The following is a 284775-nucleotide window of genomic DNA, read 5'->3' on the forward strand; positions in this document are numbered from 1 at the left end:
GGTCTTTTATAGCAATGAAATTAAATAATTATATAAGTAAACATGAAATCCAGAATAAAAGAGTAATCAGAATTGGCTTGGAGTTAATTAAGCAAGACATCCCAGTAGACATATATTTGCAACATAGTTTTGAAGTATATTGGAGGACAAGATTAGTGGAGAAAAAAGAAAATAATAAGAGGCCTTCTTTGGGTGAGGGTAAGTAGAGGACTGCAGCAGTTGACGCATAGAGGTAGAGCTTTTCAAACAATTTGGAAGTACTATAATTTGCTTTGGTTAGTGTGTAGGAGCATGTGGGTGAAATAATAATAGTTAAATACACAGAGGCAAGAAGCAGTCATTTAATATACAGTATTTAGGGCTAAGCTTAAGTTTTTTAAGCATTAAGAAGTTATCTTAAATTCCTGAGTAAGGAAGCATGTGGTATTTGAGAAAATGACAAACATTTTGAAAAAAGGCCTAGTGCAGCAAGTTACACACAGTAGTATTTCAAGAAATGTGTGTTGCTTTGAAATTCACTGACAGCTTAAAAATAGACACTTCTGGTTGGAGCACTAAGCTACATGGTCCTCATGGTGTTCTCTTTATAAAACATTTTATTTTAATCGTACAAATCTGTAAAAGTTGTCCATCTCCCATACTTAAACTGAATCCTAGGAGGCACATGTACTTCTCTGAAAGTGTTATCCATTTATTCTCTTGCAGAAGATGTTGTCTCCTATTGGAGAAGGACCGACTTAGACACACTTTAATAATCAACAGGCCCTAGCATAATAAGATAGCTCAGTAAATATCTGGGGAATTAAGGGGTCCCTTTATTGTACTATGCTCTCATCTATAGGATTCACAAGAGATGAGGTTGCTTCTAACTGAACAGAGGTTTTCCCTGGATATGAACAATTTTTTTTTTTTTCAGAATCCTTTTTGTTTGTTTTCTTTTAATCTCTTCTCAAGGAAGAAGGTGTCCATTACTTACTCCAATGCAAACTCCTCTATTCGATTTGCTCCCGTCTATATCAAGTGAGATCTGTGAACTTAGAGTCCAACTTCTGCTCTGCCTCTCCACCAGTCTCTTAAAGAAAGATCACCTTCCTTAAAGAAAACCAACATTTATATCAGACAGTAATTGATATTAAGACACGATGGTAAATCCAGTTAAGACGTTAATTGTATAAGATGTATAACTGAAAATTCAGGCAAATTACAGCATGTTTTTAAGTAGTCAGTAGAATATAAAAGAGGAAATCTAATTCATGTGAGCAGCATAGGACAATAAATAGTGGAGGGAAGTTTAAGAAATATAGAAAATACTAATCGTAGTGTACTACTTGGCTCTAGTGTAAAATATGTATATACTCCTATTAGTAAGGAGTGGTGGGTGATGCTATAGTAACAAACACACCCTAAATTTCAGAGGATGGAAAGAATGTTTCTTTCTCACTCACACTGAATATGATTTCCAAAGTTGGTGGAGCCTCAGCTCTGTGTGGTCCTCACTCTGGTTGCCAGGAGAAGAAAGAACAGCCATTCTCTGGAACAGTCTTGTTAGAGAGAAAGATAGAGAATGCATTACCTATCTTGCACTGGCTCTTAAAGCTTCCACATGTTCCTTCCATTCTCATTTTGTAGTTCAAAGAAATTGACGTCGCCATGTCAATTCCACGGTGGGAGAGAAATGCAACTTTGCCTTCTGCCTAGAAAGACACTGCAGGTATTTGGTGAACAACAACAATGTAACACTCATAGAAAAGCAAAATAAGTTTCAAATTTTTTTCAATTACTTTTCAACTTTAAGAATTGACTTATAAGGAAAGCATGGAGGACAATTTTGGAATGTAAATGTTAGCATTGCCTAAAATGCTAAATCAAAAAACCTTTGTTTCTATCCCATAGCCTCTTAAATAAGATTCCATTTCCATAGAAACTGGCACCTCCCTGCAGCCTTTTTGTCACTACCCTCCTACATAAATATTATTGTAAAACGGTGCTGAATGGAACTTCTCTCGACGCTTCAGAATTTTGACTGAAGAGTCAAAGCTGAGGGGAATAGGCAACAGGTGGCTCATATTCCATAAAAAGACATGCTCCCCCACCTCATCCAGCTGATGTAAGCAGAAAACTAAAACATACTTGAATGCATTGAATGAGTGAGCTGCAGGCATAGAGGGAGAGTGTTTTGCATTCTTTCCTCCCTCTCCTTTCAAGCCTACCAAGAAGGACTGTAAGAAAATTATTCATATAAATTGGAGTATCTGTCGAAAAGGAAGACTGGCATCTTCCTCTCCTGAGGAAAGCTTACTGGGCCATAGGAGTTCATTAGCCCCATGCTCGTCCAGATAGCAGAGTAGAAGAAGATAGGAAAGCTCTAAGAAGAGTTTCACATATATCTCAAGGAGTTTGTTTGGAGTTATGCAAACATGGGGACTGGTCCCTCTTCTCTCTGAGTGAGAAACAGCTGGAGCATCTGCAACACAGAGCAAGATGACACAGCAGTAGTGGAGCAGCCTACGACATCCACATTTTGTATGACAAAGATGTGTGAGTGTTTCGTGGATCAAATAGAGGCCTTGGAAGCCTCCCGTGTCATGGGAACTGCACCCCTAAGAAACTGTTGAGTAGTCAGCCAGGGGTGGGAGATGAGAGAGAGGAGAGGTCAGCCATAGAATGCACCATCCATCTCAGAAAGCCTCCGGGAGATGGGGGCCTCTGAGGAGCCCATAAAAAGTGCAGGATCAGCATTTGGATGACTGCCACACAGACTTTCACCTCACCCCAGCCCCTTTGAGAGCCCAACAATGCTGAGACCCAAGGGAAACCCAGAGTAGCAGAAAGAAAGGCAGAGAGGGAGTGACAGGGCAAAAGAAAGAAAAAGGAATAAATAAAGCAAAGCATGCCTCACTTCTGCATTGCAGGACCCAAGCCACAAGCCAAAGTTCAGATAGAAAAAGAGGAGATACTTTAATTTTGATGTGAAATTAATGTTTTGTTCTAGACTTGATTTTAAACACTGAGGATAAAAAAATCTGTGGAATTTGTCTTCAAAGAATAGGGACAGGAAGAATTGCAGAGTACATTAGATGAGCCAATTAATGCAACAAAATAAAGAATGTCCACGTTGGGACCATTCCGAAATACATTTGTCTATTTCTCATGTCCTTTTTTCTCCTACAATGTTTGAAGAGCATGGATCTGGACAGATGGGCTGAACAACATGGGACTGACATGAATGGCACTGAGCTGACCTTCAGGCAAGGAGCCCAGACTCCAGGTGATCTAATAGAATGTGTTCATCGATGGAACCAAAATTGAAAGCCTGGCAAGCAGTCTAGTGGAAGTGTCAATCCAAAGGGGACAGAGACAGAATCTAATTGGAGGGCACAGGATAAGAAATGGGAACACTGATCTGGCAGAGGTTCAAAGAGAAGATGTGAGATAGGTCATGGAGATATTTCTGGTTATAGGAGCACTGTTTCAGGCACATTTTACACTGAGTTCAACTGGCTTTACTGTTCTGAACCATATTAGATACCACCTAGAAAACCTTCTTTCTATTTTTGGCATTGAGATTCTACCCATTCTTCTAGGATACCTATAAAGCCACCATCTTCACAAGATATGCTTACCTGCCTATTCTGTACTACCTAGCTGGAAATCATCTCCCTGCCCCTAGATTCCAATATAATGGTGATATTTTCACTTACATATAATTGTGTCCCTCTGTCTGCCAATACTGGATGTGAAAATCAGGCAAGATATGAGTTATTTATACATAGGACATATTTAGGAAGTATTTGTTAGATGAATATTGCTGGGAAAATAAATTCACAACTTAGAATAAATTTGAGCCTTAATAAGGTTTGGCTGTGTCCCCACTAAAATCTCATCTTGAATTGTAGTTCCCATAATCCCCATGTGTCAAGGGCGGGACCAAGTGGAGATAATTGAATGATCGTGGTGGTTATCTCCATGCTATTCTCATGATAGTGAATGAGTTCTCAGGGGATCCGATGGATTTATAAAGGACTTTTCCCCTTTTGCTCATTCTTCTCCTTCCTGCCACCACTTGAAAGATTCCTTGCTTCCCCTTCTGGCATGTGTTTAAGTTTCCTGAACCTGCCCCAGCTATGCTGAACTGTGAGTCAATTAAATCTCTTTCCTTTACAAATTACCCAGTCTCAGGTATGTCTTTATTAGCAGCGTGAGAACAAATACAGTAAATTGGTACTGGATAGTGGGGTGCTGCTGTAAAGATACCCCAGAATGTGAGAGCAACTTTGGAACTGGGAAACAGGCAGAGGTTGAAACAGTTTTGAGGGCTCAGAAGAAGATAGGAAAATGTGGGAAAGTTTAAAACTTCCTAGAGACTTGGAGGGCTCAGAGACAGGAAGATGTAAGAAAATTTGGAACTTCCCAAAGACTTATTAAATGGCTTTGACCAAAATGCTAATAGTGATACGGACAATAATGTCCAGGCTGAGGTGGCCTCAGATGGAGATAAGGAACTTGTTGGGAACTGGAATGAAGGTCACTCTTGCTATACAGAGACTGGTGTTATTTTGCCCTGCCCTAGAGATATGTGGAACTTTGTACTTGAGAGAGATGATTTAGGCTACCTGGTAGAAGAAATTTCAAAGTGGCAAAGCATTCAAGATGAAGCAGAGCATGAAAGTTTGGAAAATTTGCAACCCGATCATGTGATAGAAAATAAATTCCCATTTTCTGGGAGAAATTCAAGCCTGCCATAGAAATTTGCATAAGTAACAAGGAGCCAAATGTTAATCACCAAGACAATGCAGGGAGTGTCTCCAGGGCATGTCAGAGGCCTGCACGGCAGCCCCTCCCATCACAGGCCTGGAGGCCCAGGAGGGAAAAATGGTTTTCTGAGCTGGGCTGAGGGCCCCCCTGCTCTACGTGGCCTTGGGACAAGGTGCCCTGCATCCCAGCTGCTTCAGCTCCAGCTGTGGCTAGAAGGGGCCAATACACAGCTCAGGCCATTGCTTCAGAGGGAGCAAGCCCCAAGCCTTGGCAGCTTACACGTGGTACTGGGCCTACGGGGGCAAAGAAGTCAAGAATTGATGTTTGGAAACTTTTGCCTAGATCTTAAAGGATATATGGCAATGCCTGGATGTCCAGACAGAAGTATGCTTTAGGGGCAGATCCTTCTTGGATAACCTCTGCTAGTTCAGTGCTGAAGGGAAGTGTGGGGTCAGAGTTCCACACAGAGCTCTCTTGGGACACTGTCTAGTGGAGCTGTGAGAAAACGGCCACTGTCCTCCAGACCCCAGAATGGTAGATCCACTGATAGTTTGCTCCATGCACCTGGAAAAGCCAGACGCACTCAATGCCAGCCCACAAAGGCAGGTGGGAGGGGATCTGTACCCTAAAAAGCCACAGCCACAGGGTCTGAGCTGCCTAAGGATGTGGGTGCCCACCTCTTAGAGCAACATAACCTGGATATGAGACATGGAGTCAAAGAATATTATTTTACAGCTTTAAGATTACTGCCTTGTTGAATTTCTTGCATGGGGCCTGTAGTCTCCCTTTTTGGGCCAATTTCTCCATTTAAAACAGGTGTATTTACCCCATGCCTGTGCTCCCATTGTATCTAGGAAGTAACCAGCTTGCTTTTGATTTTACAGGCTCATAGACGGAAGGGACTTGCCTTGTCATAGATGAGACTTTGAACTTGGACTTTTGGGTTAATGCTGGAATGAATTAAGACTTTGGAGGATGGTTGGAAAGGCATCATTGTGTTTTGAAATGTGAGGACATGCGATTTGGGAGGGGCCAAGGGTGGAATGATATGGTTAGCCTTTGTGTCACCACCCAAATCTCAACTTGAATTGTAGTTCCTGCAATCCCCATGTGTCATGGGTGAGACCTGGTGGGAGGTAATTGAATCATGTGGGTGGTTACCTCCATGCTGTTCTCATGATAGTGAGTGAGTTCTTAGGTGATCTGATGGTTTTGTAAGGGCCTTTTCCCCTTTTTGCTCATACTTCTCCTTCCTGCTGCCGTGTGAAGAAAGATGTGTTTGCTTCCCCTTCTGCAATAATTGTAAGTTTTCTGAGGCCTCCCCAGCCATGCCAGACTATGAGTCAATTAAATCTCTTTCCTTTATAAATTACTCAGTCTCAGGTAAGTCTTTATTAGCAGCATAAGAACAGACTAATACAAGCCTGATTTTTAAGTTGCAAAGGAAGTTGCAGATGAAGTTAACATCAATAAGTGATATTTTTAAACAACCACATTTACATATTGATGTGATAAGCAGCATGCCAAATAAAGTAAATAAGTTGATCTCTACTTTCTGAGAGCAACTTACAACCTTATGATTTTGTGACATCTACAAAAGTCTTGACTAGAAAGACGTGGAATGCTATGAAGCCAAAAAAATAGTTTACAAGAGGAGCAGAACATTTGATGCTCTCCAGGGGAAGATAAGATGATAGGTAGTAGTAAAATAATTGGTGAGATTATACATAAGAAATTATCATTATTTCTTCTTTTGGAACTACCATAAAACAGATAGTATTGAACTTGCAGGCAGAAGACATACTAGTCTTTTTCATTTTCTAATCTTGTAAGTGTTGAATTTAGGCAAGTCCTTAACTTCTTTGAGTTTTCTTTTTTTCCTGGAAAATGAAAGTGTTGAATTAGATGAGTGGGCTTCAATTATTTTTAAAATCAGTAAACATTTTTCCCAAATGGTTGTAGAGAATTGAAATGTAAAAAGTATTTGGATTCTATATTTTGCAATGGAAATTTTCTTACCTGCAGAGAGGAAAATATACTTCTCAATGAATTTTCTCAGTTAAATTTTTTTTTTAAAAAAAGAAGAAGATTAAGGCAAGTGTAAGGCCTAAAGATATAGAACCCAAGGCATGGAAAGGTTCAGGACATAAGTTGGCCCACTCACCATTCTGGATTTGTAAATAACTATACTACCATATATTCTAGGGTTCATTTTGCCTGCTGAAACTTCCTGAGCATTTTGTAAACTTTTCTTTTCCTTTTAGCTATGTATTTATATAATGCTGAAACCTTAGAGACTTAGTGTTCAAAAATGGAAACATATATGCCTTATGAGTATATATGCATTCTCAGGGATTCATATAAGCTATAAGAACAGCCAACAACTGTGTGTAGATCTACAATATAGAGGAGAAAATGAGCAAATATTATTTAAAGTTAAGACACTGGTTGGTCATTAGAGAAACTGAAGTGACCTCCTAGCTTACTCTCAAGGACTTTTATATTGAAGGTAATAAGATTTTTTACACAGGGCCTTCCATGCTCCAAAATGATTATTCCACTGTAAAACACCTCATTATTCAAAAGAAAGGGCAAATAATGTGAGAAAAAATCTGATTTGAAAAGATGGGCCCATGCCTCCATTCGCTCAGGTTTTCAGGGAGAAAAATTTTAGAATCTTTAGAGCAGAAGAACGAACATGGACATTAATGCACTTCTCCCAAAGCAACCATCTGGAAAATCGTAGTTTTGATTGAGTACTACCAAAGACCATGCTTCTTCCTTCACGTTATTTTTGAAACAGGATAGATCCCAGCTTTATGAAACCAAACACAGAAGAATAATACTTGTTTTCAAGCCAATTGGAGGAGGGTGTTCAAGTTATCACAAGTATTATCATAAACAGAAAAATAACACTGGCAACATCATTTGATCTTTGTGCCAAGGGTGAAATTAATGTCATATGCTCACCCTGATGGATGACTGAAAGTAAGTTTGCACAAAACGTGCCTAAAATCAATGGTATCTTCTCTTACTTATATTTTCCCTTATGACAAGTTGAGCAGTCCTCGTAACATGCCTGTCTCCTTGAGGATTGAGAATAGAAGTTAGGAAGCTAAAAAATTAGTTTCATGTAGAGATATTTTGTTCTTCCTTGAAAAACAAAGAGAGGAACAAACATAAGTGAAACTTTCCAAAGATATCAATATTTTCAGTAGGCAAAAACTTCTTTCATTCTCCCTGTATTGGTCTGTTTTCATGCTGCTGATAAAGACATACCTGAGACTGGGAAATTTACAAAAGAAAGAGGTTTAATGGACTTACAGTTCCACATAGGTGAGGAGGCTTCACAATCGTGGTGGAAGGCAAGGAGGAGCAAGTCACATCTTACATGGAGCAGCCGGGAAAGAGAGAGGATGAGTGCCAAGTGAAAGGGGCTTCCCCCTATAAAACCATCAGATCTCCTGAGACTTTATTCACCACTACCTACCACAAGAACATTATGGGAGAACCCCATGATTCAATTATCTCTCATTGGGTCCCCCCCCTCCCCCCACCGTCCACACACAACTCATGGGTGTTGTGGTAGTACAATTCAAGATGAGATTTGGGTGGGGACATAGAGCCAAACCATTTCTTTCTGCCCCTGGCCCCTTCCAAATCTCATTTCCTCACATTTCAAAACAGAGTCATGCCTTCCCAGCAGTCCCCCAAAGTCCTAACTCATTTTAGCATTAACTCAAAAGTCCACAGTTCAAAGTCTCATATGAGACAAGGCAAATTCCTTTTGCTTATGAACCTGTAAAAACAAAAGCAAGTTAGTTACTTCCTAGATATAATGAGGGTATGGGTTTTGGATAAATATAACCATTCAAAATGGGAGAAATTAGCCAAAACAAAGGGGCTACAGGGTCTCATGCAAGTCCAAAATCCAGCAGGGCAGTCAAATCTTAAAGCTCCAAAATGATCTCCTTTGACTCCACGTCTCACATCTGGGACATGCTGATATAAGAGGTAGGTTCCCATGGTCTTGGGCAGCTCTACCTCTGTGGCTTTGCAGGGTACAGCTTCCTCCCAGCTGCTTTCACAGGCTGGCATTGAGTGTCTATGGCTTTTTCACGCATACAGTGCAAGCAGTTAATGTATCTACCATTCTGGGGTCAGAAAGATGGTGGCCCTCTTCTCACAGCTCCACTAGGCAGTGCCCCAGTAGGGATTCTGTGTGGGGGCTCCAAGCCCACATTACCCTTCTGCACTCCTCTAGCAGAGGTTCTCCATGAGGGCCCCACCCCTGCAGCAAAGATCTGCCTGGGCATCCAGGTGTTTCCATACAACCTCTGAAATCTAGGAGGTTCCAGGCCGGGTGCGATGGCTCAAGCCTGTAATCCAAGCACTTTGGGAGGCCGAGATGGGCGGATCACGAGGTCAGGAGATCGAGACCATCCTGGCTAACACGGTGAAACCCCGTCTCTACTAAAAAATACAAAAAACTAGCCGGGCGATGTGGCGGGCACCTGTAGTCCCAGCTACTCGGGAGGCTGAGGCAGGAGAATGGCATAAACCCAGGAGGCGGAGCTTGCAATGAGCTGAGATCCAGCCACTGCACTCCAGCCTGGGCAGTAGAGCGAGACTCCGTCTCAAAAAAAAAAAAAAAATCTAGGAGGTTCCCAAACCCCAATTTTTGACTTCTGTGCGTTCACAAGTTCAACATCACATGGAAGCTACCAAGGCCTGGGGGTTGTACCCTCTGAAGCCACAGCCTGAGCTCTATGTTGACCCTTTTAGACACCGCTGGAATGGTCAGGACACGGGACACCAAATCCCTAGGCTGCACACAGCATGGGGACCCTGGGCCTGGCCCATGAAACCATTTTGTCCTCCTAGGCCTCCGGGCCTCCGGCCTGTGATGAGAGGGACTGCCATGAAGACCTCTGCCATGCCCTGGAGACATTCTCCCCATTGTCTTGGGGATTAACATTTGGCTCCTTGTTACTTATGCAAATTTCTACAGCCAGTTGAATTTCTCCTCAGAAAATTGGATTTTCTTTTCTATCACATTGTCAGGCTGCAAATTTTCCAAACTTTTATGCTCTTCTTCTCTTATAAAACTGAATGCCTTTAACAGCACCCAAGTCATCTCTTGAATGCTTTGCTGCTTAGAAATTTCTTCTGCTAGATATGGTAAATCATCTCTCTCAGGTTCAAAGTTCCACTAATATCTAGGGAAGGGGCAAAATGTCACCAGTTTCTTTGCTAAAACATAACAAGAGTCACCTTTGCTCCAGTTCCTAACAAGTTCCTTATCTCCATCTGAGACCATCTCGATCTGGACCTTATTGTCCATATTGCTGTCAGCATTTTGGGCAAAGCCATTCAACAAGTCTCTAGGAAGTTCCAAACTTTCCCATATTTTCCTGACTTCTGAGCCCTCCAAACTGTTCCAGCCCCTGCCTGTTACCCAGTTCCAAAGTTGCTTCCACATTTTTGAGTACCTTTTCAGTAGCACCCCACTCTACTGGTACCAATTTGCTGTATTAGTCCATTTTCATGCTGCTGATAAAGACATACTTGAGACTGGGAAGAAAAATAGGTTTAATGGACTTACAGTTTCACATGGCTGGGGAGGCATCACGATTATGGTGGAAGGCAAGGAGGAGCAAGTCATGTTTTACATGGATGGCAGCAGGCAAAGAAAGAGAATGAGTGCCAAGTGAAAGGGGTGTCCTCTAATAAAACCATCAGATCTCATGAGACGTATTCACTACCATGAGAACAGTATGGGAGAAACTGCTCCCATTATTCAATTATCTCCCACCAGGAACCTCCCACAACACATGGAAATTGTGGGAGTATAATTTAAGATGAGATTTGGGTGGGGACACAGAGCCAAACCATATCACTCCAATCTCATGTGCCTCTCCCAACATCTACATGAACTTATTTCATGAACTTATTTCATGTAGATGTTGGGAAAAAATATTACGCGATGGGTCCTCAGAGGTTGGTCAGATTCAATACTGGCAAATGCTTACCATTCTCAATCTGGGTGACTTTGCATTCGTTATTGTCTTAGTGAAACTTCTCTACTTTTGGCTTGTTGGTTTTTTGTTCTTTAATACAGAGTTTAGTACCAAATTAACATATATACTTTTCCAGGTTATCCATCTCCCCTTTAACTTGCACTTCCTCAGCTCACCCAAGACAAATAAAAGAGGTATAGTGTGCTCCCGGGTTGGTTCAACAAAGGCACACATACAGCTAAGTATGATTTGCACATGTGAACTTTTGATTTCATGGTTGCTTCCTGGCCAGGTAGAAGCCAAATTTGAGTGAGGAATCATTCATACTTCTATTTGAGAGAGCATGAAAAAAAGGAGGTGCTACAGAATTTTATTGAGGTGTTGAGACTGTCAATGGAAGAATGTATACCTGGGAATTTGTAAGAATCAGTGCTGATAAATCAAAAGGATGGTTTATAGTGATTCATTATTGAGTTGGGTGGAAAGAGTGTTCTTCTGAGAGGCTTCGGCTATTTGTTTATTTGAAAACTAATCAGCCTGAATTTGAAAAATCGAGTGCCACTTTATTTCTAGCTATGGTGAATGTAAACTGATTAATTACATGACTGGACTTGCATTTTACTTGTACTATGCATTAAAATAAGACTTCTCCTTACCTTTTTGAGGCATTTTATTATCTAATTCTAAAGTTATAAATTTTGGCATTTAAAAAAATTAATTGGTCACATTATTACAAATGTAGTCTTTAGAAAAAACAACAAATACCACTTTGGCAGTCCATAAGCTAGGACTGATAACCAAAGTTCTTTAATATGGCTCTCCATAAACATTGGCAGAGATTAGGAAGTTGTTGGAGTTGGAGGAATATCACTGGAAGCTTTGGGAGTTTCTTCTGAAGTCATTCTGAATTAGCAGCTAATGGGGAGCTTTCTTTGATAGTGCTATTATAATTAAATGCAGCTGGATGAAAATCAACCACAAAGGGAACTCGTTTGTTTATCATTACTTCTGACTTTGTTAGCAGATGTTTTTGAAGCACCATAGTAGCCAGCTTAATTTGTCTCTGTGTAATGGGAAGCAGGTAAACTTTGATTAATAAACTGACAAGTACACTCCTTAATTTCTTTTCTAAAGTTTCCTTTGGCTACTCTTATATAGCACATATGTCAAATCCGGAAAGCACACGAATAAACACTCAGTTTCTTTCTATATATGTCAGGCCAGCTGAAATGGAGGTGTCAGTCGGCGGTGAGCTGGCTTGTCAAATGTTCATCTTGAAAGCTGCTGTAGTAGTATCGCATGTAAGTAGGCTAGTGAAAAAGATAAACACATATGGCATATAAGTCCCAGGCTATAGAACAACAGCTCTCTAAGTTGTAATCACTATTGATTTTCCATAAGGGACTCAATAATTTTCAGTAAATTGGATCCTTTATGAGTTTAAACATTAATTCAGCTATTTAAAAAGGGTAATTTTGACATATCCTTTGCTTATAATAAATGCCTCCTCCACTTCTTAACAGGCAGACTTCCTCACCACCCACTTTGTTCAATACACTCTAACTCCCGCCTGCATCTTCCTTCAGACTGCACTTTCTACCTGAATCCCTTTCCAGTCTTCCACAGTGTACCTCTCCCATCATTTGAAGAACTCTGGAAAATCACCCCCTGCCCCACTCACCAAATCATTCCCACATACCTGGAAAGAATGTGTTATTGTTGATGTTTTAAATGGGCTCAACCAAGTTTAAGTACGCAGCATCCACAATTCACACTGCATCCATCAGTAATACACAAAGTCCTGTGTCCTGTGGGTCTTTGTACCTTCAAAAATATTGTATTTGCTCAAGATAAAGTTGCTCATGTGTCTCTATGTCCTTTTACTTTTGTGCCCGTGTCTGTTACCAGTTTCACACTGTGATGTCTACATCTGTTTTTAATTGCCATAATGCCTAGCACAGTCCTGAATACTTATTGTGCACTTGAAACTCAGATTTTGATTTTTGATGCTATCACATTGGCTGTTCAGTTATTTAGTACTTCTTCAAATTTATTTCTAGACATGTGTGTTGGAATGTGTATATTTATGTCTGTGTTGATGTTCTCACCTGTTTGCTGCACAGAATTCGATTGGGCTCAAGTTGGCAAAAGATATGAAAAAAAAAAAAAAAAAAAAAAAAAAAAAAACTATGGTGAACTCTGAAGGTCTCTGTAGATAAGCCTGGGGAAATGTAATCTTTGGCACCATCCTACTTTCCTTTCTTTAAAGGTCTAATGGACTTTTTAAAATGTTCTTCATGTAAGCAGAGGGAAATAGGTGGAGTGTGAGCTTTGTGTTTTCATAGATCTGGGTCTGGAAAGCAGTGCTCTTTAGCTTCCACTTTCTCATCTGTAAAATTAGGGACAATACCACCTTTTGAGAATTAGAGAGAACACATCTAAAGATCCTGGTACATTATAGACTCTCCATATATATTAGCTAATATTATTATAAATAAGTAATATGTTATTTTAGTAAGTGAAAAAAAAACATCAAAAATGGTCACTATTCTAGGGAACAGTATAAGTGGCCCTCTGTGCTGGTCTTCATGGATGATGTTCACAGTATGTATTAGCACAAAAATTTAGGCATTATTACATGCCAAACTAACTTAAAACATTAAACTATAATGAAAAAGTGATTGAAATTCATTTATGCCTATAGAGTATTTCTTATTATAAAAAGAGGACACCTACCTGTGACCAATTCGCAACTATCAATTGTCATTCGATTAAAAATAATCCATCTCTAGCAGGTCCTCTTCTAATTGGGGAGCTATGCAAAGAAGCTTCATTAAATGCCTACTTTCTGAAAAATATTTTGAAATAATTGTCCATATTAGAAGTGTCAAGATAATTAGTGAAATCACAATGTTACATTGGTATGTAGCGAGGACCAAACGTATGTTGGCACCTTTGTGTCATTTTAGAATATTGGAGAATTTTGCCTGGACTTTTTTAGCCTTTTAAACTTTTTCTCTAATGGGAATCTATCTTTTCTTTCCTTCTTTTGGGGTGAAGAGAGCAGGGCGAGAGTCATGGTGTTTTAATAGAACTGCAGATCAGCTAATTTTGAAAAAAAAAAAAAAAAAGCTTGTTAAGATGATTTCCCTTGATGAAAATCCTTCATGTGTGAGTAACTATTCTTATTATTTCATCTACTTTGCTGGAAAATAGAATTACCTGATGTATTATTCTGTTCTCATGCTGTTATGATGAGATACCTGAGACTGGGTAAGTTATAAAGAAAAGAGGTTTGATTGACTCACAGTTCCACATGACTGGGAAGGCCTCAGGAAACTTACAATCATGGTAGAAAGGGAAGCAAACACATCCTTCTTCACAAAACAGCAGGAGAGGGAAGTGCTGAAAAGGGGAACAAGCCCCTTATAAAATCATCAGATCTCATGAGAACTCACTCCCTATCATGAGAACAGCAGGATGGGGGTAACTGCCCCCATGATTAATTATCCTCCACTGGGTCCCTCCCTTGACACGTGGGGATTATGGAAACTACAGTTCAAGATGAGATTTGAGTGGGGACACAGCCAAACCATAAAACATGACAATATTTCAAAGGAGGATACCAGCTATGAAGAAGAAGTGTGGCTCACAAACAATGGGTCATCTGCTTTCTAAGAAAGTCTGCATGATGACAGGTCAGAGACAAGCATGGTGGCCAATCCGTCTTACCCTTCTGCATTTTATCTCTTAAGATGACCACATTCATAGATGACATAAAAATAATAAATCTAGTATCCACTTTATAGAATGGGGGTAAGGAGTCCACAAGGTATTTTCCTTCACTTGAAAATAGCTGAGATTAAATCACTTGTGTCTTTCATGGACTTCCATTGTGCTAGGGTGTGGGCTTTCTCTGAAATCTAGGGAAATCATGCCACATCTTGAAAACATTTACAAATAGTTTCCCATGTTCATTTGGATAGTGTGGGAGAAAATAAGACTCTATGATGTCAGGTAATTTGTGGATATGATTGCTTAAATAATGCTACTTGAGCAGTTGAAGATAAAGTAGCATTATTTAAGCTGGATGACTGTTTTACTGTCACTGGATCACTCCTTGATGAAATGTGAGATTAAGAAAAGATAGTACAGTTGCAGAGACCATGTCATTTTGGTGTTGTTTGTTGAGTCGCTCAGGATAGTGTTACTTGGAATGTGCTTAGGGAGGCTTTGTAAGTAAAAGAAGTGAGATATCTAAAAATGTTGGTATAAGGAGAGCTAAGGCCAGGCATACAGTAGATTTCAAGGATCTTAGGAAAAGTCATATGCTATTTGTAATTAAGAAGAAGGTCTACCAGACACTACTAAAAGTAGATGTCTTATGACCATGATGTTTATTGTAATGTCTAGAATATGGTGGACTAATGGGCACAAGTTAAGGAGAATGAGGGCAAGATGAGTAGCAGTGTAGAAGTTGGGATCTGCATAGGTGATAGGGGTTCGGTAGAAGGTGTTTGTCCAGTTCAGGCAAATCTGGCTGCAGGATGCTGTTGGAATATGTACAACCTATTCTTTGTGTTCAAGAGTAAAAAATATGTGTCCAAATGTAAGGAGAACAATACAAAAACATATGTGAGTAGTGCTAGCTGTAATACTTTTGGTGATATGTGTCGGCTTTTACGTTTCCAGAAGCCCTGACCCTGACTTCAGTTCTAGCAGCTTATCTCTTAAGCCGTTCCTGGGTCTTTATTCTCTTGCTCTGAGCCTGTAGCACTCCAGGATACTCAGGCTGTGGTGAATCTGGCAGTGACCTTGTTGATACCTGAGAGTCCCACGTCTCTGCTGCTGAGTAGTCTGTCAAAGGACATACCGTCCTAAGAACTATATCCCTTCTTGCAATTAAAGCGAGAGAGGGAGCTAATTTGAAGGATTGTTTCCCAGACTTTTATCTATTTCTGATTTTTACCCAGCATCTTTTGTGAAAAGTTCTATAGCAAGTGTCTGCAAAAGAAACAGAACAGATGATGGAAACTGATGACTAAAGTCAGCTGTTCCCTAAAAGCAGCAATAATGTCAGAGTGCTAACTGGATAATCTGTTCTGTTTTGGGCTGTCTCTATTTTTCTTCTATCTGAATTGTCACTGGTTGTCTCTTGTTTATACTGCAATGAATGGTTCACAATGTGTGTGTGTGGAGACATGTGAAAAGTAGCTGTATTGTAATATTTATCATTAAAGAGCTGCCTTTGTTTCATCTTACAAGCATCACATTGATGATTTGAATAATAAAGCTGACTGGCTAACTCACCGAAGGTTGCTTCCATAATGGAACAAATTTATGTACCGAGGTTCTCGTTTTCTTTATTAGGTAATTGGACAAAATGCTGAGAAACTGCTACTAATTGAGCACTCATTCCAGCTTTTGTCTATATTGAGGCTGGGCAGGTTTTCTGATGTTTGAAAAAGAATTAAATAGCCCCCAAACCTTGCAACAGCTTCTCTTATCCTGATATGTTTTCATTAACTTTAACTGAGTCGCAGGGCTTAAATGTGGTTTATCCCCGAATTTTAACACTCACCTTTTATAAGAATCACATATTGGAGGATGTTTTCATTTTAGGAAAAAAGTGTGATCAAAGACAGGTCATATGTTTCCTGCTTTGAGGCAGCAGGGGCAAATGGGCAAGGTTCAGATCAAATGTTTTTGCTAGCATGACATTCAATAGGTAACAGTTGCCCTGAAGCAGGGCATGAAAGAGTTAGGGGAAAGAATAATAGAAAATGAAAAACCTTTGAAAATCCATATAATATTAGGTATTTTGAGAATCAGAAGTTGAAAAAATTTCATTTATAGGAACGCACAGTAAGGCATAAAATACGCTATTCCAGTTGACCCCTTTCCTCTCCCTCCCACTGCTGCTGCTCTGCTTCGGGTCCTAATAGTAGCTGTCTTTTAGGGTCGCTCCCTTAAAGGATTCTGCCTGCACAAACTCTCACACTTCAAGTCCACCTTTCAGAGGACTTTCATGTCAATTAGCTTGAAGTACATTTCTGTTCCTGTTAGTGTTATGTTAGAAAAATCGACAGTTCACCAAATCTAAAATAATAAAGCTCTAACTTGTCAGCATAATGTTGTTGAAACCTGACCTACTTCAAAGACTTGTTTTCTGATATTTGTTATGCATTCATGTTTCCACTAGACTGGAGTAACTTCTTGCTCTTCTCAAGCAAACCTCTATGTTTCTTTCCTCACCTCTGCATATAGGCTTATTCTTTTCTTGAAACCTGCACCCTCCAACTCTTTGTATTTCTATCAGCTGATATTCTACCTACCCTTCAAGGCAAACTGTGGGGCGTGGCCTCTGAGATGGCCTCAGTGATTTTACCTCTTGGTATTCATACCCCGCGTAATCCCTGCTCTTTGTGGGCTGTACAGAGTGCTCCTTCCTAATATATGCCATACATACTATGGCCAAAGGGATGGATGTCACTCCTGAGATTAGATGCCATAAAGACTATGACTTAGATCTTGTTCATGCGCACTTTCTTCTTCTTTCTCTCTGAGGGAAGCCAGCTGCCATGTTGGGAGCCATCCTTCAGAAAGGCCTACTTGGCCAGCAACTGAGGGAAGCTTCAAGCCAATGGCCAATGAGAAACTAAGGCCCTCAAACCAACAACTTGAGGATAACTGAATCCTGCCAGCCACCATATGAGGGACTTAGAAGTGGATCCTTCCCCGGTAGCACCTTCAGAAGACACTGCAACGCTGTGGGAAGTCTTAGGCAGAGGCATCCAGCTAAGCTGCACCTGGATATGCATGTGACAGAAGTTGATAATATGACGTATGTTAAAGCCACTAAAAGTTTGGAGTTATTTGTTGTGTAATAATAGATAACTTATACAGCTTTGGTGCCAGGAGTTGGGTTTGAAACCCCTGAAACTTTCTATATTTTCTACAGTTAGAAGTAATATCTCTTACATGAGTTGAGAATGCTTATTTGTTCTTATAATGCATTCTGTGTACTACTGTTTTGGAACTTTTCAAATTCTGCATTCTTTTATATCCATTTGTAGACAGCTTTTCTCCCCTATAAAATTACGAAGTTCCCTGAGGTCAGATGCTATACCATATTAGACATTAGACTTTGAACCCTTTCCTTGCCTCCAGGGTAGTTGATGATACAATTTTTTTGTTTGTTTTGAATGGTACCTCACTCTTTTGCCAGGCTGGAGTGCAGTGGCGCGATCTCGGCTCACTGCAACCTCCACCTCCCTGGTTCAAGCCATTCTCCTCCCTCAACCTCCTGAGGAGCTGGGACTATAGGCAAGTGCCATCATGCCCAGATAATTTTTGTATTTTTAGTAGAAATGGGGCTTCACCATGTTGGCAAGGATGGTCTCGATCTCTTGGCCTTGTGGTCCACTTGCCTCGGCCTCCCAAAGTGCTGGGATTACAGTCATGAGCTACCGCGCCTGTCCTAATGATAGATTTTATGTAGTAAGTGCTCAATATATATTTGTTGAATTGAATTCACTAAGTATATTTAATCATACTTCAATAAAACCAAGGTCGGCAAATGAGAACAATTGGCTCATCGTGTCTAAAGATTGTACAGTTCTTCAGTTTTGTCCAGAATTAGTGTGTACAAACTCTGGTGATATTTTCAGGGACATCTTACCAAATATTTCATGACACCTAACATTATTTCTTATTTGGGGAGGAACTTAATTAAAGGAAAAACATGACTTTGATGACATTCCTATTGATTTAAGTAATATTTTCCAAGGTTAAATTTGATTAATCTTGAATTTTGTTATACAGTAGCAACTACTGGTATATCATAATTGTGAGGGTGTCTTAGACTGAAACATGACAGCCACCTGAGTAACTTCCAGAATCCATTTCTCTTTAAAAGTTCTGTGTTCTTTACTAAATGGTCCAGTGTGGACATTGACTGGCTACTCTATATAGTCACTGAGAACTCACAAATTCTTTGGAAATTTGGTACTGCCATACAGTAAAAAGAGACATAGTTTTAGTTTGAAATTGAATTTTGACTGAGCAACTTATTTGCTCTTTGACCTGGGGCAAGTTACTTAACTTCTCTGAGTATTTCATGTATGTTCAATGGAACAATAAACCTCAGATTATGGGTTTTGAGAAATATTTAAAATTATATATGTAGTTTACTATAGTGTATGACAATTAGAAATTATTAAGTAAATGGTAGCTGAGTACTAGGCTGTCTAGTTTATCAAATAATTTCCTCCATTTATAATTTATATTCTCATGGAATTCATGGCATTCCTTCTCCTGCCTTTTGGTTAAGCTGACCCATAGACTGAGAAAAATCTCTGTCATCGTATCTGTGATTTTACTAACTTAACATTGTTATGAATGCATTTAACCTTTCCCTTTGTTTGGTCGTTAATTCAACAACTATTATTGGGTTTCTACAAGAATGAAGGGACCCAGTATTATTTCTCTGAATTCCTGGTGCATTTAATTACTTGAAGAAATCACTCAGTATGTGCCATCTACTAGCCTTTATTCTTAGATATCACTTAAGGTGGAGGAAGATTGGCTATAAGCAGTCACTTTGTAGCTATACAATCACTTTGTAGCTATAAAATCTTGATTCAGTTTCCTCTTCCTTCCCTTGCTAGCTACTTGAGATTGGGTGAGTTGCTTAATTTGATTAATTATCAGTTTCCTCAACTGTAAAATGGGGAAATAATGGTACTTCATGGGGCTGCTGTGTTGGTTAGATATAATCCTTGTAACACACTGAACACATTGTCTGGCATAGAGTATTCATCAAAATTTAGCTAGAATACAAGTATCTTATGCATATATCCAGTTTTACCAGTTTCACATATTGAAAATAACATATATAAATATGCACCATAAACTTCAAATCTCTTTACAAGTGTGAGTGGTTATTTTTAATAGTATTTAGGATGGTGACTTTTTCTAATTCACAGGTCTAGGGGAAAAGCTGTGTAATCAATAGGCGATCAATGAAGGTTTGCTGTTGCATATGATAATGTGTTGATAAGACACCAGGCAAACCTCGATTAGCACTGAACAAGGTAATTTCTTAAGGTATGAGTCAGCCAATAAAATACTCAATTACTCTCTTGGCCAGTGAGCACTAGCCTCCCATAGCATTTGCTTTCCTTTGTTTATTTCTTCATGGCCTCTTGTTATGCCACTAACATCCAATTTTGCCACCCAAGATCTTTTGATTTCCAACAAAGAGTTTTATTTGTTTCGAAAGAACAAACGAACACAAGATCCTTTTTATGGTTAAAACATACATCAGACATTAAAGCAGATCAAGAGATCTAGCCTCAGATGGATGGGAGGATCATGGTGTAGGCCTACTCACTTCCCATTAGGGGAACTATAAAGTGTGCTAAGACATTGTAAAAGGTATCAATCCACATACCCTTGTTGCAGGTTGATTTTATTTTATTGTTTATTTATTTATTTAAGAGATGATGTTTCTCTCTGTTGCCTAGGCTGGAGTGCAGAGGCAAAATCATGGCTCATGGTAGCCTTGTACTCCTGGGCTGAATCTGTCTCCTCCCCTCATCCTCCCTAGTACCTGAGACTACAGGTGTGCACCACCATGCCTGGCCATGTTGATTTTAGATGTGACAGCCATGGAGATGCACAGTTCAGATCTCTTTCAGGAGAACCTACTTCATGGAGCAGATGTCTAGCAGCCCAGCTGGTTCCACTGTGAACTTCCAGGCCACACTTCCCTTGACTGCTCCCCGAATGCCTAAGATGGTGAGGGAACTAGTGTCAGCCTGCTTCTGTAAGACTCATGACTCCTCCCTTTAGCCTGACTGAGGATTTCTCAGAACTGCGTCATGGTCTGAAGTCCTTCCTTCCCAAATATTTTTTTTCTGTATCTTCTTACAGGTATAAACTTGTGATCTGAAAGCTGTTTCTGCCTGCTCCTGTTCCCTTCCCTTTTGCCCATAGAAAAGGTTAAGTCCCCAGATCCCACATGTCAAATCCTGGTTTGGCATCTGTTTCTCAAAAAAGTCTGTGCTGACACAGTTGGTATTAGGTTAACATATTGGAAGTACAGCTCCATTCAGAAAAGATACCCAATATGGTGCTATTCTACTCCATGCCCTTATGTCCAGGAATCCATGCCCTTGTGCGGGACAGAATATGCCTGTAGTGTCTTTGGTGGAAGGACCTATACATTTACAGAAGAAGGAAGATGAACTTGTCACATTTCTTAATATAATCATGTACCCTTTTATATGCTCAATTCAGACTTATAATTTATATATTTGCATATGCTTATTTATTTAATATTTCTACATGTCTGTATATACTAATTATCTGATTAACCTGTTATCTCTCTGAAGGTAGTAGCCAGCTCCAATTTGTGTCAATTTTTGTACTTTCATCTCTGACATTAAATGTCTCCAGCCAGGCATGGTGGCTTACGCCTGTAATCCCAGCACTTTGGGAGGCCGAGACAGGTGGATCACCTGAAGTCGGGAGTTTGAGACCAGCCTGGCCAATATGGTGAAACCCCATCTCTACTAAAAATACAAAAATTAGCCAGGCGCATTGGTGGGCACCTGTAATTCCAGCTACTAGGGAGGCTGAGGCAGGAGAATCACTTGAACTCGAGAGGCAGAGGTTACAGTGAGTCAAGATCATGCCACTGCACTCCAGCCTGGGCAACAGAGTGAGACTCCGTCTCAAAATAATGTAAAATAAAATAAATAATAAATGCCTTCAGTACATGTCAGGTAATATGTACAAAATTAATAATTCCATAATGGATCCAAGAATGATCTTTGAACACTCAAACATAGGTTTAAATACCAGGTGTGCTGCATCTCAAGTGATACCTTGGCCATGTTACTTTTAACCTTCTTGAGCCTTAATTTTCTCATCTGCACAATGACTTTTGTGTAGATATAGTGAGAAAGGGCTGTGAATTTAGTTTTTTTATGCATAATTAACCACCTGTACATAGTGTCAAGAGTTAATACACATCATAGAAAATCAGTGCTATTTCTGTACATTACAAGTTCTCCCATAAGTATAGTGAACGATTCAAATTTAGCAAATACAAATTTATTTAAATAACGTTTCAGAATTACAACTTTTAGGGAAATTAAATTAACCCTACTGGACATTGCCCTCTAGGTGCTTAATATATGTTGCTATCCTACTAAAATAATATTAAAATGAATTAGCATGGTCTTGGATTATTTCAAAATACAAACAAGGTATAAGAAAGCTGTGTTCTCAGTTGAGTTTCTATAATATCAACATATATCTTTACAAAGTCTTGTTTATCTTAATAATCTTTATAGGCTTGGGTTAACCTGAGTGAAGAGTTCACAGTGACTTTCCCAAGGTCTGTTCTTGTGACTGTTACAAATCAGGAGGCAAAGCTTTTCCTTGGCTTACCTATCCCATATCTTATCTTCTCAAGGCTGTGCCTCTCTGCCGTCCAAGGCTACAACTGGCTGATTGGAATATGTTATCCGTGCTGATACGTTAAAGGATAAGATTGAAGGCAGTTCCCAAGGTCTTTGTTGACTTACAGGGTAACACACAGTTTAACAATGACCTCCAGAAGACGAGGACCTTGCTTTTGTTTTCTAATCAAAATATACTAGGTAGCGAGAATTTTTGCTCATGTAAGAGGAAACTCTTGGGAAATGTATTTGGGGTGTGCAACTACTTTTGTTAGCCCTGAATCATAGCAGAGGCAGCTACCTTTACTAGTCACAACAGAGTGAGCCTGTAGTTTCTACCCTGATGATATCAAAGCATTTAATATTGCTAGGAAACATATCCAAACTCCTACAGAAACTGGGGCTTTTGATAACTGGATCAAAAGGTATGTGTGATTTCTGCCAAACATCCAATTCTCTATTCTGCAATAGTGAAAATATGTTCTTCCTAAGTATCTATAATCTTTTACTTTTTTTGGTATATAAGCCTGAATTATCAAAGAATTAGTTAAGATGTCCATGAGTGATAAGCCTAGTAAGGAAGATTCTGATTTAGGGGGTATTAAACCCACCATGTAAACATTTTGACAGCTGAGAAAAACACCAAACCAAGAGAAGATGTTCCGGTATGTTCCCTGCATGGACACAGGATGAACCTTTAAACCACAGCAAACAGAAATGATGACCTTCTCTGTTAACACACAGCTTTTAACCGCAACTACTAACAAAGTTCTTTCTGTTAGCTAACCTAACTACTTTATGGTATAGTTCAAGACCATTTTTCCTGTTTCAATACATTTTAAAGTACTTTTGATTTGTAGCAGAAAGCATTTCATGATTTTTTACCAGCTGCTTTTAATTTGCTACTAGAATCTCTCTGCCTTCCGCTGATTGAATTCCACTCTCACAGAGCTGCTTTCCTCTGCCTCACCTCATAACCCTAGATTAACTGTAGCTTTGCTTTCTAATACAGAAATGTTCATATGCATATGCTTAGTAACTCTAACCATTCTGTCCAAACAACCGTCAAACATTGAAGATACAAACTCCTAGGTATTTTAAAATTCTGTCTATATTTCTCCATCAGCAAAATCATTGCCCTGGAACATACTTGTGTCACTCTTACCCAGAACAGTAGGACTTTTTTTTTTTTTTTTTTTTTTTTTTTTAGATTTTGGTTGTCAGTATCTCCATTGATAAACATTTATAAATGGACTGCTGTATTAATTTGCTATTTATTTATTTATTTGAGATGAAGTCTCACTCTGTCACCCAGGCTGGAGTGCAGTGGTGTGATCTCTGCTCACTGTAACCTTTGCTTCCCAAGCTCAAATGATCCTCCCACCTCCAGAGTATCTGGGACCACCGGCGTGCTCCACCACAGTCAGATAATTTTTTTGTATTTTGGTAGAGATGGGGTTTGCCATGTCGCCCAGAGTGGTCTCGAACTCCTGAGCTCAGACGATCCACCTACCTTGGCCTCGCAAAGTGCTGGGATTACAGGCGTGAGCTGCCGTGCCTGGCCTGCTATATTAATTGATTATGTATATTATAAAAGGCATGGCAAAAGTTGAGAATTTTTGAAAGATGATATTAAACTAACTAGAAAGAGAATTTCAATTCCTTTTCTCTCCAAGTGAATTGCTTCTATTCTCCTTGGGAGAAATATATCCTATGCACCCTCTGAGGCAACAAAATATAATACTATTGCCTCAGATATGGGAATAATATTTTAACTCATTTCCTTTCCTTTTAATTTGTTTCTTTAAATTCATCTGCACTTAGCTGCCAAGGTGATTTATATAAAATGTGTGCTTGATTCTGCTACTCCCGTGAATAAAATGAGGCAAGAGCAGCCCCTCCCAGGATAAAGCTGCAGCCCTCCCATACAAAGCTTTTCACATACTTTCCTCTAGCTGCCTTTTCTTCTTGATTTCTCTCTATTCTTTGCCTCATACATTCCACTTTCATAACACAAAATAGCTTGTAGTATAGCTGTGGACATCTTGTTTTTTATCACTTTATGCCTTTGCTCATTCTGTTCCTTTTGCATGGAGTAACTCTTGCTCTTCTTGACTTGCTGTGTAGTGACTAATTTTTCAAAAGCCATGCAAAACATCTTCTCTAAAAATCCTTCCCTAAATATGTGTTACATATTTATTACATATTTTACATCACAAGATCCCTATCCAAATATATATTACATATTTTATTTTAAAAATAAACCTCAACAAAAAAAGCATGTAATACATTTCAACTACATTTATAAACATGTTATAAAGCATTAAGTAGAACTTATTCATAAAACCACAAGCATTATATACATTCTTACTCTAGTATAGCAGATTAGATTGATACAACAAATTATTATTATAAATAACATAAAATATACAAATAAAGAAAATTTCATGACACTATGAATAGTTATGTGATCTTTTAATAAAAATAATCACTCTTACAGGATAAGATGTCTCATTCCTTGAGTTGCAAGTGTGTTTTTGTAAAAATTTTTTCAGTGGCTGAAAAAATTTCTTCTGAATCTATACCAGTTGGAAAAATATGGAAGAAGTTGGAATAAATCAAAGCCAATATATTCCTCTGATTATTTCATTTTCAAATAATATCATTTTTTGTTTGATAACTTTAAGAGAACACTATGAACATTTTTTTTTTTTCCTGGAACTTCATCCAATTCTTTCATTGTTGGCTATGCGCATTTTTGTTTCAAAGAAAGCAATTATAATTCATCTTTATTTTCAGTGTTTTCATCACATATAAATGGAGAATACAATGTAGGGTTTCTTTATCAATGTCTATCCTGGCATGCCCAAGTTTCATTTACTAAGAAATTTTTTTGTGTTAGAGTAAGAATTATTTTGCATTAGCAGCTTTGCTTTGCCAACTCTCATTTTCTGCCTCCTAAGGAGTTTATGAGAGTTTAGAAGAATAGCTTTAAGTAAGAACACTTTTCTATGATTTGTAATTTTAAATTATACGCTGTAAATAACCTCTGGGTAGTGATAATATTCATCCAGCAAGTGGTTTCATTACACACTTACAAATTGGCATTGATCTTGATCTCAAGAGGGTTTATTTGTACACTTAACTACTAGATAACTTTATATTTTTGAATGGCTTTGAATTACTCTCTAGTATCCTTTCATTTCAACTTGAAGGACTCCCTTTAGTATTTATTGTAGGATTGGTCTAGTGATAACTCTCTCAGCTTTTGTGCATCTGGAAATATATTAATTTCTCCCTCACTTTTGAAAGACAGTTTTGCCAGATATAGAATTCTTGGTTCACATTTCTCTTCCCAACACTTTAAATGTGTCATCTCATTGCCTTCTGGCATATGAGGTTTCTGCTGAGAAATCTGCTAACAATCTTATTGAGGATCACTTTTATGTGATGAGTTGTTTTTGTCTTGCTGCTTTCAAGGTTCTCTCTTTGTCATTGTCTTTTGAAATAGAATACATTTTTGTGTAGTCTCCTTAAATTATCCTACTTGGAGTTCATTGAAGTTCTTGTATTTGTATATCAATATTTTTCTTCAAATTTGGAAAGTTTTTGTCCATTATTTCTTTGAACAAACTTTTTTTCCCTTTCTTCTCCTTCTGGAATTCCACAACTTGTATATTGGTTAGCTTGAGGATGTCCCATAAGTCCTTTGTCTCTGTTTACTTTTCTTCATCTTTTTTTGTTTTCTTTTCACTCTCAGGCTTGATTATAGCAAATGATATGTCTTTGCATGCAGTGATCCTTTCTTCTGCTTATTTGAGTCTGCTGTTGAACCCCTATCATGAATTTTTCAATTCATTTATTCTGTTTTTCGGATCCAGAATTTCTGTTTGGTGTTTTTTAAAAATATATAATATCTGTCTCATTGCTTTTATTCTCATTTTGTTCAAATATCATTTCCCTGATTCCCTTTAGTCCTTTTCTGGTGTTTTCCTTTACATGTTTCAACATGTTTAAGACATTTTAAAAAGGTTTTTGTCTGGTAAATCTGAAGCCTGTGTTTCTTCAGAGGCAGTTTCTGAAGGTTTAGCTTGATTCTTCAAGTGGACAATATTTACTGTGTCTTTGTATGCCTTGTGATCTTTTGGAGAAATTTGAGCATTTGAAAAACATTCACTTCTCCCAATGTTTGCAGACTGGCTCCATGTTGAAGGAAAGACCTCACTAATAAGCTCAGGGTGAAGACTGAAAATCTTCTTAGGCATTTTCTTGAGATGCATTTTCTTTGGGCTTGTCTGAGTGCTTTCTTCCCAATTTCCCAGTATACATGGATGCTTTCAAATGTCTTAATTTCACAAGGAGTCTCATCTCTGCTTCTTCTTAGAGCTTTAACTGTTCTATTGTATTCTCTTGTGCTTAAATCTCTTGCACCCAGGCATCTTTGGGTCTGTAGTGCCCTTGTAGTTTTCACAAGTCATGCCCACTACTTTCCACAGTTTTTTCTAGTTTGAGATCTGAGCCACTTTTGTCTATCTGAGCTCTGGGTTGTGTGACACATAGACTAGACCCTCAGGTAGTCCACAGACAGATAAGAAAATAGAAAATTTGACCCACCCTGTTCTCCCTAGTTCATGAAAGGGACCTGGAGACTGACCAGACTCCTGCTTCCCCTAACTGAGTGGGGCCTGGATAACTAAAAATGCATGAAATTCCCCACCATTTCAAATGTGGTTTTGTGTTGGTTGTTTGCTTGATTGTTGTAGATCTTTCATTGATTTTCAGAGCTCCTATAGAGTTATTTCAGTCAGGTTCTAGTTATTTATTTAGTGTTTCCATGGGAGAATGAAGGCCCAGAGCTTCCTAGTCTGCCACTTGCTGATGTTTCTGCTTTCAGAATTAAATAAAATAACATAATAGAGACTTCCTTGGCATATCACTGGTCTGGTTTTTCTGGCCTCTACTTGTATAGCTGCTTCCTTAATCTTGAATGACTTTCAGACCACTGTATGGCTGACTTATTTGCTGTGGATTTTGATCCTGACTGAGTGAGGATTCAATAACTTCCTTCCATGCTTGACTCCTGTAAGAGAAAATTTCAGGACAATTAAATCTTGGAACCTCCTCTCCTCTGACCAGAGTCTGTCTTGAGGCATTTTTATCTATCTTCATGCAAAATGGAGAACGATGAACCTGTTCAAGCAGAAATCCACCTGCTTCAGACAATTCTTCCCTCCAGTTTGCCTCTTTTCTTTTGGGGTGGGGGTCAAGTGGGAGGAGTTGGGTGGGTGATAAGGTGGGAGGAGGAATTGCAGGAACAGAATAGGAAAAGTGTCCATTTCAGTTGAAAGTTTTAGGGATGGGGAATTGGGAAGAGTAGGGGAAAAAAAAGGTGAGCAAAGTTATTGATTTATGTTCAAAGTAATGTTATTTCCCCTATTCCCATCTCATATTAATATATAAAATAATCTGTTCTACCAAAATTACTGGACATTACGATGACATTTCTATGACTAGTACTGATCATAACTATAAATATTAGTATGACTGAACATTTCTGATAGTAGATGGCTAGTATCTATTTTATATTTATAGTCCAATAATCCAACAGTGTAATCAAGCACATAATTGGTGCTGAATACATTTTGTACTGATGCAACAATTACCTAGTCTTAAAAGAATGATTCTGAATGTAGATCTTATAAAAACTAGAAAGTTTTTTATTCCCAAAGAGTGTCACATGAGATGTCCATAGAAAAAAATGACAACTATTTAAAGTTGAAGCATATAAAAATATTTAATCATACATGTTACTTTTAGCTCTGTGAAGTCTTGAAGGAAGTTATGCAGATAATGAATAAAATTTTTTCTTTGATATACAATTTTCTAATTCTTCTTCTATTTCTCTTTTTCTCAACCAATCAACTGGTTGTATTCATGATGTATTATTTGCTGAGGATTTTGCAAGGTGCTATAAGACATATTTTAAGATGTCATAGTTTCTGGTTTTAGAAGAGCAATACAATACACCTCCTCTCCTCTTTCCACTCTCATTTGGTATTGAGTTCACTTCCTCTGTGCAGGACTTTCTATTTTCTTCAATCTTTTGCCCAATTTTATTTCAGCTCTTTCTGAGTGAGCTATGGCAGGAGATGGAGCAATAACCTAATTTACTTTTATTTTGAGAAATAGTGTTGTATATGGGAATACACCTTGGACTTGGCAGGAGATCTGAGTTCTAGGCTTCACTCTTTCACATTTTACTAATGAGCCATTGTTTAAAGAAATTTAACATTTATTTCCTTATCTATAAAATGAGGATCACTCTAGTGGCCTTACATAACCAACAGGATTTCCTTGGTGGGGGGTGGGGAGGTCCATATGGGGCATGTGAGAAGCTGCTAGAAAATGCAAACTGTGTTAATGTTCTTTCCTTTGACCCTCTCTGTTGTAGCACTCTGTTTGTTGGGAGAAATGACACTCCAAGGACTGGAGGGTAGAAATTGGCAGTAACAAATGCTCAAAGAGAGAATGGGCTACCAAACATCTTTGTGTTTTAGAAAGAGGAACACAGGCATGTTTGGGGAGCCTGTGTGTGTGTGTGTGTGTGTGTGTGTGTGTGTGTGAGAGAGAGAGAGAGAGAGAGAGAGAGAGAGAGAGAGAGAGATTAGATCATGTCCTTACCATGCTCACAATCTCCCGGGGCTTAAGATAAAACACAGCATAACATTTGATGTTCTTCGTATGGCTTTCAAGACCCTTTTCCTTGCTTCAAACTTATTTCCTTTCACACCTTTCTATTCCCACATCTTTGCTTTCTTACAAACACTCCTCGCCCATATCCTGCTCAGGAACTATGTATTTCTGTTTCTTTCCCTATAAGGTTGTCAGTCGTAATAATTGCATGACTCACACACGATCTTTATCCAGGTTTCTACTAAAAGGCCACTTCTCAGAGGTCTTCCTTGATCATCTATTTAAAATAGTATTCTCTGTATCTCTTAGTCCCACAACTCCACTTAATTTTTCTCATCATACTTAATGCTACCTATATTTGTTTTATATATGAACTTTTAATTATGTGTACCCACTATCCCCCACTAGAATATAAACTCCAGTAAGGCAGGGGCTTTGCCTGTTGTATTTCCAGCTCTCTGTTTAGTGACTAGCACATTATAGATTCTCAATAAATCCTTATCGAAATAATAAATGACTGACTGAATAAATGAATAAACACAAGTATACATTCCATGAATTCTAAATAAATGTGTAGCCAAGTCTATATCTGGGAGTGTGTTATCTGTTGTAGATTAAACACCTGATCACAGTTAATAGCACTTAGCTTTTCTCACTTTTTATAGTAACCCACCCTTTTGCTCTTACCTCAAAAGCCTGAATGGATCCTTTTAAGCCATTGCTTTGAAGGCATTTGTATATTTTTCTAAAGACATTTAATGAGTTGGAAATAACCATGCATGAAGCACTCTTAGTGTAACGTTTACAAAGTTAACTTTTGCAATTTAGAATTCTTGTGAGATAACTTGCTGGAGGAAAGTGTATTCATTTCTATTAGATTGTTTCTGTCTCAGATGATTTTGAGGCTACTTTACAAGTAATTTAAAATATGAGGTTGTAGCAAAGTGATGAGACACAGACCCTGGAAGACAAAAATCCAAACGGGGCTCATGTGGAACTCTGTGGACAGTTTTGCTGGCAACATCAGCAGGAGGCATTTCAAGGCAGCTCTGGCTAAGTGTGCAAACCAGTGGATTGGCACAGCTGCTTAGGTTGAGGAAAGCAAAACTAATTATAATTAGTGAGATTTCAAATTTTACTGTCCTAAACACTTATGAGGGTAGCTGCCTTATAAGCAGAGATAAAAAAAAAATAGAGAAAATCAGGAATTATAGAGACCTTAGCACAATTATGTTAACTCTGACTTTGCTACCACAGCGGTGCTGAGTTTTGTATTACTGCAGTATTTTTTAGCTATAGGATGTGGCAAAGTGCTGAGATGCAAGGGTGAGGAACAAAGGAGATAAGTCTGTAATTCTCTAGTAGGTAGAGAATGAGTGTTCATAAAAATGCAGTTAAACAGATGCAACTGTGTTTGTTCTTTAGTTAAAAGTAAAACTATTGCACTGGCATCTGGAGCTTTTATAAATAGTGAAATCACCTTCAAAATTATATTAAAATAGTGTGCAGAGTAAAAGCAGATGTATCATGCAAATATATTTCTTTGTAATCTCTTTTACCATCTTCTTATAATTGAGGAGTACAGTTTACTCCCAGGTTTGACTAGGAAAACATTTTACCCTAACTTTCTTTATTTCCTTGTTTTAAAAAGGACAAAAACTTTAAAAGGAACATCGGCCTGATACGCTAGGAAGTTACTTGCTGAGCACTGGTATGACAATGGAGAGCATTGCTGTGAGCCAGTCAGGTGCTGCCTGTGGAGATGTTTTTGTTTGCAGCATTTTCACACATATTTATTCAATAAAGCTTTTGTTTTACTGACATTGGAAAACAGCATACTGCATTATGCTGTGATTTTGAAGTGACAGTGCCAGTGGGATTAGGGTAAAAGATTTGAAGTGAATTGAGGCTGAAAACTAAAGCTTTGTTTTTGTTTAGTTAAGAAGGAAAGTTAAATTTAAGATTTTTTTTTTCAACTCCTGCTCCCATCACTGGAAAAACAATAACGGCAAAAACAGCAAGAACAATAATAAGAACAACAGCCAGACCAAACCTGTGACATCCTTGCACTATTATTAGTGAGAGAATGTCATTCCAAATATATTTCTATATTTCTGGAGGGAAATACAATTGTTCCAAATTCTTCTTATGACAGGCAATACATATTTAATACTCATTAAGTAATACAACTTTAGTTATAACTTGGCCTTCTGAAAAGTGTCTGTTTCGGATAAAATGATACCGTATTCATCTGTTTTCACACTGTTCTAATGAAATACCCGAGACTGGGTAATTTATAAAGAAAAGAGGTTTAATTGACTCACAGATCTGCATGGCTGAAGAGGTCTCAGGAAACTTACAATCATGGTGGAAAGGGAAGCATGCGTGTCTTACAGGGTGGCAGGTGAGAGAGAGAGCGCGAAGAAGGAAATGTCAAACACAAAACCATCAGATCTTGTGAGAACTCGCTATCATGAGGAGAACAGCATGAGGGAACCCCCGCCTCCAACCATGATCCAATCACCTCCCACTAGATTCGTCCCTCAGCATGTGGGGATTATGGAGATTACAATTAGAGATGAGATTTGGGTGAGGACACAGAGGTAAACCATATCAGATACATATTAGTGAAAACTGTGTCTGTTATCAGGGTTCCTGAGAAAAATGCAAATCATAATAGATTCCTTTCTCACAGCTGAATTTGACACTTAAAACTTAGATGTTGAAAGAGTATGATGACAAACCAATTGTAGTGCAAATGTGCTCTAACTCTGCCCACAGTGTTCTGATTGGCTTTGGTATTCCAGGGAACCTCTTCAGGCATTTAATTTCTTCATCCAATAGAATGATGTCAATTGCAGTATTTCTTGTATGTGCTAACACCTCCATAATCACTTTGTTTCAGATAATATGTAATGAAATTTTGTTTCTCATGTTTTATTTCTGTGCAAATAGACTACAACCTGGAAGTTATTATTCAGTAAATTTGAGTTAAAACATTACTGACTTTTGTATTCATGGAAGGATGAATGAAAGTGGTTTTAACAATGCTCCCATAGTTCTGTGTTTTGCTTTCATAACACTCATGTTATCTGCTGATCATTTTATTTGCCATTGTCCTTCACTAAATTCTACTGATTGCTTCCATTAATAATATGTTAAAGTTTCTTCAGTCTTTAAAAATAATTGACACACAATAATCATCATCTTCTTTCACTATTTCCTTTCAAATCCAAGAGTAATATTTCATAGTGCTGCTTTACTTACCTTTCATATTTTTCTAAGTATTAATCAATAGTCACTATTCATTTTCCAAAAATATTTCTTAATGGCATTTGACCTTGTCAGTTATACCCTCCGACCTTCTTGAAATTTGTCCTCAGTCATTTCATTCTCAGTATTCTTTGTTGGCTCCTCATCTTCCACTAAACATAAGACTTTGGTGTTTTAAGGAGTTGAGGCTTGTCTTATATGCTTTCTCCCAGGCTTCTCATTCATGCAATTGAGTTCCATAACTATCAGATAACATATATGGCCCAAATCATTACCTGTAATCAAATCATTGCTCCTAAGTCATATCTGTCTTCTGGTCAACTCTACTCAGAGCCCACACTGGCACTTCAGTCTTAACATGTTTAAAACAGAACCCATAGTATCTCTTCCCCAACTTTACAAGTTAGATATCTATAAGTTTCTCAAACTTTTGTCTCCATATTACATGCCTAACCAAGTCACTAGCTGCTAATCTATTTCAAACCTTAGAATTTACCCTTTTCCCTCTCTTAACTTATTGATAGTGCTTTAGTGTAGACTGATCACTCCTCACTGGAACTATTATATGGGTGTTTAATCAGGTTTCTCTATACAGTTTTTCTCCTTTTATATATTTATCACAATGCAGTGGAAGAAATTATTAAAAGCTACAGATCTGATCATGTATTTTCTCTACTTACCTAAAACCTTTCAATGTTTCCTGTTACCTTCCAGATAAGTTAAAAAAAAAAAACAGGTTATGAAATATCTTTTTCTCTCCCTACTTATTTTTCTAAATTTATCTGTTGAGCTTACCCCACCTGCCCACAGAAGCATCACTACAAGCCTACACAATATTTGTAATTCTCTAGTCAGTGGGCATCCTGTTTAGATCTCTAGCCCTACACTGTTTCCTTTACCTTTAGTGTTCTTCATCCATGATCAGCCCAATTAACTCCTATTCATCCTGCAAGCCCCAACTACGTGAATCTTTTAATAATGCTCCCATAAGCACAAATGGTTGTTTTTTCTTTGCATTTCCAGTGCCTGTTCTACCCTACCTTGTTCAGAACTCACTTGTCTTCTGTTTTCAAATATCTTTTATTTCTGTCTGAATCCTGAGTGTCAAGTACTGTTCCTGTATTTCTCTCTGTTTCCTGTGTATTTGAATAACAGTAGTTATTCAATACCTGTTGGGTAATCAATGTACCACAGGAGCATTCCAGCAAATAGTTGAGAAGTATGATTATTAATGCAACAGTGTTTGCTGAGGATTTTGTGATCTTACCTTGTGGCCCTTTCTTCCTATAAAAACAATCTGTGAAGAAAATAAAATAGAAATAGAGTGGTATTAAAATCCTGAGGGATGGCTGGGCGCAGTGGCTCATGCCTGTAATCCCAGCACTTCGGGAGGCTGAGGTGGGCAGATCACGAGGTCAGGAGTGCGAGACCAGCCTGACCAACATGGTGAAACCTGTCTCTACTAAAAATACAAAAATTTACCGGGCATGGTGGCGGGTGCCTGTAATCGCAGCTACTCAGGAGGCTGAGGCAAGAGAATCTTTTGAACCCAGGAGGCAGAGGTTGCAATGAGCCGAGATCACATCACTGCACTCCAGGCTGGGCGACGGAGCAAGACTCCATCTCAAAAACAAAACAAAACAAAATCCTGAGGGATAACATGGCTGTTGATGGGAAAAGATCAAGAGGAGGAAGCCGGAGTATTTTGGGTACTTCTAAAGGGGAGATGGAGACCATCTGGAGAGGAGGATGCTGCAGGAATGAGTGCCAGGACAGAGATAAAAGTGAATGGAAAGGAAATGGTGGCTGAACAACATCAAAGAGGCATCCCTACTGCAAAACTGAGCAAATAACTGTGTACTTGTTCTGGCAGAGATACAAGTAGGTGGCATTGGATGATCTATTCTGATGGTTATGACAAGGACTACACGAAGGGTCATAATTGGATATAGGACAGCTTCCTTTAGTGTAGCAGGGCTTATGCGCTTAGGAAAAGGTAACACAAAACAACAGGTTATTTTCTGATGTTTCCATTTTTCTTTATGTGCAAACATACTGAAGTTTGAGTTTCCTAGTTTAAAAAACACTAACAAACTATTAATGTAAAATAGCCCTTCCTGATTAATGTGTTTCATTCTTTTTACTTTTTTAGAAAGATCTGTCTAACTAATACAAGGACACCAAAGGCATTATCTAGGTGATATTCCCCCGTTTCTGAAAGCAATCATTTCTGTCTTCTGCCACAGATTTCTCTTAGCAAAGCTCAGGTAGACCTGTGTGTGGACAGGAAATTCATGTGATTAAAACAAGATACTGTATTTGTTTGGCTCAGGGAAAAAACCATACATATGAACATGCTCTTCAACCATTTGTTTATAATTAATTGCTAATGATAGGTTGAAAGCTTTGAGAGCAACAGGAAGTGTAAATAATATAGAAAGAAAAAAGAGAAAAGAATAGTGTTAATAATAACAGTTGCAGATGGTTAGAGTTTTTCCCTGGAAAGTATTGTTTTAAATTTCTGTTAAATCTTGCCAGATTTTGGGAGATTGTTTGATCTTAAGTAGAACATGTTGCCACTATTTCAATGATAGTAAATGCTGCTGAAACATTTGCAAAATAAACATCAATATCCTGCAAATGTATGAACTTATATGTTTAGGTGATAAATCCCTAAATGCCATAAAAAAGTTACCTTTGTGTTGTGTGGCTACATTTTCAGAAAATTAAGTTGCATCCTTCAAAGTATTCATACAACATCCATGGTTTAAATTGTGAATCTTCTTGGATGGAATAAGCTTTAGGAAAAAAGATTTTCAAAATGCATGTAGACATGTATATTTTCTCTTACATACTTGCAACTAATTCGTTCCTTTCTTTTTTTTAGACAGAATCTCCCTCTGTCACCTAGCCTGAAGTGCAGTGGCGTGATCTCAGCTCACCGCAACCTCCGCCTCCCAGGTTCTTGCCATCCTCCTGCCTCAGCCTCTCGAGTAGCTGGGACTACAGGGGCCCGCCGCCACGCCCGGCTAATTTTTTGTATTTTTAGTAGAGACGGGGTTTCACCATGTTAGCCAGGATGGTCTCGATCTCCTGACCTTGTGATCTGCCCGCCTCAGCTTCCCAAAGTGCTGGGATTATAGGCGTGAGTCACCATGCCTGGCCTTTTTCCCTTTTTCTTTAAACAATAAAAACAAAACCACAAAATGCAAGTCAGTAATTAATATTGGTAGTGATCTAGATAATGAGACTTTATTAGTATAGTTACAAACGAAATATTTGAATATGCTCTGTAGATGCTTGATTGGTGTATAGCTTGTTGTTTCACATAATTGTGAAATAGTGAAACATTTATCATTGTGTTAAAGTTAGAGCTATTTGGCTACTTAAGAAAATTTAGAAAATGATGAAATAGCTATCTCATTCCAACTTGAGAAGTAGTTACTCAATGAGAATATGATACTGAAACCAATTAAAGTTACTGTGTGAGTGGTGAGATAACAAAAAAAAAAAGAAAAGAAAAGAAAAGAAAAGAAAAGAAAAGAAAAAGAAAAAACACAAGCTAAACAACAACAAAATATTATTCAATAATGTTTTGGCTACCAATGTAGATTTTTCTATTGATATGAGTAGAGGGTGGGCATTTAAAATCACTTTCACTTTCAGATCAATTCTATTTTGGTTTATTTCCAAACCCAAATAAAAACAATAAGGTTCACCTACTGGCCAGTGATTTATTAAAGAATCTGAGGATGTATCTAGAACAACTTAGAAGGCTGTTTTAGAGTAAGAGGGAGTTATTCTAAAGAAATTATTTGGAAGTTGTCCCTCTTGAATTTACAGCCACAAATTTATATTCCCTTTGTGATCTAAGTGGAATAGATCCATCTTCTGCTCATGTTACTGGTCAATATGCCAGTTAGATCAAATACCACTAATAAGATGCTAAAAAGTGCTTTTGAGGAACATAGGGATTTCTTTAATAAGGCATAAAGTGTTTTTTAATCCATTTCTTCCTTGTTAAAAGCCTATGATTCTCACAGATTGTTCTATCATGATGTGGTTTTGATCCTTTATGAGAAGGAAAAACACATGGTGGAATTCTGAAATATAAAGTTAAAAATTGAGTCCAGGTAGCCTCAATAGCAGCCCTACTTGAAATCTTGCATAATAACACGAGCCCTTCTGGAAATGCTGTGATGTGCAAAATGGGGAACGTTTTTAAGGAAGCCAGTGAAAATATGTGGAAAACTCTTTTCTTTATTAATTAAATTTTCAATACTTGCTTTTGACATCTAAAGAATTAGGTTTCTCATATTCTGAATAAAGTCCACAAACTCCAGAATACCAAACCAATGAGTAATCATAGGAACTCTATAAAAAAGCAAAGATAATGTTGCCCTGGAGAAGAGATTGCCTTTTTTTTTTTTTTTTTTAATTTAATGTGAAACTTCATTGCTTCAGGGCATAAGAGCAAAATGACCAGTCTCTGCATGTTTCCAGTTCCCTCATTTATCCCATTATTTGTTTATCAGTCTTTCTTCCCATCTGAGCACAGCCAATTAAAATAAATTTAATTCCATTCATAGCTAAATGTAATAGGTACAACAGTGAGAAACGTCCTAAGAGCAACAGCAAGGGATAGAGATAGGTACTGGGTGGTGACAAGAACATAGCCGTCTGCCCGCTACATGGAAAATGAATTGGAGAAGCGGTGGCGGGGGGGCAACTAGAACAGATAATGTACTATCACGTGCCTCTACATGTGGCACAGTGGTGGCTTAGATTAGGGTGGTAGAACTGGTGATAGAATTAAGATTGAAAAATACTTCATGAGTAAAGGTGTAAGGCATTATGTTGGGTTGGATATAGGGCAGGAAGTCATGAGCATTGCTTTACAGTCTTCAGTAGATGGGAGATAATATTGGAAGCAGGTCAGGTTGGAATGAAGGAGATATAGGGATAATAATAGTAAATTGGTTTGGGACATTTGGAGCATACTAAATCTTTTTCTCCTTTCTGTTCCATATTCCATCCACACTGTCATGTCCCCATAAAAGGTAAATAAAGAACTACTGAGGGTGTGACACATATCACTTTATTTAATCTCAGACTGGCAGAAATGTTAAAATTATATTTCCTTTGTGTGTGTGTGTATAACACACAGACAGACACACCTAGCTGTGTACATTTCCTCATCTGTATGTATAGCATCATGATGAAAACAAAACAAAACAAAACTCCATATTTCTCAACATCCCATCACTCTTATGTTAAGGCATTGAAAAATTTCATCATGGAACTTTTCTTGATTAATATTTATAGAGTTGCTTTTATGAGTCTCTCAACAAAGTAACTAAAATATTAGTTATATTTACATTAGTTATAAATAAGTGCTTAGATCCAAAATCACACAGAGAAAAGTCTTTGTCTTATTTTGTGTCATAGTCTCCTTCCTTCTTGTCATTAAATAAAAATCTCGTTAACTGTCATTTAACTAATGATTTATATAGGGAGCCTTCTTCTTAGAATTGCCAATAATTGAATAGATCTTGATAGCACTTAATTTTGAGTATTTGGGTGGAAGAAGTTCCGAAAATGGCTTTTCTACTCATATTTTTAAGGGTTCCCTTCTCTCTTCCAGAGACTGTTTCTTCTGTGTGAACTGTAAAAGAACCTTTTATGCTTTATCTTCAAGTCCAGCAATGAATGTAAGGTTCAGAAAATTTGAAAGATATCCCCCTCCATGAATTCTCTTTTAAATGAAAAATAAATTTAAGAGCAATACCAAATGATTTTGACCAAGTTTGGAAAAGAAATGCACTTCTTTAGTTCTGTCTTTGCTGGCAAAATGATTGAAATTTGTGGTAAATATTTGAATACCATTAAGAAAACCTAATTTGAAGATTCAGGCTCTCATTGTCTATTATATAATGTGCCCGCTCCTTGGCATAGCATTTAAAGTGTTCCATAGTGTACCACCAGGCTACTCTTCTATCTTTATCCTTGTCTATGAGACAAATGAAACTGCTTGTCATTCTCTACTTTTCCCAATTATGTTCTTTAGCCCTGAAATCTTTTGCTGTCTTACCAGATCACTTTCTTTCTCACCTTTCATTAAAAACTCTCCTATTCAACACTCTCCAAATTTTGATGACTTTTCTTCCAAGGCCTGTCTCAAACGCTATTTCCACCATAATAGTGTTTTGTTATTTTTCTTAAGGCACTTTTCATAATTTGCTTACTTTAACCTTGTAAAACTCCTGCTTATCCTTGTATTTGTCACTCTGCTTATTGTAGTGACTTGCACATGTCATGCAATCAGTAAATATTTTTTGAATTAAGTTGAATCACCCCCGCTGACAACTCCTATTTATGTAAGACATTGGGAAATTATTCAAATCACAGAATCATCTTGTTTGCATCGACAAAGGTAGTGTACCAGGCTCTCCCCATTATATTGCCTCATTAGGCCTCATTCACCAAACGTGAGTTGAACACCTACTAATTGCAGCATGCTGTGTTACTCTGTCCTAGAAACAGGACCATGTATAATTACATAATCATACATCAGGAAAAATATATAATTATGTGCATCTCACATATTCAAAATAACTTTCCAAAATAAAATAATTAGACTAACTTGTTATCAATTAAATCTTGTCCAAATAAAGACTGAATATTCAGCTTTGTTCAATCTCTTGTAAATGCTGATAAAGAGAGTCAATCTTTCCACTTTAGAAAAACAATCATCACACATCTAACCCAGGCACTCATTTGTTCGATAACTGTATCTACTAAAATTCATATGTAAAGAAAAATGTGTTTCATCTCAGCACCTTGGGTGGTTTTCAAAGACGCTTATTAGAATTTGGTTCCAGAGTCTCTGATTTTAGATAGATCTCTTAGGATTGGTTGTAAGAGCTGAAAACTCAGAGGCAGCAAACAATTGTGGAAAATCTGTGAAGTAATGTTGTCCTTGCAACATTTTCCGGCCTACTTTTCAGGACCCATGGGATTCAGATAAGCACTAAGCATGTGTCCAAAAAAACACCACTGAGGTTTTTAAGCCACTGTCCATCCTTGGTATAACTTTTTTCATGAAAAATTAACGTAATAGAATACACTCTTTTTCCATGATTAAAAAACTTAAGAGATCAGGGACTACCTGGGTGTGTGTGATCTGACAATTCACTGTTTTAATTTAAAATTTCCAGGCAGTATTACATTCATAAAATGACCACACTATGATATGTAAGCCAAAAAGCATAAGAAGTGCATTATGGGTAAGGAGTTTATTTTTGTTATTCTTTTGAAATCTTCAGCTGGTATTAAAAACAGATCTTTTGAGCTAGAACAACAGTCGTACAGGTAGACTTCCTACTTTTTGAAAAGATCTGGTCTTTAGCTTATGGGAACCGAGCCGAAGCAGATGTGAAAAGTTCAACTAAAGGAAGAACAGATTAAACGCACTTTTGTGGTTGAAAAACCAAAACAGATGTTATTATTAAACCACAAAAACCTGAGTGCATTTAAGTAACACTAGGTGTCTGAATTTTACATTTGTATTTAAAATAATTAAGACATTTTAAAGCCACAGAGGCTATTGTGTGTCATGAAACTCTTAATCTTCAAATCAAAAAGTTTGCATATTAAAAAAACTCTCAGAAATATTGAGTATGTGCCATTGTGTTTGTCATCTGAAAATGAGAAAGAAAGCATCTGACAATTAAAAACAAAACCTTTTGGTGATGTTTACATTATTTTTTCAAAAGCATTTTGAAACCGTTCATTTATGTACTTTTGTTTTTTACATCTTTAGATAGCAACCAACCCTGAAATGTCTAGATTACTATTTATACAATGTAAATCTTAGAGAGATTAAGTCACAGAGTAGAATTAAGATGATACCAGTATATGAATTCACAGGCCATTGGTCAACTAACTGGAATACTTCCCTACTCATGATAGCCTCTATCATGGGATACAACGTAGTGTGGAAAAGCAAATACAAATCAGAATTGTCCCACAAATTCATGCCTACACTTTGATATTTAATTTTGAGTTTTTGCATAAATTTTGTTCTAATATGCCCTCTCTCTACTTCAATCCAAAGAGGTGAAAAGTCCAAGTCAAAAGCTGTTGTCTTGTGAAAAATCCTATACTAGAGAAAAGCCAACAGAGAGAGAGGGGGTGGAAAAAGGAAAGGTAATACTGATTCGTTTCATAGTTAGATGCCCCCAATCATTAATCTAGATATGTTCTACACACTGGGCCAAAAGGGATGTATTTAGATAAAATGGACATTAAGGATGTAATCTTTTACCTCTATTTGGAAAAATAAGTGTTGCAAAATGTGGGATGATTTAGGAGAGAGCTGGGAGGATGCCAGGCTTCTATATTATGTAGTCTTTGAATGTTGGACGTGGAAGAATTTTTATTAATTATCCATTCCCATTGGAAGAATTCTCTTTTCCACCCTGGTTCTCAAATTGGAAAAGAAATGAGGGTGACTTATAAATTGTTTTGGATTTTTTTTCTTTCAAATCACATATGCTTTTTCTCTCTACATGCTCATTTCAAAAGTTCTCTGAGATGATCCTGACTCCCACCCTTGGGTCTCTCATTCTCCCGCCCCCTCCTTGAGAACCCCAGCTTTTTAACATTCAAGGTAGGACTGACTACTTCTTCAGTTGATCACCCTAAGCTGTTAATGATATGGCCAGACTGCTACAACCCCCATAATTTATACAAGACTTTGTATCACCATTTTGGTTACATGTTGAATTCATAATGTTTTAGATAAAATTTTGTTAATTAAAATATACTCTCATAATTTCATGTTTCTTTCACATTTTAAAAATGTGACTACTAGAAAATTATCTATGGATGGAGTAAGCCACAGTCCCCCAAGGAAGGTGGATTCTAGTTAAGACTTAGACGCAGATAATCCAGTGTATGGAGTTCTTTTGAGAAACTGTAAAAGGAAGAAACAAGAATACAGGGGAGGGGTGAAACTTTCTAACAATTAGAAATAATTTATTAATGTTTGAATTTCATAAATATCCATTGAACCTCTTTTGAGGTCTATTTAAGCCTTTTTTCTAGCAAGTGGGGAGGAAACAAGAGAGAAAATAAAAACCTCTCTCTATATCCATGATGTTTGCATTTAAAAAAAAAAAAACAATAGAAAGATGGTAACAAGCAGACAAATTGTGTCAGGGTTTTTTTTTTTTTTTTTTTTTTTTTAAAAAAAAAGAACAAAAAAATAAAGAGTGAGGGTATGTTGATTTGGAAAAGGTGTTTAGGAACCCCTTTTTGAGGCAGTGACCGTTAAGCACAGATCTGATGGAAGTGATAGAACAAGTCAAGCAGAAAACTATGGAAGATATTCCTGGCAGGAGAGCAGCCACTCAAAGCCCCTGAGGCAGGAGATTGCCCTGAGTGTGTTTGAGGAATAACAAGGGACCAGTGATGCTATAGAGCAGTGAGTGACTGAGAGAGTTCCAGGAGGTGAGGCTGCAGAGAGAATTGGGAATCTCTGACTTATCCTTGGAGATATCGGGTCTCCAAGGATAAGTGATAGCCAGCCTCTGTAGGGCTTTGAGCATAGTACTGATATTATCTGGCTATGTTTGAAAGGATCCTTCTGACATTTAAGTGGAAACCCAGATTCTAGGGAAGCAAGGGGGAAGAAGGACTGGTGAGGAAGGAAACTGTTTGAATAGGCTTGGTGAAAGCTGCTCATAGTTTAGAGGGCTAGGAGTGGAGATGGTTAGAAGTGGCTAAATTTAAAATAAAGGCGGTTCCTGACTTACCATTGTTTGACTTACAATTTACAAACTTTACAATGGTGTAAAAGTGATACACATTCAGTAGAAACAGTAGTTTTGAATTTTGATCTTTTCCCAGGCTAGAGAATGCAGTACTACACTCTCTTGTAAACCCACAGTTCCCAGTAAGCCATGTGATCACCAGGGTAAACAACTGATACTCTATAATGCAGAGATGCTCCTCAACTTACAGTGGGGTTAATCCCAATAAACCCATCCTAAGTTGAAAATATCATACGTTGAAAATGCTTTTAATAAACCTAACCTACTGAGCATCATAGCTTAGCCTAGCCTGCCTTAAATGTGCTCAGAACACTTATATTAGCCTACAGTTGGACAAAACCATCTGCAACACAGTGCACGCTAGAGTATCTGTTATTTACCCTCGTGGCCATGTGGCTAAGAGCTGTGGCCCCCTGTTGCTGCTCAGCATCATGACAGAGTATTGTACTACATTTTGCTAGTCTTGAAAAATATCAAAATTCAAAATTTAAAGTACAGTTTCTATTGAATGCCTATTGCTTTTGTACCATCATAAAGTTGAAAAATCATGAGATAAGCTATTATAAGTCATGGACCATCTCTACTGCCAGATGATTTTGCCCAACTATAGACTAATGTAAGTGTTCTGAGCACTTTTAAGGTAGGATAGGCTAAGCTATGATAGTTTAGGTATACTAGGTACATTGTTGACTTACAATATTTTCAACTTAAGGTGGACATCAAGACGTAACCCCATGGTAAGTCAGGGAGCATCTGTATTTCATGAATTTGAGGCAAAGGCTTTTCTTAATGGATTGCATTTATAGATGAGGAAATGAAAATAATCAAGAATAACCCCCCAAATTTGGGCCTCTATAGCTGTAAAAATGGAATCACCATTTATGAAGGCAGAGAAATATGTAATAGTAATAAACCAAAGACACATATTGTAAATCACAGGGTATTTGCTAAAGGGATAGCTAAAGAATGAATAGCTAACAAGTTAATAAAGGATAATACAGAGTGATGAAAAATATTTGATTAATCAAAAAGAAAAAGCAAAAAAAGTGAGAAAAAGTCTAAAACAGGTGGATTAAATATAATAGAAAACAATATGGTACAGATTTAAATCCAAATACATGCAATTCCTTTAAATGGACAAAATACTGCATTTTAAAAAATCTAAGCTGACAGAATGACTTCAAAACATAAATTGAGAAGGAAACTGTGGAGTAGGAACAGGCATGGATGAATGAAAATGAGTGTTCAGTTTGGAATATAGTAAGTAGAGAGGATTCCCTGACTGCTGAATATTGAATTCTGGAGTTCAAGAGCATGGTCAAGGTTAAAACGTCAATTTGCATCCCCAGAATTTCTAAAGAGTTAAGAGTCAACCTCTCAAATTTGTGTTTGTGTTTAGATAAACAGTGACTCTCTCAAATTTGTGTTTAGATAAACAGTGACTAGGTGACAAGTTAAATAACTATTTGGAAGACATGTTTTAAAACATTACTATTACTTGTATTAGCAAACTTGTACAATTTCTTTCATTTTAAGGTTCTGTAAACGATCAAATAAGTATTTCACTGAGAGAGAATTCAGACCAGTTGGTGACTCCAGTTGTTGCCAAATTTATAGTCTATCATTATAAGATGAGTCCATGATCCTTCCCGGTGAACAATTTCATTTCTCCACAATAAAAAGTTCTTTATTTTGTTTCATCTAAATCATACGAAACAACTCTAAAGCCTGCTAGCCTTCAGCTCCTTTCAAGGGGCTCCAAATCGCCCTCAGACTCATTCATTTACTTTACTAAATGCCACTGAGACAGTCACTGATAAATTTTATTGTGTTAAAATTTTACTTTTGTTAAAAGTATTTTAAGAGTTTTAAATATATGATATGTGAATATATAGTGTGTGTTTGTGTGTGAATAAATAAGGGGATTCAAATTTTTTAATCCCTGCCTTTTGTTTCTCCCTGATCACCATCTTTCTAAATGTATCATTAAAAATAAAATGCGAGGCCGGGCGCGCGGTGGCTCAAGCCTGTAATCCCAGCACTTTGGGAGGCCGAGACGGGTGGATCACGAAGTCAGGAGATCGAGACCATCCTGGCTAACACGGTGAAACCCCGTCTCTACTAAAAAAATAGAAAAAACTAGCCGGGCGAAGTGGCGGCGCCTGTGGTCCCAGCTACTCGGGAGGCTGAGGCAGGAGAATGGCGTGAACCTGGGAGGCGGAGCTTGCAGTGAGCTGAGATCCGGCCACTGCACTCCAGCCTGGGCGACAGAGCGAGACTCCGTCTCAAAAATAAAATAAAATAAAATAAAATAAAATAAAATAAAATAAAATAAAATGCGAAAATACTTTCCTACTGTGAAGTTGTTTTTGGTTAGCATATGGATTATTATTATTATTCTAACATAGAATTCTCACCACTATAGCTCTTGCTTTTTAATTCATATCCAACAGGTAGTCTTTTTTAAAAAAAAGTTATGTAGGCATTTGCCACTCTGAATGAACTAATATTTCAGACCTAATTCTGCAACTTTTTACTTGGCTCTACTGAATGTTATCTTCATTTGCAGCCACAATTCTAGATTGTCGAGATATTCGTATATTGACTCTATACTCTGAAACAATAGCTTTATGTTATGAAAAATAAATATGCTTTCCTCTGCATCTCTTAATCCAAGCCATTTACAAAAATTCTGTGCAGAAATAAGAGAACAGAAGCCCACATCATACCATATCAAGTATGCTTCTTCTCTAGTACACATTGATCAAATGACTCTAGAGATACATTTATCTTACATGAATCATATCATGTATTCTCTGCAAATAGGAACTAGGAGAATTGAGAGAGGTAGAGAATAGGAGAGGTCACTGTAAATAATAGAGGCTATTCTTCCCTACATTCTGTTCAATTGATGTTTACCTTGTGACTTGGTTCTCATGAAATTACTATTTTTATATAGTTCTTAGTTTGATCATTTTGTCAAGCTGAGTGTGATTCTAGTTAAAAAATTTTTGATATGCAATATAGCTCATAAACATGAGCCAAACTACTTCATATAATGCTCAATCAAAGAAAAAAATGATTAGTTTCATAGCTGGAGGAAAAACTGCCTGTATTGTTCTTATTAGGACACATTAAAAACAATTTCAAAGGCAAATTTGACTGCACATTACTACTATGCTACAAATAAGATATGAAACCTTTAAGATAATGACTTGTCTTAACTGTCCCATAATTTAACCATCGATGTCTATCTTATCAATAAAGATAGGATTTGTAGTTTCTGATGGGAATCAAGAAACATTATTTTGCTTTTTCTTAATCTCCCAAACTAGAAACATTCCTTTAAAATGAAGTTAGTGAAATGTTACTTGTTATCTGTAGTAACAAATAACCTATCCTTTTCTTTTTCTATGTGATCACAAATTTTATTTTGTAACCCATCTATCTTTTAACATATTCTAGAATTCCCTTAACATTGTGTAGATTTTCCCACATTCAGATATTCTCGCTTGAATTCAGGGGGCAATAACAGATGCTCCTATAGATAGATAAAGTATAGTTTTAGTTCTCATCCTGCGAAGTGCTTAGCACCAGTCTTTTCAATTTCTGCTCCTGTAGCTTCTCCTCTTCATAAACCAAATTCCATAGTGCCTTCAGGGCCCAGGGAAAGATTCAGCATTTTCGTAACATTTTCTCTGAATAGTAATGCCCTGTGGTAAGAATTTCCTCTCATAATGTACTCATCACATGTAAAATAATCATTCACTATTAAAACAAATGTTGTCTTATAATTGTTCCTGTATTTATTCAATACATATGCATTGAACATTTACTATAATCCAAGCGTGGTAGGTACTGTAATAGAACAGTAGCAGAATAAACTCTCTTACAGTCTAATCTAATTGTAATGGTAGTACATTTAAAATGTATCCACAATCAAGTAAAGTGTGGTTTATGATAGAGAAGGCCTACATTCCATGAGAGTATGCATATTGTTTTCTTTGATTCTACACTGGAATCACCCCAAAACCTCTTAAAACACACCAGTGCCTTGGCCTAATGTCTATATTCTTATTTACTTGTTGTAGAACAGACCTGAGACATGAGTATGATGAAAGTGCCCTAGGTAATTCTAATGTTCAGCTAGAGTTGAGAACTACTGGGCCTCACTTCTGCTGAAGCCTGCTGCAGAGCCTTAGTTTACTGGATGCTCACACGTGCCCCTCTGGCCAACCATCAGTAGCTTATTGGGTTTATTGGGCTCTTCCCGTTTTCAGCAAAAATGGTAATAGTCAATGATTTTTTTTTTTAAAGGTGGCTTGCTTTTATTCTCATTTTTTTGGTAGGATATTTGGTACTACCAGTAAGGAATCAACCTGTGGCTGCTCTGCTTCATAGCTGCCAGGAATAGCAGAGTTTGGAATTCTTTATTTATAAGTCATCTAATAAATTGAAGATCAGGCATCTGTAATCTTCATCCTCAGATAATGAATAACATCCATTTTATTTCTTTTACCAGCCCCTTTCAGTGTGATGTATTGGCCTTTAAGCTTTGTCTCCAGCTTTTCTCTAATTTTAAACATGATTTTCTGGGTCCAAGCATTTTAATTTTTTTGAGCAAAAAATAAGAAATTCTGTGTGTATGATAGATAGAAAAAGATGAATAGTCTTTCTAATTAACCAGGTCCATGCTACCAAAGAAAATATTGGAGGCACTTATTCCAAGTCAGGCCAAAAATAATATTGTTTAAGGTACACAAATAATTGAAGAATCAAGTTTTTCCTCCATCTGCCATGTATCTGGGTAATCGCCTTATTTCCCCACCATTTATCATACTTTCCTTTTAATTTTGTTGCATGAACATCATGGCCTTACCTTTTGTAGTATTGTTTTTTTTTTTTTTCTTTAACTACATACTGATCAAAGGTTTAAAAAAAAGGTGACTATAATCAGTATCATTACTTAAAAGATAAAACTATTATAATATAGTAATTCACTAGATAGAGGACAATGTAATTCACAACACCAAAAAGATAACAGGTTTAGCAAAATGGGCATATGTTAGTGATTATGCAATCATCTATTTCCCACAGATTTCTTTTTATAGGAAACTTCGGAAAATCCCAGAAGAACTGACCGAGTCATTTAAACCACAACAGGTTTCTTTCAACATCAAAACCATGGGTATGAGTGGGCGAGGAATTTTTTTTTTTTTTTTTAAGGCAGGGACAGCCTGGTTCTGACCGTGCAAAGCTGTGGCTTTGCCTCCTATGGGCGCCTTGTGAGCAGCAGATCCGACTTCCTCCTCAAACCAAGTTATCCTGAAAACACCCAAGCAGAGGAAGCATTTTTTCACCATGACATGGGAAAGGGCCACAGGGATCCAAATGGAAACGGACATTTCATGTGAGTGACTGTGTCTACCCCACCTTGGCTTCTTGCCTAATGCAACAGGCACTTAGGTGGCTGAAGAGGGAAATTTTTGTTAAAGTGAATCCAGCTCTGAGTTGGACACACAGCCTTTTGACTGGCGGCCGAGTTCCTTGTGCTAGCTGGCAAAATTAGCAAATTTTTCTTTTAGTTGTTGTTACCGGGTTTTTGAAAATGCCTCATTTCCTGGTAGCAGTTTTCTTTCTCTAGGAGATAAAGGGAAAGACCTCTTCTATCTACACCACATTAACACTGCTATCATCTTATAAACGATTTTCTCAACCAGGCATCCCCTGAAGACTTATTCTGGCCTCTTGACAACTGGCTTATAACCACATGGTCTCAGAAAAGTCCTCCCTTCCTTGAGCGTGTGTGTTGATGGGAGTCTGCCATCATCAGAAGCAATTCATTGTGTGTGTATGACTATGGGGTTGTATGTGTGTGCATGTGTGTGTGTGCATAAGAGGTGTGCAGAGTGCCTAGTTTTAAGCTTTAAAGCATTCTCAAATAATGCAATAGAGAAAACTAGACATTACAGTGGCACTACTTCCCCTGTTGCTTCCTAGGGAGCAACATGTAATCTCTTGTGATGGGCCAACTATTATACTGATGTCACACACATCACTGTGTTAATATGAAATAGGCAGTCATTTACACTAGTGGCGGAATGAATTTACACAATCTTTCTGGGTGACATTGTAGTACTACAAGTCAAGAGCTTTAAAAATGTCATATTAGGAATTGATTTTAAGGTCACATTCATAGGTGTACACTAAGATTTATTAGGTAAGATTTTTGTTGCCAGAGAAAAAGTGAAAATGACTTAAATGTCCAACAGCAGGAGAATGGTTAATCAACTACAGCATGTTCATCTAATTAAAGATTTTGCAGTTGTGTTTTTAAAGAACATCCAATGATATGGGGATAAGGTTTTAACTAATGTGGAGTGACGCGAAAAAAAGAATAAGAAATTAATGCACTTTTGTGACAACTTCCTTTAAATATATATGTATTCTTCTATAGAGTAAATGACTAACAGCAAATATGCTAAAATTGTAGCAGTGATTTTCTCTATAGATTGGCATTCCATGTAGGATGGATGGATGGATAGATAGATGACAGATAGGCTAGATAGATATTTTAAAGAGAAAACCTTTTTGTAATGAGGAAAATGCAATTTATTAGACATACAAAAGAAAAATGTTTCCCAATCTATAAATATTTCAAAGTATGAACATATCTAATGTTAAAATATACTTAAGAAAACATTTTTCTTTCATAGGTCTAACCACCACGGAAGAGAAATTGTTTAAACCCCAGTAAGAAATCCTAGACAGGGCAGAGGTTTAGAGACCAAGTAGTCACGCTCACTACTTTCACAGTAAAGAAACAAGAAGCACAGAGAGGTGATATTTCTTCTATTGTGGTTGTAATTACTTTGTGATAAAGTCAGAACATGTCCTAGCACAAGCCCACTCCAAGAAACTGAATGCATATACTTCTTAATGTTGTTCTTTGTTTACATTAAATCATTGATTTTGATTTGAGTTTGGATAATTTGGTTGGCATATTTACCCACCAAATGCTCAACTGTCTCTCGTATTGTGGGTCATTTAATCTTCTGAATTCAAAAAGATTAACACAACATTGACAGCAGCCTTACACTTTATGCGGACAATGTCTGACCAGGCTTGATATGTAGCAGGAGTTTCTGTGTTTGAAGCTGTAGCTGTTTATGCATTTGAGTTTCAACATGGGTGATGTTGAATTACAGACTGCTTAATCGAAAATGCAAGGAAAATGAACCAAAATAAATGATTTTTGATCCAGTAAGACAAGTTCTTTTAGTAAGGTATTTTTTTTCTACACAAAGTACAGAACCTTGTAAGAATTCAATAAATACTTGTTGACTGAATTAATAAATGCATGATGTTTGGAAACACTTCCCTGATGGTATAGAATTATAATAGTTAGAATTGGCTGCAATATTTAAATAATTCTTTAAATTGATGAAATTGAGATGTCCTGAATTATAAGAATAGATTATCTTGGTTTAAACTCTTCTATTTCACAATATGTAGGTCTTATCTTGCAAATATTAACTATGAAAACATCACATACTATTACCTGGTATTCCAACCTTCTTCCAATTGAAACAGCGAATATTTGCAATTTCTAAGTAGAGAATATTTAAGGTAATGAGTTCTGAATAATATTTATTAACTATATTTAAATGATCCATCTGTTTACTAAAAACTTAAGTCTTTTAGAAAACACTTTATAAATGCAGTTTTAATTCTTTACCATATTCATAGACCACTGCTTTCTTAAGAAAAGAGATTAAGTGATTCAGGTTTAGAGAACCAAATTGCTGTGCTAATCTTCAGGTATTGCTCTTCTTGACACTGCCACTAATGTCTAATCGAAGCAGCACATGCCCTATCACAGTAGTTTTTTCATTAGTGCTCCACTAACTTATTTGTCAGGGATTTGAAATCTGGTGTAAGAAACATACTAACCTTTAGCATTCATACAAAGCTTTCAGAAGTCCACTGGCTCTTCTAAAACAACCCACAGAATTATCCTTCTGCAAAGTTAGGTGGTGCCACCATTCAGAAAGACTCCAACTGTAATACAGGAACGAATGGTGGCATTTATAGACTTGTTTTTAAGGTTCCTAGAAAGAAAGAGCCAAGTTTCCCTATGACATGAACTGTTGAGAAGCCTGGAGGAGGATGGGTGGATCTGTCCCACAGTGGTAAGGTGTTTACTTTGATCTTAATTTTTTTTTTTTTTACAAAATTGTTAAGTATAACTTAAAAGCCAGGTTTCCAGCTTTCTTTGATAGTTGGATATCTGCCAAAACTGGGTTCTCTTCCTCTCTTGGCACTAACCTGCTCGTGCTGGGTAGAGGCTGCCTCTTTAGATGAGGCAGGTGCCATTTAATTTGCCACACTCTGCCTCTGCCCTCGCCTGCTTCATGCATTTATTAATACATTTCCTGCTCTGTCAGTATGGACATTATTTTTCAACCTCTGTCAAAGGACGAAAGCATTGTTGGTGCTTCCTTCTGCTCTAGGTGTGTTTCATAACTTGAGTCAACATTTAATTCCATATTGCATTAGAAAGTACACTGAAATTTCAATAGGTAAATTTCTTTTATATCTTTTTAAGTCTGAATTATTACAAATTTTCAGCATTTATTTTATATATTTTTTCTCCTTTTAAGGAAATTATGAAAGGTTTCCTAACCAGTCTTTCTCACTACTGCAGTCTTTGTTGCTCTCCCTATTTTCTGAACTCTTGTAGCGTTTATTCTCTCTATCTAAGAATTTAGCTCTTAAGATTGACTCTATGATGTTGTTCTAAAATTCTAGTGAATGTGTTAAACCTTTTTCTTTGTGAAAGGCAGAGATAATGCCTTTTACTTTCCTCCTGTCATAGAGCCTAGCAAAGTTCTGATACACAGCAGATCTGAAGTGTGCTTATTGGTTGTGTATTTTCCAATGTCATACGATTTAATCTAAGACGTTAATTTTCTTTAGCACAAAAATCATGTATATGGCAAGTTAAATAATACCAATTTCTTTTTCATAAAAAAAGAAATATTTCTAATGAATGCACAACATAAAAATCTAAGTTCTTGCCTTGAATTTCTGTTGCCTTATACATTTCTTCTTACCACTACTGAGGCGGTGTTGTCCTCTTTTAATTTCTCTATTAACTTTAATTAGGCTCATGAGTTTGTGGCCAGGTGGGTTTTCCCAAACACTCACAATTCTGTATTCCAGGCTAGCAGTAGACTTACATTAAGCTACAGATTTGAAGCAGAATCTAACATTATAAGCTGTAGAAAGTTCCAGTGCCACCACAACTCATTTCGTCCACTGAGGTTGTCAGCAGGCAGCACTTTTAATAAGCCAGGCTTGACATTTTTCAAGGAATACTTTGGGATCCATTTTTGAAAGCAATATTGGTTATGATTCCACAGCTGGAAGATTTCCGAGAAAATAACGTTTGTCCTCCTGAAAGTATGCTTGGTTCATACAGCATAAAGAACACAAACAATTCTGAGCAGCCAGTTCTAAATTTTACCATAGTATATCCCTCACAGGTAATTTTCCAATGGCATTGTAATGAGAGCATGATAGAGTAGTAGAATTAATTCCATTTTAATCTTTTATTTTATTTTATTTTGTCTTTTAAGACACATGTACTTGCCTACATCACGTATATTTTAGTGCATTAACATAGATTTTGTTTGTAAGTTTCTTACGAAAAATATTTACAAAGAAACAAAACAGAACCGACAATCTTCCTGTGATCCTACAGGGCATTAGATAGTCTCAGGTACTGGCTGCTGGTTTAATAAAAGGATAGGATTTCCATTTACTCCAGGCAGGCTTAATGTATTGTTCTCAGAGTGAGACAGTCAGAATGAGTCAGGAGCCAAAGAATACACTTTATAGACACAAATAATCGTAAATTCCGAATGTCACCTTTAGGCAGAGGCATTTTTATTATTGTTAGTGGAGCTGCTGAGTAGGTTTGATGTTTTATTCTCTTGAGGACTCAATGTTCCCGAGTCCTGGAGCCGTGTCTTTATCAGGCTCGCAAGGAGGGAGCCCAGCCAAACTTGCTTCCTATACTTCTCTATGATTGATAGCAGATGGCATGCTTTAAAATAAACCTATCCATTAGCAGTCCTCAGTGTTTTTACTCAAGGCATTTACAACTGTCTCAAGCAGAAAACACATTCACTCCATGAGCTAGTTTCAGTCCACAACAGCTGTACAGGTGCAAATCTCTCATTAACTCTTAAATAGTAGTGAAATAAACAATGGCTTTTCTCTTACTTTCTTTAAGGGAGTATACTTCAAAGCTGCCGTGGAATTACTCTCCTCCACAATGGAGCTTCAAAGGATGGAGGTTTATTAAAACGGAGCTATATTATGCAATGATATGCTTGTCCCAGGAATGCATAGCTTATGTATGTGTTACAGTTTAAAAGTTTCTTTCTATGCTCACAGATTTAGTGGTAAATTACCAATCTCACAGGGGTGTTTCTGAAAAGGCAGAAAAGAAAGGAAAACTCAGCAAGGGTCCCCAGCAGGGCTCAGGTGCCTGGTTTCATGCCTCTGAACTCAACATGTCATGGTGTCATCCTCCTCACCTTGCTCTTCCTGCTCGCAAAGGGAGTATTCATGCTGAGCTTTTACCAGTATGATGAGTTAATGGTTTATTTTTAGGCAGCCAGTGGCATTTCCTTGCATATTGGTAATTAGACAAAGCAAAGTCATTTTCAAAATTAGTTTTTTACCCATACTGAACACAGGTGAGAGGGTTAGCCTCAGGACTTTGATTTGCACTCAAGGGGAGGAAAAAAAGCTTTGTCATTTGAAGAGTATGATTATTCAAACAGAACTTACCTTGTACCAGGTATTGTTCTAGAGGCTTACAAAAGTTAACTTATTTAATCTTATCAACAACTCTTGAAGAAACTAGTGATAATCCTAGTTTTACAGGTGAGTAAGCCACTATGTGCTGTTATCTTTGTTATAATAAAAAGTGAGACCCTAATCAAAGTATTTCCTAGAAGGGGGAATTGAGAGCCTGGATTCAGAGGCTTTAGTGCCGGTGTTCAAATTCTTGCTTCGGCAGTTACTCTGTATGACTGTGACATAATGGCATAATGTTGGACTGCCCTCTCTCTCAGGGTCCTCAGTTACTATTTTATAACCTTACTTTGGCCTAAGAATTGGCCCTATCTAATATGGCTGTTGTGATGATTGAATAAATTAGTGTTTGTATAATGCTTAGAACAGTGCCTGGTACTCAGAATGTGCCATGTAAGTTTTAGCTGTTGTGTCATCATCACCATTATTATTCAAGATATTAGATTGACATTAAACACTTGATGTAAATTAGGCTTCTCTGAAATTATCTTCTATGTCTGGGACTGTATGTTTTGAAAAAACTTAATGTCCAAACAAAACAATTCATTTGTTTTTATTTCACACTTTATTAATCAGACACATACATAGTTGCCAATCAGAGGCTCTGATCAGCATGAGGTAATAAGAGTTTTCATAGGAAATTGATAAGATTTTGCCCCAAAGCAAAGTAATTTGACATTCTAGCTTTAGTAGCCTTATTATTGGTGAATGTGCTATTCCCTTAGGCCTTCTGAAATAATGAAACTGGTTAATAGAACCCCTCATTACAGCCTTCCATGGGTCCCCATGGGCCCATGCTGCCATGATAGGTAAACCTGAGCCAAAATATGCCTTCAATGGGCAGCTGGAGAGGCAAAGCCATAAAAGTCATAAAATATATCTCATGACTGCCCTTCCCCATGCTATTTTATAGAAGGTAGTCTGTGTTAAAAACATTTTCAACGAAGACTCACATAATAGAGGCATGCCATTGATTTCCCAATGAATAGTATAGATAGTTCTGGAAAATATGATGGAAGAATCCAAGTGTGCATGAGGTACTTCCATTGTAATGACTGTCATGGTTCTCATGTGCTTCCTCACCAGAAACCTTTTTGTAGAGACAACTGCTTTCTTATCTTGCAAATAAGTTTCAGAATAAATATATCTGAATAAAAGGCAAAAAAGGGTTAAGTGATAAGGGGAAATAATAGGTAAAGAATAACGTTTATTAGGACTGGGATATTTTATATTGGATATCTAGTATAAATATTAGTATAAATACTAGATATCCAGTGATTACAATTGCAACAACTACTTGATTACCTGAAATATTTCATTAGGATTTCTGAAAAGTAATTCTATATTGGGTGTGGTTATACAAGGTAAATGCTGGGCCAATGGATATTCCATACTTCTTCTTGTAAGCTTCAAGGGAATGTGGTTAGTAATTTGAGATTACTCAAGGGCATTTTGGTGTGCAGTTTTAGGGGAAGTTGGTACATTAATGGTTCCTCTACACTTCATTACTAGTTTTAGTATCACACTGAATGGAATTAAGTCAGTTAGATTTATAAACTCTCTAAACAGAGAGAAAAAAGCCTAAGGAAGGAGGCCTAGGAAAAACAGTATACTTGCAGAAGTAAATGTCCTACAGAGAGAAATTAAGTTTTAAGAATTTTTTTCCAGAAAGGTAGAAATTAGAAGCTTGCATCGATTTATGAATATGTTTAAACGTTAAGAGGTTTTGGTAGAATGAATTGATTCATTCCATCTAGGACTATATTATTGTTGAAGTGAACTGTGTTTTCATTACATTCATTAATTACATAGTTAGGTTCATTTTGTGAAATTTAAAATAATTAGTATTTGGAGAGTAATGGGTGAAAGAAAATGCAGGAAACTGAATATCAAGATACTCACATTCTACAAAAAAAGCAACTTTGCATTTGTCTACTCTTCAACCAAGTCCTCTCTCTCTCTCTTTATTTCTAACAGTAAGCTCCCTATGTCTCAATTCCTCAGCTGTAGACTGAGAAGGATGGACTGAATCAGAAAATCAAATGACTGGCAGGAGGGCTTATTGCCATCTCCCTCCCTCCACCCTAGTCATGACAGGCAGCAATCAGGGATCACAGACTCTCCCTGCTGAGCCAGTGTGAGGCCTCCGAATTCCCAATGCAGTGACCAAAGCAGCCTTCCTGTGGTCCTCATAACTCAAACTGAACTTGAAATGAGACATGTTGGCTAGCCCCTAGTCTGTAAAATTCAAATGTTCTAAATAGTCCCCCTTTGAGGTGATAGCTAGGTTTAATTGGGCAGATGTGTTAAATAGAGAAATAGATAAATAAATTATTCATATTCTGGTAAATATGGCATAAATGTTGGTGTCTTTATATTGCCTTTATATTGTCACTGACTGCAATCCTAGGAGGAATGCTTCCTAGTAGGAAAATTTTGACATTTTCTCATGTGTTGATGTATTTACTATTATGTTTTTAGAACTGCTGAACCTATTGTTTTCTTTGTGTTAGTCACTTGGCTTCTTATCTAAAATCACCTTAAAGTACTTTCTGCTAGTTTGTACCCAGTCTATGGTTCTTCTAGTTTGATCTAAAAATTGTGTTTTCAATGTTCTCTTCAATAGCTATTTATCCCTTGAGCCCCTTTCTAGAACATCACTTGTAGTTTTGTTAAAAACTTGAAATTACACATTTCTAAGTAGTGCATATCTGTCTCTATTCCTTTCCGGGCCCTGTTTCATTGGAAAGTTTTAGAAGTTGCAGTTTGTTCCCAACTATGGGCCACAATTGGGTTCCTGTGCATTATTAGTCCTGTGTCAATGTAGGCAAGAGTTACGCAGAGCTTTCTAATGTGAACAGCAGCCTTTTTAAAATCATAACATTATATTTAGCTTATGAAATGTCACTGATAAGTGTGTAACCTATTGAATTATCTAAAATGATAGCAATTTCTTAAGCATATATTGAGTTTAGCACCACTCCTTGCAATCATCTCTTTTAAACAGAGGAGCAGATGGGGAAAACCAACTAATCCTCCTCCTCCTCCTCCTCTTCCTCTTCCTCCCCCTCCTCCTTCTTCTTCTTCTTCTTCTTCTTCTTCTTCTTCTTCTTCTTCTTCTTCTTCTTCTTCTTCTTCTTCTTCTTCTTCTTCTTCTTCTTCTTCTTCTCCTTCTTTCTTCTTCTTTCTTCTTCTTCTCTCTTTTTTTTTTTTTTTCAGACAGAGTCCTGTTCTGTCACCCAGGCTGGAGTGCAGTGGCATGATCCTGGCTCATTGCAACCTCTGCCTCCCAGATTCAAGCGATTCTCATGTGTCAGCCTCCCAAGTAGCTGGGATTACAGGCGTGGGCAACTGTGCCCACCCCCCAACTTCCGGTATACCTTTGAATAACACTTTACATTTTGTGGGGTGCTTTTCTCTTCCAGTTACCAACATTAAGAAAATGTGGTCTTGTGAATATGATTGTGAGTTAGAATTTAGTAGACAGATTTTGGCTCTTCCCTGATTCTATCTCTATGACTTGAGTAACAATGACCAATGGCCACAATCAGGGTTTCAACTCTGTAAAACAGGTGTGATGTTGCTAATTTTGTTTATGTGTGTGGTAAAAATCAGTATTATCTCAGGCTATTTGCCTTAAACTTTTTACAAGAAGAAAGCCGTAGTAGCATGCAAGAAGCTACTGGCAATGATCATCTAGGATGTCTGTTTCTCACTCCTATGTTCCCTGAATAACAAAGAAATAATGAAATTGTCCTTGAGCCAGAGGAATGGCTGGATGGTGCCAAGGATTTAGGTTGAATTCCCAGTCATGTTTGACATTTGTGTTAATCAGTTGGGTTTCTTGTCATCTAGAGTAATGTTAAGTTGGGTTTGTATTGGTCAGCACAGTGAAACAAGCAAACATTTTAAAAATGTTGAACATTTAGCAAACTAACAGTTATAGGCCTTTATATCCAAAGGCAATGAAACATTGTTATATGATTAAAAATAAACATAATTTACATTGACAATAAATAAATGCATACTTTAACTCATTGGAAATGTGAGTAAATAGATTAGCAGTAATTAACGCATAGTACTTTAAATAATATTTTGATTGTTTTAAAAGCTAATTTTTCTATTGGACATTTACAGTGGGGCAACCAGGGTATTAATGAATCAGGTTCTGGATGGTTATCAATTTTGATAAAAATCAGGTCAAATCAGGTCAAAAGGCTTGCTCATACAATTTCCTCTTGGAGAAATTTCCTTGTGACTATTCCCAAGAAGACTAAAAAGGAAAAAAAAATAAAAAATAAAAACAAACAAACTTCTATAATAAACAAAATAGCAATATAACTTTATGTGGAACGTTTATTTTCAAGGGATCCCAGAATGCTTATAAACCGTTATTCAAATCATGTACAGGAACCACTGAAGCACAACCACATTTTGCAGCCAGAAGAGGAGCTGAAATGTCAATTGGAGAGGACATTCCTACTCTAAAAGGGGTGTGGTCTGCATGACCTAATAGGGCTTTCCTGGCTCTGATTTCTGCACGGATGTGTGGGTAGAATGCCTCTCTTTTGGAGCTGCACAAGGCTAGGCTGTATTCCTGTGGAAGATGAAAAGTGAAGGAGAATATAATAGTGGAAAGAGGAGGCATGGAATAAAGACTGTTGATGTTCCAGTCACCAAATGGCAGTGACTGACTACACCATAGTCAACAGTGGTTTGGGCTCCTTGCCCCTAGGGTAGAGCAACTCTGGGCCAGGTGCTATTTGAGCCAAGTTCTCTTACGGAAATTTTTGCAGGAAAAAATGTAATGCATGTAATAACAGATTAGACTAGCTCACACATAGGACCCTAGAATGTTAGAGAGGATGGAGCTTAGAGATTATTCAGTCAAAAACCTTCATTTTGTCTTTGAGTAAACTAGAACGCTCTGAGGGAAAGTGAGAGCTACCTTAGATCAATATCAGAATCTTCTACAAAAAATTAGTTGGGCATGGTGGCACGCACCTGTAGTCCCAGCTGCTTGGAAGACAGAGGCAGGAGAATCGCTTGAGCCCGAGAGGCGGAGGTTGCAGTGAGCCGAGATTGTGCCACTGCACTCCAGCCTGGGCAACAGAGCCAGACTCCATCTCAAAAAAAAAAAAAAAAAGAACTTAGTGAGTCAGTAGTTACATCTCCTGTGCAACTGGAGAATGAATTCTAAAATCTTTCTAAGAGTTCTTTCGGCAATTCTGTTGACTAAGAGATTTATGCCCTCAAAAAGCAACTTGTCTTATTGTTGGAAGTCTCCCCTTAGGAACATTCTTCAAAAATACTTATTCTTTCATTGCTTTAATATACATTTATTGAGTGCCAATTATTTGCCAGGAATTAAGCAAGGTGTTGAAACACAAAGGAGGATAATAATAAAACAATAGCACCTCGCAGTTATTGGAATCACATACACGTCAGTTAGTAGGTGCTTTACATATATTAATTCATTTACTCCTACAACAAGTCTATGAAGTGGACACTGTTATTTTTCCTGTTACAGGCAAGGAAGACAGCACAAGTAACTTGCCAAAGATAAGTGGCTAATAAGTGGCAGAGCGAGGGTTTAAAGCAGGCATAATGGTGCTGTAGCTCATGCACTTAGACCCAACATCATTCTGCTCTCTGACTCACCAGCTAACCAAGTAAATAAATGACAGTGATGAGGTAAATAAACAGGATTCTGTAAGAGGCTTAATGAGGAACCCTCATTAAGTCACAGTGCTCAAAAAGGATGCTTTGAAGGAAGGGAAGATTCCAAGGAACTGGTCGTGAGAAGAACCCTTTACAGAGGGAATAACAAGTGGCAAAACTTCCTGAATGAGGGTGGGGAAGAACCTGATGGGTTTTGGAGCTCAAACTTTCTTCCTCTAACGTTCACCAATTTAATCTTTCCCTACATAGAGTACATTGAATTCCCTTGTTATTTACATTTGTTTTGTGGGTAAGTTAGGCTTTTTCTTTTTAAGAGTATTATTTAAACCATTGATCACTAATTTTATAAGCAAACCTTTGCCTGTTAATAAAGCCTTTTGTAAAGACTATGAATTTCGTCCTTCATCTCTGCTGCTTTTGTTTTCTGGCACCTCAACTGATGCCTTCCTCTTTCAAATAACCATATTTACTAAAAATTATCACCGCTGATTCTTGGCAAATTAAGGGAGTGAATGAAAATATATTTAGTGTCTACTATGTGTCAAGCATCATGGAGAGCATTCTAATACTTTATCTCATTTAATTCTCACACTTAAGTAAGTTGTATCACTAAATCATTTTACACATGGAGGCCCTGAGGCCCAGGGAGCTTAACTTTGCCTGAGGCCACCCAACTGGTTAGTAGCTAACCCAAGATTTGAAAAATAGGGGCCGGTGCAGTGGCTCACACCTGTAATCCCGGCACTTTGGGAGGCCAAAGCAGGCGGATCATGAGGTTAAGAGGTCGAGACCATTCTGGACAACATGGTGAAACCCCGTATCTACTAAAAATACAAAAATTAGCTGAGAGTGGTGGTGTGTGCCTGTAGTCCGGGCTACTCAAGACACTAAGGCAGGAGAATTGCTTGAACCCGGGAGGTGGAGGTTGCAGTGAGCCGAGATCGCGCCATTGCACTCCAGCCTGGCTACGGAGTGAGACTCCGTCTTAAAAAAAAAAGAAAAGAAAAATTTGTCTGCTTGATTCCAAAAATTGCTCAATTCTTTTCTATATATAACTCACCCAAGACTATGTATAATCTTACCTATGGCAGTGGTTTCCTAAGACAGGGCAGGATCTTCAGTGGAGTTGAGGGCCTGAGGAAGAGGCACACTTCTTCCTCAAGGGCAATCCATATGAAAAAATGGAGAATAGAAGTTTAAAAAGGTACCCTACTTTTCACAATCCCTGTCTCTCTTTTTCCAGTTGCAAATCACTGAATGCTACCATGTTTCTTTATGATACTCAGTGTTGAAGCATTTATAACAGTAACAGCACAAATTATGTAGCTGCTAATATTTATTGAGGACCTCCTGTGTGTCTAGTGTGTTGGTTTTATTCAATTATCCCAGATGCTCTGTATCAGATGTTATTATATTCCTTAATTTACCAATAAACAAATTAAAGCACATAAGAGTTGGTTGACTTTTCTGGTCCCTGCTTTTTCTCCCCATATCTATATCTATAGATCTATATCTCTATCTATATATCTATATCGATCTATCTATTTATCTGTCTATCCATCTGTGATGTTAGGATATTTCCTACAATTAATGGCATCTTATAATCTCAGTCATAGCGTAGTTGTCATTGCCTATAGATGCATGCACTTGGTCGTAGGTGATTGCAATATTTTACTTCAATTTGTGTTATACATGCATTGTTAGAACTATGTATGTTTAGTGTAATTGCCTTTTAAAAGATTTTTCTAATTGTTATCTCAAAATTTTGTTGACTTGTTGTGATCAAAAAACATAAAATCAAAACTTACAGAATACATTTCTAATAATTTGGTTAAAAAAACCAACCTAGAGCCAATGGCATAGTACTCAAAGAAATGAAACAGCATCAGTGTTCTTCTTGGCCCATGGAATGATATTGTGTTAAAGAAATTGAAGTGATAAGCAAGCATCATCTTATCATTTAATTAGCATTGCTTTTACTTCCTTACAAGTACATCAAATAAGCCTCAATGTTAGGATAGATGACATCTTAAATCTGATGAAATATGATGAACAACTTGACCAAATAAACATGGAAGATAATTGGTAATGCCTACAATCACAAGACTTGTGAAGGGTACTGTAAGAGTTTAAACCTTGGTGATTCATATCTCAGGTTCTTGATTACTGAACTATCCTGCCTTTCAGTAGAGCAGTGAGAATATTTTTCTATCGCACATATCAAGGATGGACCAACTTATTAAAATTATTAAAAATAAAAATATATCCTGCATTACACCTAGACAAATACTATATAACTTAGAATATGGCATAATAAAAATACATATTTTATCAGAGTTGATTATGGTTTCAGAATAAGATAATATGCTTCAAATAGTAATACTGATTTGACCTATTGTTAGTCTTCAAGGACAGTGGTTAAAGGTGGTTGCCATTTAAAAACAAAACAATATGTCCGTTCTGCATGCTAGGTTCCCCTAACACTGTATTTCTTTTCCAAAGGGATGAAACTGGTGGTCCATCAGGTATACATACCTAGATCTGGCACACAAAAAGTAAGCCAAAATACTCCATTATCTTATAACAAGAACAAAAAATAACAAACAAAGCTACTTAAGGAAAAAATAAAAAGTTTTCTGATGGAGGACTATCCTTGAAATTAAATATTTCCCTATGCAAGTTGACATTTAAGATGTATGACTTAAGAGAGATAAGAAGAAATTGTGTGAAACATAACCTTAAATATTTTGGATCACATTTTCGTGAATTATGCAGCATTTGGCACAAGTTTTAGGAAACAGAAACACTCTGGGGTAATGATGAGCATTTGCACACACTTTATGTGAACATGTATGCACACTAACACAGTTATATTTATGGCATAATACACCAGATATACAGAATATGTCTATATAAAATTGTTTTATACGTAACATTTCCGTCCTGGGACTAAATGTTGACTCTTTAAAATTTGTTTTTGTGTATGCTTCTATGCCGAACTTATGGAACATAGTTGTTGTATAGCACAAATGTTCTAACTTTTCATGGGCACTCAAAAATGTCCTTTGAGAAGTCAACCTAGAGCATCCTTAGAAATGGCATGTTGTAGTCTGGACAGAACAAAGCAGCAAAAAGAAATAAGATGAAATTATGTTATCATTGGCTACCCTTTAAACATACAAAAACTCTCAGAAGAGATAATGTACTGTAGGGAAAAGCTCTGTGTGGGCATAGGGTGTGCATGGTGACCTAATGGGCCTTTTCTATCTCTAATTCCTATGATACTGCAGATCTAAGAGATGGAGCTGGTAATTGCTTACAACATAACAGATATGTAGAGATATATACATATATTTTTTCCTCTTTTCTCCCCCCGCCTTCCCTGGACTTCAGCTGAGAATCTCTTTAAACAAACAAAAACTGTGAGAAACTAAGAGAAGTCAGAGACTGACCTGCTTTTTAGAAGCAGAATGTGGAAAGTATGAAGATGCTAATTTGACTGCAAAGGCTGGAAAGCAAAGGGGCCTGAGCCGTTTATACTACAGGCAGTAGTTAAAAGGGGGGGAAAAAACCCTTGAAAAAATGGGTGTAACCCTGGGCTTTGATACAACTGGCCTTTCGGCCCCCACTTGAGATTTGCACATCCCCAAGGGAAGCTGTGGTTTGGAATAAGATGGTGCATTTAATTTCACTCAGAGAACTTATTGGACTTGGCACCAAAAGAAAGAATTTGAAGTATATTTTTTGTCATGATTAGTGGCCCCCTCACCACAACATTTGATTATTTTGGAAAGGGAAAAGTTAAATCCTTGTAAAGTTGTGATTTACAATTTGCAAGCATCCAGGTAGGGAGTTTGACTTCTGCCAGCTTGATCATGGGATCCACATTTGATTCTAGCTCATTGATGTGAGAAAACAAAACAGTTCTGTGGGGAGAAATAGAGTTGAAAATATATCCCTTGATTATCCTGGGTGATTTTCTCTCCACACTACATCTTCTCTCATTCACGATGATTTTTGTCTCCTCTGGAACTCATAGCAAGAAACTGGCATGTGGCTAGTTTACTTTTCATTTCTAATCTGCAGTATCTGGTATTTTTATCATGTGATTTCTTTGCCCTCACAGTTATGTAAATCTTGAGGCAAAGGAGTTAAAAGGAGTTTCTAATTTTATACCTGAAAATAGCTTTCACTGGATGTTTTTTCTCAAGCTTTATAATTAAGATTGGAGATCTCGTGGGTATTTTAATACATACTCCAATATGTCCAAACAGCCAGAGGGGAAGTGAATGACCAACTGGGTAGGCTGATGAATATTTTCCTGGTAGATGCACAACTTTCCCCACAACTGTGATGCTTTATGCTTTGACATTAAGAATGCTGTTTGCAGAAGTAACATTCCTTTGAACACTCAGCTTTCTGAAATGGTGTCCCACCGCAAGGACTGGAGAAGGGTGAGTTTGAGCTCAATGCTGGAGTAACAGCCAGGCAAATTAGGTTCTGTCCTAATGTCTAACATGGAAGTATGGTCAGTCAAGTCTTGAAATAAATCTTAAAGTAGGCTTAAAAATAATAAATTCCACCTCTTCTACTACTTTTGAATTTTTTGGGTCTATTTCTAGTTGAATTTGGGCTTGTTGGAAAACTGTCTCGAGTTATTTGGGCAGTGAGTTTTCACCACGCTTCCTAAGTGAAAGCAGTTTGCTGAATAATGTCAATATAGCAATGTTAGTGGTATTGCTGGCAGGGGGAAAATGCTTTTTACTCTCATTCTGCACTTGAGGAGGAGATAAAGATAAATTCAGAAGTTTCATTGATACTTCAGAAGTGCTATACTTGTCCTGATTTGAGCATGGTGGTCAGGCATGGATGATTGATAGCAAAGAGCCTAGGTTCCAGTCCCAGCTGGTGGTGAAACTTTGGGCAAATGATTGATCTTCCCTAAGCCTCAGTTTTCTCATCTGTAAGATGGAGTAAATCTTCTGCAAGATGGAGTAAGTACTTCATTTAGTTGTTGAGGGGATGGAAAGAGTTAATGTAAATATATTATTAATGGTTGGCATGTAGTAACAAATTCAATCACTGTTAGCTATTGTTGCTGTTTGTTATTGATCTCATTAGCAGCATATTTCCTGGTTATCTACTCTGGTAAATTTAGATTCATTTTCTCTGTGGAGGTGAAATGTGAAATCAGCTTTCTCTTTCCACTCTCACTGATTTAATGACAGTGAATCAACGACAGCTTTCTTATTCGACCCTACCTTTGCAAAACTATTGAAAAACTTGAATTAAAAGCCAATCAATCCTGTATTAATGAGGTATCTTTCAATTGATGGAGATAAAAAATCAACTCAATCTCTCTTTTATATTTTCTTATGTTTCCAGGAATTCTGTCCTGTGGACTTTTTTCTTCCCTTGCCACTTCTCCCCTCCTCTTGTTCATTATCCTCTCTCTCTCTGACACACACACACACACACACACACACACACACACACACATTTTTAATCTCTCTCCCTCCCTTTTCCAGGACTTACTTTCCTGTATGATGGATTCATTTTAAACAAGCTGTCTCCACATGATGGCAAATATGACACTCAGTGTCTGTAATGGGTATACATTAACAGGTTACCACTGTGCCCTGTTTTTCTCTACATGTAGTCTTCTTTATATGGGAATAATTGTTTTCAGTGAATATCTTTATTACTATTTTTTCTTTATTTCTTATAAAAAAAAATGGGATACATGTGCAGAACGTGCAGGTTTGTTACATAGGTATACGTGTGCCATGGTGGTTTGCTGCATCTATTGACCCATCCTTTAAGTTCCCTCCCCTCATCCCCTACCCCCCTGGTGTGTGTTTCTCCCCTCCCTGTGTCCATGTGTTCTCAATGTTCAACTCCCACTTATGAGTGAGAACATGCAGTGTTTGGTTTTCTGTTTCTGTTAAATTACTGAGGATGATGACTTCCAGCTTCATTCATGTCCCTGCAAAGGACATGATCTTATTCCTTCTTATGGCTGCATAGTATTCCATGGTATATATGTGCCACATTTTCTTCATTCAATCTATCATTGATGGGCATTTGGGTTGGTTTCATGTCTTTGCTATTGTAAATAGTGCTGCAATAAATATACATGTGCATGTGTCTTTATAGTAGAATGATTTATAATCTTTTGGGTATATACCCAGTAATGGGATTGCTGGGTCAAATAGTATTTCAGGTTCTAGATCCTTGAGGAATCACCATACTATCTTCCACAATGGTAAACTAATTTACATTTTATATGGGAATAATTTTGTAATGCACTTGCCTAAAATAACATGACCCTCCTGTCTCCTATAAACATATTTACCCCTTCCAAAGGAGAAATAAAGCTAAATCTTGCCCAGTCACTGCAGCTCAGGTGTATCTTCAGGATCTTTGAGGGGTATATATTTGCCTTGAGTTTGATTTTGATGTGGACATTCCATGGTTCACTAACTGAATGCTAAATGGTATTTTCTAGTATCCCTTCCATGGATGATAGAGCAGAAAGGAGAGGATAAATTTATTAAAACTACTACTTAGAAAAAGAGAGAAAGGGAAACAACTTACAATGGCCAGGAGTTTTTGGCATATATCATATTCTTTTGGACTGGAGTAGAAGGACTGCTCCCTTCCGGTAGTAGAGAGCTTTCCATGGTCCCCCAATCTGGCTGCCCTAAGATCTGCTATCTGAAAGATATCTCTTGTCCATTGTGTCACAGCCTCATCTGAGAGGGACAAAGGTCCTTGTGCCATGACAAAGTGGCTTTAGCAGCTCATGTCATCTTCATAGGAGCCAGTAACTAGGGGACTGACTCAGGGGTTGGCAATTCCTAGGTCTTTATTTGCCAATTTTGAATTTCCTTGATAAATACCTTTAAAAACCTAAAATCCTGTCTATTTTTTTAACTTTAAGAGCTTCTACATATTATTGATTCTAAGATGCACATTTTGTTTTTTAAAAATTTATTTTTTATTCCAATAGGATTTTAGGGAGAAGGTGGTGTTTGGTTATATGTGTAAGTTCTCTAGTGGTGATTTCTGAGATTTTGGTGCACCCATCCCCCACACAGTGTACAGTGTACCCAGCGTGCAGTCTTTTATTTCTTACCCACCTCCCACCCTTTGTCCCGAGTTCCCAAAGTCCATCATATAAGATGTACATTTTCTTTTCACCTTTTAACATTTCTGAACTTGAGAAGTGTGTTATAATCAACAGTGGCTTAGACAAAAAATAATAATAATAATAAGTTAGTTCCTAAATCCAGTGAATGCTGGTGTCAAGGGCTAGATTCTAGACCCTGGTCTAGGTGTATCTTCTTTCAGTAAGAGCCTTGGCATTTTACTCACACCTTCCCCACCACCCGTGCTGGCAATGAATGCACTAAAGAAGGCAAAAGGCACTTGTATAAAATTCACTGGTTAGAGTGGTTAAGAAGTGGGTGGGGCATGATAGGCAAAGTAAAACACATTAATGTACCCATGAATTACTTTCGTGATATTTCACGTTTGACTATTTACTGTTGTAAGTATGTTTGATATTCATCAATATCATTTACATTAGTATTGACATTATGTAGGATATTTACTACATTCTCTTTCAAAACATCTCGATACCGCTTGCAAAAATACAATGAAGCTTCTATTTGATTCACATGGTTATGATGGAACCTGACATTTGAAAAATTTTCACGTGCTAGTAAATTCACCAGTGCGATCTCTCTTTATTTATAATCTCTACAGAAGTATTGTCATTTCTCTGTTTTTTATTGTGTGTGCATTTGTTTTTGTTTTCTTTTAGTTAACATCAGCAGAATCCATGTAGTCTTTTGCAGATTGAGTTTATTCTCAGACGACTGTTGGATTTAGTATATCTCCAAAGCGCAGAGTTTAGACTCATTTATGACAAAGACGACATCACATCAGTCTTCTTTTCATCCAGCCCTCTCAGTTCTGTATCTATTTACTGTGCCCACTTCCTTTCCAGTCTGCACTTCAGTAACTCAGTACCTTTCCATTCCTTAAAAGACACCTCTATCAAAACCCTCATCAAGAAGTAAGCCTGGCACTCATTACTGTTATTTGGAATGAATTAATGTCAAGTCTAGTTGCGCTTTCATTTTACACTAAGACATTTAGGAAAACTATTTCTCACTGAGCAGGCTGAAGGAGTAGACTTCACCCTTTTCCCCGGAAGTATGTCTACTGAAAATACTACTCACACTGATTAAAAATAAAGTTGAGCTTGGAAGATGGGTTAGGTAAAGATCTAGATCAGTGCTTATCAAGCTTAATCATAAAAATTATCTTGAGCATTTAAAAAATGTAGTTTCCTGGGCCCAGTTCCAGACTCATCGGGTCAACCTCTCAGGAATAAGGTCTTGAGAATGGTATTTTTAATGAGCTCCCCAGGCAATTCTTGTGACCAGGCAAGTTGTTATAAAATAAGCCAATAACAGGAGAGGATGTAAACATAAGAGAATACAGTGGATGCCACAAGATACGACATGACATGCAAAAGGGTAAAGCTTTGATCTGTTTTTCAAGCACATATATAGTTGGTATAATCACTGAAATTGTATTGCTTCTCTTAGAATTTATCTTTCCTATATCGTAAAACTTTAATATATCCAAGAGGTAGAAGGTTGCATGCTGTTGGAAACCAGGGAGAATAAATAAGACTAAATCCCACAAGCTACAAATACAGAGATTTTCTGGAATCCAGATAGGCTGCTGCATCCAGATACATAAACAATCCATTGACCTTGTTTTTCTCCTGCATAGTAACTTGACTCCAAATTTAGCATTGCCTTGCTTTCTTCATTTACTTTGGTCTTTCTAATATGAAGTTATTCCACAAGTGTTTTTATTACTTTAGGGAAGGGCACTTTTATAGGTAAAATGATGAATATCATAATCTTTAATAACTGTACTATTTAATATTTCTGTATTTAGGAACTCAATTAAAAGTGTTCCAACATCAATTTTTAAATTAAATTACCACCTACCCAGGTGATATTGAAATGAGTAAAATGTATTTCTTTACATAAGTTAGACAGTGCTGAGTTGCAGATATCTTCGCAGAGGGATAAAACTAGGATAATCAAAGGTGTTGACAAAAGATATATTCTAAAGTATGGTGGTCCCTTTTTAAACAAAACCTTTTTATGGCAAGTATTCATGCCACTTGTAATTCATTCAACACTTCTAATGTAATTATTTAATTTGTTTTTTAAATGTATAGTATGTTAGCTTAGGTGCATAAATTTTATATTCCATTTAGTCTATGGTTTATAAATCTGTGGCCAGTTACTAGTGGCATTTCTGTTGGCCTGAAAAAAGAGACCAAACTGCTCAAGGTCTGAGATCATCTGTCCTATGGTTTTCCAGATCCTCGTGTAAGGATTTGTGAACCCAGCAAAGAGAAAGAGTTAAGCCTATTCTCCTAGTTGGCAGAAACTTTGTAGTTTAAAATTACATACTGACTCTGGTGTAGAGACACAAGAAATTATAGAGCAGACACTGTCCAGGACAACGTATAATTTAAAATGTACTAAGGAATGTATGCCGCATGGCAAAGTAAGTGAAGTGCTTCTTCAAATATAAGTGTTTTGCATAGAAAGGCAGTAATTATCCACTCCTAGGGAAATGTTTGCATTCATTCTAAATCAATATTTACTACTCATTTCTTGTGTTCAACAAAACAGGGATTTAACTTTTTTTTTTAAATTTTAATGAAGCACTAAGACTAACAATAATTCTACAAGGTAATTGTCTTGATATGAAATATTGCTAAATGGTGTTACTATTTCGAGAAAGAGCAGTGTGAAATGGAAGGGTATCCCTATTTGTGAAATGTTACTTTAGGAACATTCAATTCAAACTCAGCCAAGCAGGGCGACTCACCCATTTTCAAAGATAACTTAAGCTGTCTCCTTGGTAAGGCCCTAAACTAGGTTCATTTAGATGAGTCTTCGCCTTTATATTTTTTTTCTTTTTTCTCCTAACACACTCCTTCTTCGTAATGATTCTGTTTCAATTCAACTGTTCCCTTTTGGGGTGTGTGTGTGAGAGAGAAAAACTCTCCTAAAAATTGGAGCTTTTTTTTTTTTTTTTTCCTGCAGAAAGAAAAGATATCTTGCCCCCTTCCCCTCCAAATTCCCCCTGGCTTTTTAGATCAAAAGGACCTCAGAGAAAATGTTGGAGGAAAATATAAGAAAATAGGGCACATGAATACTGTATTCTGAGACAAGACTGAAGGTCTCCAGCATATTTTTATTTATGGAGCTTATGATCTGATCATTCTATGACTTTTCCTCAGAAAATGACTATAATTTTTTATTATGGAGTCCAAAAAAGAACTGGACAATATAACAATATGTTATATTACAACATGAATAGTCCTTTTCTTGGCCACAGAAAAACGGCTTTGCCACTGAGTTTCAGTCAGGACAGAGCCCATCGTGCACGCTATTACATTACCAAATGCCACATAAATGCTCAAGTTTCTGTGAGCAAATATTTTTGCCTTCTACTTTTATGTGTAATTTTGAACTTATCGTTTTCTGTTCTTTTTCCTTTGCTTTTTCGTTTTCGTTCCATTTTGGGTAAGGTCAAGGAAACATCTCTTTGAAAATCTCACCATTCCCATGAGGTTTTTCAGATTTTTATATTGATCATCTATTTGATATTACAATTTAATACAAATTATATTTTCAGATTCACAGATTCTATAGTGTGTCAATGTTAAAATGAGATTCAGAGTAGAGAAGGAGCCAAAAGTAAATGATACACCTTTACAATTTTATCACATATTTCCTTTGGCTGCTCTGACTTTAAAATATCGTAGACCAGCAGTGCAGATGGGTCTGTACTAACATTCTCTCTCCTTCCCTTCCTGCCATTCATAATTCATGTGAGCTCTTTGAGTGAATTACTCTTTGGTGTGCACTCTGGGGACAAATAATATCATTTATGTATTGTGATTGCTACTCTATTTTATCTTCCTTTTTATTGACAAGAAACAAGGGTGTTGCTTGTAGTTATGAAAGTAAATTGGGTGCAGAAATTGTCCTTCTCTTTCTGAGAGAGGCACCTTCTTTCTGCAGGAAGTGCTATTGTAAACTGTACTGTTATAAATGGTGTGTTAGTTCTCAAAATATTCCTGTCTCAATGTATGAAGCAACAAAGTGTTCCTTTAGCATTCAGTAGAGAGAGCCAATGGAAAAGCAGGCCGTTAAGGACACGTTCCTAAAGTCTGGAAAATCAATGGGACACTAAAAAGGGAGCTGAAGTGGACTGGAAGGAACCTCTTGAGGGTCATTTAAAGAACCAGAAACTGATTATGAACAGAGCTTTTACCCAAGGAACTGGAGGGGGCCAGCAAACCCATTCTTCTGCACCCCAGTTAAATATCTAATAGTTGAGATGTTTTCTGCACAGCCCATAAAAGAGAATGAGGAAGGCTTTGATAGCCTTAAAGAAAGTCACTCTGTGGCTTCTCACAAAATCATGATCTGAGTATAAGTGACAAATGCATGCAGACCCCAAAATAAAGAGGGGCAATACCAGCTAGGTAAGTTACCTTGTTGATTTCATAGGAAAGGGGTCATAATAGAACTTTGTACCTGAGGAAAAATGAAAGTAAGGAATGTCAGAATGTGAAATCTGAGATCTCATTTACTTAAGCATAGACCTTCTAGAGACATTGAAATTTTCTGTAATTTTACCTCTACATGGTGACTATTTCATGTAGGTCAAATTAAGGATGAACCTGCATTCTTTGTTTTATTATATTGTATTTTCAGGGTGAAGAATTATCCCTTATATTAATTGGGGTTAAAATATTTTTATATTAGTCCTCTCAAATTGCAATCAGTTCTGAGTTAGTCTTCTATAATTCTTATCTTTACCCTCTAGTTCCAGCAAAGATAGACTTTGTGAATAATTTTTTAAAAAGAAGATATTTGTGTTGACATATTTATATCGTTTGATAATGAAAAACATAGTTTTGTTAACTGTTCTTTTTATGTTGCCTTTGCTACTCTTAGCAAAAGTCTATTCAAAAGAGAAACCTTAACATCCTCTCCCAAGACACTGAAGACACTTGCACTGACCTTGTTATTCAGTCTTTCAGAATGAGACACTTACATTGAATAAGAGAATAGTTGAATACTTCTGTTCACAGATATAGTTGTTATATTGTTTTTGGTTTTTTGTTTTGTTTTGTTTTGTTTTGTTTTGAGACGGAGTCTCGCTCTGTCACCCAGGCTGGAGTGCAGTGGCCAGATCTCAGCTCACTGCAAGCTCCGCCTCCCGGGTTTATGCCATTCTCCTGCCTCAGCCTCCCGAGTAGCTGGGACCACAGGCGCCCGCCACCTCACCAGGCTAGTTTTTTTTTTTTTTTTTTTTTTTAGTAGAGACGGGGTTTCACCAGGTTAGCCAGGATGGTCTCGATCTCCTGACCTTGTGATCCGCCCGTCTCGGCCTCCCAAAGTGCTGGGATTACAGGCTTGAGCCACTGCGCCCAGCCAGTTTGTTATATTGTTAATAGGCTAGTCTACCTAGAATGAAACAATGCTTTCTCCTGGGCTACAGGCAAGAATTGATCAATCAGTCAGTTACTTAACGGACACTGCACACCTTCTTGGCATGGCATCCAAACAACTATTGAGAGTTAGCTGAAGCAAGACAGCTGCAAACAGAATAGATAACAATCCGTGCTCCAAGACTCTCCTTATTTAACTCACACTACCAAAATTTACTGCACTATAGTGGTATGTCTGAAAATGTGGCCTTCCATAAGAATCAAATAATTATACTCTTTGAATAGATGATGTGAGAAAGAAGAGGGCTCTGAAAGTGCAAGGAATATCCTCAACTAATCATTGAAAGCCTAGTGCTTACATTTACATGTATGGACAGGCTGTGTATTCTAGCACTGCAATCCTGGAAGACTGGCATGCATATGGCAGGGAAGGGTGCCAAATCAAGCCTGGTCATCACTCACACCTGGACGTGTTTCAGTCACCAGTGGGGTCCAGTGCAGTATCATTCATGGTTAGGTGCCTCCTCTTATAATTACTTCACTGTCTATGTCAGCACTTCTTAAACTTTTTGCTTTCAGGATCCTGTTACACTAAAAAGTTATTGAGAACATGCAATAATTATGTGTAATAGCCATCAATATTACCCTACCAGAAATTAAAACTGACATTTTAAACATTCACTTATTAATATGTTCTCAAAATATCTATTCCATGTTAACATAAATGTGGTTTTATTTGATTAAAAAATAACCACATTTTTTCCAAGCCAAAAATATTTAGTGGGAAGAGTAGCACTGTATTTATATAGTACCATTTTATAATGAGATTTTAGTAAATCTCATTGTCTGGGGTCTTATGTCTGCTTCTTCATTCAATTTATTGTCATATTGAATAGTATCTTGCCTCTGGAAAAGCGTCCTTTGTACACCCATGAGAAAGAGGATGAAAAAAACCAAATCATCTTAATATTACTATGCAAATAAATAGTTTTGATCCTACAGAATCTCCAACAATGCTAATTTTGTAAAACATTGAGTCCACATGACTATCTACATTCTCCTGTGTGATGGTTTCAGCATAACCTGACACTTAATAGGTACTTTCACGTACACCTGTATGATTATGGAGAACATTCTCTCACCCTGAATCTCTTCTCAGGACCACTTCTCTTTACCTTCAAAGAAGTTTAATGAAGAAAAGGAGAATATAATAAAAATGAAGAAAATAGACTCGTGGGATTCTTATGAGGAACAAAATTATATTCCTGGGACTCTGGATTTCTGTAATCCTTCTGAAGTAGTCAACCTTAGTGGGTTCTAAAATGATTTCCGAAACATATTAGTTTCAAAGAAAATAGGATATTGAAAGTGTGTTGTGTGGCATGGATGGGACACGGCTAAACAACACATCTAGATCCTGCTGCTGTTTTATCATCTGATCACTGGTGCAACATAGCACAGCTTATTATTGTAAGTGCCATAGTTTTCAGATAGGTATAACCATCTGTGAATAGTCAAATCAATCTATTCAAAGTATCGTAAGCCTTGAAAAAGCAACAGAAGTATTTTCACGGTTTGAAATCGGGTTTTTGATAATGCGAGTTTAAAATTGACATTTCTCATCCATTTGTTTAGCTAATGCTTGTTGATCATCTACTATGTAGTGTGGAAAAAACATACAAGGAGATATATCCTCTGCCTTCAAATATCTTACAGTCTAGTGAAATCTACCAGTAAAACACAACAGTTAATAATACAGAGTAATAAATGTTAGGGAGACCAAGATGACTCAAGAATGCATAAAAGAGGATATGGCCCAATCTTGTAGGAAGAGTGAGGCTTCCTAGGAAAAGTAAAGGTATCTTAAGAATGAATGGAATTGGTCTGGTTGGAATTCATATGGAACAGGGAAGATATGCCAAGTAGAAGGCAAGTTGAGAGAGCATGCAATTTGTTTGCTGATGTGAGAGAATTTCTGATGGCTGGAGTGAGGAGTGTGTGGGTCAAAAAGAGAGGGATTAGAAATGTGAACAAAGAGAAGGGAAGTGACTTGAAAAAAGTTTGAACTTATTTTTGAGATGATTATGGAGTCCTCAAAGGGTTTTAATGGAAAGATAATCACAAATAAGCTTGCATTTTATCAAATTCACTTTGGCTTCAATTTAGACATAGAAGCCGCGACTAGTTAAGAGACTGTTGTGCTGACCCTAGAGAAAGGGGCTGGAGGCCTACATAGGGAAGCAGTTGAATTGATCATGGATAGTGGAAAAATTCTAGGTATATTGAGAAAGGTGAATAAACAGGCTTTAATGATTGGTACAGATGTGAGGACAGGGCGAAGAGCAATATTTAGTGTTTTCAGTAGGTTGCTGAAATTTCAGTGAATATTTTCATTGAAATAGGGAGTCCAGTAGGAGGAATATGCTGGTGCAGATGTGGGAGACAGGAAGTGAATTCAGTACTTTTGAGATATCCAAGTGGATATCTCATGTTGAGTATTGCACGGCATCTGTGGAATCCACTAGAATATGAAATCCATCAGACTGAAGATTTATGACATTATGGAGTTCACTAAATTATGGAATCCACTTGACTAACTTCCATAAAATGGAAAGCCTTATTACTTTGCTTCTTATTCTTATCCCTGTATGTGTATGTGTGTGTGTGTGTGTGTGTGTGTGTGTGTGTGTGTATACTACTGTATTAGTCCATTCATGCTGCTATAAAGACATACCCAAGACTGGGAAGAAAAAGACGTCTAATTGGACTGACTTACAGTTCCGTATGGCTAGAGAGGCCTCAGAATCATGGCGGGAGGCAAAAGGCACTTCTTACATGGCAGCAGCAAGAGAAAATGAGAGAGATGCAAAAGCGGAACCCCCTGATAAAACCATCAGACCTCGTGAGGCTTATTCACTACCATGAGAACAGTATGGGGGAAACTGGCCCTATGATTCAAATTATCTCCCACTAGGTCCCTCCCACAACACATGGGAATTCTGTGTACAATTCAAGATGATATTTCAGTGGGGACACAGCCAAACCATATCTCCTACTGTATATCTGATACATAAAGTTTAATAAATATTTATATAATAAGTTAAAATTAGCATGAATAAAAAAATCTGAAGCTCAGAGGAGACATTTAGAATGGCTTTATAGATTTGGAAGTCATTAGCATATGGATGAGACTGAGGTCAAGGGAGTAGCTGCAATAAGCACAGGTAGATAATGTAGAGTGAAATGAGAAAGGACATTAAAAAGTGTCTGGAGGAATTGCAACTTATTAGTAGATAAGGAATAGACAGAGGAAACTAAAAAGTAACTTAAGAAACAGAGGAAAATGAACCTATAAACACTACAGAAAAGCCAGAAATAAATTATATCAATCAATGTTTTTGCAAGCAACAGTGGCTGACTACCTTATACAAATATAACTTTACTGAAGAATATCCGGAGATAACAGACATGATGAGGATATGGAGAACCAGATTTGGAAAATGGGTATGAACAAACCAAGCTCCGGAGAATTGGATAGCATAAAAGACAATAAATGCAATGCAGATGGAATTGGGAGATGGGTTGTCACTGCCAGTAAATGAAAATGGTCTCTAACTATCCCTACATCTGGACTTGATCAAGCTTCAAGCCCTAGGAGAAAGTTTCTGATTAACTGAGCCTTGCTTAGAGCACTGCACCTTGTTCTAGGGAAAAGAGAAGGTTTTGTCCCTTCAATTTCCATAAATGAGAAGCAACTATCACCCACCAAAACTCTATACTAATGGAGCATTCCCCCAAAGGTAAGTAGAAATGACAGTAGGAGGGGGAGGGTACAGGTTGAGTTGAAGAACAACAACAAAATGACAAAGGTCATTATGAGACAAAATATAGAAAACTATGGCAATCTGGTAAATACAGATAAATTTGGATAAAAGATAAAAGACATATTCATTGGCAGTAGCAACAAGAAGGTTATCAGTAACTTAGGTAAGTGCAGTGCGAGTAGAGTGCTGGAAACCAGTAGTATTAGAAACCAGAAAAGAATAAGCGAGGAGTGAGAATTGAGTGAGAGAGTAGAAATAAGGTAGACAACTCTTTTAAGAATTTTAGTATGCAATAAAACACAATTTAATTTGTTTTATGATTTGAAAAATTCAGAATTGTAGGGAAAACAATTCACTCTTAGGTAGGGATTTGCTAATTCTGATGGTCAGGGTAGGAGTTTTAAAGCTTGCAAGACCATTGATGGATACATTTCTGTATCTGGGCATTTGTCTATACATTGGAATCCTTTCCTCTTTTTGTAGGACAACAATAAGTTGCAGAACTCTTTAAGTGCCTTTGCCTTCGCCTCTTAAGGTCTTGGCTAATGATTTACCTTTAATGCCTTAATATACAGTGCTGTTATGCTTAATATTGATGTCTTCATAGTTAGAACCTACTAGCGTTGTCTCCTTAAGAAGGATTAAAGAAGTCCAGAGCTCCAGCTGTATAATTTTGTTTCTCATAAGGATCCCACGAACTAGGATTTCAAGCACATTGAGGACAGGAGCTATTCCTCACAGTACTGACCACAGTATTGAGCACAAAATGGTGCCCATGCTCAGGGAATACTGATTGATTAGTTTATTGATTTTTGAGAACATTGACTAAAGTGATACCTACAAATTTTCACAAAAGATAATTTTTGTTTTCTTTTTGGAAGGTTCATTTGACATATTTGTTTCTCCCTTTATCAGTTCCCCTATGCAGAGTTGTTATGAAAAAGCATGAAAAATGTGCATTTTTGCATTTTAAGAAAGAATAAATTTTTAGATTGGAAACATTGAAAACAAACTTAAACCAATGAAAAGTGTATTTTACTGCCTTATATCTAAAAATGGCACTGCCCAATTTAAGCTATTTTTAAAACCTGTATATTCATACAGCTTGCATACCAAAATCAAAATTGGTGAGCTATAAACCCTTGAAAAACAGAGTTTATAATGGAAACAGTAATTGACCCTGAAGTACAACATCAAAAATACAATACTATATAATACAAAGCCCAGGGCTTGGGATCCCATCTCTGCTCTAACCTCAGACTGGCACACTAACCCAACACCACAAAGCCAACTAATAGTTATATTTTGAGATGTTTTCTTCTTACATGGCAGGGAAAATGGATAAGTGATCCAATGGCCACATGCAGCTAAGTTTCACAGAACCAGCACCCTAAATATCTTTAATGAACTCACAACTCTTTTTCAGGGCCAATACCCTGTGAAATAATTGGACTTGCTTGGAAAAACAATTTATTTATTGTTTTTAAATGGAAACTCCTATCCCTGAAGTCGTGCCATGTTGCATCATGGTCTTTGGGTATGTGACATTATACCACAGGATGCGGTGAGGCTAGAATGACCAGTTGTCAGGAAAGCTCATGGAATCACAGAACATACTCAGAATATTTAGAGTTGTCTTCAACTTTGCTCTAGTTCATAGTTGGTCCAGTTTTCCCATTTTCTAAGCCACAACTACCCATTTTTATCATGAGAAAATGTGATCTAAACTAAAGAGAAAAATGCAAGTATTAAACCTGATTAATGAGATCTGAAGGGTAAATTCAGAGTGCGGGTTTCAATTTCAACTTGGCTCTAGGCAAAGAGGGGTGTGTGCATAAATACAAAGAATCTTAACCCATACTCTTTTGTTGTTGCTGTTATGGTGTGGAGGCGAAGGGGTTAAGGGAGTTTATTGCTAAAGAAGGAAAGTTCAGAGATTCCTTTCATTTTAAAGTTGAAATATGTGAGCATCGCCAGCTTATTTTTTTAAGAACCTTCCAAAGAATTTGTCAGCTGAAAATAGTCAAGATTTTGCCTTCTAAAATGTCATCTATTTACACAAATTGAGCAGGACTATTTGGTGTTTCCTTCTTGGGCATTCTGTTTCTGTTGCGTGAATACCTTATGAACTTGGTAAATGAGCGAAATATTATTGATTTCATTTATCTATATAAAACCTTTTCCTGTATATTCTGTGACCAGGACACTAACTGAGCTTTGGAGTAAGGTCCGTGGGAGAGGGTTGGAATTGGGACAGAGAAGGGTATTTTCTTTGTGGGAGTGTTCAGAGGATTTTAGAAGGGATGCTGTCTTTTCTAGGATTTAGCAATTTTGCTAATTGTAATTAAAATGTTGTCTTTGTATGGTGATATGAATAGCTAATATGCGTCTTAAAATTTCAGTGCTTAAAAATAAATACAAATCAATTCTGATGTCACAACAGAGCACTTTTATGGCATTTTTCATGTCTTTTTTTAAGTACTAAGATCTGTCTCAGATAACTTCGGGGTATTATGAATTCTGTTATATACTTAATGTTAGATTTTTTTGAGCCCCCACCGACACACATATTTGAACACAAATATATACCTTCTTCCTTATTTTCTCTCTTATTCCCTCATTCATATACTATATTTGCTTCATCCTAATTTCTACTCTTCGTGAATTCTGTATTTTCTTTCAAGGCTTGTTACAACTACATGTAAATAATTATGTAGTGGGTTAAGGTTTTGAAATGTTAGCTGATACATTCCCTTTTATATCCTTGTACCCTTAGTTCTTCCCCTAAAATTCAAGAAAGTAATAACATGGTGAAGTGCTAAGTAAAAATTGGTAAAGTCTTAGCTTTTGAGTTTTGAAAGCCTATTTTTCCGGGGAAGTAGAAATAACTCAGGGCATAGACAAAACATTTGAAAAACTACCCAATAAATTCAGAGCCAAGCTGCCTTATTGCCATTAGATAAAACCTTCTCAGCCTGGGGAGATGTACAGAAAGTTGGAAAATAAACATTGAATATTTCAAATTGGTGGGTCCCTGAGAAAAGAACAAGATCCTGCATCCTTTTCTTTGGTTAGTCCTAGGTGGGTGGGAAGGATGTGTAAGGGGGAGGGAAAGCGGTCAACAGTTACTCAAAACAGGATATGTCAAAGCACCAAGGGGCTCACGCAGAGCCAAGGCTTCAGGCAAGGACATCAAGTGTCAAGGTCACAGCCTGAATGGGAACCTCTGAGATGTCTGGTATCCTGGTCTTCACCCACTAGTCCACACGGGCTGCTTCTGGATCCTGCCTGCCAAACCAGTTCTCGGGACTGGTGGTTTTCTCTTTTTCTCTTCTTTTCCAGGTCCCCTCTTGCATCTCTGGGCGAAATTCTGCCAGTCTCATGGTCTGCCGGGGTCACAGGAATCTCTGAGAGGCCTTTTGTCATATTTTTGGCTACGCTTAAGCACATGGGCATTATGCTACTGTCATGAGATGGAAACACTCTCTGAGCCAAGTCAGATCCACCAGGCCTGACAGCCTGCAGCCTGCTGCCCCCACCCCCAAGTCTCCATGTGGGAAAGGAGCACCAGTCTCCTCACATTCAGATTTCTAGCCAATCTGAGATTTCTGTTTTTCTCTTGCCTGAACCTGACTGGGTAGAAAAGGAAGCAGATAGCCAGAAATCTTTCTTCAGGACTCACTCACCATGTAATCTATCATCCTCCAGAAAATTGTATCCTTTATCTTGAAATATGATAGCTTGGTTCTAACTCGTTAATTAATACATTTTGTAGAACCTAAGGTTTATTTCTTTGCTTCCTTTTGAGGACTAAGCTAAGAATAGACTTGTTTGTTTGATTTTTTTTTTTTTTTAATTTAAGTTGTGGCATATTCCTTTCCTGAGGCAAAAGCATAGACGATATTAATTAGCTAAATAAAGAAAGTCCAAGAAAATATGTAGAAAATATATGAATTCACATTTCAAATTATTACCCTACCACAATTATTTGTGCAGTTATTCATTTAATGCACATCTCTCCTGCTAAAATATAAGCTCTTTTGAAGGCAGTGTCATTTTTGTGTTCATCACTCTATGCTCAGCAACTTGTACCACTGCCTGAAACATAGTGCTCAATAAATATTTATTTAATAAATGAATAATAACATAGTAAATGCCTAAAGCAATTCTTGTTACTACTAGGTATTACTTCATCCATCCATAATGCAAAATTAGAATTAGGTAAGATACAGTGAGCCTTTTTGTTTTTTAACCATTGTTGATCTGAGTGAGATTTGAATAATCTGTTAAGAGAAAAATCATCATTTAGATTAATGTAGAATTTCTGGCAAACTGATGAACTCAGAGTTGTTAAAAATTCTTTTTAAGTATAACTCTACAAGGTACACAAGGTTATGATGAAGAACACAAGACTCATGAAAACTTTATTCTTAGTTCTGAGTATTTGTAAAAAAGTAATTTTCTTTTTTAAAAAGGATGCTGTAAGGTTTTTATTTTATTCTTGGCTCAAAGCAAAGATTTCAGGTGAATTCATCTTTGATTCTTTTTTGAGGTGCTCTCTAAAACTCTCTATTTCAATAACAATTACCTGCTAAAAATTCCTGCTCCCTAGGCTGTTGTACCTGAATGTAGTTTTCATTGACCTAAATAGAGAGGAAAAGTGTGTTGCCGAAGGGAGATACTCCAGAGATTCTCTCTTCTGTGGTCATAGAAGTGTGTATGTGTATTTGTGTGCATATGTGCTCAAGAGTCACTAATCTACATGTTTTCACCCATGCCACCCATGCGAGAAAAAAGAATTCAATTCTGGGAATTAAAACCTAGACTTAATGTATACTTCCAACTGTAGAGGACATACAGATTAACAGAGGAGAATATTCCTATTCTACTCAATGATTCCATAGAGATAGACCTGGAAGTTTCTTAAACATTGGTGCATATGTGTTTGTGTGTGTGTGTGCGCGCGTGTGCACTCGTGCTAATCTGTGGGCAATGTGCATGATTAGAATGAATCAAAATATTATAGATAGTAGCAAAATGGAGAGGTCCATTTCCAATAGATCATCTATTGATGGATGACACTGCTTGCTTTACTCTGGATCTAACTGATACATTCTTCCCTAGTCATTCAAGCCAACCTTCATTCAATAATGTAAAATGCAACTTTGAAAACACACAATACATATAGAACACACAATAGATAAAACTATAGCTAGTCAACATGTATTAAGTACTTACGAATGCAGCATATTCTCATTTTTCTTTTTGATAGTTCCTTTATTTAGTTAAAAGTTTTTGTTCTAGAGAGAGATTCAGGTGGAATATGGGAAAGTTAGCTAATAAATTTAATTGGTTGAGGAAATCAATCAAGATGATTTGTCAATTCTAAAATAATTAATGTCTTCACCCTAAGTAGATCAACAGAATTATTTTTCTAGATCTTTCTATTGATGTTTATATGTGAAAGATAATTCTGGAGACTTCTTCTTGGTGTTGAGAAAAGTCCATATTGTTTGTTTTAAATTTTGTATTTTTTTAACACTGATCACTGAAAAGGGAAAAAGATACTAAATATTCATTCATAATTGGAATTTTTAAATTGTAGAAGCAATCAGCAGTAGTTTAGTAAAAGAAATAAAAATGGATCTACAAATGCCGCTTCAGTCTTGTGCAATAGAGGAAAGTTTGAGTGATAAAGTTTGAGTCTGTTGTGGACTGACATTTCTAAAGCAGTCACCATGAAGCATGACTCAAAAAGCAGATTTTAGCATAGACCACAAAATACATATTTATATTGTAGTTTTTTAAAAAAACTATTTCTTATTGTTATGGGAACTTGTCTTGCCTTTGAAATTTTGAAAGAGAAAAGCTAGGAAGAAAGCAATCTTTTTTGAGGCATATATTTTAGGTGTATGCAGATTTTTTTTTTAAATAAGGCATGTTCCTTTCCTTCTTATATTTCTTTCTTTCATTTTAATGTCTATAAGAGTCTTATTATTTCAGGAGTACAACAACAAATTTTATTTTTTATTTTTAATTACATTTTCTTTTAATTTTTATTTTCAAGACAGAGCCTTGCTCTGTCACTCAGGCTGGAGTGCAGTGGTATGATCTTGGCTCACTACAACCTCCACCTCCTGGGTTCAAGAGACTCTTCTGCCTCAGCTTCCCGAGTAGCTAGGACTGCAGCTGCGCACCACCACACTGGGGTAAAATGTGTGTGTGTGTGTGTGTGTGTGTGTGTGTGTATATATAATATATACATATATATACATATATATGTATATATTTTAGTAGAAACAGGTTTTCACCGTGTTGGCTAGGCTGGTCTTGAATTCCTGTCCTCAAGTCATCTCTCCACCTCGGCCTCCCAAAGTGCTGGGGTTACAGGCATGAGCCACTGAGCCAAGCCCAATGGCAACTTTTACCATGACCTGCAAATTGTCATTCTGTGGACGGGCTTTGTGAAAAATTAAGAAGATAGTGAATGAACTGGGCTCTTAGTCTTTCCCTTTTTCAGGACATGGGAAGGACCTTATCTCTGGAGGGCAACCTTGTCCAATGTTGCCATCAAGATCTGGTATATTCAATGCTGCTAGTGGATTGAAATCTTGACCAGATTATTCATTACCTGTTTTTTGTTTCTAAAACTTTTCCTTCTTCTTTCCTTTCCTCATCTGTCCCCACAACACTTTCCTCTCTGGTTCTACAGGTCTGCAACAACCAGAACCTTAGTCTTCAATAATTATGGCTCTAGGATTGTTGTGATTATATTACTTTACATTTAAATAGAATTTAATTAATACCATTGAATATTCTGAGCATGTGGCTACTAATGGGTTTCTTTTTGCCTTCTGGTTTCAGAGAAACAAATACTGAAACCAGAAGTTGTTGGAGAGATTTGATCTTTTGAAAAAGATAAAAAATTTGCTTACTCATATTTATAATTGTGACAAGACCTCTAGGAATCCATGCATTATGTCTTTAATGTGAGAATGTTTGTTTTGACTAGTTATAACCAAACACTGTTAAACAAAGTTGAGTATATTCTTAGCTTCCCTATGCCAGACTAGGTAGTGTCTTGTGGCCACTTGAAGGAATTTGGCCTTCACCTGAATGCAGTGGAAGTCACTGATGTTTTACTCAGGAGAAGGGAGAAAAGACACAAGTGGTGAATACAGCTAGAATTTTCACTTTGGAAAGAGCAGTCTGGCTATGGTATGGAAAACCACATTGAATGTGAATGGCTACCTTTGATAGGAGGTTGCTGCAGTAGTCCAAGACAGAGAGGATGAGAGCTTGGACTGGGATGTTGGTAGAGGAAAGAAAAGAAACAAATGGTGTCAATAAATGTTTACTTATTATGGAATGGATATGGAGGAGTTTAAGAGAAGGCATGTGCAGAATGCCCCTGGTAACTGACTTGTATGTTGGTGTCCTGAGATGCCCTTCAATGGGGAAAGAGAGGGTTGCTGAGGAAGAAGGCCAGGATAGAAGGAGAACTGTGTGTTTCATTTTGACCTATTCCTTTTGAAATATCCAAGTGAAAGTGTCCAGTGTATATCCACAGATATACAACGGTGAAACTTTGTGTATGGTTGGTCATGGGGAATGAATAAGGCTGCCTAAGAAAAAGAGAGAAGGAGAAGGAAAAAGCGACACAACCTGTCCAGGAAAATGCAACGTTGAAATGATGAAGAAGAAGCAAATGTTGAAAAACAAAACCAATGGTCAAGGAGGTGGGAGGAAAAGAAGAAAGTATAATAGTATAAAAGTGGAGGAAAGAGATGTTACAAGATGGAGGAAAATGAAAATAAAATGTATTACAGGCTCTGCTATCCTGAGGCAAAACTGATTTACCTTTTTTGTTTCTTTGAAGGCATTGTTAGAAGGACTTGCATATGCTAAAAAACAAACAAACAAAAAAACCCAAAAACTAAACTTAAAAACTAATGACATTATTCTAACGAGGCAGATAAACAGAAATTGGTAGTGGAATCAAATGAGTAAGACTTGTTCAGTGATTATTAGGTAATTGTGTCACAAATTAGCACCATGGATTTTTCCTTCAAAGCACTTAACATCACTTGTAACTATAAATTTGCCTTCCTTTCTTCTTTCTCTCTTTCCTCCTTCCCCTCCCCATGTTTTCTTTCATGGCAGGAACCTTGTCTGGTTTCTACCACTGTGGCCCCAGCTTATAGCATGGTGCCTGCAAAAGTATCCAGATGCCTTTCAATAATTGTGGAGAACCACACAAATGAATCTCAAATATGCAATAAAAAGAGAGAAACTCTGGATTAGGAACACACACACACACACACACACACACACACACACACACACACACACACCTTAGGTTTCATCCTGCTCCAGATCATTCAGTTTTAAAATATCTAGGGCCTCTCTTTCTGAGTACATAAAAGCCTATGTCTTGACCAGAAGTATTCCAAGATAACTTCTGGATCCAAAGTTCCATGAATCTATTTGCCTAACTATGCTAAAATGTTGGGGCAGATCTCTCTGTAAAAAGCTTCTTCTAAAAACATGTTGCCATCCAGATTGGCTTTTTGCTGTGCCAGCGATATTTGAAGAAGGCCAACCCCTTAGGGACACTGTGTGATCTCATCCTTTAGCAGCTCACCTATTGGTATTGCCCTGCCTTGCAGCCAGGAGCAGATGAGCCTGACAATGTCCGACATCAGCTGTCTTGTTTCCTTTGCTTTTTGCCCCAGGCTTCTATGCAGCTGCAGAATAAAAGGCTGGGCACATGCCCCGTTGGAAGTGTCGGGAACGCATGTCTTCAAAGGACCTCTGACGAGTGGGAAGTTGGAACCATGATGAAATACTGCCCTCTAGACTGATCTCAGGAGGACAATTCTGGGGTGAATTCTATATGGTTTCTCAGGGGGTCTCCAATAGCACTGAGCCCCCATTTCCACAGTCATACTCAGTTCAATAATACTTTTCCTCTTTTCCTGTTTTGCTTTCTCCAGCGCCTATCGCTAGTTGCTTCCTGGAGGAATTTCCCTAAATAAAAGTGCCTATCCACAAATCCTCCTTCTCCTGAGGCTGCTTTTTGGGAGAATTCAAGTTAAGGAAGATTTCTATTGGATCAATATATGTACATGGAGTTCACTTGACTCTTCATTCCCAGTGAAAATACTTCAGAAATTTTGAGTACAATTGAAATTTTTCTAAAGCAATGTTTTCCTCATTATTTTACATTTCAGTTTTAGAAATGCTTTATCTTTATTCTGTTATAAAACTTTAATTAAGACTTCCAACTCTTAGATACCACCTCAGATATCTTCTAGCTTTTATACCAAACAGATGATAATCTATAAATAAATATTTAAATGTACTAGACATTCAGTTATTAAAGGACTATTATGAAGACATAATCCTTTTGCTGGTAAAAGCAAAATTACTTACTGGCTAGTATATGTATTTTTATATATTTTACCTTGGATTTTATTTGTGTTATTTCAGGTTTGTATGGATTTTAATCCCTATTGCTGGTGCACTTCACTTGGGCTTGAAAACTTTTTTCCTATTTTCATAGTAATGATCCATAAGTACATTAAAGTGAATAGTATGTACACAGAGATATTTCTCTTTTTATTGGGAAAAAAAGAAAGTATTTTTCTTGCTGTTCCTGCAACTCATTAATCACAATGTTATATATGCTATTAATTATGCTTAAATGTAGTTTGCTTGTATAATTTGTGAACCTGCAATAATTCAAGGCTTTCAAATTATTTGTCTTCCATGTTGACATTTTGATTACTAAAACATTCCTAAAGCTAGAAGAAGTACTAATAACATAGGATTAAAACTATGAATCACCTTTTGATTAAACACTCAGCAATCTTGGTTGCTAAATCTTCACTCAGAGACTAACTCTAAGTCTCATTTGAACTTATAGATGTTAATTCCATATTGATTACCATAGCCTGGTAGGTGCAATGCATATTCACTCAGCTCATAGTTTTAACTTAAAGTGGATATTGGTGCTTTGTGTTGAGAACAGTGATCTCTAATCATGCAGCTTCAATAAATAAAGCTGAGGGAACAGTGGGCAGCATTGGTGACTGTAGAAATGGTCATTTGCTGAAAATCTGTTCTAAATGTTGAATGTAACATATCTCTTGAGTTCACATGTTCACTCAACTCCATCTCTATTGAAGTAACCTAGACTTCTGCTTATATAGTCTTGATAGTGATAATAATATATGTGTAAATATAAAGATGTTTATTTTGTAAAATCACACATCTCATCTAATTTGACTTGAGAAATTATCTTTTGATGTGTTTGAAACAGTTATAGATACTTCCATTTAGGGTCAGATAAATTGTGTTACTAGTGACCAAATTACAGTAACTAACAAATGGGGAATGCAGGAAACCAGGTGCTCTGGTTCCTGACCCAGTGATATTCTAGATTTCCACTGTTCTCTGCTTTATGTTCTTACTACGCATTGTCTCCTCAACCAGTGCCTTCTGTACAGAAACTCACCCTCTCTCTCACATTCTTCCCTCCTCCACCTTTTTCAATAAATAGTAAGATACGCACTGGGAACTAGAACAGCTGAATCTTTTGTATTTTTACTCAACCTGAATTTTGGATATAATCTTGCTGTGATAGTTAATTTTATTTGTCAGCTTGGTGAGGCTATAGGACCCAGTTATTTAAGCAAACATGGAGTGAGGCGTTGCCGGGTCATGGGTAACATCTGTAATCAGTTGACTTTAAGTAAAGGAGACTACCGTCCATAACATGGTTGGGTCTCATCCAATCATCTGAAGGCCCTTAAGAGCAAAAACTGAAGTTTTCCAAAGAAGAAGACATTCTGCCTCAAGATGGTAACAGCAACTTGTGCCTGACTTTCCAGCCTGTCAGCCTGCCCTATGGCTTTCAGACTTGCCGGCCTGCCAGCCTCTATAATTCTGTGAGCCAATTCCTTAAAATAAAGCTCCTGATATAACATAGGGTATATATATCCTATTGGTTCTGTTTCCCTGGAGAACTCTGATGCGCTTGCCTTATGTTTTCTGAGAATATCAATATGATACAATTTGTACACCACTGACATTATTATGTTCCTTAAAGGATCTCTGTACATCTGCTCTTGCCCCTTTCTACTGTCCTTACTGCTTGCCAAAATTTCAATTTTCAATTGTAGTTTTTATTCTATAAATTCTCTTCATTTCCTGCATCCTGTCTTAGCAAATATTTTCTCTCTTGAAAGTCTTTCCATTTTCTCTATTTTATCTCTAAATTAGTGAACATGATCTTAATGGATAGGACAAAAAAAAAAAAAAAAAAAAAAAAAAAAAAAAACTGCCATCAACTGGCTCCCTTCAATCTTCCTATTAATTAAACTAAGTAGCAGTTTATACTCAAAATATCTTACATTAGCCACACACACACACACACACACACACACACACACACATAAATGTACATACACACTGAGTTCTAAGGAATAGATCTTATTTTTTCAATTGTATAGTGCAACCTATTTATAGTTTCACAGCAGAAGGCTGAGGCACAAGGAATTATGTACCACAAACTCAATCACAAATACTGATGTTCATAACTAGGGTTTGAATAATTTGATACTTATGGCCTTTGCCTGTTAGTAATGAGGTAATGAGGCATTTTGGTTGCCTACTGGAATTCTCCTGGATATTCTGCATGGAACTGAAATTAAACCTGGTCAAAATTAACTCCCAACTTTTTTTCCCAATCTCTTTTTCTCTTTTATTGTATTCCCCATTTGGTTATTGGTAATATCATCCACCATTTTCAGTGACTCTTGATTCTACATTTTTCTTCACTATATGTCTCCAGTGGGACCCTAACTGCTGCTAATTCCTTTCCATTACTAAATGCACCATGATCTGTTCAGCTTCTATAACTTTTCACACTGATTCGTTCATTTAATAAATGTTTATTGAATGTGTAATTTATGTCAGGCATGGTTGTAAGTGCCCATGATACATTAGGGAATAAGGCAAGGAAGTGTACCTTTGTGGAGTTTACATGTCAAAAGGGTAAGACAGACAATTAGCAGTTAATATAATTAATAAATTAATTATGTATGATAGAAGATTTTTTTTCCTCATTAAAGAAAACAACAGGGCAAACACCCTGTGAACTGGCTGACTCAATATGTATTTAATAAACATTTTATAAGTGATGGATTGACTGAAAGCATAGTGTGTTAAACTCTAGGTGTCTTGCGTTCAGTGTCTAGAAGAAACGAGTTATACTTAAATAAGGACTTAAGTTCATTTGTTTGCTTTGGGTGGGTGAGAGTTTTGTTTTGGTTTGTTTGTTTTCTCTTTATTTGTCTTTGGTAGAATAAATGATCAGTCTCAGAAGATGCTGAAAGCGTAAAATGCCAACTGAGTTGTCTAAATAAGCACAATATGTTGCTTTAAACGCCCCTCCCTCCCTCCCTCCTTCCTTCTGTCCTTCTGTCCTTCCAAATTAGCAAGACTATGTAATTCCTACTGTGATACAGGAACTATGCCTGGCACTGGAGTCCTACTGTGATACAGGAACTATGCCTGGCACTGGAGATACAAGGCTTATGAATAAAGAGCCAGTGAACTTTAGACTTTCACAGTCAGGTAGGGAAGCATACATGTTAAGTCAATGGAAGTCATTAGAGCTCAGTGAGTGAGAGTCAGGGCCCTAGAACTATACTCTCAGGCTGAATTCTAAGTTACTCTGTTTCTGTGGGCCTCTTGCTACTTTTCTGCAAAAAAGAAATAATAATAGCACCTACTATTAGGTGCTATTAGATGGTTGTATTAGTAATAAATTAGTTACAGTTTATCAACTGCATAGAAAATACCTGGCATACAATAATTATTTAATACATTTTTGCAATCTTTTTATTATAAATGTAATAAAATGAGGAATGTTCAGAGAGAGAAAAACATGCTTGGAGAATATGGAAGTCTATATATGGTTGAACTAAAAGTTAAGGGGTGCTTTTATATTATCTTTAAAGGAAGAAGTGAAATCAGATTTCCAGAGTTGAGATGGAGATCAGGTTATTTATGGACTCAAAGATACAGTGAGTTTGGGAAGAGCCCTTGGTGATGAATACAAGCAAGACATGTTGAAGTGCAAGAACTATGTTTAAAATTTCAAGATAAAACATATTAGAGAATAGAGATAAGGTCGAACTACCTGGGAAATATACATGGCAGGAAAACCAACTCTCTGTAAAGCCATAAAAACATAGTTGAGTTTGGGCCAGGTGTGGTGGCTCATGCCTGTAATCCCAGCGCTTTGGGAGGCTGAGGGAGGTGGATCATTTGAGGCCAGGAGTTCAGGATCAGCCTGGCCAACATGGCAAAACCCCATCTCTACTAAAAGTACAAAACATTAGCCAAGCATGGTGGTGCACACCTGTAGTCTCAGCTACTCAGGAGGCTGAGGCAGGAGAATTGCTTGAACCTAGGAGGTGGAGGTTGCAGTGAGCCGAGATTGAGCCACTTAACTGCAGCCTAGGTGACAGAGCAAGACTCTGTCCCCTAACCCCCACCCCCCCAAAAAAAATGAGTTTTCACTTTAGTGGTTAAGCTAGAACTTTATTATTAGTGGGTTATTTATGGCAAATAGTTGTTGTTTGCATCTTAAATTGTAACTGTTAAGTTCAAAGTGCTAGTCATTGTTTGGGACTTGAGAAACTTGAAACTTTGTAATTTAAAAATCACACCATCCTTACCAGATTTTTATGTTTATTCTATGTGCTATGTTTCCCTAAATATAAAATGAACTTGAGTACTATGAAATCATTTATATTTTCATCATTTTAATCTTATTTCTAGTTAATGTTTTAAACTACAGAATTTCATATGTTATGATTCTTGCTTGGCAGATTTTTTTTCAGGTTATACCTAAAGATGAGTTCATGAACACCTTTATCTGATGTATACATATTAACACTAATTTCAATTAGATATTACATTGCTTATCATTGTTAATGTGTAATGGAAAGATAATATTTTTCCTAAAAATAAAAAGAATAGCAATTTATTTCCTGACATAAAGTAATCTTAATATATACTCATACACAAAGTCCATGAAGGTGTGTATTTATCTTCAAGAAAAAAATGACTTAGAAAAAAGAGCAAACTTGCCGGGCGCGGTGGCTCACGCCTGTAATCCCAGCACTTTGGGAGGCCGAGGCAGGCGGATCATGAGGTCAGGAGATTGAGACTATCTTGGCTAACACAATGAAACCCTGTCTCTACTAAACATACAAAAAATTAGCCTGGCGCGGTGGCGGGCGCCTGTAGTCCCAGCTACTCGGGAGACTGAGGCAGGAGAATGGCGTGAACCCGGGAAGCATAGTCTGCGGTGAGCTGAGATTGCGCCACTGCACTCCAGCCTGGGCAACAGAGCGAGACTCCGTCTCAAAAAAAGGAAAAAGGGCAAACTTGCTAGGATTTTAAATCAATATTGCATGACCTCTTTTTATCTACTGCCTGGAAGAAATAAAAACACATTAAACTTTTTATTAAAGGTAAGTTGGAGTAACTGAGAACATTTTTAATTGCATAATAAAGATTTGTGTCAGACATAAACAATGACTTTCCATGAGCTCTGCTCTGACATTGAACAAATTCAGAATGGCATTCGCTATCCAACAAGGTTTTTCCTTCTGAAAACACAGCCCGCTAAGAATCTCCAAATTACTCTGCCTCCTTGGTTTCTGTATAAAGCACCAGGTAAACTTGAGAAAAAGAAACTGACCAGCTAGGACTTGGTAAGGAAGCCCGAACAATGAGGAGGCTTAAGCAGAATTTTCCGAGAAGCATACAGCTGCCAAACCAGGCCTTCAGAACCTGCTCTTTTTTGGCCAGGATGGAGCAGCAGAGGAAGAGGATGTTCCTAGAGCAAGCAGACCACATCCCCAAGCTCTACATAGTAGTGTATCAACATTCATTCACTCATTCATTCCACTCATGCAACAAATCTTTGCATGCTAGGCATTGTTCTGGGTGCTAGAATACAATGGTGTCCCTGCCCTCAGTCTAGCTCAGAAGACAGATAAAAGAGCTAATAAATATGTGATAAGTCAGGTGGCATTGTATCCTGTGGAAAAATCTAAAATAGAGGGAGAAAAGGGAACATTGGGGTGGGTTCATACTTGCCAGGTAAAGTACAGAATATCCAGTTAAATTTGAATTCCAAATAAATCCAAGTAACTTTTTAGTGTAAGTATGTCCAAAGCATTATTTGGAGCATTCTTATATATATACAAAAAAAAAAAAAAAAATGGCATATTTGTTGTTCATCTGAAATTCAAATATAACTGAGCACCCTTCCTGCCACCCAGGCCCCTACATCTGTCAATCTTATTTGGGTTAGAAGAGGGAGAAGAATTTTTATCTTTATATTGAGTAGTCAGTGAGGTCTTCTGATGATATGATCAAAGAGCCATGCAAATGTTTGGAGGAAGAATATTCAGTAGAGGGAAAAGCACGCAACTGAAAAGACCCTGAAGCCTTGCAAGTTACAATTACAATTTAAGTTGTATTCACAGTTGTGTTCCCAAACAAAGCATGCATAACGTCCTATTGTCAAACATCTTGTGTGGAGTCTAGATGTGGCTAGAGAATTGATTATTAGACCCATCAAGTTACCCAGAAATCCCCTTCTGATTCTGCAGAGTGTCTGTTCTTTAGCGAGAGGAACCACTGATGCTTGCAATTCACTTCTGAGTGACTACTCAGAGAAACTACTTAATGGAGTAGTTCTCAATGGAGTCCAGGCAACAGGACTGTGCACACTGTAAAAATACCACCTGTGTTGAGCCTGAAGACCTTTAGTGTCTGGGTTTTATTTTTTTAAAAAAGTCTGATGCTGAGTTGCTTATCTGTTTCTTTCCAAATGCCCAGAACCTCACAAGTTAGTCGGCAGAATTGGATGGAAAATTTGGCCAGAATTCTAGAACATCCACTCCTGGTGCTTGCCAAAAATATCAAAAGAGTAGTCTTTCTTGTGGTACTTAGGATCTTTTGACTTCAGGTCCAGTTAAATACCAGGCACTTTCTTTTTCCTTTTTGGGTGGGAGAGTATGAAAGGGTATGAGAAAATGAAATACCTAAGGTAGGGTCTGAGAAGAAAATATATCTTTTCTTTTTTAAAATTTTTCATATTTTTAAAATTTAAAATTTTTCATATTTTTAGATCCTTGATTGAAAGTAATATAAACTAATGAGTCTGAATGTTTTTCTTTTGAAGTAAAAAGAGCTGCATAGAAAAGAAAGTGGTGCCTATCTCTGTGCCAAGACCAAAGAGTAATTTTGTGTCCTGGCCATTCAAGTTGTGGGTTGCTTTTCCACAACTATGCCTCCACTGCTATTACTTAGTCTGCTCAGAGCTCTACGCTGACTGGTGCCCACATAATCTAATAATGAGCCAGATGCTCCTGCCATGTATGTACTCTTAGATGGTGACTTTGGAGGAGATTTAACTATTTCATGATCCTAGGAGGCAATGGCATGAAAAAGATTGGACAGTGACCTAACATCCTGAAATTAATTCAGCTTGCAGACTACTCTATGTGCAAAAAGGAACTGAGTTAACAGTAACAGAAAACCAAGAAAGAGTAGTGGCTTAGAAAGATTTCCTTTTTTTAATGTTTTGGGGTACTGAAAATTATATTAAAATTATCAGGGATTTATAGGAGACCGTTAATTAAATAAAGACAACACAGTTTGTCAGAGATAAGATATCTCCATGTTGTGTGGGGTTATAATGTATTCAGAGTTCAGTATCTAGTAGGAAATGTCACTTGGCTAGATGATGGCCCTAGGAACAAGGTTCTGCCTTTTGATTTTGAAGAATCTAAACGGCATCTAAAATAATACATAACTAGACAATTCCTCTTTAACCAGACATCTGTGGACACCTCAATAATAATAAGTATTCCAGAAATATAGAGAATGAATTGTGCTTAAGAATTTTGCTCCAGATATGTCTTCTTAGGGTATCAACGTTGGTTGAGCTGATTTAACCATCACTCTTTGTGGAATCCAACTCATAATTATAGAAGAGAGAGTAGAAAGCTTCATTGTGAAAGATGGCAGATCCTTAGTTTGACAATTTAGTTATTTGCTTATTTAAAATAGAGTTTTATAATTTTAACAAATATATGGAAATATTAGTGAGTATCCTAAAATATATAGAATAAAATAAAAATATAATTCCTATTAACTATAGGTGACATTACTGATGTTTAAGTTTTTTCTATATTTTTTAAAAAACTGTACCTATATATTAATTGGCACTTCATTTTCCTATAAAATTGCATAATCCTCTACATATAGTTTTCCTTTCTGCTCTTTTGCACTTAACATTATACTTTGCATGGATTTCATGCTATTAAACATTCTTAAAAACATGTTTTTCAGAAGTTACACATTATTCTGTTATATGATAATCCAGAATTTATTAAATCATTTTATATGTTGGGTAGTAATGATGACTCCAAATTTCTACTATTATAAATGATTATTCAGCAAACAACATTATACATAAAATTTTACATACATTTCTTATAATTTATTTTAGAAGTTGTTTTTTTTTTTTTTTCCGATGTAATTCTCAGATCAAAATATATAGTCAATTTTAAGATTTGTGCTACATATTGACAAATTGCTGTCCAGGAACATTTGTTCATTGCAAGATTTTATAGCAAGTATTAGTGTGTGTGCATTTTAAGCCTTTTTTCTAGTCTGTTTTCTTTGCTTTTTTCTTGTTGGGACTTTGATATTTTATAAGATTTGTATTTGTGTTCCAGTGATTAGCTTTAAAATTATACCTCATTGTAAGACCCTTAGTCCCCTGTTCTTTTACATGACATAGCAGTTACATATTTATTATATGCATTACTATGGATGCTCTGTTGTCCATTGATTCCTAAAAAGCGATCCTAAAACTTAGTGGCATAAAACAACATTTTGTTATATCTCACATAATTTAGGGAGTACGAATTCAGGTAGGGCTCAGCTGGGCAATTCTTCTGCTCCACATTTCATTAATTGGTATCACTTGTTGGTATTCAGCTGCTAGCTTGGCTGGTCCGAAGGTTTCAAAATAGTTTAATTTGTATGTTGGTGGCTTGGTGGAGATGGGCCAAGAAGTTAAGCTCAGCTGGGACCCTCTTCCTTCCCTGTGGTCTCAAGGCCTTTCCAGGTGGTATCTTCAGTAGGGTATTCAGACTTACCATATGGCAGCTCATGGCTCAAATAGGGGTATTACAAGGAGACTGGGTGAGCTCTGAGGGGCTTCTTATTACCTAGCCTCAGCCTCGGAAGTAGTTGAATTTACTTGCATTTGATTCAGTGAGGAAGCTGGTAGGGTCAGCCTTGACTTAAGTGGAGGGGAATTATACTTGAAAGAGAAGGCTAGAAAATAATTTGTGGCTATCTTTAATATACACTTTCCATCTTCTGGCCATGAATTGTTTACTTTCTCTAACATATAAAATACTTTCATTTCCTCCCAAGGTCTGCAAAAGTTTCATTCTCTTATGGCATCAGCTGGCAGTCCAGAATTTTGTCAACTAAATGAGGTCCATGTACTCTATGCACTCTTGCTTTTCCCTGCCACAATGTGCAGGGGTGGGATAGAGATAGAGTCATTACAACAAATAATTCAGTTGACTAAGGTTCACAGCAATTTCTGAAATCCAGCATGGTTTAGGGGCTTGTTTGGCTCCCTAAAAATGATTCTCCATGAGTCTTGGCTATACCCTCTGGGTTCCTGATTCTTCCCTTTGAGTTATCCTTTCTTTTCCAATATAAATTACCAATATTTGCCTCTACATATTAATAGCTTTCTCAACCAGCTGTGTATCTGTAGAAGTTTTAAGGTTCAAAGCCCTCTTATTTTGTACAATTTCTGTCCATTTTAGTCCAACCCAATGTAATTACAAAGTTTTTTATTTCTTTTCTTTCTTTTTTTATTTTATTTTTTTTTATGTTTTTGAAACAGGGTCTTGCCATATTGCCCAGACTAGTCTTGAACTTGTGGCCTCAAGCAATTCTCCCACCTCAGCTTCCTGAGTAGCCAGGATTACAGGCATGAGCACCTGTTCCTGACTCAGTTTTTGGTTTCTTATTTATCAATTAGTACTATACTTCATTAGAGAAAAGCCATGTCTACAAATCTCTTCAAGATTAACTCTTTATCTTAGGCTCCCTATGAGATGGCTGAGTGAAAACACCCTAAAAACTCTTAGAGACTTGACTGTCTGCTGATGAACGTTTTCTTAGTATGAACCCCTCCTGTAGCCCATGCTTCCCTCAGAACCTAATCCACTCCGTCATTGCTTTTACATTCATTCCCATGCTCTGTAGTGTCTTCATGGCCACTATCACCAAAGAATACAGAGTTCCTATATAGAAGGTGTACAGTTTTTTCTGGCACTTGCTAAGATTTCCTACCACCAGTTATACCCCCCAATACATCACCCCATTTTTCATAGTCTACTGCTGCTTCTGTTGCCTCTTTCCACAGGGATTTCTGAAAGGCTTTGTTAGCCTCAACTGCTTTAATCAACACTTACACAATTTGAAATTTGTCTTGCAATTTCACTGGAAATGGAGTTCATGAATTTTGCTGTTGCTGTTTTCCTTACTGCTTAGAGTCCAAGAGAGGAGAGAAGAATCAGATCTAACCTGCTACCATCTTACTACCAGAATTAAAATGAAATTATTTTAATATTCTTATGTTTTTTAAAAATGATACCTCTTAGGGGTGTGTGTCAGAATGATAAGGGGTAAAAAAGAACATTTTGAAACAGCCAATTTGACATTACCTTAATTTGTATGAACACAATTTATTGAGGCCACTTGGGTATCACAATTTTTATTAAGAAGTAATATGTCAAATGAGACACCCCATCGTTCATTTCAGTAATGAGTTCAGATGGGGGTGAGAGTTAGAGATAAGATGAGAAAGTATATTGCATATATTAATGAGTAAAGTGGAAAGGAGGAAAAGGAGATTGGCTAAGAGGAGGAGAACAACGTCTAACAGCTAGTTTATAAGAAGTGTCCAAATGAACTGAAGTCAAAGTGACTAAATGGAGAAGGCTGTCTGAATGGACTTCTCAATGAATATGACATTAATCTTGGAGGAAAAGTCCACAGTGTATTTACATTGAAAGAAGCATGCATGTATTATAAAATCCAACATAAAAGTTAAACAAAGTTTTAAGTCAAAATAAAAGATTCTATCTGGAATTCTCTTCAACCTGATCATCTATCTGGCTCTCATCATTCAATTCTGAGGTTAAATGTCACCTGTTGAGGAAGGACTCTGAATTCCCAACCTGAAGTACCCCCTGAGTCTTTCCATCTCATTAGTCCATTTTATTCATAATAGCAACTTTCACTCCGTTTTCAGTTTATTTACTTTTCATTTTTATGATTCTTTGTTCCACTCATCCCAATCAATTATCAGCTCCATTACAATGATATCTTCCAGATCTTTTCAACGCTATTTTCTCTACATCTGGACAGATCCTGGTGCCTAGTAGGACCACAATAACATTTTGTTTGTGAAAAATAGAGATGTCATGGAAATTTCAGCCTGACAGCAGCTTGCCACAGGGGTTTCCACTTGCAGTGATCTAGTCCTTCTTTTCTGCTCTTAGGCACACTTAGATGCAGGTGGGAGTTTGCTCCAACAAATTGGTTATTTATAATATATAAGAAGCTAAAGACTGTATAATTTTTCTGTTGCGTTGGATCATTTCATCAGCACTCATGAATTTTGAGTTTGTAAGTTATGTATTTTGTTTCCGGTGTGGTCTAGTCATAGAGATAGTTTTATCTCCTACTTTCCAAATGTTGTTTGTTTCTTATAAATGGTTTCACTGGCTGTTTAGTTAGCCAGGGCCTTCCTAACATTATTCTGCAATGATGATGATGATGATGATGATGAGAATTCTTCCCTTGTTCCTAAATTTAATGAGAATATCTGTAGTAATTTCACAATAAGGTGAAGCTGATGAATGATTTAAGAACTCTTCTATATCATGGTTAATGAGTAATGGGATTTCATTTTATCCAATCAGATGTCTTCATAATAGTGCTGGTATTTGGTGATTTCACAACTATGTAACTGAGATAAATGCATAATTTCCTTATTTTCTTGTTATCCTTATCAAATTTTGATACCACATATTTAATTTTTAAAATTAAAAAACTAGCCAGGCGGGTTGTTGAAGCCTGTAATCCCAGCACTTTGAGGCTAAGTTGGGCAGATGGGTTGAGTCCAGGAGTCTGAGGCCAGCCTGGGAAACATGGCGAAGCTCCATCTTTACCAAAAACACAAAAATTAGCTGGGCTTGGGGGCACATACCCGCAGCCCAGCTACTTGGGAGGCTAAGGTGAGATAATCGATTGAGCTCAGGAGGTTGAGGCTGCAGTGTGCCATGATTGCACCACTGCACTCCAGCCTGGGCAACAAAGAACCACCCTGTCTCAAAGAATAAATAAGTAAAATTTTAATTTAATTTAATTTAAAAACTACTGTTTATTATTTTTAGATCCTAGAATAAGTAATATAAGGCTGGAAATTTTGTTCTTTGAAAACTTAAAAACAAAACTCATTAGTTAAAATACCATTTTGGCCTTAGAGCCATGTTTGGAGATAATTTTTTTGTAACATATCCAATTAATTCAATATTTACTTGTATATATGGATTGCCTAAACTTGGTACAATTGATAAATGTATATTTTATCAGGAAATTGCCCAATTCATCCAACTTAGCAAACTAATTAGAATTAGGCATTTTAATCTTCTGTGACCATCTTATCAAATGATTTTGTTAAAAATTGTGTAGTTGTTAGGAGTACAGGTTTTGGAGTAAAGGTGAGAGGATTATTCTTTGAAATTCCATCACTGATACATAAGAAGCTTTGCTATAATAGCAAGTGAAACCCCCAACTTCAGTGACCACATTTATAAAAAGAACAGAAATAAACACTTTAGAGTTTTGTTTTAAGGATTAACTGAAGTAATAGGCAAAGCTTAAGTATAGTGTCTGCTACAGGAAAAGTACAAAATACATCACAGGTATTTATCATTATAATTTCAATCATTGTTTCTCTCTGGATTTTATTTGCAGGAAATTCTTCTCTTCTTTTATAATTCTTGAACTTATTTAATATTTCTATTATCTTTGTCTTTTATAATAAATCATTTTCTGCTTTTATCTTCACTATTATCTTTCTTCTATTTCCCTTAAGTGTGTTTTCTTTTTCTAACGAATTGAACTCTTGGTTTATTTTCAATTTTTTTCTTATTTAATTGTAAAAATATTACAAGGCTGTGATTTTGTCTCTTCATACCACCTTGGCTGCATCTCATGAAAGTTAAAATGTAATATACTAATTTTCATTATTTTCTAAATTATCTTTAACTGTTAACTTTTATTTTTTTTTTGGTCTGAACAAAGCTATTTAGAAAAATTATAGCAACTTTTCTAATGGTTAGAGTTTTTGCTTGTTTTGTTTCTTTAGCCTTTTATTATTATTTCTTATATTATTTTATGTTAGACAGTGTACCCTACATAATTTCTGCTTTGCAATATACTAAAATATTTTCTGAAACTGTACATGCCTATTTTTTTCTGCATGTTTTATAAATATGATATATTCTATATTCTTTGTAGAGTTTACAGTGAAAGTATATTTTTTAATTTAAGTTTATTTTTTCTATTTATTTATTTATTTATTTATTTATTTATTTATTTATTTATTTTGAGACAGGGTCTTCCTCTGCCACCCAGGCTGGAGTGTGCAGCAGCATGACCGTGGCTCACAGCAGCTTCAACCTCTCAGGATTAGGTAATCCTCTTATGTTGGCCTCCCAAGTTGCTGGGACTACTGATGTGCATTACCGTGCTCAACTAATTTTTTGCATTTTTTGTAGATATAGGATTTTGCCATGTTGTTTGGCTGCTCTCAAACTCCTGGGTGCAAGCAATCCATTTACCTTGGTCTCCCAAAGTGCTGAGATTACAGGCATGAGCCACTGCACCCAGTTGAAAGTATATTTGTTAATTTAACTATATTAGTTAATTTTCAAATGGTCTCTATTTTTCTCTTGATCTACTCAAGGCATCAGTGACAGAGACCAGTGTTAGTCCTCTACAGAAACTGTTTCTGTACATTTTTAACATTATGTATTTGATTCCATTTTGTTAGCCTATAAAGATTTGTGGTGACCTTTTCACTACTTTATTTGAAAGTATACTTTTTCTGTATAAATGGCTTTTTGTAATTAGATTGCTTTTCCTGCAATATGCTTTTGGTTTAAATTAATATTTTCATCTCTACAACTGAACATATGGACAACTTTTTCTGGGTAAAAATAAAAGATATCTGAAGAGACTGGAAAGATCAAAGTCCATCATGATATATTTAGTGCAGGGTAACTGCCCTTGTTCTCTTCTGAAGGGAACATCTTTGCCTAAAGAATTTTCTCCTGACATGCAGGTGATAACATGCAACATTAGCATGAAAAGTTGTGAGAAGGAAGGATTTGCTCTTGACTAGTTAAGAAAGAGGCTTAACATTCACAAATTTCTTATGAGATTAGACTTTAATACGTAATAATCACCTTTGTCAATGAAGATATATTTGGCACTGTGGGAAATAATTGCAATTTATGGAAATGTTTTGAACCAAGGAAAGAAAAATAAAAAAGATTTCTAATCAGAGAATGGTAATATGAAGTCGACTCACTGTGCTGGAGGGAAGAGGGATCTTGACCTGCTCATCCTCTGGTCTTTCTCTCAGACAAGACTTTGACTCCCTAAAGTCAAACTTCATCATCACCATTCAAATTCTTTTTACATAACACTTTAAAAGAGAGATTGCAGTTCATCCCACTAAACTGTGATGAAAAGATACCTTTTCACAACTATCATTTTTAGATATCTAACTACATTTACGAATTCTTGCTTAATGCTGTTTTGTTTGTTCCTATCTTCTTTTTGCAGTCACAGATGGTAGAGGACAGGACTCTCTTGAGTTTAGTTTGCTGTGTAGTAGGCTTAGCACAGAAACATGCTGTAAAGTCTATCATGACATGTTGCTATCTCCTTTTACAAATATTACCCTTCCATAACTTTTCTCACTTTTCCCCCCAAAATGAGCAGAATAATTGATTGTAGTCCAAGTGTTAGGTAGAAAGGTAATGTATAAAGGACAGGGAAGTTTTCACTTTTCTTTTAAATCTTCAATCCTGGGCCAAAATTATTTAAAAACTGTATTTGACAGGGCCATAATATAAATATAGTTTGAAATATTTTCATAAAATTTGCAATTGCATAGTTAGTTGGGTGAGAGGGAGTAGCGTACAGTTAGGTTAGATGTAAGTTGCTGTATCATCTCATCAAAGGAATCTAAGTAGCCTCTTTGTCTCAGTCTATCCATTAATTTTCAAATACATTTCAACCACTTCATAATCTACTGATTACTGAATGAGCTATTATCTATGTAGTCTGATTTTGGTGTGTGGGGGGTGCACTTAAAAGAAAATTGTCTTGAACATGCAGTACCTGGTAGAGGTTTGAATAAAACAATGCCAAAATATACTGGCTCTATCTCAGGAAATCCAGGATCCCTGAATAATCTGTAATTAAGGAGGAGTTGGAGGAGTAGTGCTTGCATTATGTAAAGGAGGGAAACATAATTGAATTAAGCAGTGGAAGAAGGGGAAGAAAACAAAGATCAAAGCCAAGTAACATCAGTTCCTGTTCTTGGCAATGACATTTATGATGAAAAAATTTCTTTGTTATTTTGCATATTATACCACTCTTCTTCAAATGGATACACCATTGCAAAATTTGTAATTTACACAAAGTTCCTTTGAGTATTTGAATGTTAAAGGAAAGCTTTACCAGGTTTAGCTTTAGGAGGTCTAGAAATCTCTCCTAATACTTCCTGTGTGGGCCTTTATGTTGGAACATGAAAGCAGCTGACAATGTAAAGAGAAAGAAAACCCTTAAGAGTGAACATAGTTACTGGTGTCCCACACATAAACTGTGCAGTTGGGAGTAGCCTCAGGGGGCCATTTCCAGGGAAAGCCTCACCTGGAGAGGTCAGAACCTCAGGATTTTAAAAGCAAGGGGCATGCTTCATTACAATGTGGTCTGGAGGTGAGCAAACATCCCATCACTCTGTAGAGAGGCTGTTTCAAGGCTCACCCAAGTACTCAGCATAAATATACAAGCAGGAGGCCCTTTAGAAGGAGTTCAGACAAGTTATATACTACCTGAATGCGAGCCAGGCCAAACTGCTCGGGCCTGAATTAAAAGGAAACAGTTTATAGGCTGTAGGGCCACTTACCAATCCATCTTTTTCACTGGGGAGAAAAAAAATCCCTTTTGCAGAGGTGATGAAAACCTGTATTAAAAGGTGACACAGAAAAAAAAGAAAAGAAAAAAGAAAGGGCTACGCCAATTGGTTGAGTATTTCAAGAAATGAGAAAAAAAAAAAAGCCAATATGATTTTTAAACTATTTAAGTGGAAAGGGAAAAGAGGGAAGAATAATTATGGTATATTCTATGGTTAGTAATTCCAGGCCAAATAATAATGACAGCAAAGAACACTTAGAAAAATTTAAGAATTCTGTTATTTTAAGTAAACATCTGTTTTTATGATAGCTACATATATGAATGTGTTGATGAACCCTCTAAAATGGTGTGAGATCTGAGGTTTGTAAACTTCAAACACAGCCAATTAAGTAGGCCCATAGCTAAAGCCAATGCTCTTGAAAAGTCTAGGAAGGAGAAGTCTAGCCAAAGCACAATTTATGAATTGGTAATTGCCCTGTTCTATTATGAATATTAGTCTGTAAATGACCTTTGACATACTTCAAGCTCCCTTATACCCAAAAGCCCATGGGCACTTGCAGATACATGCACACTTCAATGTAGATCATAAATGTTTATTACCATTGCCCATTATAGATTGAAAATAGAAGGCACAGTAATACACATACAGTATCATATTAGTTGTCTTTGAAAAGCACCCATATAGGACATATCTTATTCTTTTGCATTAATATAAAACATATAAGAGGAATTTCTACATGGTTCTGTGACCAGAAGGGATGGAAATGTGTTACCCCCATCCCCCTATAAGATAGGACTTGTTGACTCAATTGCTGGAAGACAGTCTCCATTAGTCAGCTCCTCCAGGGTTTCCAAAGTTTATGTGAGCTGCATGTTCCAAGACATGTTCTTGCCCCACCCCACTCCTTGCCCTGATACAATGATTGATTGAGGTGGATGTAGATATCCCTCGTATTCTGCCTAAGGCAGGAGAACTCTGAAGGGCTCTATATGCACCTGAGCTTTTGGCCAAGGTTTTATTAGACCTCCATGGTTGTTCAATTTCTCCCTCTGACCAATTCTACCTCTTATTCTGACATACTTGACTTGCCAAAATCATTCTTAGTACCTTCTTCCAAGAAACCTGGAATATGGTCCTGGAAATAGGACCATATTAAAAGGATTTCAGTAAGTGTTTTGTGCATTGACCTTATTTTAGAAGTTGGGCAATCAAATTACAAAAGGAAGACAACCTACTTAGGTTGAATAGTGAATGACACATTAGATATCAGGGCTATTTTCTAGTCTTTTGATTGCCACTCTATTCTTTTGATTATGAGACTTATCAGGGATATTCGATGAGAATACGTAACATTATAAGTTGTATTCTACTACCAAGTGAAAATCTAGGCTAACAAGTAACTATAGTTGCATATTAAAATTATAGATAGGGTAACTAATAAACTAGAACATAAGTGCATATTAAATAACAGAAGTCACCATTGGCTCTACCTTTCTTTACATTTTTAGTAGAATTATGTAGCTAGAAGGGATCTTGGAGAACATGTAATTCAAGTCTTTCAATGGTACACAAGCAGAAACTGAAACTTCATGATCTCAGAGTTAAACATGAAAAGCAAACAAGATACTTTGAGAAGAAGTAGATAAACCCAAAGACAGTCAATGCATTACCTGGTATTTGGGGGGTAGGTATGGAGTTAAGGACAATACAAGGTATTACCTTCAGGTGGATTCATCAGGTTTTTAGATAACCATTGAATAATAATACACATTTACTTCCCTTAACATGGAAAAAGGGCAGATGAAACTATATGACTTGTCCTGTTGTTATCTTAGTTTCATGTATTTCAAACCTTTAAATTGAGTCAAATATAATCATTTGTATCATGGATGTTTATTTAGTATCCAGTATGTGCTAGGAAATGTTCTAGGTGCTGGGGATACAGTGGTAAGTAAACTCCCAAAGTCTCTGACCTCATGGAGCTTATATTCTGATAGAAGATGTATGATAATTAAGTAAACAAGTAAGTAAATAAATGTAGCTCATATATATTAAACTGTCAAGTATGATTTAACAATAAAAATGAAGTAAGATAAAAGGATAGTATAGGTTCTCTAGAGAAGCAGAACCAATAGGAAATGTAGATAGATGGATAGAAGGATGGGTGGATGGATGGATAGATAAATAGATGATAGATAGATAGATGGATGAATGTACAAACACAGATATATAGAAAGGGACTTATTACGAATGAAGGATTAGCTCAGAAGCCTGTAGAGACAGAGAAGTCCTATGATCTAATGTCTGCAAGCTGGAGGCCCAGGAAAGCCAGTAGTGCAGTTCCAGTTCAAGCCTAGAGGCCTGAGAACCAAGAGAGCCAAGAGATATAGGTTCCAGGCTAAATTCAAAGGCCTGAAAACTGGGGGCCAATGATGTAAGTTCCAGTTAGGTTCTGAAGGCCCAAGAACCAAGGTTGCTAATATCCAAGTGTAGAAGGAAATGGATGTCTCAGTTTGAGCAAAGAGTACAAATTTGTCTTCTCTCCACTTTTTTGTTCTGCTGGGGCCCTCCACAGATTGGATGATGCCCATAACCATTGGTGAGGGTGATCTTCCTTACTCAGTTCACCAAATCAAAGGCCACTCTCTTTAGGAAACACCCTCAAAGACACACCCAGAATTAATGTTTTTTGAGCTTCTTGGCATTCCTTAGATCACTCATGTTGACACATGCAATTTACCGTTACAGCTGGGTGTGGTGGCTCACACCTGTAATCCCAGCACTTGGGGAGGCCAAGGCAGGAGGATTGCTGAAACCCAGGAAATTGAGGTTGCAATGAACCAGGATCATACCAAGGCATTCCAGCCTGAGTGACAGAGCAAGACTCTGTCTCCACCTCCAAAAAAATACTTAACCATTACAGACATTGACATGGCAGAATATTCTAGGTGGGATTGTAAAAGTTATATTCTGGAAGGTTAAATTTGGGTAGGAAGGTGGTTGAGGAAAGAAAGTGAGCCATGCAAATATCTGGAATGCAATTATTCCAAATAGAGAGTAAAAGCCCCGATATAGGAAGGGCTTTGCGGTATAAAGGAATATGAAGGCAAAGGTTGTTGGAGTGCAGTGAATTAGTTGAAGTATGATAGGAAATTAAGTTAGAGTGGTTGTCAGAGCCTAAATCTCATGAGGACTTAGAAGCCATGATAAGGATTTCGAATTTTATTCTAAGTATAATGGGAAGGCATTGGAAGGTTGAGGGTAGGAACATGATATAATATATCTTTCAGAAAGGTCACAGACAACTGTTTGGAGGCCAAATTATAGAGAGGAAAAATATCATAGAAGCAAGTAGTATGAGGAATACTGAGAGACCATTGCAGTAGTACAGAAAAATGATGGTACTGGCTTTGCTTATGGTAACAGCCTTGGAAATGATACATTGTTAATTTTAAATATGTTTTGATTAGGAACTGACAGTTTTGCTGTTGATTCAGATTTGGGGTGTGAGAGAAGGAGAACAGTCAATGATGACTCTCAGGTTTATTTTTCTGAGCAACTGAGTAGATGCTGGTTCATTTACTTAGATGGTGGCCACTATGGGAAGAAATAAATTGGTGCCATAAGTAAGCATTGAACTATTGCCAATGGTTCCTCTGTGGCATGATTAGGTTTTCAGATCTCTTCTGACCCAGTTATGGCTCTGCTTTTGGTTCTTAGTGCTCCACCATTTAGTTGTTGTCAAAACAGGTACAAAACAAGAATCTGACATGCTAGAGTACCAAAAGACAGAGGAAAAAAAAGGAGAACTGGAAAGCATAAGATTGTAGGATAGAGAAGCAATGATTGTGGTGTTTTTTTTTTTTTTTTTTTTTTTTTTCTGGAATAGTTGCAACAAAGCATACGAGATGTTCTGCCCTTCTATAAGGAATGTAGAAAATATAATACAAGGTTTCTTTTAAATTCTATAATGTTCCCCATTTTTATTGATATCTTCCTAAAATGAAAGAGAAATGAATAATGCAAATAACCTTTCTGATTGCAATTTTCATTTCTATTCCCCAATTTTCATTTCTATTCCCCACAGCTGTATAATATTCATTGGCAAAATAAACAAATATAAGAAAATTTTCTGATTACCCTCTTCGCCTCACAGCATTTCCCTGCTGTCTTTGGTAAAGGACTGCTTTATGGCTTCATGTATGTTTGTGAAAAGGAATGTTGGTTGCAAGTATTTGAAAGATTGTGTGTTTACATTTAAGTTTCCTTCGAAATCTCAATCACACTACTTAAATTAGTTTGTCTCAAAAAATACTGATAAGGTCACAGATATTACCTCAGCTAAGATCCTCTGAGAATTTGAAGCCTCACTGGGACTCAATGCGAAAAGAGTAATATTTGAATAGTTGATATTGACTAATTCTACCACCTACCATACCATCTCTCATGCAACTAGCAACAAATTCCTAAAAAAATACATTCTTTGTCAGTTCTGCCAAGATGAATATGCATTTGCCTTAGGGAAGTTTTGCCAAAAGCAGGACATGTTGGTGAGAAGCCCTTATCAAAATTATCATCCCATTATTATAATGATTATCATCATCACATTATCATTGTCATCGTCATTATCTTGGGGTGGGAGGCAAGAAAAGCTTGTGATAAGATGATACATTTCTTAGACACACAGAGTGTTTCTAATCTCTTTTCCACACGTCTCATAGACTCTGTGCCTTGAGATCTTTTAATATGCATGTTCAGAGACTAGTGGTTATAATAAAGCGAAGCTTAATTGATGTGCTGCAGTAATATGTAGCTCCAACTAACTCTTATAAAGTGACAACCCGTCTACAGAGAAAAATTCCAATCCTTAATTATTATTAATATAGCTATCTACGTGATGTAGCTCTGAAGCCATTTCAATGGGCATCACATTTTCAATATAGGTCAATTAATTTCATATTAATTGCTGTTATTATGTTGCCCCAATTGACCTATTTCATATTTGCAAGGCTCCAATGTAGAGGAGAAAAAGACAACAAAGCAAACCTTCCTTTTAAGCTGCTGTAATGTCCCATCTTTCTGGAATAGCAGTCAGAGTAAGGATTTTGCATGAAAGGGCTTCAGGAAGTTACAAAACTCCTTTACATGGCCTGTTGGATCTGTGTACAATTTCTAGCATTACCCAGAATAAATACCAGGAGACTGGTGTGGTTTATACAAGAGTTTATAGAGAAAAAAAAAAATCCGCCCACCAGCTCCCATGCTGAGGATTACAACCAGGTCCCTGCTGCCAAGTTCTGTGTTTAGGTAAAGCATGAGAAAATCTGCCATTTTTTTAAAGTCACAAAAGGGTTTCTATAGTATGGAGCGGTAAGAAGCTGACAGCTTTTTATGCATAAAAGGCAGCTGTTCCTTCTCAGGTAATATTATTAATAAACCCGAAGGTAATGTTTGCTCTGAAATATGTCTAATTGAAATAATTTACTCTGACCCTTGGAGGATTATGAAACTGTTTTCATCATGTTCACACACAGCAAAATAATTATGAGATGCCATATGGAAAAGCCATCATGTGGTAGATGTCTTTCTGAATCTATATTTTTGAAATGTTTCCCACAGATAAATCATATAGCTAATTTACAAAGTAGAGGTGAGCAGTCCCTTTTCCATGTGGAGATCTGATGTGAAATGTTTGCAGATCCAGAATATTAACAGGGGCGTTGACATCAGTAATTACTCTAGTTATGAGACATTTTTCACAAAGTATTATGAGAGCAATACTTAGTTATACAGGGACAAAAAAAAGTATGAGACTTTTTACATCGTGTATGAAATATGTAGGTACCGACAGTCTCAGAAAACAGTGTGGGCACATTGGTGACTGAGGTGCTTTTTGCCTGTAGCATAAAATCTGTCTGGAAAGTTCCAGCAGTTTCCACTGAGATAGCACATTTGGCAAGATGAGGCTGAGTGTGGTATGTAAGGACTTTCGGGAAAACTTGTCAGCTTTCACAGGGAAAGGTCCAAGTGTTTATGGGAACTATGAAGTGGTGTTGGGTGGCTCTCAAAGGGATCTGTGGGGTCACTGGGGACAGGCATTTGAAAGCTTTTTGATGGAAGCTCTTCTGAACTTATCAAAATGGTTAAAAGTCTGGCTGTGAGTCTCATGAGAGCAGACTTTCTTGTGAAATTTCTGGTATGGTACTTTCCTGCCGGGGTGAGAACATCTTAGGAGGACAGACGTTCTCATCATATTTTAATTCTTGGGATCTGTGTCCCTGCTAAACCCAGGAAATGGAGAATCACAGGAAACAGCATTACTTTTCAACCTCTGGGAAGTTAAGATCACATTTCTCTAGAGTTTCAACTGTTTAACTAAATCAACTTGCCTAACTTCCTGACCATCCCCCCTCCCACCACCATAAAAATGGTGGGGCACAAGAACAAAAAAGGGAAAGACAAAAAAGAGGATATTTGAAAAGTATTAATTCACTTTTCCATAAGTTCTTAGTTTCTACAGACTTCTAGCGAGCAAGAAAATCAACAAGGTAGTAAATTACAGCTTGTTAACCCTGTTGTACTTAGAATACCTAGTCTGCTTTTTCTTACCTCTCCCTCAGGGGTATCAGAAGCCTCTTTGACCCTTAGTGTTGTCAGTTATGTGAGGGATCTCCAGCTGTCTATTATTGGATTTCAGAGAACTTGGTCACAGTTGCAGCAAATGAGCACTTTCTTCTTCTAACAGCTCTTTTGAGGCAGACAGTGGGATGTGGATCATGAGTCCGGTCAGTCAGTGTCATCTCACAATTAGCTAATAGTTGGCACATGGAAATCCTAGTTCCAATCCCCTTGGGTCCTTGCGGGAGCCTCCCATTTGTTTACAGCCTCATTTTACTTCCATTCTCAGCATTCAATTATCCTTAAACTTTCAAAGAAAAACAAATTTACATAAAAGCTCATGTAAGTGTATATGATCTACAAATATTTACAAGGTTATTTTAGAAATGCATGACAGAATTTTTTTTTTTTTTTTTTTTTTTTTTTTTTTTTTTCAGTTTTCCAAAGTTGCAGTCTACCTTCCAAAACAGAACATGGGATTTAAAAAAGAAATAGTGAAATGAAAAACTGGAAACCTGACAAAACTATGAAACTGCTGCTATTTTCTAATATATTTCAGGTCAAATCCTTGTACTTCCCATTTTTAAACAACTGCCAAACCTTCATTTTTGTATCTACTAGACATCTGTGCTATTGGTTAGCACTATTTCTAGCTATTGACTGTCCTAAAATAAAGGTAACATATTTTCTGTGATTTATAGTCTATCATTATTATAGTGCAGCCTCTGAATGCATGAACTAGAGATTTATTGCACACTCGTGTCTTTTACCAGACTCATGTAATAAAGGTAAAATGTCTTGGCTTGTTGAGGGCTCCCTCCTTCAAGTAGTTGTCTTTTTGGTGCAGGGCGTGCAGCTTGATTAAACTACGTCAAGAAGGTCATTGACCAAACGTTGTCTTTAATAGTTTCCCATAACGTGTATTCCTCACAGGGAGCTTTTCTCAGCTCAGGTTATTTCCATTAATGTTCTCAAACCAAAAGAATGGTCGTTGCAGTAAACCGACAAATTCCCACATTTCATCCTTTATCTCACACATAAGTGATGACAGCATTTATATTTCTTCTGCGGTCTGGGCCAAGAACAACCAGATTAATGAGGGTATCTCTTTTTCATAAGTGCATTATACTCTTTCTTTGACCTTTTAAGCATGGGAAATTTTGGTTTTATAAGACTAATTAAGGAGGAGAGTTTCCCATCCCTATGCCACTCTGCTTCTCTTCACATTTCAACCCCTAAATGGCCAGCCATCAATGAGGATGCATTCAGTAAACATACACACAGACATATACACTCTACACACACTTTCACATCAACTGGAATGTTGTGTCTATAGCAAAGGTATAAAGCAAAATTTGCTGTAGGATTGCTTTCTCATGTTATGTCACACTCCACAGCACTTTTTGAAAGACACTATCACAAAAAGATAAACTACACAAGTATTCCAAGAAATATATTAGCTAACGCTAAATGTATAAAATTTAGGAAAGATAATCTGACAACCAATTTCCTTTTCAGAAATATATTGGTGATGTTTTCATGTGTTCTTACCCATTATTGATTATTAATATTGTAGTTCCTGATTCCAGATTATATTTTTATATGTGAATGGCTGATAACTATGTGGTAATAGAAACATGAGAATATGGCTAAATTCACAAAGCCAGAAACAAACTAGTGCTTCTTTCATATCCTTCATTCAGGCACCAAAGTGCTTACAAATTTTTATTTTGGACTCAAGAATCTCATTATGAGGTGAGTATTTTCCTCCTGTTTTTATTCCAATGAAATTTAGCCGATACTAAGGCAATGAATTGATCATGTGCTAAAACAGAATGTTGACAGAGGGCAGTTTCTCAAAACATTGCTAAGTGCACTTGGCCCGTTGTTCTCAGAGCATCAGAACAAGCAAATGAGAGTTGCCTTAAGGTTTCCCTGTTTAGAACATCACTTAATTTTGCCATTTCAGAATCAGGTAAAATCCTTTCTGGTAACACTTAAAACAGTCAGCCAAATTCTTTTATTCTATTAGAGTATCATTTAAATAAAAATATCCCTAGAAATTTCATTTTTCCTAATTTTTTTCTCCATTTGACAGGAACAGAAAAAGGAGCTAGTGTCTAACCACTTATAAGTTAATTGCAAATGAAAAAGAGGACTTAGAACTGAGGTATCAAGAAGGAGGCTGGGTATTTTCCCAAATCTCTAGTTTCTACTAAGCATCTGTCAAATAGGAAATCCCATTTTGCTATCCTACAGGGATCTTATAATGAACACATATAAAGAGAAATTTTTAAAATTCTTATTTCCAAGCTGCTTGTTCCTTTATCTAGTGCATTTCAATAAATTATGCCATTATCTATGCAGTTGCTTAAAATAAAAAAAAAACAAGCATTCTCCTTGATTCCTCCTTTTCTTCAACACCTCAATATATATAGCACGTCCTCTACTCTGTTTAAATCTCTTGGTACCTACTGCTAACACCCTAGCACCTCAATTTAAATCACCATTATCTTTTCACCTAAACTACTGAAATAACTGTGATCAGTCAGAGTCTAATGAGAAAACAGAGTCAATGCTTGGGAGTATGTAAGAAGCCTAAAATGTATGACAAAGGAATTAGAAGAGCTGAAAAGCCAACCAAGGATGGTGTGCCAACCCACGTAAGTATTGCCATTCCTACACCTGGAGGGCGGAGGGAGAATGTGGTATTACCAGAGCCTAGGAACCAGGGCCAGTCAACTGGAGGTGAAACCAGAGGGAGAGGGGCTATCTAGATCCCTGATTAGAATTAGAACCATGAGAAGATTAGGCCATTACTAGATATCCTACCAGAAGCGGCGGGAGGGTTGGAATGGGGGCCTGATTTATCCCTTCCTTCAGCCTAAACTCATACTTAGGGCTTCCCATTTACCCCACCTAGCTAGAAAGCAGTTGACAAAAAACCTTGGACATGTTTGTAAGAGCCAATTTCTGGCAAGCAGAGAAAGAGTGGGAAATGAATCTGTGAGCAGTAAGGAAGTAGAAAGTAAGGAAGTAACACAGTCCACCCCTTTTCCTGTGCAGCATGCATTTTTGCTAACCATATATTATTTATTCCCATGAAACAATGACTTCATTCTTCTACCTGATAAAATGCAACCCAAAGCACAAATGAAGATGCTGTCACACCTCCCCACAAAAGGGACACAAAAAGTCTGATCTTCACTATTCATTCTCAAAGTTGAAGGTGGTCAAGTGATACAATGTCCTCTTCATCAGTTTCTCAGAGTGCAGTGATTTGTGAATTAAAATGAAAATCTATGCATCATGAACACTCCCTCATAGATAATATGAATAGAGAAAGAGGAAAGGGCAAAATAGAAATAATTTGTTAATATATACATAATAAAAGCAGGCAGAGCTAGCATCACCCTCATCTCTGTCTCTAATCATGAGTGTGCGCCTTCCTTCATTCTTTTATGTTCCTCTTGCCCTCAACCAGAACCTCAATTGGTCAGGTTTTTTTTTAATCTGGCTGGTGAACCAAGACTTCTTTCCTAAAGGGTTGGAACCCTTAGTGATTTTGGCTTTACTGGATAGTTGCTTTTTGATTTTTACTACTAAGCTTGAAAGTATTAAGGGAAGATGACAGTAAATCCCATCATGTTTCAGCAAAACAATTTTCTGTTGTTAGGATCAATTCCCACAACCCCTTTCTTTGACTGATGGTTCAATGGCAGGAGAAGCCCAAAGTATATCGACGTGGGGGTTTCAATTATATTTCGAAGAAACAATTATTGTGTTATTAATGTAAGTATTTCTTTTTTTGGAACTAAGACCTCTAAATCTGCTGAGTATGAAGTTATAAAGACAGCAAAAATGATACAAATAAGTTATTTTGTGTATTAACAAAAATGGTAATTCATTTTTCCCATTTGTTCCAAATATTTATATTCAGGCTATGAGAGAAGCAGCACCTTATAATGGTTCCTTGTTCAAAGCACCCAATATTCCTAGGATGTGGTCTCCCAGCTGATTTCATAAATGAATTATCAGTAATTAATTTCATTGTTCCATTAGGTAAGTTTTCTTCAGACAACAGGGTACACTGCAAGACAAGTAAATTTAATGGTATAAATTCCTTGCTGCACATTTTGCTGTGAAATGAGCTCCAACGCGTCATGGGATTCTATGAAGATTAACAGTATGTTTCCATAAGTTCATGAGATGATAGTGCTGGCAGAAGCATAGCAAATCCATGTATAGAATAGATATCCATCTAATGAAGCCAAATTTCTGCCCCTTCCAAAATGGTTCACTGTTGATTACAGAGGACCACTGTAATCAACCTGCCACCCGAAAGCTGCTAATCCCTTTGGTAATGATGCTCTGTCAGGTATTAAATATCGGTCACTGAGGTTGTACGTTAGAAACTGTGTTATGGTGATAAAGTGGAGGTGAAGACTGTGCAGTTGAAGCCTTGCATTGCCTCTGTCTGTCATGATGGCATCTTTGTACAGGGGCCCATTGGATAAGCACTGGGGAGGGATGCTGCCTGATAGCCTTTGCATGAATGATTGTGACAATATGATTGATGAGAACTTCCTCAAGAATGGATGTCTTTCACAGAGCATTTTGCACAGGACACAAACATCTTCATGCTTTATGCCCAGTTTTGGTACATTCACATGACTTTTTTCCCAGACAGTGCTCACCAATCTTCTCACACTCTTCTTCCATTTCCTGGCCAACTAGCCACCCAACAGTGAATTCCTGTAAATCAATTTAAACCTCAGGCCGTTTCTCTTCCCAGGCATACTAAATAACAAGACTTCCTCCTCCAAGTTTTGCCCATGAGAGAGGATATCTCTTCATCACTTTTCTTTACGGACATCTTTGGCTGAGGCTGCAGTAGAATAAGCAATCCATGGCTGGCCAGTACCAGCATATGATGTGACACCTTCGTAACCAGGTCAGTTTTTTTTTCCTCAGCCAAAGGGTCATAGGAACTTCCTCACAGGTCACATGGGTGAATTGAGAGAGGCAGTGATAGTGCCAGGTATTTCACTTGAAAATGAAATCAATTATATGGTACCCTTTCAAAAGGCTGCCTCTCTCTTCTAGTCCCTGGAATTATCTACTTGTCACTCTTCTCAGTCATCACATCTTAGGGGGTGTTAGGAAATCCTCCATTTGGAATATCTTTAGCCCTTCACATGAGTGCTATTTTCAGGGGCTGGGAATTGCTTTATTAAGTTTCCTCTTTGAACTCTTCAGTAGGTCTGCATATTTTTTTTTTTGACTGTATAGACTTGTAAATTGTGGAGTCCTAATTTTTGAATCGGATCTTCACCTTGAAATAGAATTTCTCTGAAGAGTTCTTTTCCATGGGGATAATTGTTACCCTCATTGGTCAAAGCACACATAGGCAGCCGTCTGGAGGTGGGACCTGGGAAATCCAGTCTCCAGCAGTTTCCTCATTTCTTCCTTAGTTCCACTTCTATCACAGTAAATTTCCAGTGTCTCTGCTATTGCTCAAAAATTGATCTTGGGGAAGAGAATTTGTATTTGATAATTCCAGAAATCATGAGAATAACTGATGCTGGACATTTTCCAACAGAGGACCTGAACTTCTTGGCCGTTTGCTTTGTGTTTCACACAGGACTTTACTCTGAGGAGGACCTGTATCTGTTGGAATCCTTAGGGCAAGCCACATAAACAAACTCTGGATACTTGTAGCAGAAAATGAAGTTATTGAAGACTATTGTGGAGTTTACTATGAGCCAGAGAACCAGGCTGGGGGGCTGTACCACTTAGAATGAGATCCAAACTCACACCATAGTTCCACCCTTGAGGTTGCCATGTTGCTGCTACCCCTCCTGCCACCCCACCACTGAAGCTTTGGATGCTGGATTCTGGACACAGCTGGGAGAAGTGTTGCTTATTACCATTTTAATATGTTTTCTTTCAAGACCTTTTTCAAAATATACATACATATTTTTATTTCTATTCAAAATGGAATACATTTTTTAAGGGTAGCAATATATTGTGAACATTTTCTTTCCTCTCAGAAACATTTTTCTATAATATAATTTATAGTGATACATAGTAAACTATCTCATAGACCTACCATAGTTTACCTAACAAATCCAAAATCATTTGTGCCATTTCTGAATTTTTATTATCTTATGTAATGCTTTAATGAACATCCTTGCATTTATATTTTATACAATTTTAGAAGCTGAATTACTGGTTCAAAATACATGACGATTTTTAATTCTTCTGTTGAATATTGACAGATTGCAATCCTGAGAGTTATCTTGAAGGATAGAGTTATGTGCCCAGGGTTCTTTTTTAAGAAGTAATTTGTAATGTGAAAGAGAATAGGCTGAATGTTTTTTATTCTCTTAGTCCTCCTCTTGTCATTCTGCAGAGTTTCACTTATTTGGATTCAAATTCTAATTCTAGCCTACCTCTCTTTTTATATAATTGTTATGAGGATTAAATTAGATGCATAAAATTGCTGCTTACTACATATATTGCACAAACTAAAAACTTTTCAAAGGTTAACTGTTTTTCTGGTTTGTTTTTAAGAGACAGGTTCTCGTTCTGTTGCCCAGACTGGAGTGCAGTGGTGTGATCACGGCTCACTACAGCCTCATCCTGCTGGGCTAAAGTGGTCCTCTTGCCTCAACCTCCTGAGTAGCTAGGACTACAGGCACATGCCACCATACCCAGCTATTCTTTTAAAAAAGACATTTTTGTTGTAGCAGGGTCCCCTATGTTGTCCAGACTGGTCTTAAGCTCCTGGCCTCAAGCAGTCCTTCCACTTCTACCTCCCAAAGTGTTGGGTTTAGAGGTGTAAGCCACTCCACCTGACCCAAAGGTTAACTATTATTATTGTTATTATTCTGTTTTTTTCCATTCACTTCCTCATTAATCAACTTTTATTATTTCAATGTTATTTTATTGTTTTTCAAAGACTCCTTATATTTACAATATTTGCATAAGAAAATTTACCCTTTAAGGACACTGAGGTTCCAAATGAAAATGATATTTTTAAGGCAAAACAATTATAGATATAAAAACAACTTTTTTCTGTGAATACTAGATTTCATATTATCCTTAATGTCTTTCTAGGAAGTAACCAAGTGATTTCTCATAAACTGGAAAACATTATTTCCACTGGTATTCTGAAAAAATAGTTAGGATTAAAAAATGTATTTTAAATTCTTCTTGACAGAAATCACTTATTGCAATTGCATTGCCAATTCATATATATATTACATATATGTCACCTTGACTTATGGTAACCTGAAGGGGAAATTTGTAGGTTTAGCAAATCCCTTCGAGTAACACCCACAGAACTGAAATCTTATTCCATTTCTTGGTGGTCTTCTACCCATCTAGTCCTCCTGAGGACCATAAAATCTATTGGTTCCTCTCCTAAACTGCTGTAAAATATATCCTGTGAGACCCAGGGGAAAATCTTTCTGAGGCTGAGCATTCCATGGAGACTCAATATTCCAGATTTTGAAATGCAGCTAGAAGTGGAAATGGATTTATTTCTCAAGATCTCTTTGTTCATAATTAAGGATATAAAAAATAGAGTTCAGAATGTGAGTGAAATGTAATTGAAAAGGAAAGCCTTGATTTTACATATAAAATATCTTTACCAGATGGGTGAGGTAAGGTAACTTAAGACAATACTTAAAATTCAATAACAATGATGAAACTATGAAATACAAAGCTTCTGGCACCCATAAGCTAGTTTCTAGAAAGAAAGTTATCATATATTGTTAATGTGTTCACACACTTAACAAATATTAATGGGTTCATTACATTTAAAGCATGAGAATTTCCACATCATTCAGTGGTGATATTAATAATAATTCAGTAATCATTAATGATGTATATGCTGTTAATAACCACACGGAAAAGTTGATTTTCTGTTTTCTCTGAGTTCACTTGACTTTCCCTAATTTCTGAAGAATTCATTCTTTTCTTTGTGTGCTAAGAAAGAATGGTGTTAATATTTATTTAATTTTAGTCATTCATTTAAATATAATCTATCTTGTTTTAAAATGTATTTATGGCCAATGTGTTTCTGTTTGTTGTCAAGAATTCTTTAATAATTTGTGTATTTTTCTAGCAGTATTGTCTTCCATTTATCCCTCCGCTCATTGGGAAAAATTGCTGATTTCTTTCTTTCCCTTCCTCAAAGCCATCAAGGATAGAACACAATCCCTTGTGTGCACAATAAAATATCCCTGTGGCATTCAAAGTCTTTGATAACATTTAATTTTGGTCTTGGGTCACAGTGACATAGACTTAGTTATCACATTGACACTCACTTAATTAAACCTTTCTGCGTGATTGAAAAACCTGGTTCTAATGTCCTGAGTTCTAAGATCTGTTTCCGCAGAAAAAGCCCATTTTTTTTTATTTTTTATTTTTTATTTTTTATTTTTTTTTGATTGTGAATTCAAGGCTTGTGTTCTTTAACTGTATTCTGGAGAGAAGGGAAGACATTCGCAGTTTTTGAGTATCTACCATATGAATTTTTTTCTCTCAGTAATCCTCACAGTCACCTTTTGTTTTATTACCTTGTCCATTTTAAGAATGTGTAAAAAGGTGTAATGCTAATTAGTAAAGCTGAGATTCAAATCCAGCTTTGCCTTCATTTATTCAAACAGCAAACATGTATCACATGCCTCATTGTATAAGAAAAATTGTCCTAAGTTATAGAAGTGCTGTAATGGTAGAAGTGATTGCAAAGTTGCTTCATACTCTGCAATACTATTGCTGAAACTATTTTAGGTATGTCCTTGGTATTTCTCAAAGATTAGATTTCTAATATAGTAAAATCAAATTTAATTTGCAGCTGAATCATGCACAAACTAAACAGCAGTAAACAAAAATACACTGATCGTGTCTACACTGCCATGGCCACTAACAGTGACAAGGTCTTCATGTAGTCTAGTTTAGTCTGAGAATCTGCAGCCTGGAATATTTAGCTGAACTCAAAGCAAATACTCAGCTGTATGTTCCAGTATACCCATAGCCAGAGGTAGATTTTCATGAAGCTGATCGTATGAAACTTAGTTAAACTTAGGGTCCTGGGAGAGGCCCTAGTAATAATCTTTTTTTCTTTTCTTTATTTGTGAAAGTAAGACAATTTATATTTATTTTGTTCATGGACATATTCCAAATTGTACAAATTTTAGTCTGAACAAATCATTTATCCATGTCTAGTTGTACTAATTTTAAAAATATTGACCTACTTATATAACTGGTTAGTTAGTCCTTAGGCATTATCCCTACACTCTAGCTCCAAGGGCCTCTCCTTAGAAATCATCTGGATAGCTTTATGATGCAGCAACGGAAAGGTTATATCAGCACAGCAGGGAGACTGCAGGACCATGCCCCAGGTCCAAGGGTGGCATCTATTTGGATTGGTTGTTACATGTGCTATATCAGTGGTTAAATATTTGAATATCACCCCAAGTAAACCTGAAGATCTAACTAAATTTTAAAACTCTCATAGCTATTGAAGGACACTCTTAAAGCAACTCCAACTATTTGTCAGGATATATTATTCATATGTAGAATAGCTCTATATGTGTGCATATATACAGCATGATTGTGTGTGTGCGTGCGCGCGTGTGTGTTTCTGAGTAGAATAGCCATAAAGGAATGTTCAACATTAAACATATAATGCCAAGGGATCTTCTGAGGTATTGGTATTGTCTGTTTCTTGATCTGTGTGCTGATTATAGAGGTATGTTAAATTTGTGAAAATTCAGGAAGCTGTACAATTATGTGCAATTTTGGCATTACATTATCATTAAATACAAAGTTTTAAAAAGTAGAGTAATAGTTTTCCAAAGAGGTTGTACTAGTTTATACTCCCACCAGCAATATATTTAACATAGGCCTTTAAAGGGAATTCTAAAAGAAAATACAAATATATCCGTAATTTTACCAATAAAATACATCTCTTTTTAATTTGTATATATTCCTTACAATTTTGGCAATTTTAAAAAATAATCCTTTTTTGAGCTAAGAAGAGAGAATGAAGACTAGTTAGATACAATCGCAGCTCATTGTCATGTGTCTACAAATAATATTTACTAATAGAATACTAGATTAAATTTTCCTGTTTGTTAACTATATCATATCAAAATGGCTGTGTACATTTTTACAAAACTTGGAGTCTACGTTTACGATGACTTGACCTAAAAGCCTAGTTTACCTAGCATATGAAAAATTCCTCTTGTAAGTCACACAGTTTTGCAAAGACATATGTAATTATTATCCAGAGCAGCTCATGTAATGCTAACTCGGAGAAAAAAAGACATATAAAAGCAGGTGCTACTGACAGAAAGAACAAGCTGTGTTTTCAGCACAACCTCCAATTGGAATGACCCAAGGCGGACACTTCGCACTCGCACTCCACTGCTGTCCTCCTTCCTACCTGTTTTTTTTTTTTTTTTTTTTTTTTGGTTTCTTTTTCTGTCTCCTTGTCCTATTTGGAATTCTCCCCTGTGCTGTCCTGAGCTGCTTCTCTTCTTCCTACCTCCTTCTTCTCTAAGCGAACTCTTTCAGTCCTGTTTTTCAAATGCTCTTTTTGAGGGATGACTCCCGAATCACCTTCTCCCAACAAATCTCTCCTGAGCTCCACACCTTCCCAGACCTTCTACCAGCTGCTGATCTGACACCTCCAGTTTCACACCTCAGGAGCAGTTAAAACTTAAGATCTGTTGATTCCTACTCTTCCTCAATCAAGTCCTGCTTTCTCTTTTATTTTTATGTTTTGGTAAGTGATACCATCTTCCACCTAGTTGTTTATTCTATTTATTTATTTGCAGACAGAGTCTCACTCTATTGCCCAGGCTGGAGTGCAGTGGCATGATCTCAGCTCACTGCAACCTCTGCCTCCTGGGTTTAAGCCATTCTCCTGCCTCAGCCTCCTGAGTAGCTGGGACTACAGGTGTGCACCACCAGATCCGCTGTATTTTTAGTAGAGATGAGCTTTTGCCGTGTTGGCCAGGCTGGTCTCAAGCTCCTGACCTCAAGTGATCTGCCCACCTCAGTCTCCCAAAGTGCTGGGATTACAGAAATGAGCCACTGTGCCCAGCCTACCTAGTTCAAGCCAGAAGCTTCCATATTACTTTTCATTTTTTTTCTGTCTCAAGCTCCATATCAAATCCACCATAAAATCCTAAACATTTAATTTTGCAAATGTACCTCAGGCTTGGCCACCTCTTTCCATGTCCTCTGTTGTCATCTGCCCTAGTTCATGGTTGTGTCATTTTTGGCCTGGATTAATAAAATATGTTTCTCCCTGGTCTCCCTACTTCTTCATTTGTTCTTTCTAATCCATTATTCACCCTGCAGCTAGAATGGTTCTTTTAAAGGGTAAATCTGATCATGCCACTTCCTGGTGCAAAACCCTGAATGACCTGCCAGTTCATGCAGCATAGAAGTTCAAAATCCTCATTGTGAACCATAGGGATCTACATGATCAGCCCGCTGCTACACTTTCCAGTGTCTCCTTCCATCTCTCGCATAGTTATTACTCTCCTATCACAGTGGTCTTATTCCAGTTCTTCAAACTAGCCTGCACTTTCATCTTCCCAAGATGTTTATATTCCCTCTTTAGATAGTTCTAACTCACTCTTTAGGCCTAAAACGAAGTGTCAGTTTCCCAGAAAACTTTGCCTCACCTCATTCCCTTGCCTACGTCAAATCCCCTGACTTACAGTGTCTTGTGCTTTTCCTTCACAACACTCCACACTGGTTGTAGTTATACTCATATTTCTGGGATCATTGTCTTAATGTCCCTTTCTCTTGGGACATTAAGAAAACATTTTGGAAATATATAGGCTACTTGAGGGCAAGGGACAGTGACATTTTTTCAACCTGGCCTGGACTAGATGTTTATGAAAATTTACTGAGTAAATGAATGTGTCAATTAAGTATGTATTGGGTATCTTCTGTTCAGCATAGTAATTGTCTTGAAGGAAAAAAAATACAGATTCACTCAAAATAAGTTGAAACTCCTAAACTACCAGACCTCTAAACAATTAGAGGATAAAGGATGACAGTAGGCAATTAAGTGCCAAAATGTGTGGCACAGAGTGAAACTGCTAGAGGAGTACTAGGAAGGAAGAAATCATCTGGGATTCCAACCACTAGGCGAGTCTTCCCTGAATAGGTGGGGCTTCCATGCACGTAGAATTTGGTCACTTCAAATAACAAATATAATTTTTTACTCTCCCATAGCCAAGCCTTAATTATAACAATTATTGATTTTTTTACAGCAGTTCTTTTGTGGTTGTAAAGGGCTTCATAAATATGTTATTATTTAAAATTCCTTTTTCATCTTGACATAGTCATATGTTTCTTTGCTTTTTGTACCGCTGGTTTGAGTGACATCAAGAAATACTGCTTTTGCTCTAGAGAGACTGTCCTAAATTGGAGCCTTCAGAAGGAATGGCGTTCATGGCACCAAAGTGACACCCCCTTCCCACCCCCAGCAGCAGATGAAATATTTCAAAGGGGACATCTGCCACCACCACTGAGATTTTATGGAGTACCCACACATGTAGACTCACTAAAGTGGGCATGACAGCTGAAAAATATTAAAAGTGTGTGTGTTTTTAAAAACAACTTATGGTTAAGAATTAAGAAATGACTTTTAAATAAGAACAGAATTTTTTTTTGCAAGTGTGTACTTTTTTTCTTTCTTTCTTTCTTTCTTTTTTTTTTTTGTTGAAGACCCCACACTTGCAAAATCTTTTAGGTCATGTGTTTGCTTTACGAAACATTTGGCAAATAATAGGTGCCATGGGAATATATCCACTCCATCTGGAATCAGCAGATCCTCCTGGTTTCGCTGTACCTGAATTACCACCAGTCCCCATGGCTTACAAATGTTTTTGTTTTCTGTCTTTAATAAATTTTGGATGCAATAATTAAATGAAGGAGTCTTTAGTAAAATCAGTTCTTCCTTAACATTTTGTAAGGCAAATCTTAGGGAAGAAAGCAAATGCATATTTGCCAATTTGATGTTTACAAAAATGAAACCTGCATGGAATGTATTTACTTATTTTCTCAGAAGAGCATTTCCTTTCATAAAATGAAGCCCAGTGAATACACATTATTTTGGACCTAGTTCCCCCCCACCCCACCATAGTAGAAAACTTTTTAAGGGCATTTAATTTTATTTAGATAGTCACAAGTTATGGGTCATGTTGTCCTCACTTTTGTGTTCCTTTTAAAAATTGAACAGATATTGAAACTGGAAAAAGGATTTGGTTATCTGATCCATTTACTGTCAGAGCAAGATTGTTTCTTGCTATATATTTTTGGATTTTTAATTTTTGTCATCAACTGAGGATGGTTGTATCACTTCACAAAGCTTTCTAGATTTCCACAGCTTTAATTATTTTGTTTTGCTTTGCCTTGCTTTATTTTATTATATTTTATTTTATTTTAAGGGGGAGGTCATGTACAAAATCAGGCTTATAATCTCACAAATACAGCGTCCCTTGTTTGATATTTGGATCTTTCTTCTTTCATTTTGGCAAGAAATACTGTGGGAATAAGTGTTTCTGCCAAGTATCAGTTATTTAAATATTTCATTACCTCACAAAATAAAAAAGAAGATGGAAAAAAAATAGCTTCTTTAAGACAATTGGACAAAGACAAATTCCTGATCTATCTGAAGCCTGAGTTCTTGCCCTTTCTTTAGAACACTAGACTTTTTTAAAAAGTCCCTTTTAAAAGTTTTGCAAGTATTCATACTAGTAAATCCAGTTACGACAATTGAAGATAGTTTTCTAAGAAAAAAGTCTTGGTGTCAAAAAAAGAACTTTCTTCCTACGGAAGCAAAAACAAAACAAAATGGAATAGCAACAACCAAGAAAAATATAATAATAAAGTACTAACCTTTATATATTATTATTAGGAGGAAGAAAACACACACCACACACACACACACACACACACACACATTTTTCTTTGATCTTCAATAGCTCCTCTTTCTTATTACACATATCTTATATGTCTAATTGAAAAGACTCAAAAGACCAATAGTGGTAAGAAGAACTGGGAGTGTGTGTGTGTGACAGAGAGAGGGAAAGAGCCAGCAAGAGAGAGAGAAAGCAGACTGCACAAAACCAAAGATCCTATATGGAAATTAATTATTTTTATGTGCTAAATTTTTTTGCTTAATTGCTACAGAACACAACTTTATATTTGGTGATGAGCTTATAAATCTGAAGATTTTGACTGCTAAACATAGTGAAAATCTAAGTATATCTAAATAGGTCTAGTTTTACTATTAACAATATATTATCTCATGTATCTGGCAAAAAACATTTCGGCCAGTTGCTGTGGCTTAGGCCAGTAATCCTAGCACTTTGGGAGGTCGAGTCGGGCAGATTGCCTGAGGTCAGGAGTTTGAGACCATCCTGACCAACGTGGTGAAACTGTGTCTATACCAACAATGCAAAAATTAGCTGAGCATGGTGGTGGGCACCTATAATCCTTACTACTCAGGAGGCTGAGGTAGGAGAATTGCTTGAACCCAGGAGACAGTGGTTCAGCAAGCCAAGAACGTGCCACTGCACTCCAGCCTGGGCAAGACTCCATCTCAAAAAAAAAAAAAAAAAAAAAAAAAAAAATTCAAATCATTTTTAATAAAATACATTTATAGTTTTGTATTTATTTCATGTACCATTTTACAATTGAGGCGTGTATAGCTTTAGCTACAGGCTTGCCAAAACATAACTTAAAAAAAAAAGAAAAAGAAAGAATACATTTTGCAAAAGGAATCTTATTAGAATATTGCCTATAATGGAGAGGCATTTAAGATTGCTTCTTTTGGAACGAAATCCAGGGACTAATTACTGATAGTTTCAGAACGTCCTTGCTTTTAATCCATGTCAGCCATCTGACAAATCCTTAACGTGTATGTAAAGGAAGTATATTGTCTATTTCCAGTATATTATTATTTAATTATATTTTAATTTCCTAATGACAGATGGAATCCCTTTATATGCCAGCCTGTTGCTCTCTGTCTGAGCTTAAATTCCTATGTTAAAATAAAATGAATTCTTCAATTTCAGTCTAGAACAATAGTTTTCTGAATGAAAGGGATTTAGCCTGAGAAGCTGGAAATATTCAAAACACTTCTGCACAAAATTCTGTATATGCCATTGGATATAATTTGAATGTCAGTAACTTACACATCAGAGCTATCTCAAATATAAAGCTCTAATTTTAAGGCTGGGAACAGTGGCTCACCCTTGTAATCCCAGCACTTTGGGAGGCCGAGGCAGGCAGATTACCTGAGGTCAGAAGTTCAAGACCAGCCTGGTCAAGATGGTAAAACTCGGTCTCTACTAAAAATAGAAAAATCAGCCAGGCATGGTGGTGGGTGCCTGTGATCCCAGCTACTTGGGAGTCTGAGGCAGAGAATTGCTTGAACCCAGGAGGCAGTGGTTGCAGTGAGCCAAGATCACACCACTGCACTCCAGCCTGTGCGACAGAGCTAGACTCCGTCTCAAAAAAAAAAAAAAAAAAAAGTCTAATTTTAGTGGATGGAAAAATCATATTTTAGACATTGTTTTTTAGACATTGTTATTTAAAAGAAAAACCTTTCAATAGCTTACACTTATACTTTTTATATAACATGTCTCTTTTTAAAATATAAAACTCTTTTTTCATTGTCTTTGAAAACAAATTAAGGAATAAAAGATTCCTTTCGGCATAAATACACATTATTAGACTTAGGAGAAAAATGTAAGGTTAAGTACAGTACCAAATTTTTAGTTCAAGATGTTTTGTTTGTTTGCAACAGGATCTTGCTCTGTTGCCGAGGCCGGAGTACAGTGGTGTGATCACAGCTCACTGCAGCCTCGACCTCCTGGGCTCAAGTGATCCTCTGGCCTTAGCCCAGCAAGTGGCTGAAACAAGAGGTATGTACCACCATAACTGGTTAATTTTTGTAGAGACAGTTTCATCGTGTTGTCCAGGCTGGTCTTGAACTCCTGGTCTCAAGCAATCTACCTTCCTCGACCTACTAAAGTACTGGGACTACAAGTGTGAGCCACCACAACCACTTTTCGTATCTGAAAAAGTTTTGCTTATTAGACCTCCTGTTATGCCTACAACTTTATTCAGTAGCAAATGTTTTGCTTTTATTATTATTTTTAGTGGACATATAATGATTCTGTGTATTTATGGGGTACAGTGTGATATTTCAATACGTGTATACAATATGTAAGATCAAATCAGAGTAATTAGCATAGCCATCACCTCAAACATTATTATTTCTTTGTGTTGGGAACACTCGAAACGTGCTCTTCTAGGTATTTGAAAATATACAATAAAATGTTGATTATAGTGACCCGATAGTGCCATAAAACATTAGCACTTTTTCCTTCTATCCAGCTGGAGTTTCTCATCTGTTAACCAATCTCTGGCTATCCCTCTCTTTCCTCTACATTTGCTTGCCTCTGATAACCACTATTCTACTGTCTACTTCTATGGAATCTATGTTTTTAGCTTCTGCATATGAGTGAGGACATGTGTTGCTTCTAAAGATGAAAAGAATGTGAGTATATTAGAGATTATAGAACAGACTCAACACTTATAATACCTGTAACTTTAGCTGATACTTATAGGATTTTCTTCTCAACAATTATTTATAGGGACAATCCTATGAAACCCAGTTATGGTAAAACTCCAGTTTGTACATTTTCATATACTAAGGATCAGGGGAAACCTTAGGCAAGATTACATTCCACAAATCTTAGATGACACAGAATATTCAGTTATAAAAATTATATACATATAGTATATGTTATATATATATAAGTGCTTCTGACTTTATTCATAAAAACAAGTTGTAATGCAATTTTAGTTATTTGTAAATCTTTAAAAATAGCTTATTCTCCGGTATTATGACCCAGAAGATCTTCCATGGAATAAGCAAGTTTTGAGACATTCTCCTTCTATGAGTTATGGTTTTAGTAACTGATGAATTATTTCCTTATCTGGGATGTCTTAGTTTAGTCACATACACACACACACACACACACACACACACACACACACACAAATGCACACAAATAAACTTGATATCTTCTTTTAAGAATGTATGTTGATTAAGGCATTTAAAATGTGGGATATAGGAAGAGAAGGATGTAACATTTTGAGGCCTGAAAATTATAAAATTTTGGGACCTCTCCCTCCCCTGAGAAGAAGAATGCAAAATTATAAATATAAAAATAGGTACAGGATCTTGGATGCTGTCTTTGCTAGTGAGGTGCCCAGACACTGAAGCTTCCTTAGCTTCTCAGGAATATTCCAGTATATATGGAAATATAGATTAAGGCCTTTCCATGAAGCTTCAGATTCTTTTCTCATCTCCTTTTTTTCCTCCTGCACTTTATTCCCAAGGGGAAGAATTAACATTGATAGTCAAAGACATTTATAATGCTAATGTGTTAATGTGCTAGTTTATCTGTCTCTTACTCCCCCTCTCTCATCATTTCTCACTCTCTTGCTCTCCCTCAAACTCAGTTGTCTTTTTGCAGATTTTTAAAAATCGTACCTTCCTTTTCCCGCAGTTTTAGGTTGGGATATATCTTGAGAAGACCTGGGGTGGGACAACTATGGTTTTTATTGAATAAGAAACTTTGACTTTCCTCTCTCTCCCTTGAGATACTTTCTTTGAACTCATTATTCCTTGCCATTAGGGTTTTTAGATATAGAAGACTAAGACTCAGGTGTAGAGTTTAAGTCAAATGTCTCAAATCCAAAGCCAGGAGTGTGATGAGAATGCAGAAAGTAGACCTGAAGTAAGAGAAAAAATGAGCGACAGAGGCTGGAATGTTTGCCTTGTGGTCAGAGCAGCCAGGATTTAGCTCTGCCGAAATGTTCCCAGATAGGCAGATCATTCCAGTGGTGCAAATCTTCTTTGTTTTCTGTCCCCAGAAAAAGAAGCAGCCAGGCTTTTAAAATAAGAGACCTGCTAATTTTTAATGTTTGCAAGCAATTTAGTATGTTTAACAATACACTGACAGCCAAAACCTATATGAGCCTGTTGCAGTGAATGGTCATCAATTTGTAATCTAAGATCTATAGGCAAAGGGGAAAGTGAGGTTGTCAGTGGATTTGGGCTGCTTAAGTCTGTCTACAGCTTAAGGAAAACCACCCTAGGTGTTCAGGGCTTTTGTCTACCACTTCTGAGGAATGAAGAACATGTATTTGCTTAGCCACATCCACTGCACATATGTATCTCCTTGAGAGATCTCAGGTGAAGTAAAGATGGAGATAGAACTGAGAGGAAGTGGCTGGTGGTAGGACAATATCCAGGTATTCATTATCTTAGATTTCTAATAAAATACTATTTCAATTCTACCTTACAGGTTATTAACTGTCTGTACTTTCTTTTTAGGAGATTTCTGCAGCTTATTCTTGGGCTTTAATTTGTAGAAACTGTTTCTTAACCCTGTAGCCGAGGGATTTTATGGTTTCCAGTACTTCCAGGACTGCCATGCTATTGAGGATTTTCATATTCCCACATTAAACGTAGAGAGGAGCCCGATTATACAGAATGCTTTTCCTGTCATTTGACCTCTTGACATTTCCCGTATGTTCTATAACTGAGCCTGGCAGGGATTCTGTACGTAGTTTAAATCACTTACAAAAAAAGCAGGTCTGGAATCTCATTTCCTTTTTTCTCTAGGGAACATCCATGTTCTAAATTGACATCAACACATGATAGAAATTGGTCACTCCCTGATATAGTCTTTCAGGAATTTTTGCTATTTTAAGGTCTATTATTATTTCCAGCAGTTGCTACTTCATAATTCAGCAAAATACAGTCATCCAGAACTGCCTGACATATAAGTAGTTCTGTTCCTGGCCTTAACTCCCCGGTAGCTAGCCCTGCCACTTAACACAGACATGATAGGGGGCAAGAGCTTGTGGGCTTTGAGTCTAAGAAAAAATGTAGTCCAATCTGTTTCCATTCCTCTCTTTACTTTTCCTAGGAATCTAGGTTTGTTTGGTAATGCTGAGCAGCCTTGTCTGAATGGAGTCAATCAAGTTTTTAGACTGCACCCTGCCTCTGCCAGTCTAACTGCATCTGCAACAATTTTTTTGTTGTTGTTCAAAATGAGGGGTGAGAAGAGTGAAGATAGTGAAGAAGAGAACAGACAAAGAAAACACACAGGGTTTGTTGCAAGATACAAAATAACAAAGAACAGAGAATATAGGCAAGAGAAACATATGAGACGATAAGAAGAAATCAATAGGGAGGAGTTAGAAAAAAAATGTATGCTCAATTACAATATTTGTGCTGTTTCCTAACTTCTAAAGAGCATTTGAGTGTTTTGCAGAATTTCTTCAGTTCTACGTAGTGGAATGAGTTTTTTGTTTTTGTTTTTATTTTGTTTTGTTTTGTTTTGAGAGGGAGTGTGGCTCTTATTGCCCAGACGGGAGTTCAGTGGCCCCATCTCAGCTCACTGCAACCTCCGTCTCCTGGGTTCAAACAATTCTCCTGCCTCAGCCTCCTGAGGCTGCCCACCAGCACCTTTCTTTAAAAAGAATTTAAAATTTTAAATTCTTAAAATTTTTGTATTTTTAGTGGAGACTGAGTTTTGCCATGTTGGCCAGGCTGGTTTCGAACCCCTAATTTCATGTGATCTGTCTGCCTCGGCCTCCCAAGGTGCTGGGATTACAGACATGAGCTACTGCGCCCCGCCTGAGTATTTTTTTTTTTTTATTACTTATTTATGTTCATTATGCTAGTTCATTATAAGATTTTACATCCACCTGGTTGCTGAATTAATGCTTCATAGGACAAAATACTCACTCACAACCCAATCTTACATTCTTCCTATAAATGCTTTTGTTTTGTTTTTGAGGTTTTTGAATCTCTGAGGTTTCAAAACATGGATAACTAAAGATTCATTAACTTAGGCACTAATGAGTTTCTAAATAAAGGTTTGCATGGATGCAGCCTTATGTACTTAAAAATTTAGCCAACTTCAGAGAATAAATCAACCGAGCATGGCAGCAAAGAGCATGCAAGACCTCTGCAGCTGCAAGGACTTTTTAAAAAAGTAATTGAAAAGAGGTCATTTTCAACCATCATTTATAGCATATCAGTTTGTAGTAGGTGGTGGGGACTGATTCTGAGCTGTTGTTTGCTTAGATGACTAAGTTGTCATTTTTAATTAGCTTTATGCTTTTCTTAAAGGCTAATTGCTTTTTTAAAAAAATCAAAATTGCTTGATTGCTAATGACAAGGGTGCTATGGTTACATATTTTTTACAGAAAATTCTCCAACCTACCAAGTTGTACAGAACTATATGTCTTTTGGGTTTCTTTTACAATAATGTACATGTTTTTAAAACCAGAAAAATACATATTTACTAATAATATTATTAAAATAAAACATCTTGTTTTTGGCAAGAGGATCACTGCTAACATATTTAACAAAACATAAACAAACATTCATGATCCTATTTAGAGTTAAAAAAAATACTTTATATCTCCATTTCCTTACAACTAGCATAATTCTCTGGACAAATGCACTGCAATAGCCAAATAAATATGCTGAATATAAAAGTCATTTTACTGATACCACCTGTTGGGAGGTATATGCTATAGGGGATTTTCTTCTCTAGCTCCTATTCTGAATCATACTGTGTCATCCACATTTTCTTATTGTTGTGACTTACTGTGTACAAGGTTTAGGTGAAGGGAGATTTTATTTCTACAGAGCTAATTGGTTCCTCAATTAACAGGTAATGTTGTTTGTTACCTCTCTGGGAAGCAGCCAGGTGAGTTAAACATCTCAGATTAATAACGTTCAAATTTTCATGGACTACTCTCAGGTTGCAATTTTCTGATCACCTACTACATGGCAGGCACTGTTCATGACACTGAACAAAACAGATGAAAAACCCTGTCCACAGGGAGCTTAGAATCTAGTGGGAGAAAATAGATGATAAATAAAATGAATAGGTAAATGAAGTGAAACATGATAAGGCAATAAGTGTTACGAGGAAAAAATGACATAGGGAAGGGAGAGGTGCTGGTGAGAGTAGGAGAACTGCAATGTCAACAGGGAGGCCAGAGATGGATTCATTTAGAAGCTGATCTTTAAACACAGATTGGAAGGAAGTGAGCTCAGGGATATGTGGGAGAACAGTACAGATAAAGACAACTGCACATGCAGAAGCCCAGGGGTGGGAGTGTCTGGTACGTTCATGGAAGAGCAAGGTTGCTGTAGCATGAGAGAGCAACAAGGAAGATACACAGGAGATTAGGTGAAAGTGAGAAGGTGGGATGAATCTTACGCAGCCTCAGAGACCCTCAGAAGGATTTTGGGTTTCATGGTGCAGGAGAAGGGAGGGAGAGTGCTGAGTGAGGGAATGCCAGGATCTTATTTAGGATCTAACGAGAGTACTCTACTGAAGAGAGAACAGATGGAGGAGGACAAAGCTATAGGCGGAGGGATCATTTCTGAAGCTAGTGCAATAGTCCAGGCACATAAAGTGAATTTCATTCTATCTTTAATGTTTCTCCAGTTATCACAGTGGAGAACATTAGTTCATTACCTTCACAGAGAAAATTATGGTTAAGCATTGAGAAGTCACTAGATGCTCTGAATGTGACTTCATTCTTCACACTTTCTCCGATCATAGAATTGACCATAGGGAAAGCCTTCCATCGAACCTGTGATATTTTGGTAAATATGTAATTATACATGCAGCATCTTCATATGTTCTTTTCAGCAAACAATTAATATAAACCAGATGTGTGGTGAGTCAGAATCCTCTCTGGAGGTTGTCCTGAGAAAGTAAAGACACATTGATTTAGAGGCCACACCTGCAGTTCTTGCTGCTGTTTGCTGCTTCTGCTGCAGCTTTGACATCAGCTGCTTAAGGAAAGCCTCTGCTTCCAAAATCCTCTCTTCTTGATTAAGTGGAGGAACTCTGGGTCAAGAAGATTCTTTAATCACTTCATTGCAAAGCACAGAGCATCAAGAAATGACATCGTCTTATAGGAGATCACTAAACCGCCTCCCCCCGCCCCGATATTTAACATGATCTGCTTGCTTTATAGTGAGCTCGAAGCAATCACTTCTAGAATTATCTGTGAAAATAAAGATTCAGTAAATGTAAGAACAGGTACATGTATTTGAAAGGTTTCGAGTAAATATGCAGCCTTGCACTGTTTTCCTAATAAACCAAGAAATACAGACTTTCATTGTAAGCAAGACTGCACACTTAAGATATTTAAAACAGGGGGGAAGTGGCTTTATTAAGTGGACAAGTAGTCAAGGAAAAGGATGGGAATATTGGGATTTAAATTATTTGTTATAGTAATCCAAAATCATAGCCAAACAAAGCTCTAGACACGACTTAGATGTAAACATTTCCTTTCTTTTTCTTTTAATTTCTCTTTTTGGTCATTTAAGTGATGAGTGACACTTTAAGGTTGATGAAAATACACTGTTATAATAGTTTTCATAAAGAGTAAAAGTCTGATAATTTTTCAGGGTAATGGCAGTAACCATCCCACTTTGGGCATTGATTTTTTTTTTTTTTTTTCAGATTTTGGTTACGTTGACCCAAATCATCATATCCAGATTATAATATGTAGTCTCTACTTGTAATAATATTTTACTAATAAAGGTTATTAACCCATCACTAAATTTTTATCATGATTGGATCTTCACCTTTACAAGGAAATCCTGATTTCTTATTAACCATACAATGTTCAGGGTGGAGTAATTTGTGTACCTACTAAGGTAGGCAATTTGGATTGTTTTTCTCTTGGTCCAGATGAACTTATACTTCCTCTTTTAATCAATAGTCCAAGAGTATTTTGTCAATGGAAGTGATAGGTCCAAGAAGGAGCTTGGTATTTCAGGCTAGGGGAGCAAACATACTAATATGGGAAAAAGTTATAAATGGGGATTATAAAATAAGCACTCTCCTAGGGCTATCATCTGAATATTGGTATCCATCCCCAAATTCATATGTTGAACTTGTACCTACCAAAGTAATGGTATGAGGAGGTGGGGTGTTTGGGGTATGATTGGATCATCAGTACTGAAACCTCATGATTTGGATTAGTGCTCTTATACAAGAGACCCCAGAGAGCTAATTGGCCCCTTTAACCATGTAAGGACACAGTAAAATGATTTCATCTAGAAGCCAGAGATCAGGCTCTTTCCAGACACTGTATCTGCTAATGCCTTGATACTGGACTTCTCAGCCTCCAGAACGATAATAAATAAATTTCTGTTGTTTATAAACTACCCAGTTTATGGCATTTTATAATAGGAGCCCAAACAGACTAAGACCAAGAAAACAAAAACCAAACTGGTATCTAGAAATGGATGTGCTGTGGTAACAAATGCATAAATTGTGGAAGCGACCTTGAAACTGGGTAATGGGTAGAGACTGGGAGAACTTGGAGGAGCACCCCACTGCAAACCTTTATTGCTATGAGCGGACTTTTAAGGGTGGTTCTAGTGAGGACTCGATCCTAGTGGTTCTAGTGAGGAGCTGTAGGGGAAGCCTTAATCCTCTTAGAGAATACCTAAGTGGTGGTGGTTCAGAATGTTGATGGAAATATGGGAAGTAATTGGCCATTCTGATAAGGTCTCAGATAGAAATGAGGAACATGTTTTTGGAAACTGGAGGAAAAGAGATCCTCGTTATAAGAGGCAAAGGACTTGATTGAATTGTGTTTTTGTCCTAGTATTTTGCAGAAGTTAGAACTTGTGAACAATGTGGCTGTTTAGCAGAAGCTATTTTCAAGCAAAGTGTTGAAGGTGAGGCTTTGCTTCTCTTGACTGCCTATTTGCAAAATGCAAGAAAGATAAATGACATAAAGACAGACATGTTAATCAAAGAGGAAGCAGAACTTAAACACTTGAAAAATTCTCAGCCTGTCTGCATTGCCAAAATGGAAACAAACAAACAAACAAGAAAAAAACTCTTCAGGAGAGAAAACGGGTGTGGCCAAAGCAGATTAGGATGAATTAGACATCTCAATGGAAGCTAGGACCTATTGTTTTAAAGACTGCAAAGTTGGACATCTCTTCAGTGTTGTCCTCTACTATTTGTGGTATAGCACTAGGGTCTGAGAATACTCAGCACTGCCAAATTTCTCTACTTCCCTTACAAATTACATGAACTTTTGTTCTTCCATTTTCTCTCCCAATAAAAATTAATAATAGCTTCTTATTCCACAAATATGAAGGGTGATAGAAATGATAATGCTTTCTTTTTTTAATCTCTGGACAAGATAAATGACTCAAGGGTAAGGAAATGCCTATTTGTTCTTCTTCTTCTTTTATTTTTTTTAGGAAAGAAGAATAAATTAATTTCATTTGAAGAAACCCAGATGTCCTTAAAATAGGCTGTGACTGCCAAAAGAGTTCTTTAGAAATTCTCTGATGAGTCAAAATTCCAAGGTTCTTTCCCATGTTGGCTTGTGTGGTTCCCTAATATTGCTTTGGGTTAGGTCAGACTGATAAGGGATCTCTCACTAAAATGTTCCTACAGTCCTCTCAGTTGTCAGCCGGGTTTTTGAATTCAGCATTTCTCCAAAATCTTATCCCATCAGGTCATTTTTCATTTCTCACTGATCCCTGAGCTGAGCCACACGTTAGACAACAAAGGAAACAGCATTTATACAAATGTTGATTGATTCAAATACTAATTGGCAATATATGTGTGCAGTAGTTTATTTCAATATATGTTATAATATACATAACTAGTCTCATGTCCAGGATATCAGACATTATGTATTTGGACACTATTTTTTATACTTCATTTAATTATCTTTCATAGATTATCAATAGAGTATTTTTTAAAAAAATGAATAAGTGCGTGCAGAGTGCTTCTCCATAACCAAATGGATGTGTATAATTTTTTCTTTGGTAAAATTTCCCAGAGACCCTTCTCTGAAGTAGTCATTTAAATGATAGTGATCTTTGGATGATTTTGTTAGGATTAGATAATAAGGGTATGACTCATAAACATGTCATTTCAATCTGGGAACAAGTAACTATAACCCACTCTCCTAGCCAAAAACCTTTCATTTTCATGGCTTTCCCACCCCCACGTAAATGGCATACACCTCCAGTCTTTACACTGGCAGGTTTTCTTAGAAAAATGACCCATTCCATGATGAAGAATACCTAAATCCCACAAGTAAAAGAAGCAGCCTGTTATTACTCTTCCTGTTCAGTACATGAAAAGCAAAGTATGTGAGAACCAGGCACAACCTGTAATTTGGTAGCCAAACAACAGATCTGTGCTGTAACAGGAAAAATAAAAATATAGTTCTACTTTGGTATTCTTGGATGGCCTGCCCTGGAGGAGTGAAACTGCTTGATTTTCTCACTTTCAGAACAATGTCCTTGTCTGCCACGAGATCCAACTAAAGAAGATCCCGCACATGGGGAGTTTTGTGTTTGTTTCCACTCCAAGGACTGAGATTCAGGAATATACGCTTTTTATTTCCTCTGCCACACATAAGGCCTTCCTCTACTGACACACATACTTTTCTCCTAAATGCATTTTAGGGTTGAGCTGTTTTAGGCTGCATTTTCTTCTCTTTAAGCAAGGAACACTGTTGTCTCACTATTGGAGTGATCAGAATTTCTTCTGCCTATGATTGACTGTAACTTGCCCTTGGCAGAATGGTTCTTCCTGCTTCAGTCTATAAGGCAATACAAAAAGATTGATAATGGGCCTTGTTTTATCAATACCAATGACATATGTTGACCTTTTTGACATATGTTGATGAACATATTTAGATCTATAATTTTTAAACACATGCATGTACATACATACCTATACCTATACACACACACACAAATATATACTTGTATATATACACACATGAATATGAATATATACATATACTGTATTAGTCAGGGTTCTCTAGAGAGACAGAACTAATAGGACATACATATATATAAAGGGGAGTTTATTAAGGAGTATCAACTCACATGATCACAAGGTCCCACAATAGACCAACTGTAAGCTGAGGAGCAATGTCCCAAAGCTGTAGAACTTGGAGTCCAATATTCAAGGGCATGAAGCATCCAGCACAAAAGAAAAATGTAGGCTGGGAGGCTAAGCCAGTCTAATCTTTTCACGTTTTTCTGCCAGCTTTATATTATGGCCATGCTGGCAGCTGATTAGATGGTGCCCATCCAGATTAAGGGTGGGTAAAATGTTGACCTACATATTTAGGACTATAACTTTTAAATACATGCATGTACATACATACCTATACCTATGCCTCTATTGGGGGTGAGGAAGCTATTTCACCTGCAAAAAAAGGTTCATTAGAGTTTACAAACTCAGTGTCCTCAGCTTCCTCAGGGTCCTCCCACACATCTCCATTCCAAGTTGCAGGATCCCATTATTTTCCAATCAATGCCCTCACTTTAACAGTGGACACCTGACAAGGCTGTGCATGCAGCTTTCATTGGAGGTCAGGTACTGGTATTATAAGAACTCATGTCTGATTTTCTACAATATCAACTGTTTCTCTACATGTGATAAGACTCTAACTCATGGCAATCTTAGCAGATTTGAGGCTCAATATCTGCTTCTGAAGCTGGGAGTTAGAATCCCTGAATTCATCATTTTCTTTCATCACTTTGTCCAGTGATTTTAGGAGCAACCAACCAACTTCATTGTGTTCCTTGGTTCTCCACATATAGTCAAAGGTATTATGCCCCTCACAAGCTGTGAATCAGGAGTATCAAATGGATTTATTGTGCATAACTCTCTAAACCGTTCATGCCAAGGACTATCAGTGTTCTCCATACTATTAGAAGTAGAGTCCTTAGCATTTTGGAGTTTAATAATACTAAGCAGCCAACTCCAGAAACCCCAAAACCAACGAAAGAACTCCATCCTTAATATTCTGTTCCTCTAGAACCACTCCTGGTATCAAAATCTGTATTAGTTAGAGTTCTCTAGAAGAACAGAACTAATATAACACATATATGTGTGTGTGTGTGTGTATGTGTGTGTATATATGTGTATGTATATATATGTGTGTGTATATATATATATATGTATGAGTTTATTAGGGAGTATTAACTCCCATGATCCCAGCCCACTGACTCAAAATGTTAATCTCTTTTGGCAACGCCATCACAGACACACCCAGGAGCAATACTTTGCATCCTCCAATCCAATCAAGTTGACACTCAGCATTAAACATCATATGTGTCTATACAGCTTAATTGGGAAAATTCATATTTGCCTTTGTTCTTATAATAATAGCAACAGGAATGATGAAAACATTGTTATTATTGTATAACTCTCACTGAAGGCAACATTTTTTAAAATAGATAATGGGAATTTGACACAGTTGCAAGAGAAATAGCTTCTAATCCAAGGAATCCCCAAAGCACAAATCATTCTATGAAAATGCTAGGAATCTGAGACTCAAAGAAGAGATTTGCAAAGCCTTGCCAATAGTCCACTATCTAGAAAGCAACCTGGAACCTAACCAGGGATTTGACTTTCAGGCCAGTGAGTTTTCTTTATCCAGGTTGCTTTGTAACCTGAAGTGTTTAGATCACAAGCGTTACTGGTTCTTTACTTCCTTAGCATTCAGTCCCACTGAACTTTTTATTGAGTAGTGTGTATATCATAAAATCTCAGCATTCTAAAAAATTGCAAAATTCTTTCTATTGTTAAACAGAATTGTATCAGCATCATGATACAATTTGATGGGGGAATATGCATTCATAAGATAGTATCACGAGACAGATAATAAAGTATTTTCCTGGTAGATGGAAAATCTAAAGAATCTTTTGGTAGGTTGATATGTCATGGGAAGAAATAAAATGTAACTAATTCCAGCAAACCTTTGTATGAACACATGTAACAAGAGGAGATAAAAACTAGGTTTGTCCATCCTTTCCCTTGGCTTCATTCTAAATTGGTGCAGTTAACTCTGTGTTTCTGAAGGACTACATTGCTGTTACTTCTTCTCTTCCCTCTGGGCCTAGGAAAGGAAGATCAGTGAGGACAAAAAATGCTTTTGTGTTTCATGAACATGAGGGGGATCAATTAAGGTGCCAAAGCTGAGTTAATGCTTTGAGTTGAGAAGAATGTATTATAAGGGCATTTAGAGAACAGAAGTGTTCTGAAAGTGTTGTAGGTCTTTCTGAGGCTAGAAGGGACCTTCAGTCTCTCCAGTGGGAGATATTCTTGATCCTAAGAGATGCCAATATCACTCATGACATGGTCTAGGGATTCTAGAGGTGGGGACTTAACATTAATAACTGTGGCCATAAGGGTCACAGTGAACAATATCCATTCCAGCAAAGAAGACTCCTGAGGGCGCCATCTGAGGAATAGTGACAGCAATGTCCTGTGTGCACTGATGACCAGAGTGCCCTGCTCCAAATGTTCTGTAGTGACCCAAGAAGAACTCAAGCCTAAACAAAACTTCCTTCCAGAAATACAACAGGGAACTCTGAGCAGGTTCATAATTCAGATACATTTTTAAAAGAACTTAGGAACTCAATTTCATTCAACTAACCAAAAGCCTTGCTCACTTAGATCAATTCTATTTTCCTTTTTTTGTCTTTGTGCGTATCCTCCATCTAAACTTCGTTTGAGGTGAGAAAGATAGGTTGAGAAAAAAAAAAAAAAACAAACATGAAAGTTATTTCCTGGCATCTCACCCAGGAATGAGTGATGAACAGAGCCTGAAGACAACTTTAAAAGCCATTTTCTTTGCTCATGTGAGGTCATGAGGTTGTTCTTTGCAACTCTCTGGGCACCAGAATGAATGAAAGTGGCACAAAACACACCCAAGGTTTATCATTGATCTAAAGTGATTGATGGCTGGTCTTGTCTGATTGTGCTACATTGTCAAACCATCTATCATCCCAAACAAACTCTGTACTTCATAGTCCAGTATACAGTTAAATGTGGCCACAGGGTTTAGGACTTTTCTCTTTCCTTCTTTCCTTCCTTCCTTCCTTCTTTCCTTCCTTCTTTTCTTTTCCTTTCTTTTCTTTTCTTTTCTTTCTTTCTTTCTTTCTCTCTCTCTCTCTTTTTCTTTCTTTTCTCTCTTTCTCTCCTCTTTCTCTCTTTCTTTTTCCCCCCAGAGAGCAGTTGATGGTTGGGTGGGAAGAGAAAGAGAACAAGTTGCTTCCTTTTTCAAAACTGCAAAATAGTTGTCTGTTAAGAAGAAAGTACTTTGATGACACATGCTGAATTCCTGTTAAGTTTATGTAGGAGTTTATTCATTTCATTGAGCAAACCACATTTTCGACATTTCCCACACTTTCCTTAGGCTGGGTCTTCCTCAAGATTTTTTTTTTTATAAGGTCTAATATTTGTCCTACTCAGGGAATCAGTCGTTCCTAATTCCCAGACCAATCATGGATGGAGACAGGAAGTTCATTTTTATAAGATACCTAGAGATGATTATTAAAGTACTCATTACTCAAAACATAGAAGATAACATATAAAGAAAGAGATGTAACATGCAATCCCTTCTTAACTTTAAGATCTCTACATCTTAAAGAGTAACTTCACTCTCTCCTTCCTCTTTGTTTCCTAGGAGTTGATATTCATAAGTAGTTAGCTGTAATTACATATTTTGCCCATTTAATATAAAAGTAAGATCATGCTGTGTATGAGGTGGGTTGCTCTTTTTTTTCCCACCTAAGATTATATTTTGAGTGTTTCAACCAGGTCATTGCAAAATCCTCAAATGCATGATTATTCAGGATGACCAGGAATGTGTTAGTACCTTCTGACTGACTCAACTGGGTTAAGTGGACTGCTTGGGGTGTGCCACTGCAGCACTAAGGGTGAACCTACCCATTCTGAATCACCAGTGCTGCTTATCTCACCCATGACATGACTTCTCCTGCTTACCTCTGAGCTCCAGGGGTCAGCTCAGGATCTAGCTCACTCCTCACACCCTGCAGTGTCTCTAGTCACAGAATCTCAGGTCCAACTTTGCTCTAGGTGCCACAGTTCCTAGAACTTGGCTTTTTCCTCAGTCATCATTCAGGCCCCTGTTTTTAGACAGTCATGAGGACCAGGCTTTGCTCTGTCCATGTGTGGTACCTCTCCACATCTCTTTTCTATACATCTATTCTTTTTGAATGCCAAGAGAGATGCTGTTCTGGCTTGACATCTGAGTATCACTTTCTTAGATCTCCCCTTATTCTTCCTTGCCTCTTCCTTGTCAGAATGCTACATTCTGACAATCTCTTAGCAAGTTCCACTGTGCCCTGGACCCTGGTATTATGCCAGTGTTACGATTGTGTATAGCTGTATTACATGGATACACTCCTTTTTCCTAGCTATTAACCTCAGTCATGCCTTCTACTATCGTCAACTCCTAATTCCTACATAAACAAACTTGCTGTGGCTTCAGTAGCTATAAGCTAGTTGGTTGAAGGAATTGCACCAGGTTCACTGATGCCCAGATTCTCCCTCTTTGGGTAGTTCTTTCAAAGTGACATATCAGCTGGATGCCTTTTATGACTTCTAGTGTTAACATCTCCCCAGAGGCTTCCTCTTAGCTCACTGACTTAAACTATGGGAATTTTTCCCCACTGGGGACACTTGGCAATGTCTGGAGACATTTTTGGTTGTCACAACTAGAGTAATGCTAATGGAATCCGGTGAGTAGAGGCCAATGATGCTGCTAAACTTTATACAAGGCATAGAACTAGCCACACAATGAAGAATTAAGTTGTCCAAAATGTCGGTGGATATGATTAGCTAGATTATGTTGAGTTTTTTCATTTATATTTATAAGAGATGTTGTTCTGTATCTTTCTTCACTTGTGATGTCTTTGTCTGGTTTTGGTATCAGGGTAATACTGGCCTCTTAGAATGAGTTGGGAAGTAGTTGGTAAGTGTTCTCTCCTATTTTGATTTTTGGAAGAGTGCATAAAAGTTGGTACTGATTCTTCTTTATATGTTAGGTAGAATTCATTAACGATGCCATCTGGGGTGGGGATTATATTTGTGGGAAGTCTTTAAATTCCTAACTCAATCTCTTTACTTGTTACATGTTGTCCCAAACTGTATTTTTGTAGTTCTAAAAGCAGATGCATTTCCCTCTTATTTGAAAAAGCCAAAATTCATTGAAATATTATCTTTGGTGTCTTGGTGAGGGAGGGGAAATAGAAGAATTTCTCCAAATGCAGAAATCTTGCCTTAAGCTCTACACACCATAGCCCATGAGTATATGATGCCACACTTACCTCTGGCTCAAGGCACATTGTACCTCCCCTTTCTCTATGATTCTAGGGGGAACAGTCAACATTCCTCCCTCTACCTGCCTAACTCAGTACTAGGGGATAGATGTACTACCACATCTTGAATCCTCTTTATTAAAAATGAATGGCGAAGCCTCACCAAATAATCTTGAACTTTGCATTACTATATAAATGGCACAAAGCAAGGCACTGTGAATAAGCTACCAGATTCTTCATGCTCTGGCACTTTTACACGAACATGGAAAATAAAATGTGTTCACATATGACTTCTTAATATCCCTATCAGTGCACTCTGACATGAGTCTGTCCAAGTAATTAATTTCATCGAATATGGCTACTTCTGGCCTCTTCCCACCCTCCTAAGTCCCAGGAATATCTTCAATTCTGGATAGGCACTCTAACAAAAAAATCTGAATAAAACTGAATTAACATCCAAAAATGATGTATAAAATACACCAAGCCAGTAATTTCATAGGGAAGCCAAATTCCTTGTGCTGCCACAATTCTTATCTGGTGATATCCTTCACTTCACCTAGTAATTTTTATGTTCTAATGAATGAGAAAATGAAACAATTTGGTTCCTTTTTAGTGAAATATATTTTTACTCTCCATTACCATGAGCTTCCTCTCTGCTCTTGGTTTTTCCTTTGCTTGTCTACGTAGCTGAAATCAGAAAAGCTTATCTTCCCAGTTAGTTCCCAGCTTGTCTTTCTAACTACTTTCCCTGATATCCTTTTAATCTCACCTCTCTCTGGCATTTTTTCTATATTAAGTAGAATGATGGAAGTTGTTAGCTGGTTATATACCAGCTGCAAGGGGAGTAGGGAGGAGGGGATTGCACGTCCAACTGGGATTTAGTGCACCTACGGAGGAGGTGGCACTGGGCAGAAGGACTCTGTAGTACAAGAGACAAGCATGGGGAAAGACATCCTTGCAAGGAATTCCACGACATGCTCTCAAACAGAAAGGCACAAGTTTTGTTGGGAATGCAGTGGGTGTGAGAAAGATCAGTGAGTAGAAAGGCTAGAAATGTAGATCTGAGACAGATGATTGCAGGCTCTGAATTCTAAGGCTGATAGTTTAGACATTATAAGCAACAAGGACTCACTGAAGCGAGTGTGTTATAATCTAAGCCGCACTACAGCAGGGTTATTTTGGCAGCAGCTTGAAAGATAAGGGGCAGCATGGACTTCAGACTCAGAAGACTAAATCTGCATGCTAGAACTGCCATGTATTAGCTGAGTGAACCAGGAGAGGTCACCAAAATAGGACTGACAATACATTTCCAGCAGTGCTTTGCCATGGAGTGGAAAGAATCGGTTTCAAAAACCAGAGCTGAGCCTGGCAGGTATAAACACTCAGTAAGTGTTCACTGGGAAAAGGCAATATTGGAGGCAGAAAGATTTAAGAGTGTTTCTCAATAGTATGAGTAAAAGCTGTGATGGACTGAGGAAAAAGGAAGGATTGTGAAAGATAATGTAAAGGAAGAATCTCTAGATCTTGACAAAAGTGAAAGGGAAAAAATAGATGATGACTGATGTGTTGATAATTGGTGACAGGAAGATGTGATTATCAGAGATAGAAATAGCGAATAAGGAAAATATTTGGTAATATTAGTAAGAATCATACATGACAGAATTTTGTTTCTTGGCTAGTTATTTCTGGAAATAATATCAATTATAATAGTAGTTAAAGAGTAAATAGCTATTAATTTTCATATAAATCTTCATGGCAGGCACTACATTAGGTATTATTTATTGAGCCTACTTTAAAAAGTTAAGCAACTGAGGCACAGATAGGCAAATAAATTGCTCATGCTCAAATAACTATCTGAATCAGGACTTAATCCCAGGCACTCTGATTTCAGAATCAGCAAGCTTAATCTCTACTCAATCTCTATGTTACACTGAAAAGGATTGAAAGCCTAGAATGAGTTCTAGAATACTCAGCTTTTCTGAAGGAGTGGTCAGGCATCCCTGGCCTACTGTGGAGAACTATATAAGTTGTACCATGTTGTTGACTTTTCAACGAAACAGATATAAATTATAATTAACAAATGAAGATTTTAAGAATTACTCTGTCTCTTTATTTTATTGAAATGAATTCAAATCCAACCAAGACTTCATTCTATTAAGATGGAAAGAGACTTTCTGATGTTAGTGCTACTCTTGACAGAGCTATGGTAAAATCATTGGTCTTAGAGCAAGACCTAAGACTCTGCTGGGGAACTTCTATAGTAATTAGCCATAAATCCACATTACATACTGCTGAGGCTCCATTTGTATCTGCCTACATAGACATGCTCAGGCCTGGTTTCTCTGCAGTTCCCAGGGTCTCTCCTGGCAGGGAAAAGTTGGAGATCATGGAAATCCAAACATTATGTCCATTGACCTTTTTTGCATCACATCCCTTGTATAACATCTTGTCCCTTCCACGGAACTATGCCAGTGACTAATACACCTTATATCTCTCCAGTGCAGAAAAGTCTCTCCTTCTCCTTTCTTGCTGATGCTTTTGGAGATATTCTCCTTTTTATTCCCCACATCACCAAGACATCAAAGATAATATTTCAATGAGTTTTGGCTTTTTCAAATAAGAGGGAAATGCATCCCCTTTTAGAACTACAAAAATACAGTTTGGGACAACATGTAACAAGTAAAGAGATTGAGTTAGGAATTTAAAGACTTCCCACAAATATAATCCCCACCCAAGATGGCATCTCTGATGAATTCTACCTAACATATAAAGAAGAATCAGAACCAAGTCTTTATGCATTCTTTTAAAAATCAGAGTAGGAGAGAACATTTTCCAACTAATTTTAAGAGGCATAGTATTACTCTGATACCAAAACCAGACAAAGACACCACAAGTCAAGAAAGCGAACAATCTCTCATAAATGTAAACCAAAAAATCCTCAATATAATACTAGCTAACCATATCCACCAACATATACAAAGGATCATACACCACAACCAAGCAGGATTTATCCCAGGAATACCAGGTTGGTTTAGAATCTGAAACTTAATTAATTGAATATACCTTGTTTATAAAGGGCAAAAACTACATGATCATCTCAATAGATGCAGGAAAAGCATTTGTCACAATCCAACACCCTTTCATGGAAAAAGCACTCAATAAATTGAGGATTGAAGGGAACTTTATCAACCTGCTAAAGGTCATCTGCAAAAAACCCACAACTAATCTCATATTTAATGGTGAAAGAGTGAAAGCTTTACCCCTCAGATAAGGAACAAGACAAGAACATCACTCTTGCCACTTATATTCAACATTTTACTGATGGTTCTAGCAAGATTAATTAGACAAGAAAAATAAATAAAAGATATCCTGATTGGAAAAAATATTAAACTGTTTGTATTTGTAGAAGTTATGGTTTTGTACACAGAAAATCCTAAAGAATCTATGAAAACCTTAGAGAAAATAAATGAGTTCAGCAAGGGTGCAGGACACAATAACATTATACAAAGGTCAATTATATTTCCATATACTAGCAATGAAGAACCTGAAAATGAAATTTTTTAAAAACGTCATGAAAAAGAACAAAATGCTTAGGAATAAAGTGAGCAAAAGAAGTATAAAATATATACTTTAAAATTACAAAATATTGTTGAAAAAAGCTAAAGACAATTTAAATAATTGGAAAGACATCTGATATTCATGGATCAGAAGATTTGATACTGTTAAGGTGGCAGTGCTCTCCAGAGTATCTACAGAGTCAATACAATCCTTATCAATATCTCACTTGGGTTTTGTGCAGAATTCACAAGCTGGTCCTAAAATTCATAAGAAAATCCAAGTAACCAAGAGCAATCATAATAATCTTGAAAAGGAACAAAGTTGATGGATTCATACTTCTCAATTTAAAAACTTACCACAGAGCTATAGAATCAAGACATTTTGGTACTCACATAAAAACAGATTCATAACGTATTAGTCCATTTGCATTCTCATGAAGAAATATGAAGAAAAGATGTTTAATTGGCTCACAGTTCTGCAGGATGTACAAGCATGGCACTGGTAACTGCTTGGCTTCTGGTGGGGCCTCAGGGAGATTTTAATTATGATGGAAGTTGAAGCAGGAACAGGAGCATCACATGGTGAGAGAAGGAACGAGAGAGAGAGAGGGAGGAGGTGCCACACTCTTTTAAACAGCCAGCTCTTGCATTAATTCAGAATGAGAACTCACTCATTACAAGGAGGATGGTACCAAATCATTGATGAGGGATCCACTCTCATGACCCAAACACCTCTCACCAAGCATCGCTTCCAATACTGAGGATAACATTTCAATATGAGATTTGGAGGGGACAAACATCCAAACTCTATGATCTAGTGATCTAGATAAATGGGGTACAATGGAAATTTTAGAAATAAATCTTTATGTTTATAATTAATTGATTTTCAATAAGGTTGCCAATACAATTCAATAAGGAAACATACTTTTTCAACTGTGACCACTGAAGATCCACATGCAAAAGAAAGAAGTTGCACTCTGCCTCCCATCACATACAAAACTTAACTCAAAAGGAATCAGAGTTGTAAATGTAAGAACTAAAATTATAGAAATGTTTGAAAAATATAGAAACACATCTTAATTGTCTTGAATTAGGCAAAGGCTTCTGAAAGATGAGACTAACAACACAAGTGACTAAAGAAAAATAGATGGTTTTGGCTGCACCAAAATGGAAAACTTTTGAACTTCAGTGGATGCAATCAAGAAAGTGAAAGGCAGCCTAGAATATAGAAGAAAGTATTTACAAATCACATATCTGAAAAGGAACTTGTATCTACACTATGTAAATATTTCTAGCAACTTAATGATGTCAATGCAAATATTCCAACTGAAATTTGGCAAAGGGTGTGAATAGAAGCTCCTTCAAAGAAGACATGCAAAGGACCAATAAGCTCGTGAAAAGTTGCTCCACATCATTAACCATGAAGGAAGCGATTATCAAAACATGAGATACCACTTCACATCCACAGGACAATGGTAATAAGAAAGATAATAACAAGTGTGGGCAAGAAAGTAGGAAAATTGAAACCCTCCTTCACTACTGGTGGGGATGTAAAATGGTGCAGATACTTTGGAAAACAGGTGGCAATTCCTCAGAGGCTAAACATAGACTTTCCATATGACCAGCAATTCCACTCCTAGGTATATAACCAAGAAAAATGAAAACATCTGTTTTCACACAACAAAAATCTTTGCATGTGATGTTTCTAGCAGCATTAATAATAATAACTAGAAAGTGTGAAATCAAATGTACATTAACTAATGAATTGATAGATCAAATGTGGTATAGCAATATAATGGAATATTATTCAACCATAAAAAAGAACTACATATTTGACACATGCTACAACATGTATATATAGCTTGAAAACCTTACGCTAAGCAAAAGTAGCTATTCACACAAGGCCACATATCATAGAATACCCGTATGGTTATGTCTATAAAGACAGAAAGTAAATTAATGGTTGCCTAGGGCAGGGGTGTTTGGGGGTGATGACAATATTCTAAAATTGATTATTGGATTAGAAGCACACTCTGTGATTCTACTAAAAATCATTGAATGGTATACTTAAAATGAGTGAATGATAAATGGTACATGAGTTACAGCTCAACAAAGCTGTTACATAAAATAATACCTGATGCAACAAAAATGCTAGCAGCTTTGGGAAGAAGGATGAGGGAAAGACAGAGTAAAACCCAAATTTATATCTTCAGAGAAATAACTCAATATATATTATCTGTCTCTCCTGCCATAATATTTTTTTCATGATCCCTTATGAAATTATTTTGGAATGAATGGTATCAAATGGAATAAATATATTCCATCTGAACTTTGGCAATAGAATGCTTTTGTCACTGAGAGAAAACAATCAGGATTTCTCTTCTCCACTCCACGGGATCATTCCTCATCCAGCTCCCCCACCCCTAGGCCCATGGTCGGCCACCTCGTCAGCTCTCTGGAAAGGACAAACATTAGCTGATTTAAATACACATTGAAGTATAAACTATTCATATTTCAAAATTTTGCTGAAGCTCATAGGTCCTTGGAAGTTTAGTGAGCCAGAGTATCCCAAAGGAGTATCTGCAACCTCTGAAGACAGATCTAGCCAACTTACCATGTTACCCAGGATTAGAATTTAGGAAAAGGGGGGCAATTTGGTAAGAGAAATTGCCTAAGTTTTAATAATAAGACCATGGCTGGGTCATTAAAGTTACTATAAAGTAGTAACTTTTTAAATTGTCTTTTGAACTAGAACCAGAGATTACTATTGTGGGAGAGTTGGGAGGAGGATTTAGTTAAGATTTAGGAAGCTGTGTGGAACATTCAGGGGTATCAAACTGGAGAGAATATTAATTTTAAAAAGTCCTTTAAAGAAATTATCAGTAGGAAAACGAGGTGGATTGCTGCTGTTTTAGAGGGGGCAGGAAGGGGACAAAACAAAACCAATAATTAATCTTGTAATATATGAGACTGAAGGAAATTAAAGTATAATGGATATGAGTGACTTGAGTTTATTTTGGACTAGAGAACCTATTTAATAATCAGGTAACTGCTCAGACTGAAAAGAAATGTTGTTTGGGAAGAGATGAAGACAAGCTTATGAAGACCAAATTTACTGAGCTCTTAAAATATGACCATGTTGGAATGAATTTCAAAAGTTATGATTATTAAACTACTTACTACTTTTCTTAATTTTTATCTTGCCAAATCCTACCAGTTGAGAGCACACAACTTAAAACTGCTGCAATGAAACTGAGAGAATTCGCAAAACTTCATCAAGGTCCTGAATAAACATGCTGAATCTAACAAAAATCAGCTTGTCTTGGCTTTCAAATGTTGCTTTCCTCTCAGAGTGTCCATAAACCATACATAAAATTGTAATGGAAGAAATGCTGGTAATATGCAAATGTTCTGGAAATATTGTGGTATTTATCTGCTATCAGGATATATTTCTCACCATGTTTCTCTCTTCCCTCAATAATATAGCAAATACAGGTGATATGTGCTATGAGACTAGGAAGTCCCAATAAACCATGATCTAATTACCTAATCATAACTCTTTTCAAAAGCAAAGTTCAAAACAGATATAGTTCCTCTTTAAATAAAAAAAAAAAATGCAAGCAGATGAATTTTAGATTCTGGATATAAACATTAATGAGACTATCCACGCTGGACGGTAAGAGTTGGGGTGAGAGAAAAGGAAAGATAGAAGGAGTAGGCAGTGTCACTGGAAATATATTGATGGAGTAACAATGAAAAGCTCAACCAGAAGGAAACAGCCTACACATTTTTACGAAAGAAGGTTAATCTAAAATGACACCAGTCCCGAAAAGGTTAGCTGTCACATTTAACAGCAGGGGCATACAGTGGTCACTGGCTACCTAAGGGAAGAAGTTGGTAAATGACTTTCTCCAGTTCACATACTTTCTGGAGTGAGCAGCTCTGCATTGACTTTGGCTGGCCTGCATTAGGAAAGCTTGCCATTCCGTGCAAGGTTTTGTTAACCTAGCTCAGCAGCAGGTCCTGATTGGTCATGGGAGAATCTGGGCTAAATGGTATACGTTTCCGATGATGTAAAAGTAAATTAGAGAACAGGGCAAGTTATTACACCAGAGAATGTGGGGCAGTGGGGAATAATAAAAATCAGGCTACTCTAATTTCCTTTGAACAACTAAATATATACAGGTCATTATTTCCTGTAATCCACAGGCCTCCCAATGCAAGTCCCGGCCTTGTGTTAAAGCCTCTGAGACAAAAACAACAAAATGCAGTGTGGAGAGAAATGAAAAAGGCTGTAATGCTATTTAAAGAATGGATTAAGTACAGTTTACAGATTCTTCCCATTTTGGAATGTTAAATTAGACAACCAAGAAGGAAAACTCACCTGGTTTGAAAAATTCAGATGTTTTCCGAACAGTAATTTCATTCATGTTCCCTGCAGTGTTTGTTCCGCTACATCGCGGAGGTGGCTGAGCCACAGTTTAACCACATTTTCTTTGCCAAGGCTGGATCATAAAGGGAATCACAGATTCTTCTTGAATGGGGTTTAGGCTGCACTTAACATTATTTCTCTGGAGACTGATCTTAGTCCTTAATTTCAAGTCTATGCCAAACTCAGTCTATTTTTACCACACATACAGCATGCCACTTTTATAAGAATGAGGAAGCCTCTTGTCCAATAGGTATGTAGGTCTGTACACCCCTCTCAACATATGAGGACTTCTAGGCAGTAAGAAAAGGTTGCATATATGCCTATGACATCCTCTGTGTTGGCAAGAGAATGACTAAGAATGACTCAGTAAGATGAAGCTTTTACCTGTGTTTTAGGCTGCATAAACCTCTTACATTCAAATGACCAGATGCCCTTATTAAGCATTCTGATTCTTGGACAGCTAATCAAGCTTGCTGAGGGGTGGAACTCAAGGTCCAGTTTAAGTAAGAGCCCCAGAGATTCTTATACATACTAAAGTTTGAAAACCATTGCTAGCCATTCTTCACCTTTTCACAAAACTTCTCCAAAGGATTGCTAAGGATCTTGTTTATTTTTAGTTTGTGTCTGGGAAGCTGTAGAATGATTAATAAATTCATCATGGCTGTACCAGGCTTTTGCTCTATACACTGTAATATTGTGGAGAGTTGGATTTTCTTCCTATGATACTAAATGCTTGTACTACTATGTCAGCTTATGGTAAAGTCATGTTGCATTTTCACATGTTCTTATTGTTTCGCCCATAGAACGATGCAAAATTGGCAATGCTTTCTTCGCATGGGTAGCCTTGGCTCTCTGGTAGCTAGACCAGGACAGGGAAACTGAGGAATGGAAGAGAGCCCTCTCCTTTGGAGACTAGACTAGAGACACTAAATTCTTACCTGGTCCCAGCACATCAATCTGGAAAGGCTAGAAAATATCTGGTGATGGCAAGGGTTAAAATAAGACCCTAGGAATCTGGGAATGTGGATCCAGCAGGTAAGGCTGAAGAGATGGGAGCTGTATGAGAAAGATAAAAAGGGTAGTCTGTCTGGAAAAATGACAAGACACTGCCATCTCATGTATGTCTGAACATGAATTTCTTTACTATCAAGCATTATCCCATTTTATTTGGGATATTCCTGGCTTAGGCTTCTTGTCTCATTGAAATCATTAATTTCTCCTCTTTCTCTCTCAGAAGTATTCCAGTTTAGATTAAAAATAATATGCACATATACAGGAACATCTAGTCCTCTCATATCTTTGCTGATCTTAAAAATGTGCCACATATCCACGTTCTACTATTAAAAGATATTCAATTCCCCTTAAGCGCCTGTCATTTCTTGGCCTTAGAGTAAGTATTACTAAGGTGATTTGAGATTGTGAAGGCAGTAACATCGAGTGAGACAAATAATACTAATAGTCCCACCAGTACTAGGTATGGGGTGCAGGAAGGGTGGCATCAAAGAGAATGGTACAGAAAGGGAAGACTGGAAACAAGAAAGGCAAGTCATATCAACTTTACAAGTTTGCTAGAGGCCATCCCTGGTACTACCCCAAATCCTGTTACTTCTAATTGTTATTTTTCTTAAAAAAGAGTTATGTTTGTAATTTAGAGCACCTAAACTAAAATGTTTAGGAATTATCTTTTTATCCAACCATTGGATGTATTTATTTTTCTAACTTTGCTTAATTATTAAGTAATTTGACAAATCTATTTCAAAGTTATACTTTTATTCTGATTTAGTAAATATTAACATATCTAGCAACTTTTTTTTCAGGTTTTCTCCCTATCATCGTCTCTGGTAATAGTCTAAATATTATTAATGATCTTTTAGGGGGAAAAAAAACAACGATTCCAGATGTTGGTGTTCTAGAATCACAGAAAATTGGACATCTCTATTTAAAGACAGAAATGGCCATAGATTTTATTAGGTTTAAAAGGCAAAGAAAAAAGTCAAGCAAAACCGGGGGCTGATATTTAGTATTTAAACATTTTGAGGAAAAAATGTCACTTTCATAGAACTAAGTTCCGTCGTCATTGCCAGAGAGTGTCCCTGAGAAAATAAACATATGCGCCCCCTCCAAAAAGAAAAAAAAAAAAAGTGAGAACAGGATTTTTTTTTTTTTTCACTTAATTTGCTGTTTGTTTCTAAAAAAAAATCCACCCCCACATAGGTCACTTGGAATTCATTTTGTCTACATCCTGGATTGCACGTAGGGAGGCAAAAAGAAAAAAAAAACATAAAAAAGAAAGGGAAAAAATGCCTGGGATCTGAAAAGAGGAATGTGGTAGGGCATGGGAATTGCAATGTCGTGGTCGTCACCAGAGCATATTTTGGCTTGTCTTAAAACAATCAAGCACCGTTGGACCTCTGGAATATAGCAAATTAGTCCTGCTATCAGGCTACCTATCAGAGGCTGGACGCCTGAGAAAAAGTGTGTGGGTTTGTAGTTGCAGCCCGAGGCGTTGGCAGGCCCTTCTGTCAGCCCCTGCCCGCTTTCTCACTTCCAGTCGTGCTCAGTGACCTCTGCCCCTATCCGGTGTACCGTTACAGTTCATTTCAATAATTAAACAGTTCGAAGATGGCAAGACTTTTTGTGTTGTCAAGAGAAAATCAGGGCAGTGGCTTTTTCTTGATACTGAAATCAGGAGTGTTTGGGTTTAATTATATTAGCTAGTGCCTGTTCATTAATTTTCCCAATCATTGGGAGACATGTTTGCTGGAAAGATTGGCAATGGGTTAGAGCTGTTATTAAGGCAGGGCATTTCAAAGGAAAGGTATCCGAACTCTGACAAAATCAGATGTCTGAAATTTCAATCAAGGGTCCTGGGTTTCAGTGGCAGCTTACTCCATGATATAAGGCAGCTAGCTACTCTCCCATCTGGAGTCCCAAGTTGTTCAGGGAACCTAGCTAAGGCATTGGACGTCAGCTCCAAATATGCTGATTTTCCAATGCCAGAAAAATAAACCACTCCTTCTGAACTCCAAGTAATTGGTTGTTGTGCCACTTTTGAAAAGTCTCTTACATCCTCACTCACTACAGCTCAGTGAAGCCTTACCACCTCCCCACTTCAAGAGAAGAAAAAAAAAAGGCAATATAATGTACTTAGTGAAACCAGCAAATTTACCATTTTTGCTACTTTAGCAAAAATGTTAATACTTCAACTTTTTGTTAGGGAGGCCTTGGAAATTCTGCTTACTTTTCCCTCTTTGGAGAGTTTAATGTGTACCTTAATGCCCCCTTTCATTATCGGCCTGGCCTTCTTCCTAGCTCTTCCCTGCTGACTCTGGACCTATCCTGGTTATTTTGTGGTTGTGGCTGGCTCTTGGTCATTCAGACATGTTTGTGGCTTATAATGTATCAAATTAGATGCTACAGTCTCCCAGGTCTCCTCCCTATTCCCTGACAAAATTTGTCTTCCTCACAAATCTCCACTGGCCTCCCCGTACTCCTTAATCGACTATCTGCTTTGTGAATCTGAGAAATACCGAATGCCTGTCTCTACTCACAGTGAAAATGGCCAAATCATAATAATTCAAAGGTGTCCTAATAGCCTTTTTTAATCCGTAAGAATACAGTTCACCAACTAATGTCCTTAATGTTTAAGCGCTCAACCAGTCATGTTGTTTATGGTGAGGCTCTAGTGAATGAAGCTATCGCTATTATAATCCTATGATATCAATCATAGGTAAATCCTATTTACCAAGTGAGGTAATTGGTGGAATAATAGCAAATTAGTCCTGCTATCAGGCTACCTATCAGAAGCTGAACACCTGGGGTGAAGAGCTATATTTCTTTCTTGACTAGCCAAAACTTCAAACAGAGATGACCATTAAAATCTGGTGATAGGTTAGCAATGACTCCTGTGGCTTCTTGAGTCAGGAAAATGGGTTTTGGAGCTAGTAAATTAGGCTTACATTCTAATCCTGTTTATTTCTATCTGCAGAATTTTGGGCAAGTTACTTACAGTCTATCACCATTTCCTCCTCTGTAAAATGAACCTGATAACAGTACCTACCTCAGAGCATTGCTGGAAGGATTACGTAAATAAATATACCTATGGAACAACATCTTATCTCAAAGTAATAAATATTAGTTCTTGCTATTATAGCACCACAAGCTGATTTCTGTGATAGTATTTAAGACCCTGATTTATAAATATTATTTGCCTGCTTTTGTTTCTTTGTAAGCTCTTTGAGAATAAACACTTGAGCACCCTTCATCTCTGTGTCGTTAGTGTATCACTGCAGTGCTTTGTACAAAACTACTCAATGAACATTTGTTAAATGAATGAATAAATAGATGATGAATGGATGGGTGGAGGGATAGCTGGATATATGGACGGATATATGCATACATAGCACTGTGGTTGATCATAAGCAATCATTTTCAGATCGTGAAGGTATCCCTAGTGATGTCTCTCTTTTTATCAATTCCTTCAGATAGTGTTGCCTTTCCAAGCTTGGACAAGCTCCTTGCCTTGTTTTCCTCCTATTTTCTATCAATCTTTTCCCTCTTTAATCCTTCTAAATGACTGCCTATCTGATTTGATCTGTAAGTGAAAGGGGCTTTATGTACTACAACTTTTGGATAGCTTGCATATTTTATCAGACTTTTTTCCCCTCACTACTTCATTCCAAGGAAGTGACTAATGTGGGAATTTCAGTAAAGCTGTTAGGAAAGTATTTTCTGTAAAAGACTGTGGACTTCCTTTAAATCATACCCCCATGAACATCTGCCTTCTCTACCTGGGGCTAAAGCTGACCCTGAACAGTACTTGTTCCCATACATAAACAGTTAAATAAACTCATTTTGGGTGAAAGGATAGGGAGTAAATATTGCAAGACTAAGATGCCACAGGAAACCCCTTATAGTATATACTGAGTTACAGTTTAGTGATAGGTTGAACGCATGCAGTTCAGCCTGCCTCTCCCACCCCTGAGGAAGTGAAGCCAGAGTGTCAACATGAAATATTCACATCTCACATTTTCCAGGTGTACACAAGCCAAATCTCGCAATGGTGTTGGCGACTTCTCAGAGTTGCAAAATAATGGAGACATTTTCAAGTGAATGGTTCTTTGGCTGTCTTAAGAATATCTTTTATTCCTACTTGTTCTTTCAAATTCGATATTTCAACAGTAGTGCAGGGTCAAAGTAGAACTCAGGCAAGTGTCATGTATCTTGCTGAGGTAACAGGTATATAATGAAGAATTTCTAAAGCTAGAAAATACAATAGATAAAGAAGAATTTAGTAAAAACTCTTTGCCTGAATTTAGTAAAAAGTTTAACATTTACACTGAAGGGGCATTTATTAATTTATTAATAAAGTTGGGAATATGTCTTAAGCAGTTTTCCAAATGTCTGGTTAATAGCTGTTAGTTACTGAGAGTGTATATGGAGCACAGTTGAAAGAGTCCTTAAACCGCAGAGGAAGAAAATGTAGGAGGAACAAGGATGCCACTGGGATCACCTTTCTTTATAAGCAAACCCTATTCATTGTGGGTGCTCTGAAAAAAGCTTGTAAAAGATGTGAAGGAGAAGGAGACCTCAAGGTTACACGTGATGAAAGAGAAAGGACAATAGCGTAAGGGAAAATTAGCATAGGAGAAAAGAAAAGAACAATGACAAGGGAGAGAGAAAACTCCAAGAATTTAATTCTACAGATGCAGGGGACAGAAAGAATGATCAGTGGAGAGTATAACTTGCAGAAAGATGGAACAGTGTGAGAAATAAGGAACAGAGGGAGAATGTGTTTGTTATTCACGACTATACATTCTCAGCAGAGCTCGGCCCTGTTTTATCATATCAAGAATCCTTGAGTACAGGTATTTTTGGTTCCCGTTTCATAAAAGAAGAATCTGGGGCTCACACAGGGAAAGCCACATACCTCAGATCAGTGTTAAGTAAAAACAGGCCCAGGATTCCAATGCCATTTTCTGTCCCCATCTACATTTTCCTCTATGCCTTCGGCACTTTTTCTCTGCACCGTCTGTCTCTCAGTATGGGCAATTGATTTGGCTCCATCATGTTCCTTCATTTCCGAGGAAAGAATGGAGACTCCAGAGAGAGTAGTATGGTCTAGTGAAAAGCTTTCATAAAAGGGATGGATCCCTTAGTTTCAGCACAAGCTTTGTCACTAACTAGCTGTGTGGTTTGTAAATGCTGGTCTAAGTTTCTTTCCTCCTCATCTGTGAAATGAGGGGCTGGGGACTCAATGTTGTCTTAAGGTAGCTTTTGGCTCCAATATTATATGGTTCAATTGAATTAAATGAATGGGAACATAAGGAGTGGGGGCTGGGTTCTAGAGATGGTATACTCCCAGCAAGTAAGAGTTGTTAAGGTCATTAGGAGAAATGCTTTAAATTTACATTGCATCAAGTCAATGAAAAAAGAAATTACATGGGGATACTGAACAAATGTGAAAATCAGAAGACAGATATTTCAAAACTTTTTGGAGAGCATCTGAAGGGAATACAGGAGGGAAGTCAGTAGGAGAAAGGTTGAATCAAAGATTTCCCCCCTTTGGGGAAACAGCTGCACAGCTGATGTCCCTTGCCTTGTAACAGAGTTGTGTACTGATTTCAGAATATGGAACCACTTGTAGTACTTTTTCTCTCTAGTGATTCCAATGAGTATATTATATTCCTAGATAGGTAGTTTTGTATTCTCTCTTTATTTTATTATAACTTGCTGCCAATTAGCTCTGGGTGCTAATGTAAACTTCACTATTCATTTAACCTCTTTGAAACTTTTTCTTCATTTGTAAAATGTGGTTGATTACCTATAACTTGAAAGGCAGTTGTTCAAAAGAAATAAGCTTATCTCTTTGAATATACATTTAAAATTATATAGTATATACATATTATTTATGTTATTGTGAATATAGAGCCAAATCTTCAATTATCTATATTTTTGTCATATAGCAATAGCACAAATAATTTATAAAATCTCAAATTTATTCATGATTAATTTTAATTTTAATATATTTTACCTTTAGTAATTAGAGATATAACAAGGCCATAATATCATAAGGGAAATACACATTTTAAAATTAATCTAGCCTCTTTGTTTCTAGATCTTATTTTCGTTTGTATGTTTGCCGAAAATATATAGCACACTTCCTTGAGCTGTGGTTCCTAAAGCATGATTCCCAACAAGCAGCATCAGGTTCACCTGGGAACTTCATAGAAATGTAAGTTCTAGAGTCCCTCCTTAGAGCTATAGATTCAGAAATTCTGAAGTTGAAGTCCAGCAATTTGTTATAATAAGCTCTTTAGGTGATTCTGACTCACACCAAGGCTGGTGGACCAATGCCTTAGATTAGTAAAAAGCACTATCATAGAGTAAGCACTGCCAAATCCACAAATATTCATTGAATGGCTACCAAACATAAGATACTATGTTCACTGATTAGAAAAGTAAATACATAAAGCAGATCTCATGATGCTTGCTTCTGCTTTTCACTGTGTTTAAAAGAGAAATAGGGAAGGAGAAAGGACTATGTCAAGTTGTACAAACATTAACAAACATTAAGTTTAAATCCAGCACATCTGGGTGAGAAATGGCAAATGATTCAATTCGAGATACAAGAATTTCTCTGTTATGTACCATCTGGGACATATCCTATACCCCCACCTGGACATAGTAAAAATTGATTTATCCTAAAGAGAGAAAAGGAGAGGGGAGTAGGGGAGGGAAAGGAGGTAATGGGGGGGGAGGGGGACGAGAGAGCGAGAGAGGGAGAGAGAGAGAGAGAGAATAGTGCCAAGATTTCTCTCTGAAGTGAAAGAGATATGTTCTGCTTAGCACCCTGAACAAAGATGAGTTTGAAGAGAGATGGTGGAAGAAAGGGAAAGGCCGCAAGAAGGAGATAGAAATATTGGTACTACCTGCAAAGTAGATTTAAAAATCTAATAACAACCCTCAGTCACTGCCCAGGGCAGTGGCATTTCTGTGGGGAAGAGGGGTCAATAACGGGAGAGGAGAAAGCTGTCACTCTCTTGGGCACATTCCCCAAACGTATGTTATCGGACAACTGTTTAGTTGGAGACTTCCAACTATTTTCGAGCCATAAAACAAGTAGGTCATACCCTCACAATATCTATTTATTTATGTGTTTTTAATAACTCTCGTAAATGTACAATAAGTAAAACCCAGACAATACTATTTAGAGAACAAAAACAAATAAATACCATTTTCATTAGTTCGTTTGCACGAATCACTGGTCTGCTCTGCTCACCCACTTTGAAAATCATTAGTTGAGACAAAGGTGTAAAGTCATTTGAGTTGCAGTGGGAGAGGAAAGACAGATTTGTGTATTATAACCTCAAGCATCATCGACTCAGATAGACAAGTAAAGATAATGGTTTTTGATGGTGAACGTAGATTTTCATCTGCTGGATCCTCCACCAGCTAATAAGCACAAGACCCATTCTTCTCCTCTCCCACAAAGTCATCCTAACACTTTCTCATCAGGTTCCTTCAGAATCCAGCAAAGCTTCTCTGAGTGGTAGAGTGGTCACCATGGCTTACACGGAGAGGAATATCCAAAGAGTAATTTAAACTTAATTTGGCTGCACACAATCTCCTTTTCCCATGACTCATAAACCCACAGTTCTCTAATTAAACAAAACACAACATTAGCAATGTGTTTGTGGGTGCTTTGGGCAGGTGGAAGGCTGAAGGGAAAAGAGTTCAAAGAGCCCAAGGCAGGTTTAAAGATATAGCTTTAAACAGCAATTCAATGAACACAAATTCAGAGGATGCCAGAAATTGGAGGGAGAAATGACTCATAATCATTTGAAAAAAAATTGGGCCGGCCGGGTTTTTGGATTAAGCTTTGTTTCTGTTAAATGATGTTTTCATGTGTGTGTGTGTGTGTGTGTGTGTGTGTGTTTAGCATAGGTCAGAAACATTGAGGAGGTGGTTTTGTTGGATGGAAAACAATGGGAGAAATGTTAACTTATTTTGATCTAGATAAAAAGAGCCAGGAACCCTAGACTGACCTCTTAGTTTCTTTAGGCTAGAAACCTGACCTGTCAGGGAGAGCGTATAGCTCAATAATATTGTATTTAAAATCACAAAGCACAAGTTAGCAAATCAAGAGCCCTTCCTAGGTATTTATTTTCAGACTGAAGCAACCTCTTCAAATAATAAATTGCTTCAATTAACTACCTGTTGTATATCTTCGTTTATGACCGGGATCAAGACATTAAAATTCTTCAACCCATGCTCTCCCACACATACCTTGCACAGACTTACCTTAATTTGACAAACATTGTCATATTGATTGTGACTCTGTGGCCAAGATCAGGATCACTAGGTCCTTGAATTTAACTACCTGTCTCCATTGCATGATTTCAAGGAGTATATGTGGAAAAGAGAATACACTAGATAGATATACCCTTATTAGTGATTTCTTAGGGAAACTAATGTGCTATGTAGCCCATTAAGGGTAAAGAAAACTGGCCCACGTGTGGGCCCCGAGGATTCCTAGTGACTGTGTTAAATTAGAAGGAAGAAGACCTCAAATCCCACCAGGACTATGGGAGGGAAGAGTGAAACAAGGTGTGAGTCAATAGACAAGTCACCCAAAAGAGAACTTTCTAGATAGAAGTAACAGCTTTTAAAAATGTCTTAGCTCTCAGAAAGATGAAATCAAACCCTCCAGTTAACACTAGTGCAGGCAGTGAGGCTGGAATGAGAGTTTGGAGAAGAAAGGGCAAATGCAATGATTGTATTCCATTGTATAGTTTACAAGTGAATATAGTGCATTTTAAAATTTTGTCTGAAAATGACTTTAAAAAATCAGTGGGAATCCTCAAATACTAAATCTCTGTGTATCTGGTGACTAAAAGCTAAGCCTAATGGAAGATAAAATGCTGCCTTCTACAATTATATGGAAATGAGAATCAATTTTATCATTACTATTGGACCAAACATAGGTATATATTCTTCCCCAAATTCATGATCAGAGAAGTATTCTGGGAGCCCTCCCAATTCCTAAGTTTTCACATTCCTGAGCCAGGATGTGAAAATTCATTTCATCTTACTTTTCAGCTCTGCTCTCATGGTGATGAATTCCTGGAACACATATTAAAAATCATTCATATACCTTAAGATTTCCACGATTAATTTGCAATGTCTCACATCGGCATGGGGAAAAGCAGTGGTAGTATGTATTCTTTTTTTTGTTTGTTTGTTTTTGTGCGATGGAGTCTCGCTCTTGTCGCCAGGCTGGAGTGCAATGACATGATGTCTGCTTACTGCAACCTCTGCCTCCTGGGTTCAAGCAATTCTCCTGCCTCAGCCTCCCAAGTAGATGGGACTACAGGTGCGCACCACCATGCACAGCTAATTTTTGTATTTTTAGTAGAGACGGGGTTTCACCATATTGGCCAGGATGGTCTCGATCCCTTGACCTTGTGATCCACCTGCCTCAGCCTCCCAAAGTGCTGGGATTACAGGCATGAGCCACCGCGCCCGGCCGGTAGTATGTATTCTTGTATTTGACATTCAAGAATAATGGGCAAATATATATAGGAAGTGGAAAGGAAAGAGAATATTTGGATATCTCTGGTGTATACAGAAAGTATAATGAGGCAGGAATTGAAGGGGTGACCTGCCCCTCCACACCTGTGGGCGTTTCTCATTAGGTGGTACCAGACACTTGAGAAAAGAAATGAGACACAGAGACAAAGTATAGAAAAAGAAAAAGTGGGCCCAGGGGACCAGCGCTCAGCGTACAGAGGACCCATACTGGCACGGGTCTCTGAGTTCCCTCAGTATTTATTGATCATTATCTTTACCATCTTAGGAAAAGGGAAGTGGCAGGATATTAGGATCCTCCCAGGGAGAAGTTCAGCAGTAAGACATATAAATAAAGATCTCTGTGACATGAAAAAGTTTAAGGAAAAGTGCTGTGCCTTGATATGCATATGCAAACATCTCCATAAACCTTTTTAGTGCATAAAGAGCAGCATTGTCGCTGGCACGTCCCACCTTCAGCCCTAAGGTTTTCTCCTTTCTCAGTAAACAGAACATACAATCGAGTTTTACACAGAGATGTTCCATTGCCCAGGGACGGGCAGGAGACAGATGCTTTTCTCTATCTCAGCTGCCAAGAACCCTTCTTTCCTCTTATACTAGTCCTCCTCAGCACAGACCCTTCACGGGTGTCAGGCTGGGGGACGATCAGGTCTTTCCCTTCCCACGAGGCCATATTTCAGGCTATCACATGGGGAGAAACCTTGGGCAATACCTAGCTTTCCTGGGCAGAGGTCCCTGTGACCTTTGGCAGTGTACGTGTCCCTGGGTAGTTGAGTTTAAGAGAATGGTGATGACTTTTCACAAGCATGCTGCCTTCAGGCACTTGTTTAACAAAGCACACCCTGCACAGTCCAAAATCCGTTAAACCTTGAGTCACCACAGCACATGTCTCTTGCAAGGACAAGGTTGGGGGTAGGGTCACAGATTAACAGCATCTGAAATACAGAACAAAATGGAGTCTCTTATGTCTACTTCTTTCTATATAGACACAGTAACAGTCTGATCTCTCTTTCTTTTCCCCGCAAGGAATACCATATTGAAGAAATGGAAGATTCTCAAGGAGAGGGCAAGGCTTATATCTCAAGTTAACATGACAAGAACGTATCAGACATTTGATACAAATCAGACATTTGATATGTTCAGAAGTCTGATACATTCTAAAACAATTTTAATATTTTAGTACAAAAAAAAACCCCCTCCAAATCTATACATACTTAGAAGGCACTAAGCACGGGCTCAAACAAGAACAATCTTTTGGTTCTCTGATGTAGGGTAAATTCCAGAAGGAGCCACTGGAGCCTTATGAGTGCATTTTCCCAAAGGGTTATAAAAGGACACAATGCTGGGGCAGTGCACATTCCTTCTGATGTTCTCCTTTACCTTTTCCCTGCTTCCTTTCTCATTTCTCTTGTTATTCCTAAATGCTTAACATTTAGGAGTTCTTCCTTTTAACAAGTTCTTTAGCCTTTGACTTTAGCCTCTGTCGCCACGGAGTTTTATGCTTTTGTTATAAGGCAGTGAGCTTGCTCCACATACAGTCCAAACTGAGCAAAACCCCTTCAAAAGCCCCCCAGATGATGGCATTGTCTTTTTTAATGTATGCTTAACAAATGAAACAATCTGCTTCATTCCTTATGTTAGAACAGCTGGAATGAAATGAATAGAGGGGGGTGAGCAGTTCTGCAAAATCTTTGATAATACAGAAATACAAGTGTTCCCCATCAGCAGTAGGATGACAATTTCTCTGGTACGAATGATGTAACCAAATGGTTGTATATTGCTGCCCCATTCTTTCTTGTCCCAAGGCACCCTTGGAAATGCAATGCTACATCTCAATGGGATTTGCCAGTACAAAGATTCTTTTCAAATAACATAATTGTGGATACACACCACTCCTACAGTGGTAAATACACTGAAGATGTGCCAAAACATTAGGGCAAAAATTCTGTTCCCATGGCATACAAGCGGGAATCCAGCCATTTGCAGCAATAAATAAATTTTTTGTAGACTACAAGATTATAAAGTATGCATTCTCTATAAGACTCAAATTGCCTGTTTGTTTGTTTTGGAGTAAAACAACCTGATAAATGAAAGAAGAAAGAAAAGTATACATGAATGCAGATTTTGCAGAATATTTTTGTTTCATAGCTGAAACTGATATATTTTATTGCTCTCAAATATGAAGCCAATAGATGATAAGTGATCATATAAAGTGATAACAATTCTTTACTTAATATTGGTTGAACTCTTACTTCCTTGACTTCGTGAGTCTGTGTAAACAAAATGAACAGACAAGCAAATTAAAAACAACAATGAAAAATCTTCCATCTAAGGTTCAACCAAAATAGAGTTCAGGAGTAAAGAATAGCATAACAGAGGGAGGAAAAATGAGCATAAATAAATAATTGGGCATCACATTTCTGGAAGCCATGACATATGCACAGTAGTTGAATAAACTTGCCTTTAAAAATGTGAAGATGTATGTAGAACACATAATAGACATGATTTGGATGGCTTTATTGGATGAATTAGAACCAATGGGTAACCTATAGAAGGGTAGATCAGATACCAGCTCAAAATAAGAAAGAAAATCTTAACTATATTTACTGTATTAGACCATTCTCACACTGCTAATAAAAAGATACCCAAGACTGGGTAATTTATAAAGAAAAGAGGTTTAATTGACTCACAGTTCAGCATGGCTGGGGAGGTCTCAGGAAACTTAGAACCGTGGTGGAAGGGAAAGCACACACGTACTTCTTTACATGGTGGCAGCAAGGAGAAGTGCCAAGCAAAAGGGGCAAATGCGCCTTATAAAACCATCAGATCTCATGAGAACTCACTCATAATCATGAGAACAGCATGAGGGTAACTGCTCCCATGATTAAATTACCTCCCACTCAGTCCCTCTCATGACACATGGGGATTATGGGAACTACAATTCAAGATGAGATTTGCGGGGGGGACACAGTCAAATTATATCATTTACCCAACAGTAATAGGAAACACTATAACCGGAAACTTTTGAGATGAGATTGCAGTGAATAAGACCCAGGGACTCCTTGCCATAATTCCAGAATTTCCCAGGCTATGGTAGTGAAGCAATGACAGGTACAGTGTGTACCTGAGGAAGTTTATTCCTTTAGGAGCGCCTTGAAGAACAAAATATAAGACTCTTGTGCTTGGGAGTAGGAGGTAAGGAAGGGTCTGGACTGTGAGTCACTGCTCAAAACTATAGGCTTCACTAGACACTCATTTCAATCTAGCATTCATCTCTCTCTTTTTTTTTTTTTTTTGCTGAAGTCACTCTGATTTTCCTAGGAAAACCAATTCTTCTGTACTCATAACTCATTTAGTTGAGGTTCACATCACCCAAATCTTGTGACTTGCATCTACAAAAAAAAAAAAAAAAAAAAAAATACATCCCATGGCCACAGTGATTGGTTGAACAATAAGTGTGTGACCCACAATCAGCCAATTGGAGCCAAAGAAACCCAATGAGAGGGTAAGGGTATCTCCACGCTAGTGTTGGTGAGTGGTCTCAACAAAAGCCTAGAGCTTCTGGAGGTCATCTTGTCATCATAAAAGAAGAGCCTATGTGAAAATAAAGTTAACCCAGAATAAAGCACAACTGAGAAAGGGGGGCCGAGTAAAAAGGGGTATGTTTTATGTGTGCTTGCAACCATTCATATGTAAAACTAACCTAAACTTTTCACTCTTTGGGCCTCCCTTGCCTCAATCATTGTTTCCTTATGTCTGTTTGAGTTGATTTTCTGTCACATGCAACCAAAATGTTCTGATTAATATATGGATGTCAAGTGAGAACCATGGTGTAAAGTTCCTGGACAGTCAGCAGTTCCCCAGAGCCAGGAGAAAGGCAATGGAAAACTTGACTGCCCCATGACTTTTTTAGAAGCTAGCACTGAGTACCACACACCATTGACCTTAACCACATTCTCTCTTCATATCATTGATTGAATCTCAATTTTTTTTCTCTCAACCTCTGCTAAATAATCTCATATCCTCATAGCCTTTTCAAACCATTCCCATCTTATTTCAGGCATTCTAGACTTCAGACCACCATAATTTTTACATGCCCAAATACACAGTTATAATTTGGTGCATTGGGAAAAAAAATGACAATTAAATTGATTTAAACACTCAACTGTTATTGTTGTACTGGGTTCTACCCTTCTTCATTCCTTTATTCTTGTATTGTGTTGTATATTGTTATTTATTGAGTTATGTATTGTCTTTGTGTTTCATTTGAATGCTCTAGAGAGGGAATAAATTTATAAATGCTTAGAATGATGTAGTTTTTATACAATTATTTTATTTCTATTGTGAAATTGTATTTGTAATTTTAAATGTTTCCTTAAAATACTTTAGTCAGTTTCCTGGCACACATTGTTTTTATTTGCAAAGAAATTTAATACAATTTGATGAGACGCAATGTTTAGTACATAATGAATCCTTAAGCAATTGTTTTTCTATTTTGTTTATAATAGATTATGCCTTGCAATGACAGAAGATAGCATGTTAATAAACTTAGGAGAACTAAGAAAAGTTGAATAGGATGCCAGCATCTTAAGATAGGAATTTTTTTAATCTCGTATTTTAATTGTTGAAAAAATTATATATATATGACATATTATGTATCCTGGAGCTTAAAGAACAAATTTCTCGCAAGGTGAGGTGACTGGCCCAGGGTCGCAGCTCCTCTAGTCTCATCTGACTACTGTTCGAGCATAAGGCAGCGATGTCCTCAGCTTATCTGAAGCATGGTCACTTCTACAAAGAAATTTAACCAGCAAATGGCTCCAAACGGAAAAGAGCTGTTACTTTTTTTTTTTTTTTTTTCATTTACTCAATTCCGTTTAGATGCCTTTGAATAAAGAAGGAGAGAATATCATTTTAGTTATTCTAACCTGCTTTCTGAGATAATCATAGGTTTGTTCATATGGGATTATCTCATTTACGTCTTTTATTATTCCTTTAAGGACAGCGACCTCATATAATTCAATGGTTTAGATTCTTGTTTCCAAAAGCTTTGAACATGAGTCTCTTCTTGCCTTATGTAATCTTCTGTCAAATACAAACTCAGCTACTAGGACCTCTAACTTCGTATAAGAATGCACTAAGCCAAGAAGTTAATAGTTGAGGGTTATGACTGCAAGAATATAAAAGTGTTCCTTTTATTTCAGGAATTATACAGATTATGTACATGAAAGCTATAAATAAATAAGCAGAAATCTTTCCCTTGTGGTCTTACCCAGGGTATTTCACCCATTCTCTAACAATGCTTTCCAAAACCAAAGAGCCAAAATAAAAGTCAAATTGTGATTTCAATAGTAGAATTACTTACATTTGTGTAGTTGGAAGAACTCTAATTTAGAATTCACAGGCCATGGATTTAGTCCCTGCTCTGTCACTATACACTATTCTCTGACAATAGGCAGCCTAGACCAACGATTCTCAGACTTGAGTGAGTGTTGGAATCATGGGTAGAGCTTCTTAAAAACACAAATTCTTAAGTGGACCCTACCAGCAGAGATTCTGATTCTGTGGGTCCGGGGTGAGGCTCATGCATTTGCATTCTAAGTGAGGCTGATGCAATGATGATCTTTGAAAAATCAGTAGTTTAGACTTTAATTATTCTGTTTACAATGTAGCTATCCAATTAGGCCCATCAATGATAAACCTAAAAAGGAAAGCATGACGAAAATTTTTACCACCTAAGGGAAAGGGTATCTGTTTAAAAATTCCACACTTTAAAATATTAATAAAAGAGTAACCAATTCACAAACACATTGTGGAAAATGTAGAATGTATACTGGCACCATAGTCCAGGTTTGGGAATAGAAGCAGCAGATATCTGTGAGTCTAAAGTTATTCACCTGGATAACCGGAGTGTTAAGACGAATCTTCTCTCTCAGCTTCAGAGTCCAATTTTCTTTTGTTTATCCTTCACGGTTTTTTAAAAAGTGAACAATAACCCCCATATAGCCTGTAAAGATTCATGGTATTGAGATTCTGTCTTCCCTAGATCACATATGTGTCTTGAATCTGGTTTTGTAGCACAGGCAAGTAATAGTTTAAAAATAAAGAAAACATTAAAAAATAGTGTTCTTTGGAACAAATCACTTTTCATCTTTGAAGGTATCAAGAGTGCTAACAAGACTCTGGACTTGTAACGTCTGGACTCTTATGCAAGAATCCTCAACCTTTATACACTCTTGCAGTGTAATCTTTTTCCCACTAATTGAGATGAGACACTAGTTAGGAACAGATTTAGTTAACACTGCAGTTTGTACCTTCTGATTGAACGTAATTACTGTCCCACACCACCAAATGTTTGCTCATACCTCACCTTTAGTATTTCAGCTGCTGAAAAGTAAATCCCCAAACATTCCCTGATTAAGTTCTTGTTTCATGCTTGTAAGCTAATATTGAGATGCTAAGCCAGAAGGTGGAGGCATTGTTAGTGACAACTAAAATTAAAAACAAAGTGAGAATTAATTTGTTTCTATAGCTGTCAATGGGGGCTCCAAGGGAATGCCGTTGTGTAACTCCAGTTGCTGTACTATGCTTAGAAGGATTGTATTCAGTCACTCACCTTCAATAAATACCAGACATTTGGCATATAACGGGATTTCAGGCCATCCAACAGGTAGGGTCTCATGATCACTTTGTTGTATTTTTTGTTTTAAATATATTTTTACACATTTTCACATAGCAGTTTTGCTTCTCTTAAATGTGAAAACACCTCACAAATGATATTACTTGACTTGTATTTTCTCAGCTATATATTTTAGTCAATTGTCTTTTGTCTTGAATTTGACAAATGAATTTTGAACTATGTCTGTAAACATTATACAAGGCCAAATAAATGGCAATGCATATTTTGCACAGTAGTTCCCCGACTTGTATTTTATGGACCAGTAAAATTACACAGAACAATGGAGACTGACATGGAGTTAACAATTTTCTATTTAATAAAAAGAGCATTGAAAATATAATACCTCTTATTATACTTTTCTCATTTATCAATAGTTTGGGTTTTTGAAAAGTAGAAAAATAGACAAATTATAATGTCAGAATTTTAAAAAATTGGCTTTATAGAAAATACAATACATTGTCTTGCCTGTTTTTTTTTGTTTTTTGTTTTTGTTTTTTTCCAAGATGCACCCCTGAAAATGTTGTTGACAGCCTAGAAATACTAAGAACCACTGTGGAAAGAGAGAGAGTTAATTATCTGCTCAGTTGAGGAGAGGGGTACATGATGGGCATACTGAAGGAGTGATTTTCTGACTAAGCACACAGTCCTTTAGAGAACGTGGGGAAAAGTAATACATACACGGACTAAGGCTACTAGAAATCTCAGTGCTACTCTTGACCCTAGTTAACTAATGTGTGTGGGTTTGGCTAATAGCTCTATCCTTTCCTCATCAATACTTGAAAGGGTTGTAAGTATTTCATTAACATGAACATTTTGAGAACTTCCTGCCCCTTTTATTATCATAACATTAGTAGGAAACTAAGGCTTGCTTTAAAGAAATTTACTTTGCTGCACATGTTTACTAGTGTTCTGTCAGGCAAGATGTATTGGAAGAGAAGATGGCATGTTTCATATAGTGTATAGATGTTGGCATAAAAAGTTACATAATCTGGTCAAAACCTAAATGGACAGTGCAACATAAATTGTTAGTTAGCCTCAGTCTGGGCAGGGTCAGAGTAGCTGGACTTCCTGGCCAGTTGCCCCCAAGCCAATATCATAGACCTTAAGCTGCTATGTCAAACTGGGTCTGACAGTGAAGCCTTGCAGATGGCCTGCTGGATGAGTAATGCCTAGTATTTGCTGCTTTACTAATGATGCTCCAGGCTCTGCCATGAAGGGGCTGGACAACTACTTTAGTGGCCAGGTGCAGAGTTGAATTGGGTGGGTTGAATGGCAACAAGGTGGACACCCTTAGTAGACAGAGCCATGCAAGCGGACCTACATCATTACTTTATGTATACCAAGATCAACTATCTTATGCAGACTGTGATGGTTAATACTGAGTGTCAAGTTGATTGGATTGAAGGATGCAAAGTATTGTTCCTGGGTGTGTCTGGGAGGGTGTTGCCAAGGGAGATTAATGTTTGAGTCAGTGGACTGGGAGAGGCAGGCCCACCCTCAATCTGGTTGGGCACTGTTTAATCAGCTACCAACACAGCTTGATAAAGAGCATATACAGGAAGCCGAAAGATAATTTTATACTTGGGGAACAATTGAATGCCTTCCCCCGATATTGAAAACAAGGCAAAGGCTATCTGCTCTCACCACTCTTATTCAACATGGTGCTAGAATTCCTATCCTGTGTATTAAGAAAAGGGGAAATAAACACCATACAGATTAGAAAGAAAGAAAGGAAGAATGCTGTTCCTATTTGAAGATGACATGATTATCTACATAGAAAATCCTAAGGATTCAACCAAAAACTACTAGAACTAAGTGAGTTTAACAAGCTTTTAGGATACAAAAATGAATGCTCAACATAAATTTATTTCTAAAGGCTAGCAATGAGTACATGGTGAGCAAAATTTAAAATCAATACAATATCATTTAAAATTTCTCAAAAAAAGGTAAATATTTAAGCACAAACCTAAAACAATGTATACAGGACTTATATGCTGAAAACATGTTGCTGAAAAAAATCAAAGAAGATCTAAATAAATAGACATACTATGTCATATATTGGAAGACTCAACATAGTAAAGATATCTATTTTCACCAGATTCATATACAAGTTTAATGCAATTCCCACTAAAATGCCAACAAAATTCTTTGGTAGATATAGAGAAAATTATTGTAAAATTTATATGGAACAGCAGAGAAACTAAACTAGCTAGCACAATTTTGAGAAAGAGAAATGGAAGAGGAGAAATAGGTCTATCTAAGTTTAAAACTTATTATTATAGCTACAGTATTCAAGATTGTGTGACAGTGGTGGTAAGACAGGTACATAGATCAATAGAACACTATGGAGAGTCCATTATTAGATCCACATAAATATACTCAACTGATTTTTGACAAAGATGCAAAAGCAATTCAATAAAAATAGGCTTTTCCCCCAAAAGATGCTGTAATTATTGGATATCCATAGGCAAAAAAATAAATAAATAAAACTTGACCTAAATCTCACATCTTAAATTAAAAAAAATGCATCATGGACTTATATGCAAAACACAGAATTCTGAAACATTTAGAAAAAATAATAGTAGAAAATCTTTGAGATCTAAAAGCATAATTCATAGAATAAAAAAATAGATTAATTGGACTTCATCACAATTAAAAACTTTTGCTGTGTAAAAGATGCTGTTAAGAATATGAAAAAAAGGAGCTACAGACTTGGAGAAAATGTTTGCAAAACATGTATCTTCCAAGAGAGTAGTATTTAGAACGCATAAAGAACTCTCAGAATTCAACAATAAAAAACAAAGCAATGCAATTATAAATAGGTAAAAGACACAAACAGACATTTTACTGAAGGGATATATTGGCAACCACACAACTTCAGTGATATTCAACCTAATTATCCATTAGAAAAACACAAACTAAAATGAGGAAATATCACTACATACCAATTGAAATGGCTAAAATAAAAGAAAAAAATAGTGCGAATACTAAATGCTTGTGACAAGTGGTAGGAAGTGGATCCCTCCTACATTGCTGGTGAAAATTTAAAATAGTATAGGCACTTTGGAAAATAGTTTGGCAGTTTCTTAAAGAAATTAAACATGCAGACGTCGTATAACCCAGTAATTGCACTTCTGGGCATTTATATCAGAGAAATAAAAACTTGACACTCACACAAAAACCTGTATGTAAGTGTTTATAGAATTTTTATTCACAATAGCCAGATACTGGGACTAACCTAGATGTCCTCTGGTGTATGAATGGCTAAAAATTCTGTAGTATGTGGAATACTATTCAGCAGTAAAAAGAAATGAACTATCGATAAACAGACCACTGGATGAATTTCCAGGGAATTACACTGAGAGAAAAGAAAAGGCAATCTCCAAAAGTTACACCTGTATGATTTTATTTATATATCATTTGCAAAATGACAAAATTATACAAATGCAGAACAGATTAGTGATTGCCACAGTTTAAGTGGGGAGCCTATGAAAGGAAACGTGTGATTCTTACAGTGATGGAAATGTTACCTTGGCTATATCAGTGTCAATATTCTGGTCATGATCGTGGTATCGCAATTTTGCAAAATGATATTATAAAGGATAACTGGGCAAAGGGAGCATGGTGTCATTATGTATTTTTCTTGTAATTTCATATTATCTACAATTTTCTTAAAATTAAAAAAAACTTTTATTTTTAAAAGTTATAGAAGCAAACTCAACTTCTTTATAAATCTTGTATAAAATTTTATTTGGAAGTTTAAAATAACTATTATTTACTAAATGTCCTAATATTTTTGATTTGCTCTTATCACAGGCAAATAACATAAAGAAAAATGTTTCAATATTTTCAGCAATATAGATTCCCTCCGGATCCATTTCAGTTTATCCCAGTGTATGTTTCAGAGTAACTCACCTTGTCATCATAAGAGGGAAACATTCCATGAGAAAAAAATAGAATATTTAAAGTCACTGTTTTGCAACCTTCAATAATATAATTACTTATGTAGTATCTATATCAAAATTTACATGAACATATTGATAGGGAATTTTGTAATGGTTGTGTCAGGCTGACAATACCTGGACCCATTGATAATTTCACTAAACATCAATTTCAAAAAGCCAGTTCAAATGGATAATCAGATATTAAGTAGATCCTGATGTAGTACAACAGGGAACAAGTAGCAGCAGCCATGAAGTGTCTTTCCTCCTCAAACACCTCCCAAAGGTGTTACTCTGAATGAACTCAAAACTCTAACTTTGTCTACGAAGTTACACGAAACCTAGCGGATGGAGACAGGTTAATGACAATATAGTGAAGAGTAAGAGAAATTCAACTTGACAAGGGACCTAACTTACTCAACAAAAAGCATCAATTGTTAAAGATTAAATGAAATTTTAGAAACATATAAACCAAATCAAAGTGTGGATTTTGTTTGTATTCTGATCTGAGCACACTATCTAAGAAAAAGTTAATGGAAATTTAAGTGTGGGCTGGACAATGATGATGTTAAGTGTTTGCTTAATGATTTAGATGTTTGATGGCATTGTGGTTATGCTTACAATGACCCTTACTTTTTAGAAATACATATTGAATCACTTATGGGTAAAAGGATATGATGTCTGGAATTTGATTTAGAATGCTTCAGCTAAATAACATTATTGATGACAAAAGTGGGAGAATAGAGATTTATGGACTAATATTGACTCATATTTGGGAATTGTTAAATTTGGACAATGACTATATATAAATTAGTATATCACCCTATTTACTTTAGCATTTGTTTGAAAATTTTTCACTAAAATAAGCAATCAAACAATTTTGGCTAAGCAAAAACAAAGATTTCAGAGATGATTGTCAGCTTTTCACACAGTATTTTGAAAGACCTTAAGCAATGTATTCTTGGATCATTATATCATTCAGACTCAGGATCAGATTGTATCAGTTACTGGAATTGAATGCCCCTCTATGTGTTCTGATAGTGTTTTATAATGGCATTACTCATTCAGTGGCCAAGATTTTAACATACTTTTAGTTTTCTCACTGTATCAGCCCTATACTCTAATGTATACCTATCCTCTGCAGGATCCTGCCTTAAGTTTATTATTATTATTATTATTTGGTTTAGGGGTAACACAGTTTAAGGTATTGCTACAAATGCCCTTATGGGCAAAACATGATAATTAAATGCAAGGGAGGAGAAACATTCTTTGCTTTGGCTTTCTCCTTCCTGCTCCCCGCCTCGTTTTTCTCATTCATTCATTATCTTTTCTTTATTTCTGTCTTTATCTTTATTCCTTCCTCTTTTGTTTTTACCTTTTTCTTAGGGATTCCCTTGCTATTAGTTGTATGATATACTTTTGGAAGATGTTGATTACTCATGATAAATATCTTTGGAACTTGAGAGAAACAAAACAAACTTATTTTAAGTACAGCACTTATCCCGCTGAGTTGTCATATGAGAACAGAGAAGTATTCTTGTTCAAACTCATAAAGTTGGAAAAAAACATGCAAATTAAGTGTGAAGCATAAATTGTTCTGAAAACAAACAAAAATAACAACATTAAGAAGAACAGAGTCATCAAGGGAAATTCAAATCCAGGACACAGCTGTGCACAACCTTACAAAGTAGAGAGCAGCAAAGCTCACATAAAGAAAGGAAAGATTACATTAAAAGAGAATGCTCAATGAAAGAAGACATGAACTAAGTCTACTTTTATTTAGAGGAGATCATTGTAAGATATTTTAATTACTGTTTAGAAACACCTTTAAGGAACAATTTCCTTTTATATTAATAAAAAAATTACTTTTGTTTCAATTTTGTTCAGTTTTCTTCATAGCAATGGGACTTATTAAATGAATAGGTTGTCATCAAATATGGTCAAAGAAGAGATCACACATTCATTGGTTTACTAATTCAATAATCTTTTGTTGCTCCCCTCCTATGTGATAGGCATTAATGTTTCTCAATCAAGAGGTACAGTCCTCAGGTTTCATGTACTTCGCATCCTGCAGAGGATACTCGATGTCAAATCTAAACACAATGATTACAGTAACATGTGTTGATGCAGGTATATCCAGAGTTCAAAGTGGCACACAAAAAGATCTTTCAGTCATACTAGGGGCATAAAAGTTATGTTGTGTGTGCGTGTGTGTTGTTGGCTCACTGTAAACTCTGTTCATGGGTTTAAGTGATCCTTTCATCTCAGCCTCCCCAGTAGCCAAGACTACGGGCACATGCCACAACACCCGGTTAATTTTTGCATTTTGGGGAAAGATGGAGTTTTAGCATGTTGCCCAGGCTGGCTTGAACTCCTGAGCTCCAGAAATCCCCCACATTGGCCTCCTAAAGTGCTGGGATTACAGGTGTGAGCCACCATGCCTGACCAAAGATCAAGTTTTGAAGAAATATAAGAGTCATTCTAATGGAAAAACAATGATGGTGGTGACTCTGATACGGTGAGCAAGGGGAGGTTTCTGGCATTTCAAGCAAAGAGGCCTATATGAAACACAGTGTACAATAGTTTGAAGCAGTCTAAAGCTACAAGTGGTTAACTGAGGGTGGACCAGAGGGTATATCTTGACACCAGCGGGAGGTGCTAGAGACTTCTTCTGTGATGAACTCAAGATTTACAATCCACCCTTGAACAACATGGGCTTGAACTGCCTGGGTCTACTTATATATTTTTTTTCAATAAAAGTTACTCCAAGTGTGCCTGCCTTTCCCGCTTCCCCTCCAACCTCCTCCACCTCTGCCACCTCTGAGATAGCAAGACCAACCCTTCCTCTGCCTCCTCCTCCTCAAGCGCCTCAACGTAAAGGATGAAGACCTTTATGATCCACTTCCACTTAATGAAGAGTAAAAATATTTTCTTTTCCTTATGATTTTTTATCAACATTTTCTTTTCTCTAGTTTACATTGCTGTAAGAATATAGTATGTAATAACATATAACCTAAACATATGTGTTATCCATTTACATTATCAGTAAGACTTCTGGTCAACAATAGGCTCTCAGTGGCTAAGATATACATGGATTTTGGGCTGGTTGGTGTCCCTAACCACTGCATTATTCAAGGTTCAACTGCATAATATAAACAATGAGATTGAATTGAAGGATGTTACAATGGGAGGGATGGCATGATCTGGTCTGCGTTTCAGAATGATATCCCTGGTATCACGCAGAATGGTGAGTGGGCCTTAAAGTGCCAAACAGGTGGTAAGGAAATCAGAGAGGAAGTTATTTCAGTAAGATTCTGTTGTATTCAATACCTGTGGCTAACAAAAAGTTAAATTTTAACCAAATTGTGCCAGTCATTCTCATATCCATTTTGTGTCTTTCTCTTGCTCTGCCTTATAGTTGAAGTGGCTAATCTCTGCAAACTACATTTCCCAAGTCCTTGTGTCCACTGGGCTTCCAGCAAGGTTTGACCTATGGAGTTATTGATGGAAGACTGCAGGACAGGAAGAGGGGAGAAGCTAGGGTATTTCTCCAAATGCCCTAGATTTAATTGTACCATAGTTTAGAAGCCAACATGCTCCTTTATGTGCTTTTCTTTAAGGTAGGGTTCCAATAATAGTTAAGTAGTGGATAAGAAATCTTCAAAAATAGCCATAGGAACAGGATAGAATTTGGTATGTTTTCAAATAAAGTACAAAATGTTCTCAGAGCTCAGGTAGGGAGATAGAGCTACCAGCCAATCAGAAAAAAAAAAGAGATAGTTTTTATACACTGCTTGGTTGGAATTCTCTAAAATCATAATCTAGTCTATTTTGAGGACTACACCAGAAAGCACCTCTGAGTTATGTCTTCATCACATCACTGACTATCTTGAGATTCCTAGTCTCCTGGTATTTCCCTCTCTGTGTCTACTATGACACCAAATTTTGTGCTTCTGGTTTGGGCCTTTATCTGGTAGAAAAGGAGCTTATAGTGTGTCGCTGTTTGGACAAAAGCATACAGATATCAGGTGGCAAGAGAGGCAGCCAGGGGACTTGATGTTTATGTGGATTGAGGGCAGCATAATATCTTTGGGATTGGGGGCTACTTATTAATTTCTAGATCTAGAAAACAAAGCACTTAGACAGCATATTGCCAACATATATGAATTAGAAAGCCACAGACTTCCCATATAGATGGGGAAGAGAAGGAGCTTTTAGGAGATGGAAATGAGGAAGGCATGTGCAATAATTCCATGTCAAATTATAATATTTTTTAAAAATTAGTCTTCTATTAAGTATCTATGTCATTGTTTTTTGTTCTTTGTTGTTTTGATTTTGGATTATGCTCAATTATGAATGTCGGAAAAATACTATAGCAATCAGATATAACAGAGGTAAAGGACCTGGACAGAGTACCCATTTCTGCTACCTGGGCAAAAAGAAAATCAACCATTTGACTGAAACAATAACACCAGCAACAATGAAAATAGCATCTGAAACAACACAACCCTCCTTCTTTTTAAAATTAGGAGACTCTTAGTGCCTGGCACCTGCAATGAATATTAGTGGTCAATAAATAATAGCTTAATGAATGAATGGTTAAAAAATGACAAGATACTTTTTTTTACAGCCTTTGAATGAAAACATAATTATTAAGACTTACTGCTGGAACAAAATAAAGCATTCTTTTATTTATCCTCAAAATCCAAGTAGTTTCCAACATGTACACCCAAACCAAAATTATGAGTATTATTTTTAATAGATTCTTTTTCTTTCTTGCATTTAAAAGAGTCAAATTTTATAGCACCCCAAAGCTATCCAAAAAAAATTTGCCCTTGAAATGCTGAACACCTTCAGTGTGAACTACCAGTCAAATTGCAATCATATTTTGAAATCTTTATTTCCTTCCCAAGATAGACATTAAACCTTTTTCTATTTTGATGATGAAATATTGGATTTATAGTATGGAAGGCTAAACTTGAATTTTGTTAATAGTAAAGAAAATACAAAGTATCATTGGCAAAACCACTATACCCTCACAAAAAATGAAGCACTATAGATAGAATATTCCAATGGGCAGATGTTAGCTTAAAGTGTGCATTGTTTGGAAAAGGAGTTAATTAACAACTTATTAATTGGATAGAAAATCTGAAACTGTTGTACTTCTAGCAAATACATAATTTTCTTCAAGTATTATTAAAGCGTTTTTGTTGTACCTATTAAAGATTCTTGTCTCTAAGTTAATTTCATTATGCTAATAAGCTATCATCGTTACAGAACCTAAGCTTTGATCCATGTTAATTGTCGTGATCTTCAAAGACAAAGTCACCACTTACTTTAAATGAATTTTACATCTTTTTAAAGAATCACACGGAAATTAGGGGAAGTAATTAATTTTTTATTATGTGTCTCAATATTTTTAAGGGAGGAAGTCAATGGTATTGGCTAGAATTCATTTTAACATTTAACTAGGGAAAACAGCATGAGGCAAAAAAACTGTTCAGATGCAAAAGATTAAAGAACATTTGAAACTGGGACCTAATTTGTCTTGATAAACTTTGGTGTTTAATATGCTTCTTTTGTTCTCAGTGTGAAACGGCAGGGTTTTGATTTGTAAAAACTTTTTGAAGAATTAATTCTTTCTAATTTTTATTCATTTCTTTGCCTTTCTTTTACAGTAAGACAGACAAGTTGACCTTCAAACCATAACTCTTTTAAATATCTATGAACTTACAAGGTTAAATCTATTAGTGGTTTGATATTAGCTATTGTATGCTAGCAGAGTGTGTGTCTTCTAAAACAGATAAGACTTATTTGTTCCTATATAACAACTGGTTGTTTGAACCTTAAGAGGTATAAGCAAATACTGTTATTAAACTATTTGCATGTCTCATTGTAAAACAGACAAGATTAAGTATAAAAATATTAACTCTATTTTATGAAGTTAATATTTTATAAAAGTTTTTTTTTTTTTTTCTATAAAGATAAAATACACTTTAAGGATATACCTGAAGTGGATAATCACCGGTTGTATATTTGTTATAACCAGGGTGACATGCAGGTTAAAGACATTCTTTAAAACCCCCAACAAAGTAGATCAAAAATGAGATCATAAATGAGAAAGGCAGAAGCATTATATGGTATTTTTTTCTTAAATATTCAGAGACAGGGGGCTAACAGCCAAAATTATAATTTTGTAATTATTTATACTGTATCAAGCTTTCTGACATCCTTTTTGGAGTGATATGGCATATGAAAGAGATATTACAGTTAAATATACATTAAAAAACAGAAAATCACTAACTGTAGTAAATAAATGCTTCACAGGAAATGGAGATGAATCAAATAGATTTTTAGAGAAAATCTGGTGGCTGTGATATAATTGTTAGCAAATAAGAACATCTTGATACAACAAACAACCTAATGGTGAAATTCCACTTTACCATGAAGAATTTCTAAGACCCACTGGAGAAGTGTTGAACTCATTACAATGATTTCTTTATATGTAAACTGTTAGTTCCCAATTCTTTGTCTGTAAGGAAATAACCTGGTGATAATAAAACTGAATTTTAGCATGGTGCCCAAGGGTTTATGTTTTTAACAACTATTGCCAGTTGCTTCTAATGCAGATGGTTAATGGACTACAAGCCTTAAACGTTGATAACATCAGTAACAAACTCAATTTTTGTCTGTCTTTCAACTTCATGCATTTCTCTTCTTATAATTCTTTACCAGCCAAACAAGCTAATAGTGAAATCCACTGATGTATCAAGAAAATAGCCATAGAAATGAATATATTGGATTAATAATTTTAGTATTAGCATTGTTCGTGTTACATTAGAATGACTAAAAGCAATCAAATAAACTAATTTCATTAATTAAGGTATGATGAAACATAATACATTTTCAAATTAATAGTGTTCTTTTCAAAACTGTGAACCTATATACCTTCTATGGTTTAGTTATCATTTTGGATTGTTTCCTTTGCATGAGATAGGCACTTAATGCATGTTTGTTACATGAAAATGTTACATTTTAATATTTTATATTGTAACTCAGTGTATGGCCCAATTTAAGGTTATTTGTTTTTGTTTTGTTCACCAGGTGTGGTTATTTTTTTTAAATCATAACTATAGACACAAGACAAGCATTTTCTACCACTGAGATTATTTGAAAAGCTGTACTGGGTTTCTGAAGATATTTACATGAGTTTTTTTCTTTTAAAACTTTAAGTTCTGTAATAGCAAACGAACATTTATTGTATGTACCATCTTACAAATGTTTATAGGCAAAACCACACATTTTCATGCATATGAATGTATAATTTCTCCCAGAACTGCCTGGTGGCAGGAGAGGCTGGAGGCTGTCTACATTATATTTTGAGATTGAATATAATTCAATTATATTCACCTAAATTATATTTCCCATTATATTTTGAGATTGTTTCCATTGTATTTTGTATTGTATTTTGAGATTGTTTCAATATTGTTTTAATCTCAAAATATAATGGAAACAACCTCAAAATATAATGGGGAATATAATTTTGGGTGAAAAGACTCATAAAAGAAAATTATTTACATTAAAAAATATATAACTCCTAAATCCCCACTAATAAATTTTTATTGATAACATCTCCCTCAAATGTATTATATTATACTTCAAAAGCATTATAGAGATAATAGTAATAGACTTATGAAATTATTCTCTTATTGAAAATGTTGACTTTGGGCTACAAGGAAAAACCTGAGGACATGATAAAAGTGACAAAGAACTCAAAGTTTACGCTTGAGAGAATTAGGTTGGACTTGGGTTGAGGAGGGAAGAAGAGTACCATTCACATCCAACTCTACCAGTTTCTTCCCCGGCTGTCAGAGGGCCCTGCTGTAGGTAGGAGGGAGAAGAAAAACATGTAGACAGTGGATGAACAACAGCCTTTTGTTTTTCCACTTTTGTGATTGTAAAGAAATAATGAGGTGCGGACTGCTTTCCTTGACAGATCTTAACACAGAAATTCATAGATTCACATACCTTCTTTTGTCCCAAGCAAAGCCATCTGGTCACTAATGTAAGAGGTCACTGCTAGATATGACTGTTTAGAGCAACATGTGCCTTGTACAAGTGGCAAATCCTATGGAGGCTCAAGCCCTCTGTGTATAGTTTTAATCAATTTAAAGTTTTAGACTAGCTCACACATGATGAGAATTATGAATAAACAACTTTAAGGTTAGAAGATAAGAGGTTTACGAAGCTAAAATTGTTAGATAGTTTAATCAAACGTGGAATTTATTGCATATAAAACTTTGTTTTAAAACTTTTTATTAAACTGTTAGAACAATACTGCAATGGCTTCAAATAAGTTTACAACCAAAGGTGTAGCAAATCCTATGTTTAGGAACCATAGCCCAGACTTTGTCAAATGCTATAAGCATTGAAGAGCAATAATTTTGAATAACACTTGATTTATATTAAAATAAGCATGACTTTCCATTCAAAGAAATATAATATTTATTCAAGGAATAGTTATTTTTCCAAGATTTTACTTGAATTAGGCAATTATTAATATTTTTTATTTATTGTACTTTATACACAGGCTGCATACTGGCACCCTAGCCATAATTTGTGGCCTGCACAATATTTTACACATTTCAAAGTTAGTTTTTAACACCTAAAATACAAGTATCTGGATTTCTAGCTTTAATTTTAAAACATTCACTCTCTGAAAATATTGGGCGATTTGATCTACATAGCAAAGACGAGATCCAGACAGGTAGAAATTTCCTGTTTTACAGATGAGCACTGTGTTCACCTCAGCACTCGTCTAGCTGCCTTCGCGCATGTAAATAACTTGTCCAAACCCGAAAGACACTTGGGTTTGCCCCAATTGATGAAAACATCATAGTCTACTAGAAATGAATGTCAACCCTATATCCATGATTGCGGAGCCATCTATGTGAAAATCACTGGGATACATTGAGATTCAAAATGATAATACTAAGGAAAACACTGTAAGGAATGAAAAGCAAAAACACTAGGGAAAGATGAACTGTTATATTAAGAGACACAAGACAGATGGGTTCATACTCCAAACTACCATTCTCAACACTTTAGGGAGACTTAGGTGAATCATTGAGTATTTGGCAAGTCTCAGATTGAGAAGTAAAATATTAGAATTTGGTGGAAATAGCCTTAGTTTCCATGTACAGTAAGTAATATTCTAACTTAATGCTAAAATACCTCTGACTGAAGATGGTTATAAGATGCTCAGGGTTAACTGTGTTAGATGCTTTTCTCTTCTAAAGACCTTTGCTTTTAACTAAATGCTTGCTTATCTTTCTAATTTAACATAGTCCCACATTCTTCTTTGTAGTAATTTTGGGCTATCAGATAACATATAATGGAAAACATGTTTATGTCTTCCACCAGTTCTTGTTGCATATTTCAAATGCTTAGAACAACAATTTTCAGAAGCTTTCATTAAGGTTAATTTAAAAACTACATTAAATACAAACAGATTTTCTCACAAACAAAATGCAATGTGTACTTAACAGACTTCTGTATGTTATATTTGATAAACTACCTCATATAAATGCAAATTTTGACTTTCTGCCAGAACCAGGTGGTATGGAAAATATTTCTATTAAACAAATAATGCTGGAAGAGCAAACTTCAAGCACTGGTATGTTACATAAGGGAAGAGGATGTTTCATTCAGGTTTGATGTATATTTCAGTTGACCTTTATGCATACAAAATAAAAGGAACATACTGAAAAATAATGTGTGGTGAGCAGTTGTCTTTGGTGTGCAAGAGGATTCAGGAAAATATACCTGGGGAGGGATTTTTGCATATTCAGAAAAATAGGCTAAAAATATTGTCTTCTGTTTTGCATGGTTATTTCCTTGCATTATCTTACCCTCTGTTGTAGTTATCTGGAGAGCTTTCATCTTAATCACTAAGTAAAATTGAACAAGAGGAGCTAAATAAATCAGGATGATCCCATATATTGCCTCACAGAGAAAGGATTCTTTGAACTCTCAGCTAGACAAAATACAATCAGAACATTCATGTAAACAGGAGACCTCCTCAAAAATAATAACCTTAATGGAACTATGAAAAAAAATTAGACAAGCCTAAATTAAAGGATATCTTACAAAACACATGATCAGTACACCTCAAAATTGTCAAGGTCATCAAAAGCAAAGAATGTCTTGAACACTCACACATCAGGAGATTCTAAGAAGATGTGATAACTAGATGTAATGTAGTATTCTGGATGAGATTTTGAAACAGGAAAATGACCTGAAAAAAACTGGTGACATTCAAATAAAACATGTAGTTTAGTTAATAGTAACGTATCAGTGTTGACTCAATTCTGACAAATACAGCACAGTAATGTAAGTTGTTAACAATAGGGGAAACTGATACAATGTACATTGGAACTCTCTAAAAATCTTTGTAACTTTTCTGTAAATCTAAAGCCATTCTCCCCAAAGTTTATTTAAATTAAAAGAATAAACAGAAAATAAATGGAGAAAATATTATTTGGCCCGAAGGTATATGTTCATGCTTATGAGGATACTTCTATTCATTCCTAATAGGATAACTTCTTGGAATTGCTATTTTGGAGATGGTGATGATTATATTCAAATTCTATCTGCTTTCTTGCTTAGTCACTGTGATGAATCGTGCATGGTGTCCACCTGATGACTAGGCGTCCATTCCAAAGACAGTTGTTGCCTACATGAATTGCAATGGGAAAATCTGTGACCTTGAGCTCATTAGTATGGGGTCCTAAAAATTAGCCCCAACAAACTTGATCCTCACTGTAGACATTGACTATATTTTTGAGGTGTTTTTATGAGGTGGATCTGAAGACTCCATAGAAATGTGTGATTTAGGACATGGTAGTTATATTTAAGAATGTTGCAAATCATTAAAAAATACTATAATGATAATTTGCAATATGAGAATAATGCCTAATATAAAAATATATAAAATATATAACTATTAGGTTTGAGGTGATAGGTTAATTATCTAAAAGTAAAACCCCAACTTGAAAGAAAAAATATTTTATACATACACACACAAACACACACGCACACACACACACACACACAACAGGTAGATGCTGTTGATAATGACAGCTTCTTTGTGGGGACTTCTGTTCTAACCACTGCACTTAGAGCTTTATATACTCTCTGCAAGTTTGCTAGCACCGCTTCTATTTTATAGATAGGTCAATAAGACTCAGAAAGAATAAGTAACTTGCCCAAGTACTCACATCTTGTAAGTAATACAGTAACTTTCCTCTCATCAATTTCTCACGACAACACGTGTTACCATCCTTGCCAAACATTCTCTCTTATCAAGTCTCTCAGGTCTTTATCTGCTTGGCATTATTTCTTGACTGTCTTTTTAGATTGATGACTCATGTTCATGTCTCAGAGACCATAAATGATATGGCTGGCATTCTAACCCAAGTCCATCAAACCCCAAAGTCTATGTACTTAAACAGTGAATTAACATGCCTGCAATACAATATTGTCTACATAATGCTCTTGATCTCAAATAATTCTAGAATGGCTAGTAGGCTCAATTATTCAACTATTTGAATTATTATACTTACCATTGGGATATGAATAAATTAGCACATTTTATATACATTTGAAAATGTTAAAAAAACTATCTGATCAAAATATTCACTACCAAAAATGTAGTTTTAAAAAGAATATGGAATTGTGTTTTTCTCTTTGACAAAATGTCTGTTAACTTCAACATGTAAATGTTATGTATATTAAAGTAACAATGTAAAACTGTATAGGAATTATAAAAGAGAATTGAGAACAAAGAAGAAAGCATGGGGTTGGAATGCTGAGAAACTTTGTAAGGTCTTAACGAAAAGTTGTAGAGAGAGAACAGTAGACTTTATTGATGTTGTTGTTGCTTAATATAAGACCTTAGGTTTTCATCCCTTTAAAAATAGTTAACATTTTGGTGAGAAATGTAGGGTATTCCTCCTGCTAGAGAAGATAGAGTGGGCTAGCTGAGATTTCTGGAGATCTCTTTAGATTTCTGATCTAATGTGTTATTTCTGCTAATCTGAGACTAACATTACTGACTCATAGGAAACAATTTAATTGTCTCTAATGATAATATCTGACTGAGCCTGTAACTCTTAAGAGCCAACTAGCTTTAATGAAATAATTTTCATTTATATCATAACATACTTAAATTTCTTTCATTTTAGGATCAAAATGGAGCCAAGGCTTTAGAGTTCATGAACTTTCAAAAAGAGATATTTCCTTTCCCATTGAAATGGGAATAGCAGTCATTGTATGCTTCCTAAGAAATCCTTGTCTTTATAGAGCTAATAAGTTATAGTATACATATATTCAGCACAACCAGTATTCTATTCCAAGGGGAAGTTAAATTGGAAAATTATAGTTGTTTTTATTAATTCTATATAATAAAGATTTTTCTGAATCCTTGAGAGAATTCAAAAGTCAGAAAAATTGATCATATAAAGTATGATTTTAGTAGCGGGTTAATAAAACATGTGTACTTTTAACATATTTAATGTGAGGAAACCTGACAAATGGCATTGACTTTATGACAAAATCAATATTTGTTTTGCTATGTTGGGTAAATTTATTTCTCATAGTATCAAAAGAACAAAATTCAAAGAATATGCAAAACCAGAGACTTCCAAAATTGAATATGAAGTGAAATATTATCAAAAACTATAGTAAGCTGCTCTAGATGAGTTATTATTTAAAGCAGAAAGTCAAAAATATTTAACTTTTAAAGTGAAACTCTCATATATTTAAATATGAGTGACTTCAAATTTAATACTATTATTATTTCTTTATATTTTTTTTTCAGGGAAATTTCAGATTTTGAGCCAAGTATAGAATTATATGGTTGGAGGTTACATAATGCAGACCCACAGTGTTTTATATTATGTCTAGGAGACAGAGCATTAGATTTCACAGAGAAAGTCATAGAGATGTCACATTGTTGAAATTTCTAATCTAGTTGCGATGCTTAGGTTTGAATGACAAACCCAAGGGCCAAATTCACAAAACAATTACATTTCCTTTTTGCACCCTTGATGCCCAAAACAGTGGGATTTGCATTTTTAAACAGACAAAATAAATTCTATCTTTCCTCCTTATAAAACTTTAAATTTACAAATGTTTCTTACCTAACTTTAAGAACTCTCCATATGGGCTTTGCAGACCTGAAGAAAAACACATGACAACCAAAAAGGGTGTTCCCAGCTCAGCCATCCTGTTTATCTATCTGCTTAGCTCTAGTTCATTGCAAACCTCAGGCACATAAATATTTCCACCCAGAGCATCTCTAAAATACGTAGCATCACTTTAAAAAGCAGTTTATGTCATTACTTTTTAACAAATTATATTTATTTCCAAAAGAAAAGACTTAATAATGTCATCAATCAGCCCCTATTTCTCTTTACTGTTGAATACCAGATTCTATCCCTTTAAATCTCACTTCTTGCCATCATTGTCAGAAAGATAAATGCACAAATTATGTGTAATTTATACACATTAAATATATACCAAAATTCCTAGGTATTTAAAAATTATTGATACTATGACTTTTTAAATGTTGGAAATCTATTTATTATCCAAACAAAAGTTATCAATTAGCAATATGAAAAAAGAAATGTTTTCATTTTAATCAAAAAATAAACAAAAATACCCTTAGAATTGTTACAATACTAATATCTGTCTTTGCAGATGGATACCCTTAAAGACGCTCTTTTTTCTTGGCCCACAGTCACTTATTTTAAGTACTACAATAACCTTCCTTTCATTGATTGCTCCTGACAACACCTAGTACCATGTCAAACTTTGCCTCTTGCGTAGTTTTCCAAGGCTTCATCCTCTTTGTATTGTTTCCTGACTCCTTCTTTATGGTGAGGACTCAAGTTCATAGTCTCATAGACATTTACTTGTCCATGTCCTAAGAAAGTTCTTCAGATTGAATCTGATGCTGCAAAACACTTCTGCCTTGATGACGTAATCTTCCATGATTGGAATAACTTTGTATTAGTTACAACCTTTAACTATTCCAGTGCTGAAATTACCAATACGTAGGGCAACTCCACATCCTGGTTTGCCCAGATGGTTCCGTTTTCTGCCTGTTATCATCAGTTAATTATTAGCAGCACTCACTCATACTCTTAAAATTGTTCCTACTTGATCACCATTTCAGTAGTCAATTTTTAAAAGAGAAGTTGAATGAGAATAAACTCATGAGACACGAGTGACAGAATTGCCACTTTAGGAAGGAATACTATTTCAATTATGTGTAATGAATATTACTGTACTTCTGATGATAAATGCATAAAAATCAAGCTGTAGTGCAAAGGGTCTTTTATTAAAACTCTAGAACAAGGCCTCAGAGAAGGTAAATAATGGAGAGTTTTCTACCCAAAGGCTTAGTGACCATGTGCTAGAAATTATCGTTTGTAAGTTTATACATACTTACCAAGTTGGTCTTAGTAATAATATTTGATTAACAGTGAATTAGAAAATACTTACGTATTTTAAAACAATATAATGTAATGTAATATAATATAATATAATATAATATAATAATTTTATTATTCATAGTATTGTTGTGAGTTACCTCAAATAGCAGCCTGGATTGAAAGAGGAAAATAGCACCGGGCGCGGTGGCTCAAGCCTGTAATCCCAGCACTTTGGGAGGCAGAGACGGGTGGATCACGAGGTCAGGAGATCGAGACCATCCAGGCGAACACGGTGAAACCCCGTCTCTACTAAAAAATACAAAAAAACTAGCCGGGCGAGGTGGCGGGCGCCTGTAGTCCCAGCTACTCAGGAGGCTGAGCCAGGAGAATGGCGTGAACCTGGGAGGCAGAGCTTGCAGTGAGCTGAGATCCGGCCACTGCACTCCAGCCTGGGCGACACAGCCAGACTCCGTCTCAAAAAAAAAAAAAAAAGAAAGAAAGAAAAAGGAAAATAGCACCTACTGAGGCGACTACAATGTGTCAGGCATTGAGATGGGTATTATAATTAGGCAATGGGATGGTAAATACAGATATGTTAACATACGTGGTCAGAGGGCCTCCTGGCAGATCATGGTAATGAAAGACGAGTTAGTCTCTTGGGATAAATAAAAAGCTAGGGGAGAAGAAGATAAATGAGACAGATACTAATAGGATACAATAGCTTGCCCTTCTACATGGACAAGGGAGAGGTTCAACTATGTTGTTGTCTCAGGTGATGGCTATTGTGGAAAGCTCATATTGTCTTTGAAGGTGGGAAGGGAAATGTCGGCAAGCAAGGATCAGGGGTAAGCACTGGGACAGCAGAGAGACAATGATTTCTGGAAGACTTGAGAAGGAATTTCTGGCCATTCCTAAGAAGTAATACATGCTGGAGAACTGAGGACTGAACCCAGCCATAAGGGGACTCTCTCTCATCTCAGCACATACACAGTTGAAAGCAGAAAGAAAGAGTGTGGATTTGAAAAAAGGTTTTGCAGATTGAGGATATCCTCAAATTATCAGGGTAAAAAGTGTATTGATTTAATACTAATGTACATTTTCTCTTATTTTTTTTTTGGTCTGTATAACTTTGTGGCAAGAGTTAATATGTGAACAGCAGTGTACTCTGAACTTACTACTTAAGGTAGTCCATGAACAATTGCATGAATGGAGGGGTGAATGTACTGCACACATGCTATTACATGTTATTCTCATCACAACTTTGGGAAGTAGATATTATCATTCCCACGTGACAGATGGGGACACAGCATACACAGATTGAATAACATCTGAGATTATACCATTAGCTGCAGAACAGCTCTAACTCCAAAGTCCATTTATTTTCCAGCATATTATTAAGATTGTAAAGCAGTGCTTTTCAAAGTTAAATGTTTGCAGTGATCATCTGGATTTTGTTTTTATTTTTTAGTGCATACTCTGAATCAGGTGGGCTAGGATGGGTCTGAGATGTCACATTTCTAACAAATTCCTAGGGAAGTGATGACAATGCTGTGGGTCCACAGACCACACTTTGAGTAACATGAGTATATTGCCTTTATTCTTGAGTTTTCAGGATTATAGATGTACCATTTGTTAAAAGTTATTTACATACTTATTTGCAGCAATTTCTTTTGCGTTTACTTATTGTTTGAAAAATTCAAAATTATGATGTATGACATTGATCACCATTTGTAATTTTAATCAAGTGAAATATTCTGTGGGATAGATAATTTCAGATGCACTTTTTGTGAGTTGATGATATATTCTCATAATGAAACAGGATCATGAGGCTAGGTTGATGTGATGTAATATTTGCCCAGTCTACAGTGTGCTTCCACGGTTACTGTCATATCTCCTATTAGCAATATTTTGTTACTCTACAGGTAATAAACAAAAATATCTGCTACCTATGGAAATTTAAATTTTAGCTCAACTGTTTCATATTTATTATAAAGGAAAATAAAAAATAAGTAAATACATACGAAGCAGTAAAACAAAAACAAATACCCCCAAATTGAAGAAGTTCAGCCTGCTATCACCAATATGGTTTCAGGAGACTTTTTTCATGATATGGAGACTGAGTTGAAAGGATTTCCTCCTCTATCTTCATCATAGCTTTTAATTTAATATTACTCACCTTGCTTTGGCTCGAGACCCTCAATCACCTCTGTTCAGGAGGCAGGGCAGTTCTTTACCATCAATTGTGATAGGCACAGGGAACTAGGCTGAGAGAATGAAGTGCCTCCTGCAGCTACTTTGAAAAATAAGTATCTTAGAACTTGATTATTTAAAATAATAGTAATTTTAAATACATTGATGTTTGTTTTAATATCCCTTTCTTACAATATAATATGTTCCAATATTTTAGTCTCTAAATACCCATATTATACAAATTATAATTACTGTATAAATAGTTAATATTCATCAACAGCAAACTTTTTATTATGGCAAAATCTAATAATGAGTCTTGCCAATACGTTAAGTTGTAGTCATTCTATTTTTAAGTAGCTATTAACTTCTTTAAAAAAAATTTTTTTTAAAAAGGAGAGCTCTAAAAGTTTATATTAACTTAACCAATACAAAAGATAACTGAGTAAAAAAAAAAAAAAAAAAAAAAAAAAAAAGTCCTCTAAAAAGAAAACAATCTGACAAAGTGATTCTAAAGTTCATGTGAAGAGGAAAAAGACCCAGAATATCCAACACAATATTGAAGGAGAAGGATTACATGAATTTGAAAAATTCACATTGACATCAATGCTTACTATAAAACTAGCAATCAAGAGAGTGTGGCACTGGCAAAATGATAAACAAATAGATAAATGGAACAGGATAGAGATCCCAGAAATAGACCCACATAAATATAGTCAACTGATATTTAACAAAGTAGCCAAGGCATTTCAGTGAAGAACAGATAGCCTTTGCAACAAATGGTGCAGGAATTACTGGACATCCACATGCAAAATAATAATAATAATAATAATAATAATAATAATAATAATAATAATAATAATCAATATATTAACCTTATACCCTTCCCCAAAATTAACTCAAATAGTTTACAGACATAAAATGCAAAGCTATAAACCTCCTAGAAGATAGCACAGCAGAAAATATAGATGAAATCTTGGGTTTGGTGCTGACATTTTAAATTAAAAGGGACAATTCATGAAAAAAAGGGATTGATACATTGGACTTCATTAAAATTAAAAACTGCTCCTCTGTTAAAAAGACTATCAAAATTTCAGCACTTTGGGAAGCTGAGACAAGAGGATTGCTACTAGCCTGGACAAGGTAGTAAGATGTTATTTACAAAAAAATGTTAAAACTGGGCATAGTGGCACATGCCTGTAATCCCAGCTACTTAGGAGACTGAGGCAAGAGCTGAGCTCAGGCGATTGACACTGCAGTAAGCTATGACTGTGTCACTTACTGGTGACAGAGTGAGACCCTTTCTCTCAAAGAAAAAGAAATAAAACTGTTGAGAGAATGAGAATACAAGTAACAGTCTAGTAGAAAATATTTGTAGAGACATATCTAATAAAGAACTCTTATTCAAAATACACCAGAACTCTTAAACTCGACAATTGGGAATGAGTAACTCAATTAAAACATGAGCAAGAGAGCTGAAAAGACACCTCACCAAAGATGATATACAGATGGCAGATAAACATATGAAAAGAAGCGTGACATCATAGTCATTAGGGAATTGCAAATTAAAATAACAATGAGATATCACTACACAGCGTTTTAAATGGGTAAAATCCAAAACATTGACAACATCAAATGCTGATGAGGAGGCAGAGCAATAGGAACTCTCATTCACTGGTGGTGGGAAGGCAAAATGGTAAAGTAACTTTGAAAGACAATTTTGGAAATTTCTTACAAAACTAAACATACTTTTACCATCTGATCCATCAATTCTGCTCCTTGGTGTTTACTCAAAAGAGTTAAAAACATGTCCACACAAAAACTTGCACACAGATGTTTATACCAGATTTATAATTGCCAAAACGTAGAAGCATAGTACGATGTCCTTCAGTAGGTGAATAGATAGTTACATCTAGACAATGGAATATTATTCAATGTTAAAAAGAAATGAGCTATCAAACCATGCAAAGATATGAAAACATTTTGAATGAATATTATGTGAAAGGAACCAATATGAAACATCTCCACACTCTAAGATTTCAACTATATAACATTGTAGAAGATGCAAAACTCTGGAGACTGTAAAAAAAAATCAGTGGCTGTCAGAGATTTGCGGACAGAAAGGGGTGAATAGGTGAAACAGGTAATTTTTAGGGCAGAATAACTGTTCTGTATGATACTGCAATGGAGGCTACATGTCTGTATACGTTTGTCAATATCCATAGAATGTACCACACCAAGAGTTAATACTGATATAAACTAAGGGCTTTAGTTGATAACATCAATGTTGGTTCTTCTGTTGCAACAAACATACTACACTGATTAGGTAGGTTTATGGTGGGGGTGTCAATGTATGTGAGAGCAGAGAGGGAGCAAATGGAAATTCCCTGTACTTTGTGTTCAATTGTGTTGTGAAGCTGAATCTGCTCTAAAAAAAAACAAAAAAACAAAAAAACAAAAAAACAAACAAACAAAAAACAACCCTATTAATTAAAACAAAGAAAGTTATCAATTTAATGTTACATTATGCAGTCACTCAAGGAATGTGTAATATAAATAACTTCATTTTTGTTTTTATTGTCCTTCTACAAGAGAGTTCTTCTAATCTCCATCCCAATACATACACACACACACACACACACACACACACACACACACATTTCCTGTGCCTATTTAAAGCTTATCTCACAAAAGATTATTTTTCTTTACTTGGTAGATGATATTATGGAATAATGTCTTATGTCAAATTGTTATAAATTTCAGGTCTAAGGCGTTGACTTTTTATGGCCTGAGGCAGGCTAGTGGATGTGATGACATAGAGTAGAATTGGGCTATCTTAATGACTGAATCAATTAGGGGATCAAACATATTTTAAATCTTATTATGGACCCATAATCTAGAAGGGATTTCGTAGTAAAATTTCTTAAGTAGTAAAAACTAAACTGATGTGACAGTTACTTAAGACCAAATAATAAGCCTTTGCATTCACAGTATTTGTCAAATAATGTTTTAACTAAAATAGGAAGGTGATGAAAATAAGAAGGCTGTGGTAAAGAGAATACCTTGAGCTATTGAGTTCACCTAGAGGACACTTGCGAGGACGTGGATGGATTCTTGGGCACCGAAGCTTCAGATTTATTTTAAAAGCTCATTAATAAATCAAAGTTTTGTCATTTTAATATAAAGAAATAGAAGTCTGCAGCAATGTGTATACATTAACCTTTTACAAAGAAAATGTAATGGGAATGTTTTATTACATTATTTTCTACAAACTTTAAAATTTAACATTTGTGGTAGTTATATATGTAAGATTATAAGCATGTATTTCAGGCATATTTTTAAAAACATAGGATACATGCAATATGTACGAAGTCATCTCTGGTGCTTTGCACTTTAACCAATTCATTCACCATTTAAAAACAATTAAAAAATTAATTAAGCTGGATTCTGCCCTTGGATACACACAACAAAACCCCCATTGAAGTCAATGGAAATTGTGCATGCATATCCAGGGGCAGAATTTGGCCCGCTGTGTTTAATTCACTCTGATCATTCCTATTAATTCAATATTAATATTTCCGTTCATTTATTCAATTAGTTCTGTGGTATTCAAAATTCGTTGTATGTAATACATTGCGATCAGTCAATCATTACGTTTCCAGTCCACTTTCTAACAATCAATATTTGAAGTTAGTCAAGGCAAAATGCACTTAAAAACCAAACAGAAAAAGAATTAGTCCCTCTGCAGAGATATCTCCTACTTTGTTGCCTGGTTTCTTAGGCCCAACCTCTCCCTGTGGATTTAGTCAGTGTGAGAGACATTAATAAATGTGGGGCAGAGTTGGCCCTTAGATTAAATGCTACTTTGTAGGGTAGCCACGTAGGGCTATCTAATAACAGCCAGATGTGAAAGAAAGACTAAGCTCATGAAATACCCACCACTTAATTAGGTCACACAATACCATTTGGATTCTAACCAAATTTGGGTTATCTCTTTTCTGAGTGGAGGGATCTCTTCTGTCTTCCAAAAACAGATCAAAACCAACACAGCATATTAATATTGCAGTATAAATATTGCATGCATGAAAAAGTAGGGCTAAATTCAAGAAGTGCAATGATCCTAATGCTCCAAATTCATTAAAATATGACTTCTGTAAGCAGGAAAATGTAACCGTCTTATTTAATTTTTACATCTGTTATAGGTATCCACAGTATGCAAGATTATCTGCAAATTTATACAGGGAAAGTCTATGGAAATTGACAGTTCATATTTAAGTATTCATTGAACTTTCTAAAAATAATTATATTTTGTTTCTTAATAGCTTTATTGAGTTCTAATTGTAATATAAAAAAGCACATGTTTAAAATCTACAATTTGATAAATTTTGATGTACATATACACCTGTGATATTGACATCACACTTAAGATATTGAACCTATTTATCACTCCAGAAAGTTTCCTCATGTCTCCTTTGTAATCCCTTCCTTTGATTCCCTACCATGTGAAATATTGGAATATTTCACAATTTTAAATAATAAAAAATATATGATTTTGTGTCTGGCTTTTTCACTCAGCAAAAATAATCTGAGATTAAATAATGTAGCATGTATCAATAGTTCATTCCTCTCTATTGCTGAGTAGTATTCCATTGTATAGATACATAGTAATTGGTTTATGCATTCCCCTGAGGGTGGACATTTGGGTTGTTTCTGATTTAAGGTTAGTAAAAGTAAAGCTGCTGTGAACATTGTTGTACCAATCTTTGTATACACATACCTTTTCTTTTCCCTTAAGTAACTAAGTAGAAGTGAAATGGCTGGGTAGTATGATATGTGTATATTTAACTTTTCAAGAAATTGCCACATTGTTTCCAAAGTGGTGTGCCCTTTTATATTTACATCAGTATTATCGCATGAGAGTTCTAGTTCCTCCAAATCCTTATCAACATTTGGTATGGTCAGTCTTTTTAGTTTTAGCCATTCTCATAAGTGTGTAGTAATATCTATCATTGATTTATTTTTCATTTCTCTAATAATTATGTTTAATATCTTTTTTGTGCTTATATACCATCTGCTTATCTCCTTTGGTGAAGTGTCTATTGAAATCTTTTGTCCATTTTTAATTGGGTCATATGTTTCCTTTTCCTTTTTTTTTTGAGACAGGGTCTTACTCTGTCACCCAGACTGGAGTGCAGTGGCGTGATCTCAGCTCACTGCAACCTCCACCTCCCAGGCTCAAGTGATTCTCCTGCCTCAGCCTCCTGAGTAGCCAGGATTACAGGTGTGTGCCACCATGCCCAGCTAATTTTTGTGTTTTTAGTAGAGACGGAGTTTCACCATGCTGGCCAGTCTGTTCAGAAACTCCTGACTTCGAATAATCCACCCGCCTTGGCCTCCCCAAGTGCTGACATTACAGGCATGAGCCACCTTGCCTGGCCTGTTTGTTTTCTTATTGTGGAGCTTTAAGATATATATATATTTTTTTGAATAAAAGTCCTTTCTCAGATATATGTTTGATATATGTTTTCCCTCAGTCTATACATTGCTTTCAATTATCTTAACACTGTTTATTTAAAGAACTGATTTTTTATGATAGTCAATTGATTTATTTTTTTAATTTTATTTTTAGAAAAATGCTATTAGTGTTATATTTTAAAAGTATTTATGCCTTGCCAAATGTCACAGAGATTTTCTTTTAGAAGTTTTATGGTATTGTATTTTGCATTTAAGTCTGTATAATCCAGTTGAATTAATTGTCAAATATGGTTCAAGGTAAGGATCGAAGTTTGTTTTTCTTTGAATATTAATATTCAATTATTTCAGAACTATTTGTCAAATAGCATTCATTTTCTCCACTGAATGTTCTTCACACTTGTCAAAAATAACTTATCCATATGTATTTGTCTATCTTTATGCCAATACCATTCTTTCTTGATTGTTGTCACATTATACTAATCTTGAAATCAAGTAGTTTCAGCCCTCAAATATGTCCTTCTTTCATAATATTGTTTTGGCTATTCTAGATCTTTTACATTTCCATATAATTTTTGGAATCAACTTGTCATTTTCTCCAGGAACCCTGCTGGGATTTTGTTTGAGACTGTATTAAATCTGTAGAAAAATTTGGAGAAAATTGATAAATTAACTCTATTGATTTTTCCCAACCATGGGCATGGTAAATGTTAGATTTATTTAATTTTTCCTTTAATTTATTTCAGCAATATTTTATAGTTCCCAGTGTGCAAATATTGAGGATTTTTTCATCATACCTATTTTGAAGAATTTTATTTTTTATACTATTGTGGATAGTATTTTTAAAATATCAATTGCAGATTGTTTGTTGGTAGCAGATGATAATTTTATATCAGAATTATATTCTGCAGTCTTACTTAAAGAACTTATTAGGGTTAGGAGGTTTTTCTGTAGGTTCTATGGGATTTTCTGCATAGAAAATCATGTCATCTGAGATTAGGACAGTTTTATTTCCTTGCTTCTAATTCGAATTTTTTTCCTATTGGTTTATTGAAATGTCTAAAATCCTAGTACATTGTAGAATAAAAGTGGTCAGGGCAAAAATTTTTGTCTTTTTCTTGATCAAGAGAGAAAAACTTCAGTCTTTCATCACCACAAGTATGGTATCAGCTGTATGTTTTCCCTTGATGCACATTTTCAGGCTTTAGAAATTGCCATCTATTTCTGATTTACTAAGATTTCTATCGTAGTGAATATTGAATTTTGCCAGACACTTGTGTGTGTGTGTGTTTGTATTCACATGATCATATGGATCTCCTTTAATAGTTTATTAATGTGGTGAATTACATGATTTGATTTTTGACAACTGAATCAGCCATACATCACTCAGATAAATCCCAGCTGGTCATGATGAAGTATTACCCTGTTGGTATATTGTTGCATTTGACTCCCTTGTATTTCACTGAGAATTTCTGTATGCATAGCATGAGGGAGACAGGTCTGTAGTTTACTTGCAATGAGGTAGTTTGGTGTTCATATCAGGCTAATGTTGTCCTCATAGTATGAGTAGGGACATTTTTCCTCTTCCTGAATTTCTGAATGAATTTGCATAAAATTGATACAAGTTTTTTTCTTAAATGTATGGTAGAATTCACTACTGAAACCATCTGGGATGAAAGAATTTTTTGGAATGTTTTTAAATTAAAAACTCCACTTATTTAAAATAGATACGGCTATTCATATGATCTCTTAAGTGATCATTCAATTGTTTCTCTGCTATTTCAATAATTTCTGCTCTTTTGTTATTTTCTTTTCTTATTACTTTAGATTTATTTTGTGCTCCTATTACTAGTATTTTATAGAAGACCCTAAAGTCATCGATTTAAGGCTTAATGCATTTATTTAACTAGTCATTTGGTGGTATCACTTTCCCTGCTTATCATGGTCTGTACTGTGTTGGCAGCATCCCACACATTTTGATATGCTGTGTTTTTATTTGCATTTCTAATGACTTTCTAATTAATCTTTTGATTTATTTTTCTGACCCATGGATTACTTAGAAATGTGTTCTATAATTTCTAAATATTTGTAGATTTTCCAGAGATTTTTCTGTTATTTTTTTCTAATTTAATTTCATTGTAGTCAGAGACCATTTTTATTTTGCCTTGTGTATATATTGGGACTTGTTTTATTGACAAGAAATAAAATATATTAATACATGTTTCCTGTGCACTTAAAAGAATGTATATTCTATTGTTGAGTAGCGTGTTCAAGGAATCAAATTTGTAGACAGTGCTTTTTTTTAAGTTCTTCTATATCCTTATTTTCTATTTCTTCTATCAATTATTGAAATGGGGTACTGAAACCTCTGACTGTAATAATGCATTTTTTTTCTTGCGGTTATGTCAGTTCTTACTTCATGTGTTTTGAAACTTTCTTATTAAAAACATCAAAGTTTAGGATTGCCATATCCTTTTACCAAATTTATGCAATTATTACTATGAAATGACAAGTTTATCCTTGGTTATGTTCTTTACTCTGAAATCAACTTACTGTGAAATTTATATAGTAACTTTATTTTTCCTTTGATTAGTGTTAGTATGGTAAATCTTTCCTTCTTTTAATGTTAAACAATTTTTCTATATTTAACATGCATTTCTTGTAGACACTTTAGAGTAAGATCTTGCTTTTTAATCTAATCTGATAATCTCTGCCTTTTAATTGGAATTTTTAGCTTATTTCTGTTTAATCTGATTATTGATATTATTAGGTTCAATCCTGTCATCTACTATTTATTTTATATTTGATCTTTGTTCCCATTCTGCTGTATTTTTCTGCCTTTTTTGTGTTAGTATTAGGTTAGTGCAAAGCTTTTGATTGTTAGAATTTGCTGTTTGACATTGGAAAACATTCTTAAATAAATGTGGTTAGGTTATACATTATTTTAATGGGCATTTCTTGCTTTATGTTTTTTTCTTACCAATGAATTATTACTTGCTGTTTATTTTAGACTATGTAAATGATGTTAGACACAAAGCAAATTCGACCTATTTTCTTATTCGAGTTCAAAATGGGCCGTAAAGCAGTGGAGACAACTCGCAACATCAACAATGCATTTGGCCCAGGAACTGCTAATGAATGTGCAGTGGAGTGGTGGTTCAAGAAGTCTGGCAAAGGAGATGAGAGTCTTGAAGATGAGGAATGTAGTGGCTGACCATTGGAAATTGACAACAACCAATTAAGATCATCAAAGCTGATCCTCTTACAATGACACAAGAAGTAGCCGAAGAACTCGATGTTGACCGTTCTTTGGTCATTCAGCAGTTGAAGCAAATTGGGAGGGTGGAAAAGCTTGATAAGTGGGTGCCTCATGAGCTGAGTGAAAATTTTTAAAAATCGTTGTATTGAAGTGTGGTCTTCTCTTATTCTATACAACAACAATGAACCATTTCTCTATCTCATTGTGATGTGCAAGGGAAAGTGGATTTGATGTGACAACTGGTGATGACCAGCTCAGTGGCTGGACAGAGAAGAAACTCCAAAGCACTTCCCAAAACCAAACTTGCACCAAAAAAGGGTCATGGTCACCGTTTGGTGGTCTGCTGCCGGTGTGATCCACTACAGCTTTCTGAACCCCGCAAAATCATCACATCTGAGAAGTATACTCAGCAAATTGATGAGATGTACTGAAAACTGCAAAGCTTCTAGCCAGCATTGATCAACAGAAAGGGCCCAACTCTTCACAGCAACTCTGGACCACGTGTCGCATAGCCAACACTTCAAAAGTTGAATGAATTGGGCTATGAAGTTTTGACTCATCTGTCATTCATCTGACCTCTTGCCAACTGACTACCACATCTTCAATCATCTCAACAGCTTTTACAGGGAAAAAGCTTCTACAATCAGCAGGATGCAGAAAATGCTTTCCAAGAGTTCATCAAATCCCAAAGCATGGATATTTATGTTACAGGAATAAACAAACTTATTTCTCATTGGCAAAAATGTATTGATCGTAATGGTTCCTATTTTGATTAATAAAGATATGTTTGAGCCTAATAATGATTTAAAATTCATAGTCCAAAATCTCAATTACTTTCCCGCCAACCTAATATATTGTATTCTTCCATTTTATGTTTTGTTGGTGTATTAACTATTAGTCTTTGATTTGTTACTTTAATGATTATCTTATAGTTCATAGCATATATCTTTAACTTCTCATGGTCCTGTATTAGAACTTTACCATAGTATTCTTCTATCACTATTCTAGAAATGAACTGCTGCTGTTTTAAATTATACTTACACGTATGTTACAAACCCCACAACATATTTTTATTATTTTTGTTTAAACGGTCCATTATATTTTAAAGAGATTTGATACTAATAAGACAACTTGTTTACTCATGTAATTACCTTTTCTGATGTTGTTTATTTGTGTAGATGCATATTTTCATTTATTATTACTCAGCCTGAAGGAATTCCTTTAACATTTCTTATATTGCCTACCTTACCTGTTAGTAACAAATTCTGTCAGCTTTTATATACATGCAAAAGTTTTAGTTTACTTTTGTTGTTGAAAGATGTCTTTGCTGGGTATAGAATTCTAATTCAACAGATTTATTCATTCAATGCTTTAGAAATGATTGTCCTCCTGTTTTTATTGGTTTAACAAGAAATCTGTCATATCTTTTTCTTTGCTTCTTTATCCTTATCTTTGCTTCTTTTTTTTTTCCTGGACATTTTTAAGAGTTTCTCTTTATCCCTGGTTTTGAGCAATGTGCTTATAATGTAATCTGGTGAGGTTTTCTTTATATTTCTTGTGCTTAAGTTTGTTTGGATTTCCTGGATCTATAGGTTTACAGTTTTCATCCAATTAAGAAAGTTGTCAGTCATAATTTCTCCAAATTATTTTTCTGTCCATCCTCTTTCAACTCTTTCAGGGACACCAATGACACAAATATTATGCCATTTAAAGTGGTTCCACAACTCCCTAATTCTCTGTTTACTTTTTTTAAATAAATATTTTTTAAAATATTTTCTCTGTTCATTTTTTAAAATTAAATATTTTATTTTTGTTTTTCTATTGCTATGTCTTCAAATTTATTAATTTTTTTTCTGCAGCATCTTACCTATGACTTATCTCATCCAATGTATTTCATCTCAGACATTGTAGATTTCATCTTCACAAGTTTGATTTTGGTATTAAAAATATTTTTATCTCTTTACCTCTTACAATGCAATTATAAATTCTATCTTAACGTCCTTATCTGTTAATTCTAACGTCTGTGGAAGTTCTATATGGATTTGCTTGATTTTTCTTCTTATGATGGGTTGTATTTTCCTACTTCTTGTCATGTCTGGTAATATTTGATTAGATGACAGTATCATACATTTTATTTTATTGAGTGTATAAATAGTCTAGAGCTATGTTCTGGCATACAGTTAAATCATATGAACATAGTTTGATTCTTTTGGATCTTCCTTTTAAGATTTGTAAGTTGGGTCTGGAGCAAAGCTCCATCTAGGACTAATTATTCCCTACCACCTACGCAAGATTCTGTTGAGTACTTTACCCAGTGCTCCATTAATCATGAGCTTTTCCAGTCTGGTTGGTAAGGATAGACACTACTCCCAGTTCTAAGTGATCACTGGAAATCATAACTTTTAACATTTTTGGATCCTTCTTTCCCTGGTTTTGGGTAGTTTCTTAATGATCTTCAATGTTACTTCTCAGTTGAAAGTGGAAGTCTTAAGTTCACCACGTAATCATTATTTTTGTGCCATGGTCTCATCATTTCATCTCAAACAGGGCATAGAAAAGGGCAGGTTATGGACCTCTTCCACAATAAGCCATCTAAATTTTCAAAACATGAAGAACTTGGAGAACTGGCAATTATCTGGTTAACTGACTAACTGTAGATCATAAGCATCATTTGTTGTAAACATTATTTAGGGTTCAGAATAATTCAGTTTGACGAAATAAAATCTAGTTTAAATTCAATGACAGATTTTCCTGTGACTCTGCTCTTTGTGTCACTGGGTAAATGCATGCGATTCCAATCATCACATAGTAGCTTAGCAGAATGGAGCCTAGTAATTAGCTCATTCAATTTAGCCTTCTCTTTTGTGGTATTATAGCATACTGACTACAGAGTGAATGAATGATTCTGGTGATTATAAAGGCCATTGAAGATCTCTACTAGTCACTTTTTCATTTGCCTTTTTTTTTTTTTTTTTAAATGTAGTTTCAGCTTTACTTTTTATAGCTCCAGGAACATCCAGTTACACTTTTCTTTATTCTTTTTTCTTTAAAAATGATAAGGTCATCAGTAAGACAATTGTCTTGTTCATTTAAAAATATCCTTTTTCTCTTCCCACATCCCAAAAATTACATAAACTTTTCCATTCTTAATCCAATGACTTAAACAACTGTTGTGATTTCATAAATGGAAGCATTTGACTACAGGTGGGGATTAATTTGCAAGGGCAGGAAAACTGTTGAAAACAAAGAGCTAGTGTCCAAGTAAATATCTCTTGAGAAATTAGGAAGTACAAGCTACATTGCATGAGAAGAATTGTTACTGAGTGTAATGGTTTAAAGAATTCCAGGTGGTCTGTGTGGGTCATAATGCTAGCATTTCATCTTGGAATAACCTTTATTCTTTTCTTTCCTTTTTTTTTTTTTTTTTTTTTTTATAACTAGTGCTGCAACTGCAAAGTGCCAGAAAGTTTGTTCATATAGGCTCTTTAAGTCTGTAGCTACATTAATCCAAAATAAAATGTGAAGGAATAATCTGTTAGGAAAGTGTTTCTTTTGTACAAACTATAGAGATTAAAAAAAAAAGGCAAGATAATTTGTGAAGTGATGATGGGTGAAGGAGGTATGCATAATCTGGATCAATGCCTAATTCACCACTTCACTTTCCTCATGGGAGTGTAGCTCTAGTGTCCACGGGTTGAGACATCAAGGATTTTCAATTTTTTTGTTGTTGTTGGAGGAGAGATGTTAATTGAGATTAAAGTCTTTTCTCTTTGGCAGATAAGGAAATCTATGCTGGTAAATCATGAACAGAAGAGAAGGTGGGGGTAGATGGCATGGAATGATGAAGCAGAAACAATTGGCTTGGGCCTCATAAGCTGCCATCTTTTCCTCACTGCCAAGATGGCCCTTATACTTCACTCTACAATGGAATGTAGCAACTCCCACTGAAAATAGCCTGTTTCTCTCTTCAAGGCAAATGAGCAAGTTTTACTTATCTTTTTATAGCCGATTATTTCACACTCTATATTAATCCTCCATTCTTCCTCTTGCCTTAAGAGTAAACTCCTGGGCATGGCTTCTTCTACAATCTAGTCTGAACTTATCACTGCATTTGTATCTCGTGTCACATACCTCCAGTCACACCATACAGTGACATTTCCCCCAAGCGTCATGCAGTTTTCATGACGCTTTCATGACGTCATGCCTCTTCATTTTTATGATCTTTTCTCTACCTGGAATACTTTATTTCCTTCTTCCTCACCAAGTGCATCCTGTTCCTTTGTCAAGACCCATCTCAAATGCCTTATCCTCTTTGAAGCCATTTTCAACTCCCTTAGGAAGAGTCATGGCTTCCCTTATTCGTATAACGCTTATCATTATCACCCCCAGAAGCAATACACTGTATCTCCATCCTAATAATTAACTCATCACCGCCACAAAGTAGGCCTTAAGTAAATTAGTATATGAAAAAATTAATTTAAATGAATGAGCAAATTGATAATTTTTTTCACACATAGAGGTGTCATTCAGAGCTCGCAGTGTTCAGTTTTCTCTTCTCTTTTCACATGCATAAGTGATGCACTGACCTCATCAGTGGGAATTGTTCTAGTTTATTTTTAAAAGGATTTTGCTGCATCAGGCCGTCAGTGCCATCAAAGAAGCCATGATATGCTTGTGCCTTTTTGGGTTGGATAGGGAAAGTGAAACAAAAGATCAACTACAGAAGCAGAGGCCCCGATGGCTGGATAATGAATGGCCACTGACTTGATACAAACAGAAGAAAAAAGTGACAAAGCAATGGAACTGTCAGGAACAAGGTAGTCATGAGCCTATTTATTGACTCGATCCTTAGTCAAAAACTTTGTAAAATTGTTTTAGCAGTAATTTCCAGTTATTAGTACCAGGACTACAGCTAAAACAATTTCACTTAATAACAGTTAGATATTATAACTACAACTACCTGAAACTGTAATTCTCTCACTACCTTCCTTCAATATTTCCACTGTCACAGCTCCTCATTGAAAATAAATCTCTTTTTATAGTGGAATTACTGAAATTGATCTATCAGTTTATATCCATTAATCAGCAACAAATACATTTTTAAGAAAGAATTTTGTTCTCAATTGTTTGCTTAAATAACTGACTTCTACTTTTATTGTTATGGGTATTAGTACATCAAAATCGTGCTTGTTTAGCCTAGTAAGTAAATTATACAATCGTGGTTCATATTTGTTTGTTTCCAAGGATAAAAGAAACAATTAGAGTAAGTTTGGAACATGCTAGGCCCACAGTTGATGGAGTGGCCAAATGAATAAAGGTCTGCTTCCTTCTTTTACTTATCTCTGCACTCTAGCGGAAACAAAGGATGAATTTAAGGTAAATCACATGACTTAGTAAAGTCCCTTAGCCCTTTAAAGGCACCTTACAGATCCACGATCTAACTTCTGGCTTGGCCCTTTTAGACTATTGCCACCTCTCACATGCCCCCTTTAAGTAGAAAAAAGAATAAAAAATACCTGAGACAACTGTGAAATATTTTGCAAGATTTTAATATTATTAAAGCAAACTTTCATTCCCTTTGTTTAGCAGCCAGCTGTAGCTGACACAAATGCATGTTGCTAGCTGTGAGCCTGCCCTGAGCATGAGATTTTAAAGAAGGGTTTATTTATGGCTAATTTCTTTATCTTTATATTGAATACAATACTTGCTAGTATCTTCCAGCATGTAATTATTTTGCTTCACATCAAAGAACAACATTAGAAGTTAAAGTCCATTCACTGTCATGTATGATTCATGGCCTATGTTATAGATCTTATAAAAGAGGCTCATTTTTCTTTCTTTCCCAGACCTCCTTCCCTCTTCCTTCTGTTCCCTGCAGCCTAGTACCCCCACTTCACATTGTTCAGTTCTTTGGGTATTAGTAAGATATACTAATATTTATCAGCAATATATAAATGTCAAGGAAAGAAACGTTTTCCTGCCCACTAGCCTGATCCATAATCCAAGGGAACCTTAGTGTCTTTGGCCTCAGCATAATCTTTTACTATGAGATTGTTTATGTTGACTTCCTGAAGCCCTTGCTGAATAAGAACAACATGCTTGGTACCAAGATGTTTCACTTTCTTCTCCTTAGAGTGGAATCCTATAGCACTGTGGAACTTATAAATAATTGAGTTATTTTTAAACCACTGGATGTTTTCCAGTCACTCTATTTCACACTGGATTAATTATGTAAGAAAATCGAATTGTTCCTCACCAGTGTTACAACTTTTAAAAACAACATGCTGTTTAAATTCGGATTTGGCAACTCTGGCCTGAGCCCCCTCAAATTTATGGCACCACACCCATAGCATAATAAAACCTTTAGTGGTCCTTTGTCTTTTAGTTTCCCTTCTATTTTTTTCTCAAGGGTGTTTTATGCTGGAAGATGCAAACAAAAGTTGTCCAGATGTTATTTGTATCAGAGCAGGATTTCAGTCCAGCTATCTGTGGTTGCAAATGTTTATTTTAATGGGTTATTGTGCAATCCTTGCTGTGTAGACCTTCATGGCCTTATATGCATGTTCTCAGCGATGCCAGGACATTGTTTTTTAAAATATATCATTTTAGTCCAATTGAATGATTAGTAGTCACTAGGGGAGCAAAAATTGTAACACCTGTAGAAACACAGAGAGTATTTTTGTCAATGCCCCTATGTTGACACTGTGCAAAACTGCCTGATTATGAAATCATGACCAATGGGCTTTAGGTAAGCAGGGGGAAGGTGTGGTCCAAGCCCTAGCAACAGTCCCAGCCCTCTGAGACTAAGTTACACGGCTGCAGTAAACATGCCAAGGGTGTCGGAAAAAAGCCCAGCTGCTGCCCCATGCAGTTTGATGGACTGAAGGAAGAGCTTAGCTAAGTCACCGTGGTGTGAGCAGCAAGTTTATTTTAGCTATTACAACAAGCACAGGGCTGGGCTTATTATTCATTTTTAGAATTCTAATAAAATCTTAACTATGTTTCCTTGATACTAAAGTAAATTGTTTACTCTGTATCTAAAAACAAATATTATACCCAATGTACCAATTAGCGGTGAGGAATTTGCAGTCCTTAAAATTAATTTTGAAAAGAAATTACATCATGTAGAAATGGATTTGATTTTTAAGAAAGTGCTAAATTTTAGAGCTATTAGTTTTCTCTGAGAACTTATTTAAAATCAAAGGATGCTTAGAGTAATTGAGTAGTGGACTCATTTATCGCTATAAAAAAACAAACAAAACAACAAAAAGGCAATTTTAAAAGCCCTTAAAATTTAAACTTGCAGTTAGAAAGGATCCCTAAGAGGAAGATTATTCTAGACATTTAACATCAAGGACTAATAAAGCCTCACGCTAAAGATTTTATTAAACATTTTTGATAGACATTGTAAGCAGATGCTAAAATATTTAGTTAAAAATACATATTGGAGGCAATCTTTAATGAATCAGTTTTGAAAACAATTAAATATTGGTATAGGTTTCATAGATATAACCAGCCCTGACAAGATTTGGTGATTCAGAAATTAGAGTTTATTATGAAGAATTTTTTTTTCTTATTTTAGAAACAGAGTTTAGGTTATTTCATATGATATCATGTGTATGTCATTCATCATTATGATAATAGCACTGCCCTATATTTATCTAATAGTTTATAGTGTAGAAAGTATTTTAAAATTAACTCATGTCTTTATAGCATTGCATATCTCATAGTGTCACACTTTTATCACTCCCCAGAGTTGGAAATATCCTCAAACCATACTTGTTCTTAACAGGTGTGGATATAAAGCTCTTTCTGTGAGATTTTCCCCCATGCACTCAAATTGTTTATTGCTCCTACAGATCAAGGGCTAGAACAGAGCCAACACATAACCTAGTCATATGTTGCATTCATATTCCCAATTATAGGACTTGCATAAACTATTCAATAATCTCTTTAATTTCTCTACTAAGATTACATGTAAAAACAGTTAAATATGGCCAATTTGGCTAAAAAGAACACCAGAAGAGAAGAAATGCATTCTGTTGCTTTCTTCTTTTCACCTAGGAGGATCTAATTATCACGGTAGTTGAAACCCTGTGAATGCAAATGCTTGGTGTCTTAGTTTGGGTTTCCCCAGAAGCTGAACTAGACATAAGGACACGAAGGCATGCAGTTTATTTGGGAGGTGCAGGAAACACTAGTTGAGGGTGGTAGGGGAGAGGCCCAGGGAAGTGAAGTCATCCATTAAAGAGTGCTTTATTAAGCTAGCTATCACTGTGTGTGGCTGGAGCTTAATCCTGCAGGGGACCTCTGGAATATAGTAGAAAACACACACCTCAGAATGACCCTATCTGAGAGGTGAGAAAGTTGAGATATTTACATACCACCTCCTGAGACTCACTGTATGAAGAGTTATTGGATAGGGGTGGGGGAAGAGAGTGGCAGTGGTGATGGTGTGTTCATGTTTGGTATTTCTAAGCTGACATGTGTGCACAGAGTAGCTTTCCTTGGTCCAGAAATGAAACCCTAGGCACATAAATGCAAAAGATGGCAGGTGGACACCAGTCAGATCACAGAGCCAACTCTGCAGAATAAGGGTAGGGCACTGAACAGGATTTGCTGTATTTGAGAAATAAGATATTCTAGGATTTAGAGTTTCCAGATTCAACAAAAATGTGTGCTTTGATTCACGTTGCTAAAATTATTCAAAATATTATTTTTTAAAAATGTTCTCAAGTGAGTTGTCTGGGTAATATAAAATATATCCTTCTCTGCAAGTTCAAGGTCAAATGATCCTTTGGTCCTCCTTGTGACCATAATTTCTCAAGGAAGAATATCACCCATATAGATGGCCAAAGGTGATGCACTAACTCAGGGAAGTATTTTAGCAGTTTGTTCAATTTAGGCAGAACATGTAAAGTCAAATTTGTTTATTGGGATTTGTTACATTCCATTACAAGTAAATTATAGCAGAAAATGAAAAGAAATGTAACCAATTGAAGGTTGTATGATATTAATCTTTGTTAGTCAAGGTTTTATTGTGTCTGCCTAAAAGAAAGCAGAGCTATTATTCAAGCAATAATTTATTTAACCGACAAGTTTTATATACTATTTACCTTTTATTAGATGACTATAAAATAAATAACATGAAGGTGACCCAGGCCAATGGTGAAGGTCTTTGGAGAAGTGGAGAGCTGATTCTCAAAATCAGCTCTGCCACTTTCTAGCTAGGAGGCCTCAAGCAGGTTACCTCAGTTCCACAGCCTCAATTTCCTCATCTAGAAAATACGAGTAGGGGAATTAAGGGATTTAATGAGATTATACATGAAGAGCACTTAAGAGCCTGACATGTATTAAGTACTAATTACATGTCATTTGTATAACGGTGGTGATAGGAATTCTAACATGGCTACCATCAAAGTCTTTGCAATCTGCTAGAGGGGTCAGATAGAAACACATACATAATGCAGAGCAAATCATGCCTTGCTCTCTGTGATCAGAGGATGAGCATGATTAAAGAAGTATTCTTTGAGGAGGTGGAATGGATAGGTGATCTTGGAAGAGAGAAAGGTTTCCGATAGGCGGTGATAGTGTTCAGTATGGGAAGGGTGGATAAATCAAGGCATAAAGTTCTAAATACACCTGATGGACTTGGAACAGTTGACTACCAAGTGCCTGAGAGAGAGCACATGTAGCTGATCTCTTAGTATTGAGTGTTCCCATGACTCTGCCCTTGGACTCTTCCCTTCTTATCTACCCTTACACCATTAGGTAAACTTATCTACGTTCCATGGCTTTAAAACTAGCAGTTCACCATTGTACCCAAAATTTAGTTTGAAGAACCCAAATTGAGGTTTCCAGGTAAGCTCTTGTCCAAGGACTTCAGTCTGCGTTTATATGTATCTACTTGGATATCTAATGAGTATCTCTTGCAGTTGACATGTATGTAAATCAATTATTTATATTTGCTTCTAAAAGTTATCTATTTCCCCATAGTCTTCCCTAGCTGTTACTGGCAACTCCATCTTTCCAATTGCTCAGGCCCCAGATTGTGTGTTCTCCTTCATTACTCTCTATCTCTCAAACCTCACATCCATTTCCTCATCAGATCTGCTATTTTAGATTTCAAAATATGTCCACTTTCTCTACTGTTACTATACTGGTGTACTTCCTGGATTACTGCAATAACCTCCAAATGTGTCTCATGGCTTCCTCTTGAGAACATGAAAAGTCTCTTCCTGTATTAGTTCATTCTCATGCTGCTAATGCAGACATACCCGAGACTGGGCAATTTATAAAATAAAGAGGCTTAATTGACTCACAGTTCAGCATGGCTGGGGAGGCCTCAGGAAACTTACAATCCTGACGGAAGGGGAAGCAAACAAGTCCTTCTTCATATGGTGGCAGGAAGGAGAAGAATGAGCCAAACAGGGAAAAACCCCCTATGAAACCATCATATCTCGTGAAAGCTTACTATCATGAGAACAGAATAATGGTAACTGCCCCCATGATTAAATTACTTCCCACCGGGTCCCTCCCATGACACATGGGGATTATGGGAACTACAATTCAAAATGAGATTTGGGTGGGGACACAGTCAAACCACATCACTTCATAAGCAGCAGCCTGCTTAGTTTTATTTGAGTAAGTTGTAGTATACTACTCTTCAAAACACTGCAGGCCCCACCCTGTGCTGCTATTTCATCCAGAGTAAAAGCCAAGTTCTCATAATGTCTAGAAAGCCACCCACAATCTCACCTATTGCCTAGGACCTCACTTCTTTACTTATTTCCTTCTTGATTATGTCATTTTAGTCATACCGAGTCCTTTGTCGTTCAACAGATGTGGCTTCACACTCCCAACCTAATGCCTTTCTTCTGCCTATTTCCTCTCCCAGGAAAATTATACCTCCACACATTTTACTTACCTTCTTAAGTCCTTGCTTAAAATTCATCTTTGTTTGTCACATCCTGGTCAGAAGGACTCTACTATTTCTTTTTCCATATCTTTTACTTCCCAATAGTACAATATACTATTTAGTAATTTTATTTAATGCTTATCTCTTCTCGAACCCGCTAGGGTATAGCTCCTTGAGGGCTGGTGTCATTATACATTCTGCTCAGATGTTTACTGAAGGAATGATCAGCACATGTAGATTCTTGATACATAAAGAACAAGATAATTAATGTTCTTTCCCCTTTCTCTTGAAATTTGCTCTTACTCTATTGGCAGAAATAGCCCTCTGGATACACAGTGCCCAGCATTCCTTATTATTTAAAGGGTTTTGTATACAATTTCCATATTCATTGAAGGTTCTCTCCATTGAGAAATGGAGCATGGTATGAAATAAAGAATTGCTTTTTAGTCTATACTTTGAAAGGCAACCTTTATTTCTGGAAAATTATTAAAGTTAGATGCATATACAAAAAAAAATAACCTAATAACATATTGAGTAACTCTAATATGGCAAACATTCTATGTATTATTTCATTCAAATTCACAGTAATACTGAGTGAGCATCATATCTGCTTTAATGATTTGAAAATTAGAGACCAGAGAAGTTTAGTAATTTGCCAAAATTCACACAGAAAATGAACTGTTCTGGAGTTGGAGCCTAGGTTTTTTCTGACTCCATATCACCTATTGATCAGCTACCCTGATATGATAAATTATTAATAGTATCTATTATGTGGATATGCATTATGTGGATGTGAGAAAAAATGAAACTGCATAAAGTCTCTGAATCTAAAGAGTGAAGAATAAATACTACTTAAAGAAAATATACCTTTATCTAAGACACTTTATCATATTCCTAACTTACCTTGTTTTTAGGCTACCCCAACACAGAACATCTTCTTAGCTGTAGAGAAGCCTTTGTTAAAGACAAATGAGATCATGAGAATTGAACAGTCATATACAAAAAACCAATTGGTGAATTATACTTATTAATTTATTCCAAAGATGTATGAACTATAGCCACTTTAGAGTGCAATGCACCAACATTTTCAAGGTGCTATTCAAAGTAGCATCTCATGATGTTTGCTGACTGAAAGTAATCTTTGGAATATTTTATTGCTGGTTTAGATGCTTATTTAAAATTCATTCAAAACTTTGGTTAGCACTTCCCAAGAACATTATATTCCTGTGCCCCTTTGTAAGCCAAATATTGGCTTTTTTGTGTGATGCCTTTCCCATTCTCTTGTAGCTAACAATGATGTTCTTAAAAGTTTCTTTCACTCCTTTCTTCATGCATGCCAGCTGGATTAGGAGGAAGAAGCATCTGCTTACACTTCTATTAACTAGTTTTATATTGTATACTTCAAGTCCAGATGACCAACTTGTGTCATTTCCTTTCTTCCTTCCCAGAGAAGTCTTATTTTCCTTTTTCGATACAATTAAGTAATTATTCAGGAGGGGGAATTTCAATTTCACTTAAGAAAAACACATTTTGTATTTCTTCACTTCTTTTTTCCCCAGTCTTCTGTCAGCCTAACAAGCATAGCAAGAAGATATAGCCCCACATCCACTTTATGCACAAAGTTAGGAGTATAAAATCTCGTGGAAAGAGACCGATTATCCACAGAAGATGTTGTCTTGCCATTTCTCTCATGTTAGCGGTGAGAAAGTGAGATCCAAAGAATTTAAAGGGCTTTCCTAAAGGCATGCCACTAGAAAGTGACTGAGCCAGGATGAGCAACTCTCAATTCTCATGCATTCTCTCTTATGAGTTAGGTTATTTTGTTTTTAGAAATTAGGGAACTGATGCTACTTGACTTCTTACTACCACTATGCCAACAGAAGTGTAGGGGTATCAATTATCATTAAGGGCTTATTGACATTTTCCCACATGGGCATGTAAGCACATTACAGTTTGGAGAAGCAAAAATATTTGCCTCTGAAACTTCAGATTTATTTGAGAAAGCTAGCATCTGAAAAGAGAAATCCATGTCTCAATTTCCAAGCATCAGCGTAACACTCTCTGTGGATTTTCTTATTCTCTTTAAAAAATCTGTGTATGTAGTAAACAAAACCCAGAGTTAGCTTCTTATGCTTTCCTTTATAAACCATACTGTAGAAAATAGGTTAGAAAAATCAAATTGGATAGCAATATTTCCAGTGAGATACCTTTGCTCATCTTTAGTTTATTTTCTGCAACTTTCAGCGTGCATGAAACAGTTCACCCACTATTCTAGCTGCCATGGTTTAGTGCAGTTCCATAGAATGATCCTGTTAACCTAACCTTCAATTTGCTGGGATTTGAACTCTGAATAACAGCTTGTGAACATAGTTTAAAGCCGGTACAAGGGCTTCCTTTGAATTTTTAATCATATGAATTAAAGTATTGCTAGAGATGCTTTTTAAGATGTTCTCCTAAAAATGATCTAATGTATAGAAAGTCAAGTATGGATAAGCCCAAGGAAACTGAAACACAAAGGTAGCAGGACTGGGGACACCCATAGACCACACACTTTGCTCATCAAATTGAGATAGTAACTGCAAAGCGTTCGTTAAAAATTACATCTTAAGCAATCATCACATTATGTAATATTACACTGTTCAAATGTATAACATACATTGTGTAGTTGTCTTCAGATTGGCATTATTCAAATAGAGGTAAGTGTAGCTTCAAAAGATCCATTATATCAAAACCTTAAATTGGCACAGAAACAAATCAGATGGCAGTTAACACACTAAAGGACTATTTGATTGTGACTATAGAATTTCTTACAAACTGCAAGTCCCTTAATGCAGTGTTTTTCAAATGATAACATTTTTGTGAAATTTAGTGAATGCTGAAATTAATTTAATAGAGTCCAACCAACAATTTTTATGGAACAAAACAGAATAGAACAGAAAATTTCAGACTGTATCTGATATCACATAGTTAAATTATTGTGTGGAATTTTGTTTTAGCTGTATATGTGTGTGTTTTTGTCCTGGGTAATGCTGCATCTTATTTTCAAATTCTGTTTAGAAATGACTTGAAAAATATTGACTCAGAATATATGAATTATATTTCTGTTACCAAAATTCTTACTATTCCAATTTATCTTCTTAGGGATATATCTAGCACATATGATCAGGCATGTAGAGAATAATAATATTGACACATAGCAAAGTTCAGTTTTTTAACAACTTCCAGAAAAATTCCCAGACTAGGTAAAGTGCTTTGTAGTGAGAAAATATATTTTACCTTAGCATTGCTTGGTTTTTAAACTATAAACATGTGTGAGTATGAGCATTTTACTAAAACTTTTTCTTTATTATTTATTCTAGCATGAGTTTTCTTACATACTAAAATTTACAGGGAATAAATTTGTTACACTTGGATATATTCTTGCTTTACTATGTGAGCAGACTGCTGCTTTGGGGTATAGGACAATGCTTTTTTTTTTTTAACTTATATCTGGCTTAACACACTTCATAAAGTATAAAAACAACTATTAACCAGTTGGAATCATTTGACCAAAAAACAGAGAAAAGAGAAGTAAGAAACAAATACAGGGCATTTGGTGCAATGAGTCATGAGCCTTTCTAATTTATAATTCTGTGACTTCTCTAATGGGTTAATCCCCTAGTATGCACAATGCAGTGTACTGCTGGTTGTCTGGATTTGCACAGTCAAGCTTTCTTCTCATAAACAGAAAGATGCAAGTGTTCCTTTTGCACCCCCATCCACCTCTTCTTTCTAAGGATGAATATCTATGAGTAGTGTGGGTCATGTACCAATGATTTTGAAGGTTGAAGAAAAAAATAGTGATATATTTAATTCTTAAGAAATAGTACAGCTTTTTGTGCCATAAATACATGACTTACTTATTCCTCTTTCTGACACTGAATCTTAACAAGACTATTGAGAACAAAACTTTACCATTGTTTGTGACTCAGTATAGGCTGTATTTGTTTTAATTTTTAAAACAATTTGATTAACTGAATAAAACCAGATAAGTACAGAGAAATAAATGAAGACAGTTCCATTCATTGAAAGGGCTATGGACTGGTCATAGAACAAGAAAATGCACTGAGACAATGGATTCAATAACTAATATGGCTCATTGTGGTGAGGCAATAAGGCAAGAAGTAACAGAGGAGAACAGATTTTGGATAGCTTTTGAATACTTTTCTTGCCATGTGATGAAATGGTTGCTTAAAGCAGCTGGCTGCATTTAATTATTTTTATTTCAATTTTATTTTTTAAAATGTGGTTACTTCATAGACACATTTATTTTCCAACATCAGCTCCTTAGTAGTATAATATAGAATGCCTCATTAGCAATGGAAAATGGGCTTAAGTTTGTAGCAGGAATGTTCTGAATAATGTTTTTAGATGTGGAAGAAGTTAGCAAGGGAGATTATAGAACCTCTCACTTCCCCTGGAGATCTTTAAAACAAGTAAAAACTTTTTATTTAATCCACAAATTTTACATCAGATCTATCCTCATTTACCGGTGCTGCTTTTGCTTTACTAAATTCTCTTTCCTTTGTTCTTCCTCATGCTGCCTTTGCCTGAAAAAGTCTCAGGAGAGAACAGAAATAAGTCTTGGAAGGAGGCTATGGGTACTGCTCTGGCAAATAGAATGCCTACATTGCACCCCATTTCTCTCTAGTTTCCAATCTAGCTTTCTCATTTATCATTTAAGGGAGTTGGATTAGTGCATCAGTTTTCAAAATGTAGTCTCTGGAAGCACCTGAGAGCTTGTTAAAATTACAAACGTTCAGGTCCCATACCAAATTAACTGAATGAGAAACTGTGGGAGTTCAAGGAAATGTTGCACTGCTGTACACTCAGATATGGCATGTTCTATCACAACTGAAAGACCTGAGCCATTCAATCAAATACATGAAAAACACAGTGAAAACAACAACCAAATACTACATGAGCAGACAAAATACCTTACCTGGCCGTGCCCACTGCCCAGTAAGACCCACATGTTTGCATATTGAGTGTTTGCTCACACTTATTTAAACCGAAAGTATTATTTGTCCTAGATGGCTCAGACACAGTTCATCTATGGTCAACAAATTCAGTCAAAAATATTCATTGAGTACCTTGTATGTGCTGTGTACTGTGCTAGGCACAGAGGATACACTGTGAAGTTGCAAGGCACCAGACAACTGCACCCTGTCCTCTGCAGAGATGAAAAAAAAAAAAGCAGTTCAAGAACCGAAACAGGCACTTTGGCTGCTGATGCCACCAAAAAAAAAAAAACAAAACAAAAAAAACAAAAAAAAAAAAAACTTTTTATTTTTCCAATAGTTTCTACTCTGCAGGTGGAAAAGCCTTTCCTACCAGAGAGGATGCTTATATCCCCCCGATGAAATTTCCTCAGCCTAACAGTATGTTTACTAAGAATTCTATCTTTAGGGCATTCTAAAGAAAGGCAAACTGCAGTACCAGAAAGTGCCGCAGCTGAGATGTTTGCAAGCGCCTCTAACTCAAGTCTGAAGGGTGAAGCTGAAGCATCGGCCACAGCTGGAAGAATGGGGAGCAGAACACTGGCAGTGGGCAAAATGGTTATTCATTTCCTCTCTTGTGATCTTTCATCTTTCATTTTTGTGAATCTCAATGCATAGTTGAGACTTTTCCCAGATTCACAATCAACTCTGATTATCTGCCTCCTCTCTCCACTTTTCCCTTTTTAGTTTCTTGGATGCTGTTAGAGGAAAAAGATAAAAACTATCTGGCATGGAACATTCTTGCCTTTCTTCCTTTTTTTTTTTTTTTTTTGGGTCACTTAGTATTTGTCTAAGATTTGAGAAAAAGAAGACAGTGAGACCAAAGGATAAGGAGAGGCAGAAAGTGTTGTTTCTCTTCAAATATGTTTTTCATCTCTGACCTCATATAAGAACTTTGCAGTGCTTCCAGACATAATATTTACATAATTTTAAGCAGGTAGTGATTCTTTTGGTGACAAAATTATTATACAATGTATATCCCTGCTTATGCTCTCCTGGTTTCATAGCTTTTTATTTTCCTTGAGATTTAATATATGTGGACAATTTGGTTTGAGTGAATAGCCTAGCAACAGTTTGATTGCTTTAAGCTACTCATAAATTTTTGCTTACCTGAGCATCAACTCTTAAAGTCCCTATAATTATTCTAATCCTCTGTACGAAACGACAAGATCCACATAGTTGTTGAGGATTTCCTAAGTGCAGTAGACTGAGAGGCACAGCTTGGGCTGCAGCCTCAGAGCTCCATAATCCTTGAGGCTAGTTTCTTCTTCATCCTGCACAGAGGTTTCCGGTGGTCTGCTTCAAGTCTTACTCAGGGATGAGATTTATCAATAAATGAAATATACATGGAAAGTTATGTGGCTAGATTTTGAAAAATAAAAAATAAAAAAGAAAGCTTCAAATTTGAGGGAGAGTGGATATATCAAATGATAGAATCACAAGCCCTGCTGCCTTCAGCCCCCAACTACAGATGCTAAAAGGTACTGAGAAATGATAAACCACTAGGATGACTAGACTCACTCTAATATAAATACATGTGATGGGAATAATGTAAGGTCCTACACCTGAATTCAAAACCAAAATACACAAAGAACTGGGCGGGGGGGATATGACTTAGCAACAGCATGTGTGAAAGTGTCTTAGGCATTTAGTTGACAATCAACTCAGTGGGGGTTAACAGTAATGTGGCTGCCAAAAAAGACTGATGGGCCCCGAGGCTGCATTAATAGAAGTGTTGTGCAAGAATAAGGGAGATAATGGTGCCACTCTGCCTGATGCTTCACACACAACACTTGAAGGGTGCAGTCAGCCCTGTGGGCTCCACATGGACCCATTTGCAAGGAATAGTGACAGTTAAAAGACAGTATGCACTATAGCACAGCACGTAAGGAACAGTTGTGGGAATTGAGAAGACTTACCTTTAGAAAAGTCTTGAGAAGGACGTGGTGCCTTAAATAACAGACTTGGTGAAAAAAAAAAAAAAGGTTAGAGTTACTCTGAATCATCAAGAAGAAATGGAACCACATTGTAGAATCCTTGGAGGGATAAACTAGAAAAATAATATAGGCATGGATGTCAGACAGATCTAACATGGCACTCTGGCTTATAAAGCTACTCTATGAGTTTGAACAAGTTTATTTTCCTCTTCTTCACTTCTATTTTCATATTAATAATATGAGGAAGATCTCTATTTTATAGATTTGATATCAGGATTAGAAAAATGCACTGAAAGTACAGAGCATAGTGCTTGTTGGAGTATGTATTCAGAATCTACAATAGCTGTGATAAGAATCAGAGATATCTAGCGCATAATGGGCAATACTGGGAAGAAATGAATGAAATTATCCTCATTAGAAATGTTGGTAATACTAATAAACCAAAGGACATATACGGTGTTGGAAGTGGACAGGTGATTAAATAGATGACGTATAGGGTTTTTTGTTGATCTTTGTTTCTGTATCCTAAGAACTGTGATGAACATTTATTATGTAGTTGGATACACAGAAAAAAAAAAAACACACACACATTAAAACTAACAAGAAAACAAAAAGCTATCAATCTATGAAGGAAATTATGCATTTTTTCCTCTTATATGTTTTGTAAATATTTAGAAAGATGATGATATTTTCTTTTAAAAACAGAAACCTTCTCTGGGCGTGGTGGCTCACGCCTGTAATCCCAGCACTTTGGGAGGTCGAGGCAGGCAGATCACGAGATCAGGAGATTGAGACCATCCTGGCTAACACCGTGAAACCCCATCTCTACTAAAAATACAAAAGTTAGCCAGGTGTGGTGGCGGGCTTCTGTAGTCCCAGCTACTCGGGAGGCCGAGGCAGGAGAATGGCTTGAACCTGGGAGGCAGATGTTGTAGCGAGTCGAGATCGTGCCACTGCACTCCTGCCTGGGCTACAGAGTGAGACTCTGTCTCAAATAAATAATTAAATAAATAAATACATGTAAATAAATAAATAAAAATAAAAATAAAAGCAGAAATTTCTTGAAAGGACTGAATTAGAAGGTATCAAAAGCATCATTGAGTAGGGAACGGTGTGAAGAGATGGGTTAAAATTATCCTGAATATTACAAAATATTTTTTTCTAAATTATCTGAATAGGCAATTTATTTCATAGTTCAAAAATCAACTGATCATCCAGTTGGAATCCTAATTATTTAATACTTAGGATAGAATTCTTTGAGCTATGCTGAGAAGATTGTATACATGGTTTTCTTTCATATAGCCTTGAGTCAGGTGACTTGTAATAGGGCTTACACCATCAGTATCTATTTCCTCTCTTTATAATTAAGAACCTGAGCATGTATCTGGAGTAAAGTATGTTTCAAATACAGTCTCTTAAATTATGATTAAACACTACTTGTGGTATTAAAATTTTCTCAGTTGATTTGTTGAAATTCTGATGTTACATCAAAATAAACTGTCCCACCAAACCCACTGCTGTTCAGGAACACAATCCAGAGTCTGCAAATGACCTTCCTCAATGTTGAAGGCTAGTCATTACGTAGAAACTGAAAAACTGAGCCTAAGCCCTAATCACGGGCTCTTCTTCTTCTTCTTTTTTTTTGAGACAGTGTCTTGCTCTCTTGCCCAGGCTGGAGTGCAGTGGCGCGATCTCATCTCACTGCAGCCTCCCCGTCCTGGGCTCAAGCAATCCTCCCATCTCAGCCTCCTGAGTAGCTAGGACTACAGGCATGTGCCACCATGTCTGGCTAATTTTTTTTCTTCTACTTCTTTTTAATTGTTGTAAAGATGGGATTTTGCCATGTTGCCCAGGCAGGTCTGAAACCCCTGGGCTCAAGCAATTCTCCTGCCGAAGTGCTGTGATTACAGGTGTGAGCCATCGCACCCAGCCTGGGCTTTCTATTTTTTACGGTTTCTTTAAGTATTAAAGAAATGTGCATTCATAAGGACATATTTTTTTATCTCTTTTGGTCATAAGTATATACTAATAAATATTCATAGTAGGGCACATTAAATCTTCATTTAATGTACCTAACCTTCCCGCTCCGAAACAACTGTTTTGAAGTTAGGCTAAAGTGGTGTAAGAACTGGTATCGGGGAACACTCAGTCTAGATGACCTCACCTTTGGGTAGCTGAATACTCAGCCTTTGTGCAATGTCAGTGGAGGAACCAGTGAAGATGAGGGGTCATACCAGAGCAATGAGTGCTGTAATGTGTCCATCACTGTGAGTATTGATTACCATTTCCTTTTCTTGATTTCAGGTAAACCTCAGGTTCTCCTCCTGCATTTTGCTGAGTATATGTCTTGATGACAAGCCTTCTGCTGATGAGCTGTGTTTCTGAACTGATCATGGTAGAAGTCAATTAAAGTGTCTCTCACTTGTGGTTTCTCAAAGATGTGTTACCACAAAGACTCTCATACTCCCTTTATTCTGATCTCCATTTCCCATTCTACACTTGAGTGCTGAATCTGTTTAGCTTTATAGTTAGTACAGTTACATGTCCACTGAAAAGTGGGAATTAATTTAATTACCAGTGAAGTAACAAAAACTTAGTTTGGCAATGGATTTCTTCTATAATCCAAAGCCAAGTTACCTTTCCACTCATGGCTCTAAAGATTACTCAGCTGTGTAAATCATCTGTGCCACATGGAATAACTCAAAGTAAGTTCTTTCACCTCCTACTCATTCTCTGTATGCCAAATAAAACCCCACCCCTTTTGGAGAGTCCATACACTGTGCAGAGAAGGCTGTGAGGTATTTATGATATTTAATCCAGAGAGAACGCAAGTGATGTTTGTATTAGAAATAGAAAGCAAAGAATGGCTATGCTGCAAATATTATCATGAAGACATTTATAAATATATTACAAATGCATGTTTCCCCCTAAATAATTGACAAAAAACTATTACTTGCCTTAAAAACAATGCACAATTAATGAATGCAAGAAATTAAACCTCCACACCATAATTTTTATATTCAAATAATTTGCTTTTACCTGAAAATGAACATATTTGATGAATTACTGTAGAGGTGATAGAATCACTGTGTAAACTTACTGCAAAAAGAAGATACTTCTCTCCTTCCATCTTTCACCTCTTAAAAAATTCCTCTGGTGCAATGTATATGGTAGATGTATATATTTGTGGGGTACATGAGATATTTTCATACAGGCATGCAGTGCATAACAATTACATCAGGATAAATGGTGTATTTATCACCTAACATAAAATGAAACACTAATGAAAGCAAAAGAACAGAAACCTAAACCAAGCAAGTTAATTCAAATATTTGCTTCACTTCAGTAACATAGCATATCATTTATTAGGTCATGGTTTTACTTATGTAAAATGATGAACATAGTGAAGATATATATATATATATAATATATATATATAATACACACACACAATTATTTAATATATGTATATATGTACTTATTTAATAAATGAAATAAAAGTTAAACATGTTAGAATAAAATAATATATAATATATTTTAATGATATCTTTTTGGTTTTTAAATAAAACTGTGGATCTTTAAATATAATTTTTAATGTTAAATGTGAATAGAAATGTTCAAAAGATTATATTTGTATCTCCAGGGTGGGCAAGTTTCACTACGGGAAATGAGATTGTTGACTGAGAAAAAAAGAATGTTATTTCCCTTTCTGTATACATATGTTGCTGATATTTGATAATTACATTTTATTATTTTATAATAAAATAAAAATGTTGAGTGATAGTGATTTTTGTTATATTTTAAACTGATATATCCTGGCTTCATTCAAAGTAATGCACAAACATATTGCCACCATTTTTATGTAAACCCAATCTTTGAGCAGAATATATAGATTATTCTTCAAAGGCATTTGTTAATAGATAGAGGGTAGAAAGACGATGTTATATATTTCCAAAAGTTTTTCCTAAGCTTGATTTTTAGAAAGGAGAAAGAAGAGAGGAGAAAAAAAGAAGGAAGACAAACAGAAGAAGAAAATGAAGGCCATATTTCTGCATGCTTGTACTACCCATACATATGTGAATTTTTTTGTTTCTGTTTCATGTGCTTTCCTCTTTGCTAATGGTCACATGCATTCATTGAACCCTTCAAAATTGCCACAAATATGATCTCAAGTTAAAGGAAATTTAAGTGCTGATTGGCTAATGAGTAAGGTTGAATTTTGTATGATGTTGCCATGTGTCTGGCATTTTGATGTGCCATAGTGAAATCTGATCCAGGTTGTTGCCTTTTAAATCAACGTATTGGACAATGACTGTTATATCCTCAAGGAACAGGAGTGTTAATGACTAAGTACCAGTGTAATTGCAGCACATATGGATAGAAGTTAGGCCTGGTGGAATTTAGGACTCATGGAATAGTGCTTTTAATAGGACTTAAAGTACAACTTGGAATATGGGAATAACTTATTCTATATTCTACTCTGCAAATAATTACGGATAAAGAGTATCATAATGCCAAGCCCCTTTTATCTTTTAATTTTTTTATTTTTTTACAAAATATTAGCCGGGCATGGTGGTGGGCACCTGTAGTCCCAGCTACTCGGGAGGCTGAGGCAGGAGAATCGCTTGTACGTGGGAGGTGGAGGTTGCAGTGAGCTGAGATTGCACCACTGCACTACAGCCTGGGTGACAGAGCGAGACTCCATTGCCAAATATATATATATATATATTTGTAATTTGTATGGGTATATGGTAGATGTGTATATTTGTGGGGTACATGAGATATTTTCATACAGGCATGCAGTGCATAACAATTACATCAGGATAAATGGTGTATTTATCACCTCAAGCATTTATCATTTTCTGTGTTACAAATATTCCAGTTTTACTCTTTTAGTTATTTTTATATACACAATTAATTACTGTTGATTGTAGTCTCCCTGTTTTGCTATCAAATATTAGATCTTATTTATTCTCTTTTTTTTTTTTTTTTGTACCATTGACTGTACCCATTCTCCTTTTCACCCCCCATCCCCCACTATCTTTCTCAGCCTCTGGCAACCATAATTCTACTCTCTATATCCGTGAGTTCAATTGTTTTAATTTTTAGCTCCTACAAGTATGTAAGAACATGCAAAGTTTGTCTTTCATGCCTGGCTGGTTTCACTTATTAGACATCTACTTTTATCCATGTTATTACAAATAACAGAATCTCATTTTTCTTTTTTCTTTTTTGGCTGAAGAGTACTCTATTGTGTATATGTACTGTACTTTTTGTATTTTTTCTTTTTTTTTTTTTTAGACAGAGTCTCGCTCTTTCACCCAGGCTGGAGTGCAGTGGCCCGATCTCGGCTCACTGCAAGCTCTGCCTCCCGGGTTCACGCCATTCTCCTGCCTCAGACTCCCGAGTAGGTGGGACTATGGGACTACAAGCGCCCACTACCACGATCGGTTATTTTTGTGTGTGTGTGTGTGTATGTGTGAGTGTTTAGTAGAGTCGAGGTTTCATAGTATTACCCAGGATGGTCTCGATCTCCTGACCTTGTGATCCACCCGCCTCGGCCTCCCAAAGTGCTGGGATTACAGGCGTGAGCCACTGCGCCCGGCCTGTATTTTATTTGTGTATTTGCCTGTTGATGAACACAGGTTGTTTCTAAATGTTGGCTATTGTGAATAGAGCTGCAATAAACATGGGAGTGTAGATATCTCTTTGATGCACTAATTTCCTTTCTTTTGGGTATATATCTAGCAGTGGGATTGCTGGATCATGTGGTAGTTTTGTTTTTAGTTTTTTGAGAACCTTCTGTACTGTTCTCTATGGTGGCTGTTGTAATTTGGGTTTCCACCAACAGTGTATGAGAGTTCCATTTCTCCACATCCTTGCGAGTTTCATTATTGTCTGTCTTTTGGATAAAAGCCATTTTACCTTGAGTGAGATGATATCTTCTTGTTTTGATTTGCATCTCTCTGATGATCAATGAGGTTGAGCACCTTTTCATATATCTTTTTGCTATCTGTATGTCTTCTTCTGAAAAATCTCTATTCAGATCTTTTGCACATATTTAAATATAATTATTGTAATTTTTTTCTATTGAGTTGTTTGAGCTCCTTATACATTCTGAGTATTAATCTCTGGTCAGATGGATGGTTTGCAAACATTTTCTCCCATTCCATGGATTGTGTCTCTTTGTTGATTGTTTGCATTGCTGTGCATAAGATTTTTAACTTGATGTGATCCCATTTGTCCATTTTTGCTTTCGTTGCTTGTGCTTGTGAAGTATTAAGAAATTTTTTCTTAATCCAATGTCCTAGAGAGTTTCTCCAACATTTTCTTTTCATAATTTCCTAGTTTATGGTTTCAGATTAAGTTTTTAAATCCATTTTGATTTGATTTATATAGATCAAAAGATAGGGGTCTTAGTTTCATTCTTCTGCATATGGATATCCAGTTTTCCCAGTATCATTTATTGAAGAGACTGTCCTTTCCCAATGTATGTCTTGGCACATTTGTTGAAAATGAGTTTGCTGTAGTTGTATGGATTTATTTCTGGTTTCTCTATTCTGTTCCATTGGTGCTGAGCCTCTTTTTCTTATAAATAAATGTCTTAAAACCCATCAAACGAAAAGGAAACCTTTAAGTGTATACAACTATCTATCAACCGTATAAGGAGCGTAGCTGGAGAGGAAGACAAATCATGATACAATCCCTCTCCATAAAAGGTTCACAGTTTACTAGGGAAAAAGAAGAAAAACATGGAACTATATATATATATACACACACACACACACACATATATGTATATATATATATATAAATAAAATAAAAGAAGAAAAACATGAACCTATATATAAAATATATATGTGTGTATTTATATATGTATGTACATACATGTGTGTATATATACATATATGTATATACGTATATGTATATCTATATATACAAAATATACACATGTAAAACCAGTTTATGTGATATGATATAGGCAATACGTTTTATTAGAACTTAACATTGAATCATGTGCATTGAAATACAGATGATCCCTAACATTAAATCATGGGCATTGAAATACAGATGATCCCTAACCTATGATGGTTTGACATACCATTTTTCAACTTTATGATGGTGCAAAAGCCGTATACATCAGTAGAAATCATAATTCAGTACAGTATTCAATATATTTCATAAGATAGTCAATACTTTATTATAAAATAGACTTTGTGTTATGTTATTTTGACCAACTGTAGGCTAATGCCCATGTTCTCAGCACATGTAAAATAGGGCAGGCTATGCTGTTAGGTAGACTAGCTGTATTAAATGCATTTTCAACTTATGCTATTTTCAATTTATTATGGGTTTATTGGGACATAGCCCTATTGTAAGTCAAGGAGCAACTGTAGTTCTGTTGAGGAGGTAGGTCTGCAACCAGATCTTTGGAGAGGAGTAGAATTTGAATAGGAGAAAGAGGAAGAGAAGGAAAGTAATAAACATTACTATTAGAACACCACCAATACAGTATAAAATAGAGCCATAGGCCTTTTTGGAAAAGGATGAAGCATAGACCTGACCATGATTACCTATGGAACTATGCTTGGCAGGAGGGTAACAGGGAGGATTTTTGCTGGTGGAATTAAGAGGGATAAAGATGGAATGCTGAAAACAACATCCCTGAATACACTGTAGCCCTTGATCAGAAATAATAGGTATAGATCCTACTCCTTTTTCCCATCTTTTTAGTAGAGGAAGGCAAAGTAATATTTTCCTAACCAAGAAGAACTGCATTCACATTTAAAAGTGCTTCTTGTTTAGGTATCATCTTACCGTTATGAGATTCCACATCGTTATGATAGATTTTGGATACTCAAGTTAGGAAAAGGGATGCCATTTTAAAGTAGAAGTGTTTATGTAAGTTGGCACTGCAGGTACTATATTATTACATGTGTATAACACAGTTCTCAGTAGCAACGGTAACAGTTCAGGTTGCTATTCATAGATACATTTACTTTATTTCACCAGCTTTTAGCTTTCTCCAAATGTTTACATGAAGGTGGGGTAGGAGACAGGAGAATAATGTAGCTGTGATTATGAGGCTTTCTGCAACATAATAAACCAAAACAGTAATGCAGAAATGATTTGAAAATAAATCCCAGGTTTACACCTACCCACCAGAAGAAAGAAGAGGGTCTGGTGATCTTAACACAAAAATACCCAACATAGAAATACAGACCACAGACATATCCCCTAAAGCAAAGAACTCAAGAGGACATTTGCTTGGTGGTTACTGACACAGCTTTGGAGCCAAACTGCCTGGATGTAGATCCTGGGGTCATCATTTGCTATCTGTGCAACTTGGGAAAATTGCTTCACTTCTGCAGGCCCCAATTTTCCCATCATAACCTGCCTCATAAAGTTGAAATGAGGAATGAAAGAGTTACCATTTGTTAAAATCTGAGAACAGTGCTCTGCAGGTGTCACTCAAATAATGTGAGCATGTATGATGCTCCTTGACTTACAATGGGGTTATGTACCAATAGACTCATCGTGAGTTGAAAATATGGTAAGTCAAAATGCACTTAATAACACCTAATGTACCACCTAATGTATCACAGCTTAACCTGGTCTACCTTAAATGTGCTCAGAACACTTACAATAACTTGCATTTAAACAAAATTATCTAACACAAAGCCTGTTTTATAATAAAGTATTGAATATCTCATATAATTTTAAAAATACTGAGCTGAAGGTGAAAAATTGAATGATTATATGGTACTTAAAGTATGTGTATAACAAAAGTGAGGCATGTTCAGTAGAAATGAATGTGTAAAGTCATAGAAATTATAAAGTCGAAAAATTATGCATCAAACCATCATACATCTGGGACTGTCTGTAATGTATCATCCAAAACGGAACACTTTTAACAGAAAAGGGGGTGCTAAAAGCATTAAAGTTTACACGTTTCAAAATGTTTATGTATTGATCACAAAAGGTCTATGTATAAACTAATATTAGCTTATTCAAAAAAATATTTTCAAAAGGAAAACTTTTAAAACATAATATATATTCATAACCATTAAAACAAAATATTTTATTATTGAATATTATGAAGAAATAAAAGTAGAACAATTATTTCTGGCATATTTTCATGAACCTTAGTCCATTTTCTTTTTTGAACTTTTATTTTAGTCTCTCTCTGTCATTCAGGCTGGAGTGCAGTTGCACAATCATGGCTCATTGCAGCCTCAAACTCTTGGGCTCAAGCAATCCTTGCTCTTCAGCCTCTAAGCATCTGGGACTATAAGTGTGCACTACCATGACTCGCTAAGTTGTTTTTTTAATTTTTGTAGAGACAAGGTTTCACTATGTTGGCCAGACTAGTCTCCAACTTCTGGCCTCAAGTAATCTCCCTGTCTCAGCCTCCCGAAGTGATGGGATTAAAGATGTGAGTCACTGTGCCTGACTAATTATTTTTTTGCTTGTTTGTTTGTGTCTGTGTCTAATATGGTGTTACTGGTTTGGGTCCCTAAAGCAAAAAACACTTTCTCAGTGTTTTTATTTTTAATTTTTTTGAAACAACTTTATTAGGGTATAATTTATGTGCCCTAAAATTTACCCATTTTAGTATACAAATTAATGTTTTTAAATAGATTTACAAAGTTGTGTGAACATCGTCACAAAGGCTTTCTTTTGTTTTAGTTTTTCGTAAAATTACCTGCAAAGTTCTTCCAACTGTCTTTTCATGGTTAGTTAACTTGAACATATTGATGCCTTTAATTGACTCTTCTTTATGGACCATAATATTTTAAATGAGGAAATTATCGGTTAACAGGTACTGAAGTACTTGGTAAGTAGAATTTAGTAGCAAATTCTACTAAAGAGTGGATATTCTGACTTCTAATTTTCTTGAGTATAAAAATATGCACATAAAAGCAGGACAAAGAGTGAGTAGTGAATTGCAGGGTTGGCAGGCAGGATGTAGTATTAAAGTAGTATCAATTTTAAAAATCAAGTATCACATAACCACCAAACTGGTTCTATGCCAGCATCAGTTTATAACACTGTAATGCCACATATCTAATTTTAATTTTTTTAGTAGCTACATTAAAAATATAAAATTAAACAAGCAAAAAATAGTAAAAATATGAATGATTCCACCTAAATATTTTCACAGGTACTGACTTTTTTCTTCATTTACATTCACTTTTGCCAATACAAAACTATTTTCATAAGATGCCACTTTTCAGGAAAATAAAGTTGTCATGATTAAATTGTCAGGATATTTTGCAGGACAATTTTAGAATTTGAAAGGTAAATATTGAACACTATTTGAACATTCATTGTTTAAATTTCTCAGTTGTCCCTTTGTCGTTACAAGTATAAATTTTAATTCTTTTTTGTTTGCAAGCCTTGTTTTTCATTATCCTGCATTACAAACCTGATAATTCAAAATGATAATTTCTGGGACCTCATTTAAAAAAATACTTTAGGGAGTCCTTCCAAATGATTTCTAAGAGTAATATAAAATTAAAAAAGTTTCAATACTATTTTAGAATATTTAGGCTTACTTGTAAAACAACTCTTCAAAGGCTCAAACATTTCTAAAATTGATTTGTTGATGGACAATGAAAAAATATATATTGCTATATTTATATAAAATTATCATTAATCATCTGCTTCATCCAAAAAATTCTGTATTTTAGTTAGTCCTGAAGTGTAGATATTTTTAAAAATTATGAATTCTGACTACAGGTACTTCTATTTCAATTGGAGATTTTCAGAGTTTGGAAACAAAATTATAAATTATATATGCACCGCAGCCAATTCAAGTGTATTTCGTTCCAAATGTTTCTTAATTTAGTAAGAGTGTTTTTTAAATGATAATTTCCTTTACCAATATTTATATTTATGTTATAATTACAAAGCAATTTTATTTTTAATTTTAATTTTTAATTTTGATTCATTTTAGCAAAGTGAACTACTCTAAACTTTACTTTGATTTTATAAATTGGATGAAAATATTGATTTGGGAAATTGTCCATTTGAAGGATCTTTCTTTATATATATATATATATAATATACACACACACACACATATATAAATAACCTTTTCCTACTGTAGCGCTTGTTGAATTTATTTCCCATGAACTATATTTAAGTCATTCTAAAAATGCTTGTCCCAAAGACAGTCAAAGATGGCTTTCTAGAGGAAGCAATGCCTAAACTAAGTCTTTTTTTTTGTTTTGTTTTTTGTTTCTCTGAAGGATCTAATCAGAAGAATATAAAACTACCATAATTTCACCATTTACAAAGTTCTGTTAATACAGCCAATACATCAGCAGATATCACTTCCACTTTTGTATGTACATAAGAAAATTTGGTCTGAAACCGGAGAAAAATTAATGAAAAATATTAATTTGAACTAAATGGAAATCATTGCATTTATAGTGATATGTAAACCTATCTTCTTTAGTTATATTTGTTAAATTTTTGTCTTTGGCACAGTCATCTATGAACTGACTCTGTCTCAAAAAAAAAAAAAAAAAAAAGAAAGAAAGAATGAAAAAACAAACAAACAAAAAAACACAAAAAAAATCCTAGGACACAGCTAACAGGAATGGGGACAAAGAGTGTGAGTTTGGCATCCCCAAGCAAATCTGATAATATAATCTCCCCTACATAAAAGTCACTATTGTTTCTTACTATCTGTGCATAGATTAACTGAAACACGCATGGGTCAATCTAAGGAAAGAATGAGCCCAGTCTGGGTGCGGTAGCTCATGCCTGTAATCCCAGCACTTTGGGAGGCTGAGGTGAGCCAAGAGGATTGCTTGATCCCAGAAGTTTGAGACCAGCCTGGGTAACATAGGATGATCCCATCTCCTAAAAAAAAAAAAAAAAAAAAAAAAGAAAAAGAAAAAGAATAAAGAAATTATCCAGGCATGTTGGTGTGGCCCTGTGGCTCTATCTACTAACCTGTCTCCTTCCCTAGCCACTTACTGTTCTTCATTCCGTTAGCTGAGAATGCAATTAAGCATCAAGTCTGAATATTTTGTGGTTTCTAAGCATGTCTATTTAGAGGAGACCTAAAAGCTCTACCTTTTTGCTATCTGATGCTATATATAGGAGAAAACAAGCAGATGTTGCTGACAGTGTCAATTAAGGAGTTAATAAGCAAGGAAAGTCCGTCTGTGGCTAAGCTGGGTTGAACACCACAGGATCACATTAATATTTGTTGAGCACTGCTGTAAATGAGGCATTATCCAGTTGTTCTGATACTCACAGTGACCCTGGGTCAGTCCTGTGATCTCTTCAACTGAATTTTCTCTTCTCTTAGGTAGACATGCAAGGTCCTCATGATTGTCTCAAAACTATATAGAATTGAGAAGGTGAGCAGACATGAGCACATTTAGAGAACAACATGGCTTGGTCCTAATAAATGTTTAGTGAGCTTAACCATTAATATCTTTAACATTTTTTTCTTTCTTTTTATTCCCAGCTGCACTGATGAGGAAACTGAAACAGAAAATCCAGAGTAAATTCCACCAGGCCACACAGCGAGGTATGGTAGAGCCAGGAGAGACTATGAAATCCAGGCTCTCACACTGATGCTCAATCAGCTAGACCTCCATGTGAGTCTCCCTAATGTAGGTAGCAAGAGCTTTCCCTAAAATGCTCATAAAGCAAATCAGAGCAATGCTTCATTCCATGTGATTTCTAATTTGAAATGCAAACAATTGCCAATTTGTTTGACTTGTATTTATAATTATTTCCTTGTGAATTACTCATCACTAAATGCTTTATAAATATTTTCTCTTTTTCTCTCAATGTCTATGGAATGATCACAGCATAGAAAATGTTGGCTTTCAAGGATTTATTAATATCTCCTTTTGAAATAACATGTATTTGTAAGACAGAATAAAATCACTTTAAAGAAACAAATCTTGAATTTGATTTCTCGTTCAGACAATGACTTATTTGATGTGCTTAATAAGATGAACTACATAGTGACTTTTATTTAAAGGACCCATTATATAAGAAGTAGAAAAGTAAATATGCACACTTAGATGAGCACGGCCTTGCCAACAGCTCCTTCTGATAGATTTTTAGACTTTACTAAGTTTGTGTAAGCCGAAGGCATCACACTGTATGCATTACTGAATCTAATTTCACTTTTGCCAATAATCAAAAAAACAAGCTAGTGGCATAATATGGCAGTATGCATCATATGCTTACCCCATAATCTCAAAATTTAACTCTTTGTGAAGAACTGAGCCAATTACTTCTGTCTTTTTCAGCATGAAACCTAATTTAAAGCCTTTTTCTAGATGATAAAATAAATATTCCTTTACTCAGAAACTTAACAAATCCAGAATAGAATACAGAACTCAGTAACTAGATTCAGAATATTGTTAGTACTCTTTGCTTGTAATCACTTCAATATAAAAATGATTTTCAAGTAAGGAAAATAAACAGTAGTTCCCCCCTTTTTTGGTCCTGGTTTCTCCCAACTGGCAATAGCGTATGTGTGTTTTAGTCTGTGCTTTGCAAAACTTGATGTGAATTCAAACCAGCACAAATATTAAAAAATGCAATTTCCACTTTTGAAAGCAAAATTTATAAGTTGTTAAATATTAGCAATTTGTTTAAGCAAGGGAGGAAAAGGAACCATTAGAAGAAATTCAGAGGAGAGCATTAAAAGGGTCACAAGGATTGACTTATGACATCAAAGGAAAAAAACCAAAAAACACAATGCTATATCTGTTGCTGGACAAAACCATGGTAAACCAAAGCTCTGAGAGTGATATATACAGTCTGGGGAAAGCAACTTCACATTTTGGTGTAATTGAGGGAGGAAAATGACCCAGTTCTATTTGCTAATAATAAGTATCATTAGGTAAAGATATAGTAATAGAAAGGCAACTCCTCAGATTTAAATACTATTTAAAGTATCTTTAAGCAAGTGGGTAAGTATAGCAACAACCAAAAATGCTTATTCAACTCAATTCCTACTTTCCCTTCCCAAATCTTAAAATTGGTAAAAAGAAAACAAACAAAACAAACAAACAAACAAAACAAAAACAAAAACCAGAAAAGACAGAGCTAGTTGGATACCAATGTCTGAACTCCATACCCCAACAGGGACCTCGTTTTGTATGACTGCCACAGAAACGAGCACAGAGAGGGGCAAGATAATGTAAGGAACAGGGTAGGGGAGAAAAAGATGGTCATTTTAAAAGGAACGACAAGGTTGGGTGAAACATAAAAGTCACTCCATAGCCAAGAGAGATTAAAAAGAGCTCAAGAGGGTCATGTTGCTTCCCATTTCCCCTTACCTGATTCTTGGTGTCACTCCATTGGTGAAGTTTTACAGGTTGCAGTAACTGGCAAGGAAGAGCTGTGCCTCTCAGCTGTTCACAATGCAGAATCTTGAAAAGGTTAACATAGTAGCAGTATGACAGGCCATGTAAGTCATTATATGCCTTATAACTCATTTGTAAGTAGAATGAGAACTGGAGCAAATTAAATGTAAACTCTGCCGTAGGACCTCTAAAAACATGTTAGTCATATGGAAAGCAAGGTTTTGTTTTCCATCGAGAAAGACAAACAAATATTTCCTCACAAATATGTTACTTTCCTGAGGAGAGCAGAAATGGGAGATAAGTCCATTTGCTGCAAAGTGGTTTAAAGAAAATATATTGGCAGCAGAAGGAAGGTGGTTTAGAGAGAAGATACGTAATAGAATACATATACAAATACTATGAGCATTGAGATTCAGGTCAGTGCTAATTAGACATTTCCCGATCAGTGAAAATCATAAGACTTTCAAAGTCATGTATTTTAAGAAATAGTAAAATTTATCAGGTAAGATAATATATTTATGACTTACCACAGTATTTTTGTGATGGTTCTGTTCTTCATGAAGCCTTATTTTGCACTGAAATTGGCACAATTTTACACAATTAACCAAATTTTTCTTTTAATGGAAACTCACACACACACAGTACATTCTTTAGTACTAAGATGCTAAAGTTGCTGAACACGCTACAGGTGATTATGGGGCAGTAGTGAAAGAGTTAATTATCCATCATTCCTCCCCCCTACCCTAGACGTCCCACTGTGCCTCTGTTACAGACTTAGGCACAGTTCCTAATGGCAAAATCTATTAGGATGCACAATATTCTCCCAAGGGAGCTGGTGGAAGTCCTGTCACTTGAGACATTTAGAACTGCACTGGATAAAGCACTAGAGAGCTGTGAGTGCATGTGTTCCAACCCTCAGGACAGAAATCATGACCTAATGGGTGATTTCTATCCCTTAATGTCTCTGATTCGCTGGGTATTTTAATAGCCCCCTCATATTTAAGTAGATGAGCAACGGTCTATTTTGTTTTAATGGAACTTGAGTTTGGTCTGTAAAGTGTCAAGACAGAGGTGACAAAACAAACCACAGGGGAGTGGAGGAAGCCTCGTGGAAATTTAGTTGGTCTGAAGGAGGGTTGAGCAAACACAACAGTGTATTAGGGTTTAGCAAATGCCTTGACTTTTTTTTTTTTTTCAAATGTTTTCAGTTCAAGGAAACCCAAAACACATTTGGCTAAACACTTTTTCCTTAATTTTCAAACCCATGTGTATTTCAAGGGAAATTTAATCCATGTGTTTCTGATTCATTTACACTTAGCTCATCAAAATGTGGTTTCATAAGACCCATTTGATGTCTAAGAAGCCTTGTGAGCTTTTTTTTACAAGCTTTTTTGCTTTGAACCAGGAAGTTACATTTTGCCAAGAGTCAATGGAACTTCAACCAGAAAAGAATCAGTTTTGTTTGGGATCTTGGAATCCTCAAAGTTGGTGGGAGCTAATGAGCCAGGAGGGGAGGGAAGGGGAAGCTGATTCAGAGAGCAGGAACCTTCCCACTTCTAATATGTTATCTGTTCAGATAACTTGAAAATCTAGTTTTCTCTCAGTTTATAGTAGAAAATTCATCTTCAGTTTTTGAAAATATTATAGAAAACATGAGGATGAATTTTATTACAGGGTCCAATGCTGTCATATGATCTGATAATCGTCCACTAGTGAGTCTGTGGGTGACGAGTATCAGGGCAGTAATGACATATTTATCTTAGAGGCAGTTATTAAGAAGTGACTCACAAAAGTGTTTAGATTGGCCATTTTTTAATATTTAAAAAAGCTTCCTCTGGCTGGTTATTGTCGCTCTGTGCACAACACTACTGGTTCTTTAAGAAATAAGACAAATAAGACTCAGTGCATGTGCTGATTCAGGTGCACACAATCCCCTATCTCATTGCTGGTGTTGCTAAAGAGCATCTGGGGTAAGGAAACATGAATCCGGTCCATCCGTCAAGAGTCCATGAGAAAGCCAACAATGTTTGCACCTGCAGGATGAATTACATCTTTGGTGAGTGTGGGAAGCTACATAATGAGACAGCTGAGTGGCTGACACATTTCTTTTTCTTGCTCCTTCTGCACCTTCTTTTTGCACTACCTTCATTTTTCCCACTTTCTCTCCCTTTTCCCCACCTTTATACAATCACCACTAGATAATGGAGCAAATGTGGCACATCCATCCAAAGATGGGTTGACATGGTTTACACATTGCTTTCATTTGGTTGTTCTTTGGATGAATTCTTCCTTGAGAACAAGATAATGAAAACCATACGGTCATTGAGCACACAATCTGCCGTCACTTTGGCTGTTCCCTCACAGCCCATTTCATTTTATAAAGCCTGGTCCCTGAGTTTACGCCAGTAGAAGATCCCAAGCAAGTGGAATCCTGCCCCCTATGGGCTTGCAGAATTCACCAAACACGGTCAATTTAGTCTTTGCCTGTCTCCCATACATCAGAGAACTTATTTGAAGGGAACATCTCTTGCTAGTCTGATAAAGGTTTAGAAACTTGGCCTTCTAAGTATTCATCTAAGTTCTGTTCTGGAACCTTCACTGTAGGAACTGAAGACAAAAGAAAAAAATAGATATCAACAGAAAATTAAAAGAACATTTGGAAGTTTTTTACCTCATGCAAACCTCAAACTCTGAACCACTGCCTAAAGGAAATAAATACTGTGTTATGGTGAGTGAAGGTAAATGTGTACTTCATTTCTGAGATGAGTTTTGACAGTCTAAAACAAAATGATAAATTTTTAACTATGGCAGCAAGTTCAGACAACAGGTGTGAGGGAAAAGAATTATTCATTGATGCAAATTCCCATACCAGTGAGTGAAATGGCTAAAAGCAATAAAATTACAGATGAGGTCTTTGGAATTTAAACAAAAGAAGTTTATTTTCACTTTCTAATTTGTTACCTGCTTTTATTAGACACCAAAGAAACATTATAGAAATATTAAATAATTCTCTGAAAATACCAAGGTAAAAACTATTGCGGTTTAAGATAGAAGATATTTTCTCTTAAAATTGGCTAAGATACTTCTACACTGATAGAACTTATGAAAACAGCCAATCTATTATGGCTAATTTAATTTTCTTTCACAAAGATACATAATTCAGAATAAAAACTGTAATCAATGCCCAAAACACAAATCTCATACATCTCGCTAATGCTGAGAAATAGTGTCAAGTTCTTTTTCAGTACAAATATATGCAATACTTTTAATGTGTTTTGTTTTTAATTCTCAGAAATCCTTATTATTAATCAAGCAAAACAACCTTTTTATAATATAGAATTATCCTTCCTAAGAGTAGAAGCACAGTGATTAAAAACAAAATATGGAAAGTGCTATAATTAAGAGAGAGAAATAAATTTAGAATAATTTTGTTCAAACTCATAATTTTAGGATTGAAAAAACAAAAATCCAGAGTGTTTAGGAGTTTGTTCAAAGTTCAAAACCTGGATTCTATAAGGCTGGATATCAGAAGTCAGCTCTATATACAAGTTCAGTGCTATTTTAACAATCAATAAAATTTATAAGAGCAATATATTCCTGAGATAGAACACATCAGAAAAGACTATAGAGATTCTTTGAATTTGGAAAATTCTCACTAGGTAGAAATTCCAAAAACTAGAACAGATAAAAATGGAACTCACTAATCGAGGAGGAGTTGGAAACCCTAGGGTCTCATTTGTTAGCTTCTCTCACCCACTCCTTCTGAGGGCCTTCTGAATACCTTATAAAAACTCCAAGAGTTTCTTAGGACACTGTCTTAAAACTACCAATAATATTCTCGGTTGTGGTGAGTAGACTCAAAAGTGACCCCAATGACCCTAGAAAATGCCACAGACTGGGTGGCTGAAACAACAGCCATTTATTTTCTGGAGGTTAGAAGTTTGAGATCAAGGTGTCAGCAGGGTTGGCTTCTGAGGCCTCTCTCCTTGGCTTGTTGATGGCCATCTTCTCTCTGTGTCTTCACATGGTCTTCCTTCTGCACTTGTCTCTCTCTTACTTTCTTCTTATAAGAGCACCCATCGTTGTATTAGGGCCTGCCCTAATGACCCCATTTTAACTTAATTATCTGTTTGAAGACTTTATGTCTGAGTTTGATTAAGTTAATATGACAAAATACCTTAGACTGGGTAATTTATAAACATCAGAAACTTATAGCTCATAATTCTAGAAACTGGGAAGTTCAAAATGAAGGCACCAGCAGAGCCAGTGTCTGGTGAGGGCTCACTCTGCTTCAAAGATGATGCCTTCTCATGTGTCCTTACAAGATGAAAGGATGAGGCATCTCTCTGGGGACTCTTTTATCAGGACAGCAGTCTCATTCACAAGGGCAGAGCCCTCGTGACCTAATCATCTCCCAAAGGTCCCACCCCCTAATATCATCACCTTGGTGAGTAGGTTTCAATATATCAATGTTGTGGGTATACAAACATTCAGACAAAAGTACCTTATCTCCAAATACAGTCACATTCTGAGGTACAGTGGGTTAGGGCTTTGACATATAAATTTGTGGGTTGTGGAGAAGAGGGCATTAATTAGCTCCTAACACTCACCTTTCTATATTATGCCTTTTGTATCATACCCTCCCCTTGGGTGGGAAATTTGACTTGATTCCAATCTATAGAATATAGCAAAGGTGATAGGAGTCACTTCATCACTTCATGATTATGTCCCTGATAAAATAACCTGTCTTGTTCTAGAGATTTTCTGTCTCTCTTATTGACTGAAAAAGTAAAGTGGCCATGCTAGGAGGCCCAGATGGTAAGGAGCTGAGGGAGGCCTCCAGGAAATGACCAGCAAGAAGCCAGCTCCCTCAGCCTTGTAGGTACAAGAAAATGAATTCTGCCAGCAATCTGAGTGAACTTGGAAACTGATTCTTCTTCTGTCAAGCCTCCAGACGAGAATCCCAGTCACAGCCAACACCTTGATTGTAGTCCTTAGCAGAGGACTCTGCCAGGCTGTGCCCGGACTCCTGACCTGCAGAAATAGTGAGGTAATACATATGTATTGTTTTAGGACACTAGGGCTGTGATAATTTGTTACATAGTATGGAAAACTAATACTTAAACTCTGATAGTGGCTTTGGAACTAGGCTGTGGGTGCAGGCAGAGGAAATTTTGAGAAACGCAATAGAAAATGCCTAGATAGGGCTGGGCCTGTAATCCCAGCGATTTAGGAGGTGGAGGTGGGCAGATTTCCTGAGTTCAGAAATTCGAGACCAGCCTGACCAACACGGTGAAACCCCCTCTCTACTAAAATACAAAAAATTAGCCAGGCATGGTGGTGTGCACCTGTAATCCCAGCTACTCGGGAGGCTGTGGCAGGAGAATTGCTTGAACCCTGGAGGCGGAGGTTGCAGTGAGCCGAGATCGCACCACTGCACTCCAGCCTGGGAGAAAGAGCAAGACTCTGTCTCAAAAAAAATTAAAAAAAATAATAATAAATAATAAATAAAAATAAAAGGCCTAGTCCTGAACAGATTATTAGCAGAAACCTGGATATTAAGGACACTGTCAATGAGAGCTGAAAAATAAAGTGATGAGCATTTTATTGACAATTGGAGGAAGAAGGATCTTTGTCATAGAGTGGTAGAAAATTAGCAAAATTGTCTCCTACGGTTACACGGAAAGTAGAACTTTTTAGTGATGCATGTGGTCATATAGCTGATTTCCAAGCTAAGTGTTGAAGGTGCTGCCTTGTTTATTCTTGCTGATTATAGTAAAATGTGAGAGAAGAGAGATAAATTGAGGACAGAACTACTAAAAAAAGGAACCAGGACTTGATGATTTTGAAAATTCTCAGTCTCTCCAGATGGCAAAAAAAAAAAAAAAAAAAAAAAAAAAATTAAAATTAAGGGATTCGCTGTCAAGAAAGCTTGCTCTGGAGAGAAAGCAGAGGATGTGACTCTACAGTCTTTTACTAAAGCCTCGGAAAGATTAAAAGGTTAGGGTATTCAGTAACGCAAAGGCCTCTTTCAAGAGATTAAGCCTGTGCCTCACAGATTCTCCCAGTCAAACCGTAAAGATTCCACTGAGTAAATAGTGGTGTGCTTTAGTGATTTTAGCAGGATGCCAAGAAAGAGAAGGGATTTACTCAAAAAGATCTGTGGGCCTGGCTTTTGTCTAATGGAGTGAACCCCTTTAAAATCCACAGGAGACCCACAAAGTACTTGAGATAATTGTTTCAATGAAGGTGCTACCAGCTTGGACTAAAAAGGACAGAGTACATGTGAAAGGAGGCTGTCAAACTCCCAAAATTCTACTGGCAGGAAATACTGATAAAACTACTCAGCTGCTACCTTTTATGAAAAAAGAAGGGTGACTCAGAAAGCAGAACCAAGAACCAAGAAGGAGGAGCCTAGAGCTGCATGGAATTGTCCTTAGGTCTCGAAACCTCTTCCAGAAATCAAACCTTTGCCTGGCTGGATATCACGGCTGCCATGCAGCAGTGACTTCCTTTTATCTTTCATTTCCCCCTTTTTTGAACTGGACTGTCTATAGATGTTATTTTTGGTCTGTCCCACGAATTTATATTGAGTTTGTTGAAGGCAGATAACTTGTGTCTTTAGTTTCACAAGATCACAGATGGAGAGGAATCGTGCCTCAGGAGCTAGCTATACTTAACAGATTATCGCCAGAAACCTCATTTTTACCTAGACCTGATTTAAATGATGAGATTTTGAATGTTGAGCTGGTTCTATAATGGGATGAGACTCAGGAAATTTGGGAGGGGGTGAATTTAGTTTGCATGTGGGAGAGACATTAATCGTTGGTGGCTAGAGGGTAGACTGCAGGAGATGGAAGCTAAAATGGCCCTGAAGGTCTTCACTTTCATGCCTCTGTATAATCCCTTCCCTTAGAGTGTGGGTAGGGCTGGTAATTTGCTTCTAATTAATAGAATATATACAAGGTGATAGAACGTCACTCCCAAGATAATGTTACATTATATAAGAACTGTCCTGCTGGAAATCTCTCTATGATGCTGATTTTGCATAAGCACCCTGCCATGAGTCTTAGAGTCATATGGAAATGAATTCTTTCAACATCTTCAATCAAGTTCTAAGTGGGCCTGTCCTCAGGCAAGCCTCTAGATTACAAATACGTGTTTGTTTGTTAATCTGTTTTTGTGGCCTCTCACCTGTACATGGACATGTTGTCTTCAAGGTCAGGAGTTTGTAAGCTTCTGAAATTAGAGATTATGGCAGTCATCTCTACTGTCTCCTGACACTTCATGGGGTAGGACTGCTACTCAGATGCATGAGTAAATGAAAGTCATGGTTAACTTGTTTAATAACCCAAATCTTTCTTCTCTACTAAGCAAGTTAGTTTATTCTTTACACTGGCTCTTTTCATGCTTGTAAGATGGGTGCCCTAGATCCAGGTATAAAATAAAGATAAAATGATGTAGAGCAGAAAATGAGAAGCTATTTCTTTTTACTGTTTCTTTTCATCAGTAAGGAAACATTTCTTAGAGTCCCCTAAGATAATCCTTTCATATATCTCATTGGCCAGTCCTGGGTCACATGCCCACCATAAAATTATTCCCTGGCAAGCAGACTGATAAAACAGTCACAAGCTGCTAAGACCAACTGTGATTCTCCTGAGTTGCTGGGGAAGAAGTGGATACACGTTAATAAAATTTAGATCCAACAACATGAGGAAAAACGGGAATTTGCTGTTGCTTGGACAAACAATAATATCCTCTTCAAGAACATAGCACAATTTTACAAATAATTGTATTATAAAATCACTGAAAAATCCATAAATATTTATTGAGCACCTCCTGTGGGCAGTATTCTGGGGGCTAGGGGTACAATAGTGAAAAATAGAATTTCTTTTTCCTACTTCAAATAAGTAATGTCACATGCTGATAGTATAAAAGATAAAATTTATAATGGTAAAAAGTGACTTGGTGAGGGTGTGGCAGGGCTGTTTTATGTACCCTGGCCACTTGTACATCCATGGAAGAATTGCAGGTGACACAACTGACCTGAATTCACACTTAACAAAAAAAAAAAAAAAGGGGACACCTCATCGTGCCCCTGTGGCCAATCCTTTGTTAAACTAGTTCTGAATCTCTCTTTCTTTCCCCATATCTCTAGTCTTTTTGTTCACTATTGGCCACTTTGCATAAGCACTTAAACATAACAAAGTTCTCTCTCAAAGTTTCATTATTTTGAAAATGAATAAATAACAGTGCCACCTTATAAAGCTCCATTGTCTCTGCACTGCACAACTCCAGAGACAGCCAGACACAAACTATGTTGTAAGTAGTTGTAGCGTGGTGTCCCTGAACACTTGCCTCCATTCACTTCAGATCCCTGTTCTAGCTACAGCCTTATCTCTCTGTTCTCCCCGTCACTGCAAAAACTCTTTAAAATATTTTCTTTCTGCCCTGGTTGCCTTTTCATTTTCTTCTTCTATTTACTTCTAAAGTCACTGCAATCGGACTCCCACTCTACCAGGCCTGCAACATCAACAATGACATCTTTTTACTAAACCAAAGCCTCTTTTTAGTTGACATTTGTTTGACATTTGGAGAGCCTTGGATTCTCTTTCCTGAAATATTCTCTTCCCTTTTCATATTCTCCTAAGTTCGTCAACCTCTCTGACTCTTCCCTCTCAGTCTTTATGGGGATTCTTACAATTCTGTGCTGCTCTATATTCTGCATTAGGCTGCCTTATCTTCTCACTCATAAGATGCAGAGAGATCAATAGAGACTTGGACAACCAAAATCCTGTTGGCCATTTTTCGTTGGCATAAAGTTATGGGCATCTTTTGGATATTTTGATGCATCTAAACGATGTACAGTTATAATCTAATTTTAGACTTTGATGTTATATTTTTGAAATGAGATAGATATAGCTCTATGTACCAATTAAGGGATATGTCACCTAAAGCACTCTGATATGGTATCTACTTGATACATATTAGATGTTCAATAAGTAATTGTTGAACAGATTAATGAGTATAAATTTTAAAGGAAGAGTAAATATAATATTATGGTAAGAAATTCTAAAAGGTAGGTATATAAAATAAAGTATCTATGAAGTGTGACTGAATGATTTATATTCCACTCAGAAATATTTATTTAAGTTTGGAAGACTAAAACTTTTTATCCAATATGATACAGATTATTTATCTGTTCAGACTTGAGGTCAAAGGCCAAATGCTTTTTGCATTTTGTGGCTTGTCCATAGTCATAATCATAAGAAGGAAAATGTAAAAGCAAATAAAATAGGGAGATTTGATTATCTGGGCATATGAATACAACATTCTAAGTCAGTATAAGACACAAATTACTTAAGGATAAATGTAGATTATTTAGTTTATGATTTTTGAGTGAGAATAATTCAAATTTACCAAAATATCAAAAAAATATGAAACTGAAGAAATTACATTCTTATATTGTTTTAGCATAAAGAGGAAGAAAAATGATTCAGACTTCTAAACTTCCAGCCCAGCTTCCCAAGGGTCAGTTAGACATTTTTATTAAAAGGAAAAAAACATACAATATAATAAATCCATTATTCTTTCATTTTGCAAAATGTCAAACTCCATGTGATCCTTTTCATTTCTCTGGGTGTTCTAAACAAATCATATTTAGAGATGGAGCTAATACACAGCATGGCAAGTATAGATCAGAATATGCATAAAAGGCATCACAACTTGCACACACACACCACACACACACACACTCACACTCACACAGAGGATCAAAAACCCTTTAATCTGACAGATATAATAAAGCAAAAGTTCTCTGTTGAATTTCCCCTAACATCTATTTATGACCCACTTTTGTCTCATGAAAATGAATTTTGTGTCTAAAGAATAGGGACATCATGATGCATCTATGCTACTCTTTCACCTCCTGGAGCTGAGTAAAGGTCATGAACAGTGCACTACTTATTTCCTGAGTAGCCAAATTGGTATTACTTTCTCAAGTTGTTTATGGGAATAAGACAACATGATGGCAAGATTGGATAATTTCATATGAAACATGTAGTTTCCTTTCTCTCCCTCTCTGTCTGCCCAGTTCTGAAAGTCACTTATTTATGTTCACCCTAACATTTAAGAATTTGAACAATTATTAGATGCAGGAAGTAGACTGATCAAATATATGTGTTTAAAAGCAAATAAACTTTATTCCACCTCTGTAGAAGATAAAACTAATGACTTAAATGTGCAAAAGCAGTTTTTTCTTCTTCGCTTATCAAAAACCAGATGGACTTCTGTTCCATCATTCTTTAAGTCTACCTAGAGTGGTCTTAAGGTGAAATGCCTACATATTAAACCATAATCAATCATTGTACACACACAAATTACTTTCTGTCCTCCCCTTTCCTTGTCATCATGGTCCAAAGCAGGTTTTTGAGACGGAGTACATTCATCTGAGCTGTTAGCTGCTTCGCGCCACTGCATCCTTGTGTATGATCTGCCTGGTCCCGGACCCCTGGAGAAAATTTGTGCGTGCATACTGTATGTGAACTTTAGATAAATAAATAAACACGCGAAACAGCTTCCAGATAATTGAAAGCGAATGAAGGAGGGAGCAAAAAGAAAACAATTTCTCTGGGGATAAGCAGCTAAGGTGGCAGGTATGATTAAAATCCATATGATTTATGGGTAGGTGGATTACTAACATGACAACCCTGTTAGTGTTTGTTTGTTTGTTTGGGAGCATTTGACAATAAAGTTTTCTTGTTGTTGTTGTGCTTGCTGTGGGTTTTGCTCCGGACTTAGCCACTCAGGAATTCCTAGTGCCTGACTGAGCAGTAATTTAGCAAGCTCTCTTGTGCTCTTTTCCTGTCAGCATTAACATGTCAATTCATTTTAATAGTCTGGGCATGCTCAGTGGGCATGCATTTTCTCAGTAGGTATCCCATGAGCCCACCCCGTGGTGCAGAAATGTGTTATATCTTGTTTCAGACCTCGGAGACTTCAGCAGGTTTATTTTCATTATGGCCAAGTGTATTTGTTCAAACAAAGCCAAAATAATATATAAAATCAAGACCCTAACAAATGAAATAGGTTATGTACATTTGATTGGTAATTTAAGCTCTTTCAAAGATTAGGTTGTACAATATTTCGTTACATAAAATTATTACCATAGCGGGGCTTAAAAAAATGTGTGCTGTTACTGCCTCTAGTTTTTGGAAGTTAAATGGTATTCTATCACAATGGGAGTTTTCTGTAATCATGATTAATAGTTGAAGTGGCTTTTATATTAAAGGAGAATTTGCTCACCATCTTTCTCATCAAAGTATTTTCAAATGGATTTTTATCTAATGTTCTATCCATAAGTAAATGAACAGATAAGTAAATAAGTGCATAAAGAAATAAACACTCAAATCCAACTACCAATTAGGAGTGTTGGTGGTTCATAAACCTGTCTCTCAATTGTCACACTAGGTCTCAATTTACATCCAAAATTTAGATGTGTTAGGTAATACCTTGTCAGACAGAAAGGAAGGAAAAGAAGAAAATAAAGAAGGAACCTAAATTTCACAACCAAAACAAAATTTGGCTCAAGATTGCAGAAGGGTTGACAATTTATACCATATATACAAATTACTGCTGTAGAAAAGTAAGCTTTTGAGGGTGTACTTTAAAGCAGCTTATAAAGTATGTTATATTGTCGACACATTTTAGATCTCAGAATTTCTAAAATGGCTGAGTAGTTCTGTAATATCACAAGTAAAGGTAAAAGTTTAGAGAAAGATATCAGAGTTGTGAATTACATCAGCTTTTCCTTTGACTGCTTCATTTTCTTTTTTCCTTTTAATCTATTTTTTTTAAAACCTTGAGTGACAAGCTTTGTCTATTTGATTATGTTGACTGTGTATAGGCTCATAAAATTTTTCTGCAGAACACAGTTGGTGGAAATGATCAGACCTTTGTGATTCATTATATGGTAGACCACAATTCCGGTTAAAATTTAGCATTTGATGGAATGATGTCTTATACCTCAGGCATACCCTTGCATCCCACTAAACATTCTATAGAATAATTTTAAAAGGATTTTTTTCTAAATTATTTCATACATAGAACATTTTATAAATTCTTGGCACAAACTGTTAGAATACCCTACAGTGTCATAGTTTTTGTTTTGCCTCCTTTTAGCTTTAACCATGGATATTTAATAGTTATCTATTGGTAAGAGTCCTCTCTTAATGCTTTAAATCATCAATGATTGGAAATATATACCTGAGATATGTAAGTAGTAGGAACTTAATCCTAAATAATTGTGATAATATTTTAACTAATATCCTCACTCATAGTCAGAAAGTTACAATAACAGTGCTTTTTGAGGTCTAAAAATATTCACTGACCTCAGGAAGTAGCTTCTGGTGAATGCTTATTCAGGTCAGGGAAAATGTTTTCCATACTCTGTATCTAAAGGGTAAAGTGGAAAGATAGAGGATAATAGGAAGGGATATAGAAGAGATTAGATGGGTGTGAAGGCAGAGGTCAGAAAAGATGGAGTGGCTCCCCTTCCTGAAAAGATATCCTGGGGGTTTTCTCTCACTTTGCCCAGTTCAACAACCTCTGGAGCTTTCCAGCCTCTCCTCATCTGACTCTGCACAGGAGCATATCTCCGGGCGTGCACCTATCTGTATGCCTGCACATTCACCTTAACGGGAGTAGAGAACAGAGAAATGAAGGGGCAAAAAGTCTTGTCTTTTGAATCTCAAATGATATTACCCTTGAGATTCTTCTGCAGTTTGCACACCGGGAAAAATTGAGTAGCCTTTATTATTTTTGCCAAAATGAAAAATAATACTTTTGTCCTAAAATAGTGAATATATCTTAATTCATGAAAACTTTCCTCATGTAAAATACAGCAGAAAAAAGCCCTTCATCTATAAAGTGCTTTCAGATCTTCAGTGAGAAGTACTCTATGTTTATGATCTAGTCGCCTTATACATTTGTTAATATTATTATGGGAAAAATAATTATCATTTTCATAGAACAAATTATAGAATGTATTTTGTCATCTTCCCTTTGTGTTCAATATACAATGAGTTACCTGCCAGCAATATATTTTTCTGGCTTGAGTTTCTACTCAGATATAGCACTTTCAATATTTTCTTAAATGATATTTTTGCATAGTAAGATTTACATAATCTGTAGTTAATAATGTTTATTACTAGAACGCCAAATCTCTCTCTCTTGTCTCTCTGACATACACATGGACTGACACACACAATATACCCCCCCCCCCCCACACACACACGCATACACACTCTCTCCCTTCAGGGATCATTCGTGTCTAATAAGGATTATTTTTAGGGCATTCCAATGTAATGCTTCAAATTTTTATTCTAGACTCCTTATTCTTCTCTTGCAGATAAGGCAGAGTTCCAAGAATCATTATGGAAGACTTTTTTACTTAAATATTAAAACAATAGAAAAAGAATTCAATGTGAAATATTCAGTACAATTCCATGGAGTTCTGAATGAATCCTTCTAACATTCACACTGTTTACGTGAGTTGTGTGTGACTAGAATAATGGAAGCTATAGAGAATATCATATTTTAATCAATTTTTGGAATTATTTTGAATAGCATTTTAACTTTAGAACTAATAAAAATTCAGTCCACAAATGTTCAATAGCCAAAATATACTACCTAATCATTTGCTTTTTATGGAGGTAGGGATGGGAATGGTAAAATTATTATTTCCTTTAAATATCTTTGTCAATTTCTTTTAATCTTTGGATTTATGGCTAGCTTTTTACAGTGAATCTACTTTTCAAAGAATTACTTATTCCTGAAAAACTTTATAAAGGCATCCAACATGATTCATTTTCATAGTATTTATTCCAAATGCGTAAATCAAGTACTAATGATAGTAGCATCTTGTTAGTTCTTTTTAAATATGGATGAAAGATGAGTTTTCTTTCAAGGTACAAAATGTCATTATGGGCTCAGGTGGTTAAAATCAACATGAAAAATACATGCTGCATTTTTTTCCCTTAAATGCGATAATGTAATCAGATTTCAAGTCATCCTACCTACCTCACTTACAGCTTTATGGAGATTAATTAGTTTTTAGATCCCCGTCACATGATCTTTTCTGACTGTCATTTAGCTGGCTGACTAGACTGTAAGCTGTCTCCTGCCCCAAAGGAGAGATTAAATTTTAGTGTTGTTTGTCTTCATTCTTTGATTTAAAGGTGGATTTTTAAAGTTGTAGTTTAATTGTATTTTGTTCTAATTAGAAATATATTGTAAATTTATTTATTAGGAAGGTAAATATTTAAATAAATAGGTAAAATGAGGTGTTTCACCTAGTTTGCTGTAAAGACTGTTACTATACTGACACCTACAAGCTAATTTTTAAAATTATTTATGGTATAGATGCTACATGCATTAAAATGAGTTTCCTACAATAAAGCTTTATTGCAGCGGAGTTTACACAGGTGCCCCAAGTTAAGATCACTGGTAATTGTTGGTTCTAGGACAAGTTTTTAAGATCAAAATGAATGTGGAATTTTAAAAAATCTGGAAATTTACTAACAAATAAAAAAGGGTAAAATTTGTTTCAGTGGCATGATTTTTGTTAAAAAAAAAAACCATAAAAACACAGAAACAAAAGACAATAAAAAACAATTATGAAATTGCTGATTCTTAATAGCAGATTTTCTATAATAACTGTTACCATTTATTTCTCTGACTGAGAGTTGCTGACTGAGCTAAGGATTAAAACTGAAAAACCACAGCGTTAGTGTTTATGTTAATCTATTTGGCTATAGATTCTCCATCGGGAGAAAAACAAAAGAAGAAAACATTGATAAACTACTTCAATCTGCTTTACAATATGTGATTAAAGAAAGAAAAGAAACCTTGTCTGCTACAGTTATTCAAACATTGATATTTCTAGCTGGGGTCCTAATTAAGGTGTAACGAGAGATTTGAAGTACACTAAATTCCCTTCATTCACGTCACTAAACTAGTGAACCACATCTATACGTAGAATTTCAGGGAGACATAGCACCCGGTGAATTAGTTATCATATAACTCCTGAGCAGTTGGTTCAGAGCTGGAGCCACTGGGGCGTAGGTACATGGTGAACGTGCGACTGCCTGGCTGCTATTTGACTGCAGATTTCCGTTCATGGATACTTAACAATAAATAGTCACTCCACTTAGGAGAGAACTTGATTCCACAAACACGTGGAATTTCCTGGCTCTTGAATGAAGACACCACAGGCTTTTCACGCTCAGGTGTTACTGGATGCAGTGCTGATTCAGGAAGCGAAATAGATTATCTATTTTCCTTGCCTGTGTAGTTGGATCACTGCCCTTGGCAGTAACCCCAGACTCCTGCAAATGATGAAGACATCCCTCTATGCCTATGTAGAAAATAGGGCCAACATAGATGCCATTAGAGAGATTCAACCGAGCTTATGCTGGGAAAATTGTGGCATCCATACCTTGCATAAGGAGGGAGTGTGGAGAACACCAGAATATGTTGAAGCCCATTCCCTTGAATGGGAATCACTGGGTTGTTCAAAATCTCACTGATACGGTATTCTCTGGCTCTTTTTCCTTCCAACACGCTGTTCACCGACTGGTGCTTCCTGGCTGACTTTGGCAATGAGAAAGGAATCACTTGACTCTCTGCCTACCTTCAAAGGTTCTTTAATAATTAGTACAGAGATAAATTATATGAAAGAATTCAATACTCATCCTTGAGCATTTGTATAAATCATAGGTTTGGTAAGCTTTATATTCATTTTCTTTATAATGACCTTTGGAGAGTAAACTCCATTTCAAATTCTCAATTTGTAATGAACAAAATCCCAAGGCATGAGATGAGTTACAGGATAACCAAAATCTTCTGTATGGATCCCATCAGTCTCTCGGTTGCTCTTAGGAATTGCATCACTTATGTTTGGGGTTCATTGCCAGAAAGCAGCAGTTCCATACCCCATGGCATTCTTTTAGTCATGTGCAGAGATTTTGTGCATACCATTATCCTATGTTTAGTTAAGAATCATGGAAAAAATTTTCTCCGATTCCAAGGTAAATAGTACACTTCTAATTGGTTTTACAACTTTAGAGTTATAACTGCATAATTAGGTTCTTTATTGGCACTTAGGAGTTGCCCCTCTTTACGTCCACAAAACAAGCCAATTCCAGGTTTGGGTGGGGGTAGACAGTAAGCACCCTCCCCTCATACACAGAAATTATCATAAATAAACAAATGCCTGAATATATCCATTTCTCTCACCAGTAGGCAGCATTCCAAGCCAGGCATGTTGATCCTGGGTTTCTGTTCCATTGATAAAAGGGAATATGCCATTTTTGTTCCAGCCCAGAGCTGTCCAATGTGCCCTTGTAAGGCAGGTTTCCATGTTGAGTGAATAAGGATCATTGTTTCCTTTATAATGAGCCTCCCCCTCCTTTGGCTCTCAGTGAAAGGCTGCCACCACACTGGCTAAGAAATGGTTCTGTTTAACCGCCAAGTGTCTGCTGAACACAGTGTGGTAATGGGAATGATTTTCTTATCCATCATTACATGACTGGCACGTGAATAATTTTGCCCACCAGGTCATCATGTCACATCAGCCATGGTAACTTGGCTCAATCAAATGTAAAAACTATATTACTTCCACAAAATGATCATTTTCATAAGGAAAGTGAAGAACATTCTTTATTTCTACTCCTCTCCTTTTCTATATTTTGAAGATACTCATTTCAAAGATACCCTGGTTAAGAAAAGCCAACAAAGTACAGTGACTAAATTCCTATTATAATTTAGAATACATATGTTTTCAAGTGGTACATCTGTTTTGTACCTGTTTCTGGCTAGCATAGCCAAACTAAGGATTCAGACATTAATAATAGATCCAGTTCACTAATATTTATTGCTCCAAATCCAATCTATATTAGCATGTCAGCCCTGTATCAAAGCAGAAGACAGCAGTATTTATGATTATTAGTACAATATTGAATCATCCTGAACCAATTACTGATCCAATTACTGTGTCATTATTATCTTCTGAATAGGGCTTGATTTGTCTGTGATAAATATGATGCAATTAAACCACCTTTTTACATAATAAAACACCGCAGGTGTTTATTCTTAAGAGTTCACAGATACTAACAACCAATAGATTTAATTAAAAAAATCCTTGATAAAGTGTGAATTTCATTAAATTCTTCTAACTTTAATATATATTTAAAGTGTATCTTATTGAGTGATACAATTGTATAATCTCTTGTCCGGCTATTGTTTAGAAACTATACTAACTGTCAGGCCAAACAAAAATTAACAGGGTTGTTTAATATTCTGATTTAAAATGCCATTTGTTCAAAGCATACAAACATTAACTGAATTACAAAAAATAAGTTTCTGAAAGTAGATACATTACAAAAAGACTGATAATTACAGAAATTATATGTATGCAATTTTGAAATGTTTTTGTCACTACATATTTTAAGAACCCATATTATTTGAATAACCCATGCTTCAAACAATCTGAGCCCTAATAACTCTAAAAATTATCACAAAAACAAAATAATAGAGAGCAATGTTTAGTTAGTATTGTTTTTAACTTTAAAGATAACCCAAGAAATTGCTTTAGTTCTTGATATATGTCTTCTCTTCACCTCCTCCACCCCCCAAATTTAAAATCAACATTATAATTAAAGGACTGGAAAGAAATGATAAATATCAATATTATACTTTTTTATTTTATAAAAAATGTCTTGAATATTGTAATAATCAATCTGTTTGATTATTATATTTTAAAGCACCAAAATTCAAGTTAAATTGGAGATTTTTAAAAGAGACAAACAATATTGACTAAACTTTCTGTGACATTAACATAAATACAAAGACATTTCATGATTTTATAAAAATGTTTTATTAACAATAGTAGATTCCTAAACAAACTGACCTTGAAAGTTTCAATTTACTCTCACATGGGACTATTATAAAATTTCTATTCTGCAATTTTATTGATATCTTTTAGGGAAAATAAATTTGATATAAATCTTAATCTACCACTCAGGCTAGTATTTGTTTAACTAATTTCACTCAGCATTGAAACCGTGATTAAACACCAACACCTTTCATAATGTTTTTTGTAGGTGTGGTTATATGACACCTATCAGCATTCATTGACAATTATTGCAGTCGGCCAAGGATTTCAAAGTGGTTGATAACACATAGCATTTATTACACACCTTGCGGTTGGCCTGTCCAGGTGATTAAGAAAAGTTTGTTTTGCTATAAGGCTGTAACTGTAAATACAAATTACAGTTTTTATCTGTTTTCATTCTGTCTCTCTCTCATTTTTCTTTCTTTACCTCTCTTATTCTCTCTCTTTCTTTCTCCTTTCTCTCTCTCTCCTTTTTCAATGAGTTCTGAATAGGAAGGACTTTTTTTTTTTTTTTCTTTTGAGACAGAGTTTCACTCTTGTGACTCAGACTAGAGTGCAATGGCATGATCTCGGCTTACCACAACCTCTGCCTCCTGGGTTCAAGCGATTCTCCTGCCTCAGCTTCTCCAGTAGCTGGGATTATAGACATGCATCACCACGCCTGGCTAATTTTTATATATTTTTAGTAGAGACAGGGTTTCTCCATTTTGGTCAGTCTGGTCTCGAACTCCCAACTTCAGGTGATCCGCCTGCCTTGGCCTCTCAAAATGCTGAGATACAGGCGTGAGCCACTGTGCCCTGCCTGACTTTCCATTTTTATTGCCAGAATTTCAATAATTATACATATGTTCTTATAGAAATTAATTGATAATTCTGAACACCTACCAACGTGCAATTTTCTTCATATTTTTAAAAGGCAAGAATGAACTCAAATCCATTCCAAGTAGATTAACGAAAATGTACTGTTTTTTCATCCATGTTGTATACAGCAGAGTTGAGGGGAAGAGGCTGTTGTGCTTCACATAAAGGAGTAGTAAAGATGAAAATGAACATTTTCATTGATGCAGACTAAAATTTACTCTCTTAACCACAGAAATTCAATATAAATTCAGTTTGTAAAAAATTGAAAATGGGTACTAGATTCCAGACAATATTTAATTTAAACCAAGTGTTAAAATAAAAGCAATAACACTGAGAATAAATTAATAAACTGCAATTAATTATATTTACAATAAGTGGTTTGGGTTTGAAACACCTACTCTCTACACCGATAAAATAAAACCTGCATCCTGCAGCAGCTAAAGTAAGCTAAATGAAGATGCTTTTAACAAGGTTATTACTTAAGCAATGACAGGTTTACAGATTTTAGCACCACTGGGTTTTCACAGGAGCTACAGCAAGTGCTAAAATAACACACACCTTCAGGTTCATTAAATTCACCAGTGTGATGGAATAACTGATATTTTGCTATATTACTGTAGTCCTTCAAAGAACCATCTATAAATAAGATACACTAATAACAACTGTTTGTGCTGGTAAAACAATGAAATAATTCTTTTGAACTTTATCTGCAAGGGAAAAATTGTGTTTAAGCACAACCACTCACATAGTTAGATCTTGTAATTTGGATTTCTTTGGAGTCACATATTTATTTATTTACTTAAAATAGGTGCGTTCTGTAAAGGGTTTTGCCATGAGGCTGCACTCAGAAGGAAACTTGTAAAAAGGTAGTGTATGTTAAAAGGAAATACACTGAATCTCACCCCCAAATATTTACTTTATTGTCTGATGTTTACTAGGATATTTATGGAAGCTGTTTTATGTAAAGAACGTATAAAATTCTAATAACTGACAGAAACAGCAGTATCTCTGATAAATCCTTTACTGTAGTCTGCTGTGAGATGAGCCAAAAGCATAAATAGTGGGTTTCTAATAAATCAATGGAGTCTGGCCTTTGGAGACCTGGAAGACATATGGACAGTAATAGAGTATCTCAGGTTGTCTCATGAGTGATTCCATCTGGATGAAGTCTTGGTGTTATTCACAGCCTACTTCTCCCCTAAAACACCTTCAATCTTATCCACAGCCTCCATCTCAAATGTCAGACCACCTGGGATATGCAGCTGTCAGGCTGAAAGGGGAGCTGCCTGGGACTGGCCCCAGCCTGCTCATCAAGGAGACGCTGTCACTAGCCAGCAGGCAATGCTAGGTGCACAGGGGTGACAGCACTACCAAAAGCCAGGATATGCGCCAGGCTCTGGATCTGGGATTTTAAGGAAAATACGAAGAATTTAGCTGGAACTATGAATATCTCCACAATAGACCTGCCTCTGATGTGATATTCTCCTTCAAGATATTTACATTTTTCTTGTCAATATTCATGCACACATCTACATACTTTGATTATTCATAAGTAAAAAGTGTACAACATTCCTTACACAAGAATATTTCTATATACTTCATAGCATTCTCATGTTTTTTGACATACGTTCTCTTACACTGGTGTTTCTATTTTTTATTATTAAACAAATTTAGCTTGATCAGTACAAGCCCTCTGAGAGAAACATTTCTTTGTTATAACTGAGCTTGTTGGTTTATTTTCTCTTCTCCTCTGCCTCCTGATCTCCTTCCAAGGGTGCTGATGTCTGGGGCACACACTGAAGAGAGCAGCACCCTCTTATAAATAGATAGCAGCACCCTATTATAGATAGTCATTTAAGTCTGAGAGATGAATAATAAGAATCAAATACCTTTCATATTTACTGTTCTCATCTTCCTTTCTTTATTTTTTAATAATAATAATAATTATAATAATTATTATTATTATTTTATTTTTTTTTTAACAGAGTCTCACTCTGTCACCCAGGCTGGAATGCAGTGGTGTCATCTTGGCTCACTGCAGCCTCCGCCTCCTGGGTTCCAGTGATTCTTCTGCCTCAGCCTACTGGGTAGCTTGGATTATAGGTGCCTGCCACCATGCCTGGCTAATTTTTGTATTTTTAGTAGAAACAGGGTTTCACCATGTTGGCCAGGCTGGTCTAGAACTCCTGACCTCAGGCCATCTGCCTGCCTTGGCCCCCCAAAGTGCCAGAATTACAGGCGTGAGCCACTGCACCTGATCTCTTCTTCCTTTTTATAAACCCCCATTAAAAATTAACAGACCCAAAATTTGGGATTGAATTATGTTTCTGTAATTTGAATTATTTCTTAGAAATACAGAGCGTCTTGGCCGGGCGTGGTGGCTCATGCCTGTAATCCCAGCACTTTGGGAGGCTGAGGCGGGCTGATCACAAGGTCAGGAGATCGAGACCATCCTGGCTAACATGGTGAAGCCCCGTCTCTACTAAAAATACAAAAAAAATTAGCTGGCCATGGTGGCGGGTCTGTAGTCCCAGCTACTCAGGCAAGACTCTGTCTAAAAAAAAAAAGGAAAAGAAATACAGAGGGTCTCTTAATCCCACTGAAAATAGTCCTGGTTAATCAGAATGTGATTGCAATTGTTAATCACAATGACAAAGGATGGGTTCTCCAAGAGGGCAGACGCCATATCTACCTTAGTCTCATATATTTATAGTTTTAGCAATGGTTGTTGGCACTCCAAAATATTTGTCAAATGAATGAGTGAATTCGTATTTTTCCATCTTCCTATGTAGCAGAAGTTGTTTTCATGGATAATCAAAATTCAATATGATATTTTTTCTTAAATTTTTTTTCCCTAAATTTCTTGCCCATGTACACTTGTTACCATGTTCATATTCCTCATTTAGTTTCTTGTCCATTATAATGCTGTGCTTAGTTCATGCTTTTTACTTCTCTTTTCTAAGATTTAAATTCCTAGGCCTGAAATCTACTATATCTGACTTTAAGATAGTGTCTAATAGGTAAATAAGTCATTTGTTGGTTTGTTGTCTATTTTTATGATAAATGAAGTATAATTTTTTTCAGGGAGGCAACATGGCATAGTGGTTAAAAGCATGGAGTTGGATGGAAAGAGTTTCAGAAGCAGTCCTGCAAGGTACAGCCAGCGTGGTACTGGGCAGCACTGCAGGGTATACTCAGGTTCTTCCCCACAAGGCCATGATAGGACCTAGGTTAGGGGCAGAATTCATGGGGATAAGTGTATGAGCACGTAGAGCCAGGCATGTCACATCAGGTAGTGCTACCATTGAATACCTGTTCTTTGCTCAACAACTTGCTCTGCAAATTATAATCCCCACTTGACTCTCAGAAAACTAAGTCACGGAAGAGTTAAGTATTTTAAGTATTTTGCTTGATATCACATCAAGATGGGGTTAGAGTCTTCTAGTGCCTTTATTTATTCTTGCTAGTCACCCAGGAGCCAACCTTGAGGCCTCTTTTTGTTTCATAACCCTTATACAATTGGTCAGGAAAGATGACTGACTGCCTTTTCAAAACAGGTCCAGAATCTGACATCTTCATTCCACCTCCACTGCTACCATCCCAGTCTCAGTCTCTTATCATCTCTTGCCTGGAATTTTCTATCGGCCTCTTACCAGGTCTTTCTATTTTAGTCCTTACTCCATATACTCTCTTCTTAACATAGCAGCCTGTATTAGTCTGTTCACACGCTGCTAATAAAGACATATCTGAGACGGATTAATTTATAAAGGAAAGAGATTTAATTGACTCATAGTTCAGCATGGCTGAGGAGGCCTCTGGAAACTTACAATCATGGTGGAAGGGGAAGCAAACAGGTCCTTTTTCACAGAGCAGCAGGAGAGAGAAGAATGGGCATCCAGCAAAGAGAGAAGCCCCTTATAAAACCATCAGATCTCGGCCGAACACGGTGGCTCACACCTGTAATCCCAGCACTTTGGGAGGCCAACGCGGATGGATCACGAGATCAGGATCTTCGAGGCCATGGTGAAACCCCTCTCTACTAGAAAAAATACAAAAATATTAGCCGGGCGTGGTGGCGTGTGCCTGTAGTCCCAGCTACTTGGGATACTGAGGCAGGAGAGTGGCGTGAACCTGGGAAGTGGAGCTCGCAGTGAGCCGAGATAGCACCACTGCACTCCAGCCTGGGCCACAGAGCGAGACTCCATCTCAGAAAAAAAAAAAAAAAAAAAAAAAAAATCAGATTTCATGAGAAGTCACTCACTATCATGAGAACAGGAAGTGGGAAACTTGCTCATGATTCAATTACCTCCACCTGGTCCCTACCAGGACATGTGGGGATTATGGAAACTACAATTCAAGATGAGATTTAGGCGGGATACAGCCAAACCATAGCACAGCCCAAGCAACATTTTGAAAGTATATGACTTACCATACTTTATTCTGCTGAAAATCCCAGACTGAAACTTCGTTTCACTGAAACTAAGAACCAAAGTTCTTGCAATGCACAACCATTTCTTACACTAAGTGTCAGTAAATTGGCTCCCGATCATGATTTAATAGCCCATGAGCTAAGGATGACGTTGTGTTTTTAAATGGTTGAAAAAGAATTTTGCAAATATATGATATGTGAAAATTATATGAAATGTAACTTTCAGTTTCCATAAAGTTAAGTGGAACATAGCCACTCACATTAATTTGTGCATTATTACCTATGGCTACTTTCACACTATATAGGCAATTGAATAGTTACAACAAACATCTGGTGTGTTGCAAAGCCTAAAACAGTTACTGTTGGACTCTTCTTAGAAAAGTGTATTGAACTTTGACCTAAAATACCTGGTTCCTGTGATGTCTGTGACCTCATCTATTGCTCCCTTCCTCTCATTCTGCTGCAGCTGCATTGGCTTTCTTGCTCCTGTTTTGGGCCCTTTGCACTAACTCTGCTCCCCAGATTGCCCTTTTCCTAGACCTCCTCATTGCTAATTCTCTTTATTTCCTTCAGATGTCACCTGCTGAATGGGGTGACCTACACTGAGTATGTAATACTATAATACACACCCTACACTTCATAGTCTCATTCCCTCTTAACTTGCTCTTCCTTTCCTCCTTTATTCGTAGCACAACCTTCTAACAGATTATACAATTTGCTGACTTTTAACTTTAAACACAGTTTTCTTTTTTTGCTGTAAAGCAAGTTCCCTGTGTTCTGGCTACCACTTCAGCCCATGCTTCTTAGGCTGCAATTTATGCTACTTGCATGAGTCTGGTGAAACAGAACAATCACATAACAAGTTAAGCAAAACAACTTTATTACTCATCAGTAGGCAGCAAGGGACTGTGGAAGCCTAGGATTCATGGCAGGCTGGTTTCCCAGGGCTCAGGAAAGCTGCCCCATTTAATTGAATCTCATCTGTACATACTCCACATCATACCACAGCTGAGGTACCCCAAAAGCAGTTCACCCTGGGCTTTCGACCTAGGGTGTCAAATGACATGTGGGCTAAAGCATGGAAGGATATCCTGTTCTAGGAGGGACAGGAATAGAGCCCCAGATGTTCTGGTCAATTTTGCCTTATCTCAGGATGCAGCATTCTCAGCACATTCTATAGTTTTCCTTGAGAAAGACAAGTGAGAAATGGGAGAGAACTGGTTTGGTCTAAGGCCACTCAGATGACTGTCCTGTACTTTCTAGAATATAAATCCCACGAGGTCAGAGATTTTTGTCTGTTTTGTGCCTCAAAAGCAATTGCATGCAATATGTATTACTTCACTGTTGAATGTGATACAGGTTGGACATCCCAAATCTGAAAATCTGAAACTTTTGGAATGCTAACATGACACTCAATGGAAATGCTCAGTGGAGGGTTTTGGATTTGGGATTTTCAGATTTGGGACACTCAACTGGTAACTATAATGTAAATATTCCAGAATTTGCAAAAAAAAAAAAAAAAAAAAGATATATGAAATCCTAAATACTTCCATCTCAAGCATTTTGGATAAGGGATACTCAACATGTATTATATTGCCTCTAACAAAATGAAGTATTTTAATATTTGACCTTTGGCACCTCACTAGAGCTGCTATTTTGATTTATTATTTTTTCTCAAGTTCATTACACACGAAGAAAAATGTACTTAGTTATGTAGTTACTGAGTAATTTAGTTATGGTATTATTAAACACCTTTCTCACGGTCCCAAGAATAAACCCATCCACCCATTGCCTTACTCCAGAAAAGCAATTAAACAACGTTGAATTATTAAAAATACAAATGTGCCTGATAATAAATGCCTATTATAATTTTGAGTTGTAGGCTGGGCATGGTGACTCATGCCTTTAATACTAGCACTTTGCGAGGCCAAAGCAGGCAGATCACCTGAGGGCAGGAGTTCAAGACCAGTCTGGCCAACTTAGTGAAACTCTATCTCTACTAAAAATACAAAAATTAGCTGGGTGTGGTGGCACGCGCCTATAGCCCCAATTACTTGGGAGGCTGAGGCAGGAGAATTTATTGAACCTGGGAGGTGGAGGATGCAGTGAGCTGAGATTGTACCACTGGACTCTAGCCTGGGTGACTGGGTGACAGAGTGAGACTCTGTCTCAAAAAAAAAAAATATATATATATATTAATTAATTAATTAATTAAATAAAATAAAAAAATAATTTTGCGTTGTATATATTTAGTTACTTAACTGTTTTTATGTGGGAAATAAGTTTGTCTGAAATGTTTAAATAATAAAAGTATTTCTTTATAGGAATATTATTTAAAATATGTATATATATATTTGAATAGTATTGTAGATACCCATATTTAAACCTGTTTTGAAAACCTCTGATGAATAATGGCAAAACAATGTATGATTAGTTTTTTTGCTATACTTTAAGTTGTGGGATACATGTACAGAATGTGCAGGTTTGTTACATAGATATACACGTGCCATGGCGATTTGCTGCACCCATCAAACCATCATCTACATTAGGTATTTCTCCTCATGCCATCCCTACCCTAGCCCTCCACCACTGACAGGCCCCAGTATGTGATATTCCCCTCCCTGTGTCCATGTGTTCTCATTGTTCGGCTCCCACTTATGAATGAGAACATGTGGTGTTTGGTTTTCTGTTCCTGTTTTAGTTTGCTGAGAATGATGGTTTCCAGCTTCATTCATGTCCCTGCAAAGGACATGAATTCATCTATTTTTATGGCTGCATAGTATTCCGTGGTGTATATGTGCCACATTTTCTTTATCCAGTCTGTCATTGATGGGTATGTGGCTTGGTGCCAAGTCTTTACTATTGTGAATAGTGCTGCAATAAACACACATGAGCATGCGTCTTTATAATAGAGTGATTTATAATCCTTTGAGTATATATCCAGTAATGTGATAGATGCGTCAAATGGTATTTCTGGTTCTAGATCCTTGAGGAATCGCCACACTGTCTTCCACAATGGTTGAACTAATTTAGACTCCCACCAACAGTGTAAAATCATTCCTATTTGTCCATATCCTCTCCAGGATATGTTGTTTCCTGACTTTTTAATGATCTCCATTCGAATTGGCATGAAATGGTATCTCACTGTGGTTTTGATTAGCATTTCTCTAATGATCAGTGATGATGAGCTTTTTTTTCATGTGTTTCTTGGTGGCATAAATGTCTTCTTTTGAGAAGTGTCTGTTCATCTTCTTCGCCCACTTTTTGATTTTTTTTTTCTTGTATATTTGTTTAAGTTCCTTGTGGATTCTCAATATTAGCCCTTTGTCCGATGGATAGATGGAAAAAAATTTCTCCCATTCTGTAGGGTGTCTGTTCACTCTGATGTTAGTTTATTTTGCTGTGAAGAAGCTTTTTAGTTTAGTTAGATCCTATTTGTCAATTTTGGCTTTTGTTGCCATTGCTTTTTGTGTTATAGTCATGAAGTCTTTGCCCATGCCTATGTCTTGAATGGTATTGCCTAGGCTTTCTTCTAGGGTTTTTATGGTTTTAGGACTTCTGTGTAAGTCTTTAATCCATCTTGAGTTAATTTTTGTATTAAGATGTAAGGAAGGGGTCCAGTTTCAGTTTTCTGTGTATGGCTACCCAGTTTTCCCAGTACAATTTATTAAATAGGGAATCCTTTCTCCATTGCTTGTTTTTGTCAGGTTTGTCAAAGATCAGATGGTTGTAGATGTGCAGCATTACTTCTGAGGCCTCCGTTCTGTTCCAGAGGTCTATATATCTGTTTTGGTACTAGTACCATTCTGTTTTGGTTACTATAGTCTTGTGATATAGTTTGAAATCAGGTAGTGTGATGCCTCCAGTTTTGTTCTTTTTCCTTAGGATTGTCTTGGTTATATGGGCTCTTTTTTTTAAAGTAGTAGTTTAATTCTGTGAAAAAAGTCACTGGTAGGTTGATGTGGATAGCATTGAATCTATAAATTACTTTGAGCAGCGTGGCGATTTTGATGATATTGATTCTTTCTATCCATGAGCATAGAATGTTTTTGCATTTGTTTGTGTCCTCTCTTATTTCCTTGAGCAGTGGTTTGTAGTTCTCCTTGAAGAAGTCCTTCACATCCCTTGTGAGTTGTATTCCTATGTATTTTATTCTCTTTGTAGCAATTGTGAATGGAATTTCACTCATGATTTGGCTCTCTGCTATTATTGGTATGTAGGAATGCTTGTGATTTTTTCACATTGACTTTGTATCCTGAGACTTTTCTGAAGTTGCTTATCAGCTTAAGGAGATCTGGGGCTGCGATGATGGGGTTTTCTAAATATGCAATCATGTCATCTGCAAACAGAGACAATTTGACTTCCTCTCTTACTGTTTGAATACCATTTATTTCTTTCTCTTGCCTGACTGCCCTGGCCAGAACTTCCAATACCATGTTGAATAGGAGTGGTGAGAGAGGGAATCCTTTTCTTGTGCCAGTTTTCAAAGGGAATGCTTCCAGCTTTTGCCCATTCAGTGTGATATTGGATGTGGGTTTGTCATAAATAGCTCTTATTATTTTGAGCTCATCAATATCTAATTTATTGAGAGTTTTTATCATGAAGGGGTGCTGAATTTTATTGAAGGCCTTTTCTGCATTTGTTGAGATAATCATGTGGTTTTTGTCATTGGTTCTGTTTACGTGATGGATTACATTTATTGATTTGTGTATGTTGAACCAGCCTTGCATCCCAGGAATGAAGATGACTCAATCGTGGTGGATAAGCTTTTTCATGTGCTGCTGGATTCAGTTTGCCAGTATTTCATTGAGGATTTTTGCATCAATATTCATCAGGGATATAGGCCTGAAATTTTCTTTTTTGTTGTTGTTGTGTCTCTGCCAGGTTTTGGTATCAGGATGATGCTGGCCTCATAAAATGAGTTATGTGTGAATTTGATCCTTTCATCATGATGCTAGCTGGCTATTTTGCCTGATAGTTGATGCAGTTTCTCGTTAGCGCCAATGGTCTTTACAATTTGGTATGTTTTTGCAGTGGCTGGAATCGGTTTTTCCTTTCCATATTTAGTGCTTCCTTCAGGAGCTCTTGTAAGGCAGGCCTGGGGATGACAAAATAACTCAGCATTTGCTTGTCTGTAAAGCATTTTATTTCTCCTTCACTTATGAAGCTTAGTTTGGCTGGATATGAAATTCCAGGTTGAAAATTCTTTTCTTTAAGAATGTTGAATATTCGTCCCCACTTTCTTCTGGTTTGTAGGGTTTCTGCAGAGAAATCTGCTGTGAGTCTGATGGGCTTCCCTTTGTGGGTAACCTGACCTGTCTCTCTGGCTGCCCTTAACATTTTTTCCTTCATTTCAGCCTTGGTGAATCTGACAATTATATATCTTTGGTTGCTCTTCTCAAGGAGTATCTTTGTGGTGTTCTCTGTATTTCCTGAATTTGAATGTTGGCCGGTCTTGCTAGGTTGGGGAAGTTCTCCTGGATAATATCCTGAAGAGTGTTTTCCAACTTGGTTCCATTCTCCTGTTCACTTTCAGGTACACCAATCAAAGGTAGTTTTGGTGTTTTCACATAGTCCCATATTTCTTGGAGGCTTTGTTCATTCCTTTTAATTCTTTCTTCTCTAATCTTGTCTTCACCCTTTATTTCATTAAGTAGATCTTCAATCTCTGATATCCTTTCTCCTGCTTGATCAATTCGGCTATTGATACTTGTGTTTGCTTCACGAAGTTCTTGTGCTCTGTTTTTCAGCTACATCAGGTCATTTATATTCTTCTCTAAACTAATTATTCAAGTTAGCAATTCGTCTAACCTTTTTTCAAGGTTCCTAGCTTCCTCGCATTGTGTTAGAACATGCTCCGTTAGCTCGGAGCTGGTTATTACCCACCTTCTGAAGCCTACTTCTGTCAGTTCATCAAACTCATCCTCCATCCAGTTTTGTTCCCTTGCGGGCTAGGAGTTGTGGTCCTTTGGAGGAAAAGAGGCATTCTGGTTTTTGGAATTTTCAGCCTTTTTGTGCTGGTTTGTCCTCATCTTCGTGGATTTATCTACCTTTGGTCTTTGATGTTGGTGACCTTCAGATGGGGTTTTTGTGTGGAGGTCCTTTTGGTTGATGTTGATGCTATTCTTTTCTGTTTGTTAGTTTCCCTTCAAACAGTCAGGCCCCTCTGCTGCAGATCTGTTGGAGTTTGCTGCAGGTCCACTCCAGACCCCGTTTGCCTGAGTATCACCAGTCGAGGCTGCAGAACATCAAAGATTGCTGCATGTTCCTTCCTCTGGAATGTTCGTCCCAGAGGGGTACCCACCAGATGCCAGCTGGAGTTCTCTTTATGAGGTGTCTGTCGACCCCTGCTGGGATGTGTCTCCCAGTCAGGAGGCACGGGGGCCAGGGACCACTTGAGGAGGCAGTCTGTCCCTTAGCAGAACTCAAGCACTGTGCTGGGAGTTCTGCTACTCTCTTCAGAGCTGGCTGGCAGGAATGTTTAAGTCTACTGAAGTTGCACCACAACTACCCCTTCCCCCAGGTGCTCTGTACCAGGGAGATGAGAGTTTTATATATAAACCCCTGACTGGGGCTGCTGCCTTTCTTTCGGAGATGCCCTGCCCAGAGAGGAGGAATCTAGAGAGGCAGTCTGGCTCCAGCGGCTCTGTGGAGTTGTGGTGGGCTCCGCCCAGTTTGAACTTCCCAGCAGCTTTGTCTCCACTGTGACGGGAAAACTCCCTACTCAAGTGCCGATAATGGCGGGCCCCTTTCCCCCCACGAAGCTCAAGCATCCCATGTTGACTTCAGACTGCTGTGCTGGCAGCAAGAATTTGAAGGCAGTGGCTCTTACTTTGCAGGACTGCATGGGATGGTATCCGCTGAGCTAGACTACTTTGGCTCCCTGACTTTAGGCCCCTTTCCAGGGATGTGTCTCGCTGGTGTTCCAGGTGCCACTGGGGTATGTAAAAAAACACTCCTGCAGCTAGTTCAGTGTCTGCCCAAAGGCTGCCCAGTTTTGGGCTTGAAACCCAGGGCCCTGGTGTTTTAGGCACCCACCGGAATCTCCTGGTCTGTGGGTTGTGAAGACCTTGGGAAAGGCATAGTATCTGGACCAGAGTGCACCTTTCCTTAAGGCACAGTCCCTCATGGCTTCCCTTGGCTAGGGGAAGGAGTTCCCTGACTCCTTGCACTTCTCAGGTGAGACGACGCCCCACCCTGCTTCTGCTCACCCTCCGTGGGCTGCACCCATTGTCTAACCAGTCCCAATGAGATGAGCCAGGTATCTCAGTTGGAAATGCAGAAATCACCCACCTTCTGTGCTGATCTCACTGGGAGCTGCAGACTAGAGTTGTTCCTATTCGACCATCTTGCCAGTCATCCCACAGTAAGAGGACTTATGATTAATATTAAAAGAAATTTTAAAAAGTCTTTTGGTAAAAGAAAGATTTCCCAAAATAACATTGTCTTTATTGCCTCTACAAATAAATATTTTAAGTTTAATTTTGGCCTGATTGACTTTAAAAACAATGCAATTAAAAAATGAAGTGAATTTAAGTAAAAATCTTAACATTTTTCTATAAATTTAATTCATTTGACTAATTTTTATTGGATGCTGCCACATGTAATCCAACATGAGCAGAGAAGTTACACGTACCTATAGCAAAAATGAATAATTGCTAATGAAAACATGTTTTATTTAATAACTTGAACAACTTTTTGAGCAAGGAATCTTAGGACAGAATACACAAATTATACTCCTGTAATTATTTTCTAAAATGTTAAAAGCAGAAAAATATAGTTATGGCATTCTACCAAGTGAAAAATTTCTTTAACCTCATGTCTGCCCATATGTAATACAATGAGACTTGATAATCAAAATGATAATTCTGAGGAACTTCAAAACCCTAAAAGACTGTATGAATCAACTTGTTAAACTTCATTTTTATCATGTTGGTAAATTTCATTTTATTCTGTTCAGTTGAAAATTAGCCATCTACTTTCAAATAAATATAAATGCTTTAGGAAAAATATCTATTAATATGAGTGTATTAGTCCATTCTCATATGGCTATAAATAAATACCTTAGACTGGGTAATTTATAAAAAAGAGAGAGAGAGAGATTTAATTGGCTCATGGTTCTGCAGGCTGTACAGGAAACATAGCTGGCGAGGCCTCAGGAAAATTACAATACTGACAGAAGATGAAGGGGAGGCAGGTGTGTCTTATTTACATGACCAGAGCAGGAGGAAAAGGGAAAGGGGGCAGGTGCTACATATTTTTTTTTTTTTTTTTTTTTTGAGATGGAGTCTCGCTCTGTCACCCAGGCTGGAGTGCAGTGGCATGATCTCGGCTCACTGCAACTTCTGCCTCCCGGGTTCAAGTGATTCTTCTGCCTCAACCTCCCAGGTAGCTTGGATTACAGGTGCCCGCCACCACACCCAGCTAATTTTTGTATTTTTAGTAAAGATGGGGTTTTACCATGTTGGCCAGGCTGGTCTTGTACTCCTGACCTCAAGTGATCTGCCTGCCTTGGCCTCCCAAAGTGCTGGGATTACAGGTGTGAGCCATCACACCCAGTCATGCTACACACTTTTAAACAGCCAGATCTCACAATGATTCACTCACTCACTCTCACGAGAACAGCACCAAAGTGATGGTGATAACCCATTCATGAGAACTCTGCCCCCATGATCCAATCACCTCCCATCAGGCTCCACCTTTCAACATTGGGGATTACATTTCAACCTGACATTTGGGTGGGGACACTGGTCCAAACCATATCAATGAGTAAAAGAAAGAATTTGTTCATATTACACTGATTCTATCAAACTCTTACCACTTGCTTGTGGGTTGATAATAATCCATTCTTGCTTCCACTCAAATGGTCCATCATCAGTGATCAAATTACCTGTGAACAGTAAACTGGTACCTTACATCCAGGTATTATGTAAATGACGGGTAGGGGAAGGAGAGTGAGGCATTCAGTAAATTGGACAGAAATTGGAACTTTGAAGAAATGGACCAGATAACTAAATACTGTAGTTAGCGTGCATTTAACTGCAAACATTAGTTATAATTTGAGTTCATATGTTGTCCTAGGTCATTGCATTTCTGGTTAATGCTGAAAATCTGTGGTCTGGAGTTTATTTTGGTTTACAGATAGGTTTTTGCCAGTCCCTTAACTCTGAAGAGAGTAAACTTCTCCAAAAAGTTGAAAAATTGATTTACTCAGAACGTAAAGGTGCTAAAAATAGGTTTTAAGAGAATACTAATTCTAATGAAAATAAATAAAAGAAAATGTCAGACAAATGTTGATTTTATTTAGCAGCCCAAGATATTTTTGTATGGCTAATGTAGAAAAGATCATGACCCTATATCTGTAAGACAAAATCAAAAACCGTAGCACGTACAAATTAAAGAAATAACTCAGTTTCAGCAGTACAACTTAATGGATACCCGTTCTATACAATTCTAAAGCTCCTAAGTTTGGGGAAACTGAGTCATGGGGGAGGTAATAGGAAATGCCATATGTGGAAATGACAGAATTAATGAAACAGGAACTCGGTGAACGCTTAGCCTCACAGCCTGGTAGCAGAGGGGAGGCAGTCTCAACTTCGGAACCTCGGGAATCTATATTGGTTTACAAGGGGAAGAAGTCAGAAGTGAACCCAATGTTACAACTGCCATGAGTTAAAGAACACTTCATGTCCAGAGGAAGGGTGACCATGTAAGTAATAAGAAGGACATCAACAGCTCATCTCTGCATCGATCCAGTCACTTTTTCTATAGTATTTTCTAGAAAAAGAAAGTCATATAATTTTCTAAGCTGAGACTTATACATTTGAACACCAGTTTTCTTCTAATGTAACTGAGATTGATATCTATTACATCGATATTCACTTCTCAAGATCATTTGGCTCTTTCTTCCTCCTGTCACTTTTTACTTCCATGGAGGCAGGTGTCCTTGAGACTCTTTAAGGTACGCTAGCAGGAGAAGAAATGTAGCAAACAGGGGATTATTTTGCAAGTTTTTTAATCTCTGATAAAAAGGATGATCAGTGGAGGATGGAAATTACCTTCCAATCTTTGAAGACTAGGTATTTTGTGGGAGCTGCTAACCACAATCCTTCCTGTCTCCAGATAGATTCTGGGACATTAATTTTTTGAAAATGAAACAGACCATTAGTGTTTCATTATAATGTTTCACTTATTTATCTGTTTCCAGCTAATACCATTCAATGTCTAATATAAAACATTTCTTCCCTGAGCTTCTATTCTTTTGTTTTGCTCTCAGTGTAGTTTCTTTTCTGTATATTTGGCAGAATTCAATAAGAACTCAGGAAACTGCACTGGAGAGGACTCAGTGTTGATACGTCTGCACAGATTCATTCTCAACACATATATGTGTGTATATATGTGAATGTAGATGATAGAATGATGAAATTATTATAGAGTAGAAAAATTCAGAACAAATTCAAGGAACAGAGAAATGAAGTTATCCTGCAGAAGTTGCAAAAAAATACCAGTAATGAGCTGTTGTTAAGATCATAGAGTAGCTATTTGTTGGTGGTGACATTTTTATCTTCTGTTTTATTGAATTTCCATTTTACTGAAGCTCCATTTTCTCATAATCTTCTTTGATTTATTTTATCTATTCTGCTTTGCTTCTGAGTAAATTTTGTGATTTTATGAGTTAAAAATATCCTTGCATTTTACATTATTATTATTGTAGGTTTTTAAAAGTTATATAATAATGAATGCTGCATTTGTTTTTTTTTCCATTTGTATTGCTACCAAGTATAAGTGATATGGAATATTATTTATATTTATACTAAAATGTATGTTACTCCAGAGAAAGCATACTCTTGCATTCTTGCATTGAGATAGCACAACAGTAAATATATATTTTCATGTTAAAGAACAAAAATAGATTATTGATAAGGATGTAGTATAGACAGATAAATACATATACATAAATACACATGTATTTAAGGATAGAGTGGTTCTGTATCTAGGGTAATATTTGCTTTGGTAATTTTATTGGAAATGCTTTTTTAAATGTCTTGTTTAGAACCAGCTTGCATTTCTTCTACCAGTGACCACATAGGAATATTATAGAGTGTTATATCAAATTTATATTCCACTCCTCAGCTCCTGAAGAGTTAAAAACTCTGACAAGCAAGTGGGCTGACCTGGGAAGGAAGGTGAAACCAAGTAAACTTAAATTTATTTATTAGCAATAGATTTTATATTCTCAGCCTTTGGTAGGTCTACATTTTGTAACATACTTAAATATAAAAATGGTAAAGGTAAGCAGAGTGCATGTAATATTTGTGTGGGTGTATAGTAAAATATTTTTAAAAACGTGTAAAGCATTTAATGCCATTTTTGGCCCATGATAGGCACTTGAGAAATGGTGGTAATAGTGATTTATTACGATTATTATTCATAGATGGTGATAGATCTTAATTAACATGCAATTAATAGTTAAAATAATTTCTAACAAGAAAATAACAATAACTAATATATAAGTAGGATAAATATAATGGATATGAAAACATGGGATTGATTTGTTTAATATAGACTGCGACAGACATTTCATTCTCACTGTACTTGTGATATAGGTAAAACTCAAGAGAAAGTTATGACTATCAATACAGCAAATCATCAGTAATACTGAGGTGAAAATACAAGAAAATACAAAGGGTTAACTTTTTGACTTTAAAAATCTATTGCAGTAGCTTAAATAATGTAAATACTTTAGCTAGTAAAATAACCGTAATGAATTTTTCCTTCACTTATTTCAGGGTATTTTCATTGGAAAGAATATCACATGCCTAATCTAAATAATGGCCATGTCTACACTGAGCCAACTACCTTTAGAATAGGAGAAAGACAGCCATCTTCCAGGTCTTTGTTCTGCATGAAAAATGCAAGGTGTCTGGATACTTGAATGAGATAAATGCAATATTTGGATGATGGAAAACATTGTTCTCTTTACCCGTGTATTTGGACATTTTACAGTTTACCCAGATTATCTATGATATAATGTAGCATGTCAAAAATATACATTGTTGTTGGTGTGATGCAGAATTTGCTTGCCTGGTATGGCAGTCACTAGAGTATTTGAGATACATGGGTCTCCAAACCTTCAACTATGTCAGCAGAATGGACTTCTAATTTTACTCTGACAGCCAACTCACTGTCAACTCATGGCTAAAAGAGTCACAAGGATTTGTAGAGAAGGATAGCATTGATGGGATGCCATAGAAATTCATGATGCACCTGTTTTCAAAAATAGAGCTTCCTGTCTTTGCAACTTTCAATATAGCACCTTCCACTGATACTAAATTTGTTGATTATTAAAAAAAGCAAGAACTATACAAACAGACAGGGAAATGAGGTGCCTGTAACACCCCCTGTTGAAAGCTGCATTACTTATTCCGCTTGAATGAATTTATATTGGATAAATCTACTACGAAGTGAAAACCCTATTTCCAGCTGAGACTTAAAGATGTTTTACTAAAACATGCTTAAGCAAATGCATTTTGATGCCTCACAAGGAGGATACACACAGAGCTATCTTTGAGGAAGTTCAATAAAGTGTGTATCGGCAGCTGAAGAAAGATGTTCTCTATCTGATTTGCACTCATAGATTTGCATCAACTTAATTTAAAATTCCTTGTATGCACAGGAGAAATGGTTAAATATGACTTTTGGATGATACCTAACAAGGGAAAGTAACTTTTCCATTTCTGTTTAGTAGTTAGTCACGCTGCTGAAACCCCAAATGCTCACCCAGAAGTGTTCCTTTGCAATGAAAGTCTAAGACAGTGGGATTGCACCTTCACCTGGCATCACTCCACCTTACAGGATCCTGAAAGGTTTCAAATCCACCTCAAGCCCAGACAGTCTCAAAGAAGGAGAGGAATTGAAGAAGCAAAAATAAATATTAAAGTACATAAGAATTAAATATTACCTTTTTAAATAGCAATTATGCAGTTGAAAACAAGATCATCACACCTGTACAAGAAAAGGCATGCGAGCCCAAAACATCTGCTTGGATCCACCTGCCAGGCACCTGTTTTGCTGTTTCAATGCCATTTGATTGCTGGAGATGTAGAGGCTCTTGTGAGGTAATGAGTGATTTTACATTATGCATGATTGAAAACAGGTGTTCTAATGCTGCACAATTCTAGCATGAATAATTCAGTTTGTTTAGAGCAAGATCTTTAAAAGAAGTACTGCATGGGCTGTATTATTTCTATAAACATGAAGGTTATTTTTTTTAATGTATGACGATTGTTCCTTTGCAGCCAGCTTGTTTATGGCAATTTTTGTGTAATTTTATGGATGAGGAATAATATCCTGAAAGGTAAAATTGATCACACTTAAAATATGTAAGAAGTAAAATTGTAAGGTCTGTTAGCAAGAGGAAAACAGTATTAAAATTCAATGTTCTAAGTAAAATGCCTGATTATTTCCTTCCTGCTTTGCCTGCTTTCTGATGGTAACAAAACATTCATCTGAGAGCTATAATTAGGGAGGGGTGAACTATTTGGGAAAATAGAGAAATTGTTTTGTATCTCACCCCTAACACTAAGCAGAGCTTAGACTTCCTTAAAGATAGAACTGGTCTTAGTCGGCAACCTTTCTCTCCTTAGTTATCATGAGTTCACACCCTCTTGTAATCCACTATCAGGACATCACTGATAGAGACAATCCCTTTTGCTCTGATTCCCACTTAACGTTTTGTCTATGCTGGCTTCATAGGGTCAGAAGTGTTATTATCAGAATGTTGTGTCTCAAATAGCATGTAATGTCCATAAATTCTCAAAGTTAATAATTAGAACCTCACTTAAGACAAAAGGATTTCTCTTAGAGACCAAAGACACTAGTGTCTTGAACCACATATGATTCAATATTGAAAATTTCTAAGGTGTGAGAGATAGAAAACTTGTGTACTTCAATTAATACTGTTTAAGTAATGGAAGACAAAGGAGAGCTATAGTCATGTTGCTGTTACTAATTTATATTTGTTGAGTGTTTCATACCGTATAAACCATAGTATGAGAGAGTTATTGACACATAATAATCCCTTCCTAAAATATACCAACTCAGCAAGTAGTCAGCTCTGAGCTTTGAGGTTTGGCTACCTTCCCTCACTTTAAGAGTTGTGGGTTCCTTCACAGGGGATCTATTATTGAAAAGCTTTCCAGTTAGAAGTAAATTGTAAGACAGGTCCTTCATGTGGGGAGCAACACTGGGAAAGTCACAAAGAAAAATAGAAGATTTGGTAAGAAGGAGAGTGCTTTCATTGCTATTGACACAGCGAATTGACCTTACTCCCTCCCATGGGGATAAGGTTGGAGAGAAGGCCTTTACAAGTCTTCGCCAAATCCAAGCATTGGCCTCATTAACTCAGAGAATCAATGCCAGGAAGGGATTCAGGAATCTGGACTAAGGGACATAAGTAACCAGAAGATAGACATGTTGGTCTGGCAATCCTGACCTAGCATAAAATATTCACTTTTTCTCAAAGTTAAGATAGCAAAGCTTTCTTTCTGAATTTGCTAAATACTCAGATGAAACATTTTAAAAATGTCCATACATCTCAATGCTGATGGATACCTAAAGTATTAAGTTTAATCATACAAAATTGAAAATCATCCTACACATTTTTGTTAGTCAATGCTGGTTAAATATTAGACATTTCATATGGTTCAGTCTCTCTCTGCTAAGAGTTCCTTAATTTGAGGAATCGTTTACTTGAACACTATAAACCATACCCTTTCATTGCATGACATGCATAACTAGTAAGAAAACCTAAACTCTCTGATAGGATTAAATGCAGGGACAAAGTGAAGCACATGTTCAGCAACTACTTATAAAGAGAAGGCCTAGCAACAATGCTAGAGTTTGGAAAATACCTCACCTCATATCAGAAGGTGGAATTAATTACTACCCCATGAATCTAACTTGTTCTTAATGAATTGTGTCACCAATAGATTGAAGCAGAGCTTTGCAACTTCTGAGTGGGTCTCTGATAAGGATAGCTGTTAGGACCCTTTCTCTAAGAACTCAGCCATCATGATGTAAGAATCTACATGGGGAGATTGTGTATAAGGTAGGCACCCTGGTCAACAGCCTCATCTGTGCTCTCAGCTAATTGCCAACATCAACTTACAGTCCTATGAGGGAGCCAACTCAGATGTCCCTCCCAGTCTTTGAATGATACCAGTCCTACCCACTTCCTGAGTGCCAGTGCTTGGTTGGTTAAATATGGCTGCAAATACTTTGACACTCTTTCCATTGAGAGATGAGGTCTATTTTCGCTCTTGGTGAATTTTGGATGGGCTTTGATTTTTTGCACCATTAGTATATGGCAGAAATGGTGCTGTGCTAGATGTAGGTATACTTTCAAAGGACTGTCAGTTTCTGTTCCTTTTGTTTATAAATAGTTGTTCTTAAAGGTAAGCTTCCATGTAAGAAGGGAGAACATCTCAAATTCACTGTGCTATAAGGAGCCCAAGCCACTCTAAGATGCTCTAAATCAGGGGTGTCCAATCTTTTGGCTTTTCTGGACCACAATGGAAGAAGAATTGTCTTGGGCCACAAGTAAAATACACTAGCAGTAACGATAGCTTACAGGCTAAAATAAAAATCACACAAAAATGCATGTTTTAAAAAAGTTTATGAATTTGTGTTGGGTCACATTCAAAGCCATCCTAGGACCCATGTGTCCCATGGGCCATAGGTTGGACAAGCTTGCTCTAGATAATGAGATACAATATGGATAGTGGGTAAAGGAAATGTGAAAGGCAGGAACATAAAATTTGGGGGAGGCCAGGGGCAGAATGATATGGTTAGGCTTTGTGTCCCCACCCAAACCTCATCTTGAACTGTAATCCCTATAATCCCCATAATCTCCTCATGTCAAAGGAGAGACCAGGTAGAGGTAATTTATTCATGGGAATGGTTCCCCGTGCTGTTCTCATGATAGTGAGTGAGTTCCCATGAGATCTGTTGACCTTATATAGGGATCTTCCCCCTTTGCTTAGCACTCCTCCTTCCTGCTGCCTTGTGAAGAAGGTACCTTGCCTTCTCTTCACTTTTAGTCATGATTGTAAGTTTCCTGAGGGCTCCCTTAGCTATGCTGAACTGTGAGTCAATTAAAGTTCTTTCCTTTATAAATTACCCCATCTCAGGTAGTTCTTTTTAGCAATTATTTATGCAAATAGACTAATACTGTAAAGAAGCCATCTTGGAAGTGGACTCTCCAGTCCCTGTAGCTCCAGTCGATGCCATGTGGATCAGAGATTACCCATTCAATCAAGTCCGTTTGAGTTCCTGACTCATCAATTTATGAGTAAAATAAAATGGTTGTCTGAGATCAGCAAGTTTTACGGACATTTGTCATGAAGCAATAGATAGAAGAAACAGAATAAAACTTTAAGATATAATCAAGCTTCAGTTACTAAATATGTTTGCGGATTTGAAAAAAATAGTTAACATTTCAGTCTTAATTTTATCATCTCAAAAATGGAGTAGTGATCTCATCCATCTCTAAGAGTTATTATGAAAATGAAAACATATTGATATGGTTTGGTTCTGTGTCCCCACCCAAATCTCATCTTAAATTGTACTCTCATAATTCCCATGTGGTGTGAGAGGAACCTGGTGGGGGATAACTGAATCATGGGAGCAATGTATCCCATAGTGTTCTAGTGGTGGTGAATAAGTCCCATGAGATCTCATAGTTTGTTAAGGGGAAACCCATTTCACTTGTCTTTCATTCTCTTTCTTTGCTTCCTGTCATCCATGTAAGACTTGACTTGCTCCTATAATGTGGAATTATAAGTCCAGTTAAAATTCTTTATTTTGTTAACTTCCCAGTCTTGGGTATATCTTGTGTTTTTTTTTTTTTTTTTTTTTTTTAGACAGAGTCTCACTCTGTTGCCCAGGCTGGAGTGCAGTGGTGCAATCTTGGCTCACTGCAAGCTCCGCCTCCCGAGTTCACGCCATTCTCCTGCCTCAGCCTCCCGAATAGCTGGGACTACAGGGGCCCACCACCACGCCCAGCTAATTTTTTGTAATTTTAGTAGAGAGGGTTTTCACCCTATTAGCCAGGATGGTCTCGATCTCCTGCCCTCATGATCCTCTCACCTCAGCTTCCCAACGTGCTGGGATTACAGGCATGAGCCACTGCACCCAGCCTACTTAATCCCTTTTGCCTTTATTTTTCTTTATCTATAAAATGGCAAAATTAAAAGTACCAACTCACTGAGCTCTTGAGGATGAACCAGATTAATATCTGCAAAGTGCTTAGAATTAGAATACAACCTGGCACACAGCAAGTACCATGTAAGTGTTTGCAAAATAAATATTCTAGTTATAAGTTTTAATATAAATATTAGTTTGCTTTGAAGATGACAAAATTTGAGTCTAAACAAGTTAAATGTCTTACAGACTCTTCAGAGCTAGGTCACAATAGGATAACATTTAGAAGAGAAAAGAAAAATACAAAAATTATTCAAATCATCATATGGATATAATAAAAATGAAGTTATACATGAGGAGTAAGGATTACACATAAGTTTTTAAGGTCATTAAAACTGCCATCCTACTTTGGAATTTATTAGTATATAAAAAGGTAAGATTAGGAAAATTTAGAGTTGCACAAAGTTGTGGTTATTTGAAATAATGATTCAAATTAGGGTGGATCCTCGATACTGTCACAAATGGTACTGTTTCTGGAATTTCAAACCAAATCAAACTACCTGAAATTATTTCCATGTTTAGAAAACTTAAATGAAGTAAACAAAATGGAAACCTGCAAATAAATATGTTATCGAATTGAATTATATTAACAGAGGTTTTATAGTACTGTGTGAGGCACTGCAAAGAGTTAAGAAGAAGTTAAGAAAAATGCTGGCTTCTGAAATCGCAGGGTTCAGTTAAGGAATGAAGATATGAATAATTTAATCACCCAAGGATAGGAGAGGCTGACCAGTCCAAGTGAGAAGTGCAATAATTGTCTGGAGAAAACAAAAGGAAAGAAAAGAACGTCCAGTAGTCATATACAGACAGAAAGCGTGACAAATAAACAAGTGCATTTGTTTGCAGATTAATTTAAAAAACAAATGTGAGTACAGAGGTATAAAACTACTATTGTCCACCTATGGGAAATACCTGCTCATCTGGTAAGACTTGGTCCTGACCTCCAGGTCAGTCTTACTAACTGCTTCCGACCTAATAGCTTCACCTACTCTCCTCCCATTAGTTGCTTTCCTTAAAATCCATCTCAGAGTATACTTTTTTGATTTGCTCATACATTGCAGACAGGAAAACTAACAAAACAATAACACTTAGATGTGAACTAGGCATGAATGCCAAGTCATAAATTTAGGTACAAAGGAATTTAATTTTATATTCATCTAACTGAATTTATTTTATCTTTTGAGCTTCTTTTTGCTATGTATTGAAAATTAAATTGCTGCTGAATGGTCTCTCATCCCTAAACTCAGTCCTTGAGAAAGGAGGGCCTAGTGTTAAAACTATATGGGCAAGAGATGGGTGGAGGTCGGGCAGGGCAAAAGAAATCTCACCCAGGTTAACAGCATTCATCCACACTGACACCTGTTGAGACTTAGATTGTACCACCTGATCTCTGCTTCCAAATATATGTACATTGCCACTATTTTTTCCTTATTGCAAACTCATGGTCTCTCCAGGTCAGCTCATTCATAGGAAATATTGTTCTTTCTTCAGGCAGCAAGACAAGTTTACCTGCTTCCACCCTAACATGCTTGGAAATGTGCTGCAACTAGTATTTTTATCTAGATGGTACATGATACGATTTATATGCTGCTACCCTTTCCAATGCTGGATAATGAGGAACTACAGATATTTCTTTGAACTTTCTCTGGATTTGGGGGTACATTTCCTTTTTCTCTTAGACACTCCACCCTATCCAAGGTTTCTGTCATCCTTGCTTTTCTCCCTGCCCTTCCCATCAACCTGTGGAATGATTTTGTGTTATCTGTGGAGACCTTCTCTTATTTATAAGGAATTAATCTAAGCCTTTTCTTTTATGTGACAAGTAATTTAGTGCCCACAAACACAATAATCTGAGACTTTCTTGCAATTCCAAAGCCCTTTTAAAGCTCAAGATATTTTCTGCTTCTGATTTATCAATTTTTCTTGAGACAACTGATGCATCATGGCCCAGAAGATAAAAGAAATGTCATTGGATAACAGGGAAAATTTATATCAGTTAATATTAAATGCTTATCCAGCTTTTTATAAATCAGCAAATCATATTTCTGTACCTGGTTATAGCCAACTTCAAAAATTTATACAGGTGCTTCCTGATATGTTTAAGTCTCTGAAGACAAATCTTCTTTCAGGCCTCTGTGCATTCACTCACACGGCTTCTTCTGCCTCAATCTGCCACTTTCTTCCTCTTTCCTAGGTAATTCCACATTGTAGTAAATCATCTTGGGAAAGAGGATGGTTTCTGGGTTTAGACCTTGTTGGTTCAGCTCTACCATTTACTCCATGGGAGGTATCGGGCAAATTATTTAAACTCACTGTGGCCTCACTTTCATCATCTGCAAAATGGGAATAATCAGAGTTCATTCCTCAAAGGTTTATCATGAGGATTAAATAAAATAATATGCATAAAGTATTTAAATGGTGTCTGGTGAGTAGAAAGCACTCAATAAGCATTATCTATTTTCACTCACCTTGAAAGGCTCACTCAATTCTGCTGTTTCCAGATACTATAGCCTTTCTTTTCTTTGTTTTGTTTTTTGTTTGTTTGTTTTTTGTTTTTGTTTTTGTTTTCGAGATGGAGTCTCACTCTGTCGCCCAGGCTGGAGTGCAGTGGCACAACCTTGGCTCACTGCAACCTCTTCCTCTCAAGTTCAAGTGATTCTGCTACCTCAGCCTCCCGAGTAGCTGGGATTCCAGGTGTGTACCACCATGCCAAGCTAACTTTTTTTGTATTTTTAGTAGAGACGGGGTTTCACCATGTTGGTCAGGCTGACCTCAAACTCTTGACCTCAGGTAATCTGCCTGCCTTGGCCTCCCAAAGTGCTGGTATTACAGGTGTGAGCCACTACCTGACCCAGATAGCCTTTCTAAATAACATTGGCTTTGGGCTCAGGATCTGTATTCTCAGGTCCCACAGCTTCTCATGCTCACCACAATCCTCTATCCCCATTCTGCTTCCCCAGGTGGTCACCAGAGTCAGAGGCCAAAAGTACCTGTGAGGGTGGAGAAAGAAGGAGGCAAAGACACCAACTGGAATGGCTTAGAGTACATTTTCTCCAGGGAGAGCAGGCTTTTACACTTGGGGAGTAATGTCTTGCTAATATACTTCCCACAGCTTTTAATGTTTTCTTTTCCAACCCTGTGTAATATTATAAACCCCTCTTCTGCACCCAAGAGGTGTGGTGGGGGAGAAAATATGGAAGGAAGAAAAAAATATTTGTACCAAAATATTGGTAAAACTAGTATTCCTAGCCCTACTTTTTCAAATAAAGAAAAGAAGGTTAATGGAGACAGAGTGACATATGCAAGGTCACTGGTTACATAGTGTAGAGTTAAATCATGACTCAGATCAACTCCTAAGACTTCTATCATCTTGGTGTTTAGTAAAGGTAATTCTATTTCTTATGGGAGTGAGCCATTTCTGAGGAATACATTATAAGTGATATTTGGACACCAAATACAGCGAAGATATTGGCTCTAGAAAGTCAACTCTGGTTTCTCATTGCTCTATAGGACCCGCCTGGCTTGTTTGGGTTGTAATCTCAGTTTCTTAAAGGCTTACTATTAAACTTATTGACTTGACTCTTGTTCCAATGTCTCAAGTTTCTTGCCACAGATCACAGATACAGTGTCTTTTTTTTTTTTAAGTAAATCCTCATTTTCTCTGGACAGAGTTCCAGGGCCTGGATATCATCTAGTCTTTGGGTAACATCTTCCAGATTTGTTTTAAGCTGATTACATGTTGCTGAACAATCAGATTTTCTGCCCTAAGCAGCACAAAACCAAGTGATGACAGTCCTGGCTCCCGGCCACCAGCAATGTGATGAGGCAGCATCGGTCTTTGATAGCCATGATTTGATCTTGGGTGTTCTCAAATAGCTACACACCCTGAAAAAATGGGAAGGGAGTCTCACGGTGTGACTAACAGAGATGAGGAAGATTCTCTGTGTCAAGGACTGTTCCACCATCGCATCTTCCCTATTTTTCATACTCAGTCTCCCTTTTCGCATTCTTCATACACAAACCCTTACATTTTTATACACATTCATATTTCTAATTGAGGCACATTAAGTGTTTTAAAGAGACCATTTTAAGAAGTAGAATGGCAGCAAAGGGCATATTCTGTTTGGAAGTGTAGGCGGAACTTGGCATATTTGTTTAAGAATCAATCCTAATGTGAAAAATCTTGAGCTGGACTTTCATTTCTCTGTTTAAATGTCTCATTCAAGTTTTTTTTTGTCAGTTATGTTGCTAGCCTCTCATCTCCTGAGCTGCAGTTACCGAAACCCTGGGTCCCAGATGCTAATGCATGATGGTGATTCCTGTAATTTGATTTTGTCTTTTGACCTACCACAACAGAGGATATCTGTAGAGGCAGAAATATGTGCCTAGGACACACGATCTGATTTATTTAGCATCTCTGTACCTCAAGCAGAATTCCGGGAATGTCACGATGGCTTTGACCTTTATAGACCAGAGCACTACAAACTTGAAGAAAACACAGGGGATGAGAAAATGACAATTAAGCAAAGAGTTCACTTGGCTTTTGTAAATGCTCACCAGGAGTAGAGTTCCGGGATAGGAAATGCAAACGTTACCAAATAGAAAACAAAGTCCCTGACTTTCATAATTTCGATCAACTTGAGGAAAGTGGCATAATGAATATTAACTGGCAATACTGAGTGGGACATTCAAAATATCCACTTAGCTCTAGAAGAAACCAGTTCTTTAGAAGAGTAGAAAAGAAGATGAGCATGATTATGATTTGAAGTGATCAGGGGATGGTTAAAATTTTTGGAACCTAAACTGGTCTATGAAGAGAGAGTAGAAACCATATTTCAGAAGCAGGAAGATGAGCATTCCAGGTGGGAGAGAGATGTAAGGAAGATTTCCAACTAGGGAAGATTAAGGCATGAGTGTGGGGAAATTAAGATTAAGTTTGGCTAAAGGGCTCACATGGTTGTAAAGCAGGATGGCTGGGCTGATTACCTAGAAGAAATTAAAGAAACATGTGCGAATCACATGAGAAAAAATTAAAATGATAGGTTGATACCAAATTATGATACATGGCTCCTTTTTTCTGTTTTTTATCTAATTGGTGAAAGGATATAGGTAATAATGTGTTTAAAGTCAAAGGTAGACTCTTAATTGAGGCCTCTTAATAATGTAGGTTAAACCTGGATCTTCAGCAAGCTTCTGTAGAAAATGTGTTAAAATCACAATGGGAAGTGAGTGAGACCAGGTGAATGGGTGAGATTAGAGGCATCTGCTTTGTTGGAAAAGAACCCAAGGTGTTTAACATCTAGAACATCTGCCTTTAAACGAACCCTGAAACCCAGCGCTCTGGGAGTGGCAACTTTTTCCAGTTTAGCTAATGAGTATGCCAGTGTTTTGACTGCAAGAGTCAGTGGGGGCACCCTGCATTCTTCTGGCCTGCTTATTTGATATGTTCTCCATCAGATTACAAACTCTCCAGGGTAGGAACTGGCCTCTTTAATATTCGTCGCTTACTTAGTATCAATTGCCTGAACTCATTGATGAAAACATCTGAAGTGGTTTTTTAATTCAAAATTTCATCAACTTAATAAAAAGATGAACTGAAATGAATTGAATGTATACAATGAATATAGATAGATTACATATAACATAAATGTAGCTATAAACAACTATAATTGGATGATTGACAGTTGTCACTAATTCCTCTTCAGTGTAATTAAGAGAACGGTACCAGTTTGGGTAGATCTGAATTCCTGCACTTAGTGAGTTTTTCAGGGATTGCTGATTCTCAGTTTTTGGTTCAGGAAGTGGTTACTCCCCAACGTTCACAAATTTTCCAGAGATTTGTAATTGCACAACGTTTATTTTTACAACCATCCTGAAATTCCAGGGCATTTTGTTCTCTCCAATGCTCTGCAATGAGATTTTTATTAATCCCTTATTGCCCGGGAAATGACAACTTTGTTCCTTTAGAACTACAGCCTCCACCTGGAATCTGTGTAATTATATCATTCCTGTTTTTGCTGTAGTACTGGGAAGGATTAGTTATATCTTGATCCTTTTCGTGACAAAACAATTTCCTGATTGGAGTTTTAAAAATGAAATTTAACCTACTTTGGCAATTGTCTAAGTGTGCTATAAAAAGCATGTGAAAAACTGAATGAGTGAAACAAAAAAAAAACCCTGCAAATATATTTTTATATTTAAGATGTGTCCATTATTTTGAAAAAATGATATATTTTATTATAATAAATTCAGAAAACAAGAATAAGAAAAGAAAAGCATACATAAAATCAACATCCAGAAGTGGCCATTATTGGATAAAAGAGAACATTTTTTTTCCACAGAAATATAAGAATGGGTAGGTTAAATTAGAAACAAAATTTAAAAGAAGGAAGAATATTACAAACATGAAAGTTTATATGTATATATCCACAAAACAAAGGTTCAAATGTAATTTTACTCATGTTTAAAAAAGAAAATAACTTGAAATAATGTTAAAGAAATTACTCTCATCCAGATACATTTAGAATAACTTCTAGGCATAGTTACTAAAACAATTTCTCTCAATTCAAGAAAAAAGATTATTACAAAAGTTAAAAGACTAAGGTCAATATGTTTCGGTTATACTATTAACTGAAGAAAATGAAGAGACATTTTTCCATCTATGTTTTCTGACTCAATATTTTAAAATAATAAAGAATTACACGATGTCAAAATTTTTAACAATTTCATAATAAAATTATCATAGTTATTTAAAACTAAATTTATATTTAAACTTATTAAGTACTTACTCCTTGTTCTTTTACCATGGTCTCTGTGGAGTTACCTCTTGGTTTGCTAGAACCAAAAGGAGTTCACAGATGCTGTATTTCCTGAGCATTTTCATGTTTAAAAATGTCTGTTCTTTCATGTTATATTTAAACAGTATTGGGTCTGCATTTAATATTCTCAGATCTTTTACACATTGTTCGATTGTCTTCTGGCATTGAATTAATGAGAAGGCAAACTCCATGAGGGAAGTGCTTTGTCTGGTTTTTTCTTTGTTATTGTTGCAGCCGACATGAAGACTTGAACATAAGGGGTGCCCTTAAAACATTTGTGGAATGATCAAATGAATGTTGTATAAACAATCCTAATACTAGCCTGGATTTACTCCTGTTCAGGTGATGAAAAAAATTCTTTCACAATTCTCAGGATTCAATAGTTTAACCAGGATATGAACTGGCATTGATTTTTCTTACACACTTATTTGCAGCATAAATGGGTCTTGCTGTATGCAGATTTATTTTTTTAAATATTCCATTTTTTGTTAAAAATATCTGAGTTAGACCAGTTAGATGAATAAAAAATGCATATAGTAATGGTATCTACTGTAAGTTTTTATATAAAACAAGTTACACATTACACAGACATAGTAAGCATCATGTAAATGTTGATGTTATTGTCATCACTGTTATTTAATCTGACTTGCCCTCTTGATATGGTTTTATCTCAGATTTCGTAATCATTTTACTATGTAAATATTATTTACAAAAGATCCATGAGGAGACTGTAATTACTTTTTCTATCTTGAACAACTTGTGCTTTACTCTGAAGTTATTATCTTGCTATTTCTTTGCTTAGTTATACTTGTACTGGTTACTAATTCTCTAAAACTTTACCTAATGGAAGCTTCATCTCAATATTTCCAAATACATCAGTGGTCCACCAATTGTATAATCCTGGGGACCTGTCTCTCCTAGCCCATTCACCTGGTCTAATTTGGACTGGATATTTTCTAAACCTGTTACACAGCTGTCAGGTCAATGTCCCCCTTCACCATCTGCCTTTGTTTTCAATGTGCTTCTATGTTTTTTTTCTTAGATTATATGTCTATGTTTTTCTTGGATCATTCTTATTTGTCGAACTTCTAGTAACTTCCTGAGAAGGGTAAACAGTAGTATAATAATTTGAGAGTTTATAAGTCTGGGAAATATATTAAATTTATTTTCCTACCGTTCTAATACATTTTCTTTTTTGTTGTATGTCTAATTTCTAGAATCTCGAGGTTATGTTTGTCTGCTTGTTGTTTTAATATTTATTTTTAAATAACATACTGTTCTTGTTTCATGGATGTAATACCTAATGTGACTGTTCAAACGTCCTTTTATTCACCTTATGATTCCTTTTTTTCTGTTTGTCCTTAATGTTTTATGCTTATAAATGTTTTAGTTGTAGTTGTTTATAGTTACATATAATCTATGGGAGTGGTAAGCTACCTATATCCATTTAATGCACTTAAATTGTCTCAGTTCATCTTTTCATTGAATTGATAAAACTGAGAACATGAGGTGTATCCCTATGTATAAACACAGTTAGAAGCTTCTATCAAGCGATTGATCACTTTTTTCAATATGTTCAGATCTTTACTTTGATAATACCAAATATTGTTATACTGTCTATATGTTCCTGATTTTGTCATCATTAATTTCTTTAAATATCTTTATCACTTTTATTTGCAATCACTAAGATTTAGTCGAGCCTTTCTCACTGCCTCAATCTGTACATGCTGCTATGATAGAATACCACAGACCAGGTAATTTACAATGAACAGGAATTTGTTGGCTCACAGTTCTGGAGGCTACACAGTCCTAGATCTAGAGGCTGGCATCTTGTAAGGCCATCTTGGTGCCTCATAAACATGGTGGAGGGCATAATGTGGCAGGAGGGCAAAGAGAGGAATAGAGAAAGTTTAAGCCCACTCTCTATATTATCATCTATATTAATGGATATAACAGCAATATTCCATTATTGAATGTGCTGCCCTTATGACCCAGGAACCTCCCATAAGGCCCCACCTTCCACCACCATCCCAATTGCCATTAAATTCCAACAAGTTTTGGAGGGGACAGACATTGAAACCATAGCACTGACTGTTGGCAATATGGTTCTTGTACAGATTGTTTTTTCATGTGTATTTGTAGTGATGTTCTTTTAGCTAGACAATCTCCATTGTCAACCAGACCTTTGTTTTAAATCACTTATCTTTGAGCCTTAATGTTATTGCAATTTAAATTCCTGCATAGTGTGAATCGCTCTTAGAAAATATTTTGATCCCTGGGTTACATTTTATTTCTGACTGTGGTCTTCATCTGCTTTTTTTGCATGCTTTATTCCTTTTGTGTTTTTTTCTGAAGTATGTCTTTACGCTTTTCTTTTTCTTTTCTTTGCTTGAGCATAACGTGTGGTCTTTATTTAACTTTCGTTTTGTTCTAGTACAATATGGGTGAATTATTCTGTACTCTTTTTCTACCTTCTTAAACTTAGGTTGTCTTCACCTCAGAAGGGCAAAGTGAGTGTTGTGATCTGCTTTCTCTATAGTCTGAGGTAGTGGGAAGAGCTGTGTGTGTGTGTGTGTTTGTGTGTGTGTGTATGTGTGTGTGTTTGTGTGTGTGTGTATGTGTGTGTGTTTGTGTGTGTGTGTTTGTGTGTGTGTGTGTTTGTGTGTGTGTGTGTGTGTGTATGTGTGTGTGTTTGTGTGTGTGTGTTTGTGTGTGTGTGTATGTGTGTGTGTTTGTGTTTGTGTGTTTGTGTGTATGTGTGTGTGTTTGTGTGTGTGTGTGTGTGTGTGTGTGTGTGTGTGTGTGTGTAGCAGGGTCAGCAGTGAAGGGCAGAGGGGAGAGATCCATTGGCAAATTTGCTGTCTTTGTTGGAGACTGTGGATTCTGATCTCTTTCATGAAATTGTGTCAGAGCAATAGTTGGGAGCATGAAAGCAATGATCTAGGACTCTTTATCAATTCAGTAATTTTTCTCACTCTTTTTCTGGTAAACCTCAAACCTATTTTTCTATCATGGAGTCTGATCCACTTGTTAATTTCTTCTCTTTCCTTGCTCCTCAAATTATTTTGTGGACCAGCAGTACAAGCATTGCAGGGAAGCCTCTTAGAAATGCAAAATCTCAGGTCTCACCCCAGAGTTCCTGGCTCAGAATCTGCATTAAACTAGGGGACATAATAAGCCGCCTGTGGCCCCAGTGTTGATACTTGGGAAGGAACTATAATGTGTCCTTCTGCTTTTTTTTCTTCTGAAGACATTGTCTTGTTTATTTCTCTTTGCATTCAATTCTAATAAGTTCCATTTTATTACCTGAGATATTTAACTACATTTGATTTTGATTATTGGCCCCTACCTCTCTGTTTTTACCACCTCTCCCCAGACTGAGTCTTTATAATGGGACAGCCCAGGTGGTTCTATCTTTTCCCTTAGATCCTGTCACAGTAGATAGAACTTTCTCCAAACAGTCTTTCTGCAATTTCCCCACAGGCAATTATTCACTTTCTCAGTATGCATCTCTCTCAGTCAATGGTTTTCTTTAAATTACACTCATTCACATTATATCTCCAGCACTCTACCTCTGCGTATTAGGCTGTTCTTGCATTGCTATAAAGAAATAACTGGGTCTAGGTAATTTATAAAGAAAAAAGATTTAACTGGTTCACGGTTCTGCTGGCTGTACAGGAAGTGTAGTGCCAACATTGCTGGGTTTCTGGGGAGGTCTCCAGGAACTTTTACTCATGTCAGAAGGTGAAAAGGGAACTTGCATATCACATGGCAAAAGCAAGAGGAAGAGAGAGAGGAACACTGTAGACCTAACATATATGCAGAACTGTAGCAATTCAAGATAACATCACATAGTTAGCAGATTTCATGTTTCTAGTCAAGCAGTTAGGAATACAAGACATGTCAAAATATAAATTAAAAAAAGGATGACAGGAAAGGGGGGCATGTGCATGGCAGGGGTGTGGGTAGGGGGGGAGGTGCCACACACTTTTAAACAACCAGCTCTCACAAGAACTCAGAGCAAGAGCTCTCCCATCACCAAGGGGATGGCCCAAGCCATTCATGAGCGATCCTCCGCCCCCAGGATTCAACATCTCCCTTCAGGCCCCAACTCTGACACTGGGGATTACATCTCAACATGAGATCTGGGTGGGGACAAATATCCAAGCTATATCACTAGGTAAAGAGAGGGAAGGCTTAGCACCCTAGGAAAAATACAAACCACACGAGACTCTTCTGTTTCTGTTCTTGGCCACCATATTGCTGCTTACCTGTTTATATTACTGTTGAGGTAGTTGTGATGGTTGTGGTTTTTTTCTTTCTTTCTTGGGGCAAGAGGGAGGTATAAAAGAGATATTATATTTCACTTTTACTCTGCTGTCTTTACTCTCAGGTCCCATCGAACTTATTTTAGAATTAATGAGGTTTTTAAGAAAGCACAATCTTATTAAGAAAAATGAATGTTTGTAAAGGTTCTCTTTCCAAGGAACATTTCAATATAAGCAAGAAAAAGGTGCATTCTGATTTTTAAATCTAAGTGGTTAATCTCACAATACTTCAGCAATTGGATAATGCTTGCATTTTTAAGGCCTATGTATTATGGCACTTCCTCAGTATGGGTTTTGCAGGCAAACATTTTTTTACTTACACCTCCTTACTAACTTCCTTTCAGTCTACTCCACAAAAATGCCCATCAGTTTGCCTTTACTGAAGTTGTGTTGTATTCACAGTCTGGTAAGCTGTGAGGAGCATTATTAGTGTGAGCTTCCATATATTTATTTCAAACTTTACAAGGAAGGGCAAGCCTCCCAGACTGAGAGATAATTCTGTTTTTATGATCACTAGTGCTGAATTGTGCTATGTTATGTGTGATCTGACTGGAATGGTGCAAGCCAGTAATGTGCCAATAGACTTCTAATATGAAGTAATAGAGAACATAAGAATAAACAAAAATTAATGTTATTGATAGAATGAAAGACCCAGTGGCTGTACACTGTAGAGCTAGCATATATGCAGAACTGTAGCAATTCAGGATAACGTCACATAGTTAGTAGATTTCATGTTTCTAGTCAACCAGTTAGGAATACATGTCAAAATATAAATTTAAAAAAGGATGACAGGAAAGGGAGGTCAGTATAAAAGGAAATTAGCAAGGGAGGTTCTGCATTTTTCAAAGCTGATTTGACTGAAATGATCGTAGCCTATTTGAGACTGTCAATAAACTGGTGCAAAATTTATATTCTGGAATCATAAAATGTTTTTATACTTGTTACCTCTGTGGAATAAGTTCAATTTATCAAACACTGAATTTTTAATTCTAGAATTACAAGAGACATTTTGATAACATTGATCCCCCTCAAGAATATTTCAAATCAAAAGTAGTTCCTCACTTTGTCAGAATGGATAGTTAGGCGTTAAATGGTTTGGATCTTTCTTCATGTGATAAACTTCCTAATAAAATAATATCTTTCAAGTAGAAGAAGAGTCATAAATTTTCCTACGTATCTAATAAAGGAGGCAAAAAGTGGAGGTACCCAGAAGAGGCTTTTAGTAGATTTTATGTAAAGTCAGAAACTGTTTAGATTTAACTTTGACTTTCCCTTTGTACTCATCTTCCAAATTCTTTTCCTCCCTAAATTGAAGATTAACTATCTATTGACAGACCATATAACTCAATTTTACCAAGTCACTTTTATTAAACAGATAGGTTGTTCTGTTTATTAAACACTGTTTATTAAACAGATAGATTGTTCAAGAAAAAAAAAATATCGTGGGAGCAGTGATTTTACTGACCAATCTTTCCCAATTACCAGTATTTTGGAGCTGAGCTTACAGTCAAGTAACTCGACTTGCTTAGGTAAATGGTGAGTTGAAGAAAAGGAACTTTCCTCATCTCTCAGTAAAAACAGCACTGCATCACCTAGAAATAAACATAGAAGGTAGTCCCCCCAAAACAGTGGGAAGTATTTTATTCTTTCACATTACAAACATTTACTAACCATCTTTTAGCTATTTTGTGTTTGCCTTACTTTTTTTTTCTCTTATTTTGTGATTTCTGTTTTCTTTTTTTTTTTTTTTTAAGTAAAAAATAATCTTGCAAGAGGTGGAAAGAGCCATAGTGATTATCTGATCTAGCCTCTTCACATTACAAACTGGCAAATAGACAGAAAGTGGTTAAAAGATGATACCACCTAGGGAGACAGGAGTGGATAAGGCTTCCTTGAGCCCTGGAGCATTCTAGGAATCAGTCAATCAGAGAAGAAAGTGCTAGAAGATGAAACTGACAAGGCAGTAGCCAGTGAGAAGGTAGGAAGACAGTCCATAGACTATTCAGGTTTCATTTGTTAAATCTGCAAGCTCTGTACGCTGTCTTTTCTCAGTCTTGCTGGCTTACTTACAATACTTATCTATGCCTCTAACTTAGGGTTTCTCAATCACAAAGTTATTGACAATTTGGACTAATTCTTTGTTATGAGGGGGATTGCTCCATGCACTGTAGGATAGGATATTTAGCAGCATCCCTTGTTTCTACCCACTAGATGCCAGCAACAACTCCCAGTCGTGATAACCAAAAATGTCTCCCAAAATTGCCAAATATCCCCTGGAAACAAAATCACCCTGGTTAAGAATCACTGTTCTTAATTTAAATAATCTGTAGAAGTTTCATTTTCTACTAGCTAAAGGGATGTAAGAACCTGGAAATAGGTGTGCATAACAAAATTTACTGAATTATTTTGGAAATATTTTATAGCTTATTATTACTGTTTATATCAACAAATGTGACACATATTTTCTATGGCATAAGAATCTGCATTAGTGAAAAATTCTATCAGCTCATGCAAGATTTTTGGAACACAGCAAAATATCCCTCCCCCCTTCTTTTTATTTTTGGCTGCAACTTTTTTTTTTTTTTAACTTATTTAGTCAGAGAAAGTATTTCTCAGTTACTAGAGGAAGCATCAGCAGGCCCATTTCCTTTCTGGGCATTCACTGGTAATGAGAGTCCTCTGGTAGCTTCAATTTACAGGCCCAGTATCAATTCGGAAAATAGAACATCGCTTGTAATGATCCTGATTCTTAATTTGATCTAGCTTTAAATCTTCTCCCTTTCCCTAGGCCAGGGTCTACTTGGGGCAGTAGGAGAAAGCAGAGCAGTGGGAGAGGGCAGGGCAGTATGGACTTCCTTGTAGATTTCACCTGCTGTGCATTTCTTCTTTTCCATACGACATGGGCAAAGTACCAGTGTATAGCGGCATTAAGACCCTCTGGCTGGCAGACTTATAAAGCCGACTCATCTCACAGGCACTGTTATGAATTCTTCCTGCCCTGAAGAGTCCTTCTGACACAATTCCATGGCATAAATGCCACTACTCCTCAGTCCCTGGTTTTGCTGTGGTTGAATCCTCCCAGGCTCTTTTTTATTGGAGTCCATTGCCCTGTCAGGCAGTCTTCTTCAGCATGAATCCAAAAGGTTGCAGGTGGGCTGTCTTCATGTGGCCCACATCTGGCGCATGGGACCTAGTTACATCCTTTATCCAGTCAACCCTAGAAGTATGGGTCCAATCCCAAACAGCCACCCCTTCTTATGGCTGAAGGTGAATGCAATTGCTCAACAGACATAACGTTCTTTCCTGGGGTCACAGCCCTCTTTACTGTCATCAGCAATGGGCCAGGCATCAGTGTCTGGGTCTTCCAAAGGAATAATCTTAATTTAAATAAGCTCTTCTTACTAGGCATGAGGCAGCACATTCAACCCAATTCCCGGAACAGAGTAACAGCAGTTCAGTAGCTCTCTTAATAAAAGCACTGTAAAATACTTCCTAAATTTTGAACTCCTGTTTTGAACTGTTTTGAATCTCAAAGAGAAGGTGAGTAGGTAATTGGGTCCTGGACATCCACCTTAAAGGTTTTTCCAGAGTGGCCAATCTCACATTCAATTTGGTACTTGATATCATTATGTCTAGGTGTCCTCCACCAAACTGTTCTTTTGACCTCCTGATCTGGCCATGTAACTAAAGGTTTTGTTTTCATCTGAATTATTATACTAAAATGTAGACCGTTTACTCCATAAAAATAATGTGTGAATGTACTAATTTCCCAAGACTTTCAAAAATCCACTAAACCTGTCTGGTGCCCTCTATTTACAGATTATATTTAGGTTCAAGTAAGATTTTAAAATTCCAAGGTGCTGTATGCTATAATTCCTAGAACAAGCCTGTATGAAAAAAAAAATCTGATTTCATTTTTTTTTTTTTACTTTTCATTAATTTATATTCCTTATTTGTTAGTATAAGAACTGCATTTTCTTGATATTAGGTCCTCTTAGGCATTTTAAAGCATGGGTGACAGTTCACTTAATCAATCAGCACTTACTGGGTACCTATCATGGACCATGAACAGTGCTGTTAGATCATGTGCACTGCCTTGGACAGTTTACTTTACCTCTTTCAGTCTTCCTTTAAATATCTATCGATTTCTACAATATTTCACTATAGTTAGGAGAAAAAATTGGCCCTAATCTTAAAGCACCTTGTGCCAGTAGGGTACATCCCACATGAAAGCACCATGATCATGTTGCCAAAATCCTCTGTGAATCTTCAGGACACACATACAATTGCATTCTTTATTAACTAGAACTGTCACTGGTTGTTGCTGATTCTTTCTTTAACTGTCTCTTGGATTTATAAGTTTCCTATGAACTTACAAGGATTTTTCACCAACTCAAAGGATATCTCTAGGAAGTACTTTTCTACTTTCTCCAATTTTATTTTAATGCTCCATATTTTTATTGCCATGATGCACAATAAGGTGAACCTAATGATGAAACTAATGGCTTGAATGGATTTACTCAGAGTTTGTTGAAAATGAATTCTATCTTTAATCTCATCCCTGGAATATGACTAATTCAGACATCTTATCTTCTAAAACAGTCATATACCAGTTAAATTCACCTCTTTCTTTCCAGGTACAAAGCAAGCTAAAGAGAATATGACCATTTTATGACATTTCAAACATTCTCCATTTGCCATTCTGATGTATTTGGGGAAGATAAAGAAAAATGGGCTGCCTATGGGAGAAAAAAAGAAGAAAATACGTGTCTTAAAATTTTAACATACTGATCCACATGAAATTCCTACTACCCTGTAGCTGTGTCTATACATTTTACAAATAAAATCTGTAATGACAGCTAATCTGTATTAAATGCTTAATGCTTTATGTGCTAATTCTTACGATAACGTTTTAAGGTAAGTATTGCTCTAAGTTTACTTCCATATTGTCTTTCATCTTTAACTTATTCATGTTTTATTATATCCATGTCACATGTACACAACCCAACCAGTATGCTTGGCAAAGCAATCAGCATAGCATTGGGCTGTAAGACTGTAACTAATCTTATTGTCACTGAAAAATTGCTCCTATGGATTCTGTTGGGTTCTCCAGTTTGAAGCAAATTGTGGCGGCAGGAGCTGTTGATCAAGAAATATGTAAAAAGATATGTGATACAGCAGGAGATAGGACTATTGAATCCTCAGTTGGCCCTGTGGAATCCCATACATGGAGGAAACCTAAAAGAGATGCATAAAGAAAATACTAATCTCATATTCGCTAGATTTGTGTTGTTATTTTATATTAAAGTCCTTGTTTTGACCTCAGATGGAATTATAGTTACAAAGGACAAGGAGACCCAAATAACAAAAGTATCAACTTATTTGTTTAACTTTGTTCATAGTTTAGACATTCACTGATTTCACAGGGACTTGCTTGGTCTACCCTTCATGTGGTCGGATTATAAGTATTGTTTTTTATTTGCCATTTGTTGTCTCTTGTACAGTGGCATTGACCTAATGGTGATACTGTCATGCCACATCCACCAAGCCTGAGTTATTGGCTGGGCGATTACATGAGAACCCTGTCAATAAAGGAGTACCTATACTTTATTTCCGTGACAAAATAGGCAAAAAGGGGTAGGGTGTAGATTGGAGAGAAAGAGAAAGAAAAGATAACCCCGGGTTAATGACAATTTAATTTTGGTGTACTGATCATCAGAATTTCTCCAGTTGTCATCTCACAGCCTGTTCCTCCTCCCTCCTTTCAGCTTTATTATTATGACTCACTTTTGTTTTCACCTAGATTTTGCTTCTTTTTCCATTAAGCCTCTTCTTTTCCCTGCTCCCATTTTTCTAATACAGACAGTATAATTTATTTGAACACATTCTCTCCCCCACCACTTTCTTTTTAACGTCTCCCTCTGCAATAGATGGAGTCCCTTCCATTAAAGAGCAGGCCAGCCTTAAGCAGACATGGAGAAAAGTGGCTCTGTTCTTCGAGGGCAGGCAAGCTGCTTAACTTGGCTGCTGAATAATTAGTCACTCATGATCTTCTTTTCTCTGAATAGATCCTTGGCTTTCTCTCAGGAATTTGGGGTAGAAAACTCTTCTCCACCATTCCATGGAAGTAATCATTCAGATACGTGAATGACAAATACAGGTTTTTTTTTTTTTATTTGTTTGTTTGAGATCTGGTCTTGTTTTGTCACCTAGGCTGCAGTGCAGTGGTGCAGTCTTGGTTCACTGCAGCCTCAACCTCCCCGGCTCAGGTGATCCTCCCACCTCAATCTCCCAAGTAGTTGAAACTATAGGTGAGTGCCACCACACATGGCTAATTTTTGTGTTTTTAGTAGAGACAAACTGGGCTGGTCTTAAACTCCCAGGCTCAACCAATCTGCCCACCTTGGACTTCCAAATTATTGGAATTACAGGCATGAGCCACCATGCCTGGCTGATAAATACATTTCTTAATTTATTGGTTATGCAATAAATAAACAAAGGCTTTCTGCAGCAGAGATTTTGGTTCCTCTTTAGTACAGCTTTAATGCCTGTGACAGAGGTATTCATTCTCCATCCTGGGTTCAGTGGTGAGATTATTACTCAAATCCAAATTGTTAGAAAAATAGACCACATGTAAGAAACAAGTTAAAAAACACATTTGCAAAGCAACAAACCAACAAATAGAAATCAAACTGACACAGTACAAATTGAATACAAAACTGCCCCTTACTTGCATTATTCAGCACTAAATGGCTATTTTGAATCAGTATAGTAAGGATTGCAACAGTTGCATTGGTTAGGGTTAATGTCTACTGAATTTGGCAACATAAGTGTTATGATCAAATCCTGTTTCTCTATGACATCTTTGGTAAATTACTTAAATTCCAATCTCATAATCTGTGAAATGAGACTAATAACATGGTGGTACAAATAATGTAAACCTTGTGATATTTGTTAATGTATGATATGGAAAGTAGTAAATCACTTTAAAACATTGGCTCAAGGAATGAGAAGTAAATGGACATCAATTAAGAGCAATACCAAACTTTAATTCTTTATTTATTTGATGTGTACTTAAGATATTTTAATGTTAATTGCCTTTAAAAATAACTTTGCAAAATTTGAGATGTATATTTATCTACATCATGTAGAAAAACTTACCTAAAAATGTGGTTAAATATCTGTTTGATTCTGTGAAGTGGAAAAGTTACATTCACCAGGAATTAACATTTTATAATAAAGAATTCTGTGGTGAAATAAACTAAAAGTGCCTACTGTTTATTTCTTTCTCATGCTTTTATTTTTATGGATCAACTTTTCTCCAAGTCATTGCAGAACTAATATTGCAACACCTATAAACAGCGTTCACCATAATAAAAAAGTAACTACCAATTTGCCACTGCATAGGCTCTTGTTTTAAAGGAAATGGGTTAAGTAATTTTAAATAGTATAAAAAGATAGCCATATATCGCAACTCTTTCCAACACTTCTATTCCATTGGCTTCAAATATTTCCAGAGAACGTTCAGACTTGAAGATAATGAATAAAATTGGCATCTTGGCCGGGCGCGGTGGCTCACGCCTGTAATCCCAGCGTTTTGGAAGGCCAAGGTGGGTGGATCGCAAGGTCCGGAGTTCAAGACCAGCCTGGTCAATATGGTGAAACACTGTCTTTACTGAAAGTACAAAGAATAAAATAAAAAATAAAAAAAAGCCGGGCACGGTGGCGCACGCATGTAATCACAGCTACTCTGGAGGCTGAGGCAGAAGAATTGCTTGAACCCGGGAGGTGAAGGTTGCAGTGAGCTGAGATCATGACACTGCACTCCAGCGTGGGTGACAGAGTGAGTTAAAAAAAAAAAGAAAGAAAGAAAGAAAGAAAGAAAGAAAGAAAGAAAGAAAGAAA

The 284775-nt window shown here is 36.5% G+C and overlaps 1 protein-coding gene and 1 long non-coding RNA gene across 4 annotated transcripts; both read left to right on the plus strand.

Moving 5' to 3' along the window:
- Positions 1-62871: 62871 nt before the first annotated feature.
- On the plus strand, positions 62872-223767 carry LOC111546138 (putative uncharacterized protein encoded by LINC00269). 3 transcript variants are annotated; one of them, XR_002732659.1, is made up of 3 exons: positions 62872-63074; positions 97841-97918; positions 107491-107723. XR_002732659.1 is itself a non-coding variant. In XM_023217470.2 (3 exons), the coding sequence occupies exons 1-3, from the start codon at positions 62949-62951 to the stop codon at positions 223463-223465; spliced, it is 354 nt and encodes a 117-aa protein (XP_023073238.1). In that variant the 5' UTR covers positions 62872-62948; the 3' UTR covers positions 223466-223767. The 3 variants fall into 3 exon arrangements, 1 of the variants encoding a protein (XP_023073238.1); XM_023217470.2 differs by lacking the exons at positions 97841-97918; positions 107491-107723 and adding exons at positions 122907-123024; positions 223356-223767; XR_002732660.1 differs by lacking the exon at positions 97841-97918.
- On the plus strand, positions 108763-113638 carry LOC111546139. The gene is made up of 5 exons (XR_002732661.1): positions 108763-109716; positions 110730-110845; positions 110994-111115; positions 111849-112007; positions 112698-113638. It is a non-coding gene; the product is annotated as an uncharacterized LOC111546139 (long non-coding RNA).
- Positions 223768-284775: the final 61008 nt, after the last annotated feature.

Source organism: Piliocolobus tephrosceles, chromosome 11 (genome assembly GCF_002776525.5).
Source record: "Piliocolobus tephrosceles isolate RC106 chromosome 11, ASM277652v3, whole genome shotgun sequence".
In the NCBI taxonomy this organism is placed as follows: Eukaryota; Metazoa; Chordata; class Mammalia; order Primates; family Cercopithecidae; genus Piliocolobus; species Piliocolobus tephrosceles.

Coding starts and splice junctions, on each gene's coding strand:
- LOC111546138 (XM_023217470.2), top strand. CDS start 62,949: ATGCACAACTTTCCCCACAACTGTGATGCTTTATGCTTTGACATTAAG. Junction 63,075..122,906: donor ACCGCAAGGACTGGAGAAGG/GTGAGTTTGAGC, acceptor TGTTTGCAACAG/GATCTTGCTCTGTTGCCGAG. Junction 123,025..223,355: donor GCAAGTGGCTGAAACAAGAG/GTATGTACCACC, acceptor TTTTATTCCCAG/CTGCACTGATGAGGAAACTG.